This window comes from Equus caballus, chromosome 11, assembly GCF_041296265.1.
Source record: "Equus caballus isolate H_3958 breed thoroughbred chromosome 11, TB-T2T, whole genome shotgun sequence".
Classification (NCBI taxonomy): Eukaryota; Metazoa; Chordata; class Mammalia; order Perissodactyla; family Equidae; genus Equus; species Equus caballus.
In genome coordinates, this window is record NC_091694.1 from 6,486,390 (window position 1) to 6,728,860 (window position 242,471).

General features: G+C 47.2%; 8 protein-coding genes, 1 long non-coding RNA gene and 1 pseudogene across 64 annotated transcripts; 6 read left to right on the top strand and 4 right to left on the bottom strand.

Moving 5' to 3' along the window:
• Window positions 1–604: 604 nt before the first annotated feature.
• CASKIN2 (CASK interacting protein 2) lies at window positions 605–14,621 on the top strand. 5 transcript variants are annotated; one of them, XM_005597162.4, is made up of 20 exons: window positions 605–836; window positions 1,966–2,508; window positions 6,586–6,637; window positions 7,166–7,263; window positions 7,699–7,844; window positions 7,946–8,041; window positions 8,128–8,258; window positions 8,440–8,548; window positions 8,869–8,977; window positions 9,207–9,301; window positions 9,741–10,002; window positions 10,123–10,244; window positions 10,333–10,393; window positions 10,507–10,598; window positions 10,795–10,905; window positions 10,983–11,084; window positions 11,190–11,328; window positions 11,486–12,958; window positions 13,050–13,272; window positions 13,711–14,621. In XM_005597162.4, the coding sequence occupies exons 2-20, from the start codon at window positions 2,415–2,417 to the stop codon at window positions 13,799–13,801; spliced, it is 3,606 nt and encodes a 1,201-aa protein (XP_005597219.1). In that variant the 5' UTR covers window positions 605–836; window positions 1,966–2,414; the 3' UTR covers window positions 13,802–14,621. The 5 variants fall into 5 exon arrangements, with proteins under 5 accessions (XP_005597219.1, XP_001495695.1, XP_005597220.1 ...); XM_001495645.5 differs by having other exon boundaries at window positions 609–836; window positions 2,008–2,508; XM_005597163.4 differs by having other exon boundaries at window positions 643–752; window positions 2,008–2,508.
• TMEM94 (transmembrane protein 94) lies at window positions 14,433–47,972 on the bottom strand. Of its 14 annotated transcripts, none has more exons than XR_011422826.1 (32): window positions 47,711–47,871; window positions 38,533–38,662; window positions 28,608–28,727; window positions 28,120–28,247; window positions 27,643–27,779; window positions 25,936–26,138; window positions 25,425–25,576; window positions 24,973–25,075; window positions 24,677–24,763; window positions 24,291–24,407; window positions 23,872–23,928; window positions 23,486–23,590; window positions 23,209–23,373; window positions 22,757–22,966; window positions 21,930–22,245; window positions 21,458–21,631; window positions 20,976–21,078; window positions 20,637–20,854; window positions 19,716–19,897; window positions 19,489–19,627; window positions 19,115–19,230; window positions 18,889–18,988; window positions 18,443–18,551; window positions 18,021–18,210; window positions 17,716–17,879; window positions 17,331–17,416; window positions 16,988–17,069; window positions 16,536–16,684; window positions 16,352–16,446; window positions 16,152–16,245; window positions 15,795–15,965; window positions 14,433–15,616 (listed from the first exon to the last, which is right to left on the bottom strand). XR_011422826.1 is itself a non-coding variant. In XM_070225994.1 (32 exons), exons 2-32 carry the CDS (start codon window positions 38,554–38,556, stop codon window positions 15,544–15,546), a joined length of 4,005 nt encoding a protein of 1,334 aa, XP_070082095.1. In that variant the 5' UTR covers window positions 38,557–38,662; window positions 47,711–47,871; the 3' UTR covers window positions 14,433–15,543. The 14 variants fall into 14 exon arrangements, 10 of the variants coding, with proteins under 10 accessions (XP_070082095.1, XP_001495776.2, XP_070082094.1 ...); XM_070225994.1 differs by having other exon boundaries at window positions 17,716–17,793; window positions 22,757–22,900; window positions 23,221–23,373; XM_001495726.7 differs by having other exon boundaries at window positions 17,716–17,793; window positions 23,221–23,373.
• A 29,102-nt stretch (window positions 47,973–77,074) lies between these two features.
• On the top strand, window positions 77,075–139,211 carry GRB2 (growth factor receptor bound protein 2). 3 transcript variants are annotated; one of them, XM_001495766.7, is made up of 6 exons: window positions 77,075–77,388; window positions 84,405–84,619; window positions 126,808–126,905; window positions 132,919–133,041; window positions 136,043–136,211; window positions 137,015–139,211. In XM_001495766.7, exons 2-6 carry the CDS (start codon window positions 84,542–84,544, stop codon window positions 137,198–137,200), a joined length of 654 nt encoding a protein of 217 aa, XP_001495816.1. In that variant the 5' UTR covers window positions 77,075–77,388; window positions 84,405–84,541; the 3' UTR covers window positions 137,201–139,211.
• Window positions 139,212–140,175: 964 nt separating this feature from the next.
• SLC25A19 (solute carrier family 25 member 19) lies at window positions 140,176–176,991 on the top strand. Of its 29 annotated transcripts, none has more exons than XM_023652024.2 (10): window positions 159,062–159,218; window positions 159,636–159,688; window positions 161,549–161,721; window positions 161,841–161,926; window positions 162,563–162,732; window positions 162,921–163,076; window positions 164,661–164,831; window positions 171,730–171,913; window positions 172,576–172,706; window positions 175,546–176,991. In XM_023652024.2, the coding sequence occupies exons 5-10, from the start codon at window positions 162,601–162,603 to the stop codon at window positions 175,726–175,728; spliced, it is 957 nt and encodes a 318-aa protein (XP_023507792.1). In that variant the 5' UTR covers window positions 159,062–159,218; window positions 159,636–159,688; window positions 161,549–161,721; window positions 161,841–161,926; window positions 162,563–162,600; the 3' UTR covers window positions 175,729–176,991. The 29 variants fall into 29 exon arrangements, with proteins under 29 accessions (XP_070083005.1, XP_070083011.1, XP_070083015.1 ...); XM_070226918.1 differs by having other exon boundaries at window positions 164,661–164,820; XM_070226905.1 differs by having other exon boundaries at window positions 161,841–161,911.
• Window positions 176,992–178,218: 1,227 nt separating this feature from the next.
• MIF4GD (MIF4G domain containing) lies at window positions 178,219–182,905 on the top strand. Of its 3 annotated transcripts, none has more exons than XM_070226926.1 (7): window positions 178,469–179,117; window positions 179,222–179,293; window positions 179,429–179,560; window positions 180,708–180,817; window positions 181,026–181,181; window positions 181,272–181,364; window positions 182,120–182,905. In XM_070226926.1, the coding sequence occupies exons 2-7, from the start codon at window positions 179,251–179,253 to the stop codon at window positions 182,345–182,347; spliced, it is 762 nt and encodes a 253-aa protein (XP_070083027.1). In that variant the 5' UTR covers window positions 178,469–179,117; window positions 179,222–179,250; the 3' UTR covers window positions 182,348–182,905. The 3 variants fall into 3 exon arrangements, with proteins under 3 accessions (XP_023507809.1, XP_070083027.1, XP_070083026.1); XM_070226925.1 differs by having other exon boundaries at window positions 178,480–178,605; XM_023652041.2 differs by lacking the exon at window positions 179,222–179,293 and having other exon boundaries at window positions 178,219–178,475.
• On the bottom strand, window positions 182,752–186,134 carry MRPS7 (mitochondrial ribosomal protein S7). Its single transcript, XM_001496029.5, has 5 exons — window positions 185,795–186,134; window positions 185,064–185,255; window positions 184,885–184,948; window positions 184,331–184,498; window positions 182,752–183,447 (listed from the first exon to the last, which is right to left on the bottom strand). Exons 1-5 carry the CDS (start codon window positions 185,983–185,985, stop codon window positions 183,226–183,228), a joined length of 837 nt encoding a protein of 278 aa, XP_001496079.3. The 5' UTR covers window positions 185,986–186,134; the 3' UTR covers window positions 182,752–183,225.
• GGA3 (golgi associated, gamma adaptin ear containing, ARF binding protein 3) lies at window positions 186,106–202,274 on the top strand. 4 transcript variants are annotated; one of them, XM_001496046.4, is made up of 17 exons: window positions 186,106–186,242; window positions 192,526–192,610; window positions 192,741–192,816; window positions 194,161–194,259; window positions 195,005–195,128; window positions 195,419–195,522; window positions 195,658–195,738; window positions 196,146–196,283; window positions 196,886–196,967; window positions 197,054–197,170; window positions 197,470–197,709; window positions 198,087–198,157; window positions 198,468–198,787; window positions 199,260–199,483; window positions 199,787–199,956; window positions 200,126–200,236; window positions 200,485–202,274. In XM_001496046.4, exons 1-17 carry the CDS (start codon window positions 186,203–186,205, stop codon window positions 200,593–200,595), a joined length of 2,193 nt encoding a protein of 730 aa, XP_001496096.1. In that variant the 5' UTR covers window positions 186,106–186,202; the 3' UTR covers window positions 200,596–202,274. The 4 variants fall into 4 exon arrangements, with proteins under 4 accessions (XP_001496096.1, XP_023507806.1, XP_070083002.1 ...); XM_023652038.2 differs by having other exon boundaries at window positions 197,470–197,637; XM_070226901.1 differs by lacking the exon at window positions 192,741–192,816.
• On the bottom strand, window positions 186,635–190,456 carry LOC138916210 (uncharacterized). The gene is made up of 3 exons (XR_011423131.1): window positions 190,321–190,456; window positions 188,658–188,747; window positions 186,635–186,761 (listed from the first exon to the last, which is right to left on the bottom strand). It is a non-coding gene; the product is annotated as an uncharacterized lncRNA (long non-coding RNA).
• Window positions 202,275–202,958: 684 nt separating the features above from the next.
• Window positions 202,959–233,532, bottom strand: NUP85 (nucleoporin 85). 4 transcript variants are annotated; one of them, XM_001496162.6, is made up of 19 exons: window positions 232,878–233,532; window positions 228,151–228,244; window positions 226,227–226,389; window positions 223,410–223,480; window positions 222,536–222,579; window positions 221,177–221,246; window positions 219,594–219,715; window positions 215,968–216,102; window positions 215,741–215,863; window positions 215,395–215,526; window positions 215,041–215,147; window positions 207,090–207,173; window positions 206,869–206,934; window positions 206,510–206,661; window positions 205,627–205,744; window positions 205,423–205,523; window positions 204,043–204,194; window positions 203,532–203,633; window positions 202,959–203,147 (listed from the first exon to the last, which is right to left on the bottom strand). In XM_001496162.6, exons 1-19 carry the CDS (start codon window positions 233,070–233,072, stop codon window positions 203,046–203,048), a joined length of 2,133 nt encoding a protein of 710 aa, XP_001496212.2. In that variant the 5' UTR covers window positions 233,073–233,532; the 3' UTR covers window positions 202,959–203,045. The 4 variants fall into 4 exon arrangements, with proteins under 4 accessions (XP_001496212.2, XP_023507807.2, XP_070083004.1 ...); XM_023652039.2 differs by having other exon boundaries at window positions 223,410–223,498; window positions 232,878–233,135; XM_070226903.1 differs by having other exon boundaries at window positions 228,844–232,931.
• On the top strand, window positions 207,214–208,213 carry LOC102148287 (DNA-directed RNA polymerases I, II, and III subunit RPABC4 pseudogene; annotated as a pseudogene).
• Window positions 233,533–242,471: the final 8,939 nt, after the last annotated feature.

Below are 242,471 nucleotides of genomic sequence, written 5' to 3' on the forward strand. Positions count from 1 at the left end.
TTTGCAAACTTAAGGCCACCGGGGGCTGTCAGGTGCAGTCTGGGGAGATTCAGAGTTCCTTCAGGGTCTTCCGTTGGGCCCCTTCCAGGGGGCTTGGAAGCCAGGTTTCCAGGGCCGGGGGTAGGAGGCGCTGTCCGGCCCACGACGGTGCTGAAGCGCCTCCCCAGTCCTGTATTAGCACCTCCTCGAGGCTGGGGTCCCTGCCGCCGCCACCGTGGGCCGCTCCGACACTGTCCACTAGGTGGCACCATTGCTCCGACCAGAGGCTGTGGGTCGAGGACTCTGGCCGCGGGCGGAGGTCGCTACGGGAGTCCCAGGAGGAGGGAGGGGCCAAGAGGAAGGGGGCTTCCCAAGTGGGGTCCTGGAGTCTCAGTTCCCAAACCCCTTCACATCACTTATTCTCACCCACCCAGTCACACCCAGAGTATCTCGCCCTCGGGTCTGAACTCTACAGCCCCACGTTGCCCAGGATCGACCACCAGGACACAGTGGTACGCTCTCTCGCCCAAACCCCCTTAGCTTCACCTGGGCGCATGCGCTGACCGGGCAGCGCCCCAGGTCTGGACGCGCGCGATAGGGGCGGGGCCTGGCTCGGGTGGGGGCGGGGCCACACGCGCTGACTGACAGCCCGACTGCGCGGCCGGGACGGTCCCTCTGCTCCCGATCCGGCGGGAGGGAGGGGGGAGGGGCGGGATTTCCTGCGGGAGGCGCCGAGCCGGCCTTGGAAAAGGAGGAGAAGGAGGAGAAAACGGGTAAGGGGGACGGTGGGAGCCACCCTCCAGACTGCCAGGGGCCGAGCAGGGCCAGCCGGACCCGCGGCGGGGCGGCTGCGAGAGGTGAGACTGTGGGGCCTGAGCTGGGGATCAGTACCCTTGAGGGCGGGCACAAACTAACTTTTCTTGCGGGATCGGCGGGCGCCTCCGTCTCTCTGCTTCTTCCGTCCTCCTCGCGCCCCCTTATTCCGTCCTCCCGCATCAATCTCTCCGGCGCTTGGCGGTCCCGGTCTCTCCCGCCGCTTTGTTCCCGGGATCGGCCTGGGCTGGGCTGGGTTGGGGGGTTGCGCGGCGCGGGACGGGCATTCCGGGGGGCGGGGGAGCCAGCCCGACCCCAGGCACTGCCAGGGGCGCCCTCCCCCAATGCCGGCCGCGGGCCATGAGCGGGAGTGCCATCTGGGTTGGGCTTGAGACGTTTTGGGAGTGAGGGGTCCCCAACCAGGGCCCCAGGCCTGCGCGGGGCTCATGCCACAGGACTGGGGCAACAAACTTGCGGCCACTGAGGAACTGACGTAAGCTTTTCTGCTGTAAAGTCGAGGGTCTGGGCCTCAAGTTCAGGCTTGGGGGGCCGGGCTGCCCCATTTGCCAGCAGTGTCCCAGCTCTTGTCTCTGTTCTCTGCCCAGCTGCTTCCCCATCCCGCCCGAAGGGTGAGGATGGGTCAGCAACAGGTGCTGTAAAGCCTTTCTGTCCAGCAGGCAGAGCCCCGCCAGAAACGGGGGGACATAAGTTCCCCACTCCACCCTCTGAATTCATAAGGAACCCTGGGGCTAGGACATCCAGCTATTCTAGTAAAGCTTAGGTAGGGAGGAGTCTGGGAGTGACCCCTGCCTTGCTGCCTGTGTTGACCCTCCTGGGCCCCACCTCCTGGCCTACCAGTTGTCTGTGGGTGTCAGAGCCCCAGGCTGTGGAGAACAGGCTGCTCCCGGCCTGCCCCAGTGTGTCGTGCTGCCAGGGCCCCTCCTGCCCCAGGTTGAGGTGCTGCCAGGTGCCCTGGGGCCTCAGTGACTCAGCCTCTCCCTCCCAGAACACCACCTCCCCCCCCTCCAAACACTCCTCTCACTCATGGTGGCTCCCTCCTCTCTTGAGTGCTCAGCTTCTCCCTCGACTCTAAAGGGCAGCCGGGATGGTTTGGGGGCTCCATGGAGGCCCTGTCCTGCTCGTCCTCTGAGCCCTGCTTTGGGCCCCTTGCAGGCTCTGACCCAGCCTTCAGCAGGGGCTCTGCACCTTTTCCAGACCCCTGAGACCTGTTGCCTGCAGCTGCCCAAGGCCCGAGGGAATGCTGGCTGCTCTCTGGGTAGACATTGGTGTTCCTGATTCACTCTGGGAAGATTGGTGTGCCCAGTCCTGGCCCATCCTGGGGCCATCGGAAGCTGCAAGCTGATATCCGTCCAGATTTCCACGCAGCCTCCACCCACTCAGCAATCGGCTTTCCTGCTTGTGGCGGCAGCTCACAAAGCACCTTGAGGGAGTACCCGTCAAGCGCCTGACAAGAAGCCCACTGTCTGGGACACCAGACGCCCTCCCCCGGCACCCCTGACCCTCCAAAGGGCCAAGGCATGGCGCTCTGACACCTCTGCTTAGACCAGTTTCCGTGCCTCTGCCCTGGACTCCTGAGCTTGGAGCCCAGCCTGGGGACCAGAATGGGTCGTGAACAGGACCTGATTCTCGCTGTCAAGAATGGAGATGTGACTGGTGTGCAGAAACTGGTGGCTAAGGTCAAGGCTTCTAAGACAAGTGAGTACTTGGTGGAGCAACTGTCCAGCCGAGACCCTTCTCTGAGTGCTCAGGCCAAAGAGAGAGGCTTGGGGGTCACTGTGATCTGGGGACTTGGGGTGGGAGGACTGTCTGGTTCTGTACAAGTGCCTCTGTGTGGGAGAGCCAGAGAGGAAGTTGGGACCCCCCCTTGCTGTGCATCCTTAGGGAAATCACTTAACCTCTCTGGGCCTCAGTTTCCTCACCTGTAAAGTAGAAGAGTTGAAGTGCGTTCATTCAAATTTTTATTGAATGCCTATTGTGTGCCAGGCTTTGTTCTAAGCACTGAGCCACAGCTGTGAATAAAACAGACCAAAATTCCTGCCCTTGTGGGGTTGTCATCTAGCAGGTGGTTTTCCAGATGTGTTCTTTGGAGCCATGGGGTTTCTGGCAGTGGATTGGGAAAGACTGAACAGCTAGAGCTCCATCAGCCACCCCCCTCCCCCCAACCAGGGCGTCTCTGCATTTGTGTCTTAGCTTAATGGGGATGCTGTAACACACCTCTAAAGAGAGAGTTCTACTGCTCAAGACAAAGCTCAACACTATCTAACTGCTTGCTAAAGCCCCTTTGCCCCTGACCTATTTGCCAGTGTCCCCTAGTGGTGGTGGTGGTGGAGGGTGGCAGGGGGGCGGTGGCCAAAGCTAGTTTTCTGGAGGTTTCTCCATAACCTGGGGGCTCTGGTCTTAACAGGGTTGTGAGGGCCCATGCATGGGTGGCCACACCTGAGCCCCTTCTCTTATGTACCTCTGTGGTGAGATCCCCAAGGACAGTAGACCTGTGGGCTTCAGGGCCAGCTCTCCAGGCCATCCCAGGAGGACACTGGACTTGTCCCCTTGAGTTCCTGGAACAGCAGGGGCAGGAGGTGGCTCCTGCATCACACTGTGCAAGGGGGGCTGGGGGGTCGTGCGGGTCCCCCTGCCCGCCCCCCCCCCCTCCCCAGTGCTGGGGCTCTAGCCCCAAGACACACCTTGGTCCTGTGCAAGGGAAAGAGCCCCTCAGGCTACCTGAAGACATTTAATTATCCCCACCCACACCTGCGAGCACGAGCGCCAGAAGGAAGGATTTTAAGGGCCTGGGAGCCACAGGCTGCTCCCGCTTGGGCATCAGGGCAGAGACCTGGGTATAGGGAGAGGGAGCTGTGGCGGGGGTCTCTGTGCCCTTGGGAAGTGTATCCAGGGTGAGCACAATGAGAGGGAAGGTGCTAAGGAGGTCCCAGGAGAGGGCCCTGGAGGCCCAAGAGTGGGAACCACTCCTCCCCTCCCCTCACCTCTGTGTTGTTTTTGGCGACCTGCCCAGTGGGGCCTTGGTTGAGCTGCTGCTGGCCTCACAGCCCTGCGGCCTCAAAGTGAGGCCCTTGGGAGGGCAAGCGGGTGGGGTCTGGAGGCTGATGGCGGGAACTTTGCAGCCAGGTGCCCTGGGGAAAATGTCTGTGGGGGAAGCTGTCCCTTTCCCCAGCCCCTAAGGGATTTGCACAGAGTGACAGGACAGGCACAGAGTGACGGAGTCTTGGGAAAACTGATGACAAAAAGGAGATCACAAGGTGGCATTTGCAAATATTATAATCCCCTCAGTTCTCTGTGAGATCGGTATCTCTATATGTACTTTACAGATGAGGAAACTGACACTCAGAGAAGGTTAGGGATTTGCCCAAGGTCACACAGCCATTGTGTGGCAGATCAGAGACAAGCCTGTGCCCTGACCCTTGGCTGCCCATCAGAACAACCTGGGATTGTTCTGAAAGTGTGGACTACCTGGTCTTCCCTCAGAATTAGAATCATCCGGAGAGCCTGGGACTCTGCAATTTTGACAGCTCTCCAGGTGATTCTAAAGCAGTTCTCAGAAAGGAAGCTGGGAACTCCTGCTCCATACCACAGAGAGGCGAAGGAAACTGCCAGGGGGGAGGGGTCAGGGCTCCCCTTTTTCCTCTGGGGGGTGGCTAGAGCTTTCTGGCTGTCCAAAGAGAGATGCTTCCTCAGCCTCTTGCATCTGATGTCTGGTCGCTTGGGGCCAGCATTCCCTGCTCACCCAGGTCCTCTTCAGGGAGCAGGTGGCTGGGAGGAGAGGGGCGCACTTGCCCTGGCCTTGCCCCTGCCCTCTCTCCTTCCTTCCCCCACTCCCTTTCTGAGCTGTCTCCTTCTCTGGCCAGAGGAAATGGGGTGGGTTGGGGGTGGCCCACTGAGCTCACATCCTCTGCCTAAGTCAGGAGTGCCCCCCCCCCCCCAACCCCCGGAGCCGGGCCTGGGAAGAAGATTGTGCTCCAGGGGAAGTGCCTGGATCCAGTGCCAGGAACTGGGACCCTCCGCCCTCCCGCCAAGGTCCCCAGCCCAGTCACTGTGAGCCTCTCCCCCACCGCCTTTCCGGCCATTGTTCTGGAAAGAACAGCCACCCAGCTTGTCCCTGCCCCTGTTCCTGTCCCTCCTGTCACGTTGTCCTGCCACTCCCCGGAGGGGCTGCATCTCGTCACTGAGTTGCCCCATCCCGGGGTGTCCAGCCTGGCAGCAGGTGGAAGGTGGGCGGGATGCAGGACTTTCTGTGTCTCTTCCCTGCTGACCTCATCCTCTTCACTGAGTCTCAGAGAGAGACCGTGGCTCGCTGAGGTCTCACCACAAGTAAGAGGGAGAAGAATTTGAACCACACACTTCCTGCTTCTAGAGCCCCTGTTCTGTCCACTGCCCTGAGTGGTTCTGTGTGACAAGGACTTTCCAAGGGGGCTAGAGGAAGATGGGGAGGCCTGTGTCTCTTCGTAGCGCCGCCACCCCCTTACCTCCTTCGTCACTCCTTGGCTCTGTATTTACCTTTTCGGCAGTAACGTAATTCGTAATTCAGCTCAGCCTTAAGTGTGGCTATCATCTCCCTCCCCATCCCGTGCTCCTCACTGCAGTGTTGGGCCCTCCCTATTGGAATGAGGCCCTTTCTTGCTGGGGTATTCAGGGGCCCACTAGGGCCTGGGGGGCAGGCCTGGACCAGCATGCTTGGCACCCTGCCCGGCAGGGTTGAACCAGGCCTCCTCCTTCACAGCAGGGGTGGGTTCCAGCAGGAGGCAGGGGCAGCCTGTGACAGGCATTCCCCTTCCACTCCCCAACGCTCACGAGGGACCGCCCCCTCCCATGCTCTGGCTCATGCCTGGAGCACACCTGCATAAATCCTGTTCCTGTCCCTGAGTGGGAGATGAACCAGCATCCTGCTCCGGCCCCTAGTTCCTCTTGCCACCACCCGGCAGAGAGACCCTTGCCCGGGACATAGACATCTCTGCCAGGAGCATGTGGGTGCAGAGCCCGCAGTTCCTCCCCTGACAGGGGCCTTTGCTGGAGGACAGCATCTTAATAATGATGGCTGACAAGTGAGGATGGCTGTGGTGGTAGCTCCCGTCTTTTGCATGCTGACAGGGGTTAGGCATGGTACTCACACACTTGTAAGCAGGTTCTGTGATTGGCCCATTTTATGGATGAGGACACTGAGTCTGAGAGGTTACGTGACTTGCCCAAGACCACACAGTTAGTACATGGCAGAGCTGGGGCATGGGGTAGGTCTGTCTGGTACCACCTTCTCCACCATGCCCTACTCAAGGATGTCCCAGGGCTGGACACTGTGGCCTTTGAGTCTGGCCCTGGCATCTGCCCTTCCACTCTCGAGCATCTAGTGCCCCTCTCCCTTCTCTCCCAGCCCCCTCGCCCAGTGGGACAATGAGACTCCTCCTTGGCCCATTCAGGCAGGAATGCTAACCATGCACTCGTGGGCCTGTCTATTGAGGGCACAGCACGCCAGTCCCCCCTCCCTGCCCCCTTTGGCTCTATAAACAAGCTGGGCTGGGGGCCCGGGGAAGCCAGGCCTCTGCTGCAGTGGTTCTCTGCACTCGGAGCCCTCGAGCTGATGGGCCAGCAGGCCAGGCTGGGGAGCCATAGGGACAGGACGGCTAACAGGCCATGGGGCAGGTGCTTTCCTGCACACCAAGAGGTCAGCTGGATTCTGGAGGTGGGTGGGAAGGGAGCACTGACTAAGGGCGCGGGTGAGGGCAGATCATTTGAGGGTGCCCTGATGCCTCCTGCTCTGACCCCCAGAGCTCCTGGGCTCCACAAAGAGACTCAACGTCAACTACCAGGATGCTGATGGGTGAGTGTGAGCCCCCATCCCTCCAGAGAGCTGGGGGTGGGGGAGGGGCAAGGGGGAAAGACCTGGGGCCCAGAGTCCCTTCCCCTCTCATACTTGGCCTTTGAAATGTGTTTGCTGAGAGCTGTGGGCCCTGCCCATGTTGGGTGGGAGAGAGAGGGTCTTGCCCGCCTACCTGCCTGTGGAGCTATCCCTGAGTGAGGAAAGGGGGCCCTGGTGCCTCTCTGAGGGGGCCCCTTTTCTCCCTGGAGGGTAGGAGCCCTCAGGCTCCTGCTCCCACGGCCCCCTCCCCTGGGCCAGATGAGGGAGGCCAGACAAACAGGCCTCTCAGCCCAGACACTGAGCCCTTTATGCTGCAGCCCGGCTGCTCTGCGCTCCCACGGCAGGGCTGGCAGGGTGGGGGTGCAGGGGCGCAGTGGGCAAGTCTCTCAGCCCTGCCAGCCCCCGGGCCAGGTCTGGTGTGGAAGACCAGGATTTGAGGGGTGCGGCACTGTTCATTGATGCCCCCTGCCTTGTGTCCCATCACCCCAGGTTCTCTGCTCTCCACCATGCTGCCTTGGGGGGCAGCCTGGAGCTCATAGCCTTGCTGCTGGAGGCTCAGGCCACCGTTGACATCAAGGACAGCAATGGTGAGACCCCAGCATGCCTCCCACCCAGACCCTGTGGTCAGAGCTAACTCCTGCTACCTCACAGCAATGCTAAGGGATGTTCTGTTCAATGTGAAGCTAACAGCTTCTCTGGGCTTGCAAATGCTTTGCCTCTTCAATCTTCATGGCCTTCTAGAGTAGTGGGTGGTACTGACATCCCATTATCCAGATGCGGAGGCTGAGGCTCAGAGAGGGTATGTCACTGTCATGAGGTCACCAGATGATCCGTGGTGGGCACAGTGGGATTCTGGCTCCAACCCCATACAGCCAGACCTTCACCAAACCCGGGTGAAACTAGCAATGCTTCCCCCTGGGTCTCTTTCTCCTCCAGCTGGGGTGGCTCTAGGCTCTGCTCAGTTGCCTCCCCAACCCGACACTGTCCCAGGACCTCCCTCAGAAACCTCTTCCCTCCTGCAGGCATGCGGCCGCTGCACTACGCGGCCTGGCAGGGCCGGCTGGAGCCCGTGAGGCTGCTACTGCGGGCCTCTGCAGCTGTCAATGCCGCGTCGCTGGACGGGCAGATCCCGCTGCACTTGGCTGCCCAGTACGGACACTATGAGGTGGTACGTGAGCCTGCCTGCCCGCAGGGGCACTGGGACAGGGGACCGGGGCTGGCATGGGCTGTTGGCCAGGCCAGACCCTCACCCAGCTCCCCCCACCCCAGTCAGAAATGCTCCTCCAGCATCAGTCCAACCCGTGTCTGGTCAACAAAGCCAAGAAGACGCCCCTGGATCTGGCCTGTGAATTTGGGCGGCTCAAGGTGAGGCCTACCGCCCTTGGGGTGCTGGGTCCTGGGTATCTGTGGGGTGTCAGGAGGAGGCCCTACCTGGGTGCTGGTTGCTGCAGGTGGCCCAGCTGCTTCTGAACAGCCACTTATGTGTGGCACTGCTGGAGGGCGAGGCCAAGGACCCATGTGACCCCAACTATACCACACCCCTGCACTTGGCTGCCAAGAATGGCCACAGAGAGGTCATCAGGTACCTGCCCAAAGGCCCCCACTTCCTCATCCTCTTCCCTTCAGTGGGACTGGCAATGTCCCCTCAGTGCCCTGCCCTGCTGCCCTCTTCACCCTTGTTCTGCATCGCTCTCCCAGCCCCCAGCAGTCGGCTTCCTCTCCTGCCCCCACCCCACCCCTGTGACATGCCCTCCCAACCGCAGGCAGCTCCTGAGAGCCGGGATTGAGATCAACCGCCAGACCAAGACAGGCACGGCGCTCCACGAGGCTGCACTGTATGGCAAGACCGAGGTGGTGCGGCTGCTCCTGGAGGTGGGTGTGGGCACCTGGTCAGCCCGCAGGTGTACACTGAGCCCCGCCAAGTGCCAAGACTGGCTGGGGAGGCGCGGGAGGGGGGCGTCCACCGCAACCGTGGTGTTTTACATGGGTGGCTGGAGAGCAGACCGACCTGGTTCGAGCCGCAGTCTGCCTCTTACTAGCTGAGCGACCTTGAGCTCATCCTCAGCCTGGTCTCTGAGCTGCCATTTCCTCATCTGTAAAATTTGAAAGTAGTACCTCCCTCGTGAGGATTGGGGTAAATGACGAGCAGAGCAAAGCCCTCACTGCACGCTCACTCTGCACTGTGCCCCCAGGGTGGGGTGGATGTCAACATTCGGAATACGTATAACCAGACTGCGCTGGACATTGTGAATCAGTTCACCACCTCCCAGGCCAGCCGGGAGATCAAGCAGCTACTGCGGGGTGAGTGTGGGAATCCAGGGTTCCAGAACCACTCCGGTAGGTACAGGAAGTGGAGCAGGAGTGGGTGTCCAGGAGCAGGATATCACACTTCTGGGCCCAGGGCTGGGCAGGTGGAGGTGCTGCAGGGATGATGAGGCAGGGACCTGGGAAAGGGTCATGAAGGGGACAGGAGAGGTGGGAAGATGCCATAAGGACCCTCAGGTGACACCTGCCCGCCGTCTTCTCTTAGAGGCCTCGGGCATCCTCAAGGTCAGAGCGCTCAAGGATTTCTGGAACCTCCACGATCCCACTGCCCTCAATGTCCGGGCAGGGGACGTCATCACGGTGAGGACCTGGGGCAGACATTTCTTTTTGAACACTAATGATTGCTGTCACTTACTTGGGCACCTACTGTGGACCAGGGTCTGTGCGCTATCTCATTGAATTCTTCCCAAATCCAGGTAAAGTTGGCACTATCGCCATGTCCTTTTTAGAGATGACAAAATCGAGACTTAGGGAAATTAAAGTTACTTGCCCAAGGCCACATAGCCAGCAAGCACTGGAGCTGGGATTTGAACCCAGGCTGACTGTCTGCTCTGGATGCACACAGGGAATTGGGCTGGATGCTCATGGCAGGGGCAGAACTGTGGGCCAACTTGAGCATCAGAGGCCAGCTTCTTGCGGGTAGGGGAAGAGCTGAACTGTGGCTGCAGGGCTGGCTGCCGGTCCTTGCTTGGTCGAGGAAGGGACCATTGTCGACAACCCCCCCCCCCATCTACTACAGGTGCTTGAGCAGCATCCCGATGGCCGCTGGAAGGGCCACATCCATGAGAGCCAGAGGGGCACGGACCGTGTGGGCTACTTCCCCCCGGGCATCGTCGAGGTGGTCAGCAAGCGGGTGGGCGTCCCTGCGGCCCGCCTCCCCTCTGCACCCACTCCCCTGCGCCCTGGCTTCTCCCGGACACCGCAGCCCCCTGCTGACGACCCCCTGCACCCTCTTACGTATGGCCAGCTCCCTCGGGTGGGCCTCAGCCCAGACAGCCCAGGTACATCCTCCCGGAGGTCAGCATTGGGCACCGGGGTGGGTGTCTAGCTTTGGCAAGCTGCCAATCAGTTGTTGGCAGCGCCAACTGGGCCTCTAACCCCTTTGCTTCTTGCCCCTGCAGCAGGTGACAGGAATAGCGTGGGCAGCGAGGGCAGCGTGGGCAGCATCCGCAGTGCCGGCAGCGGGCAGAGTTCCGAGGGCACCAATGGCCACGGCACTGGCCTCCTTATTGAGAATGCCCAGGTAGGAGGGAGGGGATGTTGGGACTGGGGCAAGACCCTCCACCTACTGCCAATTCCCCAAATAGAATCAGCTCCTTCCCTGTCTCCAGCCACTGCCCTCTGCCGGAGAGGACCAGGTGCTGCCAGGACTGCACCCTCCATCCCTGGCAGGTAGGAAGGGGAGATGGGGCCTGGTGGGCTGGGAGAGGTGCAGGCAGGGAGGCTGAGGGCTTGGCACTGCATCATCCTGCCACCTCTGACTCCATTTCTCTTCCTCCTTGAAGACAACCTGAGTCACCGCTCTCTGGCCAACTACCGCTCTGGGGAGCAGCTCTTCACCCAGGATGTGAGGCCGGAGCAGCTGCTGGAGGGGAAGGTGTGGAGGGGAAGGACCCCCAGTAGGGGGTGGGCTGTGGGCCAGGACGGGGGGTGGGATGGGCCTCAGTATGGACTTAAGTTCTTGCTCAGGCCAGGCCTTAGGGGATTCTGGGGCAGATGGCTGGGCTGTGGCCATGGCCCCTCCTCAGCAGACTCAGCTCTGTTAACTTCACCTCCCCTCCCCCATGCCACAGGATGCTCAGGCCATTCATAACTGGCTGAGTGAGTTCCAGTTAGAGGGCTACACCACCCATTTTCTGCAGGCTGGCTACGACGTGCCAACCATCAGCCGCATGACGCCTGAGGTAGGTGCCACAGTGGAGGGCAGTGGAGGGCCCAGCGGGCATAGGAGGGGTCCTGATGGCACAACTCTGTGTGGCAGGATCTGACGGCCATTGGGGTGACCAAGCCTGGGCACAGGAAGAAGATCGCTTCAGAGATAGCCCAGCTCAGCATTGCCGAGTGGCTGCCCAACTACATTCCAGTGAGTGGACGGCCGGCATAGGCTCCCACCCTCAGCCGCGGTGCCTTCCTGGCTTGGGGGCCACTGCTGGCCAGGGAGCCAGCTCCGACCATGGTGCTTTTCCAGGCGGACTTGCTGGAGTGGCTGTGTGCGCTGGGGCTGCCGCAGTACCACAAGCACTTGGTGAGCAGTGGCTACGACTCCATGGGGCTGGTGGCCGAGCTCACCTGGGAGGAGCTGCAGGAGATCGGCGTCAACAAGCTTGGTGAGGACAGCTTTCTGGCTGGGCTCCCACCTGCCTCCAAGGGTCTCCAAAATGTTTTTAGGGTCCAGTCCCAGAAGAGAGAATGGGGTCTGGGAGGGACTGGGGAGACCCTTCCCAGCCCCAGCTAACCCTGCCACCTCTATCCACCCCCTCTTAGGTCATCAGAAGAAGCTTATGCTGGGGGTGAAGCGGCTGGCTGAGCTTCGGCGGGGCCTACTCCAGGGGGAGGCCCCAGGTGAAGGTGGCTGTCGGCTGGCCAGGGGCCCGGAGCTGATGGCCATCGAGGGACTAGAGAATGGGGATGGCCCAGCTGCGGCTGGTCCACGCCTCCTGACCTTTCAGGGCAGTGAGCTGAGCCCAGAGTTACAGGCAGCCATGGCGGGGGGTGGCCCCGAGCCACTCCCCCTGCCCCCTGCCCGCTCCCCCAGCCAGGAGAGCATTGGAGCACGCTCACGAGGGTCTGGTCACTCACAGGAACAGCCTGCCCCCCAGCCCAATGGTGGAGACCCCAGCACCCCACAGGAGAGGAACCTTCCAGAGGGCACAGAGAGACCCCCTAAGCTTTGTCCCCCACTTCCTAGCCAGGGGCCCCCTGCTTATGTTTTTATGTACCCGCAGAGCTCGCCCTCCAGCCCAGCCCCAGGGCCACCTCCTGGTCCACCCCGGGCCTTCTCCTACTTGGCTGGCCCCTCTGCCACTCCTCCCGACCCGCCTCGGCCCAAGCGCCGGTCCCACAGCCTGAGCCGCCCTGGGCCGGCCGAAGGGGAAGCAGAAGGGGAGGCCGAAGGGCCGGTGGGCAGTGCCTTGGGCAGTTATGCCACCCTTACTCGGCGACCAGGACGCAGCGCCCTAGCCCGGAATAGCCCTAGCCCGACCCCAACTCGAGGGGCTCCCCGAAGCCAGTCCTTTGCCCTGCGGGCCCGTCGCAAAGGCCCACCGCCCCCACCCCCTAAACGCCTCAGTTCTGTCTCTGGCCCCACCCCGGAGCCGCCTCCATTGGATGGAAGCCCAGGGCCCAAGGAAGGGACTGCGGGGCCCCGAAGACGAACACTGAGTGAACCAACGGGCCCATCGGAGCCCCCTGGCCCACCTGCCCCAGCTGGGCCTGCTTCGGACACAGAGGAGGAGCCAGGGCCCGAGGGGACACCCCCATCTCGGGGCAGCTCAGGGGAAGGGCTACCATTTGCAGAGGAGGGGAACCTGACTATCAAACAGCGGCCAAAGCCAGCTGGCCCTCCACCCCGGGAGACGGCTGTGCCCGCCGGCCTCGATTTCAACCTCACAGAGTCGGACACTGTTAAGCGGAGGCCCAAATGCCGCGAGAGAGAGCCCCTGCAGACGGCACTTCTAGCCTTTGGAGTGGCTGGTGCCATTCCCAGCTCCTCTGCCCCCCTGCCCTCCCAGACCCCCAGCGAGTCCCCCTCCTCAGCTTCTCCCAGCCCTCCTCGGCCTGACCCTACCAACCTTCCAACTCAAGGGTCCCCAGCCCCTCTTTCCCCCAGCCCCCCAACCCAGCCCCACGTGTGCCCCTGCCCTGGGCCAACTCTGGAAAACTCAGCAGGCAATCGGCGGCATGGGGAGACAGAGACCCCAACTCCCCCTGCGGCCCTCATCAAGGTGCCTGGAGCAGGTATGAGGCAGGGCCTGTGGGGAGAGGGCATTGTTTGCGGGCGCTGTGTCCAGCCCAGCCAAGTCACAAGCCAACCTTTTTGTCTCTGCAGGAACAGCCCCTAAGCCTGTGTCTGTGGCCTGCACCCAGCTGGCATTTTCTGGCCCTAAGCTGGCTCCCCGGCCAGGCCCCCGCCCGGTGCCCCCTCCAAGGCCGGAGAGCACTGGGGCCACGGGCTCAGGCCGGGCCCAGCAGAGACTGGAGCAGACCAGCTCATCCCTGGCAGCTGCGCTACGGGCAGCAGAGAAGAGCATTGGCACTGAGGAGCGAGAGGGGTAAGGAGTGCTGGGTGCTGGGCAGGGACAGAGAGGTGGCGGCAGCTAGGAGCAGCTCCTCCAGGATCCCCTTCCCGGACGTCCTGGGATTGTTGGGGACAGGATCCTCGCAAGCAGGTCCTCAGGCTGGGGAGGTCCCTATTGGAATGGCAGGAACCGAGGTTCTGGAGTCACCCAGATCTGACTGCGGGGAATCCTGGTGGCTGCCACTTCGAGGAAAGTGAGCTTGGGGAAGTCACTTCCCCCTCTGAGCCCCAGTGCTTTCGTGTGTAAGAAAGGGACGGTACTCCAACTGACTTGGGAGGTTGTGAGAATTAAAAGAAGATGCACGGGAAGCGCTTGGCAGCAACCAGGCAGATGCTTAGTAACAGCCCCCTTGCCCAGGGCTGGCAGGGTGCAACCGCTGGCTGATTTGACCCAGTCCTTCCCCTGCTGCAGCCCCCCTGGCACTTCCACCAAGCACATTCTGGATGACATCAGCACCATGTTCGATGCCCTGGCTGACCAGCTGGATGCCATGCTGGACTGAGCTAGACCCGCCTGTCACCTTCAGCAGTGCCCACCATGACCTGCAGCATCCACTGCCTTTGCCCCAGCACAGAAGCTCCTGCCACTCTAGGAGGGTCCCTCCTGCTCCTCCAAGCCAGTGGCTCACAGTACTACAGCTCTAGTGGGGGGTAGCCCCCGCGGGGGGCCGGAGACTTGTGAGAACCTGACTTCTTAAAGCCCCCTCCCAGTGTGTAATCTGATCGGACAGCCCTACCCCTTGGACAGGGACCCTGGTAAGAGCTTCCTTCCAAGGGAGAGAGAGATGGTGGCAGAGCTTCTAGGGTGCTTTCTCTGCCCCTCCGGTGTCTCAAGTCCCTGTGCCAAGGTCCTCTTGCTACTCACTGTGCTGTTCTGGCACTGAGAGGCTGGAGGAAGCCATGCATCTGGCCAGGTCCCCACAGGTGTACATAGGACATGTAAATAAGCCACCAGGGGCCTGCTTGGTGGCAGTGGCAATGCCCAGGCCAGCCCCTGCTCCTGCCCCTGCCTGCCTTCAGTGAGGCAAAGCTGGGGGGAATGGGGGCAGTGGTATTCACAGATCCCTGAAACAGATCTCCAAAGTCCAAACTTTTTCAACTGTAAATGTTATTTTTTAAGCAGAGAGAAATGCATATATTTTAAATGGAATTTATTCTATCTATAACTGAAAGGATGCAGTGGGGGAGGGGCTTTGGACCACAGCAAGAGTGCCCACCACCTGCCTTGGGGCTGGAAGCCTGACCTGGTTGGCCCAGGCCCCGGCTCTGTAACCATTAACCTCTTCCCCCAACTAACACCAATGAAAGTGTCATTCCACGTGATCAGGCTGTGTGTTTGGATCTGTGCCACGGACCTCTGAGTCCAGGGGTCTCCTTAGCTGGACATGAGGGCTCCCGCCAACGTGGAAAGAGGAAGACTTGGGCCCTCCCCCCCTCGCCTTCTGGTCCCTCACTGGCCGAAACCAGCCACAGGTTTTTCTTAAGCAATTTACAAGTTTTAATACGAACCAGTCTACATTCATTCCTAAAAGGCTCATTTCCAGTAAAAAATATACACCAGTAAAAACATCCTCACAGGCGAATTAGGGCTGGGGGTTAGAAGGAGCCCTCAGCCAAGACTGACTCTCGCTGCCAGCTTGAAGGCAGGCACAGGAAGAGGTTCTGGGACGAGGCAGACAGGGGCTCTTCTCCATCTTCAGGTCCCAGCGTGAGGCTCCCCCATAAAGGGAGGGAGGGGAAGTACTCGGCCACATCCAGGCCCCTGCTTGACAGCATGAGGGCGTGCAAGGGGGATGTGCCACTACGGCTGCCTTCAACAGCAGCCTTGAGAGCTGGCCAGGCCGCCCATGGCTGCTGCCACTGCTCTTCCAAAAACAGTGGAGGCTCTGGCCCCAGGGTTTATGGTTCTGCCCAGAGACGCCAGGGCAGAGAGCGCTAGGTTACGGGATGCTGAAGGGCAGCAGCCCACAGGTGGAGGGGGCTAACAGCCCCTCTACTAAGCACATGAGGTCATACATTCAAGACCAGGACGTCCTGATGCCGAGGCCACAGCTCGTCAGCTCCTCCACAATTAACCCCAGGGCTCAGGACAATAGCTGCATCTGACACTAAAAGCTGGGCCTCCAATGCCAGGGGGCACAAGAGCAAACCCTGAAACATTCATGATACCAACTCCCTAGACTCAGAAATGGGTCTGGCTTTAGTCCCAAGGACCAGGCCAACTGTGGCCACCATGGCCAATGGCTCAGAAAGGAGAATTCATGCCCAGCTTGGTTTCAAACTGCAGCTTCTGTCGCTTCTGGTAGCGGACCCGGACTCTGGTAGGGCAGGAGATTAAAGTCCAGGTTAGTGCAGACTCCCAGACCAGGGGGCAGGGCAGGACACCAGAGGAAGAGGAAGGGATGGGCAGCGGGAAGGTGGGGAGATGATGCCCAGGAGGTAACAGGCTTAGGGAACATGCTTGAGCCCAGAGGGAGTGCCTTGCTGGTGGCTTACCGAATTTCATGCAGTTTTACGATCTCATTGGTGACCACCACAAGGACCAGGGAGAGGCAGCCTAAGAGCCAAGTCAGCAGAGGCACATCCTCCAGGCCAAAGTGGATGCGGCTATCCCTGTGCGTCCATAGCTGCAGGTCCACCGCCGTCTGGACCACCTGCCCCAGCAGCCTTAAGAGAAGGTGGCAGCCTGGGTCAACCTGGGTCTTCTTGCTTCCTCCTCTGCTTTTCTCAGTACAAGTAGCTCAAGGAAGGCACCATTCAACCTCTGGCCCTAATCCCACCCTCAAATCAGCCCTGCTGAAGCCCGCTCCTGCTCTTCTCCCTCCTCCCGCCCTCCATCCAAGCGATACTCACACCACGGGCACTGTCACAGCCCACCAGAGATTCGTCAAGGGGCTCTTTCTCCACAGGGGCTTGGTGCGATGCACATGGGTGATAGAAATGAAGACTGGAGAAAATGGGGTCAGTGGGGGATGTCAGACTTCCCACAGCCTTGGGTCTCACCCCTTGGTACCCCCACCAGCTGCCATTGGACCCTCCCCGGACCCCCTTACCGGTGTGCAGGACAGTCAGGGCAGCGGCGAGTTTCTGAGCTGTCAGCAGCCCATTGGCAAAGTCATCAAACCAGGCTGGAGCTGTGTCGGCACGGCTGCCAAAGCAACGTGTGGGCTCAGCCCCCTCTGGGCCCGGGGAAGTGGACTGGGGGGTGTTGGGGGAGCCCCAGGGGACGGGACCCACCTGGGCAGCATGATGGAGGAGCAGTTGGTAAGGTTGCGGGCCCGGGAGCTGTCACAGAAGCTCTGCAGTGTGAAGCCAAAGCAGATAAGGCACGAGCTGATGGTGAGGCTGAACTTGAGCAAGAAGCAGAGCAGGAAGTAATGCTGGGTCTGCGGGAAGAAGGGAGGCCCATCACTCCCATGGCAGCAGCCTCTCTGGCATCCAGCCGACTTTTTCATGGATTCAACAGGCTCTTCAGTAAATGGGCAGGCCCCAGGGGATAGGAGCAGGGACTGCCTGCCCCAGCAAGGGTCTTTCCCAGCTCTGTACCACCATGACCATGTCCCCTTTGGTCTGGGGAAAATTTTGATGGAAAAACCCCATCCTGATCGCTCTCTCTCTGAAAGATCAGCCCCCTCCACACTCACATTCCTCAGGAAAGGCCCAGACTCACGGGGCTCCACGCTGCTTACCTTCTTAGGAATGGACTGAAGATTTTTCCCTGTTGCCATAGACATGATGGAGCTATGCGGGGGCTTCCCCAGCAGAGAGATGCTGAAAAGCAGAGACTGGGTAAAGGATGGTGACTGTGACCCTCTGTCCCCCAGTTCCCATGTGGGAAGCCTTTGGGAGTCTTGGGAGTAAGGTCAGGTCTGGTAGGGAGATGAGATGAGAAAAGGGGGAGAGTCCCCCTGAGGCCTCCTGTGCCGAGGAGGTAAGCACTGAGCAGGGCTCCCAGAACCTGGACCCTCAGAGATGCTCAGTGACATCCCAACCCCACCTGCCTGGACACAAAGGGGCCGCTCAGGCTCTTACCTGAGCAGAGGGTAGCAAAAGCAGGACAGCCACAGGATGTCAGTGGTACTCAGGAGTGGTGGCAGCTGGACTAGGCAAGAGAGGAACTAGGCCAGGAGAACCCAGGAAGCACAATTAGATTCTAGCAGATTCTAAGATGCGGGGAGCACCAGAGTGGCCTTGCCTGGGCCAGACAGACACTCATGTTCTGGCTGAGAGGAGCTGGGGCAGGAAGGGACACTATCCTGCCGATGGGGTCATCTCCAAAAGCCCAGGGGTTCCACAGAGGCTCTGGGGGCCCCCTCAGCTGTACTGCTTCCTCCCAGCTTCCCGCCTCAGACTCTACTGGCCCTTGAGTGCAGGAGTGGGCGGGGAGGCCCGCTGGCCACAGCTGGCCCCACCTCACCTGGATGACCACAAGAGTCAACTGGCATTGCAGCAGGAAGAGGAAGCACTTGCGAATGCCGTAGGTGGCGTGCCGAGCCTAGGGACCAGGAGGGACAGATTGTGGCTTCTCTCAGGCCCTGCAGCTGACAAGCTTCAGCCCAGAGCCAGATGCCCCAGATGCTCCTGCTAGGAAGGGGAGGAGGTAAACTAAACTGGCTGGGAGGGCTCCACTTGAAAGTGAACCAGCCCTTGGGAACCCAGATGGATCCTGGGTCACACTCCCCACCCCAGATAGGCCCTGCACCCCTCCCCATAAGTCCGAACCTGCTCGATGAGCCGGATGATGCTGATGGTCTCCTCTTGGCGAAAGGTCAGAGAGCAGGGCAGGCTGTTGAGCTGTCCCGAGAGGTGCAGGGGAGAAAGGCCGTCCGAGGCCTGGGCCATGCTGGTGCTTGTGGCGTAGCCAAAGGTCTCCCAGGAGCAGCGGGACGGATACAGGGGGTCCAGGGCAATGCTGCTCAGCGTAGGGGGAGAGCATACCCATCAGCAGCACTCCACAAAGACCCTAACTCCCCTGGGACTGAGCAAGCACCTGCTCCCTTTTCTCCCCACCACGCCCAGGAAGGTCCCTTGGTCCTAATAAGGGCAAGATCAGTCACAGAATATGCCCCCAGCCCCAGGCAAGCCTGAGTCTGAAGTCTCCAGGAGGAAGAGGCCAGCCCCCAGCTCTAGGTTGTCGCCCTGACCTGATGTCACTCTGGAGGAAAAGGCAGCTGTTCCGCAGGTTGGCAGAGCTACCCAGGCAGCAGGTCACCTCCCCGTACTCCTGCATGATCTTGATCATCTCGCACATGGCTGAGGGGGCAAAGTCAGGGGACACAAGAATCAGGCAGGCAGAGCCCCATGTGGGGTGCCGGGCAGAGAACCAGAGGACAAGAGAACAGGAGACAAGGACAAGCAGGCCCCTCTTTAGGACCATCCTACCCTCAGTATCATGAAGCTTGTATGACTATTGTCACTTCTGACTCCCTAGAATGGGCACACTGATGGCACCAGCCCACTGGATTCCCCAGCTCATCCTAGCCCAGGCTCCTCTGCTCCCTGCATAGGAAACCAACATCCCCTCCAGAGCCTAGGCAGTGCTCAGCAAAAGGGGCCAGGCTGTCTGAGTAACCATGGCCACAGTACTCACTCTCGGGGGTACAGTCTGTGAAGAGAGGCACAAGCAAGGGCACATTGTCAATGTTCTGCAGGTGGGGCCGCACCTGGTGGATGCCCCGGGGCAGCTTGGCCTGGAGATAGTAGAGATGCGAGGGCCTCAGGGTTGGGGAGAAAGGTCCCTCCACCCTCCCTTCTCTGCCCTGGACCAGCCATGTGCCACTTCCAGAAGTGTGGGGGCACAGGCCCTCCCATCGTACCCGGTTGCAGTCCTCCAGGAAGCTGGGGAGGTCGCTGTCCGTAGGCTGGAAGCTAATGAGGTCTGAGTGACCTTCCTCTTCCATCAGGAGGAGCCCTTCTGCATCATCTCGGGAAACTGTTGGGATGAAAGCCTGTCCCTCACCTTAGGGCCAGCCTTCTGGGGGCCTTTCCTTGCCCTGCAGATGGCACAGAATTTCCTGCCTCCAGGTCTCTCCTCCTCCCCTGTTGACCACCATTACTGCAGGGAGATGAGAACTATTTTCCAAGGGAATGCTCCTTCAGGAGGGATCCACGGAGCCTCTTTCTAGCTGCGGTCCAAGCAGGGGGAACCTCCCAAGCCCACCTTGTCCCCACCACAAACTTTTGCCCTCACCCTGATTCAGGTCATCATGCAGGGAGCCAGCATGGCTGGGGCTGGATGGGGGGATCTCAGAGCCAGGCATGTCACCATTCGGTGTGAGGGAGATGTGGCAGTTCCAGCCCGTCTCCAGGCCCATCTTTTCTGCAAACACCTGCAAAAGGCAGATGGCAATGAACAGATGGGCCCAAAAGCCCACAGGGAGAAAGTCAGTGGTGGCAGAGGGAGATGGCTCCCCCTACCTTGCTTTTGAGCTCATCCTCCAAAGAGAAGTAGACGAAGCGGATGCAGGCATTGACCAGCCCGTCAATGAGGCGCACGATGTCCAGCCGGGCCTGGTACTGGGAGGACACCATGCCCATGAAGATCTGGCCGCTCAGGGCCTGCATGCAGTCTTCCTTCTCCAGCACCTCCCCGATCCCTTCTTCAGGTGGGCACAAGGCACAAAGCCCGGCCAGCGCACGGCCCAGTCAGGACACCCAGGAACCAGCGATTCCAGGAGGCAGCCCAGGGCCACACACACAGATGCCACACCCAAATCAATAAGCATGCAGGCCCCAGGGGACCACACACACAGCCACGCGTGCACACACAGCCAAGACACGTAAAGGAGCCAACAAACACAGGAGAAAAGACAATGAAAGGTACTCATCAGTCAGGTGATGATCCTACGGAGTAACAAGAGAGCCCAGCCCTGCTCCAGGGGTAAAGGGCTGGCCCTACCCTCAGCAATGGCTTCAAATCACGGTCTCTTGGGTCATAAGAGCCCAGAAGTCTGTGTGTTTGGCAGAGTGGGGCGGGGGTCGGGTGGGGGTGGGTGGAACTCTGGATCCCTCTGTTCCAGCAGGTCTGTGACCTGGCTTTCTGTCTGATTCAAAGAATGCTAACATTCTCTCAATGCCATGCTTTATAGCTTTCAAAAAAGTGCTTTTCTATACATTATCCCACTGGAGAGTCACAATAAACCTGTGAGGAGGGCAGACTAAGAACCTAGTTCTACACGAGAAAACTAAGGGACTCGCCTATCTCACCAGATAGTGAGTACCACTGTGGTGTTCCAGGTCCTGTGTTGTGCCCACTGTCCCCTCTGCTACAACTGATCCCATGGCCCTCCAGAAGCCCTCCCCGCTCCTGGCCCCCACTGGGACGGACGCACATGGTACCATCAGAGCTCCAGCTGTTGCGGCGGGTGCTCAGCTTGATGGGGACGGTGCTGGGAAGCTCGCACATGGTGAAGATGCTGCTCTGGCCAGGCGCCTGCACCAGCTCGATGCACTTGCCATTGAGCTGAGAGGAGAGGGCGCAGCTCATGGGCTTGTAGGCGAAGGCAGAGCAGTAACCAGACAGGCAGGCTCGCTGGTAGAAATCCAGCACTTTCTTCCTGCCAGGGAAGCAGGGCAGAAGTGAGGCAAGTGGTCCTGGTATGCCCCATGCCTGTGAGCCAGGCAGGCAGATGGCCAGAGCTGACTGCTCTTGCCACTGGCATGTGCTTCCTCACACACCTGTCAGAACCCGAAAGAGGGTAGATGTCAGCTCCATCCCAGAAGTCTGTGCAGGCCTCCAAGACCACGTCAGCTGTGCCGTGGGACAGCATCTGTTCTGTGCCTGAAGGGGTGGAGGGAGAGAAAGGCCAAATCATGAGCCCCCAAGTCACCCTTGTCCTCACTCTGACCTCAGGTAACATATGCCACCCTTGAGAAGGGTGCTAAGGAGCCCCTGAGGGGGTGGGAACTCCCCAGGCCTCAGGGAGCAAGCGGGTACGGAATGCCGCTGGGCTGGTAATGCTGGCAGTAAACCACATGTTCTTCAAACAGTCCTTCCCTCTGTGGCCACCACCATCCCAGCCCCCAAATCCAATCCCTCCCACATTTGAGGTCTCGGGAAGCCATCTAGTGCTCATCTGCCCAGTGCTCCCTAAAAAGAGCCACGCCCTGCCAAGCTCCTGGAAGGTTTGGCTTGCTGAGGGCCAAGTATGGAGGCTCACTGGTGGTGGTGTCCTTGATGAAGAGGCTGATCATGTGGCTGAGGGGGGGGCGCCGCTTGGTGACACAGGAGAGCCTCCCCAGTGAGGTCTCCTTCACCATCTCAGCACTGGGGAGGCGGTAGAGTGCCAAGTGGTTCTCCTGCTTGAAGAGCTCCTTGGCCCCAGGAGTGAAGCCTGCAAGAGGAGGGACAGCAACTCAGGGCCTCTGGGAGGGAGGAAGCCCCACCACTGCACCTCCATCCCTGGTGCGGAGAGAAACCCAGTCAGACCGGACTGGTTCCCTCCACCTTCCCGTGCTATCATCAGTTATCTTCCCAGATTAGGAAGCAGTGCCTGGTTGAAGGGGACGACCACAAGCTAAAAGGGCTGACGGTGCTCTTGACAAATGCTGTGCCCGGCACTGGTCTGTTTGGAGTTGGGGGCCTGGTGTCTTCTAAGAGGCCAACAGCCAACCCTGCCAGTGGCCACATACCAATGAGGCGGGCGAGCTCGCAGAGGCCCCAGGGCACGTGCACGGGCAGCACGGCGCTGTGGCTCTCCTGCAGGGCAATGTTGCACAGGTGGTCCGAGAACCGGCACAGCCGCTCCGTGACACTGGCGTTGCACAAGTTCAGCAGCACGTTGAGGCCTAGGGGCTTGAGGGAGGTAAGGTGGAGCTGCCAGTTGGAGTCATCGAACTGAATGCAGGAGGGGTTCTGCTGGTCCTGAGACAGGCTAAGCATCTCCAAGTGGTAGTCGCACACAAAGTCCTCTGCTTCGTAGGGCTCGCCCTCCAGCCCAGGCTGGGTCTGAGGGAAACATGGGGCGGCAAGGGGTGCCTCAGACTGGGATGGGTGAGGGGGGTGGTCCCTGAGTGCTCATCAACCCATCCCTCCCCAAAATCCTCTTCCTGTCCTTCCTGGGCTCCTGTCTGCTTCTGGTATCAACGCCCAATGAGACTGGCAATACCTAAGAAGAGGGATGACCAGACTAAAGAGGAAACAGTGAAGGTAGCCAGGGGAAAATATTTTAGAGGGAGCCACTGGCTGTCTGTCTTCAGAAGGTCGTGACTAGGAGGAAGGGCCTTGCCCCAATTATCTACCATCAGTGAGACCCAGAAAGGTGGAAGAGCCTACTTCATGGAAGAGCCCTGGGCAAGGCCTCAGGAGGTGGTCCTGCCTGGCCAAGCCTGAAGGCCCGAGAACAGCGGCGACATCTGTGCTTTCGGCTTCATCCGTCCAGGCTGGGCTGCACCCCTTCGGCAGGGGAGGCAAAGACACCCTGTGGCTGACTGAGGTGGCAGCTCCCCTCTCCTCTCACCTTGCTGGGCTCTTCTTCACCACCCTCTGTGTCCCTGCTGAAGCTCACATTGGAGCCGGACAGGTGCTTGCTGCGGCCGTGTGCTTTGTGGTGGGAATAGGATTCAGGGGGCTTGGGACCATCGCCAGGCCAGTCGCCACGCTCCTGCTCATTGGAAAGGTGCAGGGTAGTGTTCAGGGAGCCAGCCAGGAGGGCATCTCGTTCATGGGGCTGAGGAGAACAAGGAGCCAGGCCTCGGACCAGGGTCCCGACAGCTGCCATGGACCAGGAAGGCAGGGCAGTTATGTCCCCTCACTGCCTTGTCGGGTGGCTCCGCCTGAACTGCTCAGGCAGATCCTAATGGTGCCTGAGCCCTCCTTCTCCTCCTAGCCCCACCCTCTCTGAGGCCATGGGCCAGGCACCAAGGGCCAAACGGCCAGGCCCACAGCTGGGCCCCCAGCAGCCAGCCATACCTCCTCCTCTACCTCGGGGTGGCAGAAGGAGCGGGTGGAGAGGTCATCCGTTAGGTCCTCATGGCTGCTGTGTGGGGGCTCCACCTTCCCGCTGAAGAACAGCACTGTCTCTGGGCTGGGGTTTGGCCAAGACAGGATCCCCTGTTTGTCCACACAGCACAGGACCTGCAGGGAGAGATGGGGATGAGGAAGGGGATTTGGCATTCCCCAAACTGCCCAGGGGCCACTTAAATGGCAGACGGCCACCAAGACACCCTCCCGCAGGGCCCGCCCTCACCGTGACAGAGCCCAAGCTGTGCAGCAGGCTGGAGCTGTGGCTCAGCGTGGGCGACGTCCCCTGGATCACCCTCAGGAAGTGGCCCCAAATGCAGCGTAGCATTTCCTGGTGGGAGACAGAAAGTCTGTGAGGCCATCTGGGGCTCAGCTGCATTTCCCTAGAGATGGCTTCTGGGGCCAAAAGAGGAACAGTCCAGGGGGTGCCAGGAAGTTGGGGTGGAGAGGCATTTGTCCATGTGAGACGGGCGGACTGGGGGCTCCAAGAGCCTGGACAGAGGCTTGTAAGGCCATAAAGTAGGGGAGTCCCAGGGTTCCAGAAGGGGCCTGAGGGAGCCCAGGTTGGTGGCTACAGGGGCCCAGGGCGGAATCCATCCCTGGTGAGTGTACCTGAGAGGAGACAGCTTCTGTATAGCTGCTGAGAGTATCCTCTGAGAACTTGGCCAGCTGCACGGAGAAGAGGGTGTGAGCCTCAGGGAGGAAAATGCCACCTCACACAGGCCTCTCAGGGGTGGGGGGGCCCACACTGAAAAGGCTCCCAGCACCTTTGGTAAAGGACACCAGCCAGTCCCCACATCTCCCATCTGCTGAGAGCCAGGATGGATGCTCACCCACCTCCAGGCCTGGCCTGGAGGCTCTTCTGGATGGAGAGGGGAAAGCCCCTAGAGAGCTGCCCAGGGCCTGCCAAAGCACTGGGCCCACGGCGGGGCTGGACCTCTGCCCCTGGATGCTGGGCATAGCTGACTCCCTCTTTTTGTCTGTTTTCTGTTCTTTCTGAACTGTTCCCCGGATGCCTTGGAACAACCTACCAGGGAACTGGGGGAGGCCTTGCTCATCTGGGCCAGGACACGGGCTTCTCCACAGGCGGTTGCCAGAACCCAGAGGACTGGAAAGAGCAGGGGGAGGATGGGCAGGACGCCATTCACCTGGGAAAGAGTGAACCACACTGACGGCTCCCGAAGAGCTGCTGGCCCAGAGAGAGGGAGGCAAGGGGGGAAGGAGGGAGGGAGGGAGGAAGGGCTTCCCCAGCCCGGGGCCATTCCCTGAGTAGAAAGGGACAGTTGTCTTTCGGGGACAGGAAGGGAAAGAAGGGAAGCAGGCCTCCTTAAGCCGAAACTTGAGGGAGCCCTGGGCAGTCAGGGCACTATGAGGGGAGCCAGCCTGAAGAGAGAGAAAAGCACGAGAGGGGAGTTACCTGTAGCTGGAGGAGGGTGTACTGCCAGGACGTGACACCAGGGGCGTCCAACATGAAGCGCAGGGCATTGGTGATGAGGAAGCTGGCCTGTTGGGAACAGGAGAGGTGCAGCCTTAACCCCCCTCCCCAGAGAGGGACTCGGGCTCTAAGGCTCCCCCTCCTCTGCCCACTCACACCCCCCGGCACTGGTCGGCTCACTCTGGGACCCCCTCTTCATTCACAGGCTCACCTGAGTCTGGCCCTGAGACTCCCCCATTTCCTGGCCCTCTCCCTGCCCCGTGCCCTGCCTTACTCACCAGGACCACAGGCACGGCATAGTGCAGCATCACTGACTGCACGGAGAACCTCTCATTGTCCAGAGCAGTGACTGGGCGGGACAGGGCCATGTCCAGGCACCATCTGCAGAAAGAAGTGACCCTATATTCATGGGAGAGCCCAGAAACCCACACCTTCCCTGAGCATCACAGGGACCTGTAATTCCCTCCTGGTCTCTGGCCCTGGCCAAGTAGCCCCCTAGGAGAGTGGCCTGTGGCAGCCTCCAGAGCTGTCCCCTCTGAGTTCAGACTGGCAGGGGGGCAATCACCCAGTCTAAGAATTCTCACAAGATGCTAAAGAGAAGAACCTACAGAGATGCCTGCCCTAAGGGGGCCCCAGTATGAAAAAGGCCCCTTCCTTGGCACCCCAGCCCTTGCTCAATGGGGAAGAGGAGAAGTGGAGGGACAGGAGGAAGGCAGGGCAGCACCCCTACCTGATGTTGTCAATCACAGGGGTCTCAAGGACGCGGAAGAGCCGGTGCTGCTGGGGGTTCTGTGGCCCTTTCTTCACTTCTCCTCGGGGAGAGGGGGGTGGAGAGAAAGGGGGAAACAGGTCTCCCGGCTCCAAGACGATGTGCTCATCATCCTGCCAGTGACCAAGGGGAGGAGGGCGGGGGCAGTTAAAGGCTTCTATCGGAAGCCACTCTTCCTTGACAATTCCAGCTAAGTGGAGACATCTCATGGGATTGGGGACCATCAGTTAGTGAAGAGTCAGTTGGGGTGGGGCCTGTGGGACCGGATTCCCAGTAGCTTGAGGATCAGAGAAAAGAAAGAACAGGACAAGGAGGACAAAGACATTCCAGCTCTTCTCCATTCTCCTAGAGGCCTTGCCAAGAAGCCTATGAGCTGGCCAGAAAGCTTCAGGATGAAGCCCTGGGACCCTCCCACCATTGCCTGTGAATGCTCCCACAGCATTTCCAGGGAAGGAGAAAAGCCTCCAGCTACCTTGATCCCCCTCAGAGAGGCGAATGATTCCTGGCCGGGCCTCAGAGCTATGATGTCTCCTTCTACCAACAGGCTAACTGGCAGGTTGACCAGATGTCCATCTCTGTAGGCCCAGTGCAGGGACCAGGATGGTGCAAAGGGCATGTGGAGGTCGGGGTACATGGCATCTGGCCACTTGATCTCCTTGCCATCCCTGAGGGCATCTGATGAGAACGGAAAGAGGGAAACAGCCTCACCCATGGCTCTGCACACCAGCCAGACCCAGCAGGCACCTATGGAACCGTGTCTGCTCTTCTTCCTTTCCCAGAAGGCCTGCATCAACCCATGCCATTCATTCTAACAGCTCCCCTCTTTCAAAGTCACCTCCCCTGTGAAGGCTTTCTCAACCACTCCAGCCCAGGCACTTCCATTTCCTCTGAACGCCGGAAGCTTTTATTCTCTGTATCCTCATTCCATTCAAATACACTTCACAAATGTTGCTGAGGGGTGTGCTGAGCCCCGTGAGGGGTACAAAGGTCAAAGGTGAAGACTTCACAGTTACAGCCCTCAAGGAGCCACAACCAAAAGGGGAGATGAGACATGTGGGCAGATAACTCCAAACAAGGCAAACATATGCTAAGAGTGTGAGGAAAGATCCCAGTCCCACAGGAGCAGAGAAGAGCTGCGGTCATCAGAGACGGCTTTGTGGAAAAAGGAGCATCTAAGATGGGTCCTGAAGAATGGGTGAGATTTTGTCAGTAGGAGATGAGCAAGGGAGAAGCATGCCAAAGGGACAGCAGGACAAAGACACAGAGGCAGAGAAGTCTACAGTGGGTTTAGGAGTGGTAAGTAGTTTTAACCTGAGGATGACTAGCAAGAGAAGAGGCTGGAGAGCATGGTGGGAGCCTGTGCCAGAGGTTCTGGAAGCCACGTGGGATGCCTTTGACAAGCAAGAGGGAGGCGCTCACGGTTCCTGAGCAAGAGACTAAGGTCCGGAGAGCAGGGCCCATCTTTCTTGGGCACCCTTGTACTCCCAGTGCCTGGCGCGTGGCTGCAGTTAATTAATCATTTCAGAAGGAACCAACACATTCTCACTTAGCATTTAAACCTCCACTCCCCAGGACTGTCAGAGAAAGGTCTCTCGAGAGTAGGAGTGCTTCTCTTACAAGACCACGTGTCTCTGGAAAGCAGGAACCATTGTCTCACTAGCTGAATGGAAGCACAAGCAGAAATCTGACCAAGCAATCCTATTCTTTAGGAACTGGGCTGCCCCATCTTGGGAACCCAGCTCCCTATCCCCAACTCTGATTCTTGCAGGATTTCAAACTTCTCTGGTCCACCGTCACACCTCCCCTGGCCCAGTATCACCAGACAAGACAGCCTTGGGAGAGAAAATTTCAACTGTCCTCCTGCCAGGAGAGAAGGTCTTCTCTGTTAGTCTCCCAACTAGCAGGAGTAAGCCGCAAGTCTACTGTGCCGCCATTAGCCTTCCTGCCCGCCCAGGCCACTTCCTGAGTACCCACAACTGTCCCATGGGCTCTCACTGCCCTGCTCTAAAGAGGGCAGTGTATCCTTCTACCTCTCTTGATGACAACAGCCACAGAATGCTGGCCAAAGCCAACGCCAGTATGCTGGCGCTCCGGGCTGTGACCCAGGAGGGAGCTCTTAGGGCTCTGACACATCACAGGGCATCAGTTCCCACCCAACATGTCTGACCCTTGGCCTCACCTTGGATTTGGTCAATGATCCCTCGGAGCCTCCGCTCTACTTCCCGACGCTTCAGCCGATCTTGCCGCCCAATGAGAACAAGGTTGAGAAGCAGCAAGAGGAACAGCGCTGAGGCATTCACCAGCTCCACCCTGTGGCTGGTGGGAAGAGGCGAAAGGTACGAGCAGGCAGTGAGAGGTTCTCAGACCCAGCCAACCCCGGGCCCTAGATCCCCCTCACTCCACCCCACCCACCCCACCTACCCCTGCCCAGTCCCTTCTGAAAAGAGTGTCTCATTCTGGTTCTGACACCAGCCAGCCAAGGGGCTGAGGATTTCTAAACAACGCAGGTGCCATCTGTGGGGGCAGCAGCCCCTCTCCCCTGGGATGTCCCAGGTGACGGCAGAAACACTCTGCTGAGGCAGGAGAGGGATAGGCCCAGGCCCCATGGTGTCAGAGGTCGGGAGGAAGCCTCTCCCCAGGGCTGCTGCCCGTGTACCTGCCAGCTGGCTGGCTCCCATAGCAGCCCAGCAGCAGCAGCACAGCCAGCAGCATGAGCGAGGCGCCCGGCCAGTGGAAACAGGAGCAGCGGTTACTGTGGTGCAGGAAGCTGCTCCTCCACAGCTCCTGAGGAGGGACAGGAGGCGGGGAGTGAGAGGTCCGGGGACAAGGAGGTAGGAAGGAGCTGAGGTTCTCCATCCTGCTAGAATCTGGCCGCCTTCCCCCTACAGCCACCCGACCCAGCCCCTGTGGCTGCCTTTGTCTTCTCGCTTTGATCTCAGCTGGGGTCCAGCCTGTTGGGCACCTGCATCAGAGGGGTCAAGACATCACTCTGAAAGGGAACTGCACTCCCTTCTGATTTTTAGTGATGCCTCTGTCAAGTCACATGGCCCACAGTGACAGGGCGAGTCACAGCCCATCCTCAGGGCCTCCCAAGCTTTTCTGCCATCCCAACCAGGCTCTGGCCTCCCCATGAAGAAGCTTCACCTTCCACGTGAGACATTTCTTCCGCTCTTTCAAGTGTCCTTCCAGCACCGCCTCCAGCTGCTCCTTCAGGATGCTGAGGGCCTTCCGGGTGGACAGGCCCAGGGCCAAGGGTGGCTCGCCCTGGAGGGAAGCAGGAGGCTCTCAGCATCTCCCTGGAGGCCTCAGGTCCCTGCCAAGATGGGGCTCTCCACTCTCATCTCACCAGGCCCTTCCTCCCTCCTCCTGAAGCCTCACCTTCTCTTCCACCACTGGCCCTGGTCCCTCAGGGTGTTCAAGTACACAGTTCCTAATGTTCAAAGCCACGTTTAACAAGAAAACCGATACAAACTTTCTGTACTCAGCGTTTTCTAACTCACCTTCACTCACCTCTCAACTCCCTGCCATCAGCCTCTCTCAGCCCCACTCAGAATGTTCTCACCACTGACCTCCCAATTTACCTCACTGTTGCCAAGTTTTAGATTTCATGGGCCAGAAAATACTTTTTTTTTTTTTTTTAGATTTTTAATTTTTCCTTTTCCTCCCAAAGCCCCCCGGTACAAAGTTGCGTATTTTTAGTTGTGGGTCCTTCTAGTTGTGGCATGTGGGACGCCGCCTCAGCATGACCCAACAAGTGATGCCATGTCCGCACCCAGGATTTGAACTGGTGAAACCCTGGGCTACCGAAGCAGAGCGTGCAAACTTAACCAGTCGGTCATGGGGCTGGCCCCCAGAAAATACATATTTTTTGAAATGGTGAGAGGAGAACTAAGATACAGATGCTAGCTTTTCATTGTTCCTGGTAAAAACATTAAGAAAAACCCACCATCTTCTGTTACTACATTGCATAAAAGAAAGGATATTGTCACACCACAGCATCAGGAAGGACAAAATCTCAGAAAAAAGCTGCTCCCAGGAAAGGACCGTGCACTGACTACACCACGCTCTCATCTCACCAAGGATGGGTGGAACAAGGTATAGACGAGGCAGTCCCCAGGCAACACTGGGGACCACCCACAGACCTATGTGACCCCACGGCTGGGCCTCTCCTGGTTGAGACCCCCTGTTTCTGGGCTTCTCTCCTGTTTTCTCCTTCTTCGACTCTGTCCTTTCCCCTGTCTACCCCACAGTGCATCTTCCCACATCTTCTTAGTAACTTTATGTACGTTTCCAGGGCAACCTCGGCCACAGTCATGGATTCACCCACCACCAATAAGCTTACAACTCCTAAATTTTACCTCCAACCTGACCAGTACCCCGAATTCTGGCCCATTTACTGAACTGCTTCACAGCTGTTTCATAGGTACCTGTGAGTCCATATGTCCAAAACTCCGAAATCGCCGCCTGGCCCTCCCTGCAATTCAGCCCCTCTCCTGCAGGTGCCACCTCACCCAGGCACCCAGGCACCCAGGCCAGAGCCGGAACACCCCAGACTAGAATATCTCTACCCTCCCGCCAGCGCCTCTCTCCTCCTGCCCCCTGTCCCTACCTTTTCCAAACCAGCTGCAACACCCCAGCCAGAGTGAGGGCTCAGCTGATCAGCTGGCCTCGTGTACCTTTAAAATCAAGCCCAGACTCCTGAGCATGATCTGCGATCTGCCAGCTTCTCCAGACTCCTTTCCTGCTACTCCTGCCGCATGCCATGCTCCTCCAGCCCATATGCAAATACCTTGACGTATTTTCCTGGCCAAGAACACACTCCCCACCCCCAGACAACTCTTACTTCTCCTTCAAGACTCAGCTCAAACGTCACCTGCTCTGGGAAATTTTCCCAAAACCTAGGGCTGCACTTATGGGGGGAGGTTTGTATTCTAACAGCACCCTGGGCAACCTGGCCCACAGTCTGCATTGTGGAGAACTGTCATCATAGATTGACTTGTCTGCTCTCCCACTAGACTGCCAATGCTGTGAAAACAGGTACTGAATTTTCCTATCTCCACACCCCTCCCACCATCCACTAAGACAGTGCCGGGCACACGGCAGCAGCTCAGTGAATCCTCGCTGAATGAATGAATGAATGTACACATTCATCACTGATCCCAATGATACCTTAATCAGGGGGTGTCAACCCAGGATCTGTAGCAGAAACACCTGGAGCTTTTAAAACTCTGGACATCCAGGCCCCACCCCAGACCTACCGAGTCAAAACTTCTGGAGGTGAGGCCTATCCCAGGTTGAACCTAATGCACAGATCCCCAACTCAGGGGTCCTAAGAAAAAGAATGCCCTCAGGAAAGGCAGTGCCTGGGGGAGAAGTGAGTCTCCCAGGGGCCACCTGAAGAGCACCAATGTGAGCTTCCACCAGGAAAAGTTCCTAAGCAAGAGGAGCGAAGCCCTAGACCTGGGCACCCAGAGAGGGACTCAGAGTTATCTACTGAGTCGGACCCCGGGAGGCTGAGCCAGTGACGCCTGGTTGCCTCGGCTCATTGTCCTCCCCCTTCCGCTCCTATCACCCATACATCTGCCTTGCCCAGGGTCCTGCCCTGGCTTTGCCCACTAATGTTCTGGATTTCCTCCTCCCCACCTGTCTCCATACCCACCCCTCCCCTTGGCAGCCTCTCCCCTCGCAGGACACACATCTCCACAACCAGAAGGGGTTGCTGGATGGGGGAGCATCCACGCTGTAGAGCTGGCGGTAGGTGGCACCTGAGTGGAGCCCCACGTTGGCCTCCTGCCAACTTCCTGGACCTGAGGGATCAGGACGGGCTCCAGAGCCGGCCTGGCCCAAGACTTCCCAGATCCCTTGCCTAAATCTCACCTAATCCCATCTCTCCATGGTGGCTTTGGGGGATTATGAAGATGAGAGCCGCTTCTTCCCAGAGGGGATAACTGGTTATTTCAGCTCAGAAAGAAAAGGCCCTCCGGGCAGGAGGCCCACACCCCAGCATGGGTGCGTACTGCACTCCAAAGCCCCCACCTCCCTTTGGCAGGGGTCCTGGGGCCTCCCTGAGAGGGCAGTCCAGGACAAGTGAGTGTCGGGTAAGGCTAAGGCCTCTACCTCTGCCTCCTTGCCTCCTGACATGGAAGGGGAAGCCTCCAGGAGGCCGAGAGCAGGAGAGAAAAGGAAAGGGGACCAGAGGCCTTCTCGTGTCCAAGGGGCGGCCCAGAGGGGTGATGCCTGTTCCTCCCGGCCCAGGGAAGATGAGACTTGGGAAGGCCCAGCCGCTGCCAACAGGGCTAGGGTGAGAAAGCAGGGCTTCCCGGGCCTCGCCTCCCCACTGGCCCTTTCTCGCTCAGGCTCAGCCCTCCCAAGCCCCCACTCCCTCCCTCTCTGCAGGAGGGATGTGAGAGTTCCCAGGAAGGACTTGCCTAGGCCAGGCCTCCAGAAATGATAAAGTGGGAGAACCTCCCACAGGCAGGGAAGGGCTGGCCTGCAGAGGTGGAGAGGCAAGAGAAAGGAAGGGCCAGACAAATCCCAGTGGGTTGCAGGTCACCTGGGAAGCTGCCTGTTCTGCAATGAAGACCATGCTCAGGAAGGCAGGGCAAAGCTAACAGGAACAGCCAGGGAGCCAGGAGGGCGTCCCTCCTCTGGCCAGGCCTTTAGACCCTGGACACACATCAGTTCCCCTCTGCTTACCCTGTGGCTGTCCTGACATCTGCCACCTTACTCCAGGTACCCCCAACCCCAAGACCTCCTCCTCCCTGGCCCGCAACCGATTCGCTCTTTCTCTCTGCCCCCATGTTCCTAGAACCTGCAGGCTGCTGCTCTTCAGGTGTGGGAGGCGTGGGCCAGAGGGTGGCAGGCGCTCCTGGGGCAGGGCCAGCAGAGGCGGGAGGGGAGCGCAGAGCTGACTGTGTGTGTCTGCCCCCGCATGTTGTGTCTGGCCAGGAGCACCAACTCCAGACTGGCGATTACAGACAACACAACAGAGGAAAAACAAGCCATTCTGTAATTACATGCCTCCTGAAGAAAGCGCCTGCCCGCACAGGCTGGCCCTGGGGCGAGGACACAGCCTTCTAGGCCAGCCTACTCTCCATGGCCCCAACCAAACTTATCCAACTGCTGTGGCCACTCACTGATGCTGAATGGCAACATCTCACCCCACCTCCAGCAGGAGGTCCCGGTTGTGGGTAAAATCCCTGTTTCTCTCACTGTGTCGTGGCTTCTCCCCCAGCGCAGGAGGAGAGCCAAAGCTGAGCAACTTGGTGGAAGACCGTCACACTTTCTGAAGGAAATTCAGGAAGGGCTGGTAAATGAGTGGGCCCTGCCAGCTGTTCTCAAAGCACAAGTTAGGCTGGGCACCTGGGTGTGTCTGGGCCCCAGTGAGGAGACTGTGCAACGATGGGTATGGTTTGTTAGAGAAAGAAGGACCTGAGTCATACACATGCAATCTGAGGTCTGCTCTTCTTGCCTGCAAGGGCCAAAGAGGGTGAGGAAAAGCTGCCCTGGCCTTAAGTACCCACAAGGAGTAAGAGAGTCTTCCTGCTTCCCAGATGCTCAGAAATTCCCACCCTGCTCCACTGACAGGCACCTCCAGAGACATGCCAGGCCGAGGAGCGCTGGCTAAGGGAGGTCTCGACACCAGAGGGGAGGCGAGGCCCTGCTTCTTCACTTACACTTATGCTTTCCGGGTAGAAGTAACCCCATCCTACTGTTTAAATTGCTCAGGTTCAACCAGACCCAACAGAGAGTGACTCGAGGCTCTGGAAGGCTGGCAGCAAATGCAAATCGTGAGCTGGGCTGCTTCTCCCCGTTCCATCATCCAAGGGGGACACTGGCAGGATATGGGGACCTAGGGGAGCAGCAAGGTGGTGACAGAACTCTGTTAAATCAGAACCACAAGGAACCTGCTACTGGACAGGACCAGCTCTGCAGGGCCTGAAGCTGAGCATCCGGGTCAGTCTAATAAGCCTTTCGAGAGCCAACATACCTGAGCTCTCCTGTGCCACCTCAGTCAGGTTTCTCAGGTGGCCCAGAGCCAGAAGCCCCTCAGCCCCCAACCCCTGTCCCTTCAGGACTCCTCTGAGGTCCTCTCAGCACAGCAACTCTTTTCCTTCCTACTCCACCTATTTCGGGAGCAAGCAGAATCAAAGTCCCCAAGGCACAGGTAGACAGGTTATAAATTTAGACCTTGACCCTCAGCCTTGACAACAGCAGGTAACCATTAATTAGAACTGGCTGGGGCCTGGCTCCTTTGCCAGGTCCCCACCGTCACAGCCTTCCTGGCTAGTGCAGGAGGGGAGGGGAGCCGAAGTTGGACTCCACATAATGCCTGAATCCCTGAAGCAGAGATCTGGCCACTATACACCAGGGTCTTCTTTAGCAGTCATGATAAATCTCTTCTGAGTTTGGCCAGACACAAATCGACTCTGTCTGCAGCCAGGCAAATCAAAGCCTCAGGCTTCCTCCTCTTCCGGCCTCAAGCTGACCTTGGCATTTTCACCCATCTTCTTCCTCCTGCAGCATAAGACCCAGGAAGAAATCACTCCAGCCCTGGTTGCCCCTGTCTCAATGACCCATGTGGTCCAGCAAAAAAAAAGCCCCCTTACTGGCCCTGAGGAGGGCTGGCATCCAGGCCCAGAGCTTCCCGTCACTTGTACATGAGACCCAGATGCCAGCATACCTTGCCCAGATGCCCCACTGGGAAACTCAGCTCCAGTTCTGCTCTGGGTGACTTGGGAGCCTGGGTGGCAGCTCCTCAGACACATTGGCTTTCTGGCTCCTGTTCCCAGCCTCTTTCCACCATGCTAAGCTACCTTGTAATCGGAGCTGCCCCTGGTTTGGGCATCCATCTTCAAGACTTGTAGCAACCGCTAACCCGACAAAGCAGGGAACAAGGCATTTGTAACAGAAACGTAAAAGCCAAGCCGGCATACTCACTTTGTTGCATTTGCCCTGATGGGGCATCCATAGCTCTGCCTGCTTAAAGAGCATGGGGTGGAGCCTGAGCCACACAAGGGATCAGCCACACAACTTCCAACACCACCCTCAAAGAAAAAGAGAAAGGAACAGAAAGAGAAAGAGAGGGAGAAAGAGTGAGAGAAGAGAAAAAAGGAAGGGAGAGCTGGAGAGCGTGTGAGTGAGGAGCCGGGCGCTGCAGAGAATCCGGTACAGCAGAGTGGAGCTTCAATCTGCTGATTAATTCAGCCTATTTCCAGTCACGCTGCAGATTTAGGGAGGGAGGAGGAGGCAGTCACAGCCGTGGGAGGGAGGGAGAGGCAAGAGGGAAAGGAGGAGGAGAGAGGGGGTTGAGAGGAGAAAGTTTGTACGATGCTCTGCCAGATGTCCAGGAGCTTGGTCCATGCATCAGACAAGGTCACTGAGGGGTGAGCAGAGGGGCAACGCGCAGCCAGGGGGGTGTGGATGCATGCACAGTGCGGGCAGGGGGAGAAGCTATGCAGGAAATGGCTGCTATTGGCCCAGAGCCCTGAGGGTAACTGCCGGCATCAAGGAGTACCTGGGCTCTCTTCCCAGACTACCTTTCCTTGGCCCCAAATCACTAGGCAAGGGTAGGAGCCCCACTGTGGTGAGCTTGTTATCCATGAGAGCTCCCCCAAATCACTCAGAGACTCCTAGCATGGAGCCACGCCCATAACAGCTCTTTCCACATTAGAGCCACAGGAAGGAGGGGAGAGGGGCCTTGTGCGTTACTAAAAGCAGCACATTCTGCGTAGAGGGGGAAAAACTGGCACTTGAGAAGACTGGAGCAGTGACTTCTAGGAGGCAGAGCAGGGGGCCAGGGAGCGAGCAGAAGAAGCTAGCAGAAGAGGGAAGAGCCAGCCAAAAGGGAGGACCTCTGAGGATTCCAATGCCTAGCACCTAACACCTTTCCACTAGGTTACGGGGGTCAGCAGGGCTCCAATAGCCACTAATCTATGAGAGTGCAGAGATTGGGCAGCAGCTGACGAACGTCCAGCTGCATTTAGAGACACCTGACAAAGTGCCACTGGGACCAGAGATGGCCTGTGGACACCTGGGCCTCATCTCTCAGGCAGAAAGAAGAGGCCAGTGACCTGGGGCTCCCACCTCAGTACCTCTTGGCCATCAGGCAGAACCTACACATCACTCTAGGACCCCAAGTTTGATATACAGGAAGCTCTCAGCACAGACCCCTGGAGAAAGAAGGTCAAAAGTCCCTGGGAGTGGACAGGAAACTTCTCTGCCTAATTCCAGGCCACCCTTAGGATGGGGCTACAAAACCCCGAGGGAGAGGAAGCAACCTAACAGGTCCAATAAGCCCAGAGCGCAGGCTAGAGCCTGAGCACTTTTCTCCAGGGCCCTGTTTCCTAGACAACACCATGTGAGTTGCAAGGGAGGGAAGAGAGAGCCTCAGCGAGTTCGAGCTGGCCTCTGCCCTCCCGCTTCTCTAGCACAGCTCCCTGGAGGCCCTTGCTAAACCCACAGCTGAATGGGCAAAGGAGGGGCAGGGTGGTCCAGAGATTAAGGGCAGGAAGTCCTCATGAGGCTAAGGCTAGGGGGAGGAGGGGTCAGCTTCCAAGCCAGCTACTCTGAGGATGGCAGCTGTCTTAGCAAACTGCCAAGGAAAGACTCCTGTCCCCCTGTCCCCTGCTCCCAGGTCACACTTCCCTTTAGCTTTCTACCAAGACAGTGCTCTGTGGGAACCACAACGCAAACACTCCCCATCCTGTGCAACAGGCCCTAAAAAGATCAGCTCACAGGGTCTGACCCGGCTGTCCTGCAGGGCCCCCCACGCGGCCCTCTCCCGTCCTGCCCCCTTCCTACACTGCCCACTTCAGCAAGTGAAGGCAAGCTCTGCATCTAAGAAGCAGAAACCCAGGCCATCACTGACACAGTATGCCACCACGGGCTGGAAGACTAGAGACAGAAGAGGAGGCTCCAAAGGGGACAGTGAGGAACGGCGTGTCATAAAGTGACAGGGCGCGGGGGGAAGAAAATCAACAAGCAACCAACCCTGGGCTATAGCCAGGGGACAACAGGCCATCTTACCATCAACCACCACCACGCCATACCTCCCACTGCTACTCCTCCAGCAAGCCTTTCACTGTCAGAAGCCACAGGGATTACCTTTAGAAGCCCATTTATACGACTGGCATGGTGTCTCAGGTAGAATCCCCATCAGGCTCTATGGCTTAGCTGCTTGAACTATCAATTCCTCAAGTAGACTGTGAGCGTCTCCTAGCCAGGGGCCACCTGCTCAGTACCTAGACTGCTACCAACTCAAAGGAGCCATTCCACAAATATGGCTGATGACGATGGTGACGACACTTACTAGTTCAGGACTTGTCTATCCAGCAAGAGAAAGAAGAGGATAGAGAAGAATCCTCCGGGAAAATGGACCCTGAGAGCTTATCCAGTCTGGGCGCTCAAGTCTTCCTCAGGCCTGAGAAGCCAGCCCCCTGGATCACAGAACTTTGTTTCTCCAATTCACTGGCAACTGGTGTTTCAGCAGCAGGATGGAACCATAGGACAATACTGTCCTCTGTGTGGGGGACATTCAGCCTCACCCAGGCAGGCCACTACATTGTACAACAACATAGCCTCTAGTGGGATACTCCCTGGAATTGAGCAGGGCACAGCCCTTGCAACCGTGTGCAGCAGCCTTGCACCCAGGCTAGGAGAGAGGCAGGTGTAGCTTTCCCTCCGTGCCGATCACTGGTAGCATGGACACCAGCAGAGCAGCCAGACATGTCTGTGAACAGGATGCTGAACATACCTGCTTCAAGTCCAGGCCCACAAGCCTGTTCCACAGCTGGTCCAGAGGCATGAGAAGCCTGGAGCTGAACAAGTCAGCAATCAGCCAGGCATCATCAGAGGCCCAATGTGCGCACCCACAGCTCCCTCTCCAGGCTTCCCAAGATTTCTTTGGCAGAAAGATCACTATCCATAAGTTCAAGTCAATAAGTATTTACTAAGCCTTTGCTACCTGCCAGGCTCTTTGCTAGGAGCCAGGGACACTGAGATAAAGAGGGACAGACAGATTATTTCAATACAGTATAGCAAGGACAATAGTGGAGATACTATAAACGCTGACAGGAGTGACCTCTGGAGGTGGGGAAGGAGGACTTATCTGGAGAAGGTGATGCCTAAACTGGGTCTTGAAGAAAGAATAGTAGGAGTTTGCCAGGAAAAGGGGTGGGGAGCATTTTAGGGTAAGAGCCTAAACGTGGAATGTGTGCCCCAACTCTGAAGCATTCAGAATTACTAGTGGTAAAGGCCAAGGCAGGGGAGGCTAGGGATGCTGGGCTGACGGGCAGGAGCGGGGTTATGGAGGGCTGTGTACACCACCCTAAAGGTTTCAGCAGGTGGCATGGAGCCATTGACAACTTTTAAGCAAGGGTGACAAAACAGTCAGCTCTGCATTTTGGATAGCTTTCTCTGACAGCTAAGTGAAGGAAGGAGATCAGAGACAGAGGGACCTGTCAGGAAGGTGCGGCAGAAGTCCAGGCAAGAGACAGTCTTCATCAGGGGAGAGGGAGACTCTGATGACAAATCTACCTGCATGCAAAGACGGGGTACCTGGAGGCTGGAGTACCTGAGTCAGGCCAGGAGGAGGAGGCCGATCTAAGGACGCCTGGCTGCTCACTCCAGCTGATGCCACAGCTGTGTTTGGAGTCTAACTGGGGAGCTCTTCCCTAACCACAGAGAGGGTGCCCAACAGTACTCAACAAGGCTCAGCAGGTTGGGGCAGAGCCCTAGCAAAGAGCAAACCAACCAAATTACACAGCCCCGGGCAAGAAGCGGGAGGCTGGCTCGGAGCCAACACAAATCAGAAACCTGCTCCCACGCAGTTGTGTTAACAGGTCCACTTTGTCCTGTATTCACAGCTCCCCAAGTGTGTGCTGTCCAGCCAAGCAACAGCACCCTCCCAGAGGGGATCACAGACAGCTACCCCAAGCCTCAGAGCTGCACCCCTCTCTCACTTGTGGTTTAAAGCCCTCAAAGGAGGACCCCCCCAGGCAAACACAAGTAGAGAGAGTCCAACAGAGACACAGAGACAGCACCCATAAGGGAACAGAAAGAGGCCTACCGCATGCTTCTCCTTCAGGTCCATGGGCCCAGAGTACTGCAGGCATGCCCAGATGAACGTGGTCACCCCCAAAAGGAAGGCTCCTCCCCAACATGTACAAACCCCAGGGGCTCTGTCACAGTCACAGCATCTGGGGAAAAAAGAGGAAAGAGATCCCGTAAGTCCAGGTTGCTGGAACAGGCGACTATCAGGAAATACAGCAGTACCATCTGAACAACAGAGTGGTGCATGGAACAGAACTGGCTCCACTGACCATGAACCCTGGCTGGCCCTGTTCTAGCGGCAGTCAGCTTCGGACAAATTCCCCTCTCTGAGGCCAGGAGGGAGCAGGCTACGGAGGGGACGCTGGAGGGCTGCAAGCTTTCCTCTTTTAACCCTAACGTGTGGAGGCACATGTTTTGTTCCACGTGTACTCTTTAACTCACTGATTTCCAGCAGGCAGGAAAAGCCCTGGCTTATCAGCTTTTTAAAAAGGGAAGGTTAGCATTAAGGTAAACTGGAATCTAGACACAACTAGAATGTTCAGGAGAGTGGTGGGGAGATGACAGAAAGTAGAGACAGGCTCACTCCACTGCTGCCACCAGGAGCATGGAATCCGTCTATTTCCATTTGCTGGGAAACACACCGCACATGCCAACACATACATGGCCACAGACAGCCGGGCCTCTCGTGCGGTTTGCCAACAGGGCAGTGCTCCACAGGCACCTGGGCAGATGTCCACAAGGATGGCTGAGCCAATCTGACAACAATCTGGAAAATGAAGATTGCGTTACCTCCCCACCCACCACCCCTCTCCCCACACAACCCCTGACCCTCACTCATCCATCTTGGCAGCCAACATGCTTTAATGGTTTCAGACCAGGACATGTCTGGGTAAAGAGTGCCACTGAGTAATCTGGTTTGGTGCCAGGTGACTACTCGTGGAGAAAGTACTAACCTGCTGACTAGGGCAGTTCTTTGTGGGGCCTGCAGCAAAGCATCGCTAAGAAGCCCAGAAGAACTTATCCATGAAAAAGCTGTCTAGCAACAACAAAAAAAGCTGTGTCTAGAGGACCCCAGCCAGGAGGCCCAGCCTCTGCATTCACCAGCTCCACTCCAAAATCCCCTCCAATTCCTTGCAAGGCGGCACCAGTGCCGACGTCCCAGGCCTGTCTCGCCAAGTATCTCCCTACCCCTGCCTTTCCAGCCAGGACTTTCAAAGCTGAGCTAGTTCCAAAGGGTTAGAGACAGACAGTGACACTGAAGCAGCCTTGCACCGCAGTGACATTTGGTCTTTGGCAGCCCACTGAAATGGGATCCTGAGAGGCCAAATCCACTTCTCCCCAAGGCCACTCTGACTCAGGCTCCCCAGGCCCTGTTTACGAGTACAGCTTGAGGTCCCCATGACACCCCATCCCAGCAGGGGCTGGATGAGGTAGTCACCACACAGGGAAAGGCACCAGGAACCAGATGGGGATTGTGCTTAATTCTTTCTGCCAACACTATGAGAGTGAAATAACCCTGTGGCCAGCTGGAACCACAGCAGTTCATTGAGGGCAGCCAGGAGCAGGACATTTTTCTAAGAGTCTCTGTTTTCCCATCACTCCATACATGGGATTCTGGGAGAGAGCTGTCCTTAACTGTCTGATCTGAAACCAGCAGCTGTATCCTTAAAGGGCCAGTTCTCCTCATGCCCCACTGTGAAAAAAAGCACAGGCTTCAAAGCCAAATACCCCTGGGTTCAAATCCTGGCTCCAACATGTATCAAGTGCCAAATGACCTTGGGAAATCACTTGTCTCTCCGCCTCTCGGTTCTTATTCATAGAATGGAAATGACAATACCTACCACAGAGTGGTGCAACAGGAATTGTGTAAAATATTACATGTGGAGGGTCTAGTCCAGTATTTGGCACATAGTAGGTCTTAATAAATAGCTGCCATTACTATCATCAGCAAACAAGAAATACAAACAAAGTACCCCCTAGGTCAGCAATGAGGACTTAAAAGTAAGGAGAAGAAAAAAACCAAAAAGCATAAGGGTTGTAAAGAGATAAGTAAAACTGTCTCTATTGGCAGAAGACCAGATCATATATGTAGAAAATCCTAGGTAATCTACAAATAAGATATTAGAACAAATAAGTGTGCAAGGTTGCAGGATACAAGGTCAAAATACAAATATAAATTAAATTTCTATATGCTATAATGAAATATAGAAAAATAAAAAATTTTAAATATCACTTATAATAGCACAAAAAAAACCTATGAAATACTTAGGGATGACTTTAACAAAAACATATGTAAGATCTGTCACTGCTGAGAGAAATTAAAGAAGAGCTAAATAAATGGAGAGATATACCATGTCCATGGGTTGGAAGACTTTAATTATTTAATATTTAAATAATTAAATTAAATAATATTTATATCAATACATTTATCAGTATTAATATTAATATGCACCCATTAGAATCACTAAAATGAAAACGATTGACAATACCTAGTGTTGGTGAGGGTATGAACTCATAAATTGCTGGTGGGAATGTAACATGGTACAACCACTTTGAAAAACATTTTGGCAGTTTCTGATAAAGTTAAGCATACACTTCCTATATGACCCAGTAATGAAAACATATGTCCTCAAAAAGAATTGTTCAAAGCAGCTTTATTGAAAATAGCCAAAAACTAGAAACAATCCAATACCCATTCACAGGTGATCGGATGAATAAACTGTGGTATATCTACACAAAACGGACTGAAGTACTGACACGCACAACGACATGGCTGAATCTCAAATACATGTGCTGAATGAAAGAGCCAGGCACAAAAGAGCATGCAGCACATGATTCCATTTTTTATAGAAAATTCAGAACAGGCAAAATGAATCCATAGTGACAGCAAGCGGATCAGGGGTTGCCTGGGGCAGGGGGAGGGAATGACTGCAAAGGGTGCTGGGATCTCTTGTTCAATATCCTGATTGTGGGTGGTAGTTACAGCGGTATACACATTTGTCAAAATTCTTTGAACTATATACTTAAAAGGAGCATTTTATTGTGTGTAAATACTGCCTCAATCAAGCTGATTTTAAAAAGTAAGGTGGGATCTGAGATCCAACTAAATCAGCTCAACCAAGCTCTACACTGCCTGGCACATGCAAGATTGGGTATAAAAGAGAAGAGACAGTGAAGGAAATGAACATTTATCAAGTGCCTACTGTGTGAAATAACTGCATATATTTAATAAGCGTTAGGAATGGTCCTATTTTCAAAGTATAAGATACAGTCCTTTCCCTAGAGGGATTTATAACATAGGCAGTTTTTGGCTATTATGAAAAAAGATAACTAAAATTCAAGTTGCCATTGAAATACTAAATGAGAATTGCAAACAGGTGCCTAGGAGTGAGACAACAGACAGCAACCCAAGCAAGAACTAGAAGTCCCAACAAAGGTACCAAGGAAGAAATGCAGGAGCCTTTGTGAAAGATGGTGGATCTGACCTGTTTGGTTAGAACCAAAGGCCTTAGGAAGTAAGAGCGAGGAAATGAAGGGCCACATAGCACAGGGAATCAGGGGCCAAAATGCAGGGCCCCTTGAAGCCCAAAACAGAGAGATCCTGAGGGGTCACTGAAGTTTTCTAAGCGGGCCCAGTATTTTAAGAGGGTAGAGAATGGATCATAGTGGGAAGGGAAAGAAATTACAAGGCAGAAGAGTTAGAAGAAAATAACAATCTTGGTTTGCCATAACAAGTATCTAGACAAAGGTAGCATAGTAGCCATGAAAACAAAGGGATGGATGCTTCCTGCTGCCAAGCTCAAAATCAGCACTAAAATGAGCTAAGTGGATGCCCAAGGTTCAGGTTGAGGGCGAGGTAAGGAGTTGGCTGTCCTTCTTATCCATTCTAATGCAAACTTCATTAGCTGTGCTTGCACTCTAGCCATGCCCAACACACCAAAAATACAATTTGCTGGACCTGTATTCAGTTGAATAGCTGGGCCCAAAGGGTACTAAGTGACAGACTGATGTCCAGCTGGAGGGAAGTTTTTAATATCAAGCCTCAGGGTTCTATCTTTGGTGGCATCCTAGTCAATACTTTTATCAATGACTTGAGTGAGGAAACAGATGGTATGCTAATCAAATTCTTGGATAGTATAGACCTGGAAAGGAGATCAAAGTCAAGATCCAAGAAGATCTCAACAGGCTGAAATGATGGGCCAAATCTAACAGATTCAATTTAACTGAAATATATTCAATAGTAAGTCCTGTGCTTAGGTTCAAAAGCGACTGTATAAAACTACTATAAATGACCCAATTAAATGTGATTTCAATAGACGTGACATGGCCGCTCAAAGTTCATTCACATTTCAGCTACATTAACAGACAGTCTCCAAAAAGAGAGAGGTAAGGTCTGATTCCTATACATATCAGAGCATATCTGGAATATTTTGTTCATTTGTGAATCACACACTTTAAGAAGGACAGTAACAAATCTGGAAGGCTCCCAGACAGCAGCAACCAGCTTGGAGAAATTATGACCTGAGAAACGATGGAAAGAAGTGAAGATGCTTAGCCAGTACACCAAAAACACATGGGGTGAGAGCAGGGCTAGAAAGGCATGATGGCTGCCAGGTGAAAGAAGGGCCAGGCTTACTCTGGAAGGCTCCAAAAACAGGGACTAGATTGGGGGAAGAAGCTCTAGGGAGGTAGACTGGGACTTCATATGAGCAATAGCTCTTACATAATTAGAACTGTATTAAAAAAATGGAATAGTCTGCCCCTGAGAGGCAATGAGCTCCCCATCATTAGAGGCATCCAGGAAGAAGCTGGGAAATTATGGAGATGATAAATACATCAGGTAGCAAATAAGCAAGAGACTTGGTGTGGTCTCTTCTAACCCCGAGAGACTATGAAATCAACAAATCCAGTAGCTCCTACATGTGAAAAGATGCTCAGCTCCACTCATAAGAGATACCCAAATTAGACTACCCCAAGAGAAAGTTGGAAGACTTTCACCACCTGACTTCAAGGTTTATCAAGCTTCAGTAATCAAGGCAGTGTAGTATTGGCCTGGTGACAGAAGTTCTAGAAATAGATCCAGACATAGATGGTGAATTGATTTTCAAAAAAAGGTGCAAAGGTCATTCAGCGAATAAAAGATAGTCTTTTCAATAAATTGTGCTGGAACAACTGAATATTCAGATGCAAAAAAAAAAACTTGGAAATATAGCTTGCACCATATACAAAAATTAACTAAAAATGGATCATAGACCTAAATGTAAAAGAAAAACTATAAAACTTCTAGAAGATAGGAAAAAATCTTTGTGACTTTGTGTTAGATTTATTAGATTCAATACCAAAAGCACAACCCACAAAGGAAGAAATAAATTGGAACTGAGGGGCTGGGGACAGGAATGGGCGGGAGAATTTTCACTGTATACACTTTGTGCCTTTTAATTTTCAAACCATGTGAATGTACTATCAAATGTATCTTTAAAAAATCAGCAACCTCTCACTTCTGGGTATATACCCTAAAGAAGCGGAAATAGGGACTCAAATAGACTTTTGTACATCCACGCTCATAGCAGCATTATTCACAATAGCCAAAACGTGGAAGCGATCCAAGTGTCCATCAACAGATGAATGGACAAACAAGATGTGGTCTATACATACAATGGAATATTATTTAGACTTAAAAAGGGAGAAAATTCTGACATACGCTACAACATGGATGAACTTTGAAGACCTTTGAGGAACTTAAGTGAAATAAGCCACTCACAAAAGAACAAATATTGTATAATACCTCTTATTTGAGGTTCCTAGAATAGTCAAATTCATAGGTGGATGCCAGGGACTGGGGGCAGGGGAGGAATAGGGGTTATTGTTTAATGGGGACAGAGTTCCAGTTTGTGAAGATGCAAACGTTTTGGAGGTGGATGGTGGCGATGGTTGCATAACGATATGATGGCCTTAATGCCACAGAGCTGGTTAAAATGGTAAATTTTATGTTATGTATATTTTACCACAATAAAAAAAGTCAGCAACTTCTGATTCTCATTTTACAATAGACTCTGCCTTCTGTTACTATACAATATTCCCCCCTTGGGTTCCATGTCAACTTTAGGAATGTTTATGCTCTTTTCAACACATCTTTGAGTCTCTCATCAGTATATATCTTTTCCAAGTGTTTCCCAGTATTTTTCTGTTTGCTTCCCTACTAAGGAAGGTATCACGAATCTCTTTTTCAGGAAGATCCTGAAATTAAGAAAACTGGGTTCATATAATTACACTAAGATTTCTGGTTTTCCAATGGCTGCTCTTAAAGGGTCTCCTTCCCTTGGGCATGCAGCTCCACCCCCCGGGCCCCGTCACTTTTGGCCTATGGAGCCAGTAAAACCCAAAGCAATCAGTGTGAGATGTAGACCTCATGCCGGGTCTAAATCTGGCCCTTACTCTACCTGCCACGTCATGTGACCCATACTGTTTACTACTGTCTCAGCAGCCACAGGCAAAGCTTATTATTACACAAACCCCTGATCACCAAACCACACATTCTGGCTGGCCGGTCCCTTCGGAAGAAAAACATTCCTGCTGCAGTCGTGGCCTACCCTTTATTTCACCTGTGCTCCTGTAAACAAATCCAGGCCTGCTCGGAAACCAGCATTCAAACAATAGTTTTAAAGGAGCCTATCTTTTAGGTAAAGAAAGACACTCTCGAGAAGACAACATCGACACAGTAACAAGATAAAAAAATACTGACACACATATACCAGTGAAGTGCCAACCATGAGCTCGAACCTTCTCACTGAAGCCCAGGAATGGATTTAGGGGCTCTGTCTTCCCAGCTCGGACTGCTAGCGTAAGAGCTCATACTTGACTCACCAGGTGAGGGTCAAGAAAGCCTTGGGTGTAGGTAATAGTTACATTAGCACTCCTCCCTCTCCATAGAAATTGTTTCCCAAGCCCGACATTAAGGAAAGAGCAGTGGGGAGGAACGGAAGGATTGCGACCTTCATTTCCCATTAGTTCTGCAGGAGGTGAGCTTTCCAAAAGGCTGATTCTCAACACTTGGAGTTGGCACTCCCTAGCAACTTCTCAAAATAGAAATAGAAGCGCTTTCTGTTTTCTTCCATCTAACCGCCCAACCCTGGCTCTCCAGGTCTAATCTTCTGATGTCCGGTCACCACAAACAAGGGGCAGGGTGGGGGGTGGGGGATTCAAGGGCAGTTAACTCTCAATTATTTGGCCACTGATGGATGGTTTGTACTTCACCTCCCTGGTCAATGCACTACTCCATAGTATCCACCAGTATCCCTATTTGAAGTTCTGACAAAAAGAACCAGTGAGCAAGGAAGTGAAAGCTAACATGGCCGCTAAAACAAGACTTGCAAAGTATTTGTGGATTCTATTTGAACACGCTGTCCTCTGTTCCAGGGTTATGACAGTCTGGGTTCTGATGTGTTCTCATCTTTACAGTGATTTTCAAACTTTTTTATACCATGGATCACTTTTGACTCTTTAGAAAATGAATCTATACCATTGTTTTTTAAAAAATTAAAACTACCTTGGAATACTAAGATTGGCCTTTCTTTTGCCAAGATTATCATAAAGACATACCACCATGGTATTTCTTCTTTCCTCAGTGGTTCTCAACCTTTTTCTGCCTCCACACTGTTCTCATACACAACACATTTCCACTAATAACATCTCTAATAACACTACACTGGTTCCCAAAAAACAGAGGAAGAGGCTACCTTGACCTGACTCCATCCCTTCCTGCCCTCAACAGAGAATCATTGTAATCATTTATGCCCCAAAACACAGAGAGAGACCACAATAAATACTAATGCAAGAAATTAGCCAGTGAACTACCCACTGGTTACTTAAAATGAAGGAATGCAAGAATGGATTAAGAACCTGGTAAGTGCTAGACCCCATGCTATCTACACCTATGTATAGGGGTCCTATATACACCATCTCATTTATTGTATACAACCACCCTGCAGGGGGCTTAGAGAAGTTAGGGAACTTGATCTCCTCAGATCACACCTAGGAAACAACTGGCTCCAGGGGATAAAGAACTTTAGAGCCTGGCCTTCAGAGCTCCAGTCCTGGCTCTAGGTGACCCTGGCCCTGCCCCGTTGCCCCTCCCAACAGTCTCCTCTTGTGTAAAATAAAAACGTAAAAACTCTCCTCCTCCCCACTTGCAGCTTTCTAAGAGTACCCTGGGAATAACTCAACTATGTCACTAAAGCTGAGTGTCTTGAATAAAGGATGAGAAAACTACCACCTCCTTCAATGCACAAATTCACACACTAGAAGGAAAAGATCAAGTACAGAGCTCCCTCCTTTTTTCCCCTAGAGCCCCACGAAAACTCGGAAGAGAGGGTGGGATGTAGCAGCACGTGACCAAATGAACGAACACGCCAAAGTGCAGCCTGTGGTTACACACCAGTGAAAGAAGAGCAGGGTCTGCCTCGCACCGGGCACCGGGCACCGGGCACGGGGCGCCGGCCAGGGGCTCACACCGTGGCACGCGAGGACTGTGAGACTGGACGTGAGGGGAGTGTGCGGCAGAGGAATGAGGGCACAGCACAGAAATCAGTTTATAGGATGGCAAGTATTGTATTCCTGTGGTTGCTGCTCAGGAATCTTTAAACGATTCTGGAAAGACGGAAGGACAACAAAAAGCACGGCACACTCCAAACCGCAGGGTCGCTGCTCAGGGTTGAGAAGCCCCTCGGCTCCCTCCACCTTGGCCCGGGGTACGCGGTCAGCACGAGGGCCGGCCAGCAGCTGAGAGCGCGCGCAGGGGAGACAACGGTCTGAACTGAGGTCGGGGTGGGGGACTCGCAGAGGTCTATAAATACACTGGACATCAGCGTTGGAAGCCCCCTGGGCCAGGGCCCAGCCACGACAAACCTGGGGCAGGGATTCTTTGTTGGCGGGAGGCTTCGATTTCTGGCGAGGGACCCCCAAGGGGCCAAGCCAGGGCCGAGGGCAAGTGTGAGCACCCGGGAGAAGGAAAAGGCCAAGAGCTGGAGGCAGGAGTCAGTTCCTTGACTCCCCCTCGAAGGGATCCCCCAAGGCCAATCCCTGGGTGCAGACCCCAGACTCCCCTCGCCTCGACCAAGAATCCAGAGGACGCGGAAGGCCGAGCCCCACACCCTCTAGCTCCCCTTGCTTCGGGCCACGAGCCTTCTCGTACTTACCGGGGCCCGGGGGCCTGTCTTCCTCTCCCACGTCCTCTCCCCTCCCTGCCCCTCCTCACTTCACGTCCCCTCCTCCAAGGGCTGCAGCCATGTCCGTTACTGGCAACTCTAAAGGGGCTTGCCTCCCTTCTCGGACACCGAGACGCCGGCTGGCGAGCTAAAGTTCTGGGTGCTGATTGGTTGAAGTCCCAATCGGCTGGGCATTTCTGCCTTCTTATTGGCTGCGCGGCGCGCAAGACTGTAGCTGCAGCCTCCCCTCCAGGAGCCTGGCGGAATTAAGAGCCAAGCGACCGGCGGGAGACCTCGCAATCGCTCTCCATCCTTGGGCGTACTCCTCAGGCGCTTTCTAGTCTAGGGGTCCTGACCAGAGGCCAGGGAACGGCTTCCACCTTGCTTAGTTTTCCTACAGAATTATCCGAAAAAGATGAACAGAGCTACCCCTCCAACACCCCCACCCCCGCCGTTTTTCTTTCTTTTTAAAATAAGCCCTTGCAGAGCGCCCGCTCGTGTCTCTTACTTCTTCTAAGCTTCCTCCTTGTTGCTGGGAACAAGTGCCTAGAGACCCTTGCTCAGAGACCTTCGAGAGTCTCTTAGGAACTAATACTGTGCCCAAACCAAAGCTGGAGAGTCTAAGATAATAGTGCGGGGTTTCCCCCCAGCTCGGCTGAACTCTAAAGGGAAAAACAAGTTAAATTTTTTTCCTAGATAATTAGAGAAATCGCCTGGGAGACCTCTCTTGGGAAAACAAAGCCAGACTGTGTCAGTATTTACTTCTGTTTTCCCAGAGATCTCGGTCTGGAGACTTGGTTTTTTGTTTTTTAATCTGTTTATAAAATTGGAAGAGGGTCATGGCTAGCCCTGAGAAGTGAAAGCCCCTTCTCCCTATTAATGAATTTAGTTACGTAATTAAAATCTCTCTTTCTTATCAGCTGGACAGGAAGGTGCCATTTCAGTACCTAATCTTGTATGTTTGAAATGTTATAGCTATTGCCTAAAACACTGGTAGACTCGTGTTACTTTCCTGCCCACAAAAATCTTCTGCATTTTTGCAAAGAGAGGAAGTCCAAATCTCTCTGCCTGGCGTTGAAAGCACCTCATAAATCAACTCAGGTGGACATTTCCAGGCTTAACTCCCCACAGGCCAAACTACTGCCGTGACATAGATTCATCACCACCCCTAAATGCATCTGGGATCCTCCCACCTCTGCTCGTTTGCCCAAGAGATTCCCTGTGCTTTGAAGGTTCATTCCTACCAACAAAGCCGACATTCAAATCCATGCCCATCCTGAAGGCCCATCTCAAACGCTACCCACCCAAAAGCCTTTCCTGGTTTTTAGTCATGGAAATGCTTGTCTATATAGTACCGTGCCTCTTTCTTTTGCGTCTGCATTGTCATCTTTACAAACGTATGCTTTGTACACCATTGTTTTTGTAAGACCTCAGACTCCCTGAAGGCAGCTGGCTTATCCTGGCAGTCCCCACAACGTCTTACTCAGAGCCTTGTACCCAGTAAACGTTTGCTGAATTGAACTAGTCAGTTGTCTCTAGCTTATGTCTTTCCACTTGATCCCGGAAGATGTACATGGCTACGTTTGGAAGATTAACAAATGTAAGAGTCGTCCTGCCCTGCTCCACCTTGTACCCCGATCTGCTCTGACCACACTTGTTTCTCTGCTCCATTGGGTTTTATGAATATCACTCAACAAACTTGAACTGAGTGCCTACCAGTTTCAGGGGCTGTGCTACAGTCCTTCACCCCCTGGCCCTCTCCTCTGTCAGTCCCCCCAGCCATAAAACTTTGCCAAAGAAGTAAATCAAATCACTCAGGCCATGACATGCCAATGCATCCACTCTGAGTTCACCCTGGCTAGCCTTGTTGCAGCCCTGAGGTCTCTGTGGCCACATCTTGTTAGTTGTCTAGCAACCCCAGGCAGCAGTACCAATCCTTCTTTATTTTTCTGGAGCCTCCCCTGTCTCCCTACCAAGATAACCTTGATGAGAAGACCAAGGCCTTCTGGTGGTGATTCCTCACCCACTTCATCTGCTTCTATTTCCCTCTCAACATTCCTCCAGGAAAGAGATGCTCTTCTTCCTCTCCCCATCTGTATCCTCAGTCCCTTCCCTACTTCAGCCTCACATGCCCATCTCTAGGCTTAGCTTGTGCTGCTCAGCGTGCCTGAAATGCCCTTCTCATCTCCTTTCTTCCTGGCTAGCTCCCTATCATACTTTAAGATCAGGTTGGCTTGTCCCTGCTCTGTTTTCTCATAATTCCCTGTAGATAACTGTATCACTCATTTACCACATTGTTTTATATCTTTGACTGGAAAGTAATGTTAATAATGCGTTAGTATCCACACTCTCTTTCTCTCCTCCTGCCTGCTAAGGAGGATTGTGTCTGTGCCTGTTGGGTTCCCAGATCATTGCCCGATGTTGGAGTAACAGGGGAATGGTGGGGCTGAGAAGGGCCAAGCCATGAGTGATTTCATTTACTTTGTATAGGATGGGGATTACCAGTAGAGGAGAGCAGGTGGGCTTTAAAAGAGGACAGGAAGAGTGAGGAGAGAAGAGCCAGGAAGGTGTGGGTTAGGGAAGAATTGGGGGGAGTTTTGAGGGAAGGAAAAGAGAAGCTTTAGGGCAGAGTGAGAAATACCTTCAGTGAGTAGGTGAAATACCTCTCCCTGTTGTTCCGACACTGTACAATGATCTGGGAACCTAACAGGTAAGGACAGAATCCTCCTTAGCAGACAGGAGGAGGGAAAGAGAAATGAAGAATAAGATTTTAAGAAGGTTTCTTGTAAATCATTTACATAATTCTTCTTTTGGCATTTTTCTCAAGAAACTACAATAAGACTTGAAGTTGCTTTGCAATTATTTTTGGATGTCAACTAATGCTTCTTTGTGTATGATTCTGTATAAAGACTGGACATATCCATCACTAGGCTTTATATACTTAATAGCATTATCTATTTATGTGTCATTCTCTTCCTGTGAGCCCCTTCAGCCTAAGGACTGTGTCTTATTCATCTTTGTGTCACTATTGATTAACAAAGTACCTGGCACACAGCAGATGTCTGATAAATGTTTATTGAATAAATGAGCTGGTGCCCAATTATCCCCTCTCTCTAGCATCTTTAGTTCCTTCCTTTCCATTGGATCTTTCCCCCCAGTTGTATAAACATTCATAGTTCTCATCTCTCCTTAAAACAAAGGGGTGGGGGGACGCGGTGGAGGGAAAAGAGAAGGAGAGAGGAGAAGGAAGAAAGGGAGGAAGAGGGCCGGCCTGGTGGCGCAGTGGTTAAGTTCGCACATTCTGCTTTGACAGCCCCGGGTTTGCCGGTTCGGATCCCGGGTGCGGACCTACTCAGCGGTTGTCAAGCCATGCTGTGGCAGGCATCCCACATATAAAGTAGAGGAAGATGGGCACAGATGTTAGCTCAGGGCCAGTCTTCCTCAGCAAAAAAGAGGAAGATTGGCAGCACATGTTAGCTCAGGGCTAATCTTCCAAAAAAAAAAAAACAAGAGAGAGGAAGAAGGAGGAGGAAGAGGAGACCTTCAACATTAAATTGTCTGGTCTATATGACACTCCCCTGCCAAATAGCTAATGAATCAACTGGCAAGAGGCTCCCTCTCTTTCTGTGATGTTCTGTTGCTGTCATACTAGCCAGTGTAGTGACTTCACCCGGTGAGTTAGCCTTAGCTGTATAGTCAACAGAGAATTACTGCTTCATTAATTTTGTGACCCTGCAGAATGTTGAAGAGATATAGCTAAAAAAATTCAATGTCATGTGACTTTAAGAAAGATGTTTCAAAGCTGTTAAACCAGCCTGGAATAAACCCCTTCAAAACGGACCAAAGATGTCATACTGTGTTGGGCTACCTGCCAATCAATCAGCACATGTTTACTAAGTCCCCTGTATGTGCTAGCCCAGGGCTAGATGCTGGCCTGAACAAAACTGAGAGGATCCCTGCCCTCAACTCAATATTCTAGTGGAGGAGACAAGACCCTAAACAAATAAACAATTATCGCAAGTGTGCAAAGTGCTGTAAATGGGATCCTGGTGACCAAATGTGAGGTGGCTGGGGAAGGCTTTCCTGAAGAAGTGACATTTAAGCTGAAATCTGAAGATTGACTATAAGTTAGCCAGGCAAAGGAAATGAGGACAAACACTGCAGATGGAAGGGGTGGCATGTGCAAAGGCCCTGAGGAAGGAGGGTATGAGACTGGGGAACTAAAGGGGATTCCTACATGACTGGAACAGGAAGGAGAAGGGCAGAGTGGTGAGAGACAAAGTAAGAGAAGTTGGAGGGCAGTTTGTGCCGGGTCTTCTGCATCACGCTGAGCATTTTGAGCTTTATTCTGAGTGCATTGGAAAGCTACTGGAGGATTTAAGCAAAAGTGTGCCACGATCTGATTGGCATCTATAAAAATACTCAGTTTGGCTGCTGAGGAGAGAATGGATTGTAGAGAAGCAAAAGCAGCTTTGAGACACCCAGAGAGGAAGTTTGGCAGTAATCTGAGCGACATAGTCCCTGTGCTAAGACGGTAGCAGCCTGGGAGGCAAGAACTAGAAGTGTTCAAGAGATATTTAGCAGGTAGACTTGGCAAAATTTAGTGATTGATTGGACTTAACGTTTGGGGAGAAAGAGAGGAGGTTGACGTCTAGGTTTCTACAGCCTGGATCTCATAAGGTGTCAGCACCTCTGTCCACTTCCAGGCACCTTGAAAAGGCTGATCTAGAGCAAAGTACTGAACAAAGCATCGTCCAGAAAACACTGCTGTTTATTTATAATTCGCTTCATCTAGATGGAGGTGTGAGAGGTGAGTCAGGAAACTTGGGTAACTCAGCAGGACTGATTCAGGTTTTTGAACAAAGAGTGACGTGCTGAATCACATCCAAGCAGAAACGAGCTCCTCTCCCCTCGCACTTGAGCATCCTTTATCATTGCGCCATCCTTTCAGCTTAATCATGCGTTTAAAGGTGACAGGATGAAAGGTGATTGTTTAAGCTCCCTGGGCTGAAATCCTTTCAACTTGGCTGAGCTAAACACCACGGTCAGAATTAGAGACCCTTGCCGGAAATCACAGTGTCGGGATGCACATTCTGTGAATGGCTGATAAGTATCGACTGTTGTTGCAGCCGAAGTCTCAGACCCACCCATGGGCACTTCCATGCTCTTTGAAAGGATGGACCAAATGATCAAAGGACATGAGCACACAGTTTACACAAAAAGAAACCAAATATTAGGAACTGTTGTTTTGGGGGAAAGGTTAGATCTCACTAATAAGCAAAGAACATTAAATTTAAAAGAACACAGAGGTGCCATTTCTCACCTATTCAGTTAGATAAAATAATAAAATTTAATAATACTGAGGCTGTGGTGAAACTGGTATGTTTATACACTTTTTTTATTGCAATGTACATTGTTATGATATCTTTGCTGGGCAATCTGACAGCAGGTAATAAAGATTATGAAATGATCGACTCTTGATCTTGATTATCTTTTTCATGGTAATACACCTTTAGGAAATAATTCCAAAGCTGTGTATGTAGGGGTGGGTGGCAGATACAGCAATGAACAAGTAGATAAAAATCCCACCCCTCACGGAGCTCACATTTTAGTTGAAGGCATGGGGGAGAGTTGCTGATAGATAATAAACAAGTAAGTAAAATTATTAGTGTGTTAGATGATGGTAAGTGGTATACAGAAAAGTAGTCGGGGAAGGCGAATAGGGAAAGCTGAGGGTTGCCGTCATTTGAGATAGGGTGGCCAGGGAAGGGCTCGCTGAGAACGTGTATTTGAGCAAACACCAGATTTAAGGCATTTTGCACTTACTGTCATCTCTGAGTATTATTGTTTATACAGCAAGGCTCTGAATGATTTTGCTCCGGAATTTGGGAGTTTAATTCAGCCTCTACCTGTGAATTCTCTGGACAAAGCTTACAACCCTCTGGACTTTATTAGAAAGTATTTTGAACAATGTGTGTTTTGTTTTTTTTTAACATAGTTGTTTTCTCTTGCAAGATCTGAGAGCTGATAGCCTGAATCTGTAAGCAGTGTGGGGTGAATATAGCCTTTTGTATTTTGAGAAGGGTTTGGTGTGTTTCAACTCATAAATATGTTTGTTTGTTTGTTCAAGCAATGAAAAAGGCCAGGGTGTGGCCATGGGAATTGGGCTGAAATAACACGGATGTTAGGGATCCTTAGCATCTAAGAGAGCAAAAACCCTAGCAGCTAGCTTGCAACCAGAAGATGAATAAATTCTGGAGATCTAATGCACAGTCTAGTGATTACAGCCGACAGCACTGTATTATATACTTCCAAGTTGCTAAGAGGCTAGATCTTAACTGTTCTCAAGAAACGATAATGACGTGATGTGACAGAGGTGTTAGCTAACATTATGCCGGTAATCATATTGCAACATATAAATGTATCAAGTCAACATGTCATATGCTTTGAATTCACACAATGTTATATGTCAAGTGTATCTCAACTTAAAAAAAGGAAAGAAACTTAGCATCTAAGCTATCAGATGGGTTAGCCCTACAGAGTAGTCATGGTAGGACGTGGAGCAGAGTATAAGAAGTGAGGTCACAGATTATTGCCAGATGGCATGCACCTCAAAAGAGAGAGTTTTCATGAGGAAGGAAGTAGAATGGTCTGGAAGGAGCCACAAAAGCAAGGGAAACAGTGCTACTGCTTCCCAATCCTGAGGTACTTGGGTTTAGCAGGAGTACTCCCTCTGCTCAAGAGCTGCAGGGGAAGTGGCCTCTTCATGGGAAAGCCACTTCTCAGGTAAAGGAAGGGAGTAGCAGGAGGGTCCTTTGAAGATGCTGAAGCTGGTGGAGATTTTCCTCACAAAGAAACAAGGGCTTCTGATAGCACAGAAGGAAGGCTTGGAGGGAGTTAGCGGTGGAGGAAGAAGCAAGAAGGAAGTGGCTCAGAGGCTGTGAAAGAGGAGTTGATGACAGGGCCTAGTGTTTGGGGTCATGCCTGAGGATAACTGGAATGTGCGGCCTGGTGAAATTATCTGAGCTGTCGATTCTTGAGTGGCAGTTCCTACGTTCAGCTTTCTTGGCTGGTAAGAGCCTTTTGCCTCCACGCCGTGAGAGATATTTTTAGGAGAGACTGCTCCTTTAATATCTGCAACGTGGTGCTGATGTCTCCCCCTTGAGGGCCTTTTCTTGAGCCCTTTGATTCACTCAAGAGGTCCTCCTGGAGATCTTTGTTGTAAATACTGAGAACGAGGCGATTCTGACGCTTGTTTGTCCTCCTGAAGAGCAGTCCTGAGACAGAGCATCTGGCCACATTCCCTTTGCAAAACTTAAATCTCTGAGTGACAATGGATATCCACACAAGGACTTTGCTCATAATCCCGCCAAATGGGAAACAACTCAAACGTCTCTCAACAGGAGAAGACATAAATAAATGGTGATATATCCATATAAGGGAACACCACGAAGCAATAAAAGTAAATGAACCACTGATACACACCACAATATGAATGAATCTCACAGACATGAAGCTGAAGAGAAGAAGTCAGACATAAAAGGTTACACACCGTATGATTCTGTTTATACAAACTTCTAGGACAGGGATGGGGGGATGAGTAAGGCATGGCTCCAAAGGGGCATGAGGGAAATTTTGAGGGGATGAAGCAAATGTTCTATATCTTGATTAGAGTGAGAGTTACATAGTTTATGTATTTATCAAAACTCATCAAACTATACATTGAAATCTGTATGTTTTAGTGTATTTAAATTACACCTCAATAAGGGATATATATGTGTGTATGTAAATACACACACACACACACACACACACACACACACACATATATGTATTTAAAACAATCTCCTCTCTCAGCTGAGGGTGATTTCGCCCCCAAAGTCATTTAGCAATTTCTGGAGACATTTTTGGTTGTCACGATCAGGGGGCTGCTATTGGCATCTAATGTGTAGAGGCCAGGAATGTTGCTAAACATCCTTCAAAGCAGAGGGCAGCCCCCACAACAAATAATTATCTGGTCCAAAATGTCAGTGGTGCCAAGGGTGGGAAATCCTGTGTAGCCTTAGGTGAAACACCACCAGAGTATCATCCTACAGATCTTTAGGATTCCACATAGGAGAGGCTTCTATTTCGTTTGCTTTCCAGAAATAACTAAACAGCAGCTCACTGACGTCCAGGTCTTCATGCCACAAAGCAGCCGTTTTAGTCTTCCAGAATGGAAGCCATATTTCCCCGCTTATCCATGGGAACTGAGACTAATCTGTTTGCCTGTTGTGGGCAGAGAGTTTGGTGTACTTTGTGGAGGAAGTGCAGGGGAAAGTCCTGCTGGACGAGGTTGGGGCCATTTTCTGAGGAGCTGTGAAAGTTATTAACTGCCTGAAGATAAAGGGGAACACCCCCTCCCCCAACACTTTTAAATAGAGAGATGAGACAGGCAGGTTTGGGAGGAAGAAAGATGAGTTTGTAGATGAATTTGAAAGAGGAGCCGCTGGAGACAGGAAGCCAGCAGAGGTGGTCCCGGTGCCAGCTGAGGCAGCCAGCCAGCCTTACTCCCCACCCCAACCCAGGGAACTTTCTCCAGCACTTTATTTCCCAAATACCAACTCCAGACTTCTCTACCTGGCCTTCTGGACTCATTTTTGCACTGCTTCTTAGCACTTTAGGTGTAAATAGCACTTCGTTATCTAAATTTTAAGCTCTTTGAGACATGGACAGCACCCTACTGCTTTTTAATTCCTCGCAGATTATCAGAGTGATTATTTACATGCACATCTGTGTCCTAACAGTGGCACCCAAAGTCCTGATAGAGAAGAAACTGTCTTTGTTTATGAAAACACTTGATAAATGTTTTAAGGAAAGAGGAGGCCCCAAAGGCCTAGGTCTGCAAGCGCCAAAGCAATAGGAGAATGAGCCCAAATGCTCTACATTAAAAAATGAACTAAAAATTTGGAGTTAGATGAGAAAGAGAGGAAAGAGCAGAGAGGAAGGCTGAATAAGGTGGAGGAAGGTTGGAGCCTGAACTGTGGAAATGGCAGAGGACCTTTAGGAAAACAATTCCCTGATATGAATTTAAAGTTGCTCGTGTTTCTACAATGTAAATCCCTGCATCTCCCCAGCCCTCCGATAGCAATATCTACGTATGTAGATGCTTGTGTGAGTGGTTGGTACAGTGAAAACTAAGGGCAGGGGTATGTGTCACATCTCAGTCACTGCTATTGGATAAGGAACAACACCAGTGGCATTGTGGGAGAATCCCTGAAGTAAACCAATTCAGGTGAGAACCAGAAGTGACCATGAGAACGTAAGGTCCTGCAGAGAATTCTTTCGAATGCGGTTTAAGTTAATGTTGTCTTTATCTACAAGCACCAAGGAAGTCCCTGCTGTCTCTAAACTACATTTACATGGCTGTCTCAAGAGTCCTTTAAAACTGGGTGAGTCTAATCTGGTAAACAAGCTAAAGAGAGGAGGCAGCCAGTTTCCTCCAAGTGCAGTGGAACATTGGCTCATCTATAGAGGGGAACACATTAGTCGAACAGAATAGAGAGCATTAAAGAAACAATAAAACATCCTGTAGAGGAGTGCTCTTTGTCGGTGAACAGTCAGGACCATGCAGGATAACAGACATGCTTCCTGGAACATAAACAGCTACTCCTGGCCCACTCCTCTCCCTCTTAGAAATACTTTCTTTCTGCTGGCTTCCGGGTCGTTTTCTATTTTTTTTTTCTTTCTTTCTTTTTTTTTTTTGAGGAAGATTAGCCCTGAGCTAACATCTGCCACCAGTCCTCCTCTTTTTGCTGAGGAAGACTGGCCCTGAGCTAACATCCGTGCCCATCTTCCTCCACTTTATATGTGGGACGCCTACCACAGCATGGCTTGCCAAGCGGTGCCATGTCTGCACCCAGGATCTGAACTGGCGAACCCCGGGCCACCGAAGCAGAACATGCTAACTTAACTGCTGAGCCACCGGGCTGGCCCCTGGGTCATTTTCTTTCTGCTGGCTTCTGGTTCATATCCCACCTCAGTGGTTACTCCTTCTCAAACCTCCTTGCTAGCTCCCCCTCTGATAGCCCCTAAATATTGAAGTGGAGAGGGCCCCCTCTCTTTTCTGCTACTGTCTCTCTCTAGGTGGCTGAATCCAGTCTCATGGTCCTAAATATCATACATATGCTGATGACTCCCGCTTCTGTATCACTCTTAATCTTTCCCCTAAACCCCAGGTTCACATATCCAATTGCTTACTTGACACCTCCACCTGGATGTCTAGTAAACATCTCAAATTTAACACATCCGAAGCCAAGCTCATGGCCTCTTCCCGGCGACAGCTTCCTTCTTCCACTCCCCCGCTTTGCAGTAAATGGCACTAGCAAATGCCTCACCACTCCAGCCAAAACCTGTCCTGTTTGATTCCTTCCCTTTCCTCTCTTTCCATATTCAGTGCTATGGGATATAACTCCAAATTACGACCCTAATCTGTCTTCTTCTCTCACTTCCGACTCTTCCACCCCAGTCCCGGCCACTGTCAACACCTGCTGTGCTACTGCAGTAGCTCCCATCAGGTCCCTGCTCCTTCTCCAGCCCCCCACACGCCAGTCTCCACACAGGAGCCAGAGGGATCTTTTCACAAAATAAGTCAGATCTTGTCACTCCCCTGCTTGAACTCTTTGAACGGCTTCCCATCACACTTAGGCTAGAATCTCAAGCCCTTACTATGGTGCATTAGTTATCTATTGCTGCATAACAAATTGCTCCAAAATTTGCTGTTTTAAAACAATAAACTGCTATCTCAGACAGTTTCTGTGGGTCAGGAATCTGGGAGCAGCTTGGCTGGAAGATTCGGACTCTGGGGTCTCTCCTGAGGTTGCAGTTAAGATGTTGTCCAGTCGTCTGAAAGCTTGTCTTGGGCTGCAGGACCCAAGGTGCCTGATGCACATGCCTGGTAAGATAACGCCGGTTGTTGGCAGGAGGACTCAGTTCCTCGTCACGTGGACCCTCTACACGGGTTGGGCTGTTTGAGTGGGCTCAGGACATGCCTGCTGGCTTCCCCCAAAGCCAGTGATCCAAGGAAGAAGAAGGTGGAAGCCCCGATGTCTTTTGTGACCTATCCTTGGAAGCCATACTCTATCATCTCTACAGTATCCTATTGGTTGCACGAGGCAGCCCTATTCAGTGTGGGAGGGGACCACACAGGAAGTTAATACCAAGAGGCAAGGATCATTGGAGGCCACCTTGGAGGCTGGCTGTCACACATGGCCTACCAGACCCTACATAATCAGGTCTCTACCTATATTTCTAACCTTATTTCTTATTTCTTACCCCCTTGCTGCTCGTCAAGCTCCAGCCACACTGGCTTCTTTCTTTTTCTCCAACACCCCTAGCATGCTCCTGCTTTAGGATCTTTGCACTGGCTATTCCCACAGCCAGAATGCCCTTCCCCAAGAGATTTTCATGATCAAAATGTCCCCTTCTCTGAGAGGACTCCCCTCACCCCCAACCTAACACGCCCCAGTCACTGTCATACCAGCTTTTTATTTGTTTCAAAGAACCGATCTCTGTCTGCTATATTTTCTTGTTTGTTTGTTCATTGTCAGTGTCTTCCACTAGGATAGAAGCCTCATATGAACAGGAAATCATATCTATGTTGGTCATTGCTGTTTTCCCCGCACTTAGAACAGTACCAGGCACAGAGTTACATGACTTTGACAAATAAGTGAATGAAGGGCTTTCCAAGGTCTGATGAAGTATCCCACGAGAATAGCCACCTGCTTCCGACCTCGTGCTTTCCAAGCATCCTTCTGACTCAGCTTCTTAAGCACCTAAGAATCAGTTGGGGACATACCGAGAGAGACATGTGACTAATAATAATATCGGTAACAGTTAGCCCTTAGGCAGGGTTTACTAGGTACTACGCTCCATTCTGAGTGCCGTACATAATAACCCCATGATAGAAATACTATCATTCCCATTTTAGAGATGAAGAAAATGAGGCCCAGAGGGTCCAAGTAACGTGCCAGCAGGTCACACAGCTAGTAAGTGGTAGAGCAGGATTCAAGCCGGGCAGTCTAGCTCCAGAGGCCAGGTTCTTTTTACTTTTTTCTTTTTAAAAACAGCTCTATTGAGGTATAATTGACATACCATACAATTCACCCATTTAAAGGGTATCATTTAATGCCTTTAGTATATTCACAGAGTTGTGCAACCATCACCACAAACAGTTGTAGGACATTTTCAGCACCCTAAAAGGAAACCCCGCAGCCCCTAGCAGTCACTTCCATTTATCCTCAACCTCCTCCCCCAGCCTCAGGCAACCACTAACCTACTTTCTATCTTCACGGATTTGCCTATTCCATACATTTCATATAAATGGAATCATGCAATATGTGATCTTTTGTGACTGGCTCATTTCATCTAGCACAATATTTTCAAGCTTCATCCATGTGGTAACATGTGCCAGTACTTCATTTCTTTTGACTACTCAGTAATATTCTATTATGTGGATAGCCCACATTTTGTTTATCCATTTATCAGTTGATGGACATTTGGGTTTCGACTCTTTGGCTGTTATGAATAATACTGCCAGGAACATTTGTGCGTGAGTTTTTGTGTGGACACGTGTTTTCATTTCTCTTGGGTAGATAGAAACTAGTGGAACTGCTGGGTCATGTGGATACAGAGTCCTTAAATGTTCTCTACCCGGCCTCCTGTAGTGAGTGAATACTACGAGCCAGATGATCAGTGGGTTTGTATGTCAGCCTTGATATTCTTGGTCAGCACAGTTGGCAGCCACCTGACCTGAGAGCCTGGTCACTTCTGAGTGACTTAAAACCCAAGAGGTGAGGGGTTGCCCCTGAGAATGACAGATAATACCCCCAGAGGGAAGACTGTTGCCAGTTGCAGATTCCTTGTGTTATGTCATTCCCTCAGAAGGTTGGTGCCACTTTCTCTTCTCAGGGGAGAAATGGGTTTGGGTCTGTTCATCTGTGCCTTTTCCTCCATGACCCCTTCTGATCGAGGGCAGAAATTTATGTGTGACTGGTTCGTGTCTGGAGATGCCGTCAACACCCAGAAATAGAATATTCCCGTTCAAAAAAATTGGCCATTTTAGGGCCAGCCCTGGTGGCCTAGTGGTTAAGTTCGGCGTGCTCCACTTCTACGGCCTGGGTTCAGTTCCCGAGCACAGACCTACACCACTTGTCTGTCAGTGGCCACGCTGTGGTGGCAGCTCACATACAGAAAGAGGAAGATTGGCAACAGATGTTACTCAGGGCAAATCTTCCTCAGCTAAAAATAAAAATTGGCCGTTTTAGGGATCACATGCAGCTGAGGTTTTATTAGCATATTTGCTAGCCCAGCAGCTCATGCTCATCCCCTTAGGAGAGAGGCTGTGTCCACTCACAGTGAGGGTCTTTCTCCCCAGGGAGCTTGTCACGGCTCCCAGGATTGGGATGTATAGAGCAATGGAACTTAGCTGTGGAATTCGCAAGACCAACAATCCTCAAAGAAGGGGCAGGAAAACTTGAGGGGGTGTTGCTTTGGGACTGAGGGCAGCAGCTGAGCCTTCCCCTTCGGGTCTCTCTGCTTAGCCCTTGACAATCCCTTGCCAGGCTGGCAGTGTCAGATGCCTCAGCTGTCACTGCTTCTTCATTGCCACCTTCCCCACCTGAGGAGGACAGCCTCAGGGGCCTGTTGGCACAGTAATCACTGTGTGCTCAATGTCAGCTAGTAAACACCAGAGCCCTCCCTGGGAAAGCGCTCTGTGGGTGCTCAGGAGAAGACAGCCCTGTGGCTGAGCCGTTCGTTTTGGGTGTAAAGGCCAACAAACACAGGTTGTTGCCTTGGTTTTCTTTCGATTTTATCATGGGTGTGGTGAGCGTGTTGTTCAGAACCAAACGAACTTTAGTATTCCCTGGATGTCTTTATTGGACTGAAGTTCAGATCTGTTTGCAGTTCTCGTAATAAACCTTGAATTCACTTGCCTCTTTTCCTTTGGGTCCTCACAGAGCTTTTTACCGATGACCTTTCTTCTGCCTAGGACATCCCTGTGAAATGGGCTGCAGAGTTAGTGACATCTTATCATATTCTAGAAGGCAGAAATGAGGGACAGCCACGCTAAGTAGTTTTGCTCAGGCTCACACAATTTATGGGCTGTGGGTCGAAGCTGAAAATAAGCCCTAAGCTTGTCATTCATCACACCCTTCCCACAGCGGGAGAGCTTAAGCGGTTACTCCACTGCCGGCTGAGTTGAGTTTTTGAGGGAAGGGGGGCGTCACGCAGGGAGCAGATGCCTGCTGCTCACACCCCCGGGGATCCCAGACGATTCGAACGTGCACTGCCAGCTTCTAGATAGAAGGGAAAATCCGAGCTTAACTTGAAGGTACAGTATGTAGCTTTGTTTTCTTTATCCTTGATAAACAGCCAGGCTATTCCGGGCTATTCCAGGCTATTCCAGGGTTGCAGAGGAGCAATTTGGTCAAGGCTGTCGATCTGTGGGCCGCAGATTTAAAAACTGAAGAAGTGATTAAGATCAAATTTACTTGATGGGAAAAAAGAAAGAAAGAAAAAGAAACTTTAAACAAGAAAAAATACACAACAGACTTTATTTTTCTATTCAGCATTGCAATGCCAGTTGCTTGATATAGTTCATAATTTTCAAGTTAAGGATGATGCATAAATGGCCATGTAAGAAGAAAATTATTTTCCTAAAAGACAGACATTTGAATTTCCTCTGCAAAATGCATTCTCTCTCTCTCCCTGAGCTAACATCTGTTGCCAATCTTCCTCTTTTTGCTTGAGGAAGATTGTCCCTGAGCTAATATCTGTGCCAGTCTTCTATTCTGCGTGTGGGATGCCATCACAGCATGGCTTGATGAGTGGTGTAGGTCTGCACCTAAGATCTGGGCCCACAAACCCTGGGCCACCAAAGCAGAGCGTGTGAATTCAACCGCTATGCCACTAGGCCAGCCCCTGAAATGCGTTCTCAATGGTGGCAATATTGCCCCAAAGGGGAAAAAAGAAAATTGGTTCTTGGAAGATGGAAAAATCTTAGATATTATAATAGTTTGTGGTCCTCCAAAGATCAACTCTACCCAACAAAATCTTATTTTTTAGTGTTTAATTTCCCTCATTAAGAAGAACTTAAATTCAATTTACTTTCCCTCTTTTGGAGGGAGATAATGAACTTTTTAAAGAGGTTTAAAACACTGCTCAATGAGAAGGTTCGCTTTCTCATAGAAAGTCTCTGTCAGCCATCGCACATCTTTAGCTATGACCTTTTCCAGAAGTCCTAACTGTTAATTGCGGGTCAGACTCCCAGGGTCATGTCATTGGAATTATGGCAGTCCGTCCTGCATAATCTGGAGGTTGGCATCCTGTTGGGATTTGTTGGGCAGAGAGAGGTGAGCGCTGGGAAAGAACACTGTCTGTGGCTCAGGCTGTCTGTGGCCTGCGCTTCTCAGCCACACGGCTCACTGGGGGGTTGCTTATGCTTGCAAGCCGTTAATTTCAAGAGCATCATGAATGCAAACTTTGGAAAGGAAGGTGGGAGAAACCTCTCTTAAATTTTGTTCTCCTGCCAACACTGAATCACCGTGACCCTCACTGTTTAAAATCAAGTATGTGTCCCAAAATACTCAACCTTGGACAGAAGCTGCAGACCTAGAACCTTGCTTACTGCTGCTTCCCAGGGTCTGCTATCTAAAGGCAGCCCACCATACTTGGTTGCTTGTTGGAGGTGTGTGGAGAGAGAGGTTGTTGGTCACCAGGACTGGAGGAAGACGAGGACCCTCACTTGATCAAAGGAGATAACGCGTGTGAAGATACTTGATCAGACGAGATGCTTCTGAACTGCAAAGTAGGTACCGTGTATGATAAATTCTCCCCTAACTGTGTGCCTAAGCTACACGAAGGAAGCCGGGTTTATTTAAGAACTGTTACGAGATCTCTGCCTTAATTTTCACCACAAGAAGTTGGAATAATTAATTGTTGTTTGTAAAACCCCTTTTCTATCTTTGGGAGGCAGGGGCTTCGTGAGAGCACGTGATACATTATCAGCTGTTACTCCACCTGGTCTTCTGCAGCCTCGTCTCGAATTGCTGGCTGCCTAGTTATTTTTCATTGTAATCCTGTCCTTTCTTCTTGTGTCCATAGAAACTACCAGTAATGCAGGGGCTTGTCCTTTCTCGGGGTCTCTAAGACTCTCTCTCACACCTTTACTCGGAGCCCAAGAGCTTTTCCCCTTCAGCCAGCAATGGGGTTGGGGTACCTATTGGTGGTATCTTCTAACTCAAACCAAAAGTGTCCCCTTTCCATTTGAATGCTGCTTAAGATGTGTCCCACGGAGAGGGTCCTTGCTCGGGGTTGGTTGTGGGGTATCAGAGGCCTCACACTTTGATAAGCCAGCTAGTCAGTCATTCTGCAGAACAATCTGTGCCCCCAACATGAACAGGCATGTGTACTAAAAACCCAGCTTTGCTATCAGGCAAAGAATGTGCATTAAATGTGTTTCATCACTTTTGTGCCCTTTAAGGATTTTGTTGACAAAGGAATTTGTGAGAAAGTTCCTAATACGTTTCATGCAATTAACACTTCAGTGTTCTTAGCTGCTGAGGCTGTGGTAGTTACAAGCGGGGCCTAGTCAGATAAACTCAAGTTTGAATTCCAGATCTGAACCTTGCTAGGCTAGGATCTAGAAAGAAAGAGAGGCTAAGGGACCTCTCTCTAAGCCTAAGTTTTCTCCTCTGTAGAATTTGGATAATGATAGAATCTTCTCATTGGTTTGTTAAGTAAGATCATGAACAGAAGATGCTGAGCACAGTGCCTGGTAGATAGCAACTGGTCAGTAAAAGGCAGATGTGGCTGTCGTGATTATTAGTGAAATGAGGAGCTGAATAAGAAAGAGAAAAAAACCTGATTTGGAAGAGAAGGAATTAAGTTAAATTCCACGCAGAATTTTGCAAACCTTATGTTTAAAAAGTTATTGTATTTATTTTTGAATAAGTAATACATGCACATAAATAATTCACAAGAAACAAATAGATATACAGTGAAAAATAGGTCTTCTTTCCACCCCGTGCCCAACCTCCTAGTTCCCCTCCCACGAGGCAAGTAATACATGAGTTTCCTGAGTATCTGTCCAGAAACTTTCATTATTGAAAAACCTACTTCTGTGGTAAGTCAGTTTTGAAGAGCACCATGATGGGGTGATTTGCTAAACATTAGGCAGAACAGTTTGATAATAAAGACAGCTGCCTATGTGGTCTTGTTGGACCTCAAATTTAGGGAGTATTTGACAGCATATTTAGTTCTCAGCAGCCTGAGCCAGACTGGATGAAGTCTTTCTACCTATAATAAGACACATAGGCTCAGAAAAGCAATCTGATTCAGAAGCAGGATTCACAGCTCCCAAAGCAGAGAGCCCCTCATCCTTGTCAGGATGTCAGCGCAGGGTGAAGCCAGACTGTGAGATCTGAACTCTGAACTGCGGACTCATTCTTGACATTCCCCATCTGCCAAGCCCACATTGCCGACATTCCCCTGGGGCTTAGGTTCTCTGCTGGCCTCCTGGACAGAGGTACTTGGGGTCACATAGCTTCGCCTTCAGCTGCTGGAGGGTCCTGAGGACAGGTTAGAAGAGACAATGATCAGAGGCCATGTGAGATGGGCAGGGGTCCCCTCCTGCATTCTCCCCCTGGCCTGCTGGAGTCCAGTTTCTATTCTGTAAAATGCACAGATCTTATATCTATCCAGGATCGACTTGGTAAATTTAAACCCGCTCAAGTCCTAAGATGCACCTGTTAGTTGGATAAACAGGGCTATTTGTTGCCCTACTGTTAACAGGGTAACTGTGTGTCTAGAGAGAGCTGAGAAAGTTCACTCACTTGCCTCCAACCTCCCGCCAAACAAACGGGTATTTACTGACCCCAAGCGAAAGAGATTCCGCGACCCCGGTAACACATTCCAGTACTTAACTCTATATCAAAAAGTTCCCCCTTGGATCTAACCTGAGTTCACTAAGCGAGAATTTGCCTGGTATCCAGTAATTAAGGAAAATGATTACATCTTCGACGTGCTTGAAGACACTCATTAGCCTTTCTCCCTTTAATACGAAATGAAAGCCCAGCCAAGTCTTTTCATCTTCCATTTACATTCAGTTTCTAACCCCTCAGTTACTCCTGTGGTTCAGAGCTGTGTGCTCTCCTTTCACTGCCTCCAAACCAGGCCTGAGGCTGGTGAAGAGCTTTCCTCATGCAGACTACCAGGAGGGAACCCTGACACGGCTCCTTTTACTGGATTTCTCACTTCCTTTGCAGCCTACAAGCCCTCACAGCAGCTTGGCTGATTCACCTTCAGCCTGTATGTATATCAGCTCAGCTATAGAAAGCAAAAGATTTTCCCCATCTGACATTCCTAAACATCAGAAGGAGTGAGTAATGATGCTCCCTTCTGGTCCCTAGGCAGTCCTGGTGTTTATGTTGATCTTAGCTCATGATGATGCTTGTAGAGATTTAATTTTCTTAAAGCCCAAATGCTCATGGTAATTTGGGAGAGGAGGGAGATTTGATCTCTTGAGCAGAGCCGAAGACTCAGGAATGGGTTGATTCCGAGCCCCAGGAAGCCTGCTGACAAGACTTCGAAGTCAGTTGTTTTATTTTTTTGAGCTCAGAGCAGGAGAATAGAGATGGCCTTAGTAAACTTCCCTGACTTTATGACTGGCTAAAGTCTCATAAAATACTCAGTTAGACAAAAAAAGAAGAAGGAGGAGGAGGAGGGGGAATTGGAAAAGCAAAAAGCACTAGAATTGATTTACAAGCAGTCCTATCCTATTTTCAAATACAATGAGCCTAAGGAAAGCAAGAAAATGTACATTATCGACTATTTCTCACGGCACCCTACTGTTATTATGGCTGAGGACTCCGAAGCTTTGTTAGTTGAGATAAATTGTGCCAAGTGCCTCACATGGGGCCCTAAAACACAGTTGGTACTCAGCACAAGTTAGTTCTCTTCCTAATTGTATTGCTGATAACAAGAGGGTAAAGGAGTAATGGAGATGACAGTATTCTAGTTGCCAATTAAAACCCTTAGCTATACTGTCATGCAAAACACAGGCAGTAAATGGTGTCTGTGGTCCAACTGCTCAGAGAGGGGCTGTTCCCAGTGACAGTCTGGGTTAGGTTGTCCGGCCACCTTGGGAGGGGCCTTGGGGTGGCACTGAATCCCTGTTGGGGAATCTTGTTCCTCTCAGTCCTGACTGACAGTTATCTTAGCGTCATGGTCCAGAGGCCATAATAGCAGTAATAATAGCAGTGAACATTTCTCAGGAGCTTACTGAGGGCCAGGCTCTGACTTAAACACACTACATGCATTATTTCATTTAGGCTCCTAAGACAAAATGTTCAGACACTGAGCATCCTTGCCAGAAGGGAGGACACCAGAAACCTAGACACTGAACTATCTGAATCTGAAAAAGTCTGAGAAGAGAGAATAAATTCCATAACGCTGTGCCCTTGGGTCATAAAACCAAAAGGAGAGTCTGAGCCGAGATGGAAGACGTGTTTCACGCAAGAAGGCAGGAAAAATGCAGCTTTGGGGTTTATTAGGGAAAATATTACTTCTGTTCTTTTGTTACCACAAAGAACTGGAACTCGTGGTTAAAGATTTAGGGGTTAGGAAGAGTGAGAGGGGAGGGCAGTCTTGTCGGTCGGTTCCTGATTTCTGTTTTGGTTCCAGGGAAATAGGGTTTCCATTGCATAGGGTGCAACTGGATATTTCCTCCACCCTCCATTGCTGGGACCTGGCAAACGCCGTTTCCTGGCACTCAGGAGCAGGAGCCAGTCCCGGCAGCACAGCGAGGTCAATTCCATTTTGGAGCCAAACACCAGCATTCCTTTTCAGTTACTTCCACAACCTCCGAGGAAGCTCTTGCCTGTCTAGACTGACCTCTACTGGCAACCACAGGGACTTGCCCAAATTTCCAGCCTAGGTAAGAAGCACCCTAGAAATGTTGGACTCTGTCACAACAGGAGACTCTTGATTCCTTCCCTCACTAATTGCCCTGTGGTTCATGATGACAAGGAGGTTGACAACATGAGCAAGTTGAAGTTATTCCACTTTCTAATTAAAACCGTGAAATATCCTTTCATGTAAAGCATGAAGCCACTCTATACGTCTGCGTGTGCCCAACCTCTTGGCCTTGGCGGTGATTGTCCTGAGCTGGAATGAGATACTTGTCTACCAAGGGTACAACCTGCCTGGCTACAGGCGGCAGTGGATGTTTCCTCTCCAGAGGGGCCTTAAGACTTTATAGCAGGAATAATGGTGATAATCTACAAACTATTTTGAGATCGTTGGATGACTGGGAATATTATAGGTACGCATGCTGAAGAGACCACAGCTAAAAGATATGGCCCAATAAGTTTTTAATAACTATGGGAACGGGTCCACCATGGGATTGTTAAGATGAAGAAAGGGAAGACCGAGATGTGAATTTCTAAAAGGTTATAATTAAGAAACATTTTCAGCACTTTCACTCTGTATTGTCTTATTTTGTTTCATTTTCATGACAACTCTATTTTGAGATGTATTATTATCCTCATTTTTCCAGATGAGGAAATTAAGTCACGAACATGTGATATCGCATATCAGAGATTACACAGTCACTTAGCAGACAGGCTAGCACCGGAACCCTCTCTCCTGCCTGAAATCCTCCTTTTATTTCACTGTGTCTCTTGGGTCAGTCCTCCTGTCCTCAAGCTGGAAGCCTGGGAGTCATCCTTTATTCCTTGCTCTCACTCGCCTCTCACTTCCAATCCAGCATCAACATGCAGCCACGTGTCTCCACACTCCATCGCTGCAACCCGTGGTTTCTCCCCGCAGTAAAGATCTCAAGTGTGTCCGTCCCCACAGCCCCTCTGTCCATCTCCAGCTCACTATCCCAGTCCAGGCTCACTTAGTTGAAACAGGCTTCTGAAATTGCAATTCAATACTTATTTGTTTACTGGTTTGTTGGTCTACCTTTCCACACAGGATTGTAAGCTCCATGAGAGTGGGAACTCTGTCCTTTTAAATTCACCAATGCACCCCAAGCGCCTAGCTCAAAATGCACATTCAATATGTATTTGTGGGATGAATGAGTAAAAGAAAACATGCTAATTCAGCAATTCCAGTCTATTAAAATATTCATGTCTAGACACCAACCCAAAAGATTCTAATTTATCTGGAATGGGGCCAGGTATCAATATATTTTTTAAATTTTTTATTGTGGTAACATATATATATATATATATAACATATTTACCATTTTAACCATTTAGAGTGTACAATTCAGTGGCATTAAGTACATTCCCATGTTGTGCAACCATCACTACCATCCATCTCTAGAACTTTCTAGAATCTTCCCATACTGAAACTCCGTACCCAATGTACAATAACTGTCTGTTCCTCCCTCCCCTCAGCCCCCGGTAACCACTATTCAATATTTTAAATATTCCATATTTTAAAATATTTAAATGTTTATAAATATTCAATATATTTTTTATAGTCCCCTAGCAGATTCTAATGTGCATTCAGAATTGAGATCTGTTGACACAACCCATACAGTCCCCTGTCCTTCAGCCCCTGGGCCTCCCTCCTGATTTCCAACCATCTTCTGCTCCGCCCCACCTCAGCTACCCATCTCCATGGTCAGACTCTACAGCCGCTCATTACTACCAGCTGTAGCTCATCATCTTGATTTCCAGTATCCCATTCTTTAAGCTTCATCTTCTATCTTCCCAGCTCCTTTCGTTCTGGTTTTCCCTCCCCAACTACCCTTTGGCTCCAGGGGGGCCTTAGTCTATTCACTCTCCTGCTTTTACACACACACACACGCACACACACACACACACACATTTCCCTCCCATCGTGGTTAAACACATGTAACATATAATTTCCCATTTTAACCGTTTCCAATTCACTGGCGTTAAGTCCCTTCACATGGTGTGCAACCATCACCGCCATCTATGTCCAGGACTGTTTCATCTTCCCAAACAGAAACTCTGTCCCCATCAGACACTCACTCCCCCTCCCCCTTTCCCTTTTGCCTGGCTTAGATTCCACGCCCATCACTGCATCTGGTGCCTTGCACGTACCGCAACACCCTGGTCCCTCCCACCTTTGGTGGTGTTAGCCTGGCAAAACCTCAACCTGGCTAAACCAGGCTGTTCACCTGCTCTACGTCTGCAACCAGGCAGCTGAATTCGACTGGTTAAAAGCGTGCAACCGGGCTGACTGGCCTCTTTTCAATCTACAGTCGCAAATCTGAGTGGGACCTTAGCACTGCCCGCAATGTTTCCTGAATCGATTTGATCCTCACAGTCCAAAAGTTCAGTTTCATACTTTCTGATCAAAACAAACCTCCTGCATTCTTTCCCCCTCCCCCACCTTAGGTGTTGACTCCACTCATTTAATTGGGAGAATAAAACCATCCGCATAGAGAGATTGCGTCTTCCTGCTGCGACTGCCACCCACTGACCTATATCTATTCTCACAAATGAGGTTGCTTGTCTTTGCTCCTCAACTCCCTCCTCTCTCCTGTATCCTCAAGTTTTCCTCTGTATCAGATAGTTCCCTTCAGCATACAAAGCATGGCCTAATACGTCCCACGTTTAAAATCTCTTCCTCGCCCTCCAGATCCTGGTCTTTTCATTGCTCTGCCTTACAGCAAAATTCTCAAAGAGTTGCCTGCTCTGCTGCCTGCACTTCCTTACTTCCCGCTGTCTCTCTTTCCCCCCAATTCTTTCTTTTACCCGCTCGAATCAGTCTCTGACCCCACCATGCTACTGAGACTACTCTTGTCAATATCACCGACAATCTCCATCTTCTCAAGCTCAACGGTTGACTCAGTCTTCATCTTGCCCATCCTCTTTAGTAACAGTGGACACACCTGACTATCCCCTCCTTATGGAAACACTTCATTTCCCCATCCACAAAAAGGGCATAGACATAATATCTACCATGCATGGTTATTGTGAGGACTAAATGAGATACTGTGCATAAAGCCTTTAGACTTTTCCAGGCCTCAAATTAGTGCTCAATACCTGCCAGCTAGCCTTGAATACATTATTTTTATCTTTCATAAGAGAATGGGTTTATGTAATACTTGTCAAATTAAAACTTAGTTTGTAGGGGCTGGCCCCGTGGCCGAGCGGTTAAGTTCGCTCGCTCCGCTGCAGGTGGCCCAGTGTTTCACTGGTTCGAATCCTGGGCTCGGACACAGCACTGCTCATCAAACCACGCTGAGGCAGCATCCCACATGCCACAACTAGAAGGACCCACAACGAAGAATATACAACTATGTACTATAGGCTTTGGGGAGAAAAAGGAAAAAAATAAAATAAAAAAAAACAAAAAAAAACTTAGTTTGTAAAAATAATTGAAAAGCAAAAGGACATTAGAGGCTCAAATAAATTTTTGAAAAATGGGAAATGTTAAGGGAGAAGAAAAGAGAGAGTCTCATATGTAGACTATTTTATTATTTTTAAAAAATGTAATAAAACAATATTGGAAAAATTTGGTAGTATTAAAATTGCTAACGCTTCTTTCTTGTAGGCACGTAGGAGCCGTACGGAAATTTGCCCCCTTTGAATACATCACTCGCATTTTAGTTCATGGCCAAAAGGGAATTGACTTATCTCCTTAATGAACAAAATGTGTTCTAATGAAACAGCGATGTGGAAACCAAAACAGAAGGAATAGAGAGGGACCAGCCTCCTCTGAACTTGACTCTGGCATTGCTACAGAAAGCTCTCAGGACCAGAGTCCATTGGCTTATCTGGGCTTTTATTTTTTTTAATTTATTTACACTGTGGTGCTGAGAAATGCCACCCACCCAGACGCTGACCACACCAACGGAATTTCCCGGCATTTCGCAAGTGCAGGCAGCTTAAGATCCCAGGGGAATGCCCTGGGGAATGAGTCTCCAAGTCCTCTCCTGCCCATAGCAATTCACATTCTGATCCCTGTAAGGTAGGACACACTGGGAAGATCCCAGAATCCCCAGGACTCAATTATGCAGTAAGCATTGTCTTTCAAAGTATGGTCCAAAGATGAGCAGCCTAAGAATTACCTGCAGCTGCTTATCTATAACACACATTTCTGGGCTTTTCCCAGACCTAAGGAGTTGAATATCCCTGGGATACTGGAGCTTGCAATCTAAACAGGTCCCAGGTGATTCTCTCACGTATTAAAATGTGAGAACTGCTAGAGTAGAGAAGAATTGTTGCCCCTTTTCTCCATTTTAAAAACTTGCTGTTTAGTCTAGACGGGCCTCCACTTCGTTCTACCTACTGAAATGATAGCTAGTCTTCAAAATAACTCAGGTACCACCTCCTCATGAAGCCTTCCTGGACCTTCTGTCCCCGAGGTCTCTCTCTCCTGGCCTCCTTTAACACTGAGTCCCAGTGCTCCTAGAGCGCTTGTCATGCTGTATCACATTATTTAGAATCAGGCTTTATCACCACTGTTAGTTTCTAAAGTTCTTAGGGACACTGACTTGTTAAAAATTCATTTTTTTGACCCATTCCTACCTATCTCTAGTTCCAAACCTTGCACATAGTGTTCAATCAAAATTAGTTTAATAAATAAATAATACTCGATGAAACTGATTTTAGGAGTGACCAAAGAGAAAAGAAGAGTGAGGGGCGAGAGTGTGGAAAGAAGGAAGAAATAGAAAGAAAAATTACAAAATAATAGCTGGTTCCTTTACTATGACTGTTAATGCATAAGAAAAATGAGACTGATGAGTATTTTAGGAAAAGAGAGGACGCCTTGGCATTAACGTCTCTTAGTGATTACTGAGGAAGGTAAGGGAGCTTCAGTGCTCCCCATCAAACATTCCTCTTCGTTTCCTCTCCTTCTTTCCCTTCCCTGATTCCTCTTTTCAGCTTTTCTCATCTGCTGTTTCTCTCCCTTACTTTTCCATTTACTTTTCTTTAATGTTCCTGCTGTCATCCTACCATGCCTTAAGCCAGCCTGTCATTTGGTCACCAAACATTTATCAGGCTGTACCCTTGTCAGGCATTAGGCTAGGTGTGGGGAGCCAAGGAGGACAAGACATGGTCCCTGCCCTTGAGGAACTCATAGTCTAAAGGGGAGAAGGGCCAGTAAGTAGATGGTCAATATACCGTCTTATGAAAATGGTGATGATGGAGTTGCCGAGTGTGCCATCAGAACTCATTGGAGGGATCAGAGAATCATGAGAGGCTTCCTGGTGGAGGTGAAGCCTGAATTGAGAGTTGGAAGACAGACAGGAGCCAGGCGATGATGGAGAAGCCAGGAAGAGGACACATTCTAGCCCGAAGGAGCAGTATGTACAAAAACTCGGAGGTACCAGAATTGTAGAGTTATTTAGGAAACCGCAAGTCATTCAGAAGAGTGGAGACAAGAGCTCCAAGGAATGTGGCTGAGCATTGAGGCTGGACTTGCTGGCAGGGGCCAGCCACGGAGGGCCATATGGAGCATGCTAAGGACTTTGGACCTTATCTGTGACCCCCTGACTCAATTTGTATTTTAGAAAGCCCACTCTGGCTGCAATGTAGATATTGACTTGGAAGTGGCCAGGGCGAGCAGTGAGCAGGCCAGAGCAACCCTTCAGGGAGGATGGTGGTGTGGACCACTCAGATGATGGAAATGGTGTCAGGAGGTGGAGGAAAGGAAGTCACAAGACTTGGTGTCCCATTGGTAGGCTCAGCATCAGAGGCCACCCTTGAAGCCTGAGAGGTGTATGCAGCTTTGGCTCACAACTTGAGCAAGGAAAATTCTAACATGAAAACTTAGAGCCAGTGGGAATAGAATTTCAATGACCAAATTTAGGTTGTCACTGGCTGTCTGGTTCTTTCCAACTAAAGAGAAGCTCAGAAACGTGGGCTCAGAGGATGTGCCTGAGATGGTCTGGAGGCAGCTCCTACTGGAGAGGGTCAACTTTAGGCCAGTTTGGCATGGGCTTTCAAGGTTCAGTAAATGCCAGGGCAATGTCCAGTTCTCACCGGTAGGTGGCAGCACCAAAACTCACAGACAGCAAAGCAAGAAACGCTTTCCGTCGACTAAAAATAACCGCAAACCCCAGCTGAGAAGAGAGATTTTTTTTTTCATTAGTTTGTGCATTCCGAAGTGACTGATGTGGCCAGTTTGTAATAGCAAGGTTTGCTACAGTTACAACAGGTTTTCATACCAGACTTTTCCTTCACAACTTGCCTCAATCCAATTTCTTTTCACTGTTTAACGCTAGCCACACATGCATTCAAAACACGACTGCCTCTGGTGTGGTTTTTTTCTCTGCATGGAATGATCTTGGGCAGTGTTGCCTTAAGTTTCTGAGTCTGTGTCTGTAGAAAATAATTTTTTATTGAAAAGACAACGTAGCAAATGTTGAAGGTTTTTTTTTTGTTACCCACAATTGCTTCACTTCAACACAACTATTTTTACTTTTAAATGTTCCTTTCTAAATCCGGTCCATATGCATATATTTTTACATAGACATACTCAGAGTCTGTTTTATCAACGCAGCATTTTAAAAGGAAGTGCTTTTTTTTTTTTCTTTCTGTTCTCTAGGCATCTAGTCTCTTCTGAGATCTCACCCACTTCCTTAGTTTCAAATATCACATTGCACAGAAAAGCAGCACATTTTCATCTGTAGTGAACCTCTTATTCATCCATCCAGCCATACATTTATTCACTCCATGCACCGTGCTGGGGGCTGGGAATACAAACGTGGAAAAGCGTGGTCCTGTTTGTCCGGGAGCTTGTAGAGCATTGTGGGGGACAGGGGGGTGGAATAAATGATAACGCTGCAATGGGATTGGAGGAACAGTGGGAATTTTGAGGGAGAAACCCTAAAACTGACTTGGGGGCCTAAAGAAAGGGAAGAAGGCCAACTGAGCAGAGGACACTGCATGTGCAAAGATATGGGCACTCAAAAGATCATGGCACCTTCCGGAAACCGCAGCGGTTTGGTATTGTTGGACTTTGTGTTGGCTGGAGACTGAGAGGGTGGGGCTGGCAGGCAAGGGCCACATCCATAAGGATCTTGCAAAGGACTTCAGATCTTATCTTGTAGGTGATAAATATCTTAGTTTCAATTGATTTTCCACTCTGCAGCTAGAGTGATACGTATTTTGAAGATGAAAATCTGACTGTGCCCCCCTCCTGGACTGCAGTATCCCATAGAATCAAATCACTAGTTTATGGCTTCTTTGAGTTCTCTCTTACTTTATGGCCTTTGTACATGCTGTACTCTGTCTGGAACACACTTTTCCTCTCAGGCTAACCAGGGTCTCAGCTTAAACCTCCCTCCTCAGCTTTCCCTGATCCTGACTGGGTCAGGTCCTCTGCTGTATGCTCCCAAAGCTGCCATCACTGCCAGTGTCATACTCTCAAACGTATGTGTTGTCCTTTAGGCTGCAAGCTCTGTGACGAGTTATTCTGCTCTCTACAGAGTAGATGCTCAGTTAATGTTGTGAAGAGAACTAATGAACGCATTGAGATTTTCAACAGCATACTGGATATTTCCACCTATATGTCTCCTGGAACAATGAACTCTGCATTTCCAGAACTGGGGCATCATCCTCTCCTTACCTGCCTCTTCCCTGTACGTCATCACCCCATCTCCCCCACCCAGTCAGCTGCTCCTCTTGACTGGCACATTTCTCTGCTGTTCTCCTCTCTCAAAACAAAGAGCTGCACCTCTTCCTTCATTTTTTCCTCCTCTCTGCCCGGCAGCTGTCTTTCCCTTGTATTTCTTTCTTTTTTTTTTTCTGGCCACCATTGTAGAACAAAGTATCATAGTGGGGTAAAAAAAAAATGGGTTTTAGAACAAGACAGGCTTAGCTTCAAATCTTGAGTCTACTATATTTGGGTTTCCTTGGGTGAGTTACTAACCTCTCTAAGCCTCAGTTTCTGAGTCTGTAAAATGGGGACATTATCCACCCTGTAGAACCACTATGATTTTAGTATATACCAGGTGGTAAATAAATGGTCCTCCTGTTAATTTCACCTCATATCAGATCTACTGCTCAGAAACCTTTAGAGGTTGCATATCACTTGACAGTGAAACTTAAGCCATACATCTTGGCCTTGTCTCTCATTATTCCTTCCCCTAAATCCTAAACTCTTGCCAATCTGAAATATTGGCTGATTCCATCACTCTTTCCTCTCTGCTTTCACACTGCAGTTCAAACACCAAGTCCTCCCTGATTACCTGAGTAAGTGGCTCCCTCCTCTGCAGTCCTACATGTAGTTCAGTGGCACTAGGGCCAACCGTTTTGCCTTGCAGACTAGGCAACTCTGCTCTAGATTACAAACTGCTGAAAGCTAAGGCCTTGTCATGTTCATCTATTACCCTGCATAGTGCCTCAAGTGCAGTTGATGCTCCATAAATACTTGGTGAAAGAACAAATTCATTTTCTTTATTTCAATGGCTTGTCTTCTCTGTAGAATCAGATGTTTGGTTACTCTCATCTTCACGCTATTTTGTTGGCTTCCAGAGAGCACATTACCATTAGATGCGCTCTGTTCTCTCCTTTAATTGGAAAGAGATTTTGGAACTGAAAAATAAGAGTTATTTCTCCAAGCCTCACCTTCTGCCACTCCCTCGTACTCACCCCGCCTAGTACAGGAATCAGACTACTTAACATTGCGCAGAACACGAGTCTTCCTCCCGCCTCCTTTCCTTTGTACGTGCCTGCCGTTCCCTTCTCCGGGAATGCCCTTACCCCGCCTTCCTTGCCTGGAGAACTCCTACTCATCCTCCAAGACTCGGCTCAGACATCACCACATCATCTCCTCTGGGAAGGCTTCTCTGAGATGGCCAGAGTGGCGACCCCTCCCCCCACCTTTAAGCTTCCTTGGCATTCCCCAAGTAATTCTAACAGTAGTTATGGCATTGTCTGCTTTTCCTCCACTCTTCTAGACAGTGAATTCCTTGAGGGCCAGGATTTCTGTTCGTCGTTGTACCTTCTCTACCTTGCTCAGTGTTTAGCATGCGTTAGACACTTGATCCAATCAATGAGCGAACGAATCTGTTAATTCATCTAACACTGCAGAGTTTGTTTGGAACAGATTCTCAAATATTTCAAGACTTAGTCCTCTATTTGGAGTGCTTCATGCTGGAGATTCGCCGCCCTCCTCCCCCAAATTGCCTTGGTTTGGTGGAAGGGGAACAGAAGTGATCACGGTGTGCATAAGAGTTACTTCTTCTGTGCTGAGCTGTAATTCACCTGCTCCGGCACCGACAGGGTTACAGCGACCCCGGGGCGGAGCCAGCCCGGTGCCACCTGCTGCAGGGCGGTCTGGCGCATGCGCCCTGGCACCTAGATAGTCTCTACCTGCGGGGGCCTGGCCGAGGAGGAGCGCTTGCGCTCTAGGCCTTTTCCGCCTGGGGAAGTCTCGCGGGGGCGGGGCGGGGCGGGGCGGGGCCGCGCGGGGAAGTTCTCGCGGGACCCCGACGAGGAGCGGAAGCGGGGCGGCTCTGCTGCTTCGGGTACCGGGCGGCGGCGGCAGCGGCGGCGGCGGCGGCGGCGAAGATTGTGGCGGTGACGGCGTCGGGAGCAGACGCTGCCCTCGGGGAGCAGCAGCGGGGTCGGCGGCCGCTCGCACCGCTGCGGAAGGCCCGGCTGGGCGCGGAGCGGAGCAGCTGCGCCACGGTGAGTGCGGCAGGCGACGGCGGCGGCGCTGCTCCGGTGCCTCTTCGTCCCCGCTCCGCAGCGGGAGTCGGCCCGCGGGGACCGGGCCCAGCCTACCGAGGGCCGCTGTGCCTGGGGTTCGGGACGGCAAGGCCCGAGCGGGGAGCGGAATCCCCGGGGCTCCGGGCTCCACGTTTCCCGTTTTGTGGCGCTTCCTTCCTGGGGACCGTCCTCCCCTGGCCCTTGCCTGGAGGCAGAGCCCCGTCCCCGGGGCAAGAGGCCGGGGGCTCCTAATTAAATTTCGTGCCTGTTTCATGAGGATTTTCGCAGAAGGAGCCCGGGAGAAGCCCGAGAGCACAGGGTATTCATTCTGTGAGTCAGTCTGACTCGGCCCGGGAGGCGGGGGATTCGCAGCGGGCTGCGAGTGTGGTGATTGATGCTCCTTCGACCTGCACGGCCACCACGTCACCATCTCCTGGTGTCTGGGCCGAATTTTGGGAAGACACCCACCAGCCCTGGTAACACCGTGAGTTAGAACGTTTGCTGCTGGAGCCGCACGCGCTGCCTTTACTTCTGTCGCTCTTTTTTTTTTTTTTTTTTGAGTTACTTTCTGAAAAATATTTGTCAGGAAAAATAAGCAGCAGTTGGTTGAAATACTCCGAGGAAAGATTTCAGTGAAAGAGGAGAGAGAAGCACTGGTCTTTTTCGTTTGCAACGCTCTCCGTATATGTGATTGTAAGCCATGAGTTACATCTCGTTATTCCAGGCTGGGTTCAGATGCTATAAAAGTACAGTTTGCAGAGGAGCTGACGTGCACTCGAGGTCTATTTTTTGGTACTGTTGACTCAGAAAACAGTCGAAAAGACACAACGAGAGAAATTAGCATCAATCTCTTTCGCTTTTCTTGTGCGTCTTTCATTTTGTACTTCTCCAGTTGTTGCCTGCTCTTCCTTATTCTCTCCATTCTATTGCGGACGCAAAATGCTTACTGGTATAATGCAAGTCATTTGCCCCCTCCCCCCGCTTTTTTTCTAATCTACTTCCCCTTCCTCCTTATTGTCCCCTTTCTGCCATAATTTTTCAGGGTTTCTGCACTTGGGCGCAATTCGTTTTCTCCCTCAGTTAGATTCCGTTTTCTATCCCGGGAAGATACCCTCTTTCCTGCTTTATCCTTTACTTTTAAGCGTCCACTGTGTTCCTTCAGTCAGCCAGAAGGGTTGCTAGAGAGCCATGCTAGACTTGAAGTTCTCCCCCTGGGAACGGGGAGGCTCAAAGAATTGACTTCATCCGTAAGTAATCAATACTGCCGCTAGGTCACTAGTGTAGCTTGCTTGTATTATTTGTGTTTTAGTTGTTTTGTTCACTTTAAGATCATGCTTTTGTGCTTGATCTGCTTATGCTTTTCTTTCTTTCTTTCTTTCTTTTTTTTTTTTGACACTTTTCTTTCTGTGTCTCTTTTACATTAGGAAGGAAGAGTGGGTCAATTGGGGGCTGTGTGACTTCTTTTTGGCTTTTAGTAGGAGCGGTTAATGTTAAAAAATGAAAACCAATCACCTATATTACAATAGAATTAAGATAACATGAAACACTTAAGGGACTAGAATTTATTTAGACCATTGATAAAGTGAAGCTTGCCTATTCTAATAGCACTGGTTATTCTTTACCAGGCTTTTTAAAATCAGGCATCTTTTCCTACATCTGTTATAATCAGCCTTCTTTGTTATGGTTGTTGGATTTTTTTGACCAAAAGAAATAGCTTTATTTGTTCTGTTGCCCCTTTTCTTGTTCGAAATTTTCTGAATCCCAAAACAAAAAGGAAGGAGTTAATTCTTGTAATTGGCTTTCTTTGATACTAAAAGCAACCATTTAAATGCTTGAGGCAGTTTACTTCCTCAGCCAGTGTATTCAGTTTTGAGGGATTACTAGGTTTTAAATACTACTAGTTGATGGTACTTAGAGATTTTTCTCAGTAATTCCTGTTATCATGTTGCATGTTATGCAGCAACAGTTCTAATTGTTACCTAGAGCAGAAGAGTACAGGATTTTGGAGAAATGAAGTGGTAGAGAATAGAGACCCACCATGCTCTCCTGAGAGAAATTAATAGTTACTTGTACAATTCAGAACTTTGTGGCACTACTGAATGGCCATTGAGAGTCTTGTTTTTATTTGTCAAAGTTCGCTTTTTCCCAGTTTTACATTATTTCCACTTTATGCAAAGACACTGTAGTGCATGATCTGGAATGCAAAGTTTAAAATCTGGTTAAGGTACCCTTATGGTACAGCGGTGATTCTGAAAAGTTAGCATGCGTAAGAATTACCTGTGAATCTTATTTAGAATTAGGTTCTGGGCCCAAAGCCACTACATCGCAGAACTCCAGAAGGCACCCCACAGGGAATCAGTCTCTGAATGGGGTGATTTTGATGCAGCTGGCCCAAGGCCCAAAGCTCTTGTTAGAGAATGCAGCTGTAAAATAATGAGACTGGAGTATAGCTTTAAATTACTCAGCTTAAAATTACACTTTCTCTATATAGAGAGTAAATATTTAAAAGCCTAATAGAATAAGTGACTATAGATGTGATTAATTTTTATATTTGTAGACACTTGAGCATTGTTAGGACTGTGATAATGGAGCAATTTAATCGTGAAGTTTATATTAATGGGACTGTTAATTTGCCTACCGTAGAGTTCTTCTGCGTCTGTGTGTAGGTGGAAGTTCTAGATTTATTATGAGAATATGCGGACCAAAGTTTGGAAAGGGACTGGTGATGCTAGTTAAAACACCTCTTAGCACTTTACGCCAGAGACCTTGCTAAGGCCTTTATAGGTACTCTCTCTTTCACTCATCAAAATGACCTTATAAGGTAGATTCTGTTACTATTCCCATTAGTCAGCTAAGAGATACAAGGGATTAGAGAATATGAATTATTTCTCCATTGTCACCCACTCAGTTATTAAGTGGTAAAGCGACGGTTGAATCCAGATCTTAACTCCAGAGCATCAGTAAGATTTTAGTTTTTTCTAACTACAAAAGTAATACATGCTTATAGTAAAAACAGTGAAAACAGAATTGAGGTGTATAGTGCGGAAAGTAAAAATGTTCTATGATCTCGCTCCCAGAGGTATCCATTGTTAACCTTTTGAATTTTTTCTTTAGCACACACCGATATATATTATTTTGCTTTACAGAAATGGGGTAAACTGTAATTTTTCTGCAGTTTTTTTAACTTGATAATATATCTTGGTACTTATATAGAAAGGTATTCCATGGATATTGATCAGGTATAGATGTATTTTGTACATGGTATTCTGTCACTTTTTCAATGAGATAAATCTGGGAAGTGGAGTTGCTTATTCAAGGGTATGTATTTTTAAATTGTCAATAGATACTACAAAATTATTCTCCAAAAAGATTGACATAATTAATTCCCTGCTAGAGTGTAGGCTCTGTGATGGTTTATTATTATAATCCAGTACCAAGCACATTATCCGGCATATCGTAGCTGCTCAAAATGTTAAATGAATGAACACTGAATAGAGTAGAGTCTGAAAGTCTCTTTACTCAAGAGTATTGCAGAGACTGGATATTATAAATCTTTAAAAAATTTTGCCAATTGGTAGGTGAAAGAAATCTCATTGTTTTAATTTGCAGTTTTTAATAGTGAAGTTGAACGTCTTATCATATGTTTTAAATAGAATCACATTTTAACTTATTTTCAGTGGCTTAATGTGGGGCTCTGTCCAAAAGCATTTCACATATATTATCTATATTACCTAATTTAATGCTCAGTGAACTTATAAAGCAGATGATATTATCCTCATTTTACGGATAAGAAAACTGGGGCTCCTTTAAAAGGCTTGCCCACAGTTATAGCTGGTAAGCATCAGGGTCATTACTTGAACCCCAGGTCAGCCTGACTTTAGAGGCCATGCGGACTTAACACTAAGCTATTGTGGACCAGCAAGTATCGTGTATTTTATTTTTTGTGAATTTTGGGAAGAACAGAGTTAAATAGAAGAAAGAAAATAAAATCCTGCAAATACCTTCAGGAGACTGCATTTTAGGATACAATGCATATTGCTTGAAATGAACAATTCAGGCTGCACTTGCCTTCTTAAGATTGACTGCTTGTGATTGGCAGCAGAGGTGTGTGCTGGTCGCAGTTTAGACCTGCTCTCATTTGGCTTCAGCGTTAAGTGTACTCCCAACCCATTTTCTTGGGAAATGAACAGCAGCATCTACTCTGTTAAAATCATTATACATTGTGTCCACTTTCGGATTTCTTCCTTTTAGCAATTAGTGTTGTGCATGTGATAGAATTTTTTTGTCTTTAATGAAACACACCCTTTTGAATTCCTTTAGCTTGTGTGCTCTTTTCTGTGGAGAGCCTAATAAGCTGAGCTCTTCAAGTTTTCTGTGTGAGATGCTAATTTTTATTTGGCTCAACCACAGAAGTATTGACTGTGCTTGGTTTTCATTTCTGTCAAACTATATCTCACAAAGCAATGGTTACTTGAAACATAATTTTCGAGAGTGTTGGTCTGTTAAAGCTTTTTCTAGGAGACCTGTGGTAGGTGAGTAACGGCAGGAAAATGAGTGTTGAAAACTGTCTTGGTTTTTATGCTATGGCTGTTCCATTACGCTGCAGTTGTATGAAATCCTGAGCTGACATGGAAGTTTATGCCGTTACTGCATAGTACCTTGACAGTGACAGTGCTTTGGGTTTCTGTCTGGTTTCCGTTTCTCAAAAATGAAACTCATTTTTTTAGATCTGCTCAATTATTCTTCAGCTTCCCATCATCAATACATAGTCCCAACAGTCAGACCTGGAGACCGATGTAAATAAATGGTCAGGTCAGGGTGTGGAAAATCCTGATAAGCATGTAGCCGAGATTTTGGAGCATTTGTAAAAAATTAAAAATAGGTACACACATTGGAAAGTAGGTGGATAAGGAAAAGCAGTTATTAATGCCAGGGAAAATTGAAGGATTGTACTAGAAAGGGAGGTTGGTTGTAATACATTATTTAGCTCACCAGTGAACAGAATTTCTAGCGTAATACTGCTGCTTCAACTGGAATATGTGGTATCACTGGATGGGGCGATTGGGAAATTGGGTGGAACAGCTAGGTCCTCATCTTTCAGGTGATGGATTATGGCTCGAATAAATTAAGAAACAGCAGTAGAAGCATATTATTTAGAAATGCTGTAAGTAAATACAGGGAGAAAGCTAAAAACAAAATAGAGGGTGCTTGCTCGTGGGTGTTGGGATAGGGAACTGATCTTTTTCATAAGCCTTTTAGTACTCAGCATTTTAAAGTTATATACGTGGATTAGTTTGATAAAAAGTAAAGTAGCTGCAGAGAGTGTAAGTAAAGGGTGTTTAAGGACACACAAAAATAAATACTCTGAGACTAAATCTTCTAATTTTTTATGTTTGTTAGAATTCTTTCTTTCCTCTCTCAGAGGCAGTGTCTTGTAGGGTATCCTTGGTATGGCCTGATAGAATAAATACTGGTCAGGGTTATTAGTTTACCTGCAGCAGAATGTTTGGCTTTCAGAATTTGACTGAAGGACTTTTTATTACCAGGTGATTTCTTTCCTTCTTCGTAATACTCTTTTCCCTCTAATGTTAATATTCCCAGCTGGTTTACTGCTTAGTCTGTTTGCAGCTATGCTTGATTAATGCCCCAGTTGTTAACTTTAGAACAAAAGAGTAATAATCACTGGTGCCCCTCAAATGAGTTCTCTGCTAGGTGGTAATTATCCAAGAAGGGTGTCACTATAAATAATCTGTCCCCATTCTGCCAGTGTCAGTGTTGTTTTCTGCTTTTATTTAGCCTGTATGAAAACAGTGACTGATCCAACAAGAATGGGACTTTATTTTCCTATAGTTATGCAAAAGTCTAGGTTGTGTCCCATATTCATGGCTGGAGACTCTGCCACCACGGTGATTGTACTGTCCATGGTTCACCATCACCTGGTATACTACCTAAGGGTTATTGCAGAATCCTTACCTGCAAAAAATGCAATTTGGATCAGTTTAGTACTCTCCTGGCTCTGGGAAAAGCAGCTGTTCTCAGGGTAACTGTGTGAGAGACTTCTGTTTGACTTTCTGGCACCATCTCCCTGCACTTTCTTTCCCCAGATGAGATATCTGGCAGCTCAGACTCTGAAAGACAGATTCCTTTCCAGTGTAGATTAGGACTTCAGCTCTGCTCCTTAGGCTAGTTAGAAATAATGCGAAGGCTACTTCTGGAATGCTGAACCTGGACTCTATTTCAAGGGCTGTTGGGGACCCCAGAGTCTTGGGGGTGTTCACGGGAGAGGGAGCCTTATGCAAGAGCAGGTCTCCACCAGCAAAAGGCTTGAGCTAGATCTCCTTTCTCTGGTTACCTGAGCTTGCTGGTCACACTTGGGATGTGGTAGAGGGAGGGCTGCCTGTGCTCAGAGTAGCAAACTGAACACAGGCATTCTTGGGTTCACTTTCCCTGCTTTCCTAGGAGCAGACCAAGGTTTAGTTTCTGAGAACTGTTAAAGCAGCTCTGGACCAAAGCTCGCATTGCTTGCATTTGACTGGATAGGGGGCCCAACATTTTCAGAAAATGAGAAAGGTTGGCAGGGAGATAGGCATATACTACTGAGAAAAGTAGGGTGCTATGCCCAGAGTGAGGCCTTTCTTTCAGTGGTCTGCATTTGGTGCCTAGAGAAGAGTCTAAGGGGTGAGGGAGGAAAGGTGGAGACTGAACGGGACTCCAGCCGGTTCCTGCACACCGCGCACACCCAGCGGGAAGGAAGAGGAAGTGTATTCTGGAATAGCTCAGGCAGCTGCCGCCATTGGCTGGGAGGCCTGTCAGTCGCCTGGGGGCTGAGGCTGAAAAGAGGAAGGAGGAGATCAGGGCTCCTGCCTGGAAGGGAGGGAGGAGGGCTGAGCCAGATTGAGCCAGGGGGCGTGGGGGCTGGGACAGCAGGCCGATTGGCAGGGCGGGGCTGCCTTCGATCCTGGCCACTTCTCTCAATCATCCCTCTTCTGATACAGGGTGGCATTGTGGGTCCCGGAGTGCAGGAGGAGTCTGAAAAGAGAGGCGAGGCTGAGCCCAGACTGCTGGGTTGCTTCAGCAGGGAAGACTCCCTTCCCCCCTGCTTCAGGCTGCTGAGCACTGAGCAGCGCTCAGAATGGAAGCCATCGCCAAATATGACTTCAAAGCTACTGCAGACGACGAGCTGAGCTTCAAAAGGGGGGACATCCTCAAGGTAAGCGTTGATGCCAAGTAAATGCTGAGATGGCCTCTGCCTGTACTCACATACCTTCTTTTGCCCTGATAACGTGTAAAGAAGCTGGCCTTGCCCTTTTATCACTGCCCACTTTTAACATTTACCATCGTGTGTGGTTTGGATAACTGAGATAGATGCTGAGTAGAATATTAAATATGACTTAAGAGGGTTGGTGTGATATATGGTCTTTAACTGCCTTTGTGTGAATGCCTCGAGTATTTCTCTTTGCTTGTTGATATTAGTAATTCAAGTAAAGTCAAAGCAATATGATTATAGTAAGGAAGTATGAGTAGATTGATTTACTTTGTAGAGTTTTATTAAAAATTTAAGTATTTTTAAAAGACCTAAACTTGAAGTATTTATGTAAAAGCACTCAGTCTTATTTTACATAATCAAAAGATTTTTGCATTCTGCATTGTGATCCTAGTTGGTTACAAGTTAATTTCTAGTTTAGAGAGGTGGTTAGAAGTATATACCAAAACTCGTTAAAGAAACTCAGTGTATTTTTATTCTTTGTGAAAAACCTAATGGAGTTCTAAATAATAAGGTTTAACTTGCTGTTGTACAAGTCAGATTTCTATTTTCTTAAAAGAAACTTGAGGAGCAATTACCCCATATTAGACTCTAATTGCAAAAAAGAAACCTGCTGACAGTTTAAAAATAAGCTTCTTTACAGTTTGCAGCTCATTTTGAGCCCCACTGTTTACATGAGGATTCTCTTTCCACCTGGCACATGTTAATTATGTTGTTTACCCAATTGACTGGAGCAGCTTGCCCTTTTGGATGTGTAATTTATTTTTACAGGAGTGGGTGTTATCAAGTAATATGTCAACTCTAAATGAGGAAAACCTGAAGTTTAATGTTTGCATATTCACTCTCAAGTTTTGACATTTTTTCTTCTAAGCCTTAGTCTGATTGTTGGAATTGGACACCATTTGTTTACTATCCCTGAAATAAATTATTAGAATTTTACAAAGATTAAGAAAGTGGAAATGTAGAAATATGGTCCTTTATGCAAGGACTGGTGGTTTTTTTTTTTTCAAGCTATGCAGATCTGTGGATAGTTACTATTTTGCTCTCATTGCCTGAGGCATAGAGTTCTACTCTGAAGTTATCTGCGCAGTAGTTTCTGAATGTTAGAAATGTAGGTTGTACTTCATAGAAGGTGATATTGAAGAGCCCTTTAAAGAGAAGAAAACTGTGTGTGTGCGCTTTTCAAAGGTGTCTTTGTGACCCCCAGCTTTTTGAGGGTATTCTCAAAGTCAGCACTAAATTGTCAGAAAGCAGACAGAACCAGCTATGGGTTTTAGAGTGACATACATCTTCTGTTTTCTTAAGAGGTAGAAATCAGAGCAAACATAACTTGGACTACTGAATTACTCTGTATTATTGGTGTACAGAGGAGGTAATTTGATGTTTTCATAGGTGATTACTGTTTTCAGCAGATAACGCTCTCGTGATATCGTAATAAGATTAGCTACTCAAGTACCCACATTTGTAGCCTGTATAAAAACCTTTGGGAGCCAAGTTTGTTTTTTTAATACAAACTTAGATTTCTCCAGTAAGCTTACCCTAGAAACTTAAACCTGGAAGCCTGGTAGTTCATATTTTTCTCTGTCTATCCCCATTGCATAGTTAGCACTAAAGCTACAAATTGAAACAAAACTAGGGATTTGAGGTCTGTTTTTAGCAATTTTTAGAGAACTTTCCCCATTTACTATCACTGAAGTTTGTCCTAGACGTAGACCATGAACATTTCATGTTTTCCAACTTAAACTCTTGAACAGGTGTAAAACCCTTCTCTCCCATCATTACAGAATTACAGAAGGTGATACTGTTTAACATTCCCCCCGAAATATTTGTGATGGGAGAGAGAGTGAACCAGAGTGTTCACGTTTACTTTCAGATTTTCTTTGGGGAGAGGGAAAATACATGTATTTGGTTCTTTTCAATTTGGTGGATAACTGGCATGTGAAGTCATAATGCCATTATTGCTTTTGAATGGTGGCCGTTAGCTGTTTGTTAGTAATCTTGTGACTGTACTCCAAAAAAAAAGAATGACGATACAGTAGTTGTCCTTTGTCTCATAATTCTGTGAAACAGTTGAGTGAAGAGGAGGGACATCACTTTGTCTTAAGAGCTGTTAGTTAAAAAAGCAGTGTTTTCTTCATGTGATTATTCAAGGAGTAACTGGCTTCATTTGAATGGCTTCGATTTGATTTGATAACTTTCGGATGTTAGTTATGAGCCAAAACATGTTTAGAAGTGGCTGGAATAGCACTGACCACCAGTTTAACTTGATCAAAATAGGGATGTATTTGTCCTCTCTTAATAAAGGGGGCATGTGCCTGTGGGTATTGAATACATTTTATTCGAAGATAAGGAAATAGAAAGGGGCTTAGTCCTCTGCCTCTGACTAGAGTTCAGAAAGATTACATCCTCTCTCTGTCTTGGAGTTCCTGGTTGACTTTTGGTTAATGTTGACGCCTGTCTTCCAGCACACCACTTCCTCAGTTTCTATCTACACATTGAATGTATTGCCCTTGGAAGAGAGAAGAATAAAGACATTTTACTGGAAGCCTAAAACAGAACAGAATGCTTCAGTATATCTGTCTTTGTTACTTTCCCTCTTATAAAAGCTCGTGTTTTTCTTGGGGAGGGGAGGGCACTGGGCCATAGCAGTGGAAGGAATTGCCTTTCTATTGCAGGTTTCAGGCCTTGCGTGGCTGAAATGAACCTAACCCCTACCCCCACCCCGACGCTGTTGCAGGGCTGACTTGAGACAGTACCAGGGGTTCTCCACTGAACAAGTCTCCTGAACAGTCTACCCTAGAGCACACAAAATGTCTGAGCTTACCGAAAAGTTGCATGTACCATTTAGGGGCTTATGTACATGTACTTCACATAAGGCTTCATAGGAATTTAGACTATTTTGAGCTGTCAAACCTATGCTCGTTCTATTCTAGAGCTGGCTTCGTGTTTTCTATCAAGGGAGACCTTCCAGTCTAGAAGAGAACCTACAGTGGATCATCTAGGTGTCTTCTGCTGTGTCTGGCTACTGCCTTTGCCAGTTTCCTAAACTGCCTTAGGTCCTAAACTAAATAGGTCCTGGGTTCGTACTCAGATCTTTGAAGTGTTCTTTGTCTCAGTGCTGATGACCCTATTTCAGTGTCATATTTACTGAGCATCTCCTTGAGCCGCATCCTGCAGTTAAGTTGCTTTGAGAGTTGGGGAAGAAATGTAAGATGTACTTTCTCCCTTTAGGAACTCTAAATTCAAATAAGAGAAGTTGATTAATATGTGAAACAGTATATGAGACTATAAAAAAATTAGAGGATTTTTAGAACAAAAAAAGACTTAAAATCTCGTAATTTAGGCTTTTATTATTTTATAGATGAGGAAATGGCGGCCCATAGAATTAAATAATCTGTCCAAGATCACAAACTCTTAGCACTTAGTAGTGAACTAGTATTTAATGGAATGCTGAAGTTGTGTTACATATGTAACTGCCAGAGTAATTTAGGAAGGGAAGAGATTGGTAAGAGCTGAAGTCAGAGAAAGCTGTGTGGAAGAACTATGTGGAAAAACTAGACCTTGTGAGATGACTAGGACAGGGCTAGGAGAAGAGAAGGGAGGGTTGGGAGGAGGTTTGTGCTTGTTGTGTTTGAGATAGGAATGCTAGAATAAAGTTATAGACTGTGACATGGTGGAAAATAAGGTAGAATTGGAGCCAGACAAGAAAACCCACTAAGATCTTGTCCTTAAGAAGCCTCTGAAGGTTTTTAGCTGATGACGAACGTGTGTATCATGGATCGCAAGAAGGAAGCCTGGAGTCCCAGCCTGGAAGGTTGCAGTAATTGGCTGTGAGATAAGTGCCTGCATAGGCATTGGAGACTAGGAATGAAGAACTGGGGTGGTTTGAGAGATGCTGAAAGGAAAAATAATGGGTTTTCTGCCTGTCAGCTGGGGGTATTTGACTAAGTCTCCTGTGTAATGAGAAAAGAATGCTCATGGAGTGGGCTCCTGAGAGCCAGGAATCTGAACTAGGGTTTGATTGGTTACAGTTTTCACAACAGCTATAAGTTCTAAATTTCCATACGTGAGTCTCATTTCAGGTGTTTGAATAATCAAACCTAAGAAATAAGAGGTTGGGGTGATTTTTTATTTCTTCACTATTTTAAAGTCCTAGTATCAGTATGCTTTTTGGAAGCATTTCTTTGCGTGTTAATAAGAATTCTTTTCAGTCTTGTTGACTAAACCCAGAATATTGCATTTGATATTTAAGAATGAAGACTCTTTGAGTTCTCTTATGGCAGATAATTTGTTTGCCTTTCATTATGTTCATTTTTCCCTTGTCATCTGAATGGACATTTCCAAATAGGTGGTAAGAATGAACTTTCAGTTCCTATACAAGACTCCTTTTGGGGATCTAGCCGAAGAACCCCCCCATTCCTGTTTGGAGAAAGAAATGAATAAGGAAATTCAGTGTTCCTTTGGGGTCTTTCACGTTTCACCTCTGTAAGCTATTAGAGTTGAAGTCATCATTGAATAGCTACCATGTATGGAGCATTTACTATATGCCATGAAGTTACATATTGTTTCTAATTTGGGGCACTGAAAGGTTGGCAGTATTAACACCATCTTACTGATGCAGGAACAGGCTCAGAAGTTGAGGAACTTCCTCAGGTTTATACATCTAGTAAGTGGCAAAGCTGGGGTTTGATCTTAGGTCTGGCTGAGATGCTCCCTCTGCAGTACATTAATGCTCACTTAACTGTCAGGGATGAGTAAGCCAGGAACGTAAGGTATCAGCAGTCTTGCTTTGCTCACCTGCCAGGTGTGGGCAGCAGCCTGTGGCACTGCTTCTGCTGAGTGACTTACTGGACATCCTATCTGAAGTAAGTTGACTGCAATAGTGAAAAAAATGGAAAAAAGAAAAAGGCAAGGTCATTTTGCTGTCAGATTAGCAAAGATGATAAAGATTGACTCCACCCCCTATTGGCCAGGGTCTGAAGAAACCTCCTGCGGGTGGAGGTTTGTACCAGTACAGTCTTTCCAAACAGTGGCTTGGTGATATATATCATAACACAAAATGACCCAGGTTTTCCGCTTTAAGAATTTATTCTGGGGCTGGCCCTGTGGCCGAGTGGTTGATTTCAACGCTCTGCTCTGGTGGCCCAGAGTTTCACCGGTTCGGATTCTGGGTACAGATATGGCACCGCTCATCTGGCCATGTTGAGACAGCATCCGACATGCCGCAACCAGAAGGACCCACAACTAAAGATACACAACTATGTACCGGGAGGCTTTGGGGAGAAAAAGGAAACATAAAATCTTTAAAAAAAAAAAGAAAAGAATTTCTTCTAAGAAAATTCTCAAATAAGTTTTTAAAAATGTAGACATGAGGATGTTTATTTCAGAGAATCTATGTCACCTAGAAAAGAAATTTCTGCAATTAAATTATGAAATACGATCATTTAGAAGATGCATTTCAGAGATGTTAAAATGTGTGGAAAAAAGGCATCTTCAAATCGTGGAAATACTATATTAGCAAAACAAACAGCAACAACCCTAAGTAGCCCATCAGTGGGGGGCTGTGTAAACCGATTATGGTGCCTGTAAAATGGAATTCTGTGAAGGTATTAGTGTCGAAGTAAGTATATATCAACAAAGAAGGTCTACACTTGCACAGAGAAATGTTTAAATGGATCCTTTTTTAAAAAGTAATAATGTAATTAATATGTTTACTGCTTAGTATGTCCTTGCACTAAACCACGTACTGTTGAACTTGTATTCCCTTTTAATTCTCAGAATAATCCTATCAAGACAGGTGCTGTTATCCCCATTTTACTGATCAGGAACCTGAGGTTTAGGTTAAATAACGTGCCCAAGTTCACAAGTTAGGATTCAAATCCAGGCCGGTTTGAGTCCAGATTCCATGTTCTTAACCACTACCCTGTAGGGCCCTTTAGACCCAAGTGAGGTCAAACTAGAGAGAGAGCCCATTTAGGGAAAATTGCTCTCTATTTCTGTTTGCTTATTAAATACATAGCCTTCTTCCTGAATGGTCCCCTAAGAGGTAACAGTTATTTCCAAGGGTCTGGGTTTCAGGTGATTTCCACTCCTTTTTGGTACTCTTTTGTGTTAGTTTAATTATCAGTTTTATTAAAACAATACAGTTATATTCACGTAGTAAGTAGTTAACATTTTGTATCTGCTGTACCAGGACCCATTTTCCTGGAAGTTGAAGTACACTTGGTGAGGGCTTAGTTGGTTTCTTAACGACTGAGGTTTAACCTGCTTTTAAATCTTTACAGTTCACTGTGGTTATGCTTAGTGTCATAAAACTTAGAAGTCTTTTAAAAAGTGACTCACAATCACTTCTTGGGGAAAATCTTGGTCCTTTTGGCAGATACTCCCTCGGTTTCACCTCCTTGTCGATGTGGAATGAGACACCTGTCATATTGTGGTAAAGAACATGAGCCTCAGTGCTCCAGGCTAGACCTACCTTCTTTGAATCCCAGCTCTGCTGCTGGTGGATCCTGCATTGTGATCTTGGACAGTTTACTCTGTGCTTTGGTTCCCTCATCTGTAAAATGGAAACGGTAGCATCTACCTTCGTAGAGTCACAGTGGGGTTTAAAACTAATATTAGTGTGGTTAAAGCAGTGACTGGCATAGGGTAGACAATAATGCTAGCTGCCATTAGTTTTATTAATGTTATTCACGTGCACAACTTTGCTAAGAGGGTGGCTGTCCAAGCCCCAGCTCGGGTAACCATTAAGTCACATAACTCTACCCGTAAAACTGGCCTGGTGCTTGTCCTGATACTACCTCAAACTCAGCACTGTTCAGACCTTGACTCAGAGCTCAGCTGAAAGCACGGTATTGATGGAGGATTGTGTGAAAGACAAGTAGTTTCTGTGCTAGGGGAAAAGAATGTTAACAAACCAACCAAGCCCTGACCAGAGACTTTTAACTTCCTGGAATGTCGGTCAAGGTAAAATAGATGCAAAATGTTAGCTGCTTTTTTTTTCTTCTTCTTCCTTTTTAAAGATTGGCACCTGAGCTAACAATTGTTACAAATCCTCTTTTTTTCCCCTGCTTTTTCTCCCCAAATCCTCCTAGTATATAGTTGTATATTTTAATTGTGGGTCCTTCTAGTTGTGGCCTGTGGGACGCTGTCTCATCATGGCCTGGTGAGCGGTGCCATGTCCACGCCCAGGATCCGAACCAGCGAAACCCTGGGCCGCCGAAGTGGAACGTGTGAACTTAAGCACTGAGCCACGGGGCTGGCCCCAACTACTTTCTATTTGAATATAACTTAATTTTTTAAATAAAACTGATAAATTTCTCTCAGGATTACACCTGAAAGCAAAGAGATGGGTATGTGTACAGTGTCCTGTTGGGGGCCTCTCTTTTGTAGACGTCTTTGGCTGAGCGGTGCTTCAGGATTATGCTGTTGGCTAACGTTAAGACAGAAGAGACAGCTTTGGGAAGAACTTGTTATTGTATTTACTGTGACAATATTAAGGAGTCTTTCATTATCTGTAAGTGTCCTCGGTGAGCACCTGTGGGAGAACATTCTCTCTGATCTCAATACCAGGAATAGGCATATTTTCCGCCAAACAACTTTTTAAAATCTTAAGGATGCTGTACATAATGCTTTCTTTCTTTACCTCTGGGAGAGCTTAGAGCCTACCTTGGTGCCATTTCTAGCAGTAGTTCTTGTATTTTCTGTCCTAATATTTTTATCAAAACACATACTAATTATTAGCAGTAAAATACTGAAAAATTTTTCTCACCTTAACAATGACTTTAATTTTTAACTAATTTATTTATTCTTTAACAGTGGATTTTTTTTTTGAGGAAGATTAGCCCTGAGCTAACTGCTGCCAATCCTCTTTTCACTGAGGAAGACTGGCCCTGAGCTAACATCCGTGCCCATCTTCCTCTGCTTTATACGTGGGATGCCTGCCACAGCATGGCTTGACAAGCAGTGCCATGTCTGCACCCGGGATCCGAATTGGCAAACCCCGGGCCGCCGAAGCAGAACACGTGCACTTAACCACTGCGCCACTGGGCTGGCCCCCTAGGTGTTATCTTATACACACATTCTTATAGTGCTATAATTGTAGTGGGCTTAAAATACAATATATGTTACCGTTTTTCCATATTTTACTAATTATTCTTAATGGTTTAATATTTTAAAATATTTTTAAAGTTAATGTTCTGTAATTGACTAAACTTCCCTATTGCTGGATATTTAGCTTGTTTCTATTAATAATTTAGTTCATAGTCTCAAAGGAGGCTTTCGATATACAAGTTGCTCTATTGTCCAAAAGGGTTGAACAGATGACCTACTTGAGATCAAGTTAAATGAGAATGGCCTGTAATCTTGTAGCCAGAATACATAATAATAGTGCAGCTAATGTTTGCTTTATTCTTGAGTCTCCTGTAACATAGAACATTATTTCATAATTTGACAGTTTTATCAGACTGGAGCACCAGATGTGTGAAATGATTAAACCTCTTTACTTCAGCATCTAAGGCACTCGACAACAGCACATGGTTTTTCTGAAGCACATTTTATTTTGTTTTTTCCTTCAGGTGATGAATTGGCTGTTATAGCTGTGTCAGGTTAAGTTAATAAGTAATTTGATAGCTGAGAAATTTGGTGTGTATTCATAGATGTAGTTTTAATTCAGTTTTACTTTTTTGGCTAAATGAATCCCTTCTAGAGGGAGATCACCCATCCTAACTCCTGTTTGGAAAAAGATAGGGAGACAGACAGACCAGGCTTTGTTTAGTTGATGCTGCAAATGGTTAGCTTTCGAGCCAGGAGGCCCCGCTGAGAGCTTTTGAGAAAAAAGGAGAGCGACTTACTGAAACATCCTCACCTGCATGTACTGCAATATAAAGAAAAAAGAAGACTGTCATGCTGGTAACAGGTGGTTTTCTCTGGGTGTTGGGATTATGGAGAACCTTCACTTGCTATAGCATACATTTCTATAATGGATGTTTTTACAAGCATATATTAGTTTTATAATCAGAAAAGCAATAAAAAACAAAAGCACTACAGTAGTTTTCCAGATGTCAGCGTACAAGTCAATGAACATTTTAGGGCCTATTTTCTTTCTTATAAGGAAAAAAAATCACTGTGTAGCTTCATGGAGCAAATTTGTTTCATGTTAAGACTTCTTGGTGCAGGAAGCACAGGCATCTTCCGCATTACCTAGGGTTGTTACATAGACTTCATGTAGAGTATGCGATGATAAACCAGAAACATGCTCAGCCCTTTTCCTTAGAGACGACCAGATTTGCCCTAAAACTGGTCTGCTGCCCTAGCTTATCTTTTCCCTGTACCTGATATAGAAGTTACGTGCTTTCTTACGTATTTAATTTTGATTTAGGTCAGTCTCCAAACTGGATTAAGATTACCAATGCAGCAAATTGCAGTTTTTCCGAGGTTTAATTATCTATTTCTCTTTTTATTTGTCTTTTGTCCATATTTAGTTCTAGTGAAGCTCACATTTTATTGTTTTATCAATGTCTATAAAATGTTTTGCTTTGAAAAGTAAAATTAAGAGGCAAAGTAAAGATTTGAAGTTGTTAGTGGCTTTTAGTTATCTATTGTGTGTTTAAAAATCAGGTGTCTTCATTTTATTCTTTTTAAACATTTATTAGAACTATTTAAAGTGTAAAAGAAAGGCCATACACCCTCCTGTCATCCTGATAACTTTTTTGGAATTAAATAAATAAATGTCACACTCATTGTTAGAAAATGTAAAAGGCAAATTCTCTTCCCAGAGAAAGTCACTGTTCCATTTTTCTGTAACCTTTCAGGAAAAAAAAAATTAATGAATATAGCCGTAGTTACTTTTACTGTGCTTTCTGGATATAGTCAGAAACACAGTGAAGCCGTATTGACAATTTTTGTAATGAAAGTAAGCAGGTACTTCAGCTGTGGAAGGAAGGATGGAGTTTTTGTTGAAGTGTACTGTACTTCTTTAGAAAACAGCAGTAGCTGGAAGGATTTCTGTGTCAGGCTATTAGAGAAGATCATAATGATTAAGACTTTCTCAGAGTCACATGTTAAAGCTGAATCAGAATAGACCTCAAACCTGAAATGGCTATAAATTTTCCCAAAAGTTGTGGTAATATTGTCCACATCAGATATCCAAATGAATGTCACCAATGGCCTCACTTAGTGCTGGAAGTGGAAACTAGTAGCCCTATAGGTCTTTCTTCGAGATTAGTTACTTTATTGGTCTCCTTCTAAATTTAGATTACTGGTGTAGACGGAACCAATGCTTTAAGTTCTCATTAACTTGGAAAGTCATACTCTATGTGTTCAGAAGCCCTTTATCTGCCTTCTTTGAGTACCTAATATAACTGCACAGACCTCTTGGCTTTTAAGATGGTAGAAGTAATTTTATAAAGTTAGTTATTGGTTTCTTGGTATTGTGTATTAAAGTGTAAGATTTCTGCATGTTCTTTCCCACATACCTCTCCTTCCCTATTAGATATTAAGGACCTCACAAAAAGGGCATGCTTCCCATCTGCATATTCCCAGATAACCTGATGAAAAATTATTCTTGATTACCTGCTTTTGGGTTTGGGTTTTATTAAATGAAAGAATAGCAACCTCAATTTGAAATGAACTATAGTATATTTTTTCTTTTAATATAGGTATTTATAGCTATAAATTTCCCTCTAAGTGCTGTTTTAGCTGCATCCTATAAATTTGGGTATGCAGTTGTTTTTGTTTTCATTCATCTCAAAGTATTTTCTAATTTCCCTTATTTTTTCTTTGACTCATTTGTTATTTAGGAATGTGTTGTTTAATTTCTACATATGTGTGAATTTCCAGGAATTCCTTCCATGATTGATTTCTCTGTTAATTCTCTTGTGTTTATAGAACATACTTGGAATGATTTCAGTCCTTTTAAATTTATTGAGGCTTGTTTTATGACCTCACATATGTTCTGTGCTGGAGAATGTTCTGCTGTGCACTTGAGATGAATGTTTATTCTGCTGTTGTTGGTTGGAGTGTTCTATCCATGTCTGTTAAGTCTAGTTCGTTAATCATATTTTCCTTGAGTATGTCATGATAGTTGTAGGATTTTGATAAATTCTTAAGACAAATTCCAGTGTCTTGGTGAATCATAGCAACCAATTATTGACTATCTCCTAGATGAATGGTACTATGCTTAGGGCAAAGGGTTCAAGATACAGATAGCATTTAGTAATACATTGCTTTAAGAGCTGTGCTGGGGTATGCACTGGGTGTTCTGAATGAAATAGACTTAGTAAGACGTGAGTATTGAAAAGTTTTCTGAGATAATTTAGAAACGCTTATGACTGCTCTGTCCATCCAGATATGCCTGTCTTACTGAGAACTTCTGTTTCTAACATTAGCAAAGCTCACTATCCACTCTGGAGAGTTGTTGGAGTTGTCCTAGAACCCTTAAACTTGGAAGGTTAATTGCCTTTCAGTGTGTTTGGTAGTTGTAAAAGTATACGTGAGCCATATTGCTAACAGCATGACACGTGCAAGAGCTTCAAAGTAATTATGACACTTCTTTTACGTTTTGTAAAAGACTTTAGATAAGTGCCTTCAAACTCAGGCTTCAGGCCCCTAATGCACCGCTGCCTTTTAAGGAAATGTTTTATGGAAATAGGTTTCTACTACACATTTGTATATGGAAAATATTGAATAGCATTTTTAAGTGGGGCTACTTTAAAGTAGAATTTTTCATGTATTGAAAATAGCGTGAACCGTACACCAATGTGATAGTGACTTCAGAAATGGAAAGGATTAAGCCTTTTATTTTCTCCATCAGCAGACTGTGAATTATATTTAACAAGTTTGTGTGTAGTCCAGAGTGATATATACCTGAAAGCTGTTATCCAGATATTAGTTTCTAAAGTTTAAAAAGTCAGTGGTCAAAGAAGTGGAAAATGGAATACCTTTTCATGAAACCTTAGAAAGAAAATTGCTAAGTAAATAAAGAAGCTCAAGGCTCCTCTTCATAGACCTGAAAACATTTACTCAATTACTATTGTTTATCAAATATAAGTATGGAAGCCCCAAAATTCAGAGTTGTATTTACAGGGAGGGTAGAACACTTCTGCTCTCAGCTAAGGTCCCCTCAACAGGATCTTCTCTCTAAGATAAAAGCAAAACTGTTACAGCATCTTTACTGAAGTTAGTTTTTTTAAACATAGATTTTTAAAAAGTAACTTTATTTTAGAACATTTTTAGATTTACAAAACATTACGAAGATAACACAGAGAGTCCCCATATATCTCACACCCAATTTCCCCTATTAACATATTAGTATAGTACATTTGATGTAATTAATGAACCAGTATTGGTACATTATTGTTAACTAAAGTCCATACTTTATTCAGATTTTCTTAGTTTTTCCTCACGTTCTTTTTTCTGTTCCAAGATCCCATCCAGGGTGCCATGTTGTTTAATCGTGTCTCCTTTGGCTCATCTTGGCTGTGTCAGCTGAACATAGATTTTAAAATATATATCTGTACACGCACACATTTATATATACATTTGAAGTTTAATATTTGTTCTTTTGATTCTTTAATAGTTCCTACTTAGTGAGAAATTATTTTCTGAAAGCATATAAATTGATGTTTCTGTGGAAGATCTTCTTTCTCAGGTAAGGCATGTTAATGATGTTTTAAGGTTGGACTGCAAAGTATTTGGCCTCTGTATGCCTGATATTAACTGCACTGTTCAGTATTCTAGCCACTAGCCATGTATGGCTATTTAAATTAAATGAAAAATTCAGTTCTTCACTTATGTTGGCCGTATTTCAAGACCTCAATAGCTACGTGTGGCTAGTGGCTACTGTATTGGACAGAGCAGATCCAGGACATTCAACATCATTGCGGAAAGGTTTTTTTTTGACAGTTCAGCTGTAGAATGTCACCACCCAAATAAATGTTTCTGTGTTCAAAGTATTTTGAGTTTTACTTTGAAATGCCAGGAATTGTATCTTTCCATCTTGTTTCAAACCATTGTGGTTACTCTGGTCTTTGGAGGTGAGACCTTGGGCAGAATTGGGATGAGAGTGGGAAAGTAGAATGCTGCTGTGGACGAGGAATAGGATTGTGGTGGGATTTTTCTCTTCCCATGAGTTCTTGCCTGTCTGTACTCCTCCCTTTCCTTGTGGACCTTTGATTTCCCAAACCCCTTTCTTCATGACGCTGCACCTTTTCCACCTCCAGCCTGTGCAGTGGCAGATACTAGGAACCTGTTGCCGCCTGGTATCTGTCTGTACTAGTGAAAACTGAAGGACCGGATGAGTGCTCGTAGAATAGCTCCGCTGGGGTGATCTAAAAGATGTGGTTGAGTCTAGTGCTGCCTCTTCTAATTTGGGTTCCTGTGTCGTTGGATGTGTAATGTGGTCTTGAGCTAAATCTGCAGACAGCAGCATCTGAGGTACATCCAGAGAGCAGAGGCAGCATTTCTTTCAATTTAGCAAAACCATAATTATTGTGTTTTCTTTTCAGAACTCTGTTTTACGTGAATAATCTTAGGCAGTTCTACTCTTATTGTAGAGTCATGTTGGTTCTTTATGTTAACTTGTACCAAAATTTTGCCATGTTTGCCAGTAATGTCAAATAATAGGTCAGTTAAGCTTCGTGACTATATCTAAACAAAATTTGGTCAAATTTTAGTTAGTTGCATAGTTTCCCTGAACCCCGAGCTATTTCACATCTGGTCTTCAGTCACGTTGTTCCTTTTCTCTGGTATAACCTTGGCCACCTCCCATTCTTCCCTCATTAAGTAGAGCGAGCCCAAGCTTCAGGAGTCTTTCCTGATACTCTTCTCTCCTTCCCCTCCACTGTCCCTTAGCTCCATTGTGTACCTCTGGCTATAGCGTATTTCTCTTTCCCCAGATCTCGGTAGGTTCCTGTAACTCAGCGTCTTGCACACTGCCTAGCAACATGGTAGCTTAGGGCGGTGCGACAGAGGAAGTGTTGAAACCCACACCAGGTTCATCCTATTCAATGGAGTCCATAGCTGGTATTGTCTTTACCCAGGGTCAAGTTTGGTTCTTATTTTGCCTCAGCTGTTTTTGCATTTATTTAGTAGACGTAGACCGGAAATAGGAACTCCTGAATTTCCATTGTAGTTTTTTATTCCCTTATTTTTTGCCACCACCTTGGTTAAGTTTCTTAGCTACTTTTCCTTTGTAAAGTATAATTACACTTTACTATGCGTGTATCCAAAGAATATTCAGTCAATTTTATTTTTAAGTGTTGTCCTAAAAAACTCTCCGGTTTACACCAGTTTTTGGTTTTGGACATTTATTCCCTCCATAGTCGTGACATTTTATTTCAGCACGTAGTCCGTACGTATCTAAGAAATATCGCCATAGAAGGTGATTCTAAAACTTCGGCTTTCTCTCCTGCATTTGTTCTTTATTCTTTAAGCGTATAAGAAAAAAAATTTCACGGGAATAGTTTGAAGTAACCCTGATGATTTGTTCTAATTTACGTAGTTTACACAACTCATAGCCATAGAGAAAGTGCCAGATAACAGCTTTGCAGAGGACTAGATTTGGGGAAGAGGAGGAGTCTTTTCTTATCAGATGTTCTCTTGAGTTTTACTTTTCTGCCTTAAGTGAGGTGGGTAGAGTTTCTTCTTGTTTTTCAAGCTTTGCCAGAACACTTTGCTTACAAACAACTGTTTGAACTCTTTCTTGTGTCCCTGTATTTCCAGGGATGCTTTCTGACCTCTTATTAGCCACACAGCTAGGACTGGTGGCATGCTTTGTGGTGCCAAACATAGCTGTAGCCAACCTGGAGCGAATCCAAACCGAACAAGATACTGAAGTCAGAACAAGCAAGTGGTGCAGATACGCTGTTAGTCAGAGTCTGGAAAGTCTTCATAGAAACGTAATCCAGGCAGATGGGACAAGCTGATAAAAATTTGTTCATAGACTGACATTTCGGTTCTTCTAGGGCCCGAGTAGTGGGTTTCAGTCAACAAGGAGCTAACATCCCTTTTTAAAATTGCCCTAGAAGCCAGCTCTTGGAATGTACACATACTGACGATAAACTTGGAGCTTGAAAGTTGTTGCATCAGTAACCTGTGTTAACATTCTATCCATATGATATTCAGAAAATGAATTTGCCTCTCTAGTGTGACCTGACTTGAGCCATTGACTCCATGAGTTGATCTAAGCCTCAGCTTTTATTTATTTATTTATTTTTTAAGATTTTATTTTTCCTTTTTCTCTTCAAAGCCCCCTGGTACATAGTTGTATATTTTTGGTTGTGGGTCCTTCTAGTTGTGGCTTGTGGGATGCTGCCTCAGCATGGCTTGGTGAGCGGTGCCATGTCCATGCCCAGGATTCAAACCAGCGAAACCCTGGGCCACTAAAGCAGAGCGTGCAAACTTAACCACTCAGCCATGGGGCTGGCCCCTAAGCCTCAGCTTCAAAAGCATTCATTAATTGTGAATGTCTGTGTCTCTTCATTAGTAATATGATGGTTCATGTTTTGGGTAAATAATCCTATCCTTAAAGCAAAGGAGTACATATCTTTTGAGTTGTTTTTTGAGTAGTGATAGGTATACCAGAGAGTCAGTAAGTTCTTAAACAGCAACTCTGTCATGACCCATGCCATTCTTTTTTTTTTTCAAGATTGGCACCTGAGCTAACAACTGTTACCAATCTTTTTTTTTTTTTCCTGCTTTTTCTCCCCAAATTCCCCCAGTATATAGTTGTATTTATTTTTTTAGTTGTGAGTCCTTCTAGTTGTGGCATGTGGGATGCCGCTTCATCATGGCCTGATGAGCCGTGCCATGTCTGCACCCAGGATCCAAACTGGTGAAACCTGGGGCCACCGAAGTAGAGCGCTCGAACTTAACCACTCAGCCACGGAGCTGGCCCCCAACCATGCCGTTCTTAAATAGGCTGGTTACCTAGAGTCAGATAGTCAGTCTTTGACCAACCCAGTCCATACCAGCCCACAGTCTGAAGAGTCTTATGCTGTGACTAACCAGCTGAACTTGGAAGAAGCAAAGGAGTAAATTGGAGTTTTTCTCAATGTAAGGTTGATCAGAATCTTTCAACTGAGTAAGGCAACATATGGTTGTTTATGCCTTAAATTTTTATATCTTTGGCTCATGGCTGTAAAGTGTAAAGAAACTTTCAATTTTGCTAGAACCTTAAGCTGCTACTCCTTATTCGAGCTTAAAACCATTTAAATAAATAGTTTTGATATATCCTATTTTGAACTCTTAGGAGTATCTAGTGGTAAGTTGATATAAAATGAAGAAAATAATATATTTCTAAGATTCTCTTTTCATATACTATGTATAGGTCAGTCAGCAAGCTTTTGAGTGTGTGTCAAGGAGACAGTTTCAGTCTGCTAGGAACTTAGAGTTGAGCTGATGAGATTTATATACCTGTGAACTCTATATACCTGTGCAATAATTTATAAAGAACATAATTGTATGAAATACATCTGATTAAATTCTGAGTTAGAGGATTTATAGTAAGATAGAATCAAATGTAGTGATTGTGTATTATAACTAGATTTTGGACTCAAGATGCTAGGAAATCTGCGTGAAATGGTAGCTACCATCTGAGTAATCAGAGCCTTCTAGGTAGGAGGAAACACGAATACAGAGATGGACTTGTTAAACATAGAGATACCTTACTGAAGTAAAGCTTTCATGTGGGGCAAGAAAATTAGCTCTTACTGAGCTCATACAGTCTTGGGAGCCAGGCAGGCCCTGTACCAGGTACTTCGTCTGCTCTTTAATCCTCTCGACAGCTTAATGAGAGAGCATTTTCAAATGTGTTAACAGAGACTTAAAGAGGTTGAGTAAGTTGTATAAAATTGTACAGGTAATCGCTGGGAGAGGAGACATTTGAGCATAATTCGATCTGGTTCAGATTTTGAACTGTGGGCCTATCAGAAGGCAGGCACTTACCATAATGAAATAGACAGCAGCATTTTCTAATAGGTCCTGGAACGGTGAGTTTACCAAAGCTGTATTTCAGAAAGATTCCTTTTAGTATGGATTGAAGTAGGGAAAGATTAGAGGCAAGATATGGCCTAGGGGTGAAGAGCCCAGGCTGGAGCCAGACTGTCTGGGTTCAGACTTCAGCTATGCCATTTGCCATGGGTGTGATGTTGGGCAAGTTTTTTAACTTCTTTGTGCCAAAATTTCCTCATTGGAAAAATGGGGATAATAATAGTACTTACCTCATCAGATTGTTGTGAGGATTAAATTAATTGAAATATATAAGCACTTATAACTGCAATTATATATTTAGTTGTTTTCAAATAGGAAGCAATTTTCTTGCACGCATGCTGATGAAATAAGTTAGTAGGCATGGAGAAGAGTCAAAATCTAGAGGCTCCTAAAAGGGAAGAAATGAAAGATTGGGCAAGAGAGAGATTTGAGCCAGAGGATTCTGAGTCTTTGAGGCTAAGGAGATAGTGGTATTAACAGACATGGGAAAGTTAGGGATTATCTGATTGGGGAAGATAAGAGGTTGAATGTTAAACCATAGGAAGAAGTTTGACTAAAAATATTCTTGGGGCCAGCCACGTGGCATAGTGGTTAAGTTCCACGTACTCTACTTCGGTGGCCCGGGTTCACAGGTCTGGATCCTGGGCATGGACCTACAACACTCATCAGCCATGCTGTGGCAGTGACCCATATATGAAGTGGAGGAAGATTGGCACAGATATTAGCTCAGGGCTAATCTTCCTCAGCAAAATAAATTAATAAATAATTTGTGGACAGTTTAGAATCTACCCACTGCTGAATAAAGTAAACAATAACAGAACTCAACTCAGTCCTCACGATGTGGCTTCTTCCTGCATCTTCCACAGCAAGAAGCAGCCTTAATATTGAGGGACATGAGTCACCCCTGAAACTTACTGCTCTAGGCAATTCCTATTTCACTCTCTCTCTCCAAACAGAGTACAGTCGTGCATCACTTAACAACAGGGATGTCTTTGAGGGGGTACGTTCTGTAAATGCCTCCTCAGGCAATTTTGTTGTTACACAGACGTCATAGAGTGCACTCACACAAACCTAGATGGTATAGCCTGCTACACACCCAGGCTACATGGTGCTCATCATATGGGGCCACTGCCAGATAGCGGTTCATAACTGACCGAAATTGCTGTGCTGAGGGGAGCAGGACTTGCCCTGGAGATTTCGCTGGGGTCAGTCCCGCCCAAGCCTCCTGACGGCTGCGTAGAGGTGGAATGGAGATTGAGGAGACCACTCATTGTCTACTCCACCCAAGCTATTATAAACTCTTAGTAAATAACATTTGTAACAGCTGCAGAGTATCTCATTATGTGAATGTGCCATAGTTCATTTAACCATTCCGCTACTGTAGGACATTTTAGAATGTTTTCTCTCCACCCACCCCTGCTGCCACTATTTTAAATAGTGCTTGGGTGAACATCTTTATTATGTTTAGAGGTGTTTTAAAGGAAAGATAAGATTTGATACCGATTAGACGTGAATATGAAAGAAAGGAAAAGTAGAGCTAATTGTGAAAGTGGTATTTCCATAGACAGGGTGAGTTGGATAGTGGGGAGACTTGGGAGGATGACCTGTTTTGGTTTGGCATATTGAGCGAGGTCTATTCCTCTATCTGTTCTGTTCATCTTTTTGGTGCTCCTGAGCAACCCCCGGGTGCCCTTTGGTTATTCATTGTTTCCAGTTACTTTCATCTGTTTTATCTTTCGAAGACTCTAAGTGTACAAATGGTGCTTTTTTTCTTTTACTCATTTTGTTTCTATCCCCCGCAGTCCCACTGTATTTACATATGAACCTTTTCACCTGATATAGGTGGTACCAAGTGTTCCTTTCCAGGTCAAGCCAGTCAGTCATTACTACCACAGTTGTAAAGGCAACATCTTGCCAGAATAGCCTGTCCCTGACATCCCCTTCTGGCTTTACCGTGGTTAGCTTCTATTAAAAATGTGTAACTGATTTATTCTGAGTAAAAGGACAGCTTAATTTTCTGTATCATTACTTACAAACAAAGTAGAATTCATTAAAGTAGGATTTAGAATTTGATGTAAGGTTCTGTCCAGGAAGATTTAAATGATTCTGATTTAGAGGTTTTGGTTCTGTTTTGTTTTGAGAGAGCTAAAAGTAGGAAATCTCATGTAAGATGAGCCTTTAGCTTCTCCCTTCATGGACTTTTTCCCAGTTTGGATGTAAGCATCTGGGTGGGCAGCAGATGGAGCTGCAGTAGGAATAGTATCAGACACCTGCCAGCTTGTGAAGCTCACATATTCTCAGTATAGCAATCATTTGATACTAGAACTGCCAGGGAATGTCCTAAAAATAAAGGTGGCCAGGACCAAAGGAGAAGCTTATGAGATTAGTTTGATCTTACTTTTTCTTCATGGTCTGCCATTAGAAGTTTAGGTATTAAGCTGAAAACTGCCAAATAAAAAAAATTTTATATGTTCAGATTGCCCTGCCTTGCAAAAAATTAGAGGAGTTACTCTCTTTGAAGATTGACCTGAGTAAATAAGTAGTTGGTAGACTTTTTTCTTAGCTGGCTGGATTTTTCTTTCTGCATAGAATGGAAAGATTAGTTCAGGGACCAGATACTTGTATGTGAAGCAGTTTAGAGTAATCCTGTTATTCTGAGCTCATTGTCCATAACATTCTTAATCTGGATTAATTCTATTCCCTCAGCTGAAGAAAGTATAAAACCCTAATAGAAACCTAGCTTGATAATTGATTGTGTGAAGTATTGGTCAAAAATAATGTGGACAACACTCTTTGGGAGGTCTGTTAAGGACAGTGTAAAACAGCACACAGTGCTAAGTATACATAATGGTTACAAGCATGGACTCTGGAATTGGTCAGATCTCAGTTCCAATCCTACCTCTTCCATTTACAAGCTGTCTCTCCTTGGGCGAGTTATCTGGCCTCTTTAAATGGACTTTAGATTCCTCATCTGTAGAATGGAATAATACCTACCCACCTTATGGAGTTGTTGTGAGGATGAAATGGCCTAACATCATGAATTCTGGCACATGGTAAATGCTTGATAAATATAAGCTCTGTTAGTTCAGTCATTTATTAAAGAATAAATGAACTCATTCCTCAAACAAGTGTTGAATGTCTCCTCTATACAGGTTTGTGACAAAACCAAAGACACTATTCTGTCAAGGACATAGGAGTACATGCCCTATGGTTGTGCAGTTAGTTTCAGTTCATTAGTAGAGGTACGTACCAAGTACAAGCCCAGAAAGGAGAGTGGTGGTGATAGACTTCACAGATGATGGGCCATGCAGCTAAGTTTTGAGGAGTGAGATAGGACCAGGTAAACAAATAAGGAGCAAAAGGCATTCCAGGCAGAGAGAACAGAGGCACGAAGAAACGTGGAAGGTGACGGAGAACTGCAGGTAGTTTGCTGTAGTCAGAATGCGGGGTCTTTGAGGGGAAATGGCAGAGGTAGACAGAAACTATCATTAGGGAGTTCATATGCTGGGCTAAGTGTTAGACTTGATTCTTTAAGGGTCAGAAATAATTGAAGGATGTTAAGCATGGAAATAACAGTTGCGTTTTAAGGAAGAAATTGTAGCAGAGTGGTAAAAAAAGGGAAATCATTTAGGACATTGTACTATGTAGAGATGATAGAGATTCTAATTAAAGATGATATCTGTCTAGATGATAGAAGAAACTAGACTTGGGAACAGGTAAGGAAGAAGTCTGACTAAGGCATCTTAGTGGCTGTGGGTACTGTTAACTGGGAAAGGTAATATGGGGGATAGAATATATTTTGGAACATCCTGAGTTCCATTTGGTGACGGTTAAGTTTGAAGTGCTTGTGAGACATCCAAGAAAAGAAATTAATCAGGAGTTGAATAGGTTGGTTTGGGCTAGAGAGATTTGCGTATATCCAAGTAGAATATGGGCGGTAATAGAAGTTTATGTAGAGGTGAGCTTTTTCTAAAGTGAAACTGTGGGGTTAGAACATTACCAAAAAGAGACCTCAAGGAATGTCAAACATTTGAAGAGGAGCCAGCAGTGAGCAGTGCCGCCGTGGAAGCATTCCTGCTGTCCCTGAATCCGAAAAAGACCATTGTAAAGCTTTGCCAGGAATATCTTAGGTTGACTTTTTGGTATGAGATCAGTATGTTGACTTCTGGTGCACACATCACACCAGGTGCGTCTTTCTGTTCTTTAGCTGATTTGCTCTTAGGACAAGCTTAACAGAAATTCAGAGTTGTGATTTCATGAGCCTTCGTAAAGCATTTTGCAAATGTAACATTCTTCACATTCATTTTACTTTTAGATTCCTGAAATACTGATCAAACCATCTATCTATCACTGTTCTCTACACAACCTGAATAGTTTTCCAAAGTGGAGAAGATATTCCAGAGAGGAAGCTTAGAAGCAGAAGGTGCCGTTATGAGTGGGAATGATAGTAGCCTCTCCCCCCTGTAGCTGATTTTAGAGGTCAAGAAGTGGACCTGGCGGTTACTTATTAGTGGGTAGGTATTGGGACATACGTTAACCAAAGAAGATAATTTAGGTGTTCAGAACCTTTGAGAAAGGGTCTCTTGACTTTTAACATTAGAAATCGGGAGGTCTAAGTGATGGCCAATAATCTCCCTTTCTCCCCAAAACAAACAGACACACATACTTTGTGACAGGAGTACATTATGAAGTATGATGTCCAGAACAAACTCTCCGATGGGCACCTTTATTTTCGCTTGTTTCCCTCAATTACCCAACTAAAACAAACAGTTCTAATTTTTTTTTCTGTCTGTCCTCTAAGCTTACTGTTCTTCCTTTCTCAACTCCCCAAAAGAGAAATCCTTTAGCTTTTAAGAGTAGTACTTTATTTAGCTGTCAGTATTTGTCACATTAGTAGTTGGGTGATCTTGGCTGGAGGTGGGGGGCTGTTCTGCCCTTTTTAAGATTGGCCTACACACCATTGTACTTAGGTACTCAGACAGGAGCAGAGGCAAGCGGGCAGAGTTTTGAACACAAACGCATGATACTGTGGGTGGGAGCATGTATAGTTTTAGAATATTTAAAGGCAAGACAAAGCCCATGCACCTAATGGGGACAGTGAAATAAACTTTACTACTGATAGAAATTTTGTTGTTGTTTCTCATGTCCTTCATCCAGCAACTTAAAATACTAAGAATAGGGATAAAGTGAAAACTATTCAATCCCTGTCGTAGCTATTGCTTATTGATAAAAATCAACACATTCAGAAATATCTGCTAGTGCCCAAATTGTTACTACTTCCTGACTTAGGTGTGTTCTGAGTAATTTAGTGGAGTAAATGAGCTGGATCTTGCATTCTCAACAGGCATGATTGTCCCCAAAGAGGGCAAAATTTGGTGGTTAGAGGGTGAAAAAAATCTTACTCTTTTTACGCTTACGATAGATGCATGTATAGTGTATCTGTGATCAAAATTTCTTTGGGAGGGTCATGATTTTTTTTTGAAAAGCTGGGCTTCCTCATTGGAGTGATATCTGTAGTGTCTTGAGCCTGGGTGGGTGTCTGAGGATGTTAGTGCACCTTCTTTATTTTTCTCCTCTCTAAAACTGGTCTCAGGCTGATAAACTCTGTTACTAATCTCAAGGGCTTCAGGAATCCTTATGGGTGCTTTTAGGATTATGGCAAAGTTTGTGATCCTAGCAATTGTCAAGAATATGTGTAATGCTTCAAAAAATATATTTATACAGTTCCCCTATGTGGGGGAACTTTGAGGTTGGTTTAAAGGTGTGAAAATAAGATGAAAATAATGCCAGAGGTGGGAAGACATGAATCCTGAAATATTTACACCCTTGTAATTTACAATATTAATTTAATAATCTGTATGAGTAGAGTTGCTCAGTAACACACGTTTAATGAGCATAATATATTTTGCTCATGAAATCATAATGTTGTTTTCAGAGATGTTAAAACCTACTAAATTGGGAAGGTTTTTTTCCTAATTTGGTGGGGAATTTATTGTCCTGCATGCTTGCCCTCCCCCACACCCCCTGCCCCCAAAACCATGATTTTTAAGATGGTTCCTTAAGCTGTTTAGAGTATTTCCCTCATCCTTTCATTCAAGATGTTTGGTATTTTGCAAGTGGATATATAAGAGAAGTAGTATGATGGTATTTCCTAATAAACTAAGCAGTTGGTAAAGAAATGTTAGCATTTATGATGACATTTTAAAAGAGCCAAATGTTTGGGCTCATTTTTCCTAGGATTCCCCTGTCCCTTCTTGTGGCGTGGTAGACTATCTTGACCTATTTTTCTGTCCTTATGCTGCCTGAAGGAAAGATGCTTGCTTCTATCTCTGCTGCTCTGTAGTTTTCTTTGTTTTTTTCCTTTTCCAGGAGGCAGATTAGCAAAATGTTTTGAGAACGCGACAAACCTAAACTTGAATTGAATTGTAGTTTCACTTTTTATTAACTGTGTTTGTGGTCAAGGTGCTTAACCTCTTTGACCCCAAGTTTTTAAAGCTTTTATTTTTCCTTTTTCTCCCAAAGCCCCCCGGTACATAGTTGTGTATTTTTAGTTCTGGGTCCTTCTAGTTGTGGCCTGTAGGACGCCGCCTCAGCATGGCCCGATGGGCGGCGTCATGTCCACACCCAGGATTTGAACCAGCAAAACCCTGGGCCACCAAAATGGAGTGCGCAACCTTAACCTTGGCCACAGCTATGGGCCGCCCCTGACCCCAAGTTTATTCATCTGTAAAATAAAGGTGCTCTCTCTGGGAAGGATTGTCCTTAATATGCATATAAAGGTCACGTAATAGGAACGCAATACATTGTGTCTTTTTAAAGATCTAACTTTAAAGTAAAAAAGAAGCTAGCACTATAGGCTCTAGTCCGGCGCTCTTACTTTACGGGGGATTCATATGAGGCCCAGAGAAGCCCAGGGACCACAGCAGGGTTACAGGAGGGACAGCATTGATGCCGCTGGATCTCAATGTTCTTTTTGCTCTACTACACCTCCCTTTGTGTCACTTCATTCCTTACTGTGCAGACACATGTGGGAATGGTGGTGTTTTGCTGTTGTGTGTGAACACATGCTGAGTTTGACCTAAATTGCATGGGTAGAGATTACATTTGTGTCAGTTTGTAAGGATAGTTCTGTGGAATCCTTCTAAAATAGGATAATTATCTTGCCCATATTTGTGACTTCATTTACTAAGCTTTATAATAGGAAAATGGATTGGAATATCTCCTAAAATCCCATCTGGTCCTTTGATTTTTATGTGTGAAGGGCTTACAGTTACCAGGAATTGTTCCAAACACATAGAAAACTGGTCCCTGTTGTGCAGAATTGTCTTTCTTTATTTTTTCTTTAAAGATTTTATTTTTTTCCTGTTTCTCCCCAAAGCCCCCCGGTACATAGTTGTGTATTTTTAGTTGTGAGTCCTTCCACTTGTGGCATGTGGGACACCCCTCAACATGGCTTGATGAGCGGTGCCATGTCCATGCCCAGGATTCAAACCAGCGAAACCCTGAGCCGCCGAAGTGGAACGCGCGATCTTAACCACTCGGCCACGGGGCCAGCCCCAAGAATTCTCTTTCTAAGGTGTGTGTGTGTAAGTGTGCGTGAGAGAGAGACAGAGAGACACACGTTCTAAGTGATTGCAGTCTGTTGAAACCATATTTTGAGATTTAAGCTCTTGAACCATTTTCTTATTATGAATAAAAAGAAAACCAGGCATAAAAAATCATTATGTAATAATCACGTTTCCTCATTTACATTTGGGAGATAGTTTATCATTTCCTTTAAAAGAGAAAGAACTAGAATGTTTTTGTAGCATACTGTTTCTCCAACAAAGGTTTTTCTTTGCAAGACAGATCAAACTGTTAAACACTTACTGGATGCCCTTGAGCATGCCGAGATTAATAGATGAGGCACCTTCCCTCAGGTAGTTCAATCTAGTAAAGAAGACAAATAATTGTAATATTTTGAGACAAGTATAGTGATGGTACTCTGATAATAATAAAGTTCAGTGATAGCAGAGAGAAAGTGATGAAGTTAGGTCTTGAGTTTGCCATCTTAGGCAGAGGAAACAACATAACCAATTCTGAAAATTATAAAACATCTTGACAGTCGGGAAGCTACTTGGAGTAACTTTAGTATTGTTGGAAGTTGGAGTTCAAGGCAGGAAGTAACAGGAAGGTAAGACTGGAGAGTTAGGTGAGGGCCAGATAATGGAGAGCTTTGTGTTTAGTGCTGTGCCCTACACAACAATCTGAAAATACTGTGTCTTGTACCAAATGGTTGGTGGTGTTTGCTGTGTTAGTCAAAGGTGAGCTCTCTGAAATTGATTTTCTCCATCCTTTCACTTAGGTTAGTTATTAGCTTCACTGCCTACACAGATAACTATAGAGGAAGAAAAATAGCTTTTGCAAGTAAGTAAACATTTAAACTAAAAATGTGGCCATTAGGCCTGTTAAGATGAATTGATTCCAAATTGCATTTTACCTAAATTGTTAGAAAAAATCCTTATGTTTAACAAATGTTAAAATGATTAGAGTTTTGAAGACCTAATACATTTTAATGTTTCTCCTACGTTATTGGTGGTTTTGTTGTTGTTTTTTTAATCTTAAGTTGCATTATAGCCTCTCTCCATCGTTCATCTGTAGACATACTCTTTCTTTCTAGTGTCTATTGAGTGTTTAGTATGAAATACAAAGAACAGTAAAGAGGGTGTGTGATTTCAAAGGGAGGTCACAATATGAGGAGAGTTTATTGTCAACAAAGGTAGAACTGTCTGGAGGATAATAGACAATACCACTTCTGCTGAATTGTTTCAAAAAAGCTTGTGGCATTGGAAATAGTATGAGCTCCTCTTCCTAAACATGCCTGCAGCTGGAGCACTGTTCGCTCCCTCTAAAGTGAAATGCCTGTCAGCCCTCGCCCACTTCCAGTAGAGTTCCTACTCTCCTTTTGTGTTGCCTCAGTTTTAAATATGAACACATAACCAAGGAGCACTAGACATTAGAGGAATGGGAAACCATTGAAGGGTTTTAAGCAGACTGACAATCCACCTTTTTTTCTTTTTTTTTTTTTTTTGCTAAACTTTGTTTTTCGGAACAGTTTTAGATTTACAGAAAAGTTGTATAAAGAGTTTGAGTATACCCCGTACCGAGTTTCCCCTATTATTACATATTACATTAGTATGCTATATTTTTCATAATTAGTGGACCAATATTGATACATTATTAACTAAAGTCCGTACTTTATTCAGATTTCTTTAGTTTTTCCCTAATGTGTTTTTTCTGTCCTAGGATACCACATTACACTTAGTTGTCATGTTTGCTTAGTTTCCTCTTGTCTGTGACAGATCTGGTTTACATTTTAACAATGTTATTCTTGTTCCAGAATTGAGAACGTTCTGAAGGGGACAAAGTGAAAGCGCTGAGACCAGTTAGGAAGCCACTGTACTAATCCAAGCAAGCAGTAATGGCAGCTTGGACCAGAGTTAGAGCAGTAGAAGTGGAGAGCGTTCTGATCTGGGATATAGAAAAGCCATGGGGCTGGATGAGAACATTAAAGGAATGAGTAGATAGAGAAGAAAATAGGTTCAGGGACGGAGCCCTTGGGGGCACTTTTACCTTTAAAAGTTAATGAGATGAAAAGAAACTAGCAAAGGAGAACAAGAATGGCCGGTTAGGTAGGAAGAAAACCTAGGAAGTGTGTCCTAGAAGCCAAGAGGTTGTCTCAAGGGGAAGGAAATGATCAGCTCTGTTATGTGCCTCTGATAGGCATGATGAGATAGGGCAGGGAACTGACCTTTGGATTCAGCTATGGGAGATCATTAGTGGCCTCTATGAGTAGTTTCACTGGAGTGGTGAGAGCAAAAGTGTCCTTGGAGTGGGTTCAAAGAGAATGGGTGGGCACAGGGAAAGGGGCCTGAGGAAACTTGCTGGAGAGTGGAGGGGGTTATGTAAATTTTACACCAAAATAGAACACTGCAAACTGATATTTAACTTTAGTTAATAATATGTGTGCCGACGTATTTAGGAGAAAGTGTATTGATGTCTGCAGCTTTGAAATGCGTCAAAAAATAAGGTGGATTAATGGAAGGATGTATAGATAGATTGATCTGTTGTTAATGGTATAATTTAGGTGGTGGATAAATGTGTGTTCATTATAAAATTCTTTTAACTTTGCTCTATGTTTGAAAGCTTTTGTAATAAAATGTTGGGGATGGGGGCGAGAACAGGAAGAAAGAAATTGAAAACGGAATATAGACAACTGTTCTAAGGAATTTTAATGTCAAGGGAAGGAAAGACATGAGGCAGTAGAATCAAAAGTAGTCTATTTTCACCCCAATCCCTAAGATGGGAGAACTAACAGTATTTTTATTTACTGATAAGAAAGATCCAGTAGAGACAGAAAAGAATTAATGATGCAGGAGAAAGAAAGGAGAATTACTGGATTAATGTCCTTGAGCAGGCAAGAAGAGGTGAGATCTAGCATGGAAGTAGAATTGTATTTTCTGAGGAACATGGAAGAATGAATAGAAGGCAGAGGGTAAGGACATAGGTACAAGTAGTTGTGTAGATGTGACAGGAGCTTTTTAAGATGGCTTTTGGTTGCTTCTGGTTTTTTCAGTGAAATAGTAAGTAAGATCTGGGAAAGATGGTGGAGGAGCTGTTGAAGTTGAAGGAAATAGGAATAGATAGGAGATAAGTCATCTAGGAGAGAGAGTTGAATGGACTAGGGCAGTACAGAGAGAGCCCAACTTGAGATCTTTCATAAGGTCTAATAACTGACTAATATTTAAAGTTTCTGGAAGGAAAGACACTCAATTTTTTTAAAAAGAAAGAAAGAGATAACTTCTCATAGCTGATGGATATGAATCTTTGGATAGGAACGGCCAATCAACTAAGTACCCAGCATAATGAACAAAAACAGATCCACACTTAGATACGTTATTGTGAAATTTCAAAATGACAAGAAGAAAAGATTCTAAAGGCATCTAAAAAAAAGAAGTCTATAAAGAAATGATAATCAGACTGCCAGTAAACTTTGCATGAACAACTCCATATACCAGAAAAGTGTCTTCCAAATTCTCAGGAAAAAGGCTGTTCAGCCCAGAATTCTGTTGAAATCTATACCCAGTCAAACTAGCATTCAGGTATAAGCATAGAATTAAGGCATTTTCAGACATGCCAGGACTCAAAAACGTTTGTTTCCCAAGCACCCTTTCTTGGGAAAGTACTTTAATAGTACACTAAGTAAAAACTGAGAATGAAGAACATGTGAAATCTAGGGCTGTGTACCTCCAACCGAGGACGGTATTGGAGGAAAATCCCAGAATGATAGACCTATTGCAGAGGGTGTGAGTATTCCAGACATTTTATACCATCTGTGAAAAGTTGTAATCACTTAAAAATGTGATAAAGCCAGAAAAAAATTTGTTTTAAGGCCATGAGAACTCTAGGAGGGGCTGGCCCAGTGGTATAGCAGTTAAGTTCGCATGTTCCACTTTGTCAGCCTGGGGTTCGCCGGTTCGGATCCCGGGTGCGGACATGGCACCACTCATCAAGCCGTGCTGTGGCAGACGTCCCACGTATAAAGTAGAGGAAGATGAGCACAGGTATTAGCTCAGGGCCAGTCTTCCTCAGCAAAAAGAGGAGGATTGGCGGCGGATGTTAGCTCAGGGCTGACTAATCTTCCTCAAAAAAAAAAAAAAAAAGAACTCGAGGAAAAGCAGAAGGTTAAACTACGGCTTTGATGATGAAAATTCACCTGTAAAAAACAGGAGATTTTAGTTCTAGTCAGTTCAGATTTGATAGCTTAATCATTATAGATCTATTATGCATAGCCATTCGTGGCATTTATAACACTTTTACCACATGGAGAGGGGATTGCAAAGGCCTAATGATACTTTTCTGTAGCTGCGAACAGTAGTCATACCTTGGCTGATTGTAGTATGTCTGATCGTTTTTGTGATTTGGGAAAGTGTTGTTATTGTGGGCAGGAGAGTAAACCTCACATGCCTCGTTTCCCCTTGCATTGCCAGGCAGCATGGATGTTGCTCCGTTACTTCTGTGGCAGAGCCAGAATCCAGGAGTGGTACACAAGTTTCCCACTTTAAATGCTACGTGTAATCAGGAAGTTGTTCTTGTAGTCTGGATTTGAGGGTCTGACAAACCCGTTGTTTGTATTAATACAGCCTATTATTTAGTCCTCTTAATCCCTGTATTCTCTGCTGCTTGTGATGTTTCTGTGGGATGAAAGTGCTGATTTTCCACATGGAACAGTGTGTAGGTGCTTAGAGATAATAGGCGGAGCAAGGCTGGGCTTGTCTTCTCTTGATGGTTGCATGCAGAGAGCAGCGTGGTTGTTCTCCAGCTGCCCCCACCCCCAGCCCTCCCAGCGAACCTGCTCTTGCTGAGCTGTGCAGCTGCCTGAAGGAAGCCATGAAAGCTAGTTAATTACTAGAGAGGCCTCCATTCCAACAGCAAAAGGAGGGGCAGTTAATTTAGCCTGTCTCTTAACAACAGCTATATTTGTCTCCAATTCCATTAGAGAGGTGTTTAGAAAAAATTGTCATATCCTGAACTCTGATGTCCATTTTCTTGATGAAGCGTCCATATTTGGGATCTTGTAAGACTCCTCATGTCACTTTTGGAAGTAGAGAAAGTTCGAGTAACAAATGAGTAAGCATGTGTTAGTGTATGCTAGTTAAAAATTGAATATTTTCATAGATTCTAAAGTTTTCATGCACATTATATCTATTTAAATTAGTTTTATGAAAAAGTAATGTCAGTTTTGTTTAGCTATTTTTAATTGTATAGCAATTAAAACATCACTTATGTTCTCAAAAATTGAGATCGTTCTTCATAATTTAGGGATTATCCCTTTTGTATATTTTCTTTCTGTATTTATGGAGGAGAGTAATTAAGCTTTCTCTAACTTAAATTATGTTACCTTGAGAAGCCTGTGATATAGCATGAAATTTGATATCTCACTCTATACTGTACTTTGTTCCCTATTCCTGTGAACAGGGTGGGGTCTTGTAGAGGGAGGGGTAAATTTAGATTCTTAAAATAATGTGTATGGGTTTTTTAATGTTCATCTTAGAGTCCTTTCAAAACAGTCGAAATCCCCCTACCCTAGTCTAAATTTCCATTTCCTCTTGCCTGGTTTACTGCAGTAGCCTCTTAGCTAACTTTTCTTCCTACTGTCACTTTTGTCCCTCTCAGATCTGTTCGCCACACATAAGCCAGAATAATCATCTTAAAGAGCAAATTCAGTCCATAGTTTCCCAAAATCCTTACGCTACCCCTCAAAGCCTTGCACAATCTGACCCGGGTCTCTGTGTGTCTAGCCTCCAGGGGCTCCACTTGTCACGTAACTCCTTGGGATTCAGCATTTTAGTTCTAGACTACATAAGCCCCTTCCCACCTAAGTGCCAGGTGTGGACATGGCACCTCTCATCAAGCCACGCTGAGACGGCATCCCACATACCACAACTAGAAGGACCCACAACTAAAAATACACGACTGTGTACCGGAGGGCTTTGGGGAGAAAAAAGGAAAAATAAAATCTTTAAAGTTGCCCCTTTTGGGGGCCGGCCCGGTGGCACAGCGATTAAGTTCTCATGTTCTGCTTTTCAGCGGCCCAGGGTCGCTGGTTCGGATCCCAGGTGCAGACATGGCACTGCTTGGCAAAAGGCCATGCTGTGGTAGGCTTCCTGCGTATAAAGCGGAGGAAGATGGGCATGGATGTTAGCTCAGGGCTAATCTTGCTCAAGAAAAAACCCCCAAAAAACTATAACGTTGCCCTTTTCCTAGTTACTCCAGACATGAACTGAATTTTCTACCTCAGTTTTCTCCGTGCAGCTAATTTGAAAACATGTAGCTGTAGATTTCATATTCAGCTCACAATCAGCAGTTCCCCTTATCCCACTTTTTCCTTATTCCCTCATTATTTCCATACATAGCCTCCTGAGCTTATAAACACTCTGAGGGCAGAGACCGTGTCTGTCTTCTTTTTTTATTCCCATTGCAGCTTCCTAGGACAATGCTTTCAGTGCAGTAGACACTGAAACATTAAGCAAAGTGCAGTTCAGAGAGGATAGCTGCTGTAAATCTTTATGGCTGTCTAGTAATGACCAGATTACAGATCCCAGGTTTTCATACCTTCACCCCCTTTCTCAACTCCTCATAACTGTTTTAATAGTGAACAGAATCATTTGGCTGCTTAAGAATGGTGGCCCTCATAAAGCAAGGCTCTTATTTTATAGTGTTCTTCTCCCAAGTAGCGGGTAGAATTTGGATACTTCCTGGAGTCTGTCTGCCCTGTAACGGGTGTCCTTTATATAATGTGAATATCTCCTTAGCAAGTTCCAAAGGATAGATAGAACTGACTTGAGGATAATTTCACTCAGGGTCCTGGTAGGAAACACATGACACACTTAAATCAGCTAATTTGAGGAGACTTTAGTAATGAGACTTTTTACAAAGTATGGGCAGGGTTTCTCTAGAAACCACCAGGGATGGTGCAGTGCCCAGAGCTAGTAACCGGGTTACCATCTTGAGGCCTGAAGAAGACAGTGGGGCAAAGGATGGGGGGAGGAGTTACCAGAAGCTGGAGGAGGAAAGGACTAGGTCAAGAGGGCTGAGACCTTCAGCTGAGGGTCCAGGACTGTCCACGGAAACCCCCAGATAGGGAGCCTTCTTCTGCAGGCCTGCTCCACAGTGGAGACCGCTGGGGACCGGAGAGCAAGAAAGCCTGTAGGTGCGCCTGTTGATGTGGCCCATACAGATCCAGGGCACAAAAAGACAGCAGGGTATCAACTAGATCTGGAGAGGCAGATAGACAATACCAGCACAGGGGTATACCATCTGTCTTTTAAAATGATGCTCTTTATTCAAGGTGGCTTTAAAAGAGAGAAAATTGCCCAGCAGCTGTAAAAAAAAAAGCCGTTTTTCTAAAACGCTTTACGTAAAAAACTGATGGCCAAGAGGGAGACCACTAGCCACATCTAATCACCAAGCCCTTTTGATTCCACCTCCCAAAAATATCTTGACTCTATCTCCTTCCCTCTACTGTGCCGCCCCGCCCCCCCTTCAGTGACATTCTCTGAGGTGGCCCTTGGGTCACAGAATGACTGTAAATCAGTAGGCCTTTTAGTGCGCATCTTGAAGCAATAAGGCCGTAAGTGAAATTTAGTCAACTCTGTTGTCATTAATTTGGAGGGCGGGGGGACTTGTTGGGAGCTCCTGTTTTGCCTTACTATGTTGAAGCAACAGGGAGTGAGTAGATCTTAGAGGGTACAACCCATGAACGTGAGCAAGTTTGCCTGTCATCAGAAAACGTGTAGCTGGTGCTCCGCTGGCTTGGGAGGGAGGCTTTGTTTGTTTTTTATTTTGTTTCATTTTTTTGAGGAGAAGTTTGTAGAATTTGACCTAAGAATGAAAGTCTTCTGTTAGTAAACAAGATGACAAGGACAGTAGCTAAACATATATACACAGATTTTTTAAGATTTTTAAATTTTTCCTTTTTCTCCCAAAGTCGCCTGGTACATAGTTGTATATTTTTAGTTGTGGGTCCTTCTAGTTGTGGCATGTGGGATGCCACCTCAGCACAGCTTGATGAGCGGCGCCATGTCCGCACCTGGGATCCGAACCGGCGAAACCCTGGGCCGCCGAAGCAGAGCGTGCGAACTTAACCACTTGGCCATGGGACCAGCCCCACTAAATATATATTGTTAAAGTAAAGAATTAACTGTAGTTTGAGGTTATTTTGGTTATTTTCACTTAGGAACTTCTGACACCATTAGTAAAGGTTTTGCTCTTCAGTTTAAGGAAGCTTAACCAGTCATTTAGTTAATGGTAGCCTAGTGTGGCCAAGAGAACAATTCATTCCTCCCTTTGCTTGATAGAAAGTTGGGAAGTCTTCCATGTTCCTTCCATTCACAGTTCTCCACACGCTGAACAGAACTAAAGATGCAAGCAAAGAATATAATCTAGTTCATACTTCATCTGGGAAGTCGTAAACTGGACTTGGGTCTTTCTCTTCAGTGTTTGGAACTCAGATATTTTCAGTCGAATTGATACCTGCCCTTAGTACCCATAATTCCCCCCTCTCCTGGCGTCTATCACACTATGTTGCAACTAGCAGTTTACTAGTCTCTGAGCTCCTTGGGAGGGGAATCCATTGTATCCTCAGCTCACCTAGCCCAGGGCTTGGCGCTCTTGTTGCGTTGTACTTGTGTATTATTAGTCAGCCCTGCAGAATCCGCGGATACCGGATACCGAGGGATGACTGTACAGGCCGTCATATAATTGCTGAATTTTTCAAATGTACAGAATTTTCTCGTGAAACTCCCTATCTCTCTGTCTCTATCGCTCTACACCCCCACCAACCCCCCCAACCCCCTGCAGTTGAAATTCTGACATTCTGAGAGCCTTTCACTCTTCTGTCCAACAATCAGCTACACAAAGTAATATGCCTTCCATGAGTCACAAAACACAAAAGACAGTTATTTTGAATGGAAACTCTTGGTACCCCTTTGGTAGAAAGGGTTTATTTTGGGGTATTGCCTGTGCATGTAGGTTTCACTGCCTCCAGATTTATCTGGGTGGAGTAAAAGCACATAAGTGTGAACTACCTTCCTGTTTTGTTAAAATGTCATGAACAGCTTTTCTTAATGACAGCTGAACCTGGAGAGGTTGATAAGAGTATCCAGTTTGTTTTTCGAATACCAGAGAGAAAGAGAAATATCCTGTAATTTGGTTAGTCTTCTTAATTGTTCATCTTCCTACACGTATGAACATTATAAAGGAAGTGTTCCATTTAAAAAAATGTACGAATAGGGGCCAGCCCGGTGGTGCAGCAGTTAAGTTCTCACGTTCCACTTCAGCAGCCCGGGGTTCGCCAGTTCGGATCTCTGGTGCGGACCTACGCACTGCTTGGCACGCCATGCTGTGGTAGTTGTCCCACGTATAAAGTAGAGGAAGATGGACACGGATGTTAGCTCAGGGCCAGTCTTCCGCAGCAAAAAGAGGAGGATTGGCTGCAGATGTTAGCTCAGGGCTAACCTTCCTTAATAAATAAATAAGTAAAATAAAAAAATTAAAAATGCGTGAATGGTCCTGAGCGCTTAATATAATCACGTGTCTAATCATTTTTCTCTCTACATTAACCTAGCTGCCATTCAATGGAAGAAAAAAAAGTCAACGGTCTTTCATACTGTCTTTTGTAAAAATTTTGTTGGAAGAGTTGTAGCCGTAAAATTAACACCCTGCAAAAGTAAATCACAAGTCAAACATGCAGACTGAATTGGCCATCTTAACATTCCAGGAAGTGCCCCCATGCTGAGAGGCATTAGAATGGACTCATGTATAGAAACAACCACACCTCCTCTCTCCCTAATCCATCCAAGGAATTGCCTCCTCTTATCCATCTCTTACTGAATTTTCCCTTCCCTACACATCCACCTCATGTCCCCACCCTTATGTGTTTCTTTCTTGGAGGAAGTAGAAGCAGGTAGTCTTGTGGCAAAGATTTGACGTACTCTCTTTTGAAGTATTCCACGTAGAAGTCTTTTGGCAGTGGTACTTGAGTTACAGGAAGACTGATTACCTAATTCTCTTACTTTATTTTGCCTCTCCTTCCTTAGGGGAACAAACTCATGATAATCAGTCTTCTTTCTAGGGTCTGTTTAAGAGGTTATCATTTATCACCAAGGAATTTGATGATAATGTATGATGTGTGGTGCTTATTCCATTGTCTCTATACCCAACTGTATACATTTCTTAGAACCAAGGCCTCATATACAAGTCAGTTCCTGAAAATATGCTAGATACCATGTTAAGAAGTATGGAGAATACAGATGAGAAATAGGCGTGGAGCCCCCTTTAGGGTGCTTGCAGTTTAGTTTAGGAGGGGACCAAAGCATACCAGTACACAGTACAAAGTGGTGGTAGACAGGATGCCCTAAGGGATTTTATGTCATTATTGCCCATGATCCTCCATTAAATACTATAAAAATGAAACAGAGAGAAAAGTGACCAAGGTGGTTGTAAGCTCTGAACTGAATCTTGAAAGATTCAGATAGATAAGGAAGAGGACAATCCAACCAGAGGGAAAACGTGAGAGAAGTACAGTGTGCTTAGAGCTTGGTGAGTTGACTGTCTTGACTGAACTGAAGGGTTCATTTAGAGAAGTAGTGAGTGATAGCAGCTGCTTAGAGAGGGTGGAGAAATCCATCCTGGGCGACAGGAGAGGAGGTACTGTTCCTGGCACACAACAGGTTCGCGTTCAAGTGGCAGGATAAAAGTGAGGAGTGATTTTTACCAGTGGAATATTTGGGAGTTTGGGGTTTTTTCCCTCCCTCCTTTCTACTTTGTTTCCCCCCCCCCCACACTTTTTTGGGGGTTTTTTCCTTTTTAAAATTGTTTAAAGGGCAAACAGCACCTCTCACTGTTGTGTCACTAGTGGTCAGAAGGTAGATTTGACCAACAGATGCCCTTTGGATTTCTTTAGATTGGTAAATAGAATCCTTTCTTAAAAGAAAATAATGTAAAAAATCAAAGATTTAGGACTCCTGGATCCCCAAAGAAATGAATTTTCTGGATATATCCATTTCAAAGGGAACTAAAAATAACGTTTCATGGCATAGATATTCTACTTTTGCTGAGAGAGGTTATCGCCATAAGATAAAATACCCCCTTGATTTGATATCATTACATAAATGCTTTTTTAAATGAATAGGTTTTCAAAACAGCATAGTTTGATATTTACACACAATTTTATAGATCTGCCAAAATGCGCAGAGTTTCAGAACTTCATAAATGCATCGCATTTTATTTCTTTTCAACTTTCTGGTCTTTTAGGCCCAAACTACCTGTCAGGTGTCTTGACTGGGTCAAATGGTGCTTGGCGTGTCTTTACAGAATTGTAGTCCTTCAGCATGGAGACTGGCCTCGTGACGTGACCTTGAGAACTGTTGCTCTCTGTGTGCTGGAATAAGCAATTCAAGATTTCTGTGTGACCGGGAACCTTAATTATTAAACCCTTTAAGTTGGTCATCTCATCATTAAAATTCAGAATAGCTTATCTACAGTGTGGGTGTTTTTCATGATTTGGCACACAGGAGAGCAAGCAGCTTAGCCAAGATATTTTTCATGTCAAGCAAAAACTAACAGATGGAGGTGGTGATTGGAAAGCACTTATTTAAAGTGTTAGTAATGAATCAGTGTAGTTTTCAGGCCAAGTCAGTAATCCACGCTAAGGGAGTCTGAGAAGTTGAAGAGCATTCTAGTTGTCTCTGATAAAGTATGTAACAGGCAGCTGAAGAGAACTGATTTTAAATTGCTCTCCCAGTACTGTTACCCAGCCAGGGCCCTGTAGAATTTTTCTTAGGGGTTAGTGTTTTAAAAGCCTCTGTCTATGTGTGAGTGTTTGCTCCCTTTTCTGAGAGCTTAAAATCGTGTGATAGGGTCACCAGAATTCTTGAAATTTGTGTTCAAGTCATGGCAGTATTTCAGTATTGCTCCTGTGGGATTAGTTGATTGATCTTTGAAGAGTTGGGGAAAACTCACTGGCTTTTGTTGAATTTCTGTAATGCAGGGACCAGCTGTAAGTGGTATTTGGGGGTGTGTAAGAACTTAAATATGTAATTGTTCCTATCTTTCATGCACGAATGTTCTTATACAGACTGCTTCACAGATTGATAAAACTTTGAATAATTTTTCCCTGAAGAAATGCTGAGCCCCCTGCAAGCTGTTAAAATTAGAATATATCTCAAAAGTTTTTGTGGGACTGCTGTTCCATAACTGTACAGCCTATTTCTTTTAAAAAAAATTGATTCCTTTTTTGTTGTTGTTTACTTACAGATGACTGAGTATATTCAGGGAAGAACATGTCCCCATATTTCAAAACACAGCAATCTATAAATAAAATATTTACTATTTTCCTAAAAGGCACCTTTTCCTATAATTTGTGTAGAAAATTAAGTGGAGTTCTTGTCTCCAAGTATTGGTATGAAAGAGACAGAGAAGAGAATTAGCTATTGTAATCCTTGAACTCTGCCCTTAAAATCTTTTTTGAAATAATCCCAGACGCCTTGTATTTGTGTGTCTCCAGAATAAAACAAGAGTCCCCATCCTCTGTTAATATGTGAGCTGTCAAAGATGCATGATTTAGTGAAGGCCCCCAGGATTGCCATGTTTCGTTACATCCAATACTGGTAATATGTAAGGCGGAGTAACTGCTGTGAAGTAAACGTGTCCACTAGGGCAGTTGGAATGTAGCTCTGTCCTGGCTGCTGTACTGCTCACTACATGTTCTCCTTTAATCCCTTCAGTATCCCTGGGTGGTAGGTATTATCACCACTTTATAGGTGGGGAAACCAAAATTTAGAGAATGGTCTCTTGCCTAAGGTTATGTAGTTCATTAGTGGTAAAATTGGAATTTGAACCCAAGGTTCAGCCTCTTGAATCCTGTGCTCTTGCCACCAGATCAGGTGCATCCTGAGGGATCTGAGACTGAAATCTTTGACCTCTGGCTTTTTTTCTTTTTCTTTTGTTAACTGTTTGGAAAGCTTTGAATTGGTATTGGTATAAATGGAAATTTGCATTGCCTTTAGAATAGTCTTAGATTGGGAGTGAGGGGCAGGGACAGCAGTGAATAGTGTTGTCAAAACCACTTAATATGGCCCAGCTCTGCTGGCCTAGTGGTTAAAGTTCAGCACACTTTGGCGGCCTAGATTTGGTTCCCAGGCACAGACCTACACCACTGTGTTAGCAGCCATGCTGTGCTGGTGGCCCACATACTAAAAAACAGAAAGATGGGCACGGATGTTAGCTCAGGGCCAGTCTTCCTCAGGGTGGGGAAGAAAACATAGAAAAGTAGACGACGTGGAATGCTCTGAGTTGTCCAAGGTGAAGGTTTTATTTGTGGGAATTTATTTTTTCATGGAGTAGCTATCAAAATGGGGGTTTCTGAAGTTTCACTGTGTTATTTTCTGCTTTGCTGTGTACTTTAGGAGTGTGAAAAGTTTGTACCCTAGAGATTATGAGGCTCTGATGTGTTTCTCTTACATGCCATTTGGACCGTAACATTACTATGTTCTCTTGACTGAAATATTTCTAACTTTTAAAGTATGATATACATATAGAAAAGATCACGTAAGTACACAGTTAGTGAATTTTTACAAACTGAACACACCCAGGTAGCCAGCATGCAGGTCAAGAAATGTAACAGCAACACCTTGAAAGCCCCGGTCTGTCCCATTCCATTGACTAGAATAGGTTGGTTTTTGTTTTCTTTTTTTAAAGATTGGCACCTGAGCTAACATCTGTTACCAGTCTTCTTTTTTCTTTCTTCTTCTCCCCAAGGCCCCCCAGTACATAGTTGTGTATATATATTTTTTTTAGTTGTACGTCCTTCCAGTTGTGGCATGTGGGACGCCGCCTCAGCATGGCCTGACCAGTGCCATGTCCGCAGCCAGGATCCAAACTGGCAAAACCCTGGGCTGCAGAAGCAGAGTGCACAAACTTAACCACTCAGCCATGGGGCTGGCCCCAGGCTGGAATGGTTTCAGTTCTCCTGTATAAACTCACATCATTCCTCATCTTTCAGGTTTCTTCCTGATTTGGGCTCTAACATAATTTTCAGTCTTTTTGCAAAAAAGCAAAAAACTTCACTGAAACTTGTCTCTTCCTCCTTTCGTAATCTCATCTCTTCATCAGTATGCTTCCGTTAAACCCCAAAGTTTCATATGGCTAAAAAGTCATAACTTCAGGGAATATGGGGGTTGGACTAGAACATGGGGCTGTAGGGTAATAGCTACAGCATTCCTTAGAATTTTCAAAACTGAGTGAAAATTTGGTTGTTGAACTCAACCATCTTTTTGTTAAGAGGTAATGAGTGAGCGAATGATAAGTTGCCTTCGGTTGTGGGGAAATGGTTGATAGGGGCAGCTTCCTCATTCTCAGAACTCTGATCAGGCTTTTAAAATTACTTGTGAAGGATGTGAGCTTTTATCTAAAACCCTAGCAAATTAAACACAGTCTTTGTAGGTGCAAACTCATTCGCATATGGTTCTGGTTCCTTTCTCTGTTCCACTTTAGACTCACTTATGTTAATTTGTACCTTTTGCTGTTTTAAATATTTGAATAAAACTTAATCTTTAAATATCTTTTAAATTATGCCATCCTAGTTTCAGGGCTTGCATGTGAAAGCTGGTGTACCCAGTGGAGCAGGTGGGTGGAAGGAGCTGGTCCCTGACTCTCAGGGTGGCCCAGGGTCAGCAGGTACCCTCTTTCTCCTGTGCTTTGCCTCCAGCAGAGCTAATCTTTTCTTAAGTTCTAGAGTAAAGAGGTTTAGAGGCATGCACAGTAACACTTTGGCTTTCTGGTAAAGTGATATTGTGGATACTAGAATGTTCCAAAGAACCAAAATTTTAATCATTCATGTATTCAATCATTACGTTAAAAATAAACTAAGTACATCAATTCCGTATTTCTCTGCCTTCTTGGGGGAAAAAAGCATACTAAACACCAACTAATAATTTTGTTCTGTAGAAAACCATGGTTCTAAGTTGGTGCCAAATCTGGGAGTTGCCCTGCAGTTTCTTTTATTAGGGGGTACATTTGGCGGGGGCATCTATGTTAGTAAAGGTGATGAGAAGAATATGCTGCTATATAAACTCCTGGCATGTAACACGGTCACCCTTTTCTGCAAGGTATTGGTCACAAATTAAAAGTGGTCTTTTCCAAGCGATTACCTTATTCTGTTTTGATGCACAAACAGGCCACAATCACTTCCTGGTCGGCCTGACTCTCCTTTGTCTTTCAAGAAATCTTTAGAGTAGGTACAACTTGCCATTTCAGGAATTTTAAAGACATTTTGAAAAACTCTTGTTCATAAGCCTACGGATTTTTTATTATTATTATTAGAGGCTGATGCTTTATAAGATAATTACTAGGCCACATTCCTCAAGCCCTTCTTTTTGGTAGATAACAGAATCCTGGCCTTAAGGAACTTTTAAAATAGCTCCTTTGTTCTCATGCTGTTGAGACTTCTGTGCCCGGCCGTGCCATGACAGGCTCCCTCTGGAGGTTACAGCATCTCCTGTGATGGTAGATAAGCCGCACGGCCCAGGGTGCCAGTGTCATCGTGGCAGGGAGCGCCTTAAGAGCACTCTCCCTCCCAAACCTTCGTCGTCAGTGTACGCTTTATAACTGTCTCACAACAGAATAATTTTGCTGGCTACCGCTCAGTGTTTTTGAAATGCAGATTTTAAAATTATGAATGTATTTTACATATATTAGTTTGTATCACTGCAGTGTTTAGTAAAATACAATGTTTTTTTAAAGGGAAAGACTGATGGAAATATTTCCATCACTGAGGCGACAGAATTTACCAATAGCTGGTTTTTCAGAGTTCTGTTCACATTTTTTAGCTCTTGCAGGATTTGCCGTCTTATCTTGCACACTTACACTCAGTGACTGACATCTGGGACCTGAGGTTGTCCAGCGTTGTAGATAGACACCAGCATTGTAGAACTCCTCAGGGCGTAGCCTCTGTTCAGAAGTGAATCCACTGAGAGGCGTCATTAATGGCTTGGCTCTTTGTTAGTTTTCTGTGGGTCTTATCTACCCTTTCTAAAGTTGTATCTCACTTTGAAATGTCAGTACATACACATCATGCAGAGTAAAGCAATCCAGGTTCTCAGTTGGCAATGAGTACACCATTGTTCAGCATCTTGAATAAAGAATTTTACCAACTTCGTTTTGGAACTTTGTTGAATAGTGTAGATTAGCTATCCCTCTACTAGTCCATCAGCATTTTCCATGTTCACCATTTGAGAATTGGGCTCACGTTTCTATTTTCCCTTTTAAGTTACTTTTTTTTTTTTTTGAGGAAGATTAGCCCTGAGCTAACTGTTGCCAATCCTCCTCTTTTTCTGAGGAAGACTGGCCCAGAGCTAACATCTGTGCCCATCTTCCTCTACTTTGTATGTGGGATGCCTACCACAGCATGGCTTGCCATGCGGTGCCATGTGCACACCTGGGATCCGAACCAGCGAACCCCAGGCTGCCGAAGCGGAACATGCACATTTAACTGCTGCGCCACCAGGCCGGCCCCTACCTTTTTTTTTTTTAGATGCCTTCTGCCTTTTGTCTTTTTTTAGAAATCTAGACTGAAAGGGTGGCTTTTATACTGTATCTAGATCTATTTTGCTCCGTATAAGTCTCTACAGATTACAGAATCATGGCCTGCCCTATCCATGTAACTCGCAAGGAGCAGCACTAGAGAGGACACTGGTTAGGGTCTGAAGGTGCCTGTGTGATTCATTAGCTTGTAACCTCGGGGAGTCATGCCACGTTTCTAGGTCTGTTCTCACTCTCTTTCATTGCAGTCTGTTGGACTGCAGTGGTTCAGTTGTATGATTGCCAGCTCTTCCCTCTAAATTGGGTGTGCTTCCAGCGTTTTCTAATTCAAACACCTTGTGGCCCTGAGGGTGAGTGAAGTGAGTAGGACTTGCCATGCTTTTTCATAAAATTACTTTTCCCACGTGAGGGCACGTGGATGTGCACGCAAGCAGCAGCGTGATGGACCTGTTTGGTGGGTGCCCTGTACTTGGGATGGAGAACCTAAAGAAGAAATTAGGGAATCCTAGGATTGCATCCCTGTGATTCTGGAGGTTGGCTTGAAGATCTCCAGAGAAGGCTTAAAACTCTCTCTGTTGCTGCTCGCTTCTGCTGTTAAACTTCTCTCTCCCAGATTGCAGGCTTATTTCATCTTCGTTGGGCTCCTTTCATTTTCCAGTGTCACTGTTTGCTGTTTTCCGGAATCTCCTCTCCCAAACTAACCTATTACTTTTCCCTGTCACTCTTCCTTCTGCTTTCCTGCTGAGGGTTTAATGTTAGATGTTTGGAGGCTTGAACTCTCATTTCCAGAGAAAATTTCTTTTTCTTTTTAATTTTAACCATCACAGTTGACATAATGCTGGTTGTTTGAAGTTACAAGTCTTGCATCCATGTAACTGGTAATACTTCAGATAACATCTTTTATTAAAAAGAAAACCTTAACAGCAACATAATTGTCTTAGTGGCTACCCTCTTAAGAATGAAAGGAAATGATTGGTTATTTTCCTTGTCTTATTTCTTTTCAGGTTTTGAATGAAGAATGTGATCAGAACTGGTACAAGGCAGAACTCAATGGGAAAGATGGCTTCATTCCCAAGAATTACATAGAAATGAAACCACATCCGTAAGTTGGGCTCACCTGGTCTCGCCTGCTTGTTTTTAAAATTAAGATCACTGGGGTGAATGTCATTCTGTTTTCTATCTTCCCAGGGAATTAACAAAGCATGTTGATTTTGCATGTTAATAATAGTATATAATGATAGTATAATAGTCAATAATAGTATATGTTTTAGATTAATAATAGTTGCTGGTAATCTTTAATGAAACGATTATTTCATTTAAAACAATAATTTATATACTATTATATAATAATAGTATGTGTTTAGATTGATAGCTGTCAGTGATCTTCAAATAATAAAACAACAGTTATCCAGGTCCGTAATTCTCTTTCTATGAAACCTTTGGGGCCAGGTGTTTTGTAATTCAGCATTTTTTTTTGAGTTTTAGAAAAGGCATTTGTCATATGGTTTTGTATTGATGTGTTTGATTGTCCTCTGGGGCTGTATCTTAATAATCTTTGTATCTCCAGATCACTGTCCTTGCCCTTACTTAGTGTTCCCATTTCAGAGAAAAGAAAGTTCTTTCCTACTCCAAGCTGCCGAGAGCAGTGAACTTCTTTCTTTCTTTTTTTTCCCCTAGAAACTCACCCCCTCCCCCTTGATAATGATATGTGAAATGATGGGACTCTGGAAGCCCTTCAGACCACTGTCCTCCCACCCTCACCCACCACTTCTTTCATTGGCCCTGCTCCTACCTCAAAAGCTGTCGTTTTTCATACCTTGTATGTCAGGGGGAACTGGGGTTTTCAGTGCTCAAACTAGAATGCGACTGAGACATGAGGCAGTGGTAGATTCCCGCTGTCTACTTGGTTTATCACAAAATGATAAATAAGCCTTGTAGATGACTTGGCCCGCCTGGAGTAGTAGTCGTTGTCTTTCCTCCTCCTCACTGCTCTGATGTGTACCTCTCATTTCTCTTCCCTCAAGTACTAGAGCGGAGATCTTAACCACACCTCATCTTACACAGAGTTTAATGTTGTAGAGCTCAAAAGGGCCTTTGAGATAGTCTAGTTCATTCCTTTTTACCCTATAAATTAGGAAAGCTTCTAGTATTTTTGTTTCAATGCCAGTAATTTATGAATATAATTCTCATTTATAAAAGACTCAGTGTGGAAAACTATAGAGCAATGTATGAGCTTCTCACCATACTCCTTTCAGAGGTGACTACCACTAGGAATTAAATGTGGACCAAATGCTACCTTGTGAACCAAATCTGTTCCAAAAAGATGATTTGCCTTCTATAAAACGAAACAAATGATTCAGGAGCTTCACCTTAAAACTATCTGTTGGATTCATGCCTTGGTCACTAAACTTGTACAGAGTTCTTATTATGTGACAGAGACTGTGCTAGGGGCTGGAAGCTTAGATCCTGTAGTTAAATTGTGGTATAATAAAATTCCCACGTAGTTAATATGAAACTCTCGGAAAGATCACATTTAGGAAGCCTTAACCGGGGGAGGGAAAGTTGGGTCACCCTGCAGTTTGGTAATGAGAAGATATGTATACGCAAGTTTCTGTAGTGAAGAAACTGGAAGGTCTTCAAGGAAACTTCTTTTTATTTCAAGAAGAACCAGGCACCTTAATGGCTCAGTAAATGTCTCATTGAATGATTTACAAGGTGGAAACCAGTCTGATTTGTAAAGTATATTTTTCTAGTTTTTGTTTGAAACTTGTACTGTATTGTATCTTTTTAACTATGAGTTCAATCTCCCCCCTCCTTAAAAAAAAAAAGATTTTAGATTCCTTGGAGAATTTACATCTTCTGCTTTTATATTCCATTATAACTTGTGCCTTGCTTCTCCATATGGTAGCTCAGTAAATACTTTTGAATTGATACTGAGATCCAAATTTTTGTACAAAGGCCTGGACCAAGTTGTTTATCATAATAAAAGCCAAAAGCATTAAATCTTCAAAGGTATATGTGGAAGAGATTCCTGGACCCCTGTCAGTGGATTGATAATGCCCCTCATTTGAGGTTCCTATAACATTAGCCTGGGAGTTAACACGCAGCTGTGCCCAGGTCGCTTACTGTAGGCACAAGTCGTGATAAACTCCGAAAGATGAGCTCGAGATTATTACAGATTTCCTGGGAAGTGTACTAAGCACAGCTTTGCATTCTTTTTTTTTTTTAAGTTATACTTTTTGGTGAGGAAGATTGGCCCTGAACTAACAGCTGTTGCCAATCTTCTTCCTTTTTTTTTCTCCCCAAAGCCCCAACACATAGTTGTATATCCTACTTGTAAGTCACTATAGTTCGTCTATGTGGGATGCCACCACAGCGTGGCCTGATGAGCGGAGTGTGGGTCCATGCCCAGGATCTGGCAAACCCCAGGCCGCCAAAGCAGAGTGTGCAAACTTAACCACTGAGCCACGGGGCCAACCCCAGCTTTGCATTCTTAGAGCCACTTAGTGTCAGTATTTGCTTTGGGGGCTGTGTGGGCTTTTCCTGAACCGCTTCATGAAATGTACTCAATGGGGAGAAGCATTGTGTAGTCGTTTCTGGGAGTGGGGGAGGCTCCTTCGTTCACACAGTGCATCCTCCCTTGGTCCCCCTAAACCAAATAATTTGTGCACATCTATTCCTTCAGTCTATCCTCAAAATGGATCCAAGGTTGGCTTAACTTCTTCTGTAAAGCCGCAAAGAATAGGCTTTGTGGGCCGTATGCAATCTTTGTCATACCACATATTCTTCTTTTGAATTTCTTAAAACAGCTTTTAAAAATTTTTAAACAGATTGTGGACCATAAAACACTGGGCAGATTTAGGTCGAAAGCCATAATTTGCCAACTCCAGCACTATATCCAATGATAACAAAATCAACTTAAGTTCCTTTTCATTTCCATATTTCTAAGCTGATAGGGAATTCAGAACATCATGCTGAAATTTTTATTTTAAATAAAATGCCTGTGACTCTAAATCCTTATTTTTCTTCAGATTGTTTCAGGTGACATAGGCTTTTTGAATCCCACTGAGAAAATACAGGAAAGGCCACCTCTCTTAGAAAGTTGTAGTTACTGATTTGATTAATTGGTTAGCTTTTTAGGAAAGGTCGTTCTCATGCCTGATCCTCTTTCCCCACAATAAAGAACTTTGGAATAATAATTGATCGAGAAGCATCCAGTACAGGCTCCATGGTGTTGTTCTTCACAGACTCTGGCTGAAAGTCAGGCAGTGTTCATCCAGTCTGGGTTCTGAAAAAGGAAACCGTATTACTAAAAAAGACCATGACCTGTACCTATGTGGTGATTGGCCTTACAGGCATGTTTCATGTTATGGGACTGCTCTGTGCCTGGGTATTTGTGAGTACAGGGTCAATGTTGATTTCATAGCTGTGGGAGAGCACAGAGTACCAGCGCACCCCTCCCTGTCTCCTCCCTCCCATCCTCTCCCCCAACCTTTAGTTTTTGTTAGGGAGGAAAAGGGAAGTTTAAAATGGAATATGACCTACTATAGCATTTGAGTTAACAAATTAAACACAGACTATGAAATGATTGTTGGCATTAGCGTTGCAACGTGAGTTGTATATACCAGGAGGTGGATCTAAATATGTGGTTTTCACATTAAATGCATATGAATGGGAGCCCATGCGACGTAGTGAAGAATTAAATTGGAAAATAAGCCACCTCCTCCCATTAGCTTTCTCCCTTGCTGTTTGTATTGTAGTATATAAACCCATCTTTTTAAAGATTTTTGAAATTTCAACCATAGCCATGTAGTTACACCGAAATATCACCATTCAAAGGAAGCTAATCAAATTTATCAATAGTATAAAGTGCTATGGAAATGTAGGGTAGTGGTATTTAAATGTTTTAACAAAGTGGTAGCTGTTCCTCATACTGTGTGGTATCTCTTGTGCTGTGGGACATCCTTGAGAGAGAGAGGGAATGTGAATGAGTGTGTGTGTGTTTAGTAAAAATGGGAGCACATACAAAAGAAATCTTTCTTTAATAAGTTGGTCTCCAACTAGTTTTCTATTTTTCAGTCTAGGTGCTTATTGTAACAGGATTTGTTTCATTTTGTAAAAATTCCAATTAGAGTACTTTCCTTCACTATAGGTTTTTTTTTAATTGAAAATAAAATTGAGTTAATTTTAAGCTGGGAGCCAGAAAACAGTCCTACCGTATCTGTATATTTGTGCACCGTAAGAGAAGATCTAACAACATGCACACGTGACCGCCAACAATTGCTGCCTCTGGGGAGTTTGAAGGAAGAGGCTTGGGCTGCTTGCCTTTTTTTTTTTCCTGAGGAATATTCACCCTGAGCTAACGTCTATTGCCACTCTTCCTCTTTTTTTCTTTTTTATGTGAGCTGGCACCACAGCATGGCTGCCAACAACTGGGATCCGAACCCAGGCAAGCCACGCTCAACCGCTAGGCCACTGGGGCTGGCCCAAGTGTGGCTTTTTATTTTTACTTCAGGCACATCTTGGCTATTGTAGTTTATATTCATTACATATAGCTTTGAAGAGGGGGAAAGAAAATGCCTGCCTGGTGGGAAGATCTTGGGGATTTAGGAGGAGAGTGTGGCTGTTGAGTAGCTTCACCCCACCCCAGTCAAATGCCCACTGCATGTAAGTGCATTATAAACTTGAAAGCCCCAGAGATTCAAATAGAAAACATTTAAATGGTCTCAGTACTGTTAGCTGTCCTTTCACAGTTGGAGATCATTCTGTTGTGTTAATGCGTGCTCTCTCTTGTGTGGCCTGGCTTGCAGGCCCTGGAGGACTCACTCTTGAGTTATCTGTAGAAGCAGGAAGATAGATGGTGCCAGCCCCTCCACAGCTTGGCAGTATAGTCTGCAAAATCAGAAAGACACAAGTAGGTAGATTTCAGAGTGTTGCAGGGTTACCTGTGGCAACTTCTGAATGTCTCCTTCCTAGCAGCTCACATATTTCTGTCTGAATTTTAGTATAGTGATTATTTTAGAGACATCTTGCACTGTAGTTTCTTATAAGATAGATACATAAATTAGATTTATAACTTTAAGGGACTGTTAGGTACCTTTGTCACTGTAGTTTGCATATTTACTGAATGTTAGTTACCAGGTAAGGAGTCTGATGAAGCAGATAGGTCTTTATTAGCTGTAAGTCATGTTGTAGCTTTTTAAAAATAATAAAAACACATTAAGGCAACTTTGAAAACACAACATTGTTTTCACAGTTCATCCATCCGAATTAAAACTGGTTTTCATGTGAAATAGGCAGCTGTGACTTGAAGCCTTTTGAGAGTGTTCTCTTCCTCTTCCTCCTGGTAAGCCACAGGCCAGTTGCTCCCACAGTTTTCTGTGAATTCACCCACTTTTTCTTGTGGCCAGGGTGAATTAGCATTGAGAACAGAATCTGTAACTTGCTCCAAATGAAAAATCAAATTTTGCAGCTAGCTTCCTCTGCATAGGGTAAATTATGATGTTCCTAATGGTTCCTGAAAGCTAAACTCTGAGCAGTGACAGCAGAGAGAGGCTTTAAGAGAAATGCCAACCGTGGTGACTAGCAGATCTGCTCTCTCACAGCCTGACAGTCTTCCCTGTGGGTTGTTATAAGAAGTAGCCCTGTCTCCAGCTTCTGGGCCTTTCAACTTTCCTGCCCCCATTCCCTCACTCCCACCGTAGCAAAGCTGCAGCCGTATCAGACGGTTGCAAGAAGGGGCTGTGTCCCGTGTTTCAAATCAGTAGGCTTGGGCTTTCCCCTGTGCCTTGCTGGTGAGTCCGTAGGGAGCCCAGTGGGCTTTGGCCTGGAGGCCTATTTTTAAGTGTCTTCCTCTGTAGAAAGAGTGGCCCACAGTCGTACCTTATGAGTCATTTTTTGGAGAGTGGGGTAGGGTGAAGTCGTTTGAAGGGGGATGGTCCGTCTCTCAGGGGAGGACCTGACCGAACAGCGTGATTGGGCATGTTGAGACTGGAGGGTAAAGCAAGAGGCCCCTTCCTCTGGCAAGGAGTGTTCTGTTACTCACATTTCGGAGGCTGGATATCCCGTTTCTATGTGGGGAAGCAGATGTTGACTGGCTTGCCTTCCTTCCTTAGGTGGTTTTTTGGCAAAATCCCCAGAGCCAAGGCAGAAGAAATGCTTAGCAAACAGCGGCATGATGGGGCCTTTCTTATCCGAGAGAGTGAGAGTGCTCCTGGGGATTTCTCCCTCTCTGTCAAGTAAGTATTTCCTGCTTTGGTTGCCTGGAATCCTGTCTCCAACTGATCTGAGTTGTTAAGCCATAGGCCGGGTGTCTGGCTACACTCACCAGTGATTGCAAACTGGTAGAGGTTTAGCCTAAACAGTATTTTACAAATCAGAAAATTTTACATTAAAATTCTAATTTCTGGCTCCTTTTAAAAATGAGTCTAGCAGCCCTGGGTTCAGATTCCCATGTGGAAACAGTCTTTAGTTGCTGAGCAGCAGCTGCTCTTCAGACAGCATGTGCTTCCCACTTTTCCCTAATCCCCACCACTCCATAGTGTTTGCCATGCAGCTCTTTCCTCATCTGAGCACCCTTGCCATCTGTGGGATTCCTGCACTCTCGTTAAGGACATCGCCATTTCAGCTGCCTTTTTGCACACCTTTACCAGATATCTAGCTTAAATCTACCTGCACCATCTTAGGTCTCTTACATTAACTTTAAAAAGTTACCACAAGGGTTTTTTGCTTTCCCGAGTGGTAAATTTAAATGTGGGAGGGAGCAGGGAATGGGCAAGACAGGGAGTTTTAGCACCCAGGGAATCTTGAATATAAACTGGAACTTTGAGGATTCTAAGCAAATCTCTCCCCATCTGTGACATAAGGATTTTGAATCAAATTGTCATTCCCATATGTGTTTTGACTCAGTCCTTTTCTAGTTAATATACTATCACAAGAACACCTCCCCTAGGGCTCTTAACAAATCACTTCATCCTGCATATGACAAAGGAGTGATTAGGTTACAAACTCAGATCACTTCTATTATACAGATTACGTTGGTTGTTTTTAAGTGAAGGCTATAAGACAATTTATTTGCCATTTGCAAATGATGTGAAGATTTTTCGGTTTCAAAAATCAACCGAATATCTTGTTTCACTTTAGGACCAAAAGTGTAGGTTTTTGAAATGTAGATTTAAATTTAGAATCTTTGTGTTCTTTTTCTCAATGAAGATAGGGGAGGTGGTTTTAGGTGATATTTACAACGCTTTACAGATGTGTTTCCAGTATGGTTAGTTTTTAGTCCCAACATGAAAAAGTCAAACTGGATTTGATTATCAGTTTTCTTCTTCTAACAGTGAGGTTTTTTTTCGGTAGACTTTTTAGAGCAGTTTTAGGTTCACAGCAAATTGAGTGGAAGGTACAGAGATTTCCTATGTACCCCCTTACTCCCACATGCATAGGAACAGTGGCTTTTTGATGTGCTTGATGAAACACATGCAAATGAGGACCTGACAGAAAGCATCTTGAGGTGGAAGTATCTTGAGACTTCTCATTAACTTGTATTTCATCGTCTGTTTTCCTTACGTTTTATACTGACCCAAATATAAATGGGTGAGGAATACAAGCAATTAATCATTGGATGGTGGCCAAAACCACCGCGGCAGTTAGTGTTCACTCGGGGCCTTGTCTGATTGCCTCGACTAATCGCTGAGCATGCTCATGCAGCAGCTGCCAGGACGCTCCGAAGCCATTCTGTTTTATCAAATAAAAACCTTAAAGAGTTTATGTATTTATTGTTTTAGAAATAAAATTTGAGATAGATGTCATTACCACCTTTAACAACACAAACACCTTCACAAAGGACGTTCAAGAATCTTGTCTCTGAGATGTTCTCTAGTTTCATGATGTTGTGGAAACACTGCAGTGGTTAACACCTCACTGTCAGGGACTCCGTCTCCCTTTCAGAAAGCGGCTGCATTGCACGGTGGTGGGACTGGGCTTCTGTGGGGCCAGAAGTGTCGTTTGAATCTGTTCTTCCTCATAAAGCTTTCTCGCCATCTGCCCTTTTTCTCCCGTGAAATAGCAGTACTGTTCTTAAACACTTGGTGTATCATGCTCAGTGGCTTCCTCAAAGCTCAGTGCTGCCACCTGCTGGGTTGTTTTTAAGAAGTGTTTTGTTTCTTTATGCTGTAAGACTGTTGGGAGGAGAGACTGTCGTTCACTCGTTCAGCTGCTCTTCACAGTGTGATGGTGTGGACGCTGAGGACTGAGCAGTGAGCAGGACAGGCAGAGCCTTCGTTGGGCTAGTGTTCTAGCCAGACAGCTCTGTGCTAGTGGCCCTTACCACTCATCAGGCTCTTGCTGTTTTTGCCAGCCACTAGACAAGGGAGCTTTTCCCTTTTGGTGCCTGGGCCTCTTTTATTTATTGTCCCAGTATGTTCTTTTGATCTGAGACCTTTTTCCCCTGAATAGAAGTAAAATCCCTGAATGGAAAATGTGACTTTAAACTGTTCCCAGTTACAGGAGAATTGTTGAAAGTATATCCATTAGTCCACCTCTTCTCACTTTATTCCCTATCCTACATTTTGTAGTCTTTAAATGGGGATTAGGAGGTACAAACTTCCAGTTATAAAATAAATAAGTCCTGGAGATGTAATGTACAGAATAGGGAATATAGTCGGTAATATTGTAATAACTTTGTATGGTGACAGATTGTAGCTAGACTTATTGTGGTGATCACTTCGTCATGGATGTAAATACCGAATCACTATAATAGACACCTGAAACTAAGTTATTATATGTCAATTATGCTTCAGTTAAAAGCATTTCACCTAAGTTTTGTTTTGTTTTCTTGAAAAGTTAAGTCAGTCACACTCCTTGCCTTAAATAAGGCTCTGTTTCATTTGGGGCAGTGCAGGGCACATAGAGGCATGCCCTAGGTTAGGGCATTCTCTTTTTATTCACAGACATCTTCAGAATTGGACACACTGGTGGAGGGGGTTTCCCTGTCTGGTGAGGATTCTTCATGTTGTCGCTGGTGGTCATCAGGCCCAGCGGATGAGGCTCGGGCGCTCAGTGATTCTCCTAACTCTGCAGCCAGGAAGTCATGTTGTACCACAGTCCTGGGCCCCTCAGGCTTTGAGGAGTGTTGCCAGAACACTGGTTCTCTCAAGACTCCGCTTTGATGGGCAGACGGCCCCGGTAGCCAGGGCAGAGCCCTCCGGCCTCTTCTCACGTGTATTCTCTGCCCCTCCCCAGGTTTGGAAACGACGTGCAGCACTTCAAGGTGCTCCGAGATGGAGCTGGGAAGTATTTCCTTTGGGTGGTGAAGTTCAATTCTTTGAATGAGCTGGTAGATTATCACAGATCCACATCTGTCTCCAGAAACCAGCAGATATTTCTCCGGGACATAGAACAGGTGCCACAGGTAATTCTCATAAGAGAGCGATTGGGATCATTTTTAGCAATTAAGAATAGCTTCTCAGGTAAGCAGGTGCCTTTCAAAGGATTCCTTCTAGGGCTTCTATGCTCGTTATTCAAAATGTTACTCTTAATTCATGTTAAAGATTTGAAGTTTGAAATAAAAAGGTTTTGCCTTTTCCAGAGGCTGCTTCTCTGAGGCAGTGTGTTGCTAGCTTACCACCTGTGTCTCTAAGAAGAGGCTCTTTAACACACTCTCAAATATTCTTTCCCTGGAAGCAAATTGTGAGGAAAATCATTCTTGTGCGGGAGAGGGGTCCACACTCATTGCTCTGTTCCTGTCCCTAGATCCTAGCTGCGTGCTAGGATTAGCACCACCTCATTTTATTCAAGCTCTTGACCTTTTGACTCTATAAAACCTTAAGGATTGTCTAAGTGATAAAGTGATAGGAACTAAAGCATTTTCAAATCCTGGCATTATAAACATAACCTCAATGGCTGTCTCTGAAGTTCTTTCCCCTTAAAGCAGTGCTTGCCGCTCTCTACTTGATAACATGGCACAAGTGGCCGCCAGAGTGAGGTTTACCCCAGTATTTTTGAGCTTTGGCGAAAGATTACACTACACCCACCTGGAGTAAACTTAGAATCCATAAGAATAAATGGAGAGGAGAGGAGAAATGGGAGGTTATTTCAGGAAATGTGAACAAGTTGGCACACATCTGTTTCCCTCCCGTAGCCAGTCCCCTCACGCGGGGGCTGGCCACCGTCAGAAATGCGATGTCTGTGTTTTTTCCTGCCCCTCTTCTGCAGCAGCCGACGTATGTCCAAGCCCTCTTTGACTTTGATCCCCAGGAGGATGGAGAGCTGGGATTCCGTCGGGGAGACTTTATCCACGTCATGGATAACTCAGACCCCAACTGGTGGAAAGGGGCTTGCCACGGGCAGACCGGCATGTTTCCCCGCAATTATGTCACCCCTGTGAACCGGAACGTCTAAGAATCAAGAAGAGATTATTTAAAGAAAGTGAAAAAATTTAAAACGTACAAAAGAATTAAACCCACGAGCTGCCCCTAACAGCAGTCTGCGAGGGAGCTCAGACCACCTGGCTGGGTCACCTGTGACCCTCTCACTTTGGTTGGCACTTTGGGGGGTGGGAGGGGGAGTTGGATATAACAATGCCAAATCTTACCTATAAATTAAGAAGAGAGTTTTTATTACAAATTTTCACCGCTGCTCCTATTTCTCCTCCTTTGTCCTTTTTTTCATCCTTTTCCTCTTCTGTTCATCAGTGCATGACGTTTAATGCCACGTATAGTCCTAGCTGATGCCAATAATAAAAGAAAAGAAACCAAGTGGGCTGGTATTTTCTCTATGCAAATGTCTGTTTCAGTCGGGTTGACTGAAAGAAGAACAGCCGTCTCTGTATTCTTCCTACATACACACAGAAAGGAGCGGGCGGGTGCGCCAAGCCCTTGCTGTGGAGCTTCTGCCCGAGGAGGGGAGGGCGAGTAGGATCTGCCTTCCAGCCGCGACCCCCGACCCCCCGTAGGTTTTGCTGAAGTGGAAGTAGGTGGGGTGGAAGGAAGGAGCGGTGCCCCCTGCGGCTTCCTGAGAAAGTCAGACTGAGAACTACAGCTCTTTTCCACATTGTTTTCTCTCCAAATTGTATTACCGAGCATGTTGTTTTTTCATAGTGCCTTTTTCCTTATTTTCAAGGGTTGCTTCTGAGTGGTGTTTTTTGTTTTGTTTTAAAATAAGTTAAAGACAGTCCAGAGCTTTTTGGCCAGTTTGTCTCCTGCTCTGTGTAAATATTTTTCCCTGGGGGAAGGGAAAACAGTAGAGAAGAGACAAGTAGAAGTGGAGGGTGTGGGCGTTCTGCCTCTTCCAATCCAGAAGTCTTTAAGGTTCAGCTTTAATATTCATGAGCCCTCCAGAGTTGAAGGGAGCCAGAAGCCTGGGTGTCTGGAGTGGCTGCACCGGGTGCAGTGTGACCAGCCCCAGGAGGGAGGAGCCGTTACAGCTCTTCCCACCTCAGATTGGGTCTGGCTGAAAGGGAGTCAGAGTCCTTGACTAACCGTGCAGTCTCAGGTGTTGTCTGCCTCCTTAACCCCAGGGACCCCCAGATGCAAATCCCTAGAGCCAGCAAGTTTCAAACACGGGAAAGCCCAAGCTTTCTGCCGCTCCTTAACTGTATCAGGTTATACCGGATTCCTGCACTGGGGCGGCAAGTGAGAGTTTTCACTTCATTTTTCTTGCTCTCAAAGCTAGGGGTGTCTCTTCATGGCTTTCACCTTCTGTGTCCCTACCCAGCCTGCCCAGGTGGGCCTTAGGGCAGCGTTCAAGGAGCGGCTGGGGGGTTTCCATGTCTCCATTCACAGCGGGCTGTGTTTATAGTGGCTCCACCCTAACCCCTGAAAAGGACATGTCTCCGAGAAGCAGGGACAGTTGGGAAGGAAAGACTGGAAATGGAGGAAGGCTGAGTCCATCGCGGAGCTCCCTCTCTGCGTCTCCTGTCAGCTGCTTGTCCCTCCTAGTGATGTGCCTCTGAACTCCCTCTCTCCACCCAGTCCCCTTCCCACAACGAAAATGGGGCTGCCCGGAGCTGGTGACTGCCTTTGGGTTCTGAAGCGGTCCGTTGAGTCTCCCCTGGCCTCTGGTTATGGAGACAGACAGCCTGGAGCGCTCGGAGGCCCAGGAGGCGGCTGCTCTTCTGGATGGAGCATTCCACTCTCCTCGCTCCCTCTCTGACAGCTTCTCCCTTCCTGACAGCTTCTCCCTTCCTCGCTGAGGATAAGAGGAATCTGGCATTCTACACCTGGACCATTTGATTGTTTTATTTTGGAATTGGTGTATATCATGAAGCCTTGCTGAACTAAGTTTTGTGTGTATATATTTAAAAAATCAGTGTTTAAATAAAAAGACCTATGTACTTAATCCTTTAACTCTGCGGATAGCATTTGGTAGGTAGTGATTAACTGTGAATAATAAACATACAGTGAATTCTTCACTCTGTATCTTTTTTTTTTTCCCACCCTCGCCTTACTTAAAATAAAAGCCTAAAACCTGGGCTGGCCCCGTGGCCGAGTGGTTAAGTTTGCGCACTCCACTGCAGGCGGCCCAGTGTTCGCATCCTGGGCGTGGACATGGCACTGCTCATCAAACCATGCTGAGGCAGCATCCCACATGCCACAACTAGAAGGACCCACAACGAAGAATATACAACTGTGTACTGGGGGGCTTTGGGGAGAAAAAGGAAAAAAAAAAAAAATCTTTAAAAAAAAAAAAACCTAAAACCTATGTCAGATGTTAGGTCACAGAGTCAGGACTCTTGTGTCCTTACATCGACTCACCTAGCTCCTTGGGGAGCATGAGGGTCTCACTGGGCCCCTGGAGGAGTGATGCCCCCGCTGTTCCTCAGAATCCCTGGGGAGCTTATTCACAACGCAGGTTCCCAGACCCCACCCTCAGTTACTCCGAGATTGTGGTCGAAGGCACCAACAGGCGTGCCTGGTGTTTCTGACAGAAACCGTAGACCACATTTTGGGAACTCCAGTCTCGACCTAGAGCTTTGTGAGGACGAAGAGTGCAGCTTCGTTGGCCCTTGTCTCTTCTGTCCCTCTCCTCCCTCCACCCCCCGCACCCCCTGAAATAAAGGACAGAAGGATGGAATGATTGTGGAAGCAGTCTTGATGTGCTAAGCAGCCGAAGCACGCTTGTCCACTCAGCAGGCCGCTTTCAGGTGAGACGAGGCCTGTTGCAGCACACACAGCACAGGCTACAGAAGATCGAATAAGGTTTGTTTATAGAGAACAAGCAGAAAAGAAGCTAAACCCAAGGAATTTCACTTGTGTTCCTTGTCTAGTTCTTAAATAGAGCTCAGCCTACGACCTCATTCGTGGCCGCCCTGCTTGGGTGTGGGTTTTCAATTCTCCTTTCTCAGAAGTGACCGTGTGTGAGAAGGAACTTTACACAGCACTGTCCTGGGGGCTGCGGTCTCTGGTCCGCCTAGGCCAGCTACTCCAAAGCTGAGCAGAAGTTTCCAAATGGGGCCATTTAAGTGGAAACTTAAGGCAGTGACTGGCAGCTTCACTGAGGCTTATGGCTCGACTTGACTAGTAGTGTCAGAATTACTGGGAAAATCCCTGCTTCTACACGATCGGTTTGGTCACAGGTGTCTTGGTGATTGTACCCCTGCTGACCGTGGATCTGTAATTCCTGGGAAGGCATCTGAGTGGGAGCATCTTTGGGAAGACCCAGCCATGGAACAGGTCAGCTGTGATTGGACTAAAAGCTACAAGTGGGTGAGTGGCCTTGGGGCTTCCTTGTAGGCGCCCACTCTTCAGAGGGCTCTGCTGCGGCTGGAGCTTGGACGCACCCTCCTGGGCTCACTGACATTCTTCATACTTAGTGACCTGGGAGTTTTAACAGAGGCTCGTCTTAAGACCTGATTGTGGAGGGGATGGTGGTGACAGCTCCCGCCACGTGCTCCGAGGCAGTCTGCCGCACCAGGGCTGCTTGGGTGGCAGGCCGGAAAGGCGATGGGCACAAGGGGCCTGCGTGTCCCTGATGCTTGGCCCCTTGACCTGCTCGCAGTAGGTGATCTTCAAGTCAGAACGTTTTGCTTTACCAAAGTGCCTGGATAACTAGGAAAAATGGAAGTAGAATTGTATTTACGTTCCTCGGAAATGCTTCTGACTCCTGAGATTCTGTGTTGACACGTAATGCACATTCACCAGATCTGAGCTCTGTTTTACACAGGAGAACAGGGAGAGAGTGGACACCCTCCTGGAGTGTGTGTTCATTTGGGGCCTTCTTAAACTTGGGCCTGGGGGTTACAAGCCCCTCACTCCAGCCGGAGCCCCGAAACAAATGAGTCCTGTGCTCGCTACCAAGATGGGTAGCATCAAAATCCTAAATTGCCACTATATCTTAGATTATTCATCCCCATTAAGGAAGTAGGAGTGCCACTCTGTGTACCGTCGGCACTGGTACATAAATATGAGATAGTGGTGTCGACTAACCCACCTGCTACTCAAGGCATTCTAAACACTACTTTTAAAAGATTTAACTGTGACGGAGTTCATTTAAAATGTAGACTGTATCCCTCCCAAAAAGATATTACTGAGACGGTCTTTCAAGATCTGATTCTAGCCCATCTGATAAGCGACACTGGTCTTGGGTCTCCAAAGACAGTCAAATGTTTTAATATCCCATCTCCTTGTCAGATGTGTCCAGAATTAGGTTTTTAGAAAGCACAGTCATCGCAGCTCTCCTCTGAGTCTGCAGTCACTTTATCAGGGTCTGCCTCCCTCCCAAATAACTTGCAACGTGAGTGAGTGCTATGACCTTGTGTAAGTGCCCTCACGTCTGGTCCCCGCCCGTGCCCCTCCCCTATTCCTGTCCTGTGCTAGGGAATCAAAGGGCATGGAGCGCCCCCTTTCCTATCTACCCCGTTTGGGGCTGGTGGAGCACTCCTGGGAGCGATCCACGTGGTGAACTTCATTCCTGGGGTGTGTGGTGTTCCCTTCCGACTCTGGAACTGGAGGCACCTCTCCCCACTCAAGGTAGAGGCTCAGGGGAGCTCATCTGTATCCTCCCCCAGAGCTTCAGCTGGCCTTTCCACTCCTACACTGCAGGCATTACTGCTCTGAGTCATCCTGAAACTGGAATTACCCGACTTCAGGCTTCTGTACTTGATATCGATGCGTTCTTTGGTAGTGATTCTTGTATTGGTATGCAAGCCGATGGATGAGAGAATTTCAGAGAGGAATTGTGGACAACACACAGTCGGGGGCGGGGGCAGGTGGGGCTTGAACCAGGTCTTGGGGGAGATTTTTCTAAATAGGACAAGTAGACCCACAGGGCAGGCAGTGCAGTGTTAATAGAGGTGTGTGGGGCCTGGGCAGCCTCCTGCAGCGAGGAAAGAGTCCAGGTGGGTTTGTGGGCCTTCAAACGTGGGCTGAACAATGCCACTCTCCCTGCTGACACACAAGCATTCCCTTGGTGTTGTAGATGAAGGGCGTGATCAAAGATGAGTTTTCAAAAGACCTCACTCGCAATGGTGCACAGGGCAAATCAGGATAGCCTGGAAGAAACTGTTGAGGTCATGGTAATTTAAGGGAACCAGCTCGGTTCTCGTTGCTTCTGGCCAGTCAGCTGGACTACGCGCCAGCCTCCTTGCAGCTCAGTGTGGCTGTGTGACAGAGTCTAGGCTCAGCTGGCCCAGGTGGTCCTCCACTTTCTTCCCCAGCCACCTGCTGGAAGCCAGAGGGCCAGTGGCGGATTCCACCAGCTCACCGCTACCCCTGACTTGAGTGAGAAACATCTGATGTACTGCGTCCCTGACATCAGGGGCCCTTTGTTCCCAAACATCACCCTACCCTGACTATCCAGGGACCACCTTGGAGAATAGTGAAGAGGGGAGGAACTTGAAAGGCTCAGCTGAGAATGTTAAGTTTGGGGGGAAGAAGTGGAATTGCTCATCATAATCTAAATATAAAGAAGCAGTGATGACAGCAAAGTTAAAGCTGACATGAGACCACCATCCGTACATCCTGGAGCAGACTTGGCCAACGCATTGGGGCCAAGCCCTGCTCCCCATTCCTCTCATTATTCTGGCCATCGCTCCTGTGCTCCTTGTTCCCTCACTGGGTGTTTGTCGAGATCGTCATGTGGTTCCTTCAGGCCTCTGCTCAAATATGAGTCCTCACTCCGAGAAGCCCTCCCTGAATGTAATTAGTAATCACCTCCCCTCCAGCACTTTCTATTCCTTACCACGCTGTTTTTCTATGTAGCCCTTATCGCTACTTCGCTGGTTTCTAGTGAGTGTGTAATTCTTCTTGCCCGTCTCCCCTATCAGGCTGTAAGCTCCTCAGGGCAGGAGGAACTCAGTCACTCTTGCATCCCTCGCACCTAGAAGAGTGAGTGAAACATCCTACATGTCCGTGGTACTCATCTGATACAAGAATAGTATGTCCCACACGCTGCTACGAACAAGGCCAATGGTGCCAGCATTCCCAACCTTACCGTCTGCGGCAGAAGGCAGCCAACTAATGACTCAGTGGGAGAAGTGGCATGATTAAGGGGAGCGTAGGAGTTTGGGGGACATTCAGCAGCCGCTCCCACCTGTCTAGAAGTCAGAGAAGATGAGACAGTTATGCATAAACAGAGAGCTGAGAGCTGAGCTGAGCAAGATGGTCGCTCTTTGGAGAGGAAGGAATGTGTTGCAGGCAAGAAAGCCTCAGGCAGGACGGCGCTGCAAGTTCCAGAGAGGGCGCAGTGTAGAGAGGGAGGGAGACCAGGGCCCAAGGAGAGGTTGGCGCAGGGGCAGAGGCCACATGAAGCAGGCCTGTGTAAGCCACAGGAAGGAGCTGGAAGTGGGGAGCTCTGGGGGGTTGGGGTTTTTGAATTTTTTTAAGGATAACTTGATTGAGATACAATTCACTTGTCATACAAGTCACCCACTTAAAGCATACCATTAATTGTTTTTTAGTATTATTCACAGAATTATGCAATCAATTTTGTTTATTTTAGATTGCCGCTGAGCTAACATCTGTTGCCAATCTTTTTTTTTTTTAATTTCTTCTCCCGACAGTCCCTCAATACGTAGTTGTATATTCTAGTTGTAGGTCCTTCTAGTTGTGGCATGTGGGACACCACCTCAGCATGGCCTGATGAGTGGTGCTAGGTCTGCGCCCAGGATCCGAACCAGCGGAACCCTGGGCCACCGAAGCAGAGCACGCAAACTTAACCACTTGGCAACGGGGCTGGTCCCTATGCCATCAATTTTAGAACATTTTCATCACCCCCAAAAGAAACTATGTATTCATTATCACTCACTTCTCATTTTCCTCCAACCCCTTCCAGCACCTGGCAACCACCAGTCTTACTTTCTGTCTCTATGGATTTGCCTATTCTGGACATTTTGTATAAACGAGATCATGCAATACGTAACCTTTGGTGTCTGGCTTCTTTTGCTCAGCATAATGTTTCCAAGATTCATCCACGTGGTGGCACGCATCAGTACTTCATTCCTTGTTATGGCTGAATAATATTCCATGGTAGGGATAGACCACATTTAGTTTGTTCATTCGTCAGTTGATGGACATTTGGGTTGTCTCCACTCTTTGGCTGTTATGAATAGTGCTGCTGTGAACATTCATGTGCAAGGTTTTATGAAGACACACCCTGAAGAATTTTAAGCAGAGAACTGTGGAGAAAGGGGGCAGTGAAAGAGACTGTGGCACTTCTCCTGGTGAGAGAGGGGGCGGCGGGAGGAACAAGGAGAATCTGGTCGGTTTGAGCCATGTTTACGTGGGAGATAAAGGAAAGGAGAGGTAGCAATGACCCCTCGGATCCTTGGTTGAGCAATGGGGGACCAGTGGTTGCTGTTGATTGAGAGGACCCCTAGAGGAGGGGGTGGGTGGGGTAGCGAGAAAGGCCTCTGGGTTGAATTTGAGGTGCCCGTGGACAGACGTTTGGGAGCAGGAGATGTGCTCACTTGGAGCTCAGGAGACAAATCTGAACAAGGGACCCAAGATCAGGGGCTGTGTGCGTGGAGGTGGCCCTGAAGCCACAACCCTGGGTGAGACCTCATGCTCTCCACTCTCCATGAGGGAAGGGGGCAGAACAGGGCGCTGAGCCCTGAGGAAGGCCAGGCCCCGAGGACTGGCCAGGGGAAGAGGAGGAAGCAAGAAGAGGCCAGAGAGGCAGGAGGCGAACCAGGGCTGCACAGCACGGGCCAGCTGTGTGTCTGGGGATGCTGCTGCCAGGAAACCCCGCCTGTGGCCGTCCGCGTGCTCCACCCTGTGTCTTCCTTCAGATGATCCAGATTGTCCCCTAACTGCCCTGTCACGCCTTTTCTCTTCCGATGAGAATCGTTCCCCCTCTGCCAGGTTGTTGGGAGGACTAAGTGTGGACTCCTGACTCTCGGAGTGGCACAGTACAGGGGAGAGTGTCAGACTGGAGTCACGAGACCCAGGGCTTTATTCTCAGCTGTGTGACCTCAGGCAGGGCCCTTAACCTCTGATCCCTTCGTTCATCTGTTTGAAAAACAAGCGGCGTTTCCAGGTTGGCCTGCGGATCCAACATGATTGCATGTGTAGGTGTTTTTCAAACTCTTAAGTGCAATGGGACTATACTGACTATGATCTTGGCATTCAAGGCCTTTTACAGTCTGAGCCTGGTCCAGTTTGCCAACTCTTTGGCCCTCTAAGTCCTTTCTGAGTGTGTCCCTTGCTTTAGCCAGCATCCGCCTTTTTCTCTGATCTCAGGCCAAGGCCTCTCTTTCTCTCTTGTCAGCTTATCCCCAACCTGACATGAGAACTGTCTCTACACACCCCACATCCTCTTAGAAAGCTTTCCTGACCAGCTCCCAGTGAACTCTTGCTCCACCACAGTCTCAAACCCCGAATACCTGTCCCCTCCTCCATTTTATATGTCTCTTGTCTGTTTGCCCAACTGAGGAGCTACTCCCTGAAGACAGGACCGCTCCTTGACCTGTCCTGCGGCCCCACCCTCCTGCCCCCACCCAGCCTGGAGCCCTGCTTCAACAGCCACATTGCCAGTGGTGGTCGATCGCATCTGCAGCCAGGAACAGGAGAGCAAGGGTTAGGACCCCAGATTCTGGGGTGGCCTTGGATAGGTCACCTCCTGTACTTTGGGAGTAACTGGGTAGGTAACCTTAAACAAGTTACCTTTCTAAGCCTCAGGTCAAGAAATTTAGGCTGATAAAAGAAACTGTCTGAGGATTGCACAGGATAATGTGGATTAATCAATGCTAGCTCCCACAGCTGGTGATTCATTCTCTCAGCCCAACTCTGGCCAACCCTGTGCCCACCCATGACTCTTGTTCTTATTGAGGGCAAAAGAATTCATCCAGGGCCTGGCCCCGTGGCCGAGTGGTTAAGTTCTCATGCTCTGCTTCGGCGGCCCAGGGTTTTGCCAGTTCGAATCCTGGGTGCAGACATGGCACCTCTCATCAAGCCATGCTGAGGCAGCACAACTAGAAGGACCCACAACTAAAAATACACAAGTAGGTACCAGGGGGCTTTGGAAGAAAAAGGAAAAATAAAATCTTTAAAAAAAAAAAGAATGCGTTCATATTTTCATTTTTTTATGTTTAAATCTTTGATCCATTTGAAGGCTCTCCTGGTAACCGGTGTGAGCTTGGATCCATCTATCTTTTTTCCAGATGGCTACCCGGTTGTCCAGATAGTATTTATTAAAAGGTCCGCTGTCAGCTCTCAGATTTGAGAGGATGCACCTTATACACTGAATTTCTCCATGGTGGGGTCCTGTGTCTGGGTTTTCTGTTCTCTCGCTCTGTCTATCTGTCTGTCCCTGGAGCTGTGCCTGGCGCACTCGGCTAGTTCCTGAGGCTTTACAGAGGTTTGATGTCAGATGGGCCCTTCCTCCCCCATGGCTCTCCCTCTCCTGTTCTCCTGGCCCTTCTTGCTTGTTTATGTTTTTAATGTAAACTTTAGAATCAGCTTGTCTAGTTCCAGAAAAAAAGCCTCTGGGTGTTTTTATTTGGATCATGTTGAATTTATAAACTACCTTCAGAAGAACTGACATCTTTATGATGTTGGGTCTTCTATCCAAGAACATGGCACGTCTTTCCAGTTTCATGTCCTTTGGGAACGTCTCAGAGTTTTCCTCATGGAGGTTTTGCACGTTTCTTGTGATATTTGTTCCCAGATATTTTATCTTTTCTGTTGATATTCTAAATCAGATCTTCTCTTCCATCATACCATCTGCCTGGTGGTGGTTTGTATGGGGGAGGTATTGATTTCTCGATACAAATTCTGATCTTATTTCCCTACTGAATTATCAGACTGTTGGAAGTGGTTTGGCAGTTGATCTCATGTGGACAAAACTGTGTCTGAATCTCACATTTAAACCTCCTGGTAGGCAAGCTCTGAGGAGGTTCTTCCACTGCTTCTAATCTCCCTGCACTGGAATTGGGCAGACAAAATTAGTCTAATGAGCAAATGACTGAGGCTGAGAGATGGAGGGGCTGTCTTAGACGAGATGCTTGATTACTCCTAGAATGAAATCTGTTTAAAAACTTATTTGAACAAAATTCAAAATGTTTTGTTCTGAGTAAGTGATGTAAGTCCTTCTACAAAGGTTTTCTGACCATAAAGTTGCTCTTTCAAACACTTTTGTAGCCTGAAAAAAGTAACCTGTTGGGAGAGGCTACTTTTCTCAGAACAAAATGTCACATCTGTCAGGATGGCTATTAGCAAAGAAAAAAAAAAAGGAAAAGGCAAAAAGCAAGAAGTGCTGGCAAGAGGGTGGAGAAATTGGAACCTCTGTGCACTGTTGGTGGGAATGTAAATTAAGGCAGCCGCTATGGAAAACAGTATGGAGATTCCTCCAAAAATTAAAAATAGAACTACTATATGATCCAGCAATTCCACTGCTGGGTATACATCCAAAATAATTGAAATGAGGATTCAAAGAGATATTAGAATTCTTATGTTTATTGCAGCACTGTTCACAATCCCCAAGCTGTGAAAACAACCTAAATGTGGGTCAACAGATAAACAGATAAAGGAAATGTGACACACACACAGAGGAATACTATTCAACCTTAAAAAAGATGGAAATTTTGCAATATGTGACAACATGGATGAACCTTGAGGACGTTATTCTGAGTGAAATAAGCCAGTCACAGAAGGACAAATCCTGCATGATTCCACTTGTGCGAGGTTCCTAGAGTAGTCCAATTCATAGAATCAAAGAGTAGAGTGGTGGTTACCAGGGGCTAGGGAGAGGGGAGATGAGTTTGTAATCAATGGGCATAAGGTTTCAGTTAAGCAGGACGAATGAGTCCTAGAGATCTGCTGTCTAACACTGACCCACAGTCACCAAGAACATATCGTACACATGCACATTTCAGAGGGCAGATCTCATGCTAAGTGTTCTTACCACAATAAAATTTTTAAAATTTAGAAAGAGATAAAGGAACACTGTTGGCTATAATAGCTGGTTGTAGAACCTCATGGAAGGGGGAAAATAGTAAATATGCATGTGAAGAGAAAAATACTCTTTGCAAAGCTCCCCAAGGATTCTAATGCCGAGATGCTGTGCTCTGGCGCATCCTCCTCCGTCTATAGGCGGAGGGGAACGGCGCCCAGAGGCAGAGGATGAGGGTCCTGCCTGAGCCCTTACAGCCTCACCCCTCCCTTGCGCAGTGGCCTTGATTTCAGCACTGGCAAGGACCAGACCAGCAAGAACATTGTCTTCCTGCTCTCCATCTGCACCCCTCACCCCAGGAGTTGAAAACAAAGGGGTAAATGCTTATTAAGCATTGCTGGGGCCGCCCCCATGGCTGTGTGGTTAAGTTCGCGCACTCCGCTTCTGCCGCCCAGGGTTTCGCAGGTTCGGATCCTGGGCACAGGCATGGCACTGCTCGTCAGGCCGTGCTGGGGTGACATCCCACATGCCACAACTAGAAGGACCCACAACTAAAATATACAACTATGTACTGGGGGGAGTTGGGGAGAAAAAGTAGAAAAAAAAAAAAAAAGCATTACTAACAAGGGGCCAGCCCTGTTGCCTAGTGTTTAAGTTCGGTATGCTCTGCTTCGGCAGCCCCAGTTCAGCTCATGGGCGTTCACCTACACCACTTGTTGTTGGCCATGCTGTGGTGGAGACCCACATACAAAATAGAGGAAGATTGGCACAGATGTTAGCTTAGGTTGAATCTTCCTCAGCAAAAACAAAAAAATTACTGTCTTTTCCTCCAAACCCTTGCTTCCTTTTCTGCCCTGGTGAGCTGGTCTGAACATAAGAAAAAAATGGCCAAAGTTCCCCCCTTCCACCCTCTACTCTCAGACTCCCAAGGCAGCCAGATACTGCAGGAAAAGCTTTGAAGTCTGTCTCACTCAGCTCATGAAGGGGGGCTGCTGTGACAAAATACCATAGACCAGGAAGTCCGAGATCACAGTGCCAGTGCCAGCAGATTTGGTACTTGGTGAAGGCTCTCTTCCTGTCTCCTCACCCTGACCTCACAAAGCAGAGGGAGGTTATAAATCTCATCATGGGAGCCCCGCCCTCATGACCTCATCTGAATCTAATTACTCCCAAAGGCCCACCTCCTAATACCATCACCTTGGGGTTAGGGCTTCAACATATGGATTTGGGGGGACTCCAACATTCAGTCCATGACAACGTTCATAAGCCTAGCTCTGGACCCTACTAGTTGTGTAACCTTGGGCAGGTTACCTGACACCTCTGAGCTTGTTTCCTCATCAGTATGATGGGATACGATGTCTGCCTCCTAGGGTTTTAGGGAGAAGTGACTAATATATAAGATGTCAAGCACAATGCTGGAAGTATGGTACTTGCTCAATACACGTTCCTGTTTATCTGTGGCACCAAGGCTGTCTGGCTGCCATTTTTCCTCTTTCCTCTTCTATGGTAGTAGAATGCCCAATTTTTAGCTTGTACATGGCCACCCAGAAGAAAGACCACCTGTATCAACCACTGTAGCAGTTAAGCGTGGTCATGTGACTAAGTTCTGGCCAACAGGATCCAAGCAAAAGTCTCATGAGGCAGCTCCCATGGGAGGCAACCTCCCAGAGCCCCTTTCTCCTTCAATCCTTCCTTCATCCTGCTGCTTCATCATCCATGTGGTGTCTGGAGTTCCAGCTGCCGGCTTGGGCCAGATATAAGGGCCATACCCTAGGATGGTGGCCTGGTTAACGGCAAGGGGTCTGTGCCCCTGGAAAGTTTATGGAGATGGCTGCCCAAGCAGCCTTGGACAGGTTACCCTGGACTTTGATGAATTTAAGCCACTATTAAGTGACTATTGTCACTTTTCTGGCAGCTGAATCTAATCCTGATACCCTACTGTTCATGCCTGTCTACCAAGTGGCCAGTCCCCACATTCCCTGACATCTCTTTTTCTTCAGAATTCAGGGGGCCTCAAAAGCAGGCGTATCCCCACCCCAAAGGTGAGCAAAGAAAGACGTCCAAAGACACCCCCACAATCTCTCTCTGTGCAGCCCTCCCACGTGTATGATTCTCCTCCGCTCCCCATTTCCCTATCTCTAAACACCTTCAGAGGGGTGCAAGCAGGTGAGAAAGAGGAGTATCATTTCACTCTGAGCCAGAGTGGGGTCCTGCTTCTTCCATCCCTGCACTCCATAGTACCTACTGAGCATTTTAGCCTGGGTCTGTGCCAGGCGCCAGAGACAGAGAGATGAATAAGAAAATTACCAAACATCAACCTTCAGGGAGCTCAAGACATGTGGAGGATGCTGAGCAATAATCTGTCTCAGGGCAGGTGTGGGCCCAGGTGAGGTGAGGGGGACCCCAGACTTGGATGGAGTCAGGAAAGGCTTCAGAGAGATGCTGGAGGAAAGAGAAAATTGTATACGCAAAAGCATATGGCATCAAAAAACCCAGAAAATAACAAGTACTGATGAGGATGTGGAGACATTGGAACCCTCATACATTGCTGGTACGAATAAAATTGCTGTGTAAACCGGTTTGGTGATTCCTCAAAAAGCTAAACATACAGTTACCATGTAATCCAACAAGTCCAGTCCTAGGCATGCGCCCAGAAGACCTGGAAACGGGTCCAAACAGATGTTTGTATGCCAGTGCTCACTGCAGCATTATTCACAAGAGCCAAAAGGTGGGATCAACTCGAGTGTCCATCAAGAGATGAACACATAGGGGCTGGCCCCGTGGCCGAGTGGTTAAGTTTGCGCGCTCCGCTTCAGTGGCCCAGGGTTTCACCAGTTTGGATCCTGGGCGTGGACATGGCGCCGCTCATCAGGCCATGCTGAGGCGGCATCCCACATGCCACAACTAGAAGGACCCACAACTAAGAATATACAACTATGTACCAGGGGGCTTTGGGAGAAAAAGGAAAAATAAAATCTTTAGAAAAAGAGATGAATGTATAAACAAAACATGGTCCATATGTGCAAGTAGAATATTATTCATCCATATAAAAGAATGAAGTTCTGACATATGCTGCAATGCGGATAAACCTTGAAACATTATTCTAAGTGAAATAAACCAGACACAAAAAGACAAATATTGTACGGTTCTACTTTTATAAAGTATCTAGAATAGTTAAATCCATAGAGACAGAAAGTAGATTAAGGTTACCAGGGGCCAGGAGGAGGAGGGAACTGGGAGTTATTGCATAATGGGTACAGAGTTTCCCTTCGGAGTGATGAAGTTTAGAAATAGATAGTAGTGATGGTTGCACAACATTGTAAATGGAATTAATGCCACTGAATTGTACACTTAAAAGTGGTTGAAATGGCAAATTTTATACATACAGACATATATATCTCCACACACACCCAAAAGCACATGGGCTCCTGCATGTTGAATTCTAGAAGGAGCAAACATGACCACAGGACCAAAGCCAGGGTGGTCTAGGGTAACGGCTGACCCTGAGGCTGGGGGCCTGGGGTGCAGAGTACAGGAGCCCATGGATTGCTCTCATATTTCTCTCATAAGGTCAGCACTGTTCGGGTTTCCCTTGTGGTTTCTCTCTTACTGCTTTATCTTCTTCCACTCCGAGCACTGGATGATGTCATTCTGCTCTCAGAAGGGTTGGATGAAGAGAGCAGGATGTAACATCACAAAAGACTCGGATGTTTTGAGACATCCATGTTGTGGCGTGTTTCTGTAGTTCTCTCCTTTTATCACCAATAGTGACCCATTGTGTGGATATACTGCATCATATAGTGCTCTGTTGATGGACGGCTAAGCTATTTCCAGTTTTGGCTGCAATGAATATTCTTATAAAATCTTTTATAAACATATTTTCATTTCTCTTGGGTAAATGCCTAGAAGTGGAATTGTTGGGTCATAGGTGTATACATGTTTAACTTAATATGAAACTGCCTGACCTTTTCCCACGTATTTGTACCATGTTACAGTCCCACGGGCAACGTACGAGAGTTCCAGCTGCTCCGCAGCTTTGCTAACGTTTGGGCGTTACCAGTCTTTAATTTGAGCCATTCTGGTGGACGTCTGATGGTATCACATCGTGGTTTTCATTTGCACTTCCTTTTGACCGATGTTTTGCCCACTTATTGCCCATTTGTATCTTTCTTTGTGAAATATCTGTTTAAATCTCCGTCCTAATTTGTTTACTGGGTTGTTCAATTTTTCGTTGTCAACTTTACTTCCAGATTTAAAGTTCCCAGAAGTAGTCATCCTTGAGTTTGGTGGGACCAGAAGTCATGGGGGAAGGTGTGGTCTGCGGTTGACACGGGGCACACTAACCCTTCCTTTGTGATAGAGCTACACCCACTGTCTCCCTCTGTGCCTCTGGTGGTGAGTGAAGACCGGCTTGCCACAGTCATAGCAGAAAACACCTCCTCAGGGAAGCTCAGAAATGAGTGATGGGTGAGGTGTTGTCATCCACCAGGTGGACGATCTGGTCAGAGAGAACCGACTGGTGACAACCAGAAATCTGGAAGCCTGGAGGCCCCTCCAGCAAACTTGGAAACGTTTCTCCTTGGGCTGATGCTGACATTCCCTAAGGCCTCTTGATATTTGGCTCTGCTGAGAACAGCAACAGACAAAAATTGAAACGCTTAAGAAATCAGCTCTTGAAAGTTACTGGACAGTGAATCCTCTTTCTGTTTTTTTTTTTTTTTTTCTTGGTTAGTTTACTGGTGTTTGGTCATTTGCTGAGTGAATCTGAAAGGATGAAAAAAGGAACTGGATCAGAAGTGCCTCTATCTTTGTCCCCTGCAGTCAGTCTGTCAGAACTTCCTCCAGAATCCTCTAGCAGTTATTGGTTTTTCATGACTTTCTCAAACTTATAGCCCTAAAGTTTGAAAAGTAAGTAAGTAAATAAAAACAATGGAAACTTACAACCACACAGAAACCTACACACAGAAACCTGGATATTTATAGCAGCTTTACTCATAGTTGCTAAAACGTGGAAGCAACCAAGATGTCCTTCAGTAGGTGAATGAATAAGCTGTGTGATACGTCCAGACAGGGGACTGTTATTCAGCGCTAATAGGAAATGAGCTATCAAGCCACACAAAGCTATGGAGGAAACTTAGATACATATTACTAAGTGAAAGTCAGCTCCAGGTGGGAGGAAATTCTGATTTGCTCATTATGATATCCCCAGTATCTAAAACAGCATCTGGCCATACAGACCCTCAATAAATACTTGATAGGAAAGAAATGATGGGAAACAGAGGCCCTTCATCTCACCCTGAATCATCGGAAAGGAGAAAGAAACAAGGGCAGCCCAGGGTGGTCAGCTGAGATGCGGTTCCCTGATTCAGTGTCTCTCCAAATGTGGGCCACCAGCCAAAATGCTTTTTCCCGGGCCCTATCCTGGATCTGCTTGGTCAGGATGATTGTCCTTATGCAGGGGGTAATCTGCATTTTTAAATAAGTATCCCAGATGATTCTTGTATCAGCTGAAGCTGAGAACCCTTGAGCTGCTTACTAAAATGCAGATTCTTTTTAGGCCTGTAGGAGTCCAGAGGCAGCAAAGGCTTGGACACCTTGTAGTCCAACCCCTTCGTCTTTATAGAGAAAGTGCAGCCCAGAGAAAGGAGTGCCTTGCCAAGGAGCCACAGCAAGTCACCTCCTGGCTCTCAGGGCTCTTCCAGATGGCATGGCTGACCAACCCACTCAGACAGTGAGAGATTCTTTTGCCTCTGATCGAAAAGATCTCAGGCTTAGGCAGCTGATAAATACCAGCTCTATTTGGTGGAGGCTGAGGAGGTATTTACTCCCTCCGAGGAGGCGGGGGAAGTCCAAAGGAGCTTTGAATAGGTCTTTTTAGGGTAAATGTTGATGAGGTCACAGAAGGATTCACTTCCCCAAGCTGACGGGAACCGTTATTTTCCGGTTTCTCTTTTCACATGATATGATCTACTTAGCATATTTAACTTAAAATGAAATCACCAGATTTCAAATATGCAAAAACTAGAACCAGGGTATAAGCCCAGGGAAACTGGCACCTGCCACTAATCTCATCTCAGCTTGGCCACCAATTTGCCATTTGACCTTGAGAGATGCTAGGTGCATCGCCTAGCCCTCTGGGCCCTGGCCCCTGGCCATGAGTCTTTCCAGTTCTCATGACCTGTGGTTCCCTGAGGCGAACTCACTCTACAATTAGCCTGTAGCCAAAAGTCCTGCTGGCTTATCTGTTGAATGACCACTGGGAGGCCTATTCTAAAATGTGGGCTTGTTCTTGTCCAGGAGAACAAAACAAAACCAAAGATCTCAATCGTGAAGAGGTTATCTGGAGAGAGGTTAGGGGTCACTCCACAAAACCGATGGAAAACGGAGATATAATACAGAGGCTGGGGTTTCATAGAGAAATAAGGCAACCTCTAGGTAAAGAGACGGAGGAAGTGAGTAAGGACACAGGTAGCCCTGAAGGGCACAGTGGGGGACATTTTGAAGAAGGGCAAGAAGTCAAATTTCTGTACCAGGCTCTGCCTATTATGGGCCACCTTAACATTTTTAACTATCCTTTTCCCGTGTGGACAATGCTTATCAGCACTTATGTTGAGTGAAAAAAAGCAGAAGTCAAAATTCTGTGTACATATTAAGAACTGATTTTCAACAAAGGTGCAAACGGCAATTCAGCGGAAAAAGAACAGATTTCTCAACAAAAACAGTGCTCCAGATGCTGGAACAATTAAATATCCAAATGGAAAAAAAAAAAGAGAAAACAGAAGAAAAAGAACTTCAAATCTGTATCTCACACCATACACAAAATTAACCCAAAATGGATCAGAGACCTAGATGTAAAACCGAAAACTATAAAATTTCTATTGGAGGGGCTGGCCTGGTGGTGCAGTGCTTAAGTTCACACGTTCCGCTTCTTGGTGGCCCGGGGTTCACCGGTTCAGATCACGCGTGTGGACGGCACTGCTTGGCGAAAGCCATGCTGTGGCAGGTGTCCCACATATAAAGTACAGGAAGATGGGCATGGATGTTAGCTCAGGGCCAGTCTTCCTCAGCAAAAAGAGGAGGATTGGCAGCAGATGTTAGCTCAGGGCTAATCTTCCTCAAAAAAAAAAAAAAAATTCTGCTGGCCCCGTGGCTGAGTGGTTAAGTTCTCGCGCTCCGCTGCTGGCGGCCCAGTGTTTCGTTGGTTCGAATCCTGGGCACGGACACGGCACTGCTCATCAAACCACACTGAGGCAGTGTCCCACATGCCACAACTAGAAGGACCCACAACAAAGAATGTACAAGTAAGTACCGGGGGGCTTTGGGGTGGGGGAGGAATTCTATTGGAGAACATAGGAGAAAAATTTTTATGGTTTTTGGCTAGGCAAAGAATTCTTAGGTATGATACCAAAAGCATGATCCATAAAAGGAAAAAGCAAATCAATAAATTTGACTTCATTAAAATTAAGAACTTCTGTTCTTTAAAACACAAGCCACATATATAATGAGAAGGGACTTATATCTAGAAAATATAAAGAACTCTCAACATTCAATAATAAGAAACAAAATAATCCAACTAAAAGTGGGCACAAGATTTGAACAGATACCTTACTGAGAAGATATATGGATAGCAAGTAAGCCCATGAAAAGATGCCCACCATCATCAATCAATAGGGAAATGCAAATTAGAACCACAATGACTTACCGTTCCATATCTATTTAAGTGGCTGAATTTATAAAGAATGACCTTGCCAAGGGTGTGGAGGAGGTAGAACTGTCATACTGCTGGTGGGAAAGTCAAACAGTACAACCACTTTGGAAAATAGTTTGGCAGTATCTTAAAAAGTTAAGTATACGCTGACTATACTATCCAGACATTCCACTCCCAGGTCTGTAACCAAGAGAAATTACACAGAAATTAATGTCCATACAATGACTTATATATGAAAGTTTACAGCAGTTTTATTTGTAATAGCCAAAAACTGGAAGCAACCCAAATGTCCATTAACAGGTGAATGGATAAATAAATTGCTGTATACCCATACAATGGACTATTACTCAGCAATAAAAAAGAATCAGTTAATGATACACACAACATGTATGAATCTCAACATAATTACGCCAAGGGAAAGAAGCCAGATGAAAAGAATATCATGTATGATTCTAATTATATAAAGTTCTATACAATGCAAACTAACCTAAATGACAGACGTGACACGAGAGATTGCTTGGGTAAGGGGGAGCGAGAAGAGAGGGCAAGAGGGAGGGAGAGCAGAGGGGCATGAGGGATCCTTTGAGGTCATGGATATATGCTCACTATCTTGGGATGATACATACCACATGTCAAAACATAAAATTGTTCACTTTGAATACATGCAATCAACTGTATGTCAATTACACCTGAATAAAGCTGTTTTAAAAATTGTGATGAGCCTAGAACATCTCATCATACCAAAAAGCAAGGAAACTAGTCATTTTGTCAAAAGGATTCAGGTGCCCACTTGAATAGGCATCAACTGACCACAGATGCGAAAATATGAGCATCAATTAGGATAATAAGTACAGTAGATCAAAAGAGAACAAATGTTTAAATCCATGTGTTCATAACAATAGATATAAAATATGTTATGTATTCACAATGATAATAATAATAAAAAAACCTCATTGATCAATACCCTTTCGAAGATACTAGGGAATGAATTATTTTGAAAACTGCTAACGGAAAGAATCACACATTTACCCTGCCTTTCTTATGTGAAATGTACCTCATGTAATCAATTAGCCAATGAAGGGACATTCCTCTTCACAGGCAGTCCAGCTAATAAATGCTGAAATGATATCGCCATTTACAAACCCTAATCAATACCATGATCAGTAATAGCTGCAAACATCACAAAATGAGAGACAAGAAGGCATTATGATTCTCCTCATGGAAGTACACAAAGCCACGTAGGTAGTCTTGTCCAAAAAAAAAAACCAGTCCTGAACTGATCAGACCTTTTAGATCTGACTACCAGTATGCAGAGGGAACACAGGGGATAGAGGGAGATGCTAAAACAACCCCACGGAGATGCCACCAGCAAGATCCAGACTGAGGAAAACGCTACAGGGTAAACTAACTAGTTTCTTAAAAAACAAAGAGAGAAAGAAAGGAAAAGAAATAAAAGAAATTGCAAGTGAAAAAGAGAGGAAGAGGGACCACAGATTTAAAATGACTTAAGAGAGACATTACCGAGCTGCAATGTGTGGCCTGAACAAACTGGGGGGTTTTTTTGAGGAAGATCAGCCCTGACTAACATTTGCCACTAATCCCCTGAGCTAACATCCATGCCCATCTTCCGCTACTTTATATGTGGGACGCCTGACACAGCATGGCTTGCCAAGCAATGCCATGTCCGCACTTGGGATCCGGACTGGCCAACCCCAGGCCGCCAAAGCAGAACATGCGCACTTAACTGCTTCGCCACCCCGCAGCAGCCTGGGGTTCGCTGATTCAGACCCCACGTGGGGACGTGGTAACGCTTGACAAGCCGTGCTGTGGTAGGCGTCCCACATATAAAGTAGAGGAAGATGGGCACGGATGTTAGCTCAGGGCCAGTCTTCCTCACCAAAAAGAGGAAGATTGGCAGCAGCTGTTAGCTCAGGGCTGATCGTCAAAAAAATAAAAAAGAAATTTATAGGTCAATTAGAGAACTGTAAACATCTATTTGATATTTGATGATATTAGGAAATTATCATTTGTTGATTTTGCAGGGGGAGGTGACAGTTTGGGGGACATGTTTTAAAAGGAGAATGCTTGTCTTTTAAAGCTACACTCTGGGGCTGGCCCGCAGGGGAGTGGTTAAGTTCATGCGCTCCACTTCCGGGGCCCAGGGTTTCACCTGTTCAAATCCTGGGCACCGCCTTAGCACTGCTCCTCAGGCCATGCTGAGGCAGCATCCCACATGCCACAACTAGAAGGACCCACAGCTAAAATATATACAACTATGTACTGGGGGGCTTTGGGAAGAAGGAAAAATAAAATCTTTAAAAATAAAATAAAGATACATTCTAAAGTGTTTACTGGTGAAATAATTTGATATCTGGTTTTTACTTCAAAATAGTGTTTTGGGGAGAGACATCGGTGCGAGTAGAGAGGAAACAAGATTGACCATGAGGCGGTTAATTGTTGAGTAATGACTACATAAGGTAGTTCATTAGGTTATTCTCACTACTTTTGTATATGTATGAAATATTTTTAAGTTATGCAGTAAAAATGTTTTAAAATTGTGCGTCAAAATGATTGCACTAATGTGGAAAATGCAATTAAAAAATCAGGAAGAAATACTGTCTTGCAAAACGCTGATGCCACTTGCGTGAGAGCGGAAGGATGAGTCATTTCCCCCTTCACTTCTACATTTTCTGTAATATGTCTCTATATTTTTATAACGAGAAATTAAACATATAAGCCCTAGAGGGAAACCAAGCCTCTGTTTTTGCCGCCCTCGTCTGGGTCTTAAAAACTCATCTATTCTCTCCCCCACGTCCTCCAGGTCTCTGCCAAGCTTCCCGCCATCTTTTCCAAGTTTAGATTATCCGGGTTCTAGAACTACGAGGGTTTTGAGGGAAGTGGGTCAAACTCAGCTTCCACCGGCCCGCAGGCCGATCGGAGCCACACGCCACTTCGCACCGCGATCTCCAAAAGCGCAGCCTGCCTTCGGGGCCCGCCCCCTTCCGACGTCTGGGTGACATCCACGCACGCGCGCGTAGAGGGCCTACATCTCCCAGGAGGCTCTGCGCCTCGCAGGGGGACAGCCTTGGTAGCGGCGACTACATTACCCAGCAAGACCTTGCGGGAGGCGTTGGTCGAACGTCGAGTCTACAACCATTGGCCTAGCGTCTGTCGGCAGCTGCGCGGTGATTGGCTCAGGAGGCCGTCAGTTACAGCAGAGAGCAGTTGAGTTTTACTGTTACACCGCGTGAGGAGGGAGGGAGGGAAGAGCGCGGGGATCCCGGCCGCACCCTCCGAGCCGGGTGAGTGACCTCTACCTCCGCTCTCCTCGCCGTCCGCTTGGGAACTTGCACCCTCGCTCCCGGGGGGAGCACACACGCACAGGTACTCGCAGGGGGCCAGGGACTGTACGCACGTGTCACGCCTGACCTTAGAAGCATCTCGGGGACGCGGGAGGCAAAACCCCGCACACACCCAGGGCACCTGTACACGCGGGTGCCCACCTCGCGGGCGTCTTCTAGGACTCGGGGAGAAACACACGCCTTGAGGCACACCTGACACCTGTGTCCATACGCAAGGGCATCTGCAGAGACCCCCAGCTGAACACAGCACACAGGCTCACCGCGGGGCACCTGCATACCCGAGCACCGGGGGCTTCCGCAGTAAGAGAAGGGGAGTGGCGAAGGCAAACTCACACGCACACCCCACCGGCCGTGCTGCTCTCGCCAGCGGCTCCCCATCTTCTGGGTGCTGTATTATGTATATCATGCATATAATCATGTTTCATTTTTGTCTTTTTAGATAAATATCGAGGCTTATTGGTACAAGAAGGAAATTTTGAACAAGCAGAAAAAGTAAGGCCACCATCGGACTATATTTAACCAGCCCTTTCACGTGTATAAGACTTCTACCTTTTTTACAAAGCTTATCATATGTAGTATCTTGCATGATCCCCCCAGAAATCTGGGCTAGGCAGGGCAGGCATCATGCTCATCTTCCAGAAGAGGACACAGCCTAGGTTAAATAAACTTGCCCAAAGTAAATGAGAGAGGCAGGACTTGAACTCAGGCTTCTTGATCTGAGGTCCAAGGTTATTTCCAGCTATGGAGAGCTGCTTATTTATAGAAATGCCTCCTTGCCCCAGACAGGCAGGGAACTGACAGGGCTTAGCGTGACCTGAGCAGTCCCTGCATAACCTCTAACCTCGGGAGAGGCTTTGCCTCATATTTAAACCTGCCGCATGTTTAAACTGCTCCTCACAGGTGCCTGGGGAGAAGCAGCTTGAGTTAATGACACGGAGAAGTTGATGGGAAAGGCAGGGCTCCTCCTTTGAGGGTAAGGGGAGAAGGTACCAAGAAATGGGCACATTCCCAGCAGGGGTCAGGAGGTTTTATACCATTAGACTTTTAATAAAATATTATTTTAGAATATTTTGCTGATGGAGCCCCATAGAAATGTCTTATTAATTTTAAGGATGGCTTGGAGCACTACTTTGGTACTTTCAGAAAAGTGAGGGCTTGGGGCTGAGGGAGTGGTGTGGACAGAGTTCCAGGGTGGGTGAGGGGAGAAAAAGAATCAGTGGTGGGGTGGAGGTTGTCATTGTGTGGGCACTGACTTCCATGTTAGTAAAGGTATTCAAGAACTAGGTTAACTCTGAGGTCCCTTCTAAAATCACTTCATATTTAGTTTTAGTTGGGTTTTTTGGGGAGCCATAACAAATTCAAACAATATAGAATTGTGTGAAGAAAAAGGAGGAGCCCTACCTTGCCTCTTCCCTTGCCAGCCCTTCCCCCAACCTCACCATCCTGTTGGTGGAACCTTAGGAACCTGTTGGGGTGTGTGTGTTGTTACAGATTTTTCCTCTGTGCTTTAGGCAACTGTACAGAGCATGTATAGGTCTTACTGTTTTTCTTTTGCGAAAATGGGGTTATACTAGACATACTGTTCTGAAACCTGCTTTTTTTTCCTATTTCAGTCTATTATTGACGTCTTTTCAAGTGCATGTATAGTTCCGGCTCATTCTTTTTAATGGCTGCATAGTATTCCATTGCCTGGATGTGACTTAGTATATTTATCCATCCGTCTATTGATAAGCATTTGTGTAATATTCAGTTTTACCATGAGTGATGCAATGCATGACATTTTACACCCCCGTGCTAGTATTTCTCTAGAAATGGGATTCTCAACCAGGAGCAATTTTGCACCCTAGGGGGCATTTGTCAGTGTCTGGAGACGTTTTTGATTGTCAGAAGGGAAGTGTGGCGTTACTGGCATCTGGTAGGTAGAGATCAGAGACGCTGCTAGGCGTCTTACAATGCACAGGACAGCCCCCAACTAGGAAGAACTGTCCATTCTAAAATGTCCATAGTGCTGAGGTTGAGAAACTCTGCTCTAGATAAAAATGGAATTAGATGTTTTTTAAATAAATATATATATATAAAAAACCCATGCCCAACAAATTATGACACAGCTACTCAATGAAATATTATTTAGCCATTAAAAATGATATTTATGAAGATCTTGTAGCAGCATGGAATCATGCTTATGATATTTTGTATTTTAAAAGCCCTGTACAGAAAAAAACCCAGAAGGGAATAAGTGAAAAGTGTTAAGATGGTGAGGTTTTTCCTCTCTCTCTTTCTGCAAGGTGCTTATTAGTTCTGTAATCCAAAAGTTAGGTAGTTTTTAATCATTTATTCATTCACTGTTTTTAGAGCCTTTGGGGTGGTGCTGTGCTCATTCTGGAGACACGGCTGGAACTGGGCGAGTCCCTGCCCGTATGCCCCTGCCTCCTGTGGGCCCAGAGGACAGAATACACGTTAGCAAGTGCTGTGAATGCCAGAAAGGACATGAGTGCGTGTCCTGGAGATGCTGAGCCCTGGCGGATGTGAGGAGCCAGCCTTGGGAAGAGCGAGGCGGGGTGGGCGCGTGGCTGCATTTCAGATGTGGGGGGCAGCAGGTGCAGAGGCAAGGCCGGTGGATAGGAATTCAAGCAGTGTTTTCCAGGAGCTGGTCAGAAGCCCTGAGCCCGCCCTGGTTGAAGAGACTGAAGAGTGGTCCAGGGTGAGGTCGGAGAGGTCAGCAAGGATCAGGTGGGCCTGGGAGTGTCGTTTCATAGCATTAATGTGGCTGCAGTGCTGCGTGTGGGCCTGAGGCGTGTCAAAAAAAGGGAGAGGGAAATGTGAAAGGGTTCTGAGTTGCTGGGCTCTTCCCTTGGATCGGGTGAGCTTGGTAGAGACCCGGGCCCGTTCCTGGAGCCTGCGTGTTTGACAGTCCCCTCAGCGCTCAGCTTGGGTGGGCTCTGCTCTCGCTGATGCAGCCTGGGACTCTGCCTCAGGCAGGAGTTTGCCATAAAGCCCGGCGTCTTGGAAAGCCGGTTGATCTCCGGGAGTGAAAGATTGCCTACTAAGCCTGTTCATTCAGTCAACAAATATTATGAGCACTTACTGTGGTGGGTTCTACTTCAGGCAGTAGAGATTCAGGGATGGACAAATGAGGCCAAGGCCGTGTTTTCGTGGGCTCGCATTCTAATGGGGGAAGAGACGAGAAGCTGATGGACGAAATAAATGTCCAGTATATAAATGCCGTAAAGCAGGGCAAGGTGATAGAAAGGGGTGTGGGCGCTGTTTGAGATGGGCTGCTCAGGGAGGGCTGCTCTGAGGAGGTGATGTTTGAGGAGAGACCCTAAGAACCTGTGCTGGTGTTGACTCCATGTCTCTTGCATTTAGATCGAAGCTGATGGACATTGTGTGGGCCAGCGGCAGGGATGGTCGGCTATGACCCCAAAGCAGATGGCAGGAATATCTCCAATTTCGAGGTGGCAGTGGCTGGGTCTGTGTCTGGGCTTGTCACTCGGGTGTTGATCAGCCCCTTGGACATCATCAAAATCCGTTTCCAGGTACTCTTTTCCCCTTTTTCCACGTAATGAGCTGAGGGACAAGTTGATTCTTTCTTGCCAAAGCTGTTCCTGGAGCTTGGAGTTTGGCAAGGAGAAGCTCGTCGTTGCCTTTGTTACCTGTTCTGAAATTTCTCCTCCTCAGCCCACCCCGTCGCTGTTGTCCTGACCTTTTCAACTTTGATCCCTAGCTTCAGATTGAGCGCCTGTCTCGCAGTGACCCCAATGCAAAATACCATGGGATTCTCCAGGCCGGCAGACAGATTTTGCAGGAAGAGGGCCCAACAGCATTCTGGAAGGGACACATCCCAGCCCAGCTTCTCTCCATCGGCTATGGAGCCGTCCAAGTAGGTGGCAGGGGAACTGGCCAAGCCCGGGCTGGCGCTGCTCCATGGAGGAGCACAGGGCGGGTGAGGCATGCAGGGACGCTGCCTGGGGTAGGGCAGCAGGGGGCGGTCACCACTCTTCTCCCATGTCTTAACTGGAACCTACCTGACAAACTGAAGACACAGTCAGCCTGAGCTGTATCATAGGCATTCCCTTCCCCATGTCATCCCAAACCCAGGGACTTAGCAGCAACTGAATATTAGGTGTTGCACCTAGGAGACTGTTTTTTTGTGTGTGTGTGAGGAAGATTGGCCCTGAGCTAACATCTGTTGCAATCTTTCTCTTTTTTTGCTTGAGGAAGATTGGCCCTGATCTAACATCCATGCCAGTCTTCCTCTATTTTGTATGTGGGACACTGCCACAGCATGGCTTGATGAGTGGTGTGTAGGGCTGTGCCCAGAATCCGAACCCATGAACCCCAGGGCCACCAAAGCTGAGAGCAAGAACTTAACCACTATGCCACCAGGCCAGCTCTGCGAGACTGTTTTGATGCCATGCCTCTAATGAGTCTTGGCAAATGGGGATACAAATGCTTTCCGTTTTTCAAAATAGGATTTTCACCTCTGTACTTCCTTTGAACTTATAACAGCGTCATGAGGAAGGTAGAGCAAGTGTTATGTGGATCACAGAGAGGTTAAGTGAGCTGCCTGAGGCCACACAGTTTGTGAGTGCTGGGGCTAGGGTTAGAATCTAAGCTTCTTGACTCTTGTTTACTCTGTTCCGCTGAGCACCACCTTATTCCATGGTGTGTATAGTATATGGCTGTACGGTAGTGGGAGTGGTAACAGCCAGCCCTTGTGTAGCACTCATTGTGGGCCAGGCCCTGTTTTAAGCACTTTACATATATTAGCTCACAACAGTCCTCTGAGGTAGGATCTGTTGTCATTCCTGTTTTCTAGACGAGAAGACTGAGCCAGAGAGAGCTTAAGTAATTAACCAAACCAAAGTCACTAGCTGGAAAGTGGCAGAGCCAGGGTTCCCACCCGGGCAGCTAGCACCTGCTAGTCCCTGCCTGCTCCTCCTGTGAATCACCATGATTGCTCAGGTCAGGGGCGCACGGGGTTGACATGCCCCTGCCATTCCATCTCTGCACCTGGGACACGGCTACTGCGGCCTGCTGGGTAAATACAGTGACATGTGGTCTCAACTCCCGGGCCATCAGGAGTTGGCTAGAGGACAGTCTGAGCCTAAGGGGGGTTACCCCATGGAATGTGGAAACGTGGAGCTCTCCTGACAGAACTTCTGCTCCAAGGCGGAATGTTTCTCAAACAGATAGTGGCCGTCTTTTCCCAGTTCTCAGGAAACTAAGTCAATGAGTAGGATTTTCTGATATAAAGTTTTTCTCATGTATTTTCTTACCCCTTTGCGTATTTGGCTTTGCTCAATTGGAGTGTAGAATGGCATCTGAGCTTTGCACAAAATTGTGTTTGCTGTATACTGTCGCTGCATGGGAAGCGTTCCTCGTCCCTAGGGCTGGGCCCCACCTGGGTCACGGGTGGTGTATTTGGGGGTATTTGTCAATGACTTTTCATGCACTCTTGCAGTTTCTGTCATTTGAGCTGCTCACGGAGCTGGTCCACAGAGCCAGTGTGCATGATGCCCGCGACTTCTCGGTGCACTTTGTGTGTGGCGGCCTGTCTGCCTGCGTGGCCACCCTCGCTGTGCACCCTGTGGACGTCCTGCGCACCCGCTTTGCAGCTCAGGGTGAGCCCAGGGTGAGTGGCCAGGGCAGAGAAGGGGTACATGGGTCGTGGAAGGGAGAAGGGGTGCATGGGTCATGGAAGGGAGAAGGGGTGCGTGGGTCGTGGAAGGGAGAAGGGGTGCGTGGGTCGTGGAAGGGAGAAGGGGTGCGTGGGTCGTGGAAGGGAGAAGGGGTGCGTGGGTCGTGGAAGGGAGAAGGGGTGCGTGGGTCGTGGAAGGGAGAAGGGGTGTGTGGGTCGTGGAAGGGAGAAGGGGTGTGTGGGTCATGGAAGGGAGAAGGGGTGCCTGGGTCGTGGAAGGTGTCCCAGGAGTTGGGGCTCTTTTCCTTAGAGGGAACGAAGCTAGGAGAGCCTGGGGTTTTCAGTCTGCTCATCAGTCTGTTTGTGAAACCTGTAACTGTGCTGGGCACCATGCAGGATGCTCACAGCCTCGCAGGGGAGACAGAACCTACAGGTGGGAAGCAGAGCAGATACTGACCTGTGGGCTGGCCGGGGAAGGCGTCCGGGAGAGTGATATTGAGATCATACCGCTGTATTATTGTGAGAGTGTTTTTGGTTTCCACAAAGAATGGATTGGAGGAAACGGGATAATTGAGTCAGACTCAAGGAAGAACTTACTGAGTGAAAGTGAAGGATTAAACCCTGAGATAGACCTCCTCACCATAATTTCTGTTTCCTGGACGGACGTTAGAATAGCAGTGTGTGTGTGTGTGTGTGTTCTCAACCAAGAAAGAATAATTTTCCTACTGTCTCACTTCTGCTTTAGGATATTGTTGGTGGGGAATGACTCTTTGCTTAAGAATTTGATCTGGGACCAGTTAAGAATAACTGTGGTTTCAGTTCTGCCGGTTCTTTGTGTCGCCTGGGGTGGAGATCCTGGTTTGGGGGCGTCCTTTTGTTTAGGAGACATCTTGCTGACCTTTTTGGTTGAGAAGGGCAAAGTCCCCTGGGAGCAGTCTGGAAGAAAAGGATTGGGGCGTGAGAGCTGGATCACTCTGGATGACACGGCCAGTGGACAATGGAGGCTTGAGGCCCGGGTGGAGACGCGAGATGAGGGGCCCTAGGAACTGAGCAGAGAGACGGAGGGGAAGGGTGCTTACAGGTGGAGAGGACAGACACACCTCAGCAACATGGTGACTGCTGAGATGAAGCAAGACGGCTGGCGGCAGTCCTTCAAGTTCTCTGTTCCGGGTTTGCTGCAATCCTCTCCTCTTACTTTCCAACCTTTAGTAAAAGTCTATGAGAAGGAAAAAGTGAGGACAGTATTAGGAAAAGAGGATAGCGTATTACCTCCCTGGCTTAGGTAATTGAGATGCTGGATTCTAGATTCTGGAGCAATCGGAACATTACATAAAAGTGAAGGGAAGAGACCTGTTTAAAAACTGCAAAACTCTCCACCTTCCTTAGACTAGTACCATCTATAGTATAAATCTTCACCTTTAGAATTCTTTCTTAAAAAATCTCTAATCTATTAGGTGTATAAAGGTTAAAAAGACAGGTAGTTCTTCATAAATTATAATGGAAAAACACCACCATCCGCCCCACCATTTCCAATCCCCAGAGGAGCCACTTTTAATACGTGGAGCTGTTTCTTCCATTATTTCTTCCTAATTTTAGGTGGCATGCTTGTACTGCTGTTTCCTTTCCTTCTTTGTTAAATTACAGGCGGTGACTACTGCCTGCCACTGTGGAAGATGAGGCCGTTCCTCTTACACCGTCACCCTCGTGTGTGCCTGTGCTTCCTCCCCTATCGATTACGGCACAACTGAGTGATAGATTTTGGCTAAATCAATACTCAGTGTTTATGCCATTAGGATTATGTAAATGTTGCTGCTGAGCCTTGAAAGTATTATCATTACATTTTCTTTTATATCTTTGCCTTTCCTGAAGTTAGCAATCACCTTGTGTTTTATTTGTTTAGCTTTCTACATGCTGATCATGAATTCACCCTCAAACACTCTCTCGATCGGGTCCACCTGTGGCCATCAGTCCTGTGTTATTATGGGGCCCCCCGCTCTGGCACCCTTCACCCTCTGGCTTCAGTCTGGACTGTTTACTCTAGGGCTGTTGCCAGCTGTTCTCTTAAGGATTTTCTTCTTGGATTCCATGTCTTTCTTGATTAATCCCTCATTTTGGTGGAGCACATCCTGAGGTGTATCTTCCTTAGAGAAGCCTTGATAGAAAATGCCCTTATTTTCCCCTTACTCTTGACTAATGATTTGGGTAGACAATTCTAGGTAGCTCTCAGTGTTGCTGAAGAGAAGTCCAGAACTGTTGTAATTACTGATCCTTTATAGGAAACCATCCCTCTCCCCTCTTGGGAGCTTTCAGAATCATTTCTTGATCCCTGGCATTCTAGAAATTTACTAGCGGTGTGCACTGGTGCAAGTCTCTTTCATTCATTGTGATGGGCACTTCCTGGACCCTTTAGTCTGGAAACTCATGTCCTTCTTTTTTGTTTTAAATTCTCACTGCCATGGTAGCGCCACAACACTTTCAAACACTACTGATATATTCCCGATTTCTCTTCTGAGGGAGATGAGCAACCTCCGCTGCCGATCCTCCTCTTTCTGCCGAAGGAGATTGGCCAGTCATGTTCTTCATGCCTGGGAAATGGTCATGAATTATTTATTCACAATTGCCTGCCCTCTGTTGTTGTCTTTTCTTTCTTTCATGGGATTCATGTCAGTTGGATGTAGGACATCCTGGATTGATCCTCTGATTGACTTCTCTTTTCTTTACCATTGTTTAGCTCTCTTTGTCTTTCTGGGATATTTCCTTACTTTTATCACTTGGGCCCTTTATTGAAGTAAAATGTTTGCTAACATAAGTTAGTTCCTGAGAGCTCTGTTTTGGTTTGTTTTAGTTAGGTTTATTGAAGTGTAACTTCCATACACAGTAAACTTCACTCTTTTAGTGTACCGTTCTGTGACTTTTAACAAATGCATGTCGTCACATAACCACTGCCATAGTCAAGATAGAAAACAAAAGTTCCATCACCCCCCAAATTTCCTCCTCCTCCTTTGCAGTCAGTGCCTCTCCATGGCCAGCTTCCATTAACACTCGTCTGTTTTTCTGTCTAGAGTTGTGCCTTTTCCAGAATGTCATAGAAATGGAATTATTCCCCACGTAGTTGTTTGAGTTGGTTTCCTTCGCTTGATGTATGCATTTGAGATTCGTCCATGTAGCGTGTGTCAGTAGTTGCTTGGTGCCTTTTTATTGCTGAGTAGTTTCCATTGAATGGGTGTATCATGGTTTGTTAGTTCAAACACATTGAGGTGGTTCTCCAGTTTTTGGCAACTGTGAAGGAAGGCACTATAAACATTCACATACAGGTTATTGTGAGAACATTTCATTTCTCTTGGGTAAATATCTAGGGGTAGGATTGCTGGGTTGTATAGTAAGAAGTTTAATTTTATAAGAAAAAGCCAAACCATTTCCTATGTGGTTAGGCCATTTTGCATTCCCACCAGCAGTTCCACTTGCTTGTTATGCTCACCAATACTTAGTATTATCAGTTTTGTATTTTTATTTTATTCTTTTAAAGTTTAGCCATTCTAATAGGTGTGAAGAGTGGTATTTTAATTTACATTTCTTTAATTATGTTGAGTATCTTTTTTGCATGCTTATTTGCCATCTGTATACCTTTGGTGATATACTTGTTCAAATTGTTTGCCCATTTCTGTATTGGGTAGTTTGTTATTTGTAAAATTTTCTGAGTCTGTGGCTGTCTATTCATTTCCTGACAGTATCTTTTTTTTTTTTTTTTGCGGGGAAAGATTCGTCCTGAGCTAACGTCTGCTGCCAATCTTCCTCTTTTTTTTTTCTCCCCAAAGCCCCAGTACATAGTCGTATATTCTAGTTGTAAGTCCTTCCAGTTCTATGTGAGCCACTGCCACAGCATGGCAACTGACAGACAAATGGCATGGTTCTGTGCCCGGGAACCGAACCCGGGCTGCCAAAGTGGAATGTGTCGAACTTTAACCAGTAGGCCATCAGGACTGGCTCTCCTTACAGTATCATTTGAAGAGCAGATGTTTTTAATTTTAATTTTGATCAAGTCCAGTTTATCACTTTGTTCTTTTATGGATTTTGCTTTTGGTATTTTACCTAAGATAATCTTTGCCTAACTCAAAGTCAGAAAGATTTTCTCTGAAGAGCTCTTTCTTGTTCTCTGAATCTTTTGTTGTTAGTGCCATCAAGTCAGTTCCGACTCCTAGAGCCCTGTGGACAGCAGAGCTGACCCCTACTGTCTTTTTGCACCAGCCTCTCACCTTCCGGTGCTGTGTCAGACACTGCTCCGCTGCTATTCACGGGGTTTTCATGGAGAGTTTTTTTGGAAGTGGGTGGCCAGGTCCTTCTTCCTGGTCTGTCTAGTCTGGAAGCTCCACTGAAACCACCATGGGTGACCCTGCTGGTATTTGAAATACCAGTGGCAGAGCTTTCAGCATCACAGCAACACGCAGCCCCCACTGCATGACAACTGACAGACGGGTGGTGTAGTTCCCTGACTGGGAAATGACTGGGCTGTGGCAGTGAGAGCACGAATCTTAGCCACTAGACCACCAGGGCTGGCCCTCTGAATCTTACCTGTTTTTAAAATGGATCTTCTTCTTTTATCATGGAGGCAATGCCTTCTCTATGGTCTGAGAATATGAGTTATAATTTTGTGGGTGCTTTCTTTTTTCTTTACTTTTCTTCTGCTTTCTATACTGTCTCTTCTTTCCAAATGATTTCTCCTGTCCCCCATTGATCATTTCGGTCTGTTTTTTATGAAGGATTTCCTCAAATGTCTGGTGGCCCTTGACTGCCAGCCTGGTGTTAAGAGGGGGCACAGAGGGGGCCAGCCCTGTGGCCAAGTGGTTGAGTTTGCACACTCCACTTCAGCGGCCCAGGATTTCACCAGTTCAGAGCCTGGGCACAGACCTGGCACCACTCATGAAGCCATGCTGAGGCAGCATCTCACACAGCACAACTAGAAGGACCTACGACTAGAATAGACAACTATGTACTGGGGGGCTTTGGGGAGAAGGAAAAAAAAAAAGATTGGCAACAGATGTTAGCTCAGGTGCCAATCTTAAAAAAAAATAAAATTAAAATAATAATAATTAAAAAGAGGGGCCACACTGGAGACATGAACAGACATTTCTCCAAAGAAGATATACTGATGGCCCATAGGCACATGAAAAGATGCTCATCATCGCTGATCATCAGGGAAATCAAATCAAAACTACACTAAGATATCACCTTACACCCGTTAGAATGACAAAAATATCTAAAACCAATAGCAACAAACGTTGGAGAGGTTGCGGAGAAAAAGGAACCCTCATACACTGCTGGTGGGCATGCAAACTGGTGCAGCCACTATGGAAAACAGTATGGAGATTTCTCAAAAAACTAAAAATAGAACTACCATACGATCCAGCCATCCCACTACTGGGTATTTATCCAAAGAGCTTGAAGTCAGCAATCCCAAAAGTCCTATGCACCCCAATGTTTATTGCAGCACTGTTTACAATAGCCAAGACGTGGAAGCAACCTAAGTGCCCATCAACAGACGAATGGATAAAGAAGATGTGGTACATATATACAATGGAATACTACTCAGCTGCAAAACAGAACAAAATCATTCCATTTGCAATAACATGGATGGACCTTGAGAGAATTATGTTAAGTGAAATAAGCCAGCGAGAGAAAGATAATCTGTGTATGACTCCACTCATATGAGGAATTTAAAACTATGGACCAAGAACAGTTTAGTGGATACCAGGGGAAAGGTGGGGTGGGGGGTGGGCACAAAGGGTGAAGTGGTGCACCTACAACATGACTGACAAACATTAATGTAGAACTGAAATTTCACCAGATTGTAACCTATCAATAACTCAATAAAAAAAAATAATAATAAAAAAATATCAAAAAAAAAAAAAAAAAAGAGGGGCCACAGAAAAGCAGGGCGAGACTGGGTGTGTGGGCAGGCTTGTTGGCTGATGGCCTTCCTCTGAGGCCCAGCTCTTTGATGGAAGTGTCCAGGGTGAAATCCTTTGGTGGCTGCCAGCGTCTGGAAGCCAAGTAGTGAGGAGGGGCTGGCAGTCCTCTCTGCTCAGTGTGGACTTTCCCTTGGTCACCTGCTGTTGGTGCGATGCTCCACTGTACCCACAGCAGGGCAGGGTCAGCCCCTGTCGTCCATTGTAAGGAATGTGTGTTTCATAGAAGGATACTAGGCAAAACCAATGGCCTGTAGTCTTCCTGCACAGAGATCACCTGTGGACAGTTTAAGAAAGGTTAAATATATGCACATGGCAAAAAATCCAAATAGCATAAAATGGTAATAGTCAATCTCCCTCCTCTGGCTCCCCTCCCACCCCCGCCCACACCCCTTTCCCTCTGTGGAGGTGATGATCGCTGTTCCTCGTTCTCGTGCATCCTTGGTGGGGGTTGATCTCTGCACACAGCTTGTTTCCTCCACAAACACTCTGCCCGCTCTTCTGCATCTTGCTGTGTCCGTTTGACTATCTATTGGGGGATTATTTCCTTTCAGTTGTGTAGATTGCATCATCCTGTTTTAACAGCTACACAATGTTCTGGTGAGTGCGTGTGCCATAACTGATGTACCCACTCACCCAAGGGTGGACATCACATCTTTTGCTGCTCCACAGGATGCTGCAGCGACCATCTCTGGGCACGTACTTCCATGCCCTCATGCAGATTTATCAGTCGTGTAAATAGCTAGAAGGAGAGTTGCTGGAAAACTCCACCCTTGGGTTTTTGTCCAGCATTTTCTTTGTCCTCTTGGGAGGAGAAGTAATGCTCCCGGTAGCTGGGTCTTTGGACGAGGGGAAATACCTGATATGGGCTGTGTTCTAGGCTTGAACTCCCGCACCACACTCACTCGAGTTGCATGTGTGGTGTCCAGGTCTATAAAACCCTGCGAGACGCCGTGGTGACCATGTACAGGACCGAAGGCCCCTTGGTCTTCTACAAAGGCTTGAACCCCACCATGCTCGCCATCTTCCCCTACGCCGGGTTCCAGTTCTCCTTTTACAGCTCCTTGAAGCACGCGTATGAGTGGGTCATGCCAGCCGAAGGAAGGAAAGACGGTGAGACAGCCCTCACACGAAAGGGAACCTGGGTCTCCATTCCACCCCACTCCCAAGCCGTAACATCTCTTTCCGAATCATGTAGGAAATAAGGTTTTCCTGTCAGAAGCTGAGACCCCCCCCTACCCCCAGGTTCTCTGAACCTGGCTCTGTGATGCAGCCCACAAAACAAACCAGCCCGGCCGCTGACGGATGACTTTATTTCTTCCAGCTCTTGCCACACCCATCAGTGGCATCATCAACATTTACTTCCAACTACTGGTCGTGGTTTTCATTTTTGTCAGAGCTCCAGCTTGCAGGCTGCCTGGTTTTGGTTGGGTTTTGGTTGGGTTTCGTCTGGGCAGGATGTGGACGGGGAGGGGCAGGCCTCGCGCTGAGTCCCACGCCACAGCCTGCCGCAGGCCCTTGTTGCCTCCAGCGGAGATGACTGGTAAAGGCTCACAGCCCTCCTGCCATCAGCCTGGCCAGTCTGCACCTCTTGTCATTCTTGCCGAGCGTGGCCGTGTCTGCATCTCTCTCTCCTGGATTAAATTCCTCTGAGATCAAGGTTGTTTGTGGGGTTTTGTTTTATGGTGGAGGATTAGACCTCATGACCTTGAAATTGTCTACCCAAGGTTGCATTTCTCTCGTTGTTTCCCCTTAATCCGGCTTCTCTGGTTCAGGGAACCTCAAAAACCTGCTTTGTGGCAGTGGAGCTGGAGTCATCAGCAAGACCCTTACGTATCCCCTGGACCTCTTCAAGAAACGGCTGCAGGTCGGAGGCTTTGAGCAGGCCCGAGCCACCTTTGGCCAGGTGAGCTGTCCCCGGATCCCTGCCCCTCACTGGGCACATGAAGAACTGGGTCAGTTCCTGCCTACCGGGCAGCATGAGCCCCCACAGCCCTTTCACTCCCAGCCTGTCCCCAGGGATCCCCGAGCACACGGGAAAGCAGCACACAGAGCCCTGTGTATAGAGGGCGCTGTGGAAAGGTCCAGGCAAAGGATTCACAGTGTCTGCTCTTAAAAAGCATCCAGTTCAGGGGCTGGCCCCATGGCTGAGTGGTTAAGTTCACGTGCTCCGCTTCGGCGGCCCAGGGTTTTTCCGGTTCGGATCCTGGGCGCAGACATGGCACCGCTCATTAGGCCACGCTGAGGCGGCGTCCCACATACCACAACTAGAAGGACCCACAACTAGGAAATACAGCTATGCACTGGGCGGCTTTGGCAAGAAAAGGCAGGAAAAGTAAAAAAAGTAAAAAAAAAAAGATTGGCAACAGTTGTTAGCTCAGGTGCCAATCTTTAAAAAAAAAAAAAGTGTCCAGTTCAGTTTGGGATGAAGGGTATACTCACATAAGAAAGGTCCCTGGGCTGGCCCAGTGGCGCAGCGGTTAAGTTCACACGTTCTGCTTCGGCGGCCTGGGGTTTGCCAGTTCAGATCCCGGGTGCAGACATGACACTGCTTGTCAAGCCATGCTGTGGCAGGCGTCCCACATATAAAGTGGAGGAAGATGAGCATGATGTTAGCTCAGGGCCAGTCTTCCTCAGCAAAAAGAGGAGGATTGGCAGCAGAGGTTAGCTCAGGGCTAATCTTCCTCAAAACAAAAAAAAAAGAAAAGAAAAGAAAGAAAGGTCCCCAAAATATTAAAGAACATGGAGGAGACTCACCCTGGTGCATGGGCTGCTTCACTTTATGCTGGAGGTGTTCCTGGAAAGGGGTGAGTTTGGTCAACTAAATTATATTTTAAATGCACCAGAAGAGTTTGTCATCCGTAGAAGCCCCACTGTAGGTAATTTGGTAATATTAGTAATCACTCCTTAGTCAGCTTAGATTGTCACATCACTCCTTTTGGCACGCTCATTTTAGCAGTGGTGGGGGTGGGGTACGGCAAGTGGGGGTAATCCAGGACTTTCCCCCGGGACCTGGGAACCTGGGATGTCAAGGCATGAAGAAAGGTGCCTGACAGACGTCAGAGGGGAGGGACGCCTTGGCAGGGGAGGCAGAGAAGGGAGAGAGCGCTCCTGACTTGGGGGAAAAGAAAGAATTGGGTTTATAGTTGTAAGACATTTTCTTTGTAGAAAACTTGAGAGAATTCAGATAGACAAAAAGAAAGAGAAAAATCAGGGGCCAGCCTGGTGGCATAGCAGTTAAGTTTATGTGCTCTGCTTCTGAGGCCTAGGGATCACAGGTTCACATCCTGGGCTCGGAGCTACACCCTTCATCAAGCCGTGCTGTGGTGCGCGCCACATTCAAAACAGAGAAAGATGGCACAGATGTTAGCTCAGGGCCAGTCTTCCTCTCTCTCTCTCTCTCTCACACACACACACAAAATATGTATATATTTAAATTTCCTGTCACTCCACCACCACCCACCCAGAGATCATCAAACAGAACCTTGGCTGTAGTTTTATTTCTTTGCATAAATAGATATATCTGTACATTTTAACAAAAATGGGGTTGTATACAAAGTTTTCTAACGTCTGTTTTCCATTTGCCAACTTGTCCTGAAGAACAGTTTGACTTTGGACAGGGAGGGAGGAGGGAGGCCCTGCTCCTAATGGAAACTGATGTGAGCCCTTTGGCTGGAAGTGGGCGGGGCCAGTGGGAGGGCCAATGGGGGATAAGGGTGGGTCTGGGAGGGAAGTTGAGGCTGAACGGTGGAGCACCCAGGCCACGGAGCTTGGACTTGATTCTTTATAATGTCGTTTTCATCATCACCATCATCGTTGGGAGTGATTGGAGCTTCTGGAGGGGAGCAGCTGAGTAGAGCTGTGCCTTGGGGACAGGGGTCTGGCAGCAGTGTGTGGTCAACTGGAGAGGGCAAGGCTGGAGGGGGTCACTGGTCAGGTTAAGAGCTAGGAAGGGGGACTGCCCCGTGGCCAGGTGGTTAAGTTCGAGCACTCCTGGGTGCGAACATGGCACCGCTCATCAAGCCATGCTGAGGTGGCATCCCACATGCCACAACTAGAAGGACCCACAACTAAAAATATATAGCTATGTACCACGGGGCTTTGGGGAGAAAAAGGAAAAATAAAATCTTGGAAAAAAAAAAAAAACCAGAGATAAGAAGGGCCAGATCCAGATCTGCTGCCCAAGGGGGACCAGGTGGGATGGGATTAAGGGTCAGAGGGGCCTCTGGGAAGAGGTTCCAGAGCGCTCACTGGGTCCTTAAGAACCACAGTCAGTGGGAGCCTCCTGGGCAGGAAGGAGCTCTGTCCAGTGCTGATTTCCAGGCACTTCATCTGTTAGGTCTGAATTAGCCCACTTGCAAGGGAAAGAATGAGGTTAACTTATTCTCTGTCTTTTTTACGTTCCTTCCTTCATCCAGCAAATATTTATTGGAAGCTATGAAGTGTCAAGTGCTGTATTGACAAAAAGAATAGAGCCAACATCTGTGCTTTTTATGTGTTTTTTTGAGGAAGATTAGCCCTGAGCTCACATCCGTGCCCATCTTCCTCTCCTTTATACGTGGGATGCCTGCCACAGCATGGCTTAACAAGCAGTGCCATGTCCGCACTCGGGATCTGAACCAGCGAACACCGGGCCCGCGAAGTGGAACCTGCGAACTTAACCACTGCGCCACTGGGCTGGCCCCCAACATCTGTGTTTGAATCACCTCCTCTCTCCTTAACCAGAGTAACCTTCTTCTCCTCAGGTTCGAAGCTACAAGGGCCTCCTGGATTGTGCCAGGCGGGTGCTGCGAGAGGAGGGTGCACAGGGCTTCTTCAAGGGCCTGTCCCCTAGCCTGCTGAAGGCCGCCCTCTCCACCGGCTTTGTGTTCTTCTGGTATGAGCTCTTCTGTAACCTCTTCCACCACATGAAGAAGGCAGACAGCTAGCCTTGAGGGCGGGAGGGTGGCCTGAGGTCTTGTACCGGAGGCAACCTCCTGAAAGAAGTAAGACTTGATCTCCAGTGTCGTGTTGCACTGAGAGGTGCTGCCTGGTCCATCCCTTCAAGCCAGCCGTCTTGAGCCTGAAGAGCCATAGGGAGCAGGGCAGCAGCCTTGATCCCACCAGCTTGGACGCCACCAGAATGGCAAGGGCTTTCTCCCCTTCAAGAGCGCGGGGAGAGCACAGGGCCTGGTCTGTGGGGCCCCAGCCGCGCCAGTCGGAGGAGCTTGAAGTTGCTTCTCTGTTTAGCCCACGCTTGCTCTCAGGGCAGCAGCCGCCATCCCGCACTTCTTCGCCCTGTCTGTCCAGAGAACACTCCTGGCTCTGGGTGGGGTGGCAGCTTGAGTGTGAGGCTGGGACCAGGCCTTTGCAGGGGTCTGGTCCCCACACTTGGGCTCTTATTCCTACCGACTTATTGATAGGCATTAAAGCTAAAAGCACATTCGTATCTTACTCCTCCGTCTTCCCTTCCAAATCATATCCCTCCTCACAAAGTATGAGGGAAGGATCCCTGCCTTCCTCCAATTCTATTTTTCTCAGTAGTTGCCTCCCTCAGGCAGCTTTGCTTCTAGCTCTGGGTGCAGAGTCCAGGCTGAATTGGTCACTTTATAAACACCCTGTGCCCAGACCTTTGTGTCTGTAAATTTCCCACTCAGGCTGCTCTCCCCTGGGGCAGGACTGCTCATGGCCGAGAGCCTCTAGGGAAAGCAGAGACCAGCGGCCCCATGGGAAGTGGGGGATGTGCTCGTGGGACGTGCTGATGGGTAAAGGCAGCAGCTCTTGTCCCAGTCTACCAGGATCACTCTTTCCCTGGGGGCTGGGTTGGCCCTCCTGGGTTGGGAGGAGCTTGGAGCTGGGCCAGATGGCATCAGCTGCCCGATCAGGGTGTTCCTCCTTGGCTCAGCATGGTGCTGTGTGTACCCCCTGTAACCGAGGAAGGGCCACGCTCTGAAGAAGCCCGGTGAAGGGATGGTGGAAGGAAGGGGCTGGGCAGACAGCCTAGTGAGGGCACATTTGGCGAGGGCCTTGGGTTATGTCTGGGACCCCAAATCCTGAAGTTTCCGTGCTCTTGGCTGCTGATTGTGAAGGTCCAGGCTATGGCTGGAGGGAACTCTGATACCCACAGAGTTTTGGGCACTCAAGGCCTGGGCTTGAGACTGCTGTGAGGCAGCTGCCTGAATGTATTTTTTATAAAATTCACTTGAAGTAAACTTTCTTCTTGTCATCTCTCCTGCTCATTGCTTTCCATTCTCTTTCTCATCTATTGTCTGACTACTTTGGTGACTTTTTTTTTTCTTTTTGCTGAGGAAGAGTTACGCTAGCTAACATCTGTTGTCAATCTTCCTCTTTTGTTTTTGAGGAAGATTAGCCCTGAGCTAACGTCTGCCACCAATCCCTCTCTTTTTTGCTGAGGAAGAATGGCTCTGAGCTAACATCCGTGCCCATCTTCCTCTACTTTATATGTGGGACACCTACCACAGCATGGTTTGACAAGCAGTGCTTAGGTCTACACCTGAGATCCGAACCCCCGAACCGCGGGCTCCCGAAGTGGAATGTGCAAACTTAACTACTGTGCCCCAATCTTTGTCTTTTTGCTTGAGGAGGATTCACCCTGAGCTAACATCTGTGCCAGTCTGCCTCTGTTTGGTATGTGGGTTGTGCCACAGCATGGCCACTGACAAATGGTATAGGTCCGTGCCCGGGAACCAAACCCAGGCCACCGAAGTGGAGCCTGCGGAACTCAGGCGGGCCCCACTTTGGCAGCTCTTCTGACAGGAGGAGAGAACTGTGGCACCAGGAAACAGCCTTCTACAATACTTTCTTGTCTAAGTGATGGGAAGGGGCAGCTCTTTTCCAGCCCTTTCTGTATGCCCTTCTGCAACCCAGGGACAACCTCAGGGATGGCCCTGTCTGGGCTGCTGGGCCCACCCCTCTCCCCCGGCCCTGGCCAAGAAAGACCGGGCCAGGGGCTTGCTCAACTTAAGGGTCACTCCCAACACCTCGCAGGGCAACTGGGACCCTCTCTCTTGGTCTGGCCCATTGATTTCAACTTATTTTACCAGTATCGTTTGTACTTAGAGTAGGAGAGCGGGTTAGTGGGGCTCGATCCGGCCCTTACAGCCTCCCACCTCCCCCTCCCCCGCTTCTCCTCTACTTGGGGGGGGTGGGAGTGGGGGTCACGCGGACACCACATGTGAAGTCCTGCCCCTCCAGCCATCTCTCCTCACCCCACCCCGCCCGGTGCGGACCACGCCCTCCGCAGGCTTCTCCCACGCCGAGGGCCAGGCCGAGTGTCCCCTTCTGACCCATTTTTAACCTGAGCCTCTGGCGTGGAGGCGTGGTGGGGGCGTGCCACTGCTTAAAATTGAGGGCTTGAGTGGGCGGAGGAGCAGGTCCGGCCCAGGGCCCAGGAACCGTTGTGGTCCTGGACAAGACCCAGGGCAAACTGGGTGAGGAGAGGACAGGGCCGGCGAGGGCAGCGTCGCCGGGGCCCCGGCAGGTGGCGCTGGCGAGGCCCGCCCCCGAGCCCTCCCCAACGCCCGCTTGCCCGGCCCCGCCCCGGCGCCGCTCTAGGAAATGACCTAAGCCGTGGCGAGGCGCGGCCGGCGGCACCAGCAGCGCCGCGGACGCGGGGCGCGCGCACTATGCCCGCCGAGCGGCCTCCGGGCACGCGGGCACGGCGCTGGCGCGGCAGGTGGGTGTCGGCGCTCACGCCGCCTCTCCCGCCCCGGGGACCCTGGACGGCGGGCTCCGCCGCGGGCCCTGCGCCGCAGGGAAGGGCGTTCCGGGCTTAGGGATGCTGCCCGGGTCTGGAGACGCCCAAGGTCGTCTCCTTTGACCAGGGGGGAGGCGCCGAGTCCGGAGAGGGGACTCTAACGGGGACTGCCTCTGGGGGACGCGTCTTCCCGCTCCCTCTTTAAGAGGAAGGATCCCGAACGAAGCTCAGGAATTGGGAGTCCTGAGTGGGCAGTGCCAGGTTCCTGCCGCTCCGGAGGCCAGTTTAACCAGTCCGTCCCGAGGAGAAGCTGGCCAGCACAGGGGAAGTTCGGGCTCGACCGTCAGTCGAGCGGCGGAGGAGGCTCCTGCACCACTCACGCGGGCTGGCCCCTGCCGACCCCAGGGCCGGAGGGCTGGGTTTTGTGGACTGCGAAGGATTCTGACTGAGGCTGAGGGGGACGGTTTGGGAGAGGGGCTTGGAACCCTGCTGAGACAGAGCTGTCCGCAGCTTAGAGCCCCCAGCCTTTTCACTCGCCGGGAATCGTGCTGAGCCAGCAGCTTCCAGGCCGGTTTATATAGCTAGGGCAAGCGTCTAATATCCACCTATCTACACCCCTAGGTCAGCGCACCCCACCCTGCCCTTGGTATCAGCTGAGAATAACTCTGTCTCGTGTTAGGACACGCGCATTCACTCTTCATTTCTTTACTCTCGTGTAATCGCAGAAGCTACAGGGGTTCCTAAACTGAGCAGCATGTGCCTGGCTGATGCCCAGTCTCCACCAGAAGCCAAGCTTGGTGGGCTCTCAGCTAACCACCGAATGCCGTGAACCTCCCAGGAGCCCCTGTCCCAAGCGCGGGCCAGCCCCACCCAAGGCCTGCAGGACCCATGCTGCACACCTGAGTCTTCTCCCTTCACCTCTCCTCTTCCAGGTGCCGTCATTAGTCCCACCCCAGTAAAGAGCTACTGGGGTTGGGTGGTCATGGGGGAGCCTGGTAGAGAGGAGTATAAAATCCAGTGTTTTGATGCAGAGACCCAGCAACTGCTGAAGACAGCACTCAAAGGTGAGCATGGGGAGCGCTCCTGAGCCTGGGTCCAGAGCTGCAGGGAAGGGGCAAAGGGGGCCAAGGGGACGGGACTGGAGGACTGAGCCCTAGCCCGGGAATGCCCAGCCCTCCCTTTGCTTTCAGAGGAGTCAGCAACATAACTCGAACAGGAAGAAAGCTACACTTAGGCCAGTATTTGGGAGTATGAATCATAGAGTCACGTCTCAGACTGTAGAGTTTTTTTTTTTTTTTGAGGAAGATTAGCCCTGAGCTAACATCTGCTGCCAATCCTCCTCTTTTTGCTGGGGAAGACTGGCCCTGAGCTAACCCTGAGCTAACATCCGTGCCCATCTTCCTCTACTTTATATGTGGGACGCCTGCCGCAGCATGGCTTGCCAAGTGGTGCCATGTCTGCACTCGGGATCCGAACCGGCGAACCCTGGGCCGCTAAAGTGAAACGTGCGCACTTAACCGCTGAGCCACTGGGCCAGCCACTGTAAGGACTTTTTTTAAAGCTTAAGTACCCATAAAGGGGTAGGGCACAGAGAACACAGTTCCTGCCCCTTTAAGTCCTTACATTCGACCTGGTTTCTGCGTTGCTGCAGCCAGCTCTCTTGAATATGCAGAGCTGCCTGACTTGGGACAGAAGATGGAGTGTTCTGCTTGGCAGAAGAGATGTAGTAATTGTCCTGGACTGATGCCCTCCTGCAGCACTCAGGAGTTTGACTCAGCTGACAAATAGCAATGGCCATCATGTGCCAAGTGGGCCTGTGGGCGAGGCTCACTCTTGTCAGGGGTACTTGTGTATTTATTATAAGAATACTTTTTTCTGTAAAATTGCTGTCGAAGACACTGTTATTTGGTGCTCCTTCCTCAACCTAGTGCCAGGAAAATGTGTCCTAAAAAACGAGCATTCTTACTTTGATTAGTCTCTAACAGCCACATAACCCTCCCCTTTTCCTCTGATTGGGCCACCAGGAGGCTCAGAGCTAGAGCTGCTCCTATGCGTGGTTACTGTCCTCCTTCCCTGTTTTCCGGTCTCTTTCAATATAAGCGTACAATGGGAGTGCTCTTTGCTCTTTTGTAAACATCTCAAATCCTTCTTAGAAGCAGGTAGAGGCAAAAGTGAGAAACAGCTCTAGACTCCCTATCTTTACTACCCTAGATCCAGGTGCCGTGGACTTGGAGAAAGTGGCCAATCTGATTGTGGACCATTCTCTGCAGGACAGTGTGTTCAGCAAAGAAGCAGGACGAATGTGCTACGCCATCATTCAGGTTGGGTGGGGTCGGTAAAGAGGGGAGATGCTTTGAGGAAGGTGCTTCAGGAGTGGGCAGAAGGCCTGGCCAGCAGGGCAGAGATGTAAAGGGGTTCTCTCAGAGGCAGAGAAAGGAGCAGGACAGGCAGGCCTTCAGCTGTGGAAGCTTGGGTGCGGCTGCAGTGGCACCATCTGGTGCCACTCACCATCCTTTCCCTGACTCACAGGCAGAGAGCAAGCAAGCAGGCCAGAGTGTCTTCCGGCGTGGACTCCTCAACCGGTTGCAGCAAGAGTACCAGACTCGGGAGCAGCTGCGAGCCCGCTCTCTGCAGGGTTGGGTCTGCTATGTCACCTTTATCTGCAACATCTTTGACTACCTGAGGGTGAGGCCCCAGCAGCCACCTCATGCAGCAGGATGGCCTGTCTCCCACGGCCACTAAGCCGGTGCTCTGGCCCCTGCTCTCCCCCCACAGGTGAACAACATGCCCATGATGGCCCTGGTGAACCCCGTCTATGACTGCCTCTTCCGTCTGGCCCAGCCTGACAGTCTGAGCAAGGAGGAGGAGGTGGGTGGCCCTGGCACAGAAGGCTGTGGAAGTGGGCAGTCTTTGGCTCAGCTCAGAATGCCAGCACTGTCCATGGAGGCTTTCCAGGGCATCGCTTCCTGGGGCAGGAGCCTGGTGGGGGCATTTAAAGCCTGTCAGTTGCAGGACAAGTGGCAAGGTCTGGAATTTATCCAGAACAGAGAGCAGCCAAAAGCTACTGGCTCAGAGGCTTCCGTCCCAGCAGGAAAGCCAACCTATGAGAGGATACATCTGTGCATACAGAGGGTCTAGAAAACAAACCAGGCACAGAGTGTGGAGAAGGTAGAAAAGTAGGGTTAAGGGCCAGCCCTGGTGGCCTAGTGGTTAAGTTCACATGCTCTGCTTCAGCGGCCCAGATTCAGTTCCTGGGCGCAGACCTGCACCACTCGCCAGTGGCCATGCTGTGGCGGTAGCCCACATATAAAATAGAGGAAGATATGGCAACAGATGGTAGCTCAGGGTGAAATCTTCCTCAGCAAAAAAAAGTAGAGTAAAGCAGCACAGTTTGGAGACAGGGCCTGAGTCCAGCCTGGCCCAGATGAGAGACCTTAGGCAAGTCCCCAAACTTCTCTCATGTTAAGATGTGGATAATACCCCCTGGGTGGCATGAGGATGAAGTGGGGAAATGTGTGTACAGGGCCAAGCACAGTGACTGGCAAGCAGCAAGCGCTCAGTAAATGGCTGCTCTGTGTGATAGGCTGGCCCTGCCGGGGGTCACCTCCCACTGCCCCCTGCAGGTGGACTGCCTGGTGCTGCAGCTGCACCGGGTCGGGGAGCAGCTGGAGAAGATGAACAGGCAGCGCATGGATGAGCTCTTTGTCCTGATCCGGGATGGCTTCCTGCTCCCAACTGGCCTCAGCTCCCTGGCCCAGCTGCTGCTGTTGGAGATCATTGAGTTCCGGGCAGCTGGCTGGAAAACGACCCCAGCAGCCCACAAGTATTACTACAGTGAGGTCTCTGATTAGGCCTCCAGATCAGGCTTCCTCACCAGCAGCACTGGCCTTTCTTCTACCCACCTCCCAACCTGGAAGTGGAGTCTTTGCCTTTCCCAAAGACTTTTTCCCTTCCAGACTTTCAACAGCTCCCAAGATGTTTCCCACTTACACACTGGTCCTGCCCTGAGCACTTTCCTCTCCCCCATTCATGGATTAGGGAAGACACCAAACGGACCTGTCCCCACAGTCCCATCAGCCTCTCTCCCCCATCACCTTCCACCTAGGCAGAGAAGGGCAACTCCTAACAACCGGTGCACTGTGTAAACACTGGTGCAACAGCTAGTTCCGTGCCTCCATTTCCCATCTGTAAAATGGGTACCCATAGCCACTGGTGGGATGCACTGGGATGTCAAGGGGCAGAAGCAGAGCATACGTCACACCAGGAACTGCTTTTTATACATTTTGTACAAGGACTACTTTGAAAATAAGCATATTTCCTCCAGTTGGTTTCAATGAATGGCAGTACCACATCACATGCTATACTATTCAAGGTGAGACTTTTCTAATAAACCTTTTCTGATACTAAAACCGCTTCCTTTCCTAGCATCCAAAGGTCCACTCCACGCTGAGGGAAGAGATGGCTGGATGGGCCCTAAGTTTCCTGGGGGAAATCCAAGTTGATGTGTTCCTTCTTTGCAAGGAGACAGGGGAGGGAGAGCAAGTTCTAGCCCCAAAGAAAGAAGGACTAACAAGCAATAAACATGCTGCTCCATCCTTTCTGTGAGGCCTGCCTGCCCTAGAAAAGGAACTACAGCCTTAACCCACAGGTAATTTTCAACATGGCAGTCGTTCACATTGTTTCTTGCAGCCGAGTGCCCTGGGCTCCTCCTAGAGCCTCTACCCTCCCTCTACCACCAGCGGTAGTGGGCCAGGGCACGGTTGGCCTCAGCCATCTTGTGCATGTCGTGCTTCCTCTTGATCACAGGGCCCTGGTTGTGAAAAGCCTCCAGCAGCTCATGCGACAGCTTCTCTGGCATCAGCATCCGCCGGTGCTTCTTCTCCCTGCACTCAGTAATCATCCACTTCATGGCCAGGAAGCGACGACGCCGGTCGCCTAGTGGCACAGGGACCTGGGCAAGATAGGATGTGGGCACAGTGGTCCAAGAAGTTGCCAGCGCTGCAGTCTCCTTCCTCCCTGAGCTCTAAGGAGTAGCCACAGGTTCCCTCTGGGTCAGCCCTGGCAAGGCTCCTGAGGAGAGAGGCCTGTCTATTCCTCTCTGAGCTTCCTTCACCCCTGGGTGACTTCAGTGTAGCAGATATTAATGAGCAAATACTCATTTAGCACTGACCTCTTTCACTTCGAGGTGGAAGCTCAGCCAAGTTGATACAGGCACCAATTGGGAAAAACCCGTCAGCCGGGGTGATTTAGCTAACTCAGATAATGGGGGCCAAAAAACAAGACGCTCTTGTCCAAGAATCATTTGCTGGGCCCCCACTATGTGCCAGGTACCATGCTAGACCCTAGAGACACAGACATTAATAAAAAAGTCACTACTTTGATGAAGTTTACATTGAAAAAAGAGAAGACGAGAACATCCACTTATGACAATGAAGTATAACTAAATGGTATGATAGAGACGCCAAGTTCAGTTCAACAAATAGTGCTGAAGCATCAGTTACGGTTCAAGTGCTACACTTGACACTGGTGTATAAAGATGAGGTGTAAACGTAGTCCCTCACCATGAGAAGCTTACAGTTTAGAACGCAGGATGCTAGACAAAAGGGGGGTGGGGCAGGCTTCCAGAAGAGGTCATTTGGCTATTACTTTGCTTACTTTCTTTTCCATCTTCTGCCTGTGGTTTTTATACTCGGGCTCAGAGGAGCAGATCCTGACAGCCCCTGGTCCCTAGAAAGCTATCAATCTTGGCCTAACTCTGGGCCCTCCTATCCCCAAGGACCCCCACATCTTGTTTCACATGTGGGCAGCCCTGCTTCCAGGCCCTGACCACTCACCTGGTAGAAATGGCCACCCCTGAGGATGGGTACCAGCCCAATCACAGGCTCACAGTTTTTCAGGGCTTGGTGGAAGATGGTATAGGGGTTGCGTTCAATGGTTGCCTGTTCCTCTGCAGAGGCAGCATGGTACTTCTCAAACTGCTTCCTTTTCACAGCTTCCAGAGTCTGCAAAGATATACAGTGAAAGAGGCTACCCCAGGCTCCCTAAAGGGTTTACCTGGCTGAGCTAGAATCCTGCCCTCTACTTCCATCATCTCATTCTTCTATAGCTCTGCAGCTCCTCACTCAGCACTTCTAAAACAAAGTTCTTAAGTGCCTCCCTTAAGTACCTTTCTTGGACTAGGACAGAAAGAGTGGGCTAAGATTTGTGATGTGGGGGTGGAATGGCAGTTGTTGACTCCCGCAGGACTTCATTAAAGCCTCCACCTCCACACATACATACAGTAAAGTTAATTTCAATGACAGGTATACGAATCCATTCTTTTTTATGCTAAACTGAAAGAGCCAAGTACCAAGCTATAGGGAAGAGAAAGATGACAGGTACCGTTTACCTGTGTCATGAGGGATCTGGCCAATACTTTGTTTCCTCCTTTCATCATCATGTTGGTGAATTTACTTCAAGAAGAAAAACAAAATGTTTAGCTTTCCAAGGCTGTATCACGGAATCCTTACTGTAGACCCTCCCCGGTATAGCCCTAGTCTGTGGAACAAGTGTTTGTTTCCATCTAACCTGATCACGGGGTCTTCAAACACAGAGCATGTTTTCGTCGCTGGGGCGGCTTTGATAAGCTGAGTCTTCCTGAGCTCCCGCTCATAGTTCTCCTCCTCAGTCAGCTCGGCCAAGGGCTTGCGGTAATACTCCTTGTCAATATGGGGGTCCTTGTATTCAGGACCATAGCGGCTCCACCTCACCTGGGTTAGCCTGGGAGGAGGAAGAGGCGGGCAAAAGCCGACTCCATCAGTGAAAAGGCTTGACTTCACAATAGGCGTGTCTGCCAACCCGCCCACGAGTGAGAGCGGCCCAGGGACTGCTAGCCAAACCTGAACCGCAATCAATAATTCTGGCTCTTGTCCCAAGAGGTAGGAGGACCTCCCCCAAACAGGCGAGGAAAGTCTCCTCCTCGTCAAGCGCCAACGGTAAGGACAGGCTCCTGACCCTCAGGATAGGCGCCCCGCTTATGCGTCTCTCTCCGCATCTCCCAACAGAGAAAATCCCAGCTCTGAGCTCTTTCACGAGACCGCACTTGCAGCTCCGAGTTCGAATCCCCGCGGGCGGGGAGCAATCACTAAACCTTCAGACAGGTCCAAAGTCACGCAGCTAGTGTAAGAGGTTTGGACTGAGACATCCCGGCCCCATGCTCTCTCCAGCTCCCCGCACGGCTTGTCTGTGGCCTCTTTCCTTCCCCACAGGTATCCCCGTGAAGAGCCAAGCGGCCCCCCAGCTGCCCGCCGCCCTCTCACCCTGGAAGCCGCAGGACAGCGTTCCGCAACCCCAGCGCCAGGCCCGACCACGCTCTCGCAGCCTTCACCGCGGGGGCAGCCATCTTGGCTGGCCACGAGGACCCCACAAGGACTGCCCTCGGCGTGCCTGCGTGCCTGAGCGAGTGACGGAAGACAGGGAAAAGGCTCCACGGGGTCCTAAATCTGTGCATCACCCATTTAATCTGGGCGTTAAGAGTCTCTCACTCCGAGGCCCAAAGGGAAGAGTAAAAAGAAACATTCGTCCCCCCCATTTTCCGTCGAAATCCGGCGCGACCCTCGGTGGCAGCGCTCGCTCCTCTCAGGCCCCCATGCAGGCTCCGCCCCGGCTCGTCTCTTGCAGGTTCTCGCGAGGTTTGAGGCGGCGGGGCCGGCCCGGGCGGCTGCAATATGGCGGAGGCGGAAGGGGAGAGTCTGGAGTCCTGGCTGAGTGAGTAGCCGCGGCCGCTTCTGCCTGCCCTCGAGCCGCCGAGCTGCCCCTCTCCTCACCCATAGGCCCCCTCCCTGGGCGCCTTGACGGCGCCGCCTTGCAGCCCGCTTCTGTGCTTCCCCCCGGCGCGAGCATTCCATGATCACGCCCCTTCCCCAGCAGGGCGCCCTGGCCCCCGCCCGGCCCCGCTCCTTGTCCTGCGGCGCGTCCGCCCGCTTCCGCGCGCCGCGGCGCGAGCTCGGGTCTTATCCGGGCCCCGCGGGCTCCGGGAAAGCGACAACCCAGTACTGCCGGCTGACATGCATCGGCGCTTTGGGGGAGATTGTGCTGAGGCCGCGCGCGGCTGTGCCTCCGGGACGCCTGCGCCTCAGTCCCTGACGAAGGGAAAAGCTCTGGATTTGGGCTGACGCTCCGGGAGCGGCGCTTGCCGCTGAGTGTACACACACAGCTTCAGAACTGTGGCCATGTATTCGAGAAGTGACTGCTTCGCGCAGGCAGAATGTTCGAAGTGAGAATAATCTAAAGAGAGAGAGAAAGAAAGAACAGAGCTCTGCCTTTTTCCTGCAGTGACCAAAGCACGGTGACACCTCTGTTGGGGACCCTCCTCCCCGCGCTCGGGCACACACACACGCACTGGAACATCTTAACGAGCCATTCGTCGGTAACCTACTCTGAGCAAAGCTGAGGAGCACAGCCTGACGCTGTGGTTATAGCGGCCTCTTGCTATAATTGCTAATTCATATTGCTATTAAGGGAAATATGGGTTAACCTTGTTAGGTAGTACTCTGCTGAAGGGTTAATCAGTTAACTTTCCCATGAGCTAGTGGAGGTCCCTGGAGGCCTCTTTAAGTGAAGACAGAATTGGACAGGGTAGTAAAACAGGTTGGATGCCTAGATATTGCCTCGCGCAGAGATCTCTTATTTACTAGAGCCTTCAGGCTCTTTGAGGTGATGGACGTTTAAAATCTTCCAATTGTCTGACCTTTCTTGGTTGAACTTTGGTTATATTTGCAAAATCTGCAGTTGCAGACAGGTCACAAAGCCTTCTGTATATATGGAACTGTTCTCCAAGGAGCTCAAAGTGTTCTAAAGACTTTCATTTAACTCATTTATCAAGAATCCTAGCGAAGTAGGTACTACTGTCACAATTTCACAAAAAGAGGATAGCCTGACTAATCAAACCACTTGCCCAGAGCCACTCAACTGGATGTAAGCACACTGGAATTGCTTCAATTCACAGATAGTAATGGAGACATCGGAGTAATTTACATGACCTCAACTAAATTTAATAGGCTAGTTTTAGACTTATATTTTGCTCTTTTTTTTTCTGCTGTTTCTCCCCAAATCTCCCCAGTACACAGTTGCATATTTTAGTAGTGAGTCCTAGTTGGGCATGTGGGACGCCGCCTCAGCATGGCCTGACGAGCAGTGCCATGTCTGCGCCCAGGATTCCAACCAGTGAAACCCTGGGCCACCAAAGCTGAGCACAAGAACTTCACCATTCGGCCACAGGCCAGCTTCTAGAGTTGTGTTCTGAAATAGAAGAGAGACAGACCTGTTTTTGAGGGCGAGTGGAGATGGCGAGGGGGGATGGAATGGTGTCTGTTTGCGACTAGAGCTGAGACCGGCCTTCGACTCTTTCCCATTGGAGTGACATATGGGGCAGTGTTAAGATTCCTTCCATTCTTGGGGCCGGCCCGTGGACAAGTGGTTAAGTTCGCGTGCTCCACCTCCGACCCTGGGCATGGACCTAGCGCCACTCATCAAGTCACGCTGAGGCACGTCCTACAAAGTAGAACCAGAAGGACCTACAACTAGAATACACAACTATGTACTGGGGGGCTTTGTGGAGAAGAAGAAGAAAATTAAAAAATAGAAGATTGGCAACAGATGTTAGCTCAGGTGCCAATCTTTAAAAAAAAAAAGATTCCTTCCATTCTGATCCTCTGTTCAGCTTCACAGTTCTTAAAACTTACTGGTGTGAACTGTACCAGTTGAATGGACCAGTGCTTGGGGTTCAGCACCATCTTAGTCTAGGTCCTTGTCACTCCCTGCTTTGCCAGAATTATTGCAGATGCCTCTGCCTGGCCCAGTGTCTCAAGTCTCTCCCCACCGCCCCTCAGTCCGTTCTGCATTCGGCTCCCAGCGGAGCGTTTCTGTTTAGTCATCCCACTGCTGCACACCTACTGCCGCCTCTTTGTGGCTTCCTGATACTCCTCCTTGCTTTGATCAGTTGGATGTTCTTGTCCCACCAACACACATTGCTCTCCTTATCTGGAATCCCTGTTCCCCTTTGCTCAACTAAATGTTTTAAAACACATCCCAGATTCTCCTCCCCTACGAACCATCTCTCAGTGACTTCAGCCTTCTCTCAAGTCCTGTCATTACCACAGTCAGTCAGTATTTAATGAATACCTGCTATGTGAGGTGTTCTGAAGATTAAGAAGTTCAAGCAGTCTTTGCCTTCAGTTTGATGAAACTGTTGCTGGAGTAGGTAAAACATTCCTAAATAAAAAGAGAAAGATACAAGGCAAGAGCCATAAATGCTAAAATACAATTTCTTCAGGAAATTGGGAATAGGTGGAGTGGAAGATGATTCTCTCAATGAGGAGACAGCATTCAAGCTAGGCCTTAAAGAATGGAGAAAATTGCCTGAGAAAACACCAGATGGTGATACAGAGGGAGCAAACCTGGCGTGGGGCACATGTGTTTGGCTGGTTCAAGCAGGGAGTTCCTGTAGGAGTGTAGTGAGAAAAAAAGCTGGGAAGTTAGAACCAAATTCTGGAAAGGCTTGAATTCCAGCCCAAGAAGGTTAAATTTCTACAGTTCTCGGGTCGCCATTCCTACTGAACCTGGTGGAATCAGTGTTTTAGGAGGATTGAAATGGGGGTATTATATAGGATGGATTGGAGCAGAAGTTCTGGAAGCAGGTGAGAAGTAAGGAGGTGGGCTGGGGGCAGGGATTAGAAAGGAAGGGAGAGATTTTAAAAGATTGAGAAGGAAGGGAGTACAGACTGATGGAAATAAGTGAAGAGACAAAGGAGTCAATGATGGGGGTTCAAATCTGGGTGCCTGGGGGTGGGGACAAAGGGAGCCGTTGAGTGGTGGCACCATTTATAGAAATAGGGAAGTCAGGAAAGAGAAGTGATGGATTTTGTTTTTAGATGCTTTTCTGTACCAGATTAGCACTTGTTAATTACACGCTGTCTTGGTTTTTGTTCTGGTTATTTCTCATGTGTTGCACCAGAAGAGCTTAACCTCCTCAAGGGTAGGATCTGAGTTTTGTCTGGTTTTTTGGGTCCCTCCAGGACCTAGCATGCCGTGCACTTAATTTTCTATGGGTGCTTAACAAACGCTTGCTGATTGACTAAGTCTCTCGATTCAAGAACCTAGCATCGAAGGTTGACTCTTTTTCAATCCTATGTCCTTTTTTTTTTTTTTTTTTTTTTGAGGGAGATTAGCCCTGCGCTACCTGCTGCCAATCCTCCTCTTTTTGCTGGGGAAGACTGGCCCTGAGCTAACATCCATGCTCATCTTCCTCCACTTTATATGTGGGACGCCTACCACAGCATGGCTTGCCAAGTGGTGCCATGTCTGCAGCCGGTATCCGAACCGGTGAACCCCGGGCCGCTGAAGCAGAACGTGCGAACTTAACTGCTGCGCCACCTGGGCGGGCCCCCTATATTCTTGCCTCTGCTTATTTCTAAGTCATTTGCTACATTGAACTTGCAGTCTCTGGGATGTCTGACCCATGTTGGGATGGGATAATCATTGCTGCTATTTCCATTCCTACTTGACCTTTTGAGGTCCCACAATAGTCAAGGCTAGAGATGGAATTAAGCTGAAAGTGAGAGCAGGAGATCTAGAGGCACAGACGCAAAAGAGAATGAGGCTTTCAGCAGGGACCCGAAAATAGAAACCTTGAGTCAGAGTAGAGCCCAGGGGGCAGTTCTAGAAGGCAGGGTCTGCAGGGAGGCTCTCCCGTCACCCTTGTGCCAGGTGAGAAGAATGTCGAGTGGGTGGAACATTGTGTGCATCTGCTGGAGGAGGCAGTAGGCAGATGGAGAGATCAACTCACCCAGAATTATCCCCAGAGGTTTCTTTTAGTTCTTGTGGGTGATCAAGGTCTGCTTTCTGAGTCAGCTGGAGAGCTGGAGGAGATGCTCAGAGTGGGACCCACCATTGCTGAAACCAGGGCTTTTTGTGCCCATGTGTAGGCACAGGGCTCTCGGCAGATTTGTAGTAGAAAGTCTATTAAGGTGAAAGGATGTGGGATTCTAGAGAAGTTGAACACAAGTGAAAAGTAAGTGGGAGTATTCTTGGAAGTAGAGATGCTATAGGTATTATAGCAGGCCCAGGAGGAATACGTTGTTTGGTGAATGCCCATTGCTTATGTACGAGTCGGGAAAGGAAGGGGTCCACGTTGTCCTCTCTATTTGTAAGATGCTCTTCCAGTTGTGAACAGTAGAAGTGAGTGGACTGCTTTTTCTTATACCATGAGGTGTGTGATTCTTCTCAAAATGATAATGATGAGAATGGGTATGGCTCCTCAGAACATCTTATTTTTGTATCCTATAGCCTCTTGAAGTCATGTGAGAACTTTAAGCATCTCAAATGATAGGAATTAGTAACAAAGCCATGGTAACACCTGAGAAGATTTCAGACAACTGGTGGGAGACACTTGGTGCCCCTCTGGAAGGTGACAGCTAGTAGGTCACTGTGGTAATAAATCGCCACTCTTTTGTGTGAGGAAGATTGGCCCTGAGCTAACATCTGTTGCCAATCTTCCTCTCTTTGCTTGAGGAAGATTATCGCTGAGCTAACATCTGTGCCAGTCGTCCTCTGTTTTGTGTGGGATGCCTCCACAGTGTGGTTTGACAAGCAGTGCTAGATCCATGCCTGGGATCTGAACCTGCGAACCCGGGGCTGCTGAAGCGGAGCACACAAACTTAACCACTATGCCACCGGGCTGGCCCTCTATAAGTAGCCACTCTTGATAGAATTAATCTTCCTTCCCTTCAATCTTGACATTTTTAAGGGCCTGCTAATTCTCTTTTCAAGACTGAGGATGGACATCTCTCCTTTCTTCCAAATGCGAACCTAAACCATCAGAATCTTCTTGCAGCCAGAGCAGAAACACTGCCAGGCAGGCGCAGGGTCTCCTTGAGTTCTGCATGCCTTCCCTCTGCCTTGGGGTGGCATCTGCTGACCTCTTGTGCCTCAGAGCCCAGTTGGGGCTGTTGGTTTGGGAGTCCCTGTTAGGATTTGATTGTGGAGCTAGTGATTTTTAATGTTAGGAAAAAAGGAAGTTAAGAAAACACAGGCATGAGAAATCAGAATTCAGGAACTTCTAATAGCACCCCTTGTTGGGAGGGGGGTTTTCAAGGCTCTGTCACCCTGCTTTTGGACCTCATGGGAATCTGCAGGAGGAGCGTGGGTGTTTAAAAAGGATATACGCCTTCAGCTTTCCATTTGTCTTCTGAACCTGAAGCCCTAAATTTAGCAAACAGCTTGAGAATGCTTTCTGGAAGAGACAGACTCCAAGATCTGAATCAGATGGGAACACAGTCAAACCCCCTCAGCAGGGGCCATCCTCTGTCAGCACGAGTTCTGAGGGCAACAGAGAAAAGAGGACCCACGCCAAGTATTAGGAGACCTGGCAGCTGGATTTTAAACCCTCAGTGACCTCTGAGACCTCTCCAACAGACAGCACAAAGATTGGTACTTAGCGGGGGTTCCCTCAGTGTTGTTAGCTTCACTTAACGTGATGAGCATTGTGTGCAATTAAAAAAAACATTTAAAGCGTTAAGGAAGGGTGTGTAGGAAATATGCATGTTTTGTAAGTATGTATATTTTATCAAGTATCACCTGCCTTCAATTTCTCCAGGAAACACTGCTTGATCATCCCTACTTGCTTAACACTTACCTTATTTTTATATAGCTGCAGTTATCTATATTTATTTCTTATACTAAACCTTTTATATAGGTATATCTGTTTGGATATTTTAGTTATTTGTGTTTGTGCTGTCAATCCTGATCTACTTTAAGCTCTCTGAGGCTGGGGATTTGTTTTCTGTTTTGTTTGTAACTTTCAAAATACTGGACAGAAAGTGTAGTATTTGTATTTGACTTGCTGCCTGCCTGAACTATTGAGGCTTCTCTATTAGAGAAGAAATTTGGAAACGAGCTTACCTTCACATCAGTGCCGAAAAATTGTCAAGAAAACCTTCCATTGTGTCTTCCTTGCTCTTTATAATTGTCTTTTTCTTTGTTCTGTCCCAAGATAAAGCCACCAATCCTTCCAACCGCCAGGAGGACTGGGAATACATAATTGGCTTCTGTGATCAGATCAACAAAGAGCTTGAAGGGTGAGTCCCAAAGCTATTAGCGGGCAGGTGAGAGATAGCTGACTGGAAAAGTCGAAAACTGTGGCCAAGGAGGGCTAGCCAGATGGCCCCAGGGTCAGTGTCCTGAAAGTGTGGTCTGCTTATCTCCCAGGCCACAGATCGCTGTCCGACTGCTGGCCCATAAGATCCAGTCTCCGCAGGAATGGGAGGCAGTCCAGGCCCTGACGGTAGGTCTTTCATTCTGACAGTGGATCTTCATGAACCCAGGCCTTTCCTCATGCCCACACTGAGTTCCCTGAGCTTCTCAGGGCTCACACCCTAAGCCAGCTGAAAGTCCTTGAAACAAACAAGATATACTTGGAACATGTTCAGACAAATGTTCCACAACTGTGTGTACCCTTGTGCCAGGCCCTGATACTTCAAAGACGGCTGAAGTGCAGTCCCTGCCAGCATGGCGAGTCTAACGCGTTCTGTAGCTAAAAATAATGCCGGTTCCTGGTGAAGGCATCACACCTACAGGCGGATCTTAGTGTTTATTCAGATTAAGAGGATTCAAGACGTGGAGCCTTGTGTAGCGCTTAGGCACCTCCAGGCTCTCCCCTAAACCAGAGCACCTGCCAAGGTCAGGCTTACCAGGTTTCTCCCCTGGCTTTACTGGGGTCCTGGAAAGATGGAAGAGAGGAAATAATCATGGAAAAGGCACGTAGGTGACCCACCTGTGTGCCTCTGTCCTCTTCATCGTAGAGCAAAGGTCTTGAAACAGTGGTTCTCAACTGGGGGCGGTTTTGCCCCCCAGGGGACGTTTGGCAATGTCTGGAGACACTTGGTCATCACACATCAGAGAGTACAACTGGCATCTAGTGGGTAGAGGCCAGAGGTATTGCTAAACATCCTATAATGCACAGGACAGGCTTCCACAACAAAGAATAACTGGCCCAAAATGTCAGTAGTGGCGCAGTTGAAAACCCTGCTTTAGAAAGACAGAAGCCGAGAGGGAGCACTGGGGTGGTATGCTCCTTGGCATGAACTGCAGGCGCCAGGGGCCACAGGCAGCACAGGAGAACTTAACGTGGTTTTACGGGCCCCAGAAGGAAGACAGGTGGGAGCAGGGAGAGGGAAAAGATCATGTCGTCTATAATGAAGAAAACAGACTTTAAATTTTATCTCCCACCTCCCCAAGATGCTGATCAGCTTGTGGAAAGAACCCTCGACCCTGAGTCAGAGAAACTTTATATCTCTGGGTCTCAGTTTCCTCACCTGTAAAATACAAGGGCAGAATCTTGTAGCAAGGCACCTTCCAGGACTGACCTTGCATCTGTCTTGGTATCTGGGTCTCAGTGTTTCTTACTTTAGTTTCTGCTGAGCTTCTCCAGAAGAGGTTTGCAATTTGAGGGACACAGTAGTTAGTGATCCTGTTGCCCTGGTGTTCCCTGGGGCACTGCACACGACTTCTGATCTGTTCTTCCTTGGGTGAATAATTTGTTCAGCCGTATCTATGCAGGTGTCCAGCTGAGTGCCAGGTCCCACCCAGAGCCCCTGACACTGAGCGCCTCTCCTTTGTGTGGCTACAGGTGCTGGAGGCGTGTATGAAGAACTGTGGGAGGAGGTTTCATAATGAAGTGGGAAAGTTCCGGTTTTTGAATGAGTTAATCAAAGTCGTCTCTCCAAAGGTCAGTCACTGGCAGTCTCCTCATTTCTAGGAACTTTCGTGTTCCTTCCCCTCTCCCATCTTACTGGCTTTCACTGCACAACCAGCATTTCCACGGATCTGAGTTTCTCTGCGTCCTGTCCTTAGAGAGCTAGGTCCTGAGGGTAGCAGGATGACCATCCAGGCCGCAGGGACAGGCAGCCCTCTCTGACAGGCCCCCAGCCTAAATGTGGCAGGTGATGCAGCAGCAGCTGTATGTGTGTCCAGGGGGACATGCCTGTGTAGTGTGGACTTCTGGGCTCCTAGTGACAGCAGTCACTTTTCTTTGGCCTGTCTCATGTGGATACAAGGAGTTGGCCTCCCTCCTTACTCAGCTTCTCAGCTTCTATTGCCGTGCTTAAACTCTGGGCACCCACCTAAAGCAGAGGGAACAATTTTTCATACTAAAGACATTCTCGTTAACTCTTTCAAGGTAAAATGCAGTTGTGTTTCTGACAGACTGTGCATGGCAATGCAGCTCTCAGCCTCCTGCCTACCCTCAGACTGTGTCCCAGTTGGGTACAGCTATGCCACATGCAGTCGTCATCATGGTGTGTCCCCCCACCCCCGTCCTCTCCCAGTGCATCCCACACACATCTAACACCTGATGGTCTGGAGTAAGCTTGAGGACTGTAGCTAATTAGTGACCACTTCATTGCTATGAAGAGAGCCTTCCTACTGTCTCTGCCTCCAGAATGCAGTTACTAGGTTTTCCTTTTGCCTCTTAGTACCTGGGGGACAGGGTGTCTGAGAAAGTGAAGACCAAGGTTATCGAGCTCCTTTACAGCTGGACCTTGGCTCTGCCAGAAGAATCAAAGATCAAGGATGCCTACCACATGTTGAAGAGACAGGGTATGTGCTACCTTCTCTCAGCCTCAAAGCAGCGCCAAGGGTGGCCAAGGCCAGGAAGAACGAGGGGGGTGTCTGCTGTCTCCGGGCTACCTCCCTTCCTCCTTCTCAAAGACAATGGGAAGGGCTTGGCTGGGGTTTGATGGCTTGAGGTGTGCGCAGCCTGCTGTCCCTGCCCTGCCTTTGCAGGTCCTCATCACAGGGATGTGCCCCCTTGCTGGGCACTGTGTGAGGAAGGGCAACAAGATGACCTCAGCCTGAGCAAATGCTCTCTCCCTTGTGTCCCCTTTCAGGCATAGTGCAGTCTGACCCACTCATCCCTGTGGACAGGACACTGATCCCTTCTCCACCACCTCGTCCCAAAAACCCTGTTTTTGATGATGAGGAGAAATCCAAGGTAAAGCGCATCCCTGCCTGCGGTGTCCTCAGATGAGGTGTGGGCTCGCTCAGAGCTACAGGGAGTTCCAGTCTCTGTGGTCTCCATGGCTGGGGTACTGCCTTTCCCTTCACTGTTGATACCCTCCTCTTCCAGCTTTTAGCCAAGTTGTTGAAAAGCAAAAACCCAGATGACCTGCAAGAGGCCAACAAGCTCATCAAGTCCATGGTGAAAGAAGTGAGTGGGCCCTGGGCCTTGGGGTGTGGGGTGGAGGAGCCTGTGACCACAGAGCAGAGGTCCCTTCTCCCGCGTCAGGCCTGTTGTTAGCCCCCACCGCCACGCCTGGAGATGCTAGAGAATGGAAGGAGAAGCGTTGGAGCTTCTGAGGAAGAATGGAACAGAGGAGCAAGAGTAGATGGGGCCAGGTTTGGGTGTGGGGGGGCTGCTATTTTAGAAGAAAAACTGTGGATTGAGTCTGAGGCTTGTGGTTCCCAAGAACCATGCATTGAAAGGAGCTTCCTTTAAATGGAAGGAAGCATCTACTCATGTTCTCTAGTAAAGTGTGATCCTTGCCTTGCAGGATTCTAAGGAGTCAGTGGGACGAGTCTTGTTGAGCTCTTTCTCCTTGATCCTCTTTGATGCAGGATGAGGCGCGAATCCAGAAGGTAACCAAGCGTCTACACACTTTAGAGGAAGTTAATAACAATGTAAAGCTGCTCAATGAGATGCTGCTTCATTACAGCAAAGAGGATTCTTCAGAAGCAGATAAGGAGCTCATGAAGGTAGGCCCACCTCTAGGAGGGGAGGTGGGCTCCAGGAAGGGGAGCCAGCCTTTGCCAAGTCCCCGCCCTAAGACACTGCCACCCACCTGGTTCCTTAACTTATTAATCAGCATAGCAGCCAGGTAGAGAGGGGGTGGCACCCTCATTTTACACATGAGCTATGGCTACCTCACCCGGGGCGTAAGAGCTGCGTGGACACCCAAGTCTGTGTGACTCTGCAGACCCACCCTCGGGCTCGCTCCTGCTCTGTGCCTTGCCTTCTGCCTCGGGGACATTGGGCAGAGAGGTTCACTGTGTGCACCTGATACTGCACTCAGTCCTCGGTCACATAGATACTCTGAATTCTAAGCACGTGCCAGCCTGGGAGGCAGAAAGGGATGTACTTTCCCTCATCTTTCTTGGTAACTTATCTGCCTAGGCAGACATCTTGGGTGACACAGTGTGGTGGAGGCTGGCAACAGGAAGACATGTACTCTGAGCCCAGCTCTGCAAGTAATTGTGGAATCATAGGAGAGCCCTGTGATTTTCTGGGCATGGATGGTGAATTAGATGATCTCCAAGGGCCTTTGTCGCTCTGATGTTCATGTCTGAGTCTCTTTCAGGAGCTGTTTGATCGGTGTGAGAACAAGAGGCGGACGTTATTCAAACTAGCCAGTGAGACAGAGGACAATGACAATAGTTTGGGTGAGGGAAAAGTAAAGAGTAGTTGACAAAGGTGTGATCGGGGGAGTTGTCATGGCCAGGAGTGAGAAGTCTCCTTTCTGCTCTAGGGGACATCCTGCAGGCCAGTGACAACCTCTCCCGGGTCATCAACTCTTATAAAACAATCGTTGAAGGGCAGGTCATCAATGGTGAGGTGGCTACGTCAGCCTTGCCTGACTCTGAAGGTAAAATGTTCCAGTTCCCCATTCTGAATCCTTCCAGACCAGCCCCAGTCCCCATCACCAAGCCATGGGTGCACGTTGACCAGTGTGTCATCCCTCAGGGCGCGAGGACTCTAAGCCATTCCAAGCAGTCTTTCAGCTTCCCAGAGGCCTGCAGATGCGGATGGGGTTTTTCTGCTTGTTTTTCAGTGTTCCCCTGGCACAAATGCCCTTGGATTAGGTCAGAGGCTGTGCTCAGGGTCTGTCTCCTACTGTGCAGCCAGCCCCTAGAGTAGCCCCTAATTATTCCTGTCCCCATCCAGGAAACAACCACTCCAGTAACCAAGGCACTCTCATTGACCTTGCTGAGTTGGAGGCACCAAGCAGCTCGTCCCCAGTGTTGGCGCCTGCGCCCCCCTCCTCTGGCATCCCTATCCTCCCTCCACCCCCACAGACCTCGGGACCTGGGCGCAGCCACTCCTCCAGCCAGGGTGAGGCCCCCCCCGGGCCCAACAGCACAAGCAGTGCCCTCTGTCTGCTGGATGAGGAGCTGCTCTGCTTGGGTACGTCCCAGAGGGAGGCCTTACAGGGTTCCTGGTGGGGCCGGTAGAGAAAGGCATGTGGAATCGGGCGGAGGGCCGAGACGTGGAGAGTCAAACTCAGTGTCCCTCAGGCTGCCAGGGGAGTCTGCACACAGACTCCAGGTGGACACGGTGGACCAAGTGTCTTGCTCTGCTGCCCTCTCCTCTGGAGGGCCTCCCTCTGAATCTAAGGACTGAAGAGGATCCATTCCCCTCTGGAGCTGCCTGGGAACACCTTCTCCCCACTCCGTCACCCCTTGATGCCACTTCTGTCATGTGACCCTTCCTCAGGCGAGGTAGGGCTGGGGCTGCCCCAGCCCAGAGCCTCTTCTCATCGTGGTCATCTTCTCTGTTGTCAGGCCTCACTGACCCAGCCCCCAGTGCTCCGCCCAGAGAGTCAGCTGGAAACAGCCAGTGGCCCCTGTTCCAGGTACGGGCACAGGTGACACCACTGAAGTGCTCGACAGCCTTCATATAATAATCCTCCTCTTTCCAGCTAGTCCTCAGCTGCAGTTAGCTAGAGCCCACAGTCCTAACCCTGGGGCCCTGCCCTGGGTGGGGCTGGGAACAGGGATCACATCCCAGGGCTTTCTCTGGCCCTCCTCAGAGGGCTGTTAGTCCACTGGGGTTGCGTTAGGGCCCCCAGCCTAGGGGGACAAGGGGTGGAGAGCTAAAACCCTTTGCTGCCTGCACCAGACCCTCCGCAGCCTTTGCTCACTCATGCTTTCCATTCCCAATAGAATGAACAGTCGGACCTGGACTTCTTTGGCCCCAAACCTGGGACTGCTGCCTGTAGCCCCTCAGACGGGCCTCTCCTCCAGCCCTCAGCAGCCCCTGCAGGCAACTCCCAGGCTCCACTGCCACCCTCCTTCCCAGCTCCTGTGGTCCCAGCCAGTGTTCCTGCCCCCAAAGCCGGCTCCTTCTTCTTCCCTACTGGCTTGGCCCCAGCTTCGGCCCCAAAGGCTGAGGCCACAGTGCCCGGGCACCATGCCTCAGCTTTGGGCGATAGCACCCTGCACCAGCTGGATGCCCTCGATCAGCTTCTGGAAGAGGCCAAAGTGTAATGAGTGGGAGAGAGGTGGGGTTAGGGTGGGTCTGGGTTGGGCTCGGGCCCATGCAGAACCAGAGGCAGCTCCAGAGGGGTTGGGGGACGTTCCTTCTTTTTTTATGATTTTATTTATTTTTTAAAATTTTTCCTTCTTCTCCCCAAAGCCCCCCGGTACATAGTGGTATATTTTGGTTGTGGGTCCTTCTGGTTGTGGCATGTGGTACGCTGTCTCAGCATGGCTTGATGAGCAGTGCTAGGTCCACACCCAGGATCCAAACTGGTGAAACCCTGGGCTGCCAAAGCAGAGCACGTGAACTTAACCACTGGGCCCCCATGTTCCCTTTTGATCTGATCTGTCAGGCTGGAATTTAGAAGCTAGGGAGTGCGTAAGAGCCAGCTCTGGCCTGGGGGGCCTTTGCGAAGGGTTGACCCAGCAGCCCTGTCTGGTCTCTGACTTGCCTTGTATTCCTTTCCTGCCTCCAAGGACCTCAGGCCTGGCGAAACCCATCTCCTCCAACTTCTTCCCTGGGGCTGCCACCTCCTCTCTTATCTCCACCACCACCCCAGCTAGGCCTCTCCTCCCCTTCTCCACGGGGCCTGGCAGCCCTCTCTTCCAGCCACCTGCCTTCCAGTCCCAGGGCAGCCCCATGAAGGGGCCTGAGCTCTCCTTGGCCAATGTGCACGTCCCCCTGGAATCTATCAAGCCTAGTAGGTGTTGGAGGCTTGGGGTGGGAGGAGAGGTGGGGCCCACAGCTTGCAGCATTGTGGGGAGTGTGAGAAGGGTGGGTGGTTACAGGCTTTTCTTGCCTGGGTCCCTAGAGCCAAAGGTGACCTACTTTCCTGCTGTCTCAGCCTCTGCTTTTTGCCAGTGCACTCTGGGGAGGTTCTGACAGACTCCTGCAGGGAGCCTCATCACCACAGGGTCGCCCTGCTCTCCCTTGGCTGTGGCAGACACCCCCAGCACTCATGTGGGTATCTCTCCTTCCACACCCACATGCCGCCTTCTTACAGGCAGTGCCCTTCCTGTGACAGCCTATGATAAAAACGGCTTCCGCATCCTCTTCCACTTTGCCAAGGAGTGTCCACCAGGACGGCCCGACGTGCTGGTGGTGGTAGTGTCCATGCTGAATACAGCTCCCTTGCCTATCAAGAGCATCGTGCTGCAGGCCGCAGTGCCCAAGGTATCCCGGGCTTCTAGAGGCAGAAATTACCTTTATCTTGAACCCACTGTGTCGAGGGCCTCTGTGGCCAGCAGGTGGTAGTATGTCTGTCCACTGTGACTATCCTGGGTTCCATCTTAGGCGGGTACCTGCCATCTCTCTTCAGAGGAGCTTCTCTCTTTGTCTTTAGTCAATGAAGGTGAAGTTGCAGCCACCGTCTGGGACAGAACTCTCTCCATTTAGCCCCATCCAGCCACCTGCAGCCATCACCCAGGTCATGTTGCTGGCCAATCCACTGAAGGTGAGCTAGAACCGGGGGTCCAGCCTGAAGCCCTGGTTGCCCCAGTATTAGGACCTCGAGACGAGCCTGAAGCCACCTCCCAACCTGAAGTGTCATGATACTGCAGCGTTAACCCACGTCCCTTCCCTATCTTGGTTCAGGGGCTGAGCGAGAATGGGGTGGTGGGAGCAGGGCCTATTCCTTAGCACAGAAAGGGCCCCAAGGGTAGCGGAGAAGAGGACATCTCACACACTGTCCCTCTGTCACAGGAGAAAGCAAGGCTTCGGTATAGGCTGACCTTCGCCCTGGGGGAGCAGCTGAGCACGGAGGTGGGTGAGGTGGACCAGTTCCCGCCTGTGGAGCAGTGGGGGAACCTATGACCGCAGAGGATGCTGTCATCTCCACTTCGACACCCTCGCAGGCTGCCCTGAGACGGGAGGGCTCTCTGGGTCCAGACTTTCTCCGTGTCCCAACTGCAGTGCTTAGAGCTTTGATATGGAACAGGGGTCCTGGGCATTGCTGCTGGGAGCCGAGCTGCTGCTGCGATGATCTCTCCTCCTTTGGCCCCCTAAAAGGACCTGTTTTTATCTAACTGTGTGACTTGAAGTCGCCACGTACTTTCGGGTGGGGAGTGGCCCCAGATTCTTCTGCACTACTGCCCTGGGAACGTGGACTGGAGACTGGAGTAGGTTTTTCCCCTTGTTCTGGCATCCCCTGATGCCACAAGAGGGAGGTCTCTAAAGAGAGACTCGGGGCCCTCCCTTAAGGACCACATCCTCACCCCTCAGAGGCCTCAGCCCCCCAGTGCTACTCTGTGCTTCCCCTGCTGGCAGGCTCCTGCTCCCACCTCCAGGGAGGTGGGCAAAGCGCAGCGGTCCCAAATGGCCCTGGGCACAGAGTAAGGAGTTGGTGTGCTGCTCACTCTCCAGCCCTGCCTTCCGTGGACAGCGTCATCCTGGAATGGCCAATGGATGATGAGTTGTGGGCTTGTCCCTGGTGGTAGCAGGCTGTGTCCTATGGACATCTCAGCATAGGATGTGGAACTCAGCCTTTTAGAAACAGAACTTGGCCTCATGGCAGCCTAAACTAGGGATAGGAAAGAAAACAGAAGAGAACCAGTGTTTCCCCTTTTTTGGAAGCAGGTACTCAGAGCTTTCTGGGAAAAGTGTGCCTCCTGCCGTGGGAATAGGCCATCCTACTCACTACCTCTTGCTTGGCATGAAATAAACTGCTCTCCTGCCCTTCACATCTCTGAAGGGGAGGACAACTCCCACCACCTTCCATGTCCTCCTGCTTTGGCCTCCCCCCCTCCTCCCACCAGATGGCCTGTGTTGTGGCATAAGGTCGGGAACAGGGGCAGGGTCAGGCATATTGCACTAGACTTATGTCCTTACCTGCTGCCCAGAAACCCTGCCTGTCCCCAGCTGCTGATGGGCACTGTCAGCGAGATGTTGGGTCTGGAGGTGGTGAGATTAGGGACCATGCTTGAATCGAGTCACCAGACCCTATTGCTTCCACAGTGCTCAGCCCCAGCTGGCTTGTCCCGGCTGCTCCATCCACTAGATGCAACTGGGCCAAGGACTCCAGGCCTCCCAGGGCCACAGCAAAGTGAGAACACTCAGCAGGGGAAAGAGCACACAGCTCACCTGAGCTCGGGGACGGGCTCAGCCCTCTCCAGGGAAAGGTGGCACAAACCGTGTTCCCTGATCCCTCCCTACTTGTGCCAGGCTTCCTTACTCCATCAAGAGGTCATCTCCCCTTGTCCCATCTTTAGCAAGCAGGTTTCACTGCTTCATCAGGACAGGTCAAAAGTGAATTGATTTCACTACTTAAGGAATAAATCCAAGCATTTTCCAGAGACCGGCTGCCGCGGCCCTGGAAAGGTCCGTGGGATTACTGTATGGAAATGCACCTTTATAATAAGCTTTAGACATGAAAATTATTTATGAGTGTTATTCATTACTATTGAGTCACTGCTTTGTGACAAATAGCTGTACTGGATATACCAACTCTGCTGCCCTTGTTTTGCTGCATGTTAAATAAAACCATTTTTGCCCTACTTGGAATCCTAATATAGACAGCATTCACCCCAGTTGGGGGAAGGTGCCACTCAGGAAATTCCAAATGTAGGTGAGTGGATGTGCTGGTATCCCCTGAGGTTTTTGTTAAAAGTATAGGTTCCTGGGGGCCGGCCCCCTGGCGTAGTGGTTAAGTTTGGTGCGATGTGCTTTGGCAGCCGAGGTTTGTATCACAGGCACAGACCTACACCACTCATCAGCCACGCCGTGGTGGCAACCCACATACAAAGAGGAAGATTGGCATGGGTGTTAGTTCAGGGCTAACCTTCCTTAAGCAAAAGAAAAAAAGGAAGATTGGCAGCAGATGTTAGCTCAGGGCGAAACTTCCTCAGCAAGAAAACAAAAAAGATAGGTTCCCGGACCTCTTTCTTGTTTAAAGGAGGTGACCAGAAAGTTAACAGATGAGCCTTCCAGATGATTCTGAGGTGAGGCCAGATTTCAGAAGCACAAGTAAACCACTGCAGGCTCCTGTTGAAGTTTCTAATTATAGGCAGGAGAGCACTGCACTCACCATTCATAACGTCTGGGGTGGCTTTTTTCCTAAGGAGACAGGGAAGTCGGTTCCATGTCGAAGAACATAAGCATTTTCTTAATTTTTGTCACCTCAGCTTCACAGTGCAGTTAGATACAAAACCCCCAGCTGGACTCTGTAAGAACTTGCCTGATTTTTGTAAAAGAAAACATTTATTCTTCTAAAAATTTATATACATTGCCATAGATATCATTCATGTTGCAGCAGCTCTCGGCTGGCCTCAGGAACCTTCCAATGAGCCTTCTTTTATAATTGCCCGAGCAAGATTTCGTGCAAGAGCAAGTCTCAGCATTTCCACCTTGGTGGTCTCTATGTCATCATCCTAAAAGCAAAGAGAGCCAGCATGAGCCCAGCAAGTGTTTCTTCTTTAAAGCTCCCAAAGGCTCTAGCTAATCCAAAGGTAGGTAGGTAGAGGGCATTTAATATTCAGTAGTAGCTTCTAGCAAGTTCTCAATATGAGCGCTACATGCAAAGGACCAGTGCAACTGATTGACAGGAAAAAAAAAAAATAGAGACCAGAACACTAAAATCACCCCCTTTTCTCCTAAAAGAAGTTGGTGTGTCACAGTTACAGGTTAAGAGGTAACTTGAGAGGCCCATGAGTTTGTAAGGGGCCAGTGTTTGTGTAGGGAGGTGGGGGGAGCTGGAGATGATGGAGCCTTTCTCATCTCCATTGTGGAACCAACAAGAGGAAAACTAAAATGACCTGGAGTCGCTGGGCATCCGGCTCTCCATGCACTGGCCTTCCTGAGGTCAAGTCCTCCAGACATCTCATCAGCTCGTATGTTTGCTCTGCTGAAAAAATCACCTAGGAGAGAGAGGCTGCTTTGCTTAGTTGCTCCCCAGCCAAGGCCTGCACAGGTTTGGGTGTGGGCCCAAATGCAGAGACAGCCTTCCTTGCAAGCCCTTTGGAGGAGTGTGCTTTGTACACGCAGCCCTGCGAGGGCAGAGCACCCCTATTCTCACTCCCAGCCCTTCTTCTCAGGGCCTTGGGCTGAGTATGGTCAATAGACAGCTGCCTCATTTCAAATTAAGAAGTTTTTCTTGTGTGGATATTGGATTTCCAGAGTGGGTGCTATGGGGGATTATGCACATACAGAAACCTATTTGGGAGAAGATATGGAGGGCCAGCTGTATGCCTCTGCAGCAGCTACGGAATCAAGCACTGTCAAGGACTGCAAAACACAGAGAAGAAAATCACTGGATTCAACCTGTACCTGTTTCTGCTCCAAAAGGGGCAAGGCATCTGTTAGTAGTGTCATCCAGAAAGACCGTGGGGCAATCTGAGAAGTCATCAATGACAGGAGAAGAGAAGCAGCATCAACAAAACGCTTCTCCCCATACAATCGGTGGAACTCGCGGTACTTGCCTATTGAGAAAAGAGAGCACTAGGTCACCCCTGGCCCTACACATGAGAAGAGAGACTCCAGACCAGCCGTTCCACAGAGCAGGGGATCCTTTCAGAGCTGTCTCCAAGTTCATGGACCAATGAGACCAAAAGGATTCAAAACACATGCTTTGAAGGGGCTCCAAAGAGCCAAACCTGGGAGAATGTAAGCATCAAAATAAACAAGAGCCACAGATTATAACACCTTGAGACAAATAACCCAGGAGTCTATTACTGATGTAAATGAAAGAATGGATGGGGCCAAGGGCAAGTCTTCTGTACGGTGGAATGCTAACTAAAACACAAGGAATGAGAGAGTCAGAAAATCACCAATAGTTACTAAAACTAGTGGGTGCAAAGTGTGATGAGGAACAAGACATTTAAATAATCCCAAAGCATCTCCACAAATTATTAAATCAAAAAGAAAGTCAGTGTGCACAGAGGAGACACCTGGTGGATGCCACTTTAACCAAGTGATCAGAACAAACTCCACCAATAAGAGGACAGGCAGCCTCAAGGACACATCGCCTCAGCAGCATTCCTGCCCCAAACACAATCTGAATCTGATAACGAGGAAAGGTCAGATAAACTCAACCTGAGGACATGCTACAAGAGAACTGAACTGACTTCAAAAAAGTCAAGGTTAAGAAGCACCAAGAAAGGCAGAGGCACTAAAGAAACATGGTAACTAAACTCATGAAGCTGGACTCAATAAGGGACATCATGTAGTGGGACAACTGATGGAATCAGAACATGGATTGTAGATGAGAGTATTGTAACAATGTTGAATCTCCTGATTTTGATAACTGTGATTATGTAACAGGATGTTCTTGTTCTTAGGAAATATATGCTCGAGCATTTGTGGAGAAAGGGGACCAATGTTTCCAACTTACTTTCCAGTTGTTCCCCAAAAAACTTGATTGACTGAGAGAATGATAAAACATATGAGGCAAAATATAAATAATTGGTGAATCTGGGTAAAGTGTATACAGGAATTCCTTATTCCTTATCACTACTTTTGCAACTTTTCTCTAAGTTTGAAATTACTGGAAAATACGTTACCAAAACATACGCTTTGCAAAGTCTGGCACACAGGGTTCTATGTGGTTTGGACTTAACAGGAAGGAAACACTGGAGGAGTCTAGAACTCCAATCTCCACAACTGTCCACTTGTGCCAAAGGTCCAGGGGACAGAACCAGAGAGACTCACCCAGGAATGTTAGTCGATCACTGAGCATCATGGCTGGGCCCAGGTTGTCAATGAGATCCAAATCGGAAAAGCAGCCTCGCTCACAGTAATCCCTGAGGAACCTGCAAGGCCAGGTTTGGAGATGAGAGCAGCAGTCCCAGGCCCATTCCTCAGCCTCCCAACTTCCCAGACAGTCCACTGGAAGCCAACACTAGCTGAACCTACCTGTCTGACACCAGCGTGGCAAAGGCCGCATCTTTGGCTCGAATGCTCCAAGAGAGGGCAGAGCCCAGGCGATTGTTCCGGACAGCTTTCATGGCTAAGATCTTACAAATGCTGCGAACTGTGCAGCGGACAAGAGAAAAGGTGAACCATGCACCCTACAAATTACTCCATTCCTGAATCCTGCTGGGATAGGAGCAGCCTTCCCACCTCTTCTGAGCTTTCCACGGCCTCTCCGTAAGCTGCAAACACAGCTTGGTCGGCAAAACTGAGAACTCCAGGGTTTATAAATTGTCTCCTGCCTCTGTTAACAATATGACCCACCCTGGCAGAATTGGCTTTGTGAGTAGGTTTGATGGTGGCAAAAAGACCTTTATTGCTCCCCACAGATCAGTTCCTCCATCACCAGTCCAGGTGCCAGAACTATCATCCCTTGGGTCTTGAATGCCATGTGCTTTCAGATGGTCATAAACATGCAAATGACTCTGGGAAGATAATAACTTAGGTTCTTACCCCTCAACAGTGAGGGGAGAAAGAAGAGGCAGATTCTATCACTGTGTCCTCCCTGTGCTCCTCCTGAGCCGCCTCCTGTCTTGCTTCTCCACTGAGCCAGCCTTAGCAGCAACAGCAACCCGCTTGGGGCAGGTCAACACAAAGCTGACGCCAGGCCTGATCTCTTGGAGTAAGTATGAGAGAAATGGGCCAGGACCTTTCTAAAAGGCAATGTACTCGACTGCTTCTAGGTCCCAATGGATCCCCAGCTCTTTGTCCCTCCCCAGTAATTTCCCTGTTTCGGCTTCCTCTTAGAAGCCACTGCCTGGCCTCTCTCCAGTCCGGGTGGCATGGTGTGAGCACAGAGTGTGTGCCGGGAGGAGGGCCAACTCACCTTGCTCAGTCATCTGTCGCTGCTCACAAATCCGCAGCACCTTGAGGGCTTTCTGCTCAGTGCTCAGAGGGATCCGCTCGATGTGCAGCTCCAAGGAGACTCGGCCCAGCTCAGGGCAGTAGTCAAAGTAATCCACCCCCAGCTGCCAGAGGCTGCAAAGTTCCGAGGAGGACAGACGTGAGGGCCTGGTGAGCACAGGTGCTGCTCTGGAGCTCAGGGATTGGCACCGAGGTGGCTCCTACCCCAGACCCCTGTAGCCTCTGGGGAACCAGAAGGGACAGAACACAGTCCAAGCTCCAGTGGCACCCATATGCTGAAGAGCACCCCGCTGCCACCCCACCCCCTCAGGGCCTTCCTACCTGTGATGAGCAAACAGTCCTGAGGCATATTCCAGCAGGAGGAACTCTCTCATGTTGGATCCAAAGCTGGAATAAAACATGAGACCAAGACTCCTGGCCTGCTCCATTCAGGGCCTCCTTGTGCAGCCCAACTAGCCTCCCTTCTAGGCCTTTGGTTCGCCCCACCCTCGAGGGCCTGGGTGGTGGGGAGAAGGGGGTTGGCGTGGCCACAGTGCACTTACTAGAGGTTGTGCGACTGGAGGAGTTTGCAGTGATCCAGCAGGTCTGTCAGATGGGCCACAAACCACCAGTTGCTTAGGGCAATGCTATAAGGCAAGGCAAGAAGGAAAGGCAGGGTGAGAGGCAATGGCCCACATGATGGGGCATGAGAAGGAACCCCACATGTACTTTGCTTAAAAAAGCACGAGAGGCACTATGGAAAACAGTATGGAGATTTCTCAAAAAGTTAAAAATAGAAATACCCTATGACCCACCCATCCCATTACTGGGTATCTATCCTAAGAACCTGAAATCAGAAATCCCAAGAGTCCCTTGCACCCCTATGTTCATCGCAGCATTATTTACAATAGCCAAGACGTGGAACCAACCTACATGCCCAGAAACTGATGATTGGATAAAGAAGATATGGTATATATACACAATGGAATACTACTCAGCCATAAAAAAAGACAAAATTGGCCCATTCGCAGCAACGTGGATGGACCTCGAGGGTATTATGTTAAGCGAAATAAGCCAGTCAGAGAAAGACGAACTCTATATGACTCCACTCATAGGTGGAAGTTAACATATTGACAAGGAGATCTGATCGGTGGTTACCAGGGAAAAGGCGGGGTGGGAGGAGGGCACAAAGGGGGAAGTGGTGTACCCACAACATGACTAACATTATAATGTACAACTGAAATCTCACAAGGCTGTAATCTATCATAACATTAATAAAAAAAAAAAAAAAAAGCACGAGAGGGACAGCAACTAACCAAAGTCTGTTTGGAAGCGCAGTGAGGAGTTTCTCTCTGCTACCTGGGAACTAACAACGGACACTCAGAAGGATGTCTGAGCCCCAAAGCAGCAGCCAATGATATTTATCTATGAAGAATGTCACACAGAACATGAAATAAAACCCAGGAATCCAATCAGACGCAGAGAACGTGGATACAGAATAATGTATAAAAGACTAAAAGACTGGTGGTTTTTGATGCTCAATGAAACATGGAATTCAGAGGAATATGTTTGCATTTATACTTCCTGTTAATGTTTCTCAATCTTGTAGAGCTTTTGATTAGTGTACTTATCTTTACAAATATGACTATACACATATGATGTCACTTTAAAAACCATCTTAGGGGGCCAGCCCCGTGGCCAAGTGGTTAAGTTCGTGTGCTCTGCTTCGGCAGCCCAGGTTTCGCCAGTTCGGATCCTGGCACAGACATGGCACCGCTCATCAGTCCACACTGAGGCGGCGTCCCACATGCCACAACTAGAAGGACCCACAACTAAAAATATACAACTATGTACCGGGGGGCTTTAGGAAGAAAAAGGACAAATAAAATCTTTAAAAAAACAACAAACCATCTTAGGGGGCTGGTCCCGTGACCTAGTGGTTAAGTTCAGCACACTCTGCTTTAGCAGCCCGAGTACGGTTCCCAGGCACAGACCTACACCACTCATCGGCAGCCATGCTGTGGCATCGATCCACATACAAAGCAGAGGAAGACTAGCACAGACGTTAGCTCAGGGTGACTCTTCCTCAAACAAAAAGAGGAAGATTGGTAACAGATGTTAGCTCAGGGTGAATCTTCCTCAGCACCAAAAAAAAAGGGGGTCTATTAATACTTTGTATAAAGAATTTCATTTTTATTCATTTACATGATTCATAATTTAATTTACTGTATATGTAATCTGACAAACATGAAGGTTAAAAGCCCTTCCCCAAATCACACTTTTTTTTTAAAGATTGGCACCTGAGCTAACAACTGTTGCCAATCTTATTTTTTTTCTTTCTGCTTTTTCTCCCCAAATTCCTCCAGTACATAATTGTGTATTTTAGTTGTGGATCCTTCTAGTTGTGGCACGTGCGATGCCACCTCAGCGTGGCCTGATGAGTGGCACCATCTCTGCGCCCAGGATCCAAACCAGTGAAACCCTGGGCTGCCACAGCAGAGCGCATGAACTTAATCACTAGGCAACAGGGCCGGCCCCCTAAACCACACTTTTAATCAAAACCTAGAATCATCTGGGGCCCGTTAAAAATGAAGGTTTCTAGGGCCCTCTAAAGGTCTGGTTAAGTAAGCTCCTTGGAAACCAGTGTTTCACATCACCAAGTGTTCATAAACTCTCTAGCATCATGTTGTATAGAGTATGGCAATGCACTTATTGTCAGTGTGCATACATCATTTTGAGTTATATTTTTCATTTGTTACTTGGCATAGGTCTTTCTCTATTTGTATATAATGCTTGACTATAAATCTTGGGAGAGGGAAAAGAAACTTTAATGGTTGCTTTCTAAAAGGCAAATTCAGAGCCAGCCCTGATGGCCTAGTGGTTAAAGTTCAGCACACACTGCTTTGGTGGTCTGGGTTCAGTTCCTGGGTGTGGAACCACACTGCGCATCTGTCAGTAGCCATGCTGTGGCAGTGGCTTACAGAGAAGAACTAGCAGGAAGGAAAAAAAAAGAAAAGGCAAATTCAACCACAAGTAAAGTGGATGGAGCAGACTATTAAGGCAGGTGCAATTTCCCAGGTGTAATCATTCATTAAGGTAAAAAGTTCTGCTTTCAGGATATAAAAAGAATAGGGATTGGTTTATAGTGAATTATTGGATAAATGTTTAAAACTTTTACCTTGATCTTATGGATATGGATACTCAGATAGTCCTCTGTTCCAGGATTCCATCACTATGGAACATCATGTTGGCCTCCCTAACATTCTTTTAGAAGATTAGATATATTCCAACTTTCTTAATAGCTGAGTGTGTCTCTGACATTCAAAAAATCATCGGGGGCTGGCTCCATGGCATAGTGGTTAAGTTTGGTGCGCTCTGCTTCAGCAGCCTAAGTTTGTGGGTTCAGATCCCAGGTGTGGATCTACACCACTCATCACATACAAAACAGGAAGACTGGCACAGATGTTAGCTCAGGGCAAATCTTCCTCACCAACCTCACCAAAAAGAAAAATTATCTATGCCAATTTTTAAAAACACCTGTATGTCTACTACCGTCCTCGAATACTAAATTTTATAAATTCATTATGTGCTACACAGGGTACTACCATGCTCAAATTTTTAAGAGTACTTCTTTAGTCCAGGTTTTCCTTTAGCCACGGCTCTCATAATTTTCCAATTCTGCTGTGCGTCTTCTTGACTTTGTCCTTTTTAGACAAAAGAGTCCCAATAAATAAGATATCTCTTTATGGCAGCCTCCTAAATAAACTCCAACTCACTGGATGATGTTGCTCTTAACTGTTCTGATTTCATCAAAGGTCCTTTGAGTTATCAGTAGTTTAACTGAATACTGGTTTTTGGTTAATTAGTCAGTGGTTTAATGGAAAAGGTATTATAACTGGAACTCAAAACTGCCATTTCAGTCAGTCAGTCCCCTCTGCGTGTCCCTTCATCTGTAAATTGGAAGTAACTTTACCTCTTGCCTACCTGGACTGTTTTAAGAAAAAACTTGGAAAATAGATTTTAAATTGCTCTAAGAAGACTCTTCTGAATACTGTTTTATAAATATAAAAATCAGTAAATCTGACCTAGAAGTTAACAAACTGCTTATCAAACTACTAAACTGCTTACCAATGACTATGGATATGCTGAAAAGCATAGCCACGTCCATGGGAAAAGCACTGCAAATCGCTTCAGATCCAGTCCTGCTACTCACTGACTGGCTGTTCAGTTCTTTTACCTTCAGCCTCATTGTCAAAGGTAGAATTATGATGGTCAGTACAGTGTTTTGAGACTGAAGATATGAAAAATTCAAAAATAGATGAAACCAGAAATGACCAGTCCTAAGGAAGAATAAAATATCATATAAGGTGAGGAAGTGTAAACTGAGAAGATGTTAAAACAAGTTGCCGCCTCATATAAAAATACACGCACATCCCCACTCCTCTTAGAATAAGTTCTATATAGAAAATTAGTCAAGAGGGAGCAATTATTTGAGCAGAGGGCTGAAGGATGAGAAGGAACCTGCCACAGGAAGACAAGGGGAAAGAGCATTCCTGAAATAGAGGAAACTGAGCCAGTGTAATAACTCAGGTGGAAAGTAAGGTGGTCTTGTTTCCACTTCAGAATGAAGCCTAAGTCATTCAAACTTCAAGGCAGACAGAGGCCAGCCACTTAGGGCCTTGTGATGGGAATAAGGAGAGCGACGTGGGTTTAAGACTTACAAGATTACTCAGGCTATTCTGTGAGAATGGACAATACAGGGACAGGGGATGGTGGGGAAGCCAGTTAGGGGCCACCTGTAATAGTTCAGGCCAACGGTGATGCCGGCTGGGCCAGGGTGACAGATGCGGAGGGAGCGAGAAATAGCTGGTTGTGAGATCCATTTGTGAAGGTGAACTAGACCGACTAGTGCTTAAGAGCTCAGTAAACAGTATTTGGACACCCACAGTGCCCCTGGCTGGCAGTGGGACTTTACCAGGGCTCACTTTCCACATTTGTATAAGATAGGCATGAAATCATAGCACCTACCTCAAAGGTTTGTTGCAAGATAAAATAAAATAATCCATAAAAACTCTTAGCCTAATAATTTATGTTAACTATTACCATCACCATTTTCCACACAAATGACTGTATCTGCCTTAGGATTGGTCTCCCAGGTCCTGGCCCTGCCGTCCTCCACACTCTTCAGATTGCTTTTTCTCAAATACAAATGTCATGGCACTGGCCTGCTGAAAATCCTCAGTGGCTCCCCGTTTTCATAAAATCAAAACTATTTGGAATAGTACATTTGGTCTTGATACTCCTTTCCTACCTGTCACCAGTTCAACCCCTCTCAGTCTTTGGTTCTCAGGAGACAGCTGCAGATCCTGAGGCAGGCAACAGGCCTTAGTGCTTTCCGCCTACATCTTTTCCCATGCTTCTCTCTCGGCCTGATGTGACCTTTTCTGGTGTTCTTCATTGAACTTTTCAGGACTCAACTTGAGTGCATACTCCTTCAAGGTTTTCCTGACTTTCCAATCTGATAAAGGATCCTCTCATAAGGGGTCCCATAACATCTAGTGTAGACGCTAAATTCCACACAGGAAAAACTGCTGTAATCTTCAAGTTTGGTACCATGTGGGGCATGTGATAGATGCCCAATAAATGTTGACTGAGTTGCACTGAAAAAAAGATGGGAGGGTGTGGGCTGGGTGCGAGGAAATGACACCTCGGCCTTCCAGTACACCTGCTGTTACCCAGACTTCTAGCTGACGCATATGGCAAAACAGTCAGCGAGGTGGCTGCAGAGGACCCCACAGCTAAGGAGGCCAAGAGGGCCCTGAGCAGAGGGAGCCACAGCATGCTCCAGTCTGTGCAGCCCTTGAGTGTCTCCCCAGGAGGATACACCAGCCTCCAAGGCCAGAGGGCAGTGACCACTGGAGGCAGAGGTCTAACAACATGGCTCCAGTGACCGAGCCCCCTGGACAGAGTGCTGAACAAAGCCAGCACGGTCTCCCTGCAAGGCTGGACAAGTCTGCACAACACAGATGTCGGATCTTCACACACGCATAACGGAGAATTCTGAGAGCACCGTCTACACGGAACAGCGAACCACCTCATGGTTCAGAGATGTGCGAGGAAGGCTTAATTAACAGCTCTGGAGTGGCCTCTGCTGGAAAAGGGGGAACTGTGGAGCCAGAGGACGAGCCACAGTGAAGGCCCCACCCTGAGGAAACAACTGTAACCCCCAAGGGACTGTGTGCCCTGCACTGGGGCTGCCGTCACCCCCTGACCCCGACCCCTGAATCTTCCGACTGTCCCCTCCTCTGCCTCGGTGAGCCCTGGCAGCTGTGGACCCTCTTCTATAAATGGGGCGTGAGGGTGTGCACACACCACTGCACCCTGCGGCCAACGTTATGGGCTGGGCCAAAGTTCTGGCAAGAAGGTTCTAGATTAGACAAACTGAATCTCTTCTTAGTTTTTGAAGGAAGACCTGTTCCCTTTTGCTTGATACTTTCAGAGGACTTTAAGAGCACCAGGAAGCTGCTATCTCGCCTAGCTCCCAGTGAAGTGTGTGCCAGCTGTTTCCTTCTACTGGACAGCAAGGAACTGGCTTTTAGAGGAAGTTGCAAGCCATAGGGGAGGAAATGAGCCCTGGGAGGATTCCCAACTTCTCCTTTCAGCTGTGGGGATAACTAGCAAACATGTGGCCCTTTAGCAGGGGCTTATGAACTCTGGCCTCCAAGGGCCTTTATGCTCTGCTTCAGGACCCCTCAGTGCCCCTTCTCCACTTTAGGGTCTGGCATAGTTGACATGGGGTAGTCAGGTGCCCACAGAAACCTCCCTTCCAGTGCCTTTAGAAAGGTTTCCCCTCATTCCCCTTTCACACAGTAATCATGAACCCAGCTGATATCACCCCCAAAGCAGCAAGGCTTCCCTATACCTCCAGCCAACTGGTCCAACTCCAGACAGAGGCCCCTCTCCCTCAGGAACTGACCAGTACAACCCATGAGAAACGAAGTGCTCACAAGACCCCAAATCCAACCCCTCCCATCCAGGCAGGCGCATCTCTAAAACTGCTTCTCTCTCGGAAGATACTTCAGTCCTTCACTTCCTGGGATGAGGTCCTGCAACTTGTTTTCAGCGCCTCTTTCAGAATGGGATAGGAAGTAGATTCCTGATGAGAAAAACCCAAGCTCTGAGATTTACAGCTAACAGAAATACCTCAGATCCTTTCCTGTGTGCCAGGGCAGACAGATGCCCAGAGCAAGGGGCTGCAAGCCTGACATGAGGGGGATGCCATTTTCTGTCATATTCATAAAAGCCACTCCTCTTCATTGGCACTTCTCTATCTTTTTTTTTTCCTAAGTCACTGAAAAGAACAGCATGCTTTCCCTTTCTATTTTCCTTCCTCCTTGTTCTGCTCAAATCTGTTTTGTTTCTAAATATCCAGATGTGGCTTATGAAGGAAGTCCTAGTAGAAATAACCCACTGCTGTAATAGTATATTTAGGAATGCCTGTTACTTCAAATTATAGGAGAAACACTGCCAAAGCCAAAAAATGATGTGCGCGTGCTTTTAAGTTATTCTCACTAACCCCTCCATGCAGAGGTCCCCCACACCCGCCACCAGTTCAGTTCTATAAGTTATCGTCTAGCTCCTACTAAGTCTGGATTTTATAGGTCTATGAAAAGAATACTGACACAAAACCCGTTTTCTTTCTCCAAATCCAGCATCATTTTTCTTGAAGCCCTGGCTTCAAGGAAGAGCAGGTAGCAGGAAAGGAACCCTTCCCATTGCCCAGATCCACTAAAAATGATCCAGTTGAGGCCAGTGAATTTGATACTTGAGCAGGGCCATCTGCTGCAGTTCCCAACTTTCTCCCTTCCAGGAGTCTTCAGTGCAACACCCACTTGTCGAGGCTGCACAAGAAGGGAGGGAAAATTCTTTACTTATCTACGGAAATTTCTAGAAAGCTTTACCTTTGATTCATTATGTTTAACACTCCCTTTCCTGCCTTGCTGCAGTTTCAATGCAATGATGGGACACTCTTTTGGGGAGAGGGCTGGTATAGAATCCCTGCTCTGAAGAGACCCAGCCAGGAGCCCAATGTATGATAACCCTTGGCTCATGAGAGAGTGCGATTGTTGAGAAGGACTGTCCCTTAAGATGGTTGCATGTCCATTAGATTCCAAGAAACAGGTTTGTTGGCTTTTTCTGGATTTTAAATATCCAAGTAATTTCCTGCAATGTTACTGTAAGTAAACATCCCTGAAATGGAAATTGTTATAAATATGGTAGTCCTCAAGCCTCAGGAAGGTCCCCAAGTTTGTCAAGAGAGAAGCTGTTACCCACCTACATGTGGCTGGGGAGGGGAGCAGGTCTGCAGGAAGAAGGTTAAGACACCAGCAAGAAGGAACAAGACATTCTAGAAAAGGATGCTGATGATGGGTTGTATAACATTGTGAATGTACTTAATGCCACTGAATTGCACACCTAAAGAAGTTAGAACGGTGGTCATGCAGCAGGTCCTACCTGCACTCCTTGATCACTTGGTGGATGTCAAACTCAAAGGCTGCCATCAAGATGTTGTCCAAGGGTTCTGGGCTGCTCTCACCTCCCAGAAACAGGTCAAGGCTGGACTGTGGAAAGGCGGGGACCCACTCAATTCCCAGATGGAAGCAGAGACTCAAGGGGGCGGGTAAGGCTGCTGTGTAGGGAACCCTAGAGAAGGGCGATGGAGCCCTTCAAAAAGGGCCAATAAAAAGCCCCTTCCTGCTCTCCAGGGAGGTTCAGCTCAAAGAGGCCACATGCCGAAAACGACCCAGCAGGGAGCAGCGGCCCCAGGATTCCTACTCCCCACCCTGACCCAGTGGAGCTCAGACTCACCTGGGCATAGAAGTGCAGATCAATGGGTTTTACTGTGGGATGAGAATACAGGAGCCGGGTCACCAGGAAATGATACCAGTTATTCAAAAGCTCCTTCTGCTCCAACAAGGCAGCTTCGTCTCCCAGCATGATCTGAGAAGACATGTTTTCCTTTAGCTCCAGGAGGGACTTCTCTATAACTCTCCCGATCTCAACTAGAGCACCTAGTATGAAAGCTCTCTCCTTCCCGGCAGAGCTGACGGATAGCCCTGTCCAAGGGGCACTAAGTTCCTGCTATGGCTTTGCTAGGTGCCACAGCCCGAGGGACGCCAACTTGGAGTGCAACGTGGACTTGCCTCCCACAGACCTTGCAGAGAGACTCCAGGTGAGGACTGGAGGCGAACGTGCCATCCTGGAGGTGCCGCTCACATTCCTCGTGCCAGTGCTGCCACTTCAGCTCCAGCTCCGTTAGAGTCTGAGTGGTACCAGGCTAAGGGGAGAAATGCAGCGAGGTGCCATCACCACACAAACCCCTTATGCTTAATGAAATACCCGTCTCCCGTGACCCAGCAGAGCAGGGCTGTTGTCACATACGCTGAGCACAGGCATTGTCCTCATCAAGTCCCCCAGGATTCGGCACATGCCTGCAGAGGTGGGACTGCTGTCGGCTTCCTTGGAGAGCATCTGTCGGGCCTCATCCAGCCGGCCCTGCAGCACCAAGATGGTCACCTGAGAGGACAAACAAGAACATGAGCATTCACAGGAGGCCCGGAAGCCAGTCCCCTCCAACCACAATTTGGCTTCCTAGCCTTGAAGAAGCGTGAGGGTTCCTTCCCTCCAGAGGTCATCTAGTGCACCCAGTCTCATGGTTTTAACCTTTACCATGCTTTTCAAACTGCACCTTGTAACCTATTACAGGTTGTGACCAACTTTTAAAAAATAAATGAAATAGAAAATATCATAGTGCATCAAATGAAGTATGGGATCATAAAAGTTTCAGTTCAAATATATATGTGTAATACATATATACTCAATATATATACAGTTCATCCTCTTTATTCAGTGAATTTGTCTACTTGCTAAAATTTGTAACCCCCAAATCAATATCTGAGGTGCTTTCACCATCATTTGTAGACATATGCAAAGCAGCAAAAACTGGATGCACACATTCCCAGCTGAGGTCCAATAAGATGGCACTCTACCTTCTTGTATCAGCTCTCACACTAAACAAGCGTCTTTCTCACAATTTACTTTTTTATTTTTTAAAGATTATAGTTTTCCTTTTTCTCCCCAAAGCCCTCCAGTACACAGTTGTATGTATGTTTAGTTGTGGGTCCTTCTAGTTGTGGCACGTGGGATGCTGTCTCAGCACGGCTTGATGAGCGGTACCACGTCCGCACCCAGGATCTGAACCAGCAAAACCCTGGGCCGCCGAAGCCGAGCGCGCGAACTTGACCACTCAGCCACGGGGCTGGCCCCTCCTGATTTATTTAGAGCCACATTTTTTTATATTTTTGTGCTTTCTTTTGGGCCCCAAGCATAGTGCTGAAGTGCTGTCCAGTGTTCCTAAGTGCCAAGAAGGCTGTGATGTGCCATATGGAGAGGATACACGTTAGATAAGCTTCGATCAGGAATGCATTACACTGCTGGTGGCCCTGAGTTCAACGTTAATGAATCAATACTGTATATTAAATACAGTGTCTTTAAACAGAAACATACACAAAACAAGGTAATATATTGATTAGCTGACAAAAATGTTGTGACCAGAGCTTCGAAGGAACCCTGTATTCACCTAGGAGCAATGGTTCAATAATTACTAATTCAGTTTTCCAGGCAACTTTATACACCGTAACTATCATGAATAATGAAAATCAACAGTATATACATACAAGTATATATGTAAAATATACAAAGTATGATTTTTTCTTAAGATTGGCACCTAACATTTGTTGCCAATTTTCTGTTTTTTTTTTTCTTCTTCTCCCCAAAGCCCCCCAGTACATAGCTGTATATTGTAGTTGTAGGTCCCTCTGGCTCTGCTATGCAGGATGCCATGGCCTGATGAGTGGTACTAGGTCCGTGTCCAGGATCCGAACCAGCAAAACTATGGGCTGCTGAACTGGAGCGTGCAAACTTGACCACTTGGCCACAGGGATGGCCCCTAAAATTTTTCTTACTGTAAGTCATGCTCAAAAGAGCCAAGGATATACAGTATGCTGACAAGTCTTTGATTTTTCTCTCTAGCCTGGAATTCCTTCTCTGAATTCCAGACTGGTATATCCTACTGCCTAGTCAATGGCTCCACTTGGACCTCAGAGGCATCTTAAGCATATCTAAAAGTAAACACCTGGTTGCCTGCAACTCACTAACCTGATCTTCCCACATTCTTCTATTTCTTACACACTCACATTCAATCCATTAGAAAATCCCATCAACTGTATCTTTAAACTGCATCCAGAATCTAATCACCTCTTACTATCTCCTCTGCTCAGCTCCTCCCCTTGTCCAAGTCAGCACCATCTCTGTCTGGTTTAGTACCACAGCCTCCAGACTGGTCTCTCTGCTTCCACCCTTGCTATTCTCAGTAGGGCAGCCCAAAGAGCCTTTGAAAACCCAAGTCAGATCACAGCTCTTCTTTGCTCAGCTCTCCAAAGCCCCCCTCATCCCATCTGACTCAGGAGTACAACAGGAACTCTTACTGTGTCCATCAACCAGCTGATACACATTTGTGTCCTTCAACTAATTTAATCATAATAGCTCTATGGGGTAAGTGTTCTTATTATCCATTGTACAGATGAGGAAACTAAAGGCTGTTAAGTAACTCACCCAAGACCTCACAGCTAGTAAGAGGCAGAGCCAGGATGCTAACCCGGGTAGTCTGGTACCATAGACCATCTCCTTACCCCTCTGCTATATTGCCTCCCTAAAAGCTAAAGTCCTATGACAGCCCAGAAATCCCTCTAGACGTGGCCCTCTATTTCTCTGTCCTTATCTCCCCAACTCTCTCTCTTGCTTATGCTGCTCCTGGCTCACTGGCCTCCTTGTCATTCCTCGTCCTACTCTGTCTCTAGGACACAGCATCTGCAGGTCTCGCTGTCTGGATGTTCTTCTCTCCTTTCATAAGCACAGCTCCCCTCCTCACCTCCTTCAGGTCTCTATTCACACATCACCTCAGGAGTGAGGCCTTCCTTGACTCCCCTCACTCTAGCACTCCTAATTCCCCTCCCGTGCTTTATTCCTCTCCATAGCACTTCACTACTACACATGCGACATATTTCGCTTGTTTCTATATCTATTCCCTGTCTCCTCACCCAGAATGTAAGCTCCATAAGGACAGGAATCTTGGGCCGCTTTGATCATGGTTGTTTCCTCAGTGCCTTGCAAACAGTAGTAGTCACTACTCAGTGAATGAATCAGAGACTCAAAACCTGGGCCCAATACTTCCTGAGCAAGGGCTCTCTCCTTACCTGCACAGACCTCCCGGCACCAAAAGGCCGTGGAAGAGCCCCAAAAGCAACAATTCCCCACCTGAGTTCCAGATTTTATGAGTTTAATCAACCTTCCATTACTCAGGTCAACTAGCAACCTCCTCCCTGCTACCGCCCAGCTGGGTCACAGGTCAGCAGAGGTGAATGAAAGCGAGCACAGCTGTCATTGGCACTGCATACATACAAGCACATACACACACCTGACATACTCACTGACTCCCAAACTGATAATCCAAAATGACCCTGGGATCAATCTTTTCGTGTAATAGCTTTATTAAGATATAATTTACATATTATCAACATTCTCCTATTTGGTGTCTAATTCAATGAGTTTTCGTAAGTTTACAGAATTGTGCACCATCACCACAACCCAGTTTTGAAACATTTTGATCATCTCAAACAACCCTCACACTCAGTTACATCACCCACCCCAGCCCCTGTCAATTGGTTTTGTGCTGTCTTCAAGTCTTCTGTTCATTGGATCTACAAAGAAATCAAATTTCTCTTCTCACTGGCAAGTCTGCAAAGCATTACTTTTTTACATGATAACTTAGTTCTAAACTCTCCTACGGAGCAGGCAAGAAAAGATCTAAGAGTGTCTCCACATAGACTCAAACAGCCAGGCCGAGCACACACATGCTCAGCAGCAACCTTCAGGCCTGCCTGCGAACACTGCGGAACAGAGAATATGAGGTGAAAGGCAGGGAGGGCCGGGCTGCACGAGGTCCTTACCAACTTCCAGAAGCTCTCGTGTTTCCTTGGATTCTCACTGCCCAGAACATCTGCCAACAAATTGTCCACTTCACACACGTGCAGTCGGACCCAGTCAAGGAGATGCAGGAGGAGAGGGCCAGCTGGGAGGAAAGACTCTCATCACACAAAAGCCTCAGCTCCATCTGCAGAAAATTTCACTTTCCCATAGTACAGACAGAGAATGTAGGGCAGACGAGCTATGTAGGAAGTGGAAGTGGTTTATCCCTCTTACATGGGCACACATGTGGTCCTAAATAGAGGACTAGGCTAGCAAATGGACTTTTGTGGAATACTTCCTCTGTGCCAGGCAGCTCCACCTTTCACTGAATCCTGGAAAGGGATGAAGAGAGACCTCACCACCCCCCACCACCCCCAGATTCTTCACAACTATGCAACACCCAGTGGCTATGTAAGTAATGGCCATTTAGGGACTGATACTGACTAGGTGCTAGGTATGCAATGATGATAAAAACAGTGACATCCCTCAAAAATCTACTGGAGGAGATAGGCATAAAACCCACTAATTTTAATTTCAAGTTGCCCAGTGCTTTAACAGGAGTATAAATAAAAAGCTATGACTGCAGAGAGATTATTAACACTTGTTTATGGATAACAGCAAACATAAACCATTAAAAGAATGCAAATGCGGGGCCAGCCTGATGGTGCAGTGGTTAAGTGCGCACGTTCCGCTTCCTGGCAGCCTGGGGTTCGCTGGGTCGTATCCCGGGTGCAGACATGGCACCGTTTGGCAAAAGCCATACTGTGGTAGGCGTTCCATGTATAAAGTAGAGGAAGACGGGCATGGATGTTAGCTCAGGGCCAGTCTTCCTCAGCAAAAAGAAGAGGATTGGCAGTAGTCAGCTCAGGGCTAATCTTCCTCCAAAAAAAAAAAAAAGAATGCAAATGCCTTACAGAGAGCCCACTCAATCCAGGACACTGTACTGACCACAATTTAATTCAAGGTCAATAGAATAATTGGAAATGGACAGATAATGTGCAGGGTTGTCCCAGCCCCAAGCACTAGCAACAGAATTCTCAAAGTGACTTTGCCTCCCATCACCTAATCCCTCTTCACATCCCTAAAACTTTCTTTTCCTTATTTAATTTCTTTTCTTTTAAACAACAGAAATGTACTGTCTCCCAGTTCTGGAGGCTAGAGTCTGACGTCAAGGTGCTGGCAGAACTGCTTCCTTCTGCGGCTGAGGAAGAACCTGTTCCAGGCCTCTCCTCTAGCTTCTCCGCAAACTTTCCTAAGCTTGACCAGCCCATGACAGAAATATTGACCACTCCTTTCACACACTAGTTTAACATCTGTTCTGTTGGTATTTTTCAGGGGCCACCTGCCTAAATTTTAGGTTACTAGAAGGCATTGTGTCTGATTCTTTTTGCAGTGTCTGGCCCAATGGCAGGCTTCTTCAGGTGTTATGTAATGCTTTCTGAAGGTTATGCTGATGAAAAGAGCATTCTAGGCAACGAATCACTCACCAGAGCACACAGGAAAGACAAAGACGAAAGGACAGGGGGACACCTTTGACACTGTCACAGGATCATTCCATGCTCACCTGGGGCTACTTCAATAAAAAGAATCTCACAAAGGTTCCAAATGAGCTCCATTGCTGACAAAATGGAGACCTAAAGGAGAAATGGAGACAAAGTTTTGACTGAAAACATTCATGAGATTTGCTCTTGGAGCAAAGAACAAAAGCAGGGCTTGAATCACAGCTCAACGTTCACTGACCATTCGTATGGCAGAGCTTCCCACAGGGCAGCCAGTGAGAATAAAGGGGGCGAGGCGCAGACTAACGTTTTTCAATCTTAATCGTTGTGGTTTTAGTTTAATGTGCGTTAGAAAAATATAACTAGCTCATCACACCCATGACCTTGATGTATATTACAGTTTAGGAAGAGGCTTTGAGTAAAAACAGAAGACGATTTTTAGAAAAATATTCAGTAAATAATATTACAAGAAATGTACAGATATAGCAAAAATTGTGGAGTTGGTATTCAAAGGTCTGAAGTTTAGCAAACAGTCTATTAAAAGGCAAACCCAATATAAGACCCCAAAATAAATCAGGTCTAGACCCTGCCCTGAGGAACACGCCATCGCCTCTTCCCCACCACCCTTCCGTACACAAACACAGAACACCTTCTTCACAAGGGAAAATAAATGCTTTGCTGACTCTAGAGACAGTGCATCAGGCCTTATTCACTACTGAGTTTGAACACCACCAAGATTCCAGCAAAGAAAGAGGACACTTAGTCATCGTCCAGCTCCAACTAAAGTACAACAACTTGCAGCTCAGTAAAAATGCTGGTTCATGAGTTGAGTACAGTTTATAAGACTAAGCAGGGGCTGGCCCAGTGGCGTAGCAGTTAAGTCCGCCCATTCAGCTTCGACAGCCCCGGGTTTGCCAGTTCAGATCCTGGGTGCGGACCTACGCACCGCTTGTCAAGCCACGCTGTGGCAGGTGTCCCACATATAAAAATGTAGAGGAAGATGGGCCCGGGTATTAGCTCAGGGTCAGTCTTCCTCAGCGAAAAGAGAAGAAAAGAGGAGGATTGGTGGCAGATGTTAGCTCAGGGGTATTCTCCCCCCTCCCCGCCCAAAAAAAACTAAGCAGTGGTTTCAAAACCTCAGCTCACTATCTCGGGTGACACAATGTGGTTAGGATTCATTTTTCCCTTAAGAACTGAAAACTCATACAAGTATTTATCAAGTACATCCTTGTGTTCCAATGTACTAGGCCTTGAAGGGGGCATCAGGAAGTTCAAGACAGTCCTTATCACCCCAAGGACTTACCTGTCTACCTGGAAAGAAGACAAACTTCAGCAAAAACAGTGACTGCAAAGCCACCTGAGGTGGGTGTCAAGGATGCAGAAAGACATAAAGGTGCCAGAACAATAAAGGTGGCTCCCCTTACCTGGCTGCTGAACTGGCGGCTACAGGCTGGATCTTTGGCAGCAACTACCAAAACACAAAACATTTTAAGTGAGCAATGACACTTGCAGTCTTAGTGTTTTATGTTCATAGACCAGGTTCTGTGGCTTGTGCCATTGTGTCTTCTGATGACCAGGCACTTTTACTACTGCTATTTTTTAAATGCTTCCTAACTCTTTGTTGTAGATCAGTGATCCTCAAACCAAGGCCCTCAAGTTACAAGCAGCACTGTCAACTGCACCACGGCCAAGAGCAAGAAGAGACCACCGTGTTATACAAGATTCTATCCAGGGGCTGGCCCCGTGGCCGAGTAGTTAGGTTTGCACTCTCTGCTTTCACAGCCCAGGGTTTTGCCGGTTCAGATCCTGGGCGCAGACGTGGCACCACTCATTAGGCTGCGCTGAGGCAGCATCCCACATGCCACAACTAGAAGGAGCCACAGCTGAAATATACAACTATCTACTGGGGGGATTTGGGAGAAAAAGCAGAGAAAAAAAAAAAAGAAGATTGGCAATAGTTTTTAGCTCAGGTGCCGATCTTTAGGGAAAAAAACAGATTGTATCTGGCATCCAGGAGTCATGTGGCTCTCATAGTTATGGAGACTTTAAATCACCAAGATCAGAGATCTGGGAATGAGATTTTCAAACATCCTTAATTTGGCCCTTTAGCCTCATACCTGTCAACTCAATATGTTCTAACTTGAAAATGTACTCAAGATGTTTGCCAAAAAATTAAGGATTATGTAAGATGGGAAAATAAGAGTTCTGAACTAGAATGTCAGTCAGAGTTTACTTTGTAATATTTACAGCCAGATAAATACTTGAATTACTATCACATATACACAGACAAAATCTTACTTGCAACTTGGTGCATTTCCTCCATACACGCTCTTATGACTGATCGGTAGTTTTTACTCACTCGAACCAATCTACAAAAAATGAAATGACTACAAGATAAGCCTGGAACATCCTGTGGTGATACAAAGTAAGGAAATTCTCAAAAAAAGATAGGCACTTGATAAAAGACAGGCGCCAACTTGAAGGAACTCCTAATGGCCAACGCTGGAACAACGTGAACAAAATAAATAGAAGACTATATAAGCCATGGAATAAAATAAATATCCATGAATCCATACTGATATTAATTGTTGCAGATGATATTGATGGACACTAAAATTAGTGGTTGAAAATTTGAGGAAAAATAAGACAAAGGGACAGATGGTAACTTTATAGTAGAGAAACCCAGTAGAAACCACGTTAACCAAGTGATCAAGGTCAACATCACCAGTAATAAAACATCAGCATCACGACTCTCATGATGTGATGTACTGAGAAGGAAATATCATACCACTTTTGTGGTATTCTTGCTAAAAATGCATAACCTTTGTACAATCATGAGAAAACATCAGACAAACCCAAATTGAGGGACAGTCTCCAAAATAATTGGTCAATACTTTTCAAATGTCAAGGTCATGAAAGAGACTTAAGGAGAAAAACTAAATGTAACCCCATTTAGTTGCAGAAGAGGGAAAAAAAGGACATTAGTGGAAAAGTTGGTGAAATTCAAATAAAGGCTATAGTTAATTACATTGCATCCATGGTTAAGTTTCTTGGTTTAAGTAACAATAATATGGTTATGTAAGATATTAACATCAGGGAAGCTGTGTGAAGGATGTACAGAAATCTATTATTTTTGTATTTTTTTATGTCTAAAATTAGTTCAAAATAAAATTTTTAAGAAAGGAAATAGAACAAAACAAACACCCACAAGAAAGCAATTAATTGGTTGTTAGTTACCAACATGGAGATCTTTACCAAGAAAAACATTACTAGTTGTAGATAAAGAGAACTAAAGGCCACCTATTGGCTCCATTTAAAAATGAATAGTAGCTACATTCTATATATGGCCTACAACAGGGCTGGCAAAGGGGGTGAAACGATTTGCACGCATTATTTCACCTAATCCTCACTACTCTGTACCCTTTTCAGTCAAGAATCAGACCCAGATAAGTAACTCACCAGCCAAAAAAACATGATATGCTGGCCTCCATGCACAAAACAGAAGCTACCAACCCACTGTTAGTAGGATATTCACATATGCACTCATTTATTCAAACGTTTTGGAGCACCTACTGTACAGATGTGCAAGATGTGGGAACAGAGGGCCCATGTAAATAAGACAGGGTCACTGCCTTCAGGAAATTACAAGATTTGTTTTTATCAAGGAAGTAAAATATTGTGATATTGTGATTTATAATAAGAAACATATATTTGGTCTTCACCCCTGGTCTCTAAAACCTTTGTAAATTCCTAAGTGATAAGAGCACTATGAGCATCTTTTGTTCTGATGAGGTGACTCCAGGTGGGTTCTTGGATGGCTCCTGGATGGGGGCTGGTCACCAGAAAGAACAAGTCATGATTAGAAGCTTAAAATTTTCAGCCCTGTCCCCCACTTCACTAGAGGGGTGAGTGACTGCAAATGGAGTTCATAACTGACTGTGCCTACGTGAGGAAACGTCCATAAAATCCCAATAGCATGGGGTTCAAAGAGCTTCCAAGTGGGTGAACACATCCACATAACAGGAGGGTGACACACCCCAACTCCATGAGGACAGAAGTTCCTGTGCTCAGGACCCTACCAGACCTCGCCCTGTGTACCTCTTTATCTGGCTATCCATCTGTATCCTTTTTATTATATCCTTTCATAAACTGGTAAACATAAGTAAGTGTTTCCCTGATTTGCTAGCTGCTCCAGTAAATTAATCAAACCCGAGGGGGTCCTGGGGACCTCTGATTTGTAGCCAAGTCGGACAGAAGTTGTGGGTAACCTGGGGACCCACTACTTGCAGTTGGCATCTGAGCCCTTAACCTGTGGGATCTGACACTATCTCCAGGTAGAACTGAGTTAAACTGGAGGACACCTAGCTGGTGTCAGAGAATTGCTTGGTGGGAGAAACTCCCACACATCTGTTGTTGTGAGTTGGCAGGAGTGTGAGAGTAAAGGAGAAACACAGGAGTAGAGAAAAACTGGGTTTTTCCCAATACAAATATCAACACTTTCCATGCCCTAACCATACGAATGGCCACTGATAGAAACCTAACACCGGAGTCCAAACTCCGCCGTGCTTAAGACTCACCAGAGAGTTTACGATGCACCCCAAGCAAGTTTGATTTTGATGATCTGAGGTGAGGTTAACAAGTACCTGACAGTGATGCAGTTAACTCATGAACCACACTTCAAACAATCCTAGTCTATAAACAGTACAATAGTTTCCTGGTTTCTTGCCAAAAAGTGCCTTGAGAATAATTCTTTAAAGACAAGATGAAACTTATTTTTCTATTAATTTCAAAGTCTCCCAACAGTGGGACTTCATTCAATGACTCTCAGGTGCTTATTTGGCCTAAATTTTCTTCTTTGGAGGGTCAATGTAGTAGGAATATACACAAAGAAAACTTATCAAGCCAGCAAGTCAATCAATAGCCATCTGCACATTCCCTGTAAGACATCTGCGTCCATGACCGCTCACACTGCCCAGTACTGAGGCCACAAAGTCGAACCAGGAGTCCCTTATTTCTCTAGGCGATCCACGCATCATGCAAAAGGACAAGGGTGCATTTCATATGGCTTTTTACAATTTAGTTGTGGATTTCAGCACATATCAGCAGCCTACTTACTGAGCTTTTCTGGATTTTCCAGTCAATTCTTCTTCAATTCTCTGGAGGCCCACAAAGATTCCATGGGATTCATTAAAGAGTTTTCTCAAGATCTGAGAGTAAACATCTACATCCTTCCGGATGATATAGATAACGGGGCAGCCTGGCACCGTCTCTGATTTTTCTGAAACAAAATAGGAAAAAAAAACTTAACATCTATCACCATCACCCTCATAAAAGAACACACTCTAAAAGTTTTAACTGAGTGTCTAATTACAAAATTTCAGCTTCTTTGCCACTGATTTCATGTATTAAAAAATTATATAAATTACCATTTATAAATTATCCACACATGAATTTTTAAACACAAATGCTTATTCTCAGACTCGACTCCTCAACTCACTTATTTTAGAACTACCTTTCAACTTCATCAACTGAAAAAAATAAACTCAATATTAGCCTATGTAAAACTTGACGAATAAGCCCAAGTTTTATATAATCTCAAAGTCAAGTAAATATTATCTTTATATTACTTTGTCCTGCCATTACCCCTAAAACAAAGAATCAAGAAACTATGATTAAACTATGGGGCCGGCCCAGTGGTCTAGTGGTTAAGTTCGGCGTGCTCTGCTCTGGCAGCCCTGGGTTTGGTTCCCAGGCACAGACCTACACCACTCACCAGCCATGCTGTGGGGGCAACCCACATACAAAATGGAGGAAGACTGGCCACTGATGTTAGCTCAGGGCAAATCCTCCTCAGCAAAAAAGACAAAAAACAAAAACAAAGAAAAAAATAATTGACTAAACTATTTCACAACAGCAATGAAAAGGCTCTATAATGATAAATTATAAACTACCAACTTGTGGCAATTTCTTATATAACAGCTTCTTCAGCAAGTTGTGATGATGTTCGATGGCTTGTCTCGAATGTGATTGCAACAGATAGAACCAAAACGAAAAAAACCTCATGTTTTTAACAATCGAGGACAAACTAGAAATGTTGATAAGCTTTCTCATTAAGTATGAAAACAGGTCATACAGACATAGTCACAGAAGTTTCCCTTCTGAGGAACTGCCCTTTTGGTAGATCCCACAGCTGTGCTGAGCTTGAGATCTTCAATACCAACACATCCCACAAATACTTAGCAACATTAGGGACAATTCTTCACTATAAAATCAAGAAAAACAACATCACTTAAAAATTACATGAACTGCACACCATATAATTTGCTAAAATTCCAAGACTTTCATTAGCTCAGTCTGCTCAGTCGGCTCCTTATAAAAGAGGAAAACCTCCACATTTGGATAAAGAACCTGTCAAAGATAAGCGAGCAAGTCTCTGCAATATTTCCCGACACCTCTCTCTTGAAAAGGAGAAAGCAAAATTGAACATCAAGATTTCAGTTTTTGGGGGGTTTTTTCATTGCGGTAACATTGGTTTACAATATTATGTAAATTTCAGGTGTACATTATTATGTATTTCGATTTCTGTGTAGATTACATCATGATCAACACCCAAAGACTAATTACCATCCATCGCCACACACATGTAGGCTACAGAACAGCCCACAGAATTCATTCGAGTTCACAGAGATAACACGAAGGCAAGGGCTAGGAGACCTGCAAAGTCTCACAATAATGGGACTGCTATGAAGGGAATTTAGTCACTCTGGACAAGAAGGGGGAAAAAAGCTTGAAGTTTTCAAATATAAAGAAAATCTTTTAACACCAAGAAGACTATCATGAATTTTATTTTTCCTGGACTCAACATCTGCCAGGCCTCATAAATCAATGAAAATCTTAAACAGCTAATATTTCAATAATAAAATGGTACAAACTAAGTTCAGCTGTTTCCTGCTTCAGCTAGTCAAATCTGAGAGAATAAAGAAAAAAACACCAAATGTGCCAAAATGGATAACTTAGAATTAAAAAAAGTAATAACTACCTTTTTTGTTGAAGGAGGTTTCACACACGAGCATCTCCCCTGGACCCCAGTCAAAACACATTTGCTTCTTACTGGAATTCACTCCTGGAATCAACTAGTGAAAAATAAGGCACAGAAAGTGTTATTCTTACCAAAGTTTATTTTCAACTGACTTGTGAGTAAAATCCTAGAAATCAGTGGTCTTGAAAGTTATTAAGTGCTTATCTACGTACACAGCTGAGGGTGGCTGAGATCAGCCCAGTCTGTTAGACCCAGAAGAAGCAACTGAGATTTGCTGGGCACTTCAACCCAGCCTGCCACTTCTTAAGTGCTGATAAAAAGGAAAGCTACTCCCTAATCAATTACTATATTGGAATTTAGTGATCTGTAGTTCAGAAAAAGAGAAGTTAAAGAAATAAAAAAGGGGGGCTGGCCCCGTGGCCGAGTGGTTAAGTTCACGCACTCCGCTTCAGTGGCCCAGGGTTTCGCCGGTTCGGATCCTGGGCGCGGACATGGCACCGCTCATCAAGCCATGCTGAGGTGGCATCCCACACAACACAACCAGAAGGACCTACAACTAGAATATACAACTATGTACTGGGGGACTTTAGGGAGAAGAAGAAGAAAAAGAGAAGATTGGCAAGAAATGCTAGCTCAGGTGCCAATCTTTAAAAAAAAAAAAAGAAAGAAAAAAGGAATTAAACTGTTACTCACTAAAAAGAGAGACCTCCAAGGCCACAGCTTCTGTGCCATCTGTTTGATGATGACTCTCAATTTTTTTCTCCAACTCAGACCAATTCCTTTGAGCCCCAGCTTTATGCGTCCAACTGCCTAATCCACACCTTTACAGGTTATCTAAGCTTTATGAACTGTATCCATAAGATCAAGAGCCAAAGAAAGAACTCTTGATGCTCATCCCCAAACCTCATTCCACTCCCCAACTGGGACGAAGTCTTCCTCAACCATTAGGAGTAATCCTTGATTCTCCTCTTCCCCTCACCACCTATGTCCAGTCTATAAGTAAATCCTGTTCTCTTCCTAAATAAACCTGAATCCAACCACTTACCACTTCTACCAGTCCAATTTAAGCCACCAGCAACTCTCATCTGGACCACTGTAACAGCATTTCTCGGTGCCTAAAATATTCTCCTACATGGTTAACACCTGCACCATAAATAGACAAAAGCTCACGAGAGCAGGGGACTCGAGGATTCTCATTCACTGCTTAGAAGAGACCCTGGCACTCCATAAATATTTTTGGCAGGCAACGAATTTGGCTGGCAATAGTCTGGTCTCAAGACAAGTGCATTCAGTTCTTAGGAATGGCTACTGCAGTCATTTAATAACTAAGCAACATTTATTAAAGCTTTTTCTGTACTGGCCTTCAGGAATACAATAACGTGTAATACAGTCTCTGCTCACCAAAAGCCAGCAGTCTACTAAAGACCAAGAAACAAACAGGCAGCAAGACAATTGGAGAAATGCTAAGACAGAGATACACACAGAAGAGCATCTGTTGTAGCAGACTCTTAATGGATGAGCAAGCCAGGCAAGGGGGAAGCATTATACACAGTGGGGCTGGGGCAAATGGGTATCCATATGAAAAAATGAACCTCACATCATAGACAAAAATTCACTAAAAATCAGTTATAGGGACAAATGCAGAGCAAAATCTATAAAGCTTGAAAAATCTTTCTGACCTTAAAGTCAGCAAAAATAGATAAGACACCAAAAGTACAAATCATAGAAGAAAATTTATAAATTAGACTTCATTAAAATAAAAACTTTTAGGGGGCTGGCCTCATGGCCAAGTGGTTAAGTTCACATACTCCGCTTCAGCAGCCTGGGGTTCACCAGTTCAGATCCTGGGCACAGACATATGTGACACTCATTAAGCCATGTTGTGGCAGCATCCCATGTAGAAGAATGAGAGTGACCTACAGGTACGATATACAACTATGTACTGGGGTTTTGGAGAGAAAAAAAAAAAAGAGGAAGATTGGCAACAGATGCTAGCTCAGGGCCAATCTTCCTCACCAAAAAATAAATAAAAACTTTTGCTCTTCAAAGATATCATTAAGAAAATGAAATGGTGGGGCTGGCCCAGTGGTGTAGTGGTTAGGTTCGCATGCTCCGCTTCGGCAGCCCAGGGTTCGCAGGTTTGGATCTGGGGAGCAGATCTATACACTGCTCATCTAGCCATGCTGTGGCAGCACGCCACATACAAAATAGAGGAAGAGTGGCACAGTTGTAAACTCAAGGACAGTCTTCCTGAAGCAAAAAGAGGAAGACTGGCAAAAAATGTTAGCTCAGGGACAATCTTCCTCACCAAAAAAATTTTAAAAATTAAAAATTAAAATTAAAAAAAGAACGGGCTGGCCTGGTGGCATAGTGGTTAAGTTTGCATGCTCTGCTTCGGCGGCCCAGGGTTTGCAGGTTCAGATCCCAGGCGTGTGGACATAGCACCACTCTTCAAGCCATGCTGTGGTGGCATCCCACATAAAATAGAGGAAGGCTGGCACAGAGGTTAGCTCAGTGACAATCTTCCTCAAGCAAAAAGAGGAAGATAGGCAACAGATGTTAGCTCAGGGCCAATCTTCCTCTCTCTCTCTCTCACACACACACACATACAAAAATTAAAAAAAGAAAATGACAGGCAAGCCACAAACTGGGAGAAAATATCTGCAAAACACATATTTGATACCCAGAATAAAGAAGTCTTACACTTCATTAAGAAACCCAATAAGAAAATGGGCAAAAGATTTTAACAGACATTTCACCAAAGGAGATATACAAACAACATATAAGTACATAAAAAGGTGATCAATATCTTTCATCATTAGGGAAATAAAAATCAAAATAATAATGAGCTACCACTATATACCCACTAGAATGGCAACGGCCAAAATTAAAAAGACTGACCATACAAAGAGTTGATGAAGATGTGGAACTGGAACTCTCACACTTCACTGGTGCAAAAAAATGGTATAACCACCTTGGAGAACTGACAGTTTATTTTAGCTAAATATGCATCTGTCCTAGAACCCAGAAATTCCACTTCTAGGTATTTATCCAGAAACAAACGAACGAACAAAAGGCAACAAAAACTACAGCTTACATTTCTTGAGTCTTTGAAACAAAAGGATAAGACCATTGATCTAGAAAAACTCTAGACTATTCAATTCTCTACTCTGGATCTACACTTAAAACATCCTTGAATCTGCTTATTACTAACGAGACTTCACGTGCCCTGATAATAGTAAGCAGTTGTATGAAGAGCAGGCACAACCACTATAAAAGGTGACAGTGTTAAGATTATTCCTTAGTCTCTTGAGAGTGTGTAGAGTCAGACCAAAGAGCAGAACAACTTTCAAATACAGACATGACTGGGTTTGAACTTCAAAGTTGAGGTTCAGACTCTAGGCTATGGCGTTCTACCAAGATAATGCCCCACTGTGAGGCTGTGCCCACAAGGCCAACCAGTTTCCTATCGGGTCTCCCGAACACCAATGTACAACTGAGTTATCACAAATCAGTTGTCACTACTGTGGGTAAAAATAAGCTTAGATTCTCTTCATTCCACTTGTAAATGCATGGCTCATTATCACGGCTCAATATCAAAGTAGTGGCTCGCCAGTGTCGTACAGGGTACTGGGAAGGTTTCCCCACGCAAAGACTCTGACATAAAAGAAGGAGGGAAAGGCAAGACGACAGGTAGTTTGAAATAGTTCCAGTGATTCTGACATTCTAATTTTTCTTCTTGCAAACACTGACGTAGTCATTGACGGTTATTTAACAAACTACTTTGTACATGTTCTAAAATCTAACACTCTTACAGTGGTAAACTTCATAATAACCCACGTGAGCTATTAAGATCTCATGTCTCCTTTCACCCAGTTTGGTTTGTCAGATACTGCTTTGCAATCTGATGGCTTTAGCTGAAAACTGTAGGCATCTCAACTTTCTAAAAAGCAAAAACAGAAGGTCAGGCAACTTGCAGTTTAGTGGGGCTTATAGGTTACCAAGAGCTAAGAGGTGCAGAACAAGCCTATAACGGGCAGCCAGACATTGTTGACCTACTCAGGGAAGGCTTTTCTGAGAAAGAGGCTGCTGGAGCTTGCATTTGAAAAGCGAGGAGACAAACCTAAAAGACAAGAACCTTCCAAACAGGGGGAACAGCACATATCTCGTATCTAAAAGCTATTAATCTCTTTATAAACATCTTAGGCCATCCACACTTGACACACTCTCTTAAGAACACAGATAAAATAGAAAGCAAACAGAGCAATAGAAACAGGAATAGACTCCCGAGAGAATAAACACGTTTAGCAAACTTTGGGCCAGCACGGCACTACAAGCAGGAACCAAGCTCACGGCGCTGCGAGGTGAAGCTCAGTTCGGCTGGAAAAAGAAAGCCCCAATTCCTCGGCATGGTCCAAGCCCGCTCATTAGAGCATTAACCCAACAGGAAAAGCGAGGGAAGTAGAAAGGTAGAGAAGACAGCCAAGGGAGGGAGTGGGATGAGGTGGGGCCTCCGGGGCCAGGTAGTCTGAGTATGTCAAAGAGTAGAAACCCAGCGACCCAAACACGGGCGCCTAGTTAATATGACCCCCGGGCAGCGGCAATTAAGCTGTGGGAAGGGGACGGATGCCTCTCGAGCGGCAGGGAGGTTAGACAAGCCTGCAGTGACGGAGCAGACTCAATCCTCGGACCGCGAGGGCAAGCAAGACTGTTCCGGGCGCCCTTACAGTGACTGTCGGCTCGCCATCGAGCTCCTCCATAGCGCCAAGCCTCAGCCACCTGGAATTTGCAGGGCCGCCAAAGCTCCGGGCTCGGGCCTCCGGCTCAGCGCCCGTTGCGAGAGAGGACCCCGCCCGGGCGCCTCCTGTACTGCCTGCGGGCCCAAACCCCCCAATGCCGCAGGGGCCTCTCCTCTCGGCCATGGCCACCACTCTGCGGCACTCTACACGCGTGCCTCCATCCTGGCCTCGACAACGCGTCAGGGAAAACTGCGCCAGGGGTAGCCTGTCTTCACAGTAACCCTTCTGCCAGATCAGGCGCTACCGCGAACAGCCCCGCATGGGACCAGGAGAAGGACCCACCCCCCCACCCCCCCGGGGACGTCGGGAGCGGCTGCGCGTGCGCGGACTGGGGTGGCTCTTCTGTGGCGAGAGGTTGGCCCGGGCGTGAGCGGTCCCTAAATCTCTGTCGACTTTGGCTTGCTTTGCGCTTTCTTGGTCTGCTGTTTATAGTCGTCGCGGCCGCTTCTGTCAGCGGTGTCCAGGGCAAGGGAGTCCCTTCCCGTGCCCTGTCTCTCCATCGGGCTTTTGTTCGAAGGCAGTCGCTGCCACACCTACCCCAAGGCGCTCTAGAGGCACGCGGACAAAATTGATGCGGCTCAAACAACTGTGAAATCGAGACAGCTGGGTTTGCTTAATTAAACACAAATATTGGTTTGTTATCTCACCAAAGCAAAGCAGAAAAAAACGCTCAAATCGGGGAATCCCAGATCGTGTTATGGAAAACTCAAAAATGCTCCAGTAACTTAAAGGAATTATTTATTTTTTAAACGCCTTCTTTACAAATACATGCACATACAAGGAAGAGAACAGTACTGGTTCTAAATTCCTAAATAAGCAACTTTTTGAATGAACTGAAGATAAATCGAAATTTAAAAATAAGTCTTAGGAGGTGCTGGCTCCGTGGCCGAGTGGTTAAGTTGGCACTCTCTGCTTAGGCTTCCCTCGGTTTTGCTGGTTTGAATCCCGGGCGCGGACATGGCGCCGCTTGTCAGGCCATGCTGAGGCGGTGTCCCACATGCCACAACTAGAGGCACCCACAAATTTAAAAAAAAAAAAACTATGAACCGGGGGCTTCTGGGAGAAAAAGGAAAAATAAAATCTTAAAATAAAAAATAAGTCTTAGGAAACAGTGCCTGAAAATGTAGCAACTTCTTTTATTTAGGAAAGAAATTTGACCTGAAAACGACAAATTTTCAGTGTGTTAACTGGGAAATGCTTCTTTCCCTGAGATTATTCTGAACGACCTATTTGGATTGGTGGAAATAAGATGACTTAGAATCCACAACTGAAATATACAACTATGTACTGGGAGGATTTGGGGAGAAAAAAAGCAGAAAAAAAAAAAAGATGGGCAGCAGTTGTTAGCTCAGGTGCCAATCTTTTAAAAAAAAAGATAGAGTGGTTAGGAAAATCCTATCAGCTCAATGTTTGTTCTTTTGAGGTACAAATTGAGGTACCTCTTTTCAGATAAAGGAAGAAAAATCTTGTGGCTATCACAATTTTGTCCAAATCCTTATCTCTGAAGACACCATCCATAGGATGAAGTTTAATGCGGTTTTGCACAAAACTCCACACTATTCCACCATCTATGTCTTGCTGCGTTTTCCAAATGTTTCACTGTTTCTGATCCCAATGGAGTGGCTATGAAGTATGAGAAATTATGCATTCATGTCCATTTTTTAGGGGGTAAAAAGAGGGCTAATATTTTCCAAAAGTAAAATAAACATTCAGTAGTAGATAAATCGATTTTAAAAAATTGGTAATTATATCGTCTCTGACTGTTCAAAATTCTTTGAGCTGCAGAAGTTAGGGCCAGGCTTAATAGACATTGATAGAAATCATGCTTGATTTCCTTCAGAGAAAATTATTCTGGTGAACAGGATGAGTCAAAGGAAAGGAAAAAAATAACAGGATGAAAGACCAAAAAGAAAAACCATTCTTCTCAAAAGGAGACCTGAGAAAAAATAATTTGAACAACAAAAGAGCTTGGAAAATTTTGGTACTATGGTTTCTTGATATTTTAAGACTGACATTGTCATTTGAAGATAATAGAAGTATTGAAATTGTCTAACCTAGAGCTAGATAATATTGGGGGGAAAATTATTGGAAATATGCTTTGGTCTAAGACCATGATATACCAGCAACTTTATACAGTCAAAGGTATTCATTAGTAGAAAAAAAAACTACAGCTAATAGAGCTATTATTATTCTCTATATAGACCTTTTTCTTCCTGCTAGTCCTTCTCAAACAGACTTCCAAGAATGGTGTTTCAATGAAGTAGTTTATGTATCCTTTTTTTTTTTTTACACATAATCCTAAAGGAATACATTTGGCAAGACAGATTAAATAATCATCATACAAATCTTTTTCTCTTCCCTGTCCTCCACAGGCTCCTCCTCTCCCTCTCTCTTCCCCTTCCTCTCCCTAGATTGGTTAGTTTAACTTTGGAATTCCTCATCTACTCTGGACAGTCTTCAGTTATGCAGGCGACACTTCACTTGAGGTATATCAGAACACTAAGAAGACAAAAAGAGTAAAATATTTCTGGAATCAAATAAAAATCTAAAACAAAACATACCTATTCCACAAGAGTCAAACCAGAAATCACTTTAAGTCACTCCAAAGTCAAACTTAAAATCTCAGATCAAGCCAGAGGAACTGTGCTAGAGATGTCTATGTAAAGTGCTAAGTGGTTGCGTTTAATGCATCCTAGTAAAACTAATGTTCCCTACCCTGCAGAGAAATAAATACATAATCATTTTCAAGAGACATATTTATTTTAGAAAGCAAGGTAGAAATCTATTATCAAGAGCCATACAAATATTTATGCACTTTGACCCAGTAAATCCTCTCTTGAAAATTTATTTCAAATAATTTCAAAACGTAAGAGATACATGAATTTAGGTATGTGCTATATATAACAACAAATTTTCTCTACCTCCACGCTGTTGACATTTGGGGCCAAATAATTCTATGTTATGAAAGCTGTCTTGTGCATTACAGTATGTTTAGCAGAATTCCTAGCCTCTATCCACTAGATGTCAATAATACCCCTCAACAGTTGTGACAAACAAAAATATCTCTAGATATTCCCAGTGTCCCCTAGGGGGCAAAATCACCTCTCTCTCTTTTTTTTTTTTTTTTTTTTTAGATTTTTTTCCTTTTTCTCCCCAAAGCCCCCTGGTACATAGTTGTATATCCTTCATTGTGGGTCCTTCTAGTTGTGGCATGTGGGACGCTGCCTCAGCGTGGTTGGATGAGCAGTGCCACATCCGCGCCCAGGATTCGAAACAATGAAACACTGGGCTGCCTGCAGCAGAGCAAGCGAACTTAACCACTCAGCCACGGGGCCAGCCCCAAAATCACCTCTCTTGAGAGCTACTGGCATAGATGTTCAACCACAGAGGAATAAAGGAACAGCTAAGTAAATATACTATCAATGAGATATTATCCACCTATTTAGAAGAACTATGAAGACAGATAACATGGAAGTCTTTAAAGAAGTTTTAAAATGTTCATCTTTTTCTCCCCATAATCTCACTTACAGGAAATAAGACGAACATTTTGAATAATCACCAAAAAAGGGAAATAAATGTCTCACAATTACAGAAGGCTATGCAATCATTAAAAGATAATTGTGGCAAAATTTTATAAAGTTCAGTAAAGCTTTGTTTTTATAAAGATTTTATTTTTCCGTTTTCTCTCCAAAGCGCCCCCAGTACATAGTTGTATATTTTTAGTTGTGGGTCCTTCTAGTTGTGGCACGTGGGATGCCGCCTCAGCATAGCTTGATGAGCGGTGCCATGTCCATGCCCAGGACTCGAACCAGTGAAACCCTGGGCCGCTGAAGCAGAGCGTGCGAACTTAACCACTGAGCCACGAGGCCGGCCCCTAAGGTTCAGTAAAGCTTTGTTAAAAATTTTCTCAATTTTGTAAAAAGTAAAAAGTGTCTATCAATATGTAGGAAAAAAGACTGGCAGGAATGAGCATTATTACCCTAATAATCAGAAAAAATTCTCTTTTAGCATGTTTACTACATAATTTTACATTTAAGAGTAGGGTGCCGGCCCCGTGGCTGAATGGTTAAGTTCTTGTGCTCTGCTTCGTCAGCCCAGTGTTTCTCCGGTTCAGATCCTGGGTGCGGATATGGCACTGCGCATCAAGCCATGCTGAGACGGCACCCCACATGCCACAACTAGAAGGACCCACAACTAAAAAACTACACGACTATGTAGCAGGGGGCTTTGGGTAGAAAAAGGAAAAATAAAATCTTTAAAAATAAATAAATAAAATAGGACAGCTAATCTTCGACAAAGGAGCAGAGGGCCTACAATGGAGAAAAGAAAGTCTCTTCAACAAATGGTGCTGGGAAAACTGGACAGCCACATGCAAAAGATTGAAAATTTTGACCATTCTTTTTCACCACACACCAAAATAAACTCAAAATGGATCAAAGACCTAAAGATTAGGCCTGAAACAATAAGTCTTCTAGAAGAGAATATAGGCAGTACACTCTTTGACATCAGTTTCAAAAGAATCTTTTTGGACACTATAACTCCTCAGTTGAGGGAAACAATAGAAAGAATAAACAAATGGAACTTCATCAGACTAAAGAGTTTCTTTAAGGCAAGGGAAAACAGGATTGAAACAAAAAAACAGCTCACTAATTGGGAAAAAATATTTACAAGCCACTTATCCGACAAAGGGTTAATCTCCATAATATACAAAGTATTCACATGGCTTAACAACAAAAAAACAAACAACCCGATCAAAAACTGTGCAGAGGACATGAACAGACATTTCTCAAAAGAAGATATAAATATGGCCAATAGACACATGAAAAGATGTTCATCATCGCTAATCATCAGGGAAATGCAAATCAAAACTACACTAAGATATCACCTTACCCCCGTTAGATTGGCAAAAACATCCAAAACCAAGAGCGACAAATGTTGGAGAGGTTGTGGAGAAAAAGGAACCCTCATACACTGTTGGTGGGAATGCAAACTGGTACAGCCACTATGGAAAACAGTATGGAGATTTCTCAAAAAGTTAAAAATAGAAATACCCTATGACCCACCCATCCCATTACTGGGTATCTATCCTAAGAACCTGAAATCAGAAATCCCAAGAGTCCCTTGCACCCCTATGTTCATCGCAGCATTATTTACAATAGCCAAGACGTGGAACCAGCCTACATGCCCAGAAACTGATGATTGGATAAAGGAGATATGGTATATATACACGATGGAATACTACTCAGCCATAAAAAAAAGACAAAATTGGCCCATTCGCAGCAACGTGGATGGACCTCGAGGGTATTATGTTAAGCAAAATAAGCCAGTCAGAGAAAGACGAACTTTATATGACTCCACTCATAGGTGGAAGTTAACATATTGACAAGGAGATCTGATCAGTGGTTACCAGGGAAAAGGGGGGGTGGGGGGAGGGCACAAAGGGGGAAGTGGTGTACCCACAACATGACTAACAATAATGTACAACTGAAATCTCACAAGGTTGTAATCTATCATAACATTAATAATAAATAAATAAATAAATAAAATTTAAGAGAAAACCAAAATTGTGTATTTTTACAATTAAGTAAAGAAATTTATATGTGGACAAAAATTGGAAATTAAAATTGAGAGATAAGTGTTGTGGGAATGTGAGTGAATTAAAAATTTTTATTTTAGGGGCCTGCCCTGTAGCTGAGTGGTTAAGTTCGTGCACTCCACTTCAGTGGCCCAGGGTTTCACCAGTTTGGATCCCAGGGGAGGACCTAGCACCACTCATCAAGCCATGCTGAGGCAGCGTCCCTCATAGCAGAGCTAGAAGGACCTACAACTAGAATATACAATTATGTACTGGGGGGCTTTGGGGAGAAAAAGGAAAAAAAATTATTTAAAAAATATTTTACTGCGGCCGGCCCTGTGGCCAAGTGGTTAAGTTCATGTGCTCCGCTTCAAAGGCCCAGGGTTTCGCTGGTTCAGATCCTGGGCGCGGACATGGTACCACTTGTCAGGCCATGCTGAGGTGGCATCCCACATGCCACAACTAGAAGGACCCACAACTAAAATATGCAACTACATACTGGGGAGATTTGGGGAGGAAAAAAGCAGGAAAAAAGAGAATATTGGCAACAGTTCTTAGCTCAGGTGCCAATCTTAAAAAAAAATAATGATATTTTACTGATTGGGGCTGGCCCAGTGGTGCAGTGGTTAAGTTTCCACGTTCCGATTCAGTGGCCCGGGGTTCGCCAGTTTGGATCCTGGGTGTGGACCTACACACCACTTGTCAAGCCATGCTGTGGCAGGCGTCCCACAAATAAAATAGAGGAAGATGGGCATGGATGTTAGCTCAGGGCCAATCTTCCTCAGCAAAAAGAGGAGGATTGGCAGTAGATGTTAGCTCAGGGCTAATCTCCCCCCCCCCCAAAAAAAAATATATATATATTTTGCTGATAAATGTTTTAATCATATATAGAGATACAAACATAAGCACACATACATGAATAAGGCCATATTTGTGAAAACCTGTGGGGTTTTTTTTTTTTTGAGGAAGATTAGGCCTGAGCTAACATCTGCCACCAATTCTCCTCCCCTTGCTGAGGAAGGCTGGCCCTGAGCCAACATCCGTGCCCACCTTCCGCTACTTTATATGTGGGATGCCTACCACAGCATGGCTTGCCAAGCAGTGCCATGTCCCCACCCAGGATCCAAACCGGCGAACCGAGGGCCTCCGAAGCAGAACATGCGTGCTTAACCACTGCGCCACCAGGCCAGCCCCTGAAAACCTGTTTTATAGCCATAGTAATGTATATCTGGCCATGTAAGACTTTAAGCTGAGAAACAAAATTATAAATGTGACCAATTTATTATCGGAGGAGTGAAAGCTGCTCTAGCTCTGAGGTTCTCAAACTTTAGTGAACTTCAGAATTATGTAGAGGGCTTGTGAAACCACTGATTCCCGGGCTCTATCCCCAAAGCTTCTAATTCAGGAGGTCTCAGGTGGGGCCCCAGGATTTGTACTTCTAATAAATTCCCAAGAGAAGGTGATGTTGTTGCCCCAGGGACCACCCTTTGAGAACCATCCTTCCAACTCTGTCTTCTCTACCTCAGGGTGAGAGTAAGCAATCACAAACAGAAGCTTTGTTCAATTTGTTTCTGTTCATTTTAGGAAACAAACAGCCTTGAGTCACTGGGCCCTGCTTGAATCCAGCAATGGACGGAGAAGGAGGACTGGAGCATTAATGGTGTTAGAAGAACTTGAAATTGTCATACCAATGTAGAGGCTGCATAACTGACAGGCATTCAGGATCCTAAATCAGGCATTTTGGGTATTTTCATGACAAGTACTGTGTTACTGTTGCATCAATAAGTCAGTGAACATTTATTGATCACTGGCTCTCAGAACTTTGTTTGCTGCAACTATGAAGATGAAAAGCGATGATACCTGCCCTCAGAAAGCTTACAGACCATTTTCTAAGTACTGTTTGTGCAATATGTTATTAATACTCAGTGAATGTATGGTATTGTGAAATGGGACAACATTTTCCTACATTTTGTGCCACAGCTGACACATTTAAAGTACAATATCCAGGTTCTTGGCTTTGATTGCTGGGTCCCATCTTGGGTCCCATCTTCTTTGCCATGACCCAAGGATAGAGAGCTGGAAGGTTTCTACAACATCACCATTCTGCCTGCAGATTTCCTGCAGTATTCACATAGATAGCTCAAGTACTCTACTAACCTTTGTTAGAACGTGAAAAAGTTTGATGGTATAAAGTACACACATTTTAGTTGTCTGTGTTATAAATTCAGTTAAGTGTTTCTCAGGGTTTTTGGCAAGGATTTAAAGCTCAAAACAGAGTTTCTTAGATTCTTGTTTTCTTGCCCCTTTTAGGAATGGTGTTTTTTTCTTTGGCACCTGACGCTGGGTGGTTCACCCTATTCTTTTTTTTTTTTTTTTGAGGAAGATCGGCCCTGAGCTAACATCCATGCCCATCTTCCTCTACTTTATATGTGGGACGCCTGCCACAGCATGGCTTGATGAACGGTGCCATGTCTGCACCCAGGATCTGAACCGGCAAACCCCGGGCCGCCAAAGCAGAAGGTGCGAACTTAACCGCTGTGCCACCGGGCCAGCCCGGTTCACCCTATTCTTACCCTCTACTTTTTTTTTTTTTTAAGATTTTATTTTTCCTTTTTATCCCCAAAGCCCCTGGTACATAGTTGTATATTTTAGTTGTGGGTCCTTCTAGTTGTGGCATGTGGGATGCTGCCTCAGCATGGCTTGATGAGCAGTGCCATGTCCACACCCAGGATCCGAAACAGTGAAACCCTGGGCCGCGGAAGCGGAGTGCGCGCCGCGAACTTAACTACTCAGCCACAGGGCCGGGCCCTCATCCTTTACTTCTAACACCAATTATTGATATTTAATTAGATTTCTAGAGGAATTAGGCCTTTCCGACCAAGTTCCTAGTTAACTCCTAATGGTGAAAACTCCTCACTGCACACTTCCCTAATTCATTCCTTCACCTGCCTGCTAGGATCCAGGAACTGAGCTAGGTGCTTAGAATAAAACTGTAAACAAGACAGACAGGTCTCTGCTTTCATGGAACTTTCATTCTGCTAAGAGAGACAACCAAACAAAAATTTAGGTCAAAACAACTTGACTGGTTCTCCTGGCATTATTCTAGCATTTATTTTTCCATGTGTTTTCTCTCTGCAGCCTTCCATCGGAACCTGTGTGCAGTCCTACAGTAATTAAGCACTGGGATCTGAGTCAGAAAGTCCGAGTTCAATATGATACTGACTCTGCCACTTCAAGCTGGGTAACCAAGTTGCCCAACCTCTCTATGTCTTACTTTCTTCAACTGTAAAATGGGGATGATAATAATAGAGGCTTTATGAGGATTAAGGGCTTAGCACAGAATCCCCACATAATAAGCACTCAATTAACATCTGCCACTGTTCTTTTCCATATTTACTACTCTTTGTACTTTTTTTCCCAAAACACTAACAGTGCACAGCCACCGCCTTTCCCACCCCTATAAAAATGATGGAGGGAGAAACTTAATGCTGGGAAATTCCTATCTTTTTTTTTTTGGTAGATTGGCCCTGAGCTAACATCTGTTGCCAATTTGTTTTTTATACTTCTTCCCAAAGCCCCCCAGCACATAGTTGTATATTCTAGTTGTAGGTCCTTCTAGTTCTGCTATTTGAGATGCCACCTCAGCATTGCTTGATGAGCGGTGCTAGGTCCATGTCCAGGATCCGAACTGGTGAAACCCTGGGCCATGGAAGCAGAGAGCACGTGAACTTGACTTGGCCACGGGGCCGGCCCGGGGAAATTTCTGTCTTTTCACAGTTTTTTCCTGGAAAGTGGAGAGAGACTCTCAGTATACGATTCCCTAGGCTCAGCTCGCAGAATTCCAGTTTGCCATTGGAATATATATTGCTCACACATTTGAACATGTTTGACTACTTCTTATACGAACTCCTCCTTTACCTGAAGGTGACTCTGTAATTTAGCATAAT

What these genes read in the sequence shown, in the direction of transcription:
- MIF4GD (XM_070226925.1), top strand. Translation starts at nt 178,578, where the DNA reads ATGCTGCCCGGGTCTGGAGACGCCCAAG. An exon ending in TCCACCAGAAGCCAAGCTTG is followed by an intron (nt 179,294 to 179,428) that starts GTGGGCTCTCAG and finishes CTCCTCTTCCAG; the next exon opens with GTGCCGTCATTAGTCCCACC. An exon ending in GCTGAAGACAGCACTCAAAG is followed by an intron (nt 179,561 to 180,707) that starts GTGAGCATGGGG and finishes TTACTACCCTAG; the next exon opens with ATCCAGGTGCCGTGGACTTG.
- SLC25A19 (XM_070226904.1), top strand. Translation starts at nt 162,601, where the DNA reads ATGGTCGGCTATGACCCCAAAGCAGATGGCAGGAATATCTCCAATTTC. An exon ending in TCGGCTATGGAGCCGTCCAA is followed by an intron (nt 163,077 to 164,660) that starts GTAGGTGGCAGG and finishes GCACTCTTGCAG; the next exon opens with TTTCTGTCATTTGAGCTGCT. An exon ending in CAGCTCAGGGTGAGCCCAGG is followed by an intron (nt 164,832 to 171,729) that starts GTGAGTGGCCAG and finishes TGTGGTGTCCAG; the next exon opens with GTCTATAAAACCCTGCGAGA.
- NUP85 (XM_023652039.2), bottom strand. Translation starts at nt 233,072, where the DNA reads ATGGCCGAGAGGAGAGGCCCCTGCGGCATTGGGGGGTTTGGGCCCGCA. An exon ending in ATCTGCACTTCTATGCCCAG is followed by an intron (nt 215,148 to 215,394) that starts GTGAGTCTGAGC and finishes GCCTTTCCACAG; the next exon opens with TCCAGCCTTGACCTGTTTCT. An exon ending in GCCACGCTGGTGTCAGACAG is followed by an intron (nt 205,524 to 205,626) that starts GTAGGTTCAGCT and finishes CTGGCCTTGCAG; the next exon opens with GTTCCTCAGGGATTACTGTG.
- CASKIN2 (XM_005597162.4), top strand. Translation starts at nt 2,415, where the DNA reads ATGGGTCGTGAACAGGACCTGATTCTCGCTGTCAAGAATGGAGATGTG. An exon ending in AACTACCAGGATGCTGATGG is followed by an intron (nt 6,638 to 7,165) that starts GTGAGTGTGAGC and finishes CCATCACCCCAG; the next exon opens with GTTCTCTGCTCTCCACCATG. An exon ending in GGCCACAGAGAGGTCATCAG is followed by an intron (nt 8,259 to 8,439) that starts GTACCTGCCCAA and finishes TCCCAACCGCAG; the next exon opens with GCAGCTCCTGAGAGCCGGGA.
- GGA3 (XM_001496046.4), top strand. Translation starts at nt 186,203, where the DNA reads ATGGCGGAGGCGGAAGGGGAGAGTCTGGAGTCCTGGCTGA. An exon ending in ATGATGAGGAGAAATCCAAG is followed by an intron (nt 195,523 to 195,657) that starts GTAAAGCGCATC and finishes CTCCTCTTCCAG; the next exon opens with CTTTTAGCCAAGTTGTTGAA. An exon ending in GCCAGTGGCCCCTGTTCCAG is followed by an intron (nt 198,158 to 198,467) that starts GTACGGGCACAG and finishes CATTCCCAATAG; the next exon opens with AATGAACAGTCGGACCTGGA.
- MRPS7 (XM_001496029.5), bottom strand. Translation starts at nt 185,985, where the DNA reads ATGCACAGATTTAGGACCCCGTGGAGCCTTTTCCCTGTCTTCCGTCAC. An exon ending in GCTGTCCTGCGGCTTCCAGG is followed by an intron (nt 185,256 to 185,794) that starts GTGAGAGGGCGG and finishes TCCTCCTCCCAG; the next exon opens with GCTAACCCAGGTGAGGTGGA. An exon ending in CCAGATCCCTCATGACACAG is followed by an intron (nt 184,499 to 184,884) that starts GTAAACGGTACC and finishes ATATCTTTGCAG; the next exon opens with ACTCTGGAAGCTGTGAAAAG.
- TMEM94 (XM_014738633.3), bottom strand. Translation starts at nt 34,457, where the DNA reads ATGCTCTTTAAGCAGGCAGAGCTATGGATGCCCCATCAGGGCAAATGC. An exon ending in AGGCCTCCCCCAGTTCCCTG is followed by an intron (nt 23,929 to 24,290) that starts GTAGGTTGTTCC and finishes TTCTCCGTGCAG; the next exon opens with CTGGCCAAGTTCTCAGAGGA. An exon ending in GTAAAACTGCATGAAATTCG is followed by an intron (nt 15,617 to 15,794) that starts GTAAGCCACCAG and finishes CTGCCCTACCAG; the next exon opens with AGTCCGGGTCCGCTACCAGA.
- GRB2 (XM_001495766.7), top strand. Translation starts at nt 84,542, where the DNA reads ATGGAAGCCATCGCCAAATATGACTTCAAAGCTACTGCAGACGACGAG. An exon ending in AAAGGGGGGACATCCTCAAG is followed by an intron (nt 84,620 to 126,807) that starts GTAAGCGTTGAT and finishes ATTTCTTTTCAG; the next exon opens with GTTTTGAATGAAGAATGTGA. An exon ending in ATAGAAATGAAACCACATCC is followed by an intron (nt 126,906 to 132,918) that starts GTAAGTTGGGCT and finishes TTCCTTCCTTAG; the next exon opens with GTGGTTTTTTGGCAAAATCC.